This window comes from Tetrao urogallus, assembly GCF_951394365.1.
Source record: "Tetrao urogallus genome assembly, chromosome: 1".
In the NCBI taxonomy this organism is placed as follows: Eukaryota; Metazoa; Chordata; class Aves; order Galliformes; family Phasianidae; genus Tetrao; species Tetrao urogallus.
This window is the reverse complement of record NC_136813.1, coordinates 134,869,401-135,137,698: the sequence shown is the minus strand read 5'-3', so window position 1 is coordinate 135,137,698 and position 268,298 is coordinate 134,869,401. Positions and strand designations below refer to the sequence as shown.

Here is a 268,298-nt window from a genome sequence, read left to right as displayed (position 1 = left end):
TTCTTGGGTACAGTTTTCCTTAGCAAAAGAACTTACTTCTTCCCCTACCTGTGGTGTCATCTGGACTCTCAGTAATGCAAGAGGTAAAACCTCCACCCACCTCAAGCGGGTTTCCCGACGCCATTTTGAAAGCTTTTGCCCTTCCTACTTGATCATGGCCTCCAAGAGTTATGTAAGTCCCATGTAAACTGTAGGAATTTAGAAAGCCCTTGAACCATTTCCAAGTTAAAATGGGGTCCGTTATCTGAAGATAGCCCTTTGGGAATTCCAAATCTGGGAATTTACCACTTTGACTACTTTCCTAGCCGTATTGGTGTGATAAGGGAAAGCATCATGTCATTCAGAAAAAGTATCCACTAAAACAAATGCATTTTTTGCTGCCTGCTATTTGGTAACTCAGAAAAGGCTTTTTGCCGTTATTCCACAGGAGTTACTACTTTCCTTACTTCTTCAGATCTCAAGACCCTTAAAGATGAAATAAGCAGTCATGACCACAAATTGCCCTCCTCTTGTTTTTTTTCCAGATTGGTTGTTTCAGAGTGATATATTGGAGAGGTCCCCCACACTGACTTAGATAACAGTGATATACTCGGCTTCTTGAGTTGATAAAGAGTGTTTTTCTTATCATCAGACTCAGTGTGTTTTGCTTAGCATCAGCCAGTTTTGTGAAAGCCAGTATTGTTCAGTTAAGTATGTTTAACATCAGACCAAATATATTTTGCTTAGCATTAGCTAGCTGAGCGATATCACTGCTAACGTAGCAGGAGAAAGGGAAACAAAAAGTGCTTCACTCACACTCATTCTTTTATACGGTAAAACTCACAACAGTAGGAGTTCCAGTCATATCACCAAGTGAGTGAGTGGTGTGGCCAAGATGACCTGTATGACAAGGAAGACAAGGGATACAAGCTACAGAGTGCAGATTTATCTTTTCAGATACCCCTTGCGTGGGGACAACCAGTTTTCAAATAGGCTTATAACATTTCAAGTATGTCTAGATTTGATAGTGACTGTAATCTTTTCCCTTTTCATCCAGCTTTCCCTTTATGACCATCCATTTGCTTCTTTGTGGCTCTCTCCAAGCATTTGGTGGCTTCAGTTCTGCTTTTCTAAATATTCTCGCTTCCTGCTTTCAATAAGTCCTTTGTTTTCCCAGTCTGCCTTTTGGTGTTACGTAATCTTGATAGCAATCAAGATAACAATTGCGGTTTGTCTCTGTGTCACCAGCACCCACCGCTCTGTTAACCCTGCTATTAGCTGTAGTGCTTTCATTAGAAACATCTGCAACGGATCCAAACCCTGTATAGAGACTGTTGGTCTTTTTGTTTGTTTGCTTGTTTTTGTTTCATTTTTAAATCTAAATTGGCGGTTGCTATGTATAGCTTATACTATTTTTCTTTTCCAGTATAGGGATCCAAGCCATTTCATTTTACGATGCAGAGGTAATAGTGGAAAGATTTTCTTTTACTCTGCCACTCCAGGTTGTCTGCTGGGTATGGAGGCAGCTAGTGAAACAAAACTCACTACAAGACTTACTAAACTTTGTAATTAAGCTGACTTTGCTTCCTCATGTTTTCACCCTCTAAAATATCAGAATGTGTCTGAGCAGGTTAGCCAGGATGACACACAGGAGAAGATGAATCGTCTCTACATGACCCAAGATGAGCAAAAGCAAACTGCCCTTAGACAAGAAGCCTTATTCAGCCTTCTGGAGTCAACAGCTATTGTGATCTCTTGCCTTGGCATCTTGTCCTCCTCCACCTGAGTCTCAGGGTATCCTCTGACTTTCCCTATCTAATTCTCTTCTGGCTCCTTGCCAGTTGATTTATATTCCCTCACCTTATCTTACAACTTTATTCTCTTGGTCTCTGGTTACTGAACAAAGCCATGCAAAGGTTGTACTGGGATCCAAGTGCACCGATGACTTTAAGTAACAATACATGCCATCATTTCAGTTGTTATTCCAATACCTGTAATCAAACAAATGGAAACGTACAGCTTCAATAGTGTTTGCCTTACATAATTGTTTTGTATGTGCAATTACATTACTTCAACATATAGTCATCCAGATGTATCCTTGAGATATGGGAGCTAGATGGTCAAGAAAATAGATGTACCTTGTAAGTTGCAAAGGAGGCAATTGTTTTGTGACAAGTTTTCAGGTGGCAGCAGATAGATTGTTTGCAGAAGCCATGGGGCTCGTAAGATGGGAACTGGTGTTCAGTGCTGTTTTCAGCAAAGCACCACACAAAAAGAATTTAATTTTAAAAAGAGCAAAGAGTTCAATTGAAGGACACACCAAAATAACCATCAGGGGCCTTCACCATCAGAAAAAGACTGAGCATGTGCAAGAGGCAAAACCCTATGTTAGTGATTTTGGGGAAAGTACTGAATATGTATGTACTGCCTGAAAAAACCTTTACATATGTAACACAAGTAATGTTTTTAAGCTGAAGATCTTAAGGTACACACTTTAGGTGAAACGACCCCCCGCAGCCAGTGCTGTAATAAAAAATGCCTGCTTCTTAATGCCACGTTGGTCTTAAGGTGTTTCATTCAGACTGGAGTTTGTGTGAGCAACGAACTCATGTTTCCTCATTCCCACACACACTTCTATTCCCATTTCATTCAGAACAACCCGAGTATTTATGTTGCAAATTCCTATGTAAGTTCGAAATATGTTTGAAGTTCATTTTTAGGATCAGATTTCGAAATGCTTGCTGCTTGTATGCTATTGCACTCAAATATAACATGAGGTAACTTGCTAACTTTGTGTATTCAAATGTCAAACAAGTTCTAGCTGGACTGACTATAGAAAAAGCTTCTGATTTATGGTTTCCTGATGTTTCTGGTCTGTTAAGCTTCCCAGTTATTCTGTACCTTTGCAATAAGAATGCTTTCAGTGTAGGCAAATATATTGCCATAAAGCTTGCTAAGGTTTTTGGAATATTCATGTATTCATGGACTCATCAGCTTAGGATCATATCGTGTTATGAAAGCTTATCAAACGCCCTAAAAGTAGGCCTACATTTTTCTTTGCTCACCTCTCTAAGGAAAGTGCCACGCAGAAAAATACAGAAAGCTTAAAAGCTTACAGAACATTTTGTGCCAGAATACAAACAAAGGAAAGCCAGTGACTATCAATCACAGCATTTCCAGGCATCATTTATTCTGCACCTCTTTTGATTTTCCATATTTTTCACACAGAGGAGTCCCAGTCACAATATACTCAGATGTAAATACATCATCTCAAATCTACAGTGGTAACCCTTTGCCTATGCAGGATTAAATTAAGCTGAGACTTATAAAGCTGCCTCTTTGTTGTGTAGAAACAATCTTTAACGTATTTGATTTTTACCTAAATGCTAAATGGTATGCCCAATTGTAGCCTATTTCATCTGCTAGCTGATCTGCTTAGAGAAAAGTCCCACACCTTCTGGGTACCCCAGCTCTGAAGAGAGCCTTGGCCACCTGGTCACTGATTTGAATAGCATAGGTTTGGTTGCACAGCTTGTGAAGGCTCAGCCTTTGAGATTTGTGGTAATTTAAGTGTTGCAGTTACAGTTTCCCTTAGGGTGGCTGTAAAAGGCTTGATTTGGTTTCCCTGCTCACTTGCAAATAATCTAGTAGCACGAAAGTGTTTTATAACCTGCAATTTACAAGTCGGTTGAATTCTGCCGTGAAGCACGATAAGATTTTATGGTATTTTAAGTGCCTCTTCAGAAAATCCTGTATTCTGTCAGCTATCCTTTTCTGGAGGAATGTTTCTATCGAGTTGTTTGCTGGTATCTACAAAGACAAGTCAATAGTTATTTCTTCTCAGTGGAGTTTGCAGGAACCGTTCATAACTGAGGTGAACATCGTGGCAATAATTATTCTTTTGGCGCTGAAGAAAAATCTTGGTTCTCCTTTGGTTCATTCAGGCCTGGGCTCCACTGACTACAACTGATTACTCAGGCCTTGGGGCACTGCAGTATTATTTTTTTCTGACCGCAGGTATTTGGAACTCATTTCAGGGATTTTGGATGTGACTGGATTAACGTCTGCCTGTAAGGCACAACGCGGTTCAGTCTGTACAGTCAGCTTTCTGTTTCTGCATGGGGAGTGCTGTGGCGTGTACAAATTTCCTGCACTTCTGTGGGGTGGTGAAACAATCTCTTATGTGCAGATATAATTAGCTCTTTTATACAGTTTGACTGATTTTAAGATCTTTGTCTCAGACACAATCAACCACAGGTCCGAATATGTGTGCTTAAGTTTTGGGTTTTTTTATAAGATCAATTCTGAGTAGGTGAACAAGTGGAGATATATGGGGAGAATACAGCAGGGTGTTGTGTGCTTCACATCATGCAAAAGTGGTTTATAGGAGAGAAGGCTTGATCTGGAGTCATGCCATCTGAAATTGGGAAGAAAATTCTCTAATCCCAATGTGGTGTTGAAAAGCAGCATTCCTTTATTCCTCACAATATGTACCGGGCAACTTGGCAAATCAAGGGCACACTTTCAGACTTCTACCTTTAAACAGTTAAGACATACACATGCAATACATTGGCATGCACATTCACTCTATTCCAAGAGTTCATTAATATATTAAATGTCCTGGGCACACAGGTTTGCATCTAAGGTAATCTTACAACCACTTGCTTGCTCCCCTTTATTTCTCCTTTAGGTTCATCACAGTGACTTCTGGCCAACCTTTAGCTGTTTTACCCAATTTGGAAAATTTCCATTGCTCTTATGCCACAATGAGCAACTTTCTATCTTGGTGCACTACAGCCCCAAACAACATATGTGAAATCCAGGAAAAAGTCCTTGCACCTGGGAGATGCAAAGATGAAAGTAGTCAATTGTGACTCCAGTGCTTCTATGAAGCAGAATCATTAGAAAAACAAGGCTGTATACACACCTAGCAAAGCTAAACTGCAAAATTTTAGAGCTAGCATTCATTGTCTCCTTTTGCTAAAGTAGTATGTTGGCCCTTAAACTTATATACTGATCCCAATCTCTAAACCTTGTATCAGTCATACAAGGATTTTATAGTCAGCATCTAACGTGGACCATCTGCAATAAAAATCCTTCCAAGATGTGGGCAGATAAACATTTTCAGCTCCTGCCACAGGCACTAAGTGCTACAGGAGCTTCATGACAAATTAATGTTTGTTTAGAGTCACCCTTGCATGAGTTTGCATAACATTATCTCCATTTACACATAATATATAGCAAGAATTATATAATAAGAAAAAAATTAAGTTCATATGACTATTGGTTACTCAGTTTATACCAGATTTCCAACAGAAGAAGTCCAGTATAGACTATCTTTTTCATTTAACCCTCTTTCTGGACATAGCTGAAACGACAAAATATGCTTTTTTGCTATCTGTGCCCCATTCTAGTGTAGCCTTCAAGAGTACAGCATTAACCACTATAGTCCACTTCTAAAGCATGACTGAACTTGGATTTCCAGGCTAAAACGTTTTCTCTCCCAGCTACTTATTAACCTCTGGAAACAGCAGCTTTTGTGGACCTGCTGGCCAATTAAATCTAAACTTGATTCTTGTTGAATCAAAAACAAATCCAGAGCATTTCACTTTAGTAATGTTTTTCCCAGGGAAGCATCCTAATTTTCACAAACCTATTGATTCCTAAACATTAGCTTAAATTCTGAAATCAGCCTCCTTTGAATTGTGTGATTACTTTAATTCTCCAGACGCTGTAGGAAAATTAGCTCTGCTAACATACCAAGGACTGTGAGGCCATAGTGAATTTGATGGTCCTCTTCTCTGTCACCCAGCAGTTGCTTAGGCACAGATAGATGTTTCTGGTAGTGGCTGGGCTCTGTATTGAAGGTGTAAGCAAGCTGCTGAGAGGCACATGGTGGAGCAGGACACAGGATGCTGGCAGAGGTGAGGCCCAAGATGCTCCATTTGAGCTAGCAGGAGGGTCTGACTCACCTGTGCATGCAGGTGGCCAGATCATTGCAGAGGTGTCCAATCTGCATGAACTTTAGAAATTCTATTAAGGCCTTTCTCAGTGGTTAAGCCTCAAAACATCAGGAAAACGGGGGAAAAAATGTTACTGCTATACTGAAGCCACTGTGATTTTTCCTTCCTCCAGGCACTGAGCCTGTTCTATAACTCAGGAACTGTGTGAGAACTGTCCCTGGAAAACTGTGAGAGTTTAATAAAGAACAGCATGCTTTGAGTGTGAAAACTTGTTCACACAAAATCACAAGGTCATGAGCAAGGTAATGGGAATTTTTCATATTTTTCAATGTAATGAACATTCTTATCTCAGTATCTTGATAAGAAAATGCTACATGGTCCTTCTGTCAAATATTAAAATGCCATTGCATTACGCCTGTGCACACATCCAACTCTACTTCAGTGTTTTCTGCTGGGATCTCGCCAGGTAAAAAATATTGGAGACAACAGTGCAGTCAACAGCACACGCACGCACACAGTGTGCCTGAAACCTTTTCAAGTGTGCAGAAACTGGGACAGCAGCCAGAGGATAGGACAGAAACAGCATGTGGAGAGAACAGCCTTTCCTTCCCCCTGAGATGGGGGTGTTACACTGCAAAATGCAGTTTTAGGCACCTCCAGGTTAAGGAAAAGAGGAGTACAGGGGCTTCCATCCGCTAAAGCAGACGAGTGGTAACACTCCTTTTTCTGTACAGATATTCAATTATCCTAGAATGTGAGCCTTAAAAAAAAAGTAGAATATCAAATACTTTTGAATAGGAACAAAAATCTTGAGTTTCTGAGAACATGCTGATTAGATGTGGACATTTGAGAAAAATAACTGCATGTTCTGCATGTTGTTGTCAAAATGTGATTACATGGAGTGCCCCAGGTATAACAGAAACTCCCTGACAAAGAAGATCAAATTGAAACCAGTCAACCTCAGGTCCCTTTTTCTTTGAACACCAGATAGCATTTTAAGGTAAATAATTATCAGAAAACTCACCATTATTTGTTAATTCCTTCTCAGGCACCTAACAGTCATAGCAAAGACAAACTCTCCATCTCCGCTCTGTTGCAGTCAGTGCGTCGCATTTTAATTCTGATGGATGCTCTTTCCTTTTTCTCTTTGTCACCCTTAAGATTAGTTTTGCCCTGCTCCCATGTTTGCATTCCTTTGACAATGAGCAATTGGGCAATGGGGACCAGTTTTTGCACTCTCCTGTGTGCTCCCTTCCAAGGCCTGTTACCCCATTTATATATTCCCCCACACCACATCTTTGAGCTAATGCTGTAAATAGTTCATTGCAGTCAGCATAAACACTTGTTACTAGAATCTGTCTAAAAACTGGTGTTAGTGTACAATCATGTAAAGTTAAGCAAAAAAACCTACAACAGATTGTGAGTGGACAACTGGTGATTAGAAAAATGCTGTTACATCTTGAACTACCACCAGATCTCAACCAGTACAGGTAAAGCATTACAAGTCATGAAACCTTGTTATCTTGATACCAAGTATGTCTCCTGTAACTTGTGAAAAAATCACTGTGTTTCTGGGCTACAAAGACAAATATTTATGCGTCACATCAGCTACAATGACTTCTGCTGGTGCAAAAATCAGAATGACAGCAACAGAAACAGATGGAGTTAACTTGACAAAGGAATATTTAATTTATAGCTACACCAAGCGCTGCTTTTGCTGTCCATAAATTCATTACCTGGTGTGCAATGAGCCAATTCCCACATGCCCAGGAGAGATACTGCTTTTTGTTCAGGCCTGGCTGCCAGTGAAAGTTTCCACAAGTCAAGCACACCAGTGCAAGTTTTTCACCATATTTACAGAGCCTATATAATGTATGTACTCTGCCTATCTAGTGCGGAACAAACACCTACTACCTACATATCCATAAGGTCAAACAACATGATATTCCATCCACTTCTACTTGCTAGGGGCTTGCTTGGGGTCTTATACAACTCTTGGTGGTTGCTTTAAGTGGAGTATGTTTTTTAACTATATGTGATCTCATGTCACCTAAGGACAAGCTGGGACTGTTTTCCTCTTGTCAACTTTTCTCTAACCTTTGTGAGGAGAACAATTGTCCTTGATTAATCAGGTAATATAGTCAATATATCCATGTTTTAGTATCATCAGCACTCAGTCAAAGGGTTCTACATTCATGTTGATTAAACACAGACAGTACCCCTTCTTATCAAAGGGAAGATCGTTATAAACATTTTGACTGTCTCCATTACATGCATCTCCTCCCTTTGAAAGTTTCAAATATTTAATACATACATTCTCTCCCATACCTGCTATCGCTTCCATCTTGGTGCCTTCACATCTTCATTCCATCAGTGGAACAATATTGCCATCTCTAATGGTTCTTTTTATGTCTGTATCCTAAAGAATCTGGAACATTCAAAGTTCTGTAACTCAAGAAAGCAACATTAGTTCCCGAAATTATTTTGTTACCTATTTGCAATTCTGAAAAATTCCTAGAAAAACAATAAAAGGTTCTGGAAGCTAGTCCCAGGACAGATCCCTGGGGTACACCACTCGTGATCAGCTTCCACCTGGACAGAGCTGTTGACAACCGCCCTCTGGCAGGGTGGTGCAGGACTGTATCAGAGGCCTTGCACAAGTCCAGGTAGATGACATCAGTTTGCCCTTTCTTTGTCCACTGAAGCTATCACTCCATCACAGAAGGCCACCAGATTAGTCAGACATGATCTGCCCTTGCTGAAGCATGCTGTCTGCCTCATATCACCTCCTCATCTTGCTTGTGCATCTTTCCAGGAGGATCTGGACCTGTTCTCCAGGTCTTCCTTTCTCCCTTCCTTGAAAATGGAAGTGATATTTCCCTTTCTCCAGTCCTTGGGGACTTAGTCTGACAGCTGTAACTTCTTAAATACGCTGGAAGACTTCAAGCTCCTCACATCACTCAAGATTCTGCTTTCTCTGTCTCAAAATTGGGCCTTTCTAGATAAATATAATGCAATCCTTCCCCTTGCAACTCCCATTTGATCTTCAGTTTTATGAGCCACCAGGTAGCCATTCATTCTTACCTCAACTCAAGCTGGTGGTACACTAAACACCCCCATCTATAAGTATCCCCTCCCTCCATTCCACCTTCCATGTTTTTTTCTCCCTGTGGACAAGCTGCAAAGTGTCCTAAACTTGTTACAGCTCTCTGAGCAACTGCTGACATCTTTCCCACAATAATTGCCACAGTGCAACATCTCATTTCTCTCCTTTTGGACAACATAGGGCATTATTCCTTGCCCATACACAACTCAGCCTGGTAGAGCAACGAAAAGCCACTAGTTCATCCCAGTCCAAGAGGTGACACCATTAACATGACACACTTCTTACTAACTAGAGACATATGCCAGCTCACAGCTCTTCATCCACAGCCTTTTCACCTGACAGCAAGGTTACATTCTCCACCAAGTTACAAAAGCAAGATCATGAAAAACAGTACTACTAAGGAAGGAAGGGACCATGGTTAGTTGAACAGCTTCAGTTTCCTTGAGGGTCATAACTATGCTGGCACAATCTCTTTGTCCATGCTGCATGGTTTTAGTCAGTAAAGCTGTGTCACTAGAAATAATGAAATAAAAGCACCCTTGTGCCAAATACTGTTCGGGGGGGCAAAGTAAGTTAACAGCCTTTGGTCTCACCATGGTTGTTCATATCCCATTTAAGAGTCTTTTATTACCATTGTCATAAGCAGTGAAACACATTTTGCTAAGCATTGTAAGTTTAATTGATAAACTAATTGAACAACACATTTTAGACAAGGCTGCTCTTTCCTGGACACCAGCTTGTACACAAGATTTCACTCAAACTGAAGAATTTACTCCTTAGCCCCAGAGCAGTCAGAAACAATATTCAGTAAGAAATAACTAGATATGTTATCCAAGAAGTCTTTTATGACATACCTTGAATCATCTAAAACAATATGCCACCACGATATGGTGTGACATGGAGCTATGTGGAAGGAAAAGGATGTTGCTCATAATTTTTATTGAAAATAAAGATATCTTCAAATCATGTTACTGACAAAATTCTATTGCTCATGCAGAAATGTTTCATTACTATGATTTTTCATATTCCAGTATTTCTTTAATTTCATTCCTGTATTTTCCTTATTACTTCACACATCAATAATTCACTCTCAAATGCACAGAATCATGGATCATTAAGGTTGGAAAAGACCACTAAAATCATTCAGTCTGTCTACCTACCACCAGTGTTGCCCACTAACCCACGCCTCTCAGTGCCACATCTACGTGTTCCTTGAACACCTTCAGAGACACTGACTCCACCACTTCCCATGGGAACAAGCAGCGTGTTCCAATGCACCACCACTCTTTCAGAGAATTTTCCTAATATCCTGTCTTGATCATGCTTACTGATGTGAATAATAATTTTAAAAGTAAAAGCAAAAAAAAAAAAAAGTCAGAAGATACAAAAGTATGAAACAGACCCCATGATCACATACATTTTTTTTACTCTGCCTTTTTGTTTGAGGATGTCTGACTTCTGAATAAAGGTGTCTCCTTTTAGTCAACTTCAGGACCTGCAAGTTCATGCACCAAGACCTACTTTCTGACAGAAGATCTGAAGTTGGAAGATAAAGGAAGTGTGCCTGCTGGGTGGCTCAAACTCATTCAGACACAGTTCTTGTGTCACACTGGGAGCTGCATTGCATAACAGATGCAAAATGACTGTGAAAAACAGACAAGGACAGTAAACTTTACCAAACACAGATGCATATATATTCTGCACAGATACAGCAAACAGCTTTGAACTGTGCATTACATTGGTACTTCATACATGTTGAACAAGACATGGATGAAATGATTCTCTTTTCAGTGGGAAAAGAGGCATTCTGAATAAACTTTCAGTCACAGTCAGGGAGCTACCCTTCGCTATAATTTGTGGTGCCCTGCCACCACCACCAGTGTGCTAACTTCTCCACCCAGATGTATTTATATGGTTCTTATGCTATTCATGCTAGGTTTCCGTATTTAGCCTCATGATGAGGTCACAGTTGCAAAACTGGTGTGTGAAATTCAAGAGCTCCATCCCACAGCAAAAGCTAGGTGTAACACTGGCAAAGCAACAGTCTGGAAGCTCACAGTGTAGAAGTGTAAATGGTAAGCCAACATGAGCTTCTGAAATATTAAGCAAGATCTTAGTGATGCTTACAATAGAAGTATATGCTACTTTCTTCCTCTTTCATTCATAAATGCAGAAGTAATTACTGTCAGTATAAATCACTGTAGTCCTACTATCACCACAACAGAAATCCAGTCAGTAACACTGACTGAAAACGTATCACAAGGAAAATGGGTGAATACAGTAAGGAAGAGAATGTTGTCTGAGTCCTCTCATTTATTTTTTAAGGCTGAGGTTTAATAATGTTCTCACTGGTCAGCAAGGCTTCTGCCTGCACCCATAAAGTCACCACTCCTGGCACTGGAGGACCTCTCAGTAGGTGAAGGCAGCTGGAAGGAACATTTGCTATAATGACACCATGACTGTGCTCTCAGCTCAGAAGATTCCTCAATGGAGTAAATTTTGGGGAACTCTTCAGCATCTCCAAGCTGAGGCTGAATTCATATTAATATTATTAACATTAACACCACATCCACAACCCACAATCCAAACAAACAGGATAAATATGTAGGCCACTTGGAAAGTACTGCCCTCTATTATTTCCAAGGAATCGTCAATAACTACAAAGAACACAGTAACACTATTTAATAGAGAAAATTCTCAGCTACAGAACACTACTTTTGATATAGTCACCACCATTAGCTGTGCATTTTCACCAGTGATGAGCAAGAGCCTGCAAGTCATATTTGCAAAAATCTGCGCCAGCAGAAGTGACCCAGTATCATGGTCACCACTGCTGAAATGCAGCACGTACTGCCTCACTGTGCTCACATCCACTGTTGGGTCTCCGTAAACATTCAGCAAGCACTGATGAATATCAATGGATATTTTCACATGGAAGAATTCAATGGTACATCTTTGCCTCATACGCACTTCCATGTCAGATGCCATTTTGTCAGACCTCCCCCCTCTGCTGCCATCTGTCACACAGCAACAACATCTAGTGGAATATTGGTGGGAAAGTTCAGCCATACCACCAACATCCATCTCAGACACTGTGGGCTAAAATAGTAAAATAGGAGGCATTATTTTCAGAGCAGCCCCCATAAAAGCTATTCTGTAAGTTTAAGCTCAACTCTTGTGAGTTCTTGCTTTTGAGTTATCAACTTGTGCATCACTTCTATTTATACTCAGTCAGGTCTCAGTCAGGATGTAAAAACACAGTGCACTCATTTACACCTCTATTCTTTACATAGCAGGCAGCACCTGTTAGTGGCACTGATTCCTGGTGCTATGATTTGTCAGTTACAGCAGTTTACTTGTAAGCAAAAGGCAATAGATAACCATAGCTAACCGCTTCCTGCAATTCAGCACAAAGAGAAAGGCCCACCACAGTACAAAGCTAGCTTTGCACCGGTTTCATTTTCTACTCACACATATAAACCGCATGTATGCCACAACTGGAAAACTACAGTCTCCTGAGCATTGCTGTACATTTTTATTCCATTCATAAAACCTTATTCCGGCTATTAAGAAACAAGCCACAAGACAGTGGGATTAGATACTGAGAATTGTACAGACCTTGTCTATTTTTGCATTCTTACATTGTGCTGACTAGTGATATTAAAAGAAGCAGAAGCACCAGGCACAATCCTGTGTTCTGTACCTAAAAATGGGACAGACTGTGAAGATCATTTTTTGTTAAGCTGCATAATTTTATTAATAGTTGCTTCAAGCTACAGTGAAAAATCATAAAGCGGGATGTTCATTGCACAACCTTTTCTTGTAGCACATGGCAGTGGACAAAATGAAGCCCTTCTGAGCCAGAGAAAGAGGCTGGGCATCCACTCTGATATTACAGTGAACACAGTACATTAGGACATGGACTCTCAGTGCTAATTCACATTAGTGTGCTCATATGATGAAGTTCAGGCAATCAATAAAACTCAGTTGTTCTCAGGCATCAATTCAGGGTGATACAGACTATGGAACATGATGGAAAAATTAGTCCCTGTCTTTTAACAGTGGTTACTGTACATAAAAACTCTTAGAAAGCAATGAACAGACTTGAAATAAAAGGATAAATTAAAATATTCAATTCATTTTGCAAAACTAATTTCAAGAAAGGAAAATAATTTTATTTTGGTGGGCAAATAAAACTTCTTCAACTTCACCCACTACTCTCATTGTGCTCATAACAAATGCCACTTAATTCCACTTAGTTAAGGTCTAGCTAGCAAATTAGACTTGCTTTGCAACTGGAGGATTATCCCACTGCCACATGGGAAGCAGAAGAACATCTAAAAATAATTTATATAAACCAGTAACTTAAGAATAGGAAGAAAATATGCTTTCAATTATTTTTAGACAAAAGAAGCAGAGTATGTAGTGTAGCTTTGCACAGGATAAAACTAGGCAGCAGACAAGGCAGTGTCAGGAAGTCTGTTGGGGGTTCTAAGTCATAAGATCAGAATTTCTAAAGGAAAAAGGAGAAGTAACTTTTTCTCTAAAGGAGAAGTAGCTTTTTCTCATTTTGTTCTTTTGTGGTTTGTTTTTGGCAAGCTGCATTTAGTTAAATTTCTCATTTGTTCACATCCCCATCCTCACTCCTCCAAAGAGGAAGTCAATTGAAATAGATTCTTCTTGTGGCAGTTTCATTACTGTGCAACTCTATATAATTAATGTGGAGCCAGCTAAATAGCAGAAATCAGTCTGCTAGTACGATTGATACCTGTGCAATTTATCACTATTATATTACATGTGTGGGCTAATGGGATTTTGAAGAGGGAAACAAGGACAAGCCAGGCTGGAAATCTCAGAAGGTCAAGTTTAACCTGAGCTGAAGACATGTTCTTGTAATGAATCGGAGATAAGAGACAAGCACAGAAACTCCTGATGGATGCTCTCCTTGGAGAGGCAGCAAAGCTGACAGGCCTGTTTCTCTTTCACATTCACATCTTGTATTGCAGACTAAGTCAGCCAACAGAAAACTTACCAGTGATAGCTCTGCAATCCCTGGTGAAGTTGTTGAAAATTTAATTTATGCCAGTTTTAATTAGAGAACAGAACAGTTTTTTTGCAATGACTTCCAAGTTTGTCATCTTAGACAGCCTCCAAATTAAGAACAAAGAGCAGAATAAAGAAATGAAAAGTTGCCGAGATTTCAGTTGATCAATACCTAGGTCCTCAGATTTTTCTTAAGCACTCTTCCTTGTTGCTCTGCAATGCTCTTAATAAATCGTCACTGCTCCAATTACTCCCCTTCCCCCCCCCTTACTTCTAATATCCATGATACAACCTCATTTGAAAGCCTTGGCACTACTCAAAGTATTCAATCATCTTTAAATTTTTACTTGCACAGTTCCTGGCAGTAACCTAGTATGTCCTTTTCCCATAAACATTTCCTTCATAAGCATCCTGAGCAGCATTCCCTTGCTTGTGTTTTGTGAGATTTGCAAACCACCCAGCATACCTATGTTTACCTCCAAATGTTTCAGAGCTGCTACCTCTTGTCATCTGCAAACATTTGAGGAACAGGATAAGACAATCTCCTTCATAAAAGAACCATTGACACATACTGTGCTTACACTTGCAAAACTAGGAAACCTCTAGATCTCCACTGCCAACCCTCAAATGAGGTTTGGGGAGGCTGGATCCTGGCTCTACCCCTTCCAGTCATTCAGGTGCACTGCATGCATCTAAGCTCCCTTGGGTTGGCTCTGCCTTCCCACCAGGTGCTCTGTCACTGGTTCAAGCCACATCTTAGCATTTCCACTACAGAGTGGTTCTACACATCTACCCACAGTACAAATGTTGAAGTAAAATCTGCAATGCAGACCACTCCTGAGATGACAGCTGTCACACCATGTTATTTCAGAATATATTGCCTTTTGCTAGCGTAGTTCAGAGCACAAACTTGGTGAGGAGGATTGCAAGCCTGCTCAAGTGCCCTTTAGCTGGCATGACTTAGAGCCTGGAGTGGTCAGGTAGGAAAATAACATTCTTGTGAAACATCTGTGTATAGATAATACAAGAATGTGATAGACTTTGAGGCACCCTGTCGGGCATACTTGAGCTCCCTGCCTTGAAATGAAGAAGATCAAAGCACAGTGAAGATTAAAGCACAGTAGTAAACTATGCCTGAGCAAACCCTTGAAAAACAGAAGTAAACATCAGGGGCAGAGATCCCTCTACACGGACCAAGCTCAGCAGTGCCTGTGTCTCCACTTGTGTCCCTCTGCTGGGGTGCTGCTTCAGAGATTCCCACACCTGCAGAGGTAACCAATGTGAATCTACCTTTCACATTTCACACATGGTTCTGTGCTTTTCCATGTCCTGCCTGTGCTGATTCACATAGCTATCTAGCTATGCACAAAACTATCAGCTGATGGTTGCTTATGGAAATTGGGGATCACGTTGCACATTCCTAGAGAAAAGAACTGAATATTTGTGAATGAATCCAACACAGGCATTCAAAGGAAGCAGAACATTTTAGTGTGGGAGCGTTGAAGACTGTCAGAGAGTCAGACAGGCACCTTAGGTTCTTCCTTTATTCAAATAATCATCGGTATATATGTTGGGCTACACAGGTAGAGTCACAAACTCAGGTTTTCTACACATACATATCTTGTTAACACATAGCTGTTATCTCATAACAGGTGACCTTATCCTTTGCTCCCCTGGGAAAGCCCAGAGTCTGTTTTCTTGAAGATTCTCCCCATGAGTCAAAAGTCATGACCTTATCAGTTTTAATTCCCTGTTTTTTTCTGTGGTACTCTTATCGTTTTGATGCTCTGTTCATTCTCTGTTGTCAGTAGATTGTTCAAGATGACCACATCTTCTTTTCTTCTATTCTAGCTGATGGTTGGACTTTTGCCCAGCCTTGACCTAGGGTTATCTAGGGGAGGATGCCCATAGTCTCGGGACTACACAGCCTTGTGAGCTGCTTGTGTTGTGAATTCTGTACTGGGACACTGTACCTTGTTCCTGTTCTCTTTCAGAATTCTAACTAATCTCTTACAAAGTCTCCCATAAATCCAGTGATTATGATTATCTGATCCTCAGTAATACTAAGCCAATCTTGTGCCAATATAACTAGTAAGTCTTCTGTCCTCTAGAAGCCTCTTGTCAGCATCTTCCATCTTCTTAAGGGCTAACTCCATCTTCAATAAGCAGCTGAGGATCTTTGTTATGCAAATAGCCGGTAACAGTGCTACCAGAAAGTAGTCAGAGTCCTCAGGGGCAGCCATTAGTCTTTCAAAACAATCTCCAAACTCATCAGAGAAAATATACACAATGTAATCTGTCTTCCACATTATGTTCCACCCCAAATGCGATCATACTTTCCTTCTCCATTTTTCCTCTTCCAGCAAGCTAATGACATTGCCATATGTTCACTGGAAAGGCTCTGCCTATGTTATGTCTTTACATAAAACAATTTCTGAAATTGCTGGAGAGAAATAAAGAAGATGAAACATTGCTTTTTTTCTACCACTGTAGCACAACATTGCTTGTGGCCCCCTACACAAACACCACCTCGGTTTCAGCTCCAAAAGGGAGACCGCTGTGGCCATATCACCATTACCTGGCTGTTACCTGCAACGTGGGCCTACCATCGCTTCAACTGGGATCAGCCTGTTAGTATCCTCCAGTCACCCTTTGAAAGAATGAAAGCAGGACACCAGGTATGATTTCTCACTGATGTGCAACAAGTCCAGTATCTAGTGACAACAAAATCCACAAAAGAGACATGACCTATATTGGCTGGCAGCATGAGATGCTGTGGCCACAGAAAAACACTACAGTTGTTATCGTGGAGAGAGGACATTATTTATACAAGTTAATGAGCCAGACAGCAGGAACAGTTCGATACTGCTGGGCAAAGAAACATCCCAGTGTTTGAGATAAGGCACGTGTCACACTGTTTAACTATCAGTAGGGCAAATCAGGGCAAGCCAATCTAACAGCACATTCAGCAGCAGATGTTCAAGAATTAATTGATTAATTATGACATGCATCACTGCCTTGCTCTTAACTCATTGAAGCACCCAGGAACTGAGATGATTTAGCTATTTTTCAAATACATAATCTAAGTAATGCAAGGTATTAGTACAGGAAATAACTAAATTTTCCGTGAGTGTTGTGAAAGGGAAAGGTTATTTTTTTAACAGGTTGTTTCACTCACGCTTACTCTCTTATATTTCAGGCACCAGAGATGTGCATATCAAAGCAGATTGACCAGAATCGCCTGAGTGTAACACAGAGAATCCAAAAAATTACTGAATTCTCTGCTTCCTTTGTTTGGCTATGCCAGGAGTTTTACTTGGGCTTACCTTTTGGACAGGTCCAGTAGGAGTCAGCATTAATACTAGCATGACGCTTGCTCACTGCAGCAAATCCTTAAGTCTTCAGACTTGTTACCTATCATCTATGTTTTCCTATTTGAGATCTCTGTAGGGTTGTAGTCTGTCTCCCTGCTGATTTAAAAGCAAGAAAAAGCATGTGCATGCTGAAATCTCATTACCATACTCCTGCTGCCAGACCATGTCACATGGCAGGAAAAGCAAGGCTACTCCCCAGTGGAAAAGGGCTTAGGAGCCAAGTAAGGAACAGGACAGCAGTACCTGAGCAATGTAAGCAGGTCAGTACTGGAGATGGCAGTCAAACCCACCCAAGAATCCAAAGCATGAGACAATGCCATAGCAATGCTGCAGATTCAGGACTAAGCTAGTCCACATGTACAAGGCAAGACCGAGAGTCTCCATGGACGTGCACAGCTGTAGCTGAGCTAAAGACCAGCACACTGCCAACACAGCTCAGACAGAAAGCTTGGGACTTGGCTTAAATAAAGCTCAAGAGCCTCTGCTGTTGTTGTTTGGAAGGTCCCTGATAAGGTTGGCCACATCCTTAAAGGCTTACTAGTGTCCTCAGGACCCTGACACTGCAGATCTGCCTATAAGTCTGCTCTGCTGTAGCCATGATGGAGTGCAGTTCTTCTGGCCTGATAACCAGCTGCAGTAGTTTGCTGCTACTGTTAGTCATCTCCTTGGTTAGAGATCAAAACAAGGCATTCTTTCAGCCCTTCCTCTATCATTTCTCCTGCTGCTTTCACCTGCAAACATTACTATTCCTAATTCATTAACAGAATTCTTAATAATTCTTTTACAAACTCTACATTCAGGCAAAGAGAAAAACTTATATGAGGGCTGCTCCAAAAGCGATGCCTCCTATTTTACTATGTTGGCCCACAACATCAGAAGCAGACATTGGTTGTATGGTGGTAGAGGCTGAACCTTTTGTCAGTGTTGTGTCACATGTTGTTGCTGTGTGACAGATGGCAGCAGAGGGGAAAGTCTGACAAAATGGTGTCTGACATGGAAGTGTGTATGAAGCAAAGGTGTGTCACTGAATTCCTCCATTCGGAAAAAATGGCACACATTGATATTCATCAGTGCTTGCTGAATGTTTATGGATACCCAACAACGGATGTGAGCACAGTGAGGCAGTGAATGCTGCATTTCAGCAGCGGTGACAAGCCACATTCTGGACGGCCATGCACAGCTGTCACACCTTGAAATGAAATGTGTCTCAATCAGCTCATCTGCATAAATTGGATAATGGTGAATGACTCTTCTGAAAAATGATGTTTTGTAGCTGAGAATTTGCTCTATCAAATAGCACTATTGTACTCTTCGTAGCTGTTGTAGTTTCCATGGAAATAAACAGGTGGCATTACTTTCTGAGCAAGCTACATTTATACGCTGAGCTTTCCCAGATAAATGTAAAATGGAATCTCTGCCAAAATTCATATGCCCTGCCACTGTCCCAGTGGCAAATATTTATTACTTTAGTAGACTAACACTATGTCCAAATCATTTTTATTGCAATAAGGTTGCAGCTATTTTTTGAAAGGATTTAACATTTTTAGGCAGCCTTCTTTCATTCTGTGTAGTATAGGAAATTTTCTGGAGATTACAAGGAACTGTTATCAGCTTTTTTCTTTTTTTTCTGGTTTTCTTTTTCCTTTTTTTTTTTTTTTCCTTTTATTCTTTTTCTTTCTTATTTTTTTCCTTTTCTCTTTTTTCCTTGTTCTTTTTTTTTTTTTTCTTCTATTTTCTCTTTCCTTTTCTTCAAAACAGACTTATTGCAACTCTGAAATCACTTCCTAGCTGAGCAATGCCTTTCTCAAAACACAGATCGTTAGTGTGGATGCAGTGTAATAAGGACCAAAATGCAAGACAGAAGAGTTGGTAGAACTACCAAGATATTAGATGTTGATTATAGCAATTGTAGATTCCGAGGAAGTGATTAGATATGGAGTGACCTGCTGGCATTTTATATTACAGATTGTGATGAAGTATGCATGGAAAGTATTACAAATTTTGTTTTCAAAATAAAATTATTCAGCAAGACAACCTAAACTCAAAGTACATAATTAAACAGACTGCATCTCTCTGATGAATTCAGGCTGGTTTTGTAAGGGATTGCCAAAGGCAAATCTTGACTTCCATGGGAAAGTAGAAATCCCTTAGTATGTGCCATGGGTTAAAAGACATTGTAAGAAAGTTACTGTAATGTATCAATAATGAGTGGTCACAAAATCTGTTGAATAATAAAAACAAAGCGAGTAACTCTGAAGGTCTCAGGCAGAATACAGTAGATGAATAAAATGTAATCTGCAGCATAATAAACGTCTGCCAGTTATAAACAAATCATCAGCTGATACTTACTTCAAGATGTCTAAAAGCATTTACATTCCTTCAAGACCGTTTAGCCAGATGTGTTTATCTGTATATCTTATTCTAAGACAGGAAAAATGTCATCCTTTGCAAAAAAGTATTCAAGGTATGCTGTATGTGTGATACCATAACTATGCGTGAAAACTAGAGTCTTCCACACAGAGATGCCTGTACTGGTCTGTCTTGGTGTCTATGACTCTAAAGCACTGCAGATGTGCTGGGTAGATGCATCAAACCTCTTATCACACCTCTCTTGCTTAACAGACTACTGCTCATAGATACAGGCACAAAGTAAGCACGTGATCTGTGGTAGATTTTTCCCTCTTGTGAAACAGTGCTGTGTGGATGAAGGCAGATATGGTAAATTGCAGGAGGCTGTCAAAATTTTACTTAGCATGTTGAAACCACAACATGCTGAAAGATACTGCTCATCTGTCACCTCTAAGCATTTCTAAATTCAAACAGGCTTTTTTTTTTTTATGCCTAGGGCAGAGTCTCCCCTCTTTACTGCTGCTTCTTAGGTCTTTGAAAATTTGTGAAGCAGACAAGAGTGATAATATATCATAGAATCATAGAATCACAGAATCATAGAATCACAGAATGGCCTGGGTTGAAAAGGACCACAACGATCATCCAGTTTCAACCCCCTGCTGTGTGCAGGGTCACCAACCACCAGACCAGGCTGCCCAGAGCCACATCCAGCCTGGCCTTGAATGCCTCCAGGGATGGGGCATCCACAGCCTCCTTGGGCAACCTGTTCCAGTGTGTCACCACCGCACCGTATGTTTCAAGAGAGGAAAAAACAAAAGAAACTTTGAGTTCTTTACTAAAGTACACATGATTCTGCTAGAATTGTTCTTGGAGATGACTTTTTTTGGAAACATCTCCTGCTATCTTCAACATAGTATGTACTTTCAAAATGATTGGAAATTAATTAGATCCTTACTGAGAGAATTCCATCCTCTCCTTTGCCAAGAGAACCAAGCCAAGATGCTGTGTCAAGAAGTGAAAATAGACTCTTGTCAAACAAAACACAAGAGAAACTATAAAGTTGTTTTACTGATATTTAAAGTCATCTGTCAACCTCCTTTTGTGTACAGTTCAGTGGCCTCTGGGCTCCCTAAACACGGCTCTGAAGTGCAACTGAAGTGAGATTTATGATCACCTTGGTCAGCGTTGGCCCATCTGGGGTTAAAACCTGAAAGGAATCAAATAAACTTAATGATTGATGCAACAATAACAATCACAGAATCACAGAATCACAGAATCACAGAATCACAGAATGGCCTGTGTTGGAAGGGACCTCAAGGATCATGAAGCTCCAACCCCCCTGCCACATGCAGGGCCACCAACCTCCACATTTAATACCAGACCAGGCTGCCCAGGGCCCCATCCAACCTGGCCTTGAACACCTCCAGGGACGGGGCATCCACAGCCTCTCTGGGCAGCCTGTTCCAGCACCTCACCACTCTCTCTGTAAGGAACTTCCCCCTGACATCCAACCTAAATCTCCCCTCCCTCAACTTAAAACCATTTCCCCTCCTCCTACACATATCAACCCCTTCAAAGAGTTGATTCCCCTCCTGTTTGTAGGCTCCCTTTAGGTACTGAAAGGCTGCAATGAGGTCACCCCACAGCCTTCTTTTCTCCAGGCTGAACAAGCCCAGCTCCCTCAGCCTGCCTTCATAGGAGAGGTGCTCCAGTCCCCTGATCATCTTCATAACAGTATCTTAATTAGAATTACAGTAGTATCAAACATAGTGCAAAAGGCTCTCATATATATATTCTCTTAATGAACAACTGTTTTATAGATAAAACTTCTATTGATCCTTGGACAGGACTGTATGAGTGACATTTTCACTGACCCTAGAACAAAAATGTATGCTATGTATCAGAAGCATGTGCAATAGTTGTCAAGATGTCACATCTAGAAAACAGTGCTTATGTTATCAGCAAAGTGTATCTTGAAGGATGTTGAAGAAAAAAAGGAACTGCCCTTTGGAAAATCAGCCGGCCACTGCACAAAATCACATCGCAGGTAATTGTATTTAAACTTATTGAAACAGAACGTTTTTTACATTGTTTGCAGGGCTGCAACAAAATCAGCTATATGTGGGTACCATTGTTTTGGAACCAGCTATGCAGAAACAATCTCTCTGGCATTCCTTAGTGCCTCATTAGCAAGTATTACCTCACAGTTATTAAAGAAACAAACCACTTGTTTGGGACCTAGCATTCTGCTCTTGATTTCTGCTGCAAATAGGACACAGAACTGGATTATAATACTTTGGGACTATTATCTAGTTTCACAGTGGATCAAAATGTTCTCTTACGTGGAGGATAAAAAGTCCATTCACAAACTACGAGATGGGAGTAGCAGAAGAAGAACAGCACTGAAGACCCCAGTATGTCAGTGCCAGCTGCTGTAGAAACAAATATTCTTCTTCAGAGCACTTCAAAATGCCAATACAGGGCACCTTGGGAGACACTGTACAATAAACATTGACCCTAGTGACAGTACTGGGGGTCTTGCATATCGTAACACGTTAGGAAAACCTGAAAAATTATTTGTCATAACTATATGCTCAAAATTAAAACTGAAACTGCCAGAATGGATCACTAGAGATGCTTTTGCTCCTCAACAGAGACTGGCTTTTTTAAAATTAGCATTCCAGCATGAGTTCAGGGAACATGTTCCTTGCTAGCTTAATTTTATGTCTGAGAAATACTGAGAAATAAGATTTGCTTGTTGCTAGTAAATTTATATATATATAGTTTATTATAGTTAATTTTATATATAATAGTTACAACAATCTTCCTTGAAAAGCACAGCTAGAAGTGGCAGTGAGTAGCTGATGCAGCAGTTTCTGTACTTTCGCTTTTAGAAAATCTGGGAAATTCTGGGATCATTGCTAAAGGACCTCTGGGAACCATCTGGGGAAGTCTTTGAGGCACTTGAAGGTTCCTGCTGCCCTGGATGCAGGTAGGTACAGGAAGCCTTGATTTCTTTTAAGATGTAGCAGGCCTAAAGAACTCTGTCAGCCCTACTTGATTAAGGGACCCATGGAGCTTTTGTTTCAGCTGATGCTGATCAAGAAGGGTCTGTTCCAGGGTTACTAAGCAGGCAGGGCAATTGTGAGGGTGGTTGGTATGTTATCTACTAATAATGCGGCTGTACCAATGGTGGGTATGTTTTACAGTGTAAAAAGCTTAGTAGCTGCTGTAATGTTAGAGATCTCAACTCAGGTAGAACTTCAGTAGGAGGATGTTGGTTTGGGACAGTAACACCCATCTCATCTGGGCAGTGAGAAATCCTTCTAATTGAAGGAGGTGAGGTATGTAGTTGTTGAGGAGCTATGTTTTGCTGCAAAGGAGTTGCAGGATAAGGTTAAAGGAGTTGCAGCATAATCAGAGATAGAAGATGTTGACTGGATCTTTTCTAAGACCCTATAGTTTCAACAGCTTGTGGAAGTACATACTAAAAGAGGGATAGGCTGAATTCCCATATTAAGGTGGAAAGTATAGGCTTTTAGGATGGAAGGCTGAAAGCTGCTGACTCCTTCCACTAGGAGGAAAGCTTGTGCTCTGCCTTAAGTCTTACAAATACAGAATAACTACAGTGCCTTGGGTGAAGTACAGTGTCTTCTATGTCAAACGAAACTTCCAAAATGACTATGCTTAAGATTTATAGGAGCATCAGAAGGAAACACCAAGTTAGTGGAGGCTGACCCTTCTGTTGTATGGAACAGATTTGTCTACTGGTCTCTATCTCTGATGTTTGACAGGGGTGTTAACTTACAATGCTAGGAAGAACCTTTGGAGTCTTCTCAGGCTCTCTGGTTATTGCTCCTCTGTTGATTTTTTTTCATGGGATAAGCCTATGATATTGTCAGAGAAAACCTGGAATGTCTCAAATACAATGTATGTAGCTCTAGGCTGATGGTAAAGGCTTGTGTAGTATCTTGTTAGTCCTGCTAGTTGTCAATAACAATAGGGTCTTGGTTTCTGCATTCATGATATGTACTTCAAGGACTGAAAACTTCTTGAAAGAGAAAGGATCAACTGCTCCAGTTCTAGAGTGGTGAATGGTAGAAGCCAGCAGAATGGCCAATCTGGTAAGAACTTCTCTCTAATAATGATAGGGAAAATAGTAATTCAATCAAGTGAGAAAGTTGTGGATGAGGTTAGCAAACAAAAGGTGTGGCTTCATAGGAGTAGAATGGATCCAATAATCAACAAAACAGACTCAAATGGGATCACACCGTACAGTACTGTCCTGGAGATCCTTCTTTGTAGGGAAAGCTCTCATATTCTTTCTAGGAAATCAATATGCCATGGTGTTTCTCTAAACTATTTATACACTAGTGCATGCATCATAAGGAACAAACAGGAACAATAAGAGGTCTGTGTCCTCTATAGTAGGGCTATAGTATCACTACAGTAATGGAGATAATGTTGGGTAGTTCCACTACCTAGAGTACTACAGTCGATAAATACTGTCTAGGAAGATGGGGAGGGTAAGTTACTGCTTATATAAGAAAGTAGAGGGACTGCATGGAGCCCTGCCTAGGGCCAGATTCTGAGCTAGGTAAGAGTTTGTGATGAGTAGATCAACATGGGTAACAGTGTACATGTCTGCTATAGTGTCTCGCTCCAATTTATAGGAGGGAGATGAGGTTCTTTTAATATCTGTATACCCGGTGTGAGATTAAGAAACAACGGTTCATATGTTGTTGCATCCAGTTTATTACCAAACATAATCAGGGAGACGGGGAAGGGAAGGAGGGCGATAGAAAAGATGGGAAAGAAGCAGGAGTTGCATAAAGCGAGGATAGTCACCAGCAGGATCCAGCAGCAGTCCCGTTGCACGGCGTTTGAAGGTCCCGGGCAGAACGCAGCAGAAGACGGGGAGCAGCAGCATGGCCGGCCTTGGGCAGCAGGCAGGTAGACGAGGAAGTCGAGGAGCCAATTCTTGAAGCAGCAACAGTGGTCAGGCAGCAGGCTTAGGAGAGTTCGACAGTATGCAGGAATCACCTCAATCTTCAGGAATCCCTCTTCTTCTTCGTGAGGAATCTGTTGTCAGAAAACCTCCGTTCTTCGTGAGGAATCTGTTGTCAGAAAATCTCCATTCTTCGTGAGGAATCTGAATTGTCAGAAACCCATCCTCATGGTTTTCATTTCCTCTTTTATCCTCCTCGTTCTCCTGCCTACGTGACAAGGACGGGCCTTGAGCAAGAGTCATTGAGTACCCCCTGAGATGGCCATCATCCAGAGATAGGTCCACACATAGGAGCACTTCACAGCTATTTAGCTGCAGCTCATCTCGCTCTGGTTGCCCCTGGCCTTGCCTATCTGCGTCCCCCAGACAAAGGATCTCACAACCTTTGCCCAGGACTTGCCTGGACTTGTTCATCTGTATCCTTCAGACAAAGGATTTCACAATCCTTGCTTGGGACTTGAACAAGTCCATCTGTGTCCCCAGCAAGCTTTGAGACACAGAAGTTAACAGAATAATCTCTTACATATAGACTATGTTATCAAGATACAGTTCTAGATAAGGTTTTCAGTCAACTAGAAGTATTGTGTTTGCTGGCCCCATCTCAGTGTATGACTTCAGTTACCCCAATGTTCCCTATAGGGCACAAGAATCCAGACAACTTCTGTAGAGCTTTAACGAGCTCTTAACAGAGAAGACTGAGGAGCTGATCCCTGCTAGCAAAGCAGAACTGGTTAGGGATCTGCAGGTCATGGTAGCCTTGACAGTAATCAGAGTTCAGGATTATGAAAGGAGGAAACAAGGCAAAAAGGAGTCCTGAACTTCAACTGATCAGGCTTTGGCCTGCTCAAGTGTATACTTGGATGAATCCCATATGATAGTCTCCCTCCTGAAAGGAAGAAGGATACAAGAAAGCAAGATGACATCTCCAGCCTCCCACAGACAACCCCCCCTCCAATAGCAAGAAATGTCTGACTTAACAAGCAGTGAATTCCACAAAAGCAGCAGAAGAGTGTATAGATGAAAAAAGTTGCTTCTGACTAAACTCAAATATGAAATAAAGTGTGTAAAGGTGGTGTAGTGGAAATGCTAAGTCATTGCTTGAATGAGTGTTTGAGCACCTGGTAGGAAGGCAGGGACAACCCAGGGCAGCTCAGGTGCATGCAATGCACCCGACCAACTAGAAGGGGTGGAGCCAGAATTCACCCCTCCCCAGACCTCATGTAAGGGTTGGCAGTTGAGGTAAGGGAATCTTACTGGAGGTCCTTTTGTTCCTGAGGCCTTCCAAAGGTAAGTAGTGTCTTTCCCTTATTTCTGCTGCTGTTGTGTGTGAGCAAATCCTTGTCATTGCAGCCTGGGATTCTCTTGCTCTGCTGTCACTTTTTCACTTTCCATTGCATGGAAACAAGAATAGAATACCAAAAAGGAACAGAATTGCTGTTCCAGTATGAGAGGATGAATCTGGTAAAGCTAAAATTCCTCCACAGCTGAATCTGGTAAGGGGTGTGGAGGGCAGTGGAAATGCTTCTACAAGTATACCAGCAAATAAGAGGAAAACTACAGGAAATATGAGCTTACTTCTGAATAGGGCTGAGAACCCAATGGGGGAAAAGATATTGTAGGTCATCACAGAAGGCAGTGAAAAGAAAGTGGCTTCAAGGAAAATCGAGGCAGAGTTTAACTGCAGGTTTTGGCACGATTCCTGCATTTGTTAGCGTGAATAGATGCTAAATAATCTGAGCACATACTGTGACTGCAGCACATGCTATATTTAATAATACAACCAGTACATTTGTAAGAGCTTGCTCCCATGGGAATGTGTGAAAGCATAACACTTGACAAACTTTACTGTACCCTCATTCAATACTGTGTAAGTAAAAGATTCATAGCTTTCTTTATCCTGAGGGATACTATAAATATGTGAAGAGCAATGAGGCTGTTGAACCTTATTATAAACTGCAGTTCTGCATAGCATGCTGTAGCTCTACCAGAGAGGGCCATTCAGTGCAAATCTTTCAATGGTAACCAGCATAGGCAGGGATAAATAAGAAGGCAGGGATAAGTAAGACTCCTCACAGGTTTTCTCTCTTAGGTGTACTGTGACTTCTTCCTTGATGTTCGAAAGAACCAGCACCTCACGCTCCAAGACAGATGCAGAAGACTCTGAAATCCTCAGTATCTTTTTCATCTTGGCAAGACTTGTAGTCAGGAATCCAATGTCCCTGAAACCAAGGGAAATGGCTGCAGCAAGGAAGACTTACTGTTACGGAGCAGGTCAAGGTAAGGGAGTAGCTAAACTGGACACAAGTCCGTATGATCTGATCATACAATCATTAAGGCTGGAAAAGGCCCTAAGATTATCTAGTCCAATCTGATGTTGGGATGATAGAATGTAGTCATGAAAGAACTCACTGATGTCTTTATGAGGCCATTTTTGATTACCTTTAAAGTTATCTGGTGTTTGGTTAAAAGTTCCTGTGAACTGGGGAAAAAAGCATGTATCATCCCTGTTTTCAAGCAGATCAAAAAACATGAGTAAAGAAAACTACAGGCTGGTCAGTCTCCATCTATCCCTTGGAAGAAATAGTGGAAATTGTTCTGGAAGCCATCATCAAAAACATGAAATACAAGGTGATTACAAGTAGTCACCATGCATTTGTCAAGGGAAAGTTGTGCTTTGCTAACTATTCACGCTTTCTATTGTGAGATGACTGAATCAGTAAATAAGGACAGAGCAGTGGGGATGTCTATTTTTAACAAATATTTTTAACAATCTCCCATAACATCAGTTGCTTATGAATTGGGGGCTGGATAATTGAAGGAAATACACTAGAAGAGTCAACTGCCAGGTTCAAAGAGTGGTATTCAGCTGTGCAAATACAAGCTGCAGACCAACCACTTATAGCAGAGTAATAGCAGAGTCATAGTCAAACATATCTGATTTTAAAAAATTTAAAAAAAAAATAGTGTTGGCAATGGAGCTATGTGCATGCTCACAAGCTTAGAGAAGATCCAAAATGGGGAACAGTGGTTGATATATGAAACAGTGTCTCTGAATAAAAACAACTGACAGGCTAGAGGAATAGGTAAAGAGCGCCCTCATTACATCTACAAAAGGAATTCCTTCCTAGTGTATCTGAGGAGGAAAATCCTTGTGTACCCATTACAAGCTCGGACCTGACTTAACAAAAGCAGGTTAGTAGCTCTTAAGCACTAACTGAATCATTTTACAGTCTGAGAAACTACTGATGATCACATTAGATTATACATGGTGTTTTGAAATCCATTCTGCAGCTGCCTGTTGTTGAATCTGCCTAAGAACAGTGTATTTAACTGTTCTCTGAGGTGTCCTGGTGGCATTTTGTTTGGAATACAGCACTGGTGTATGAAGTTTGAAATCTGATCCTGCAAATTAACTTCAGACTTATTTGGAACTTGCACAGAATCTTGCAACGTAAATACTCGGGTTGTTCTCAATGAAATGGGAATAGAAGTGTGTGTGTGGGCATGTGGAAATGTGAGTTCGTCGTTCAGACAAACTCCAGTCTGAATGAAACTCCTTATGACCAATGTGGTATTAAGAAGCAGGCATTCTTTATTACAGCACAGGATGTGCTGGGGATCCTTCTTCCACATAAAGCACATACATCGCAAAGAAGATCTTCAGCTTAAATACATTACTTGTGCTACATATTGATGCAAGTTGTAACAGCATCGTGAAGCTTGTTAGTGTTTGTTGAAGGATACCCCTGCCTTGCAGTTTATGTAGATAACAAAGGGTTGTGTTTCTGTACCAGGGAGGTAAGGAAGATTGGCTGAATTCTTGTGTCAAGGAAATAGGAGATCCTGTTTCGAATCGGTCACTGCATGTGAAACATACCTCTGGGAAACTTTCTGCATGTGTAACACAAGTAATGTATATAAGCTGAAGACCTTTTATGTAAGCTATGCATGATAGGAAGATAATCTCTGCACATCCAGTGCTGGTTGAAGCATGTTTGCTTTCTAACACTCCAACTTGAGTCTTAGAGTGTTTCCTGATTGACCAAAGGTTTTCCAGGCAGTACATATGTATTCAATACTTACTGCAAAATTGTTACCATTGGATTCTGCCTCTTTGCATATACTCAGTCTTTTTGTGGTAGTGGTCTTCCTCACTGTGTCTGCTGGTTGAACCTGGCTTTCATGCATGCTCAGTTAGCTTCTTGTCATGACTGCATGATACCTGCATACACAAGACTAGCTGATTCAAAGTAGAACTTCCTTTATCTGCTTGGTACAAGGAGTTAAGTATACCAACATTATCTACTTGGTACAAAAACACAGTCTTTCTGTTGTCTAAACAAACTACAGTTCTATCCATCAGCAGGACTTAGTAAGCTTAACAATATCATTACAACTTGTGTCAGTGCAAGGTAAAAGTGAGGACCCCTCTGTCTTTTTATGGAAGATGGCGTGAAAGAGCAAGGAAGTAGACGAAGTTGGATCCTGAGGACCGGGCCATGGAAAAGTGCACTGTTTGCCCCTACCAGCAAAAGGCGCAAAAGACCTTGTCCGTGGGGCTGATAACAAGGTTTCACCAGAGACTGTTAACAACCACCATTCAGACAGTGTGTTCAGAGTCCTGATAACAGGCAGCTAGTTCAATAGATCCAATTCTAAGTTATAGGACTGAGTCAACCGCTTTACCTCATAAATAGTAGGCACTTGAAAAAACCCTGCAGAGAGTTCTTGAAAGCAGCTGGTGGCACACCAGGATCTCCACTGAAGTAGGGACACCTCTTGAAGTCACTTAATGTCTGCGTGGAGATTCAGCCAAGACGTGCTGATGCCTTGCCGACAGATCCCTGGTAAGTGATTTATTGCTTTTAGGCTATTCTAGATTCTCTAAGATTTGGCCTTAGATTCATTATGCACCCTCTGCCCTCCATGTAGCAAATAGTTTAAGATATCTAGCCATTTTAAATCACTGTCATCATTCAAATTACCGTATCTCTATTTATATAAATCTTTCTACCTTCTTGTGAGAGATTTGTGCGGTGCTTTAGTCTCCATCCATGACAGGACAAGTGTCTTTTACTACTTTGTTCATGGAGCAGTCAGCTACAGACATGAAAAAAAACTGCAAAAAATAGATGGCATTTCTGGAATGTCAATATATCTGTTAATATAGCTGTCTATAATGACTATTATCTCTGGGAAAGGATTTATTGAATAAATTGAGAGCATGGGTAACTCTTGATCAGAACAAAGTTTGAGTACATATGCTGCAAAACAGTGCCTGGGAGGAAAAAGTATGTATATCTTCAAATCAGTTACAGGAATTATTGGAAAAGAGATGCTGGAAATACGGGAAAGCTAACTGAAGCCCTCTCTGAAACCATGAATGTGGTGATGCCTTTTGTCTGAGCAATTGAGAAAGCTGGAAGAGCCAAATCAGCAGAACGGGTATGAGTAGAATTGAAGCCAGGATCAAAACTAATATACCATGAAATTGGAGGCTTGTGTTGGACTGGTGCCTTAATTAACAACTTTCTGAAATGTAGACTGTTGTGGGGTATTCAGATTGACATTCTCAATTTTGCCTATTATAAACTGGAACAGGTTGCCCAAGGAGGTTGTGGATGCCCCATCCCTGAAGGCATTCAAAACAAGGCTGGATGTGGCTCTGGGCAGCCTGGCCTGGTGGTTGGCGACCCTGCACACAGCAGGGGGATTGAAACTGGATGATCGTTGTGGTCCTTTTCAACCCAGACCATTCTATAATTCTGTGATAATTCCACATTAACAGGAATACTACTTAGTATAAGATCAGTTACTGATATACACCCAATTGTACAAAATCTTGCACAATGGCAATTGATTTGAAAGGCAGGTCGTGCTTGACCAATCTCATCTCTTTCTACGACTGGGTGACTAGTCTGATAGATGAGGGAAGGGCTGTTGATGTAGTCTTCCTAGACTTCAGCAAAGCCTTTGACACGGTCCCTCACAGGCTTCTTCTGGGGAAACTGGCTGCTCTGGTCTGAACAGATACACTTCTTTGGGTAAGGAACTGGCTACAGGACTGTGCCCAGCGGGTCGTGGTGAATGGAGTGAAGTCCAGCTGGTGACCCGTTTCAAGTGGTGTACCCCAGGGGTCGGTACTGGGGCCCATGTTGTTTAATATCTTTATTGATGACCTGGATGAGGGGATTGAGTGCACCCTCAGCAAGTCTGCAGATGACACCAAGCTGGGAGGTGGTGTTGATTTGCCTGAGGGTAGGGCGGCCCTTCAGAGGGATTTAGACAGGCTGAACCGCTGGGCTGAGGTGAATGGGATGAGGTTCAACAAGGCCAAGTGCCGGGTTCTGCACTTTGACCACAACAACCCCATGCAGCGTTATGGGCTTGGGGATGAGTGGCTGGATGAGTGTGAAGAAGAGAAGGACCTGGGGGTGTTGGTTGATGCTCAGCTGAACATGAGCTGACAGTGTGCCCAGGTGGCCAAGAGGGCCAATGGCATCCTGGCCTGCATTAGAAATGGTGTGGCCAGCAGGAGCAGGGAGGTGATCATCCCCCTCTACTCAGCACTGGTGAGGCCGCACCTCGAGTACTGTGCCCAGTTTTGGGCTCCTCACTACAGGAAAGATGTTGAAGTCCTGGAGCGTGTCCAGAGAAGGGCAACAAAACTGGTGAGAGGTCTGGAGCACAAGTCTTATGAGGAGCGGCTGAGGGAGCTGGGATTGTTGAGTCTGGAGAAGAGGAGGCTCAGGGGAGACCTCATTGCACTCTACAACTTCCTGGAGGGAGGTTGTGGTGAAGAGGGATTTGTCCTCTTCTCCCAGGCAACGAGCAGGACACGGGGCAATGGCCGCAAGTTGTATCAGACGAGGTTTAGGTTGGACATAAGGAAGAACTTCTTCTCTCAGAGAGTGGTCAGGCACTGGAATGGCTGCCCAGGGAGGTGGTGGAGTCGCCGTCCCTGGCAGTGTTCAAGAGGCGTCTGGATGACGTGCTGCATGATATGGTTTAGTGCTTGTGGTGGCAATGGTGATGAGGAGATGATTGGACTGGATGATCTTATAGGTCACTTCCAACCTTGTGATTCTATGATTCTATGATTTGAAGTTTACTTCACAATATTGGATTTAAAGGATGTTGTCTTTTGCACTCCACTGAAAAAACAAAGTCTAAAGCTGTTTACCACTGAAAAGTCTAAAGCTGTTTACCACTGCCCTACAGCAGGACTGAAAATACAGTTGTGCTGGACAGTATTTCCTCAGGGATTCAAGAATAGTCTTAAAAACTAACAGCCAAAGCTCTTGAAGGACAAGGAGAGTAACTAGAAGGCACTTAAGAATGCTGAGAAGGACTTGATGAAATAAAAATCACTCACATGTTCTCCTGCCTTCTCCTGAATTTAACAAATTCTTTTGAATTTTATTTACACGAGAGAGGATGTCGGGCTTTGCGGGTGCTTGCACAAACTTTAGGAGACTGGAAAAGATCAGTAGCTTACTTCTCAAAATTGGGTAAGATAAGCTCTGGATGTCTGAGGGCAGTGGCAGCTGCTGTGTTGCTAAGATAAGATGGACAAAAATTAGCCTTGGGAGAGAAAATTACTGCTTGTGTATCATATATTTTCACAGCACTGCTAGAGCAGAAAGGATAGCATTGGTTATCCCAAACGGAATGATGCAATACCAAGCTGTACTGCTCAACAAGTGAGCGGAAAAAAATTGACTTGATGGATGGACCACTTGTTGGATAAGGAATTGGCTGGATGGTAACACTCAGAGTTGCAGTTAATGATTCAGTGTCCAAGTGGAGATTGGTGATAAGTGACTTTCCTCAGAGATCAGTGCTGGGACTGGTGTTATTTAACATCTTTGTAGGGAACATGCACAGTGGGGTTGAGAGCACCCTCAGCAGTTTGCAGTTGACACCAAGTTGAGTGGTGCAGTTGACATGCAAGATGGAAGGGATGCCAGAGGGACCTGGATAGACTTGAGAATTGGGCCCGTGCCAACCTCGTGAAGTTCAACAAGGCCAAGTGCAAAGAAAATTTTTTATTTTTACAGATGGTTTATTCCTTGGCTAGGAATAAGTGATCTAGAGAAGGCCATTGCTTTATTTCTGTGCAGGGCATAAGGTGAGTAATCTCCATAAAATCAAGCATAGTGAGTCTTCACATCTTCTTCCACTTATATTCAATTATTTCTAATATATGCGTATTTAATACTTAAGTCATACATACCTACTACATATTCACAGGACTACATCGCTGTAAGGTTGCACAAACATAATTGAGGCCTCTGTGCCTGTGTGGGGGTCTTTGGAGGTCTTCTGGGGAGGTGTCCCCCTACTCACTGCATCCGTGTTTGGGCACAGGCTTTTCCAACACAGCTGGTCTCTAATGATTGGTCTCTGTTTTGGACTTGTGCCCGTAGTTCAAGGATGTTGCTCCTCTTATAGAAGTCTTGTGGTAAAGAAGGATGTTTATTATAGATGAACAGTACATCTGGAAGTTATAAGCAGAACTAGAACTTTGAGTAAGCACCTTATTAGGCAAGAGGGGGGGGGGGGGGGGAAGGCAAATAATTGTGAGAAATGCCTCAAATGATTTCTTTGGAGACTGGAACTCTTGTGGAAAAAATTCATGATTGCAGTGGAGGATGTCCTGCAAGCAGTAGTGCCTGCTGTTAGAAAAATGAGTCCTTATATCTCCTAGTTCCAGTGCTGAGTCCCTCCCCTGCTGCCAGGTTTACATTCTTCACTGCACATCCCCTGAGTGGTTAACAAAGTCTTTGTTTCTCTAAGCAAGCAGAATCCACAAAACAGTCCCCAAGCCTTTATCTCCTGCTGTGTGTCTTCCTAGATCCGTTTGTTTCTTCTTATGCAGTTCTAGGTGCAGATGTATGTCTTACAGCCTTTACCTTTGGTAGCACACCCTTCCCCCAGCTATCCAAGGGAGGAGAGTACACAAATTAACATGCCAGCTGGTCTCCTCTTATCTCTCAAGAATGCACGTACTGCATCCTTTAACCACAGACAGGAACTTATCTAGTATCAAGCCTGAGGTGCATCCCTTTGTACAGCATTCTATTACTAATGCAAAAACAGTGTCATCTCGCACAGGGTTCTGAGACACCAACTTGAATGAAATCTGGAAGCAAACTAGAATATTGCGGAGGTGCTGGAAGATGGTACTGATTTGCAGAAACAAACTCTCTAACCCACATAAAGTTATTAGAGCAGGTGCGTCTTTATTTCAGCGCTGCGCCACACGCCAGGTGCGAGGGGGATCATTCCTCTTAGCATGCACACCAGAGAGTGGGATCTCAATACATTTATAATCCAAGCCATACATATTCAGCAGTTTTACCCAAGACCCATTGACATATTCATTATTTTTCTGGGAATTCATTTACATACCATCCCCTTCTCCAGTGCATGTGCAGTAGCTTCCATTGGATGAAGGCTCGATGTCTTCCTCCGCATCTGGTAGTTGCTCCAGGATGAAGTGAGACATCTTCCTCGCTGTTCCTTCCGACCAGTTCTGAGCTCTTCTCCCGCCCTGCATGCCTCAGCAATTTCTTATCCTGTTTATCTTCTCTTTCCATTGTTATCTTAGGGGCCCCTTTCTCCTGACTTGAGAAAGCTCCCTTTTGAGAATGTGCTTGGGCCAGCAAAAGGTTAAACTAAGCAGTAAATTCCTCTTGGGTTAGCAAAAGGTTAAACTAAGCAACAAATTCCTCAAAGCAATAAATTCCTCTTGGGTTAGCAAAAGGTTAAATTAAGCGATGCTATTTGTGTTATTTGTGCCTTTTAAGTTAGCAAAACCAAGCGGTTCCTTTTGAGTTAGCAAACCAAGTTATGGACCCTTTACATCTTGTGCTCTTCAGCTTACTATCTCAGGACCTCTCTTGGGTTTGAGAGAACATGCAAACGGCTGACTTACTGGTTCCCTCACTAGAGTGTATGAGTTAAGAAAATGCTGATGCAGCTAATAGTCATCATATCAGCCTTTGTACACACACGTGTTTTTTTCAATTTTCCAGTGTACTTATAAACTCCTAGGAACTTCCAAAATTAGAAGGAGGAATCGGGGAAGATTAAAAAACTTAGCTAATGCTGTATTAGGTCAGGGAATTCTTAACCTACCCGAGCTCCCACACGCTTCACCTAGAGAAGATACTCTGCTAAATGTTTAATGCGGGGAGAAAGGGAAGGCAGTCCCTGTCTGTGCGAGATTGGAGTTTTCACGCTCTTTCAGACGCGGCCGCGCTCTCTGAGGCGGAGCAGCTCGGGATGCGGCGGGACTACACCTCCCATCATGCCCGGCCGCGGGGAGCCGCCGCCATTTCGCCGTTCTCCCTAACCGTTGAGCTCGGTCGGCTCCCCGTGCCCCGCCGTCGCTATGAGCCGCCTCAGCGGCGGTTGGGATGGCGGCAGCGGGGAAGCTCGGCTTCTGCTGGACCTGTGAGTGCCGCCCCTACGCCTCCCCCCGCAGTCCCCCGGCCCCTCTCCGCGGTGCGGTGGGCGCCGGCGCTGAGCTGCCGTGAGGACGGGCCGGCCGCCCTCCGCTGGGGGAGCGGGACTGGCAGGGGCCGGCAGGCTTCGGGTCTGGGTCGCGGCGTTTGTCAGCTGGCAGTTGGACACGGCAGGCGGTTGGGTTCGGTTGAGCTCAACGGCAGCAGGATGGGTGACGGGTGTGATGGGTGGCAGGGTGGGTGACAGGGCTTGTCGAGGGCCGTCTGGCTGGAGTGACAGACGGCTGACCTGGTTTGGCAGGTGGGGAGCTGCACGGCCTTTGACAGGTCTGCAGGCGGAGGAGTGGTGAAGCTTCCCTGGTTGCTGCTGGGCCCAGTGAGTCTGCTGGAGGGTGTTTTGCTCTGGCTCTGTCGTGTTGTCACGGGCCTTTGCGCTTATGAGGGAGGTGGAGGCGGTAAGGATAAACTGTCGGTTTGACAGGTGAAAAAAAAAGAGCTGTCGAACAGTGCAGTTTGTTTTAGACTTATTCTTTTAAAGCAGGTAAGATTGTAATTGCCACGTGTTGGGAAAATTTCTGCTCCACTTGGCTGGCTCAGTTATCTTTATCCCAAAAAGCGGAGTTTTTATCTTGCTTTATTAGAATAAATGGGGAGACCACTGGGAGCATTTCCTGGTAGGATCTCTCAACTCATCAGAGTTCACAGACCCTTTTTTTACCCCTGTCCCTGGACTCTGTGGTGAGCCCTCCTCTCCCTCTTTTCCCACTGGCTAAGCTATTTGGGGTTTGCACTCTCAGTTTGCCTAGCACATGCTCATCCCCCCCAGTAGGTACCATCCTTTGTTTCTTTTGTTTATGCATACTTTGTAATCTAGAGTTGAGTTAGTTGTTTTGCTCAACTAGAGCTATCTTTGTATGCTGCTTGAGAAAGTCCATCCGTCTTTGTCCTGTCAAGCAAACAAGATTTACAAGCTGGTGCTAAGCTAGCATCTCCTGCTGTATATCTGCAAGATAAGTTTGTTTATCAAGTTCTTCTTCACAGCCTTTATTCATCAGCCTTACCTTATTTTGCAAGGACATCTTACCCTTTCTTCTTTCATCTCATATGGTATACCCGGTAAATATATATATTTTTTTCATATAAGGTGCGAGAATAGTGAAAACATAAATGATTAATTATCAAAGTATCAAATCATAGATGTCCTCTGAAAACAGGCAGGTTTTGAAAATAGTGCAATTCTTCTTAAGGTCAAGCTGGACAGGGCTCTGAGCAACCTGATCTATCTGTGGGTGTCCCTGTTCCTTGCAGCAGGACTTGGACTGGATGACCTCTAAGGGTCCCTTTTCAACCCAAGCAATTCAGTGTTTCTTCCATTTTTTTCTCCCAAGACAAATTTTAAAACTCAGTAGCAAGAAACAGTTAAAAGTAACTAAGAGACTCAGCATAACTCATGTTGATTTCTGAGGAAGACTGTTAAGCAAAACAGACCTGGCTGGCCTGAAAGGGTCAAACAGGGAACATGCTGCCCCTCCTGAAAGGGAAGGACTGTCATGTGAGACTGGCAAGCATAAGTTACAGCTTCTTTGTTCCGTGACCAAGAGTAGAACATGTTCTGTGAATAGAACACCTTTTGATCACTGTACTGATCATAAACCATAAAAGAGTTAATTAAACAATGATGTATTACTGCCAGCTGCATGAATGTTATCTGATTTAGGTATTGTATACTTGCATAGCAAAAAGATATAAAAAGCTTGTAACAACAATAAAGATTGCTTTTGCGCCACCAGAGCCTAAGCCCGTCTGTCCCAGGCGTCTTGAGCTGGTCTCCATCATTTGGTGCCGAAACCCGGGAACGAACCAGGGACCTTTAGATTTCCATTTCTCTACGCTGTTGAAGTGTTTTCTGCATATTGAACTAAGTAGTTGGTCTCAAATGGCAGGTACCTATTCACACATGGCTGGGGTAGTCCCCTTATAGTCAAAAAAAACCAATCCACCCTACAGCAAAGTTTGTATTTTGATTTTAGATACAGTTTTTTCTATGTACTACAGTATATGATGACAGTTTGCCTCTATCAGGATAAGCAACCTTATGCATATTCAAAACATGATGTGGAATTTAGTTACATATTCATTAATTTTCCGGAAACTCATTTGCATGCTGCTTCTCCCCTTGACGCATGCGTGGTTCATAACAGGGGTCTTCCTTTGGTGGTCATGTGGATGAAGTTAGTCTCTTTGAGTCTTCACCTTTAGCCTAGTTTTGTGTTCAGCTATCAGAAGTAAACTGGTTCTTGCTGACAATGCCTCAGCACTTCCTCCTGATGTTTACATTCTGTCTATTCAGTTTACCACAGCACTCCATCCCTTATCCTGTTTTCTCCAAATTCCTGCTTAGCTTGCACCATAATACAATAGCTAATCAACAACCTGTCATTCCTTAATTCAAGCTTGCCAGGAACGTTCCTTTACTGTGGCCAAAATGTGGGTGTCATGTCAAATAAGTACAGGTCTTATGGGCAGCAGCTGAAAGAACTGGGATTATTTAGCCTGGAAAAGAGAAGGCTCATCATTCCCTACCACAACCTGAAAAGAGATTGTGGAGAGGTGGGGGTTGGGCTTTTTTCCCAGGTAAAGGCAACAAGATGAGAGATAATGGCCTTAAGTTGCCCCAGGGGAGGTTCAAGTTGGATGTTAGGAAACATTTCTTCTCAGGAGTGGTGATGCCCAGGGAAGTGGTGGAGTCACTGTCCTTGGAGGTGTTCAAGAGCTATGTGGATGTGGCACTGAGGGATGTGGTTAGCAGGCATGGTACGAATGGGTTGCTGGTTGGACTACGTGATCCTGGAGGTCTTCTCCAGCCTCAATGATTCTATTATTATATAATTCTAAGTGCTTAGCCCCTAACAGAAGTGCGTGCACTTTCGTGACAAAGGAAGGCTCGCCCATTCTTTTGTGTATCTCAGTAGAGTGCCATCCAAAGAGAAGGGGTGATCATACTGTAGTGCATACACAGGCTAGTACAAAGGTGCAGAAAGGCTGTCTGGCTTATCCTAGCCCAAGATAGGGTGCCCCTTCACATTAATCAGCATGCTGCACAGATCTATCAGTGATAGGGGTCACCAATGTGGTTTTTAGTGCTTTGCTAGGATTATCTGGGAAGCAAACAACCTTTTATCATATCTGCTGACAGGTAAAGAATGATCACATTTAGAAAAAGGAAGGGTTGTAGATGGTGTAACCTGCATGTGCTGAGTGGGAGAGCTCTCATTATTATTCATCAGCAAGTTCATCCAACAGACTGTGACATGTCCATAGGGATCAGCTAAAGGCAGTCCACATGAGTGCTCAGGCAGTGGCGGTGCAAACTGGCTGATGGATCTTTACAGCTGCAGCATGTGGTTAAGCTCTGGATTCTGCTTGAAATCACCGCCTCCTCGTTACAGTGTCTTCTGAAGTGACCCACTACAAGTGTTCTTACTCCATTGTAATCTTGTTTTGCATGATTAATCTGTTAAATTTATGGATCACACTGCCTGCTTGCGTTCTCCTAGTTAGTTGTATATCAGGCCTAGTAATTTCTCTCCACACGTATTGTGGAGCTTGATACTCTTAACAGTTTTTACTTCCAGTTGGATATTAATGCTATTTTATTAGTAATACTGCAGCAATCTTATCCATTGTACCAGTAGGATTAATACTTGACACTCGTAATTACATTTTAAAACCCTCAGATGTGTATTATTTTAGTGTGCTGTGTTGTATCTCACTCTAATCAGGTGATGGCCATCTGTGCTTTAAGCTTGTTACTTAGGCCCTTGGGTCCGGTGTTGAACTAGCAGAACTTGCAGCAGAAACTGAAATTTGAAACAAATCTGTGTATGTGCAGCACTCCTTTAGTAAGGGCATTGTTTGTAAGATCTTCAAACCTGAACGTGCTTTTATACAGGTGTTTCTGCTGCTGCTTACTGCTTTTGCCCTTTTTTGCCCTTTGCTCCCACCCCAAAAGAGCATTGGAGCACTCTGGAGTTCACTCCTCTTTTGCATGAGAGCATCATATAAAAAATATTTAGAAACTCTTTTTTTTCTCAAGTTACATTTTACATCCTGTATTAGTTTCTGTTTTCTGAAGTTTACTGTTCCCAAGGTGAGAAATGACCAACTTAGACAGCTGATGCACTTTAAAGGCTGGCGCATTGAGGTAAGCCTGTGGTTGGTTTACATACTATGTTTGGTTGCAGGCTGACTGCATAGGAGTTCTAGGGCCTGCCAAGGAGGCATTTAGCAGGGAGGTGGAGGCAGCTGGGGCAGGTAACAGCTGTAGTTGTGCGGAGGCTCTCAGAGCTCTGGCAGGTGTTTTAAGATCATTTGTTCATGCCCAGACATGCTCAGAACCAAGACAGTTTCTACAGTCAAAAATGAGGCTCTTAGAGCAACAAAATCAAGCCAAATAGCAGGTTTTAAGGTGTTTTAATTAAGATTGTCACCACATTGTAAAGAGCTGTTCTGCTCGTGCAGTTAGGAATTGCTTAGATTTGATCATTCCCTGTGTTGTTCATAGACAGCATTAACAGATGGCCAGCCCATTGCAGGTCAGCACTTCCCCCAGACTGTCAGTGTGTTTGAAAGCTGAGACCTTAAGGAAGGTATCAGAACGTTTGCAGATGGCTGCATCTGCATGTAGAAAAACTGAGTGCTGAAAGAGCTTCAGTTTCAAAACAGAGCTCCGTTGTGTGGTCTTGCTGTGAATATAAGTTACCTAATCTTAAAGAATGTAGAAAGATGTGTCTAATTTAGTTGCTTGTCTGGTTTAGCTTCCTTTCTTCTGGTTCTTTTCTTCTGATGTGCCCAAGCTCTAACATCTGTTCTGCTTTTCTTTTACATGTGATGTAACTTGATGTAAGCTGGATTGCTTGTAAAATAATTAGTTATCAAGATCTATGAAGATAGGGTATCTAGTTCAGGTAGCTATGGTCAGCAGATGATAGAACTTTCAGTTTAGGGCACTCCACTGCTTACATTTGCTCATATTAAGTAACAGGACGTGGTGGGGAGATATCCTTCCCTAGTTTTGGTTTTGCTCTACTGTAATGCTTTTTAAAGTCCTGTGATTTCCTGGAAGACAAAGTGTTACCTTTTGTCTCTGAATATGGGTTGGATTCATGCTAACTAATTGTCTTCTTTTACCTAGGGACTTAATTTTTCATCATAATCTTTCCCTTCAGAGACAAAGAAAGTTGCTTGTTTAGGGACTAGCTGTAAGTGTGCCAGTGAGTGCTGATGATCTGAAGGTCAGTCTGCTCAAGGTGCTTAGAAGGCATTCCCAAAAATTGCTTCTGGTATTTTAGTGAGCCTGTGATTTTAACAACCCGAAGCTGCAAAAGTGAAGATTCTTCCTGGTTCACACAGGTACTTGAGCCCTGTGTTTCTCTGAGATTAACATACAGTGTTTTAGCAAAGCACTACCTCCTGACAGAAGCCTTACGTAAGTTGAGTTTGATTAGCTGGCAAGGGGGAGTGGTTGTTCAGAACAAAGAAACAGTTTTGGACCTCCGATACAAAAGGTACACAGAGGGCAGAATCATGGCACCCACATACAGAAAATGTGGGTGAAACGGTACATGTTGGTGTTACTGTTAGTTCAGAATCTCTAGCCTGGTGTGTAGGAGCATCAGGCTGTTTTCTTCATGTTGATGAATGTTTTGAAGAATGAGAGCGAAGGAAAAGGAGGCCTAGCTATTGCTAAGAAAAGAATGTCTATTTTGATTCACACCAACTGGTGTTTCTGATTGCAATAGGATTTCAATTTTAGCCAGTTGTTCCTGTGAGAGCCCTACTTCTCAGCCCAGGGCAGCTGAGTTTCCAAGATAACTGTTGCTGATGAGACTATTTGAATACCTTGTGGCTGTATGGAACAGCTGGACCCAATGAGGTCCAGCTTTTGGGTTAATTGTTTTGTTTCTAATATGTGATGCCTTTTTTGACTGTGTAACTTTCCTATATTTCAGGTGCGTTCAGTATTTGACAAAGAACCTTTCCAGATACACTGCAGATATCAAGACGTTGCCACCTAACATTAAGGATAAACTAATTAAATTAATGAGTAGACAAGGGCAAATAACAGATTCAAACATCAGTGAGGTAAGAACCCACTAAGAACTGTTAGAACTGTTCCATCTGTGGTAGTTAATCCATAAGGATGAACTAAACTATAACTCCTTATGTGTGACAACAGATGAATTTAGGGCTGTCCCTATCTTCACTTTTTTCTTGTTCTTTTCCCTACATTTTGTAATGCTAACAGTCATATATTAAAAATAATAAAGCTTATACAAAATACGTTTGTATGGGTAAGTAAAAGAAAAACACTTTCCAGTCAGTGACAATTTACTTCTCTTTAATAAGCTGACAAACATAATCTCAGTACTGCAGAGTAGGCTGTTTTAAACTGGTTATGCTAGAGACTGTAGTGTGTTTCAAGAAGCCAGTGCAAAATTTGGTAAAAGATTTCAGGAACTTGCTAAGTTTCTGTCACACTCTTGACATTAAGTTTCACTGTCATTCTTTGAAATATGATTGTGCTAGAGCTCAAAATTGATGGTTCAACTTCTCTAATCGCTTTTGCTCATCAGCAAATGACTTTTCTTTGGCTGTAAATTAAGAGGCACATCTGTTTCGGTATCCATCCACTGTTATCTTGTTTGGCTTTGAAGGGAAGTGTGAGAATTGAGGAGAGCTAAAGGCTGACCTTGGTGAGCAGGAGATGAATGACTCCCTGTTCGTAGCTTTTTTGAGCTGCAGTTCCCTAGAGACACAGTATCAGTTCCACAGAGCCAAAACAGTGAAACTAAAGTGTGGAGGAGAATTAAAAGGACTGTGGGAAAACCTTCAAACAAACCTTTTTATCTTCTGTATGCATCATTTTTCATTGTAAAAAATAATAAGTTCTCTAGTGTTCTTTATGTCATTTTGGTGAGTTTGTGTTGACGCAATTTGATTTTGGCTGTTTTCACTATGTAATCCTTTCTAAGCATCATGAGAGATGCATATAATTATAACTGTATGACTGTACGTATAAATATTCAAAGACATTAAGATATCTTTAATCTGAGAAGAAACTGGGAAGTTGAATTGTAATTTTTCCTCTGGCTCCTTGTAAAATCTCATCTGTCTTTGCTCAGCAGTTGGTCACTGCCTTTTCTTGGAGCTGTTTTTTCACTTGAATATTTCATTTTGGTTATTTTTCTCGTGTGTTTCCTTTCTCTGTTCCTGCAGTTTCCTATAATCACTTTCCTCGAGCGTGGTTTATCTTAGCTTTCTTTCCTAACAGTTTCCAGGTTTACTTTTATTTCATTTGCGCTTTTCTTTAAATGCTAACCACCTTTATGATTCTGAAATTTACTGTTTCTCCACGCTATTCAGCATTCATGTTCTTTCATCTTGCAGGTATGCTTTCTGTTCAGCACAGCAAAACCACCTTAAGTAGTTTAGCTCTTATTGTTCCTTGCTTGCATAACCAAATATTTTATGCTCTGAACATTTGCAAAATCTCAATTCTTCTTCTGTATGGATAAGGAATTTTCTGTCTTTGCTACTGCTTCCCTCTTGCTCTTTTCTTTTATAGTCTCAACAGATCTGTTCTCTTGGATTTTTCCAGGCTGTGATGATTCATTGGCTTTTGTGCCTGTTTATTCCTTGCTGTTGTCCAGCATTTTGTTTACAGTTTTAATTTCTTGTAGTTGAAATTCTGTTTGCTTGCATTTATCCATTAGCTTTTATTCACCTCATCCTGCTCTTGCCCAGACTTGTTCTACCATCCTTTTTTTCCTTACTCTGCTTTTTGCTTGGAGCAGCTTTACATGAGATGTAAACTCCTTACTGCAGCTCAATTTTACCATAAGGATACATAAAGCACTTCAGCATTTGTCCACAGGATATAAGGCTGTACTTTAATCTCCTGTATTGTGCATCCAAACAATCTTTATCTTAATTCCACCTCTTTAAGACAAATTAGATTTTAGTGTCTGTATTCAATGAAAATGAATGTGAATAGCAACAGAAAGCAAACCTTTAAGTAATAACTAAATGTGTGAAAAATCGTCAGCTAAGGGAACTTCATACTCCAGCTACTTTAAATAATGCTATTTAAAGTGTATAGTGTATAGTAAAGTGTATAGTAATGTGGCTTCTTGCTTAGAACTCTCTACATCTAATAGTGCTTTTTCTTGTTTTACGGTTCTGATGTCTGATGAGGTTTTTCACGTGGCTTCAGAACCAGCAGTTTGCTCTCTTTTGTGGTGATCTGGGCAAGTTGAAGTTGTGGAAGAAACTTGATAGCCAGGGAAAGCATCTTCAATAAACATTGATGATCACTTTGTGATCACTTTGACTTCAAGCATGTCAACTCTGGGTTTGGTATTAGCTCATGAGATACAAATTCAGAAATACGATTGAAATAGAAATTGAATGTGACTCTTGTGAAAACTACTTACAAGCGTGTTGGAGGTTTTATGGCATAAACAGATGTGTTTGAGGCTTCTAGTATTTAGAAAATACAATCAAAGCTGCCTTCTGTTTGCCACATTGGAAGAAGGTTGCAATTACAGTCTGCTAGAATTCTTCCTTGTCAGAAGGTTTGTTTGACTTCACTAGTAAAGATTTTAGCATCATATGTATTTGAACAACATAAAAACAGTGTTCCTTGTTCTTTGTGAGTTAAAAGAGGGAGTGAGAAGCTGAAGGGGGTAGTATAAGGTAATGATCTAACATTTGCCTATTGATCAGAACACACAGTGACACAAGGTCTGGGAAGAGGAGGACTGCAAATAATATTTAGTAAAAAGTGATGAGAGTCACTGAAAGTGAAATGAAAGGTAAGATATGTGGTTATTACCACAATCTGAGGCCTTCCATCACTTTGGGTCTAAGTTTAATAAATGCACTTTGGGGGAAAGGAAGACCTGTGGTCTTGTGGGATTTAAAGAGACTTTTTAATGAGGATTTGGTACCTCTGCGTGTGTGGGGGTGAGAAAAATACTCTGGGGCAAAATATTTTTTAAGTCTCAGCTTAAATCTGCTTAAGACATTACATTTGTTTGTAATCAGTGTTTACACTTCAGCTTTCTGCCATCCAATTTCTGGTCAATCTGAGAATATTATCCCTGGTAAACATAACTGACATGCTGGTGTTAACAACTGTGGTATCCGCTGTTGAAACAGTAGTGTTAATGTGCTCCTACTCTAGATTTATCACAGAAATGCAACTTGTTCTGTGGCAGGTGAACTGTTGTGGCAAATCTAACATGTTCTCTTTATGGATTTTAATTGTCAGGACTGACAACGCCATCCTCTAGTGGGTATTTTAAAAAGTTCTTTGTGATGTCTAACATTACCAGTATTTTGGATTAAAATCTGCAGTTCTGTGACATAGCAGGTTTTTGTTACAGGTATTGCACCCTGCTGTAGAGTCTTTAGACCTCCGAGAATGTGATATTTCAGATAATGCATTATTGCAGCTTTATAACTGCAAGCAATTGAAAAAAATCAACTTAAACTCCTGCAAAGAAAACAGATTGGGAATCACTTCAGAAGGTATGTTTGTTATCTGTGTGTAGATAACTGGGATCTTGTTTATGTTTTATTTTTCTTTTAGATTGGAGTAAATTGCAAAAATACATAGAGTAACTCTTGCTTTAAAAGGTCCCCAGTGCCACACCAATACTAATTAAAAGTAACTTTGGTGGTGTAAACTATAGGCCTAGAACGATGATTGTCTTATGAAAGAGAGCTATCAGGTTATGATAAAGCTGGTGTTCATTTAATGGTATTTTTCACTTCATTTTGTTCTTCAGTAAATGAGTTTGTAGCATTTCCTCTTACTTGAAAGATTTAGCTTACTTTAGGATTTGGTATTTCAAGTATTATTCTTAACCTGCAGTCTTAAGTTGTGTCAGGAGCTACTGGCTTGTAAGAATTAAGTTTGCTAACTTTTTATTTCCCACAACCTTTGTTCTGTCTTTTCATTATGCTTATTTCTTTGCTCCATCATTAGCTCATCCATACTGAAAACTGAGGCTAAATATTCATTTGGAGTTACTATATACCTTACTTCAGATCAGCTTTGTCTGTATTTTCTTAGCACTGCATATTGATGTGCTTATCTTTCAGTGACATGTTTTTAGTTGATTTTATTTGCTTGTTTTCAATGTTCCTGCACTGTTGTGCTTCTTGATCACTGAGACAGTTTAGGGGTCTCCCTTGCTTTCTCCCTTCATGAAGGGAGACCCTTCATGCCTCCCCTTCATGCATTCATCAGTCCATTGACATCTACTACATTTCTTAAGGTAGCAGCTGAACCCAGAGGTCTTTATGTTGATTTTTTTTTCTCTATTTGGGCAGAGATTTCTGATTACTTTGCTGTTAATAAGTTAACAACGATGTGTTCCTGCTCCATTCAACTTTGCTACTCACAAGCAGAGCCCTTAATATACTGAAAATCAGAGTAGCTAAACTTTTAAGTTAAAATAGTTCTTATTCACTCATTTCTATTGTGTACACACACAAAAGCGGTTTAAAGAAACATTACCTTTTACTATCTCACTGATGGGTTTTTGGTTTTTTTTCTGAAGAAACCTGTAAATTTGCATGCCATTACCATATTTTCTACTGTAAACCAATTCTGAATCAAACAAATACTCTTTTATCCATGTTGCTTTGAAGTTCTCACATAGTAACATACACTGATAGCATTCAACTTTTTATTTCTTTGTATCTAGAAATTATGTAATTTTCTGTACAACTGGAATCGCCATGTTGCCATAATCTCTGAAATAATTTCCTTTCTTGAACTGCATCTGTAGTTCATCTACTTTTGTTATTTCTGGGGTGGTGAAGGCCTGGCACAGGTGTCCAGTGAAGCTGTGGACACCCCATCCGTGGAGGCACTCAGGGCCAGGTTGGTTGGGGCCCTGGGCAGCCTGAGGGCTGGGTGGCAGCTCTGCACACAGAACTGATTGGGCTTTAAGGTCCCTTCCAATCCAAGCCATTCTACGATATGATTCTATGATTTTATTGGCTACTTGCTGACACCTCTGTGCAGATGTTTTGGTTGTTGGCAACCCGCAGGGCACTGAGGGCACGAACAGCCCTTAATGACCAGTGTCATGACCACCCTTATCACACCAGGCGCCCGTGGGCCTTCGGGCCTGACATAACTGTCACGGTTCCTGTCCTCCTTCTGAACTATTATTTTGATTCTGGTTTTTTGAGTTGCCTTGGATGTGACCCATTGCCTTGTTGCCTGGTGTTCACTGGACCATCAGCAGGGCCTGGTACTGTCATCTCTCTGCTGTGCTCACACAGCTCAGTGCCATGGGGCTGCGGCCTGTTGCTGAGGGCACTGCGCTGCCTGTGTTGTATCTAACCTATGCTCATGGCTTGCACTCACAGAGCAGCCCTGATGTTGCTGCTCCTTGACTTAAACACTTCAATCCTCTGCTACTAAGCACTGTCTTCTTGCTAATTATAGTGCCACACCAAGTATTGTTCTTAATTGGACTTAACTCTTTTTTTGTCTTCCTGTCCACTAATAATCCTGTAGGCAGTGCTAAACCTTTCTGTACCTGAACTTAACAAGTGTGTATATGAAGGCCTGGTGTGAAAGTGGAGAGGACTGGAGTAAATTACTGCAATCATTCTGCAGTTCAAAGGGGTTTTAGTGCTTGGTTTTGGTCATTCCTCCTCCCTCATCACTTGGGCAGACTGTTTAAGTAAGACCACTTTCCTGATGAATGTTCCCCAGTGTTCAAACATTCCAGCATGTGCCTTCCCTCAGGAGCCAGCAAGCTATTGCTGCAGTTTCCCCGAGTTAGTGCTTCTTTCTGCCTGCCACCAGCATAGTATAGTTGGCTGTGATTTCTCCCAGTCAAGGTTTTGTAGTTTTGTTTATCTCAGCTTGACCCTCCTATCCATTGGAGTTGTTTTCTTCCTAGATCTGCATTTAAAGCCCTAACTTATCATGCTATTTTCTCTGGATTTGCTCTGGTTGTCAGTACTTCTTAGCAAGGACTTCCAATGCGTATAAACAGCAAAAATACTTCACAAAATATCCAAAAATATCTAAATATATATCCTTATCATTCTGCATTATCTTTAAAATTATGCTTCTTCCTCAGTTTCTCTAATGTCAGCCTATCACCTATCCTATTTCCTTTCTCCTCTAGAGCAGCTCTCTCCACCACCATCCTGTTGGAGGATGCTGCTCCATCTTCTGTTTCTGCAAGTTTCACATGCCTTTTTTCCAGCACAGCATAATGTTCATTAACTTGACTTTTTCTCATCTTCTGTCTTTTCTCTCGCTTGACTGCATGGTGGCATTTTCCATTAATCACATTGGACCTACTGTCCATGTAACCATGTTGACCAAATGGCTGAAATACTTCAGTTTTTATGAACAGACATTGTTACACCAAAACTATGATGCAACTACAACACCATTTCCAGAGGTATCTCAAGCCATTGTTTATTGGTTTTGTTTTTTTCTTCAGCAGTACCGTCTATCAGGTCTCTACTCTTGTTAGGTGATGTCAATTTATTTTTTCTTATCCTTCAATTAGCAAAGCAAAAAAGTGACCACAGAATGATTTTCATGTACAGGATCTTGCTGACGTGGCATGGAATGAAAGTTGAGCGGTCAGTGACCACCAGAGGACAGCACAAAGATTTGAGTGGGGTGATTATGTTACAGTGACTGATTATTTTTTTTTAATTATTCTGTTTCTTTGACAGGTGTCATTGCCTTGGCCTTATCCTGCCCTTATTTGCGTGAAGCATCTTTTAAAAGGTGCTGCAATATAAGTGACAGTGGAGTTCTTGCTCTTGCGCTCAATTGCCAGTTCTTACAAATACTGAACCTGGGCAGCTGCTCAGGCATCATGGATGCATCTCTGCAGGCGCTAGGAGAAAACTGTAAATTTCTTCACAGTGTGGACTTTTCATCTACTCAGGTAACTCTGATGGCAATAGGTTATCACTGACTTTGGTTTATTTAGTTATTTATTTAAGATTGGCGTGATTATCTTTATTAAACGTGATAAACAATATCTTTTTAGATCAATTCCTAATAAGGCTTAGGACCACGGTTCGTTTCCACTTTTCTCTTCTTAAGGAGGAGGACTCACACTGAACATAATCACTCACTGCTACAGTCAGCTGAATGCTATATCTCATTATCTCCAAAATTCCTTCTTAAGGAAAAGAAATACATGTTTCTGCATTCTGGCAATCAGAAAAATACACATTTTGGTATTATAGCGTGCATTGAGGACTAAAGATGCATTTATTAAAATCCACATGCTGTTGGAGACTTCAGTGTCTTTATTTAGTATAATCATTTTCTTCAACTTATAAAATACTTCATAAGAAGAGGGTACGACACTGGACACCTTAGTATGTTCTTTCAGGTAAGACAAACAAAATCTGAATAGTAATAATATATATTGTTCAACTATATATGCCCATACTGTCAGCAAAGAGTCCGTAATTAGTTCTAGTTCAGGAGTGATTGTGTTTTCTGAATGGCTTTATCAGAGTTATGTTACGGAGTCAACAGGGGAAAAATGACATGAAAAATGTAGGAAATAACAGATAAGAGGATTTAGCAGCAGTAGCTATTTAGCATAAGGAGGAGAGATTGGGATACAACAACACTACTAGAACAGGCTTTATAATTATGGTTAGATAATGAAGTGGATGAAAGGAATTTCTGAGATAATGAAGTGTAGCATTCGGTTGACTGTAGTGGTGAGTGATTACTTTATGCTCAGCATGAGTCCTACACGGAGCATTCATAATGAAGCATCAGATATGGAAGACATGGGACAGGTTTGTATTTTAGGTGCTGTTGTTCTCCTTGAAGCTTTTCCTGAAGTAGGGCATCAAAAGTCATTTTTTTCTGTAGTAATTTTTATTACTATCATTGAAGTCTGTTTCTTCAAGCTTATTTCTTGATTTTCAGTTCCCTTTTCTATCTCCTCTCTTCCTGTCCATGAAATAGGTAACGTGAGAAACACACTTAAAATTAAAGATTTCCAGTCTGGCAAGTATTTTAGTGATAGCAGCAAAGTTTATTCATTGTTGCAGTAGTGGTTGCATACCTCCATACTGGCAAGGGAGAAATTGCATGCCTAGTTAATAAAATTGATTCTGTTATATACCCTGGACCTGACACAGGTAATATCTCTCCTGGTGCCCATTGGTTGAGTGTCTCAGGCTCACAGTCTTCCCGATGCTGTTGCTATGGTACATCTCCACATAAGGACTGTTACCAAATTGTTGTCTTTAGGTATGCTTTGTATGTTTTGAAATATTGGAGATATTTCAAAGTTAGCACATCCGTTCTGCTTTGTACTGTGATAGGAGGGCAGTATTTCAAAGTTAGCACATTCGTCCTGTCCTGTGCTAGGCTCTCCCCATCCTGCTTGCTTTCATTATCTTATGCTATCTCAGTCCTACCCGAGTCATTATTCCCCATTCTCAACTTCACTCTATTCATCAGCTTTCTTTATGTATCAGTAACATATACAACTGTTTCACAGGAAGGTTTGTAAGTTCAGTAAAGGCCTACACTGCATACAGAAAATACTGGAAACTTCTGCTGCAAAAACACAATCTACCTCTTACAACAAGTTTCCTGGTATGTGTTTTAAGTGGGATGAACTCCTGAATAAGTAAATGTTTGAACACCTTTTGTTCTTTCCTATTGGTCATATGGTGATAAAATACTAGAATTCTGAATTTAGTTTGACTAAATGAAACATAGTAAGTATCAATTAAACAGTCTTAACATCTTCTGTGACATTGCCAGTTCCAGATAAGCAGACTAAAGGAGAGAGTTTTAGTGGGTCGTGCCTATAGAGACTGCAAGACCTCACCACATCCTTGTGTTTGTGTGCCAGAATGAATAATAAGAAGTGAAAGTGGCAAATGTGCATGAAAGAGTAAAACAGTGAGAAATCTGGAAATAGATGAGCCGGCAAAGAAGGGCCCACAGCCTGCTGCAGGAACAAGGAGACAGATGTAAGATAGGCTGCAAAGGGGCAAATGGCTCAGAGTGGTGTCAGCACTTTTAGAAATAATCTCATGTGGTGACTGTGGAGAGATGGAATACAAGAAGTGGAAGATGGACACAAATAAGAACAAATGGGGTGGGCAAAACAAGGGAAGAAATGAGTAAGAAGAAGGTGTAGCTCTGCACTCCTGCATACAGAGAGTGTATAAATAAAAACTTGGCCTGAAAAAGCTCTGCTATGCTGGTACAGAGCTGTGTAAGAAAGCTACTTATGCTTAGGTGTCAGTATGTTTACATTATTGTTCTGAGGAGTTAGGTTTTATACTGAAATTCTGTGCCTACTGCACTACTTCTAGTCTGTCCTATATCCCAGTAGTGTCAACAGGTAGGAACACGGGCTCTAGAGTCCCAGTCCCTACACAAATTAAATAGTACATTTCCTCTGTAATCTTCAGTGATTCAGTATATGGCAAATAATTGTAGGAAGAATCTTTCTGAAATGGCTGTGCAAACTTCTGTGCAGGGCAGTTTAGTTTTCTGCAAAATGTTTTGGCAAGAGCAGAGGTGTTGCTGGTTAGGTATTCTGTCTGTACAGGCACTTCTCACGTAGAATAGGGTTGGGTTGTTTCTGTGTTTGACTGCTGATACCTGAGTAACCTAAGCCTTTGCTACATGTACAGGAGTTTGGTGACTGATCTACACCAAGAGCCCGATGTATCTGTGGCTTGATATTAACCATAGGTGGCTAATCTTTAATACGAGAGCATATGCAGTATTACAAATAGTGCAGATGGATACTCAGTAGAGTATGAAACAGTACTGCAATGCTGCTGCTGTAGTATAGCAATACTTAAGGCAAGGAAGGGAGGAGGCTTTTGTTTTAATAAAAGCTGGTTTGGTGCTTAATATATTCACAATCATAAAGACAGAGTTCAGATGGTTTGTGGGGTTGCTAAGGCACCAGCTAGAAGGTCTGGTCCAGGTTTCTTTTGATGACATGGAGGAGAAGAGGCACAGCTGTCAAATCTTAACTCAGTTTGTTCTTAGGTTGGTGACTGTGTACTGGTTTTAGATGTACCATCTTAGGCCCTTTAGGAAATTACAGTGATTAATCTCTCTGCTTTTGTCCCACATAAGGAATTTATTAGAACGTATTTGTTTACTGTCCTTTGTCTCCTGCTGTGGCTGTTTTGAGAAACTAAACGTGCTGAGCTAGGCACTGCCATTCGTATTGCCCTTTCTGTACTTTCACACCGAGTCATTAATTCTTCATTTGCACTGGTTTGATCCTTTCTGTACAGCCAATTTGCAATAGGTGGCCAGTAGCCAAGAAGACAATTTGTGCAATGGAAATAGTCAAATCTTTAAACAGAAATGGAGCTTGTGGTATCCGAATTCTAGCTGTCAAATTGGGCTGAATCTCACTATGTGTGTTTGGTGACTGCAGTAATACAAGGCCAATTGGAAATGAGGAGGAATTTTAATGAATTTAGTTCCCAGAAGTGAACATTTAAATTGTTCTTACTTGCCTTTCTGAGGAAAGCCCTCTGTGCCTCTCTTTTTCTCTTGCAGATAATCATTGCTTTGTGGTTTTCAATAGCCAATCTGATAAAACCTTTTAGTGCAAGTGTATGATGAGTGCTGAAAGGCTGTTCGTTTGAGGGAATTTTGTGCTAATTAGCTGGTTTGCTTCCACGTGAGTGAAAGTAGGATTACAGATAAAAGGCTGCTGTGATTACTCTTTTTTTCTTTCTTTTTTTTTTTTTTTCCTACCCAAGATGCTTCCTTCATGAACGTTTCCAGCAGGGAACATTTTCAGCAGTCATGAAAACAGCAGGAAAATTAGTTCACATAGAGCAGAAGTGCTTTAGGGCTTATAAATTAAAAATGCCATACACCCACTGTTAAATGAGCCCACAAAGCCACATATATACAGCAGTTCCACAGCTGGGCTGAATCACATATGTAGTATGATGCAAGTATTTAATAAATGGGGAAAAAATATACTTGGATAGTTTTCTCTGCAAACCTAGTTTGGAAGAAAATACATTCCTGTTAGATGTATTAAGTGACTGTAGGGAGAGTATAAATTAATATAAGAAGTCTTTTCCAAATAGTTATGTTTGAAAAATGGAGCTTTAATCCAATGTGTTAATAAGTGTTGTTTTTTTTTTTCTAGGTAACAGATGATGGTGTTATAGCACTAGTGAACGGAATGTGTTCAAAGAATTTAAAGGTAAACTATCAAATCTACCAACAAATGAATTACAGAAGGAAATAGACTGAGTCGTAGTGTGGATTTTGTTTCTTTGCTGTGCTGTGTTTAATAACATGTTCCTGTGCTTTTAGTCTTTTTAAAAACCATACATTCAGATGCTTTTGTATTTAGGTGGGTTTTTGTTGACAGTTCTACTAAAGCAAGCTTTTATATCGTTTCGTGGAATGACATAATTTAAAAACAAAACTTGTGTTCTATCAGTATACAGAACTAGAGAAGTTTAGGTCTGTACAAGCAGTGACAAAAAGAAAGGAAAATGCGGCGCTATTTGTTAGTCTCTTCTTCAGTCTCTCTTCCTTATCTATGTCCTGATCCTTATACATCTGCTTCACGTTGTGAAAGTAAAGTGCAAAATGTATAGGCAGTGGTCCAGTGTCAGGCACGGGTGAAATAAGTAGTGTCTTCAAGTAACCAAGCTAGCAAGTAGCGAGATGTGAAATCTTTTTACTTTAGGAGGCGTTCAGATTCCGCACTTCACTTACTGCTTGTAATGAACTAAGAACAAACACAAACACCAGCTTCTGTATTTCTTGCTTCAGTGAATACAGTTCTCGCTTTCTGTGTCGTCATTCTGTTCAAGATTACATTTACTGCAAAAGCTCCCTTTCATTTACATGCCCTTTCAAGATCCTTGGAGCTCATGGTTTGGAAAGAGACTTCACAATTAAACAGTGCTTTGTTGGGGTGCCTGAAGAATATATTCCCAGATACTATTTTCATTAGCTCTGATGTTTTATTCTCAGCGTTTCTTCTTATATGTTGTGTTTATTGATGTAAAAAGTAGCCTGGAGAACACTGATTTTTAACAGGAACAACAGACATTTGATAGTAACCTGTCAAAGCCAAATGGAAGAAAACTGCCAGGAAGAAAGTCATTCTGTCCTGCATGAAAGCAAACTGGTAGGAGAATGTGTGATAGGAAAACTGTTGGGACTCAAACTCTGTGGAATCTTACAGAAAAGTTTTTTCAGGTGTCTTGAATAATGCATGCATTTGGAGAAAAGTTAAATTTATGGGTTTAGATTTTTGTGGTGTCAAAACTAAAAAAGTTGTCTTGATTTTTTTTCTTTTTTTTTTTTTATTTCCTGAGAGTGTTTTGCTGGTCTGTACACAACCACATAAGGGATCAATGCAGTGAGTAACAGTAGGTCATAACTTCTTCTGGGTGAGGAATCTCTGAAAGCAGTGGGGAAATGGAAGCTTTACCTCCAAAACTGAGAGTGCTCTGGTAGGCATTTTTTAATATTATTATTATTACTGTCTTCTTAACACAGGAGATCCATATGGAACGCTGTGTTAATCTGACAGATGTTGCTGTGGAAGCAGTGCTCACTTGTTGTCCAAAGATACACATTGTTCTGTTCCATGGATGCCCGTTGATAACAGGTGGGTCAAGTCAGGCTATCTCTTGATTTTCTAAACACGTTACAAATTTTCCCATTGCTTGTCTGACATCAGACTTTGTAGATTAATAAATATTCTATATGAAACTAGATTTTTTTTTTTACTTTGTTATGAAAGCAATCTAGAACAAAGTCCTACAAAGTCAGAAAAATATGAGGTGTGAGTCAGAAAAATATGATCAGTGTTACACAGTGATAAATATGCTTAAGAGAGTTGAATTACATCTGCTGTAGGAATCCTAACTTTGCTTTTACTGAGTCTGACGTGGTTGAAATGATTGTTTTTAAACTTTGTATTAATGCAACAGGTACATATTTATTGAAACTAAGAGTAAGACACTTAATCAGAGACTGCATGATTCTATGAACCAGTTACAAATAACCAAGATGGAATGGTATCAGTGTGGCCCCAGTTTCAGTCTTCTGTGGAGGGTAATGGGGTAAATTTTTTTTGAAGGAAATGAACTGTTGTCTTTGGATTCAGAAAAATTTGCTCATGCAAAAGAACATGAAGTGCCTAACAGCATGAGAAGTGCTTTGTTAAGGCCAAAAGTGGCCTTCATTGTTGCATCTTGTGTTTTATTTCCCTCTATGAGTGAGTTTCTCTTTTAAAAAAATTAACTATGAAATTGTCATGAAGTTATTTTTAAAACAGAAATTTACTCTTACAGGGAGAGTAAAGTACTTTTTTGTGAGTACAGATCAGGACAAGATGTTAGAACACTGGTGATCTGTGTCCTTTCTGTGTTTATTTTCTATGTGCATTAAAAAGTGGAGCATAAATGCAGATAAAATTAATTTATTTTGTTAAGCCGATTCTAAACAGCACCTGTATGTTATTCTGAAGGAATAACAATATCTTTTTCTCTTTTGTAGACCGTTCACGAGATGTTTTAGAGCAGCTCATCATCTCAAACAAAATCAAGCAAGTGACGTGGACCGTTTACTGACTGTTTTTTGTCTGCTTATGTATGAGTGTAAAGTTTACAGTTAGGAGAGCTGTTTCAGGAAACAAGCACCTCTAATAAACAGCTGGTGACTTCTGTACCTGCAGATTGCTTCTCTGCTTCTTCCCACCAGAGGTCTCCATTGCCATTCTGGCCTTTGAGTGGAAGTCTGAGCTTCCCTAGCGACTGCTTAAGAGCCCTGTCTGTCTTTGCAGCACTGATCATGATTCGTTAAAAGGAAAGCTAAATTACAGTCAGCGTTACACTGTCATCTCTCAGCCTCCTTGAGCAATCAGATTTGGCCGTTATTAAGCATGTTTTAGCATCTTAGCTACCTACACAGACCTGGTCTTACTAAGTCCCTATGAGTTTTTATTCTGAGAGGATAATTATAGCTTGTTTGTCTGGAGGAAAAAACTGTACATACCTTTCTTTTGATGTTATTGATGTTACAGGTTTCTGTCTTTATTTACCATCGGTATTTACAGGAGTCTTACACATCTAAAACTACGGTCTGAAACATGCAAACACAGAAGATCTTTGGAATTATTGTAGAGTTTAACAAATCTCAGAATAGTGCTCATGGCTGATAAAATAATCTTATATGATACTCATTTGCTCTGGCTTTCTCCTATTGCAAAATCATTGGAGGGAACAAAGCATTGGTCTCTGTAAGCATAGCTAGGAGTGAAGTAAGACCACGTTTAGCATTGGAGTACATGAATCTTGAGACAGAAGAGTTCAGCAAAGTTTGTGTTCTGGTTTATACAGTTTATCACATCTCCAGTGGCCTCTAGAAGATGAAAATGTCTGTTTATGTATTGTTTGACTGTAGTCATTTAAAAAAAATTGTAAGCATAGAATTGATTGTGACAGAACTGTGGTTTCATCGTAATTACAAGTCATGCTCACTGGCTTTGTTGAAGCAGTAGAACTTACAGTGAGACCTATATGATTTGTGCATTAAACTTCTAAAAATGCTAGTAACTTCAGCAGTGCAGAGAGCAGACAGCACACTGTGTTGATATTCCACGTTTGGAAATAGCAGGATTTAGCTGGGCAGGTCTTACTCAGATCTGATGACTTTCAAAAATGACTGAGTTTAGACAACAGTAAGGAGTGTTTATTTTAGAATTTAATGCTTGTTTCAGCTCATGCTGATTTTAAATGTTGCAGAAATAAAAGTGTCTTCTACTAACGTATTTAAAGTACAGTACAAAAGGCATGGAAGATAATGCATCCAGTATTGTTAAAGGATATTACAGTATCTGACAATGATCTCTGCTTCTCTCTTGATTATATGGCTTATGGAAGAGCAAGTCCATTTAGAAAACTTGTTCATGTGTAACTGAAAGCATAATTCCAAAACTCGGGAACATAAATCTCTAACTCTTTTTGCATGAAGTAATTGATCTGTTGTGTCTGATTTCAGGAAGGGTGCCACAAAAAGAGGTGGCATCATTAGCTACCAGAAGTGAGAAGAGGCTCCAGGAGCCTCCTGCCCAAATCAAGGCCAGCTCTGAGCTCAGCCAGTTAACTCGGGGCTTTCTCTGACTAAATCTCTCAAGTGCTACAGTCAAAAAGAAAATTATAAATGGAAATATATAAAGCAGCTTAAGGTGGAAGACCACTGAGGTCTGTAACAGCAAAAGACACTTACAGTGCTAGCCCTTTGCTAATGTAACTCTGGATTTGTCACATTAAAGGCAAATGCAGCTTACACTGTCCTTAAATGTGCATGCAGATTCAATGTTCTTCTGCAGTCTCTTCTAAATGTGGAACTTAGTGCTGTACCTCGCTTTGTGCTTTAAAAAAAAAAAACAGTACATCAGTGTGATGAGTAATACTGCATTCTTAGGCTTCAAATTTTGAGTCTCAGTCAATCCTTCACTTCCAGAGCTCAAGACTGCTCTTTGAGAGGTTTGTTACTAGCATCCTTCTACTGGAATCATTTTTGATTCAGGTTGAGTCACAGTCATTTTTAATAGTTGTTTAAGAGTGCAGGAGTGAAGCTGAAGATGAACATCGTGTATGTGCTTACCAGTTCATATTTGATATTGTGCTTGTGTGTTACTGTTGTAGATTCTTGAGTGAGCACTGCCAAATATTTGTATATTGCTTTGAATATTAAAGCCAGTAAGTCTTCTGTTTGGATATTTCTGAAAACGTGTTAAGCTACATTTTGCGATGTCTGAATGTCATATTTGTGTGAGTGTTCACTTCCTATTTTGTAAGCAGTCTCTCTTTCTGAGTGCCACCCACTTTTTCATAGTTACAAGCTTCTACCACATCATCATGTGGGGTTTGGATAGTTGTGGGCGCATCGTGTTCCCTTCTTTGGTGTTTAGTTCCCTACCGCTGCTTATTTTGTAGCTAACTGCAAAACGTCTTCATTGTTTGCTTTGAAGTTTCATCTGAACATCAGGACACACTTCTTTACTGTACAGGTAACAGAGAGCTGACGCAAGGTTGCCAGAGAGGTTGTGGAATCTCCTGCCTGGAGATCTCTAGAAGCTGCGTGGAGAGTCCTCTGAGCATAATGCTTTGGGTGTCCCTATTGAGCAGGAGGTTTGACCTGATGACCTCCAGAGGTCCCTTCCAGCCTCAGCCTGTCTGTGTTCCATCACAAATCAACTATCTTTTTTTTATGCTTGCAGTGTTGGAGAACATAGATGTGCTTAAATGTTCTCTTTGAAGGATTGTTAGTCTATGGTTGTCTAGTCATTAAACACTTTGGCTACAGCACAAGCAGCATGTTTTAGATTCAGTTGCAACTTCCTAAATAATCATTCTTGACAGCTTCAAGGTAGAGCAGCATTTATTTTTTTTATTATTTTAGAGGGAAGGGGAGCCTCAAATTAGCTACTTGGACATTCAGAAGAGATTAACAAAAAAAAAAAAAAAAAAAAAAAAAAAAAAAGTAAGGCACTTGGAATTAAATATATAACACAATAACCTACATCTTTACATTTTCCATTTTCACACCTTTCTGTAAATAAGCTGCGGAATTGTGTGAAAGCAGCACAGTAATCTCTCAACAACCCTCCTGTCTCTTCACGGGGCATACTGGATATCTAAAATGTTCCACAATGGTGTCAAAGAGTGAGATTAACACAGATTAAAACATCAAGCAAGCAAACTCCAAAGTGTAATTATCTTTGGATTTGCACTTCAGCACGCCTTGCTGAATAAAGTTTGCGTGTAGTTTTACCTCAAACAGAGCCAAAGCCTCAATGAACATGGCTGAAATAAGCACGGGGAAGGAACATCCTGCTTTGTGTCAACAGACGTGTTCCACGTTCAATTCCCATTTTATATACTCAGGAAACAGCCACGTGAGACAAAGTTCATTAGAGAGCCACTTTTAACAGCTTTCTAGGCTATTTGAGGGCTGATAACTCCAGACAATACTTGATGTTAATCCATTGTTTTCTTGTCTAGTATACTCGGGAAGGGAATACTCTATAACTTTACGCAACTGATTGTGAATGCTGTGGCTTAAAAACTGATGCCTGCCAGGGTCACCGATCAGCACTTCAGTTTCATGTATCCTGATGCATTTCCTCAGCCAGTGATGAAGATCATCAGCAAGTTGTTCATCATAAAACATATCTCCTAGAACAATGAGGTCCCACTTGCCAGCTTCTGAGTTAATGATGTTCTTAATGGTGATGGGAAAGGGAGTAACGTGGTTCAGTTCACAGTTCAAACTCATTGCCATTCCTGCAACTGAAAAACAGTCACAAAGTAAAATTGAAGCTGTTTTAGGATTCTACTGTACAGCCCCCTGCAAATTTGACAAAAGTTCCATCTTTCATCACAAGTATTTTTGCTTATCTAATGTAGAGACTCCCACAACTTTCATTATGTATTAAACCTCACATCTCAATCTATCGTTATACTTCCTCTTTAATCACTGAATAATCAAATTATGAATAAACTACTTTCACAAGTCATATAAGGGAAAAAATCCCAGAATCAAATAGAATCATGGAATGGCTTAGGTTGGACAGGATCTTCTGGTTCCAACTTCCCTGCCATGGGCAGCGCTGCCACCCAGCAGACCAGGCTCCTGAGGATCCCATCCAAGCTGGTCCTGAGTGCCCCAGAGATGGAACACCCACAGCTTCTCTGGGCAACCTGTTGCAGAACAAATCCTGGGGAAAAAAAGAAGGGTAAAATCTAGGCCCTATCATATGAAACTGCAGGAACATTCTTTGGGTTACAGAAACCAACTTGCCAGCTGTGATGTCTCAGAACTAATTATTTGCCATTTTTGCCTAATTAAGTTCTAGTTCTGCTTATAACTTCCAGATGTACTGCTTATCTATGATAAACATCCTTCCTGCTCACAAGACTTCTATAAAAAGAGCAACATCCTTGTTTTGGACTTGTGGCCGTAGTTCAGAGACCAATCATTAGAGACCAGGTGTGCTGGGAAAGCCTGTGCCCAAACATGGATGCAGTGAGTAGGGGGACACCTCCCCAAATGACCACCAAAGACCCCCACACAGACACAGAGGCCTCAGTTATGTTTGTGTGACCTTGTACTGGTATAATCCTATGAATATGTAGTAGGTATGTGTGACTTACGTACTAGATAGGCATATATTAAAAATAATTGAATATAAGTGGAAGAAGATGTGAAGACTCAGTGTCTTAATTTTGTGGAGATTACTCACCTTATGCCCTGCACAGAAATGAAGCGATGTCTCCTCTCTAAACACTTGATTTTAAAATCTCCCAAAATACAGTTAAAAGACAACAGCTTCACTTGTAATTCTCTTCCAAAGCAGATGCATAAGAAACATTTGATAGAAACTTAGTTCTGCATTCATTCTAAGGAGTTATGGAGATGCATTTGGTGCAAGAAAGGGTGGTACAACCCAGCTTCTAGTACTGTCAAAAGCCTTTTTAGCGTTCTTTTTAGCATTCTTAAAACTCTGTCTGGAAACAGATTCTGCCAAGTGAATGAGGGAAAAGTTTTAAATATACTGTAAAAATAATAAAGATCTTTGCACAGAGCTAGGAAAAGAAGGGCTTACTGGGGTCAATGTCATTAGCAAGGACTTGAGATGCACCACTCATCACAGCAGCTATTGCTGTTGCTCCGCATCCACTTCCAAGATCCAGAACAGATCGCCCTTTGACAACACATGGATTATCCAGAATGTACCTGCGTTTAAAAGAAAAAAACTGTCAGAGCAATAAACCAGATATGCAAGTTTCTTGCTTATATGTTGTGCTGCAGAAAAAGTTCTCATCATACACGTAGCAAAACATGGTGTCTTAAAGGACACTTATTCCAAATATGCAGCTTCTGTATAGATCCTTATTTGTTTCCGCTGATAGAAAAAGATCAAGAACTTGGATCCCAACACATCTAAAACAGTTGCAGATAGTGTGAGATGGCAGCAAGGAGGCCGGGACCAGGAGTGAAGACACAGAATATCCTGATGAGGACCTTGGGACACATAGAGGAACTGACATCCCTTGCCCCTCGTCCTGCACTTCATCACAAGGAGTTCTACCAGACAGCTTTGACACCCACAGCTTGGTGCTCGATTATGCAGATACAAGACCAGTGAGTGAAACTGGCTTAGTTTTAATGAAAATAACCTTCTCCTGCGAGGTCTGAAATCCAGCTTTGTCCCCCCTCTGCAGCCTTCACTCCCCCAGGAGAGCCAATTTACTACCAGGGCAAAGGATGGGTGGGACCACCAGAGAAAGCACTCCGCTTCCTCCTTCTGCGGCTGTGCTTGCACTTGCAGTGATGCTCCTGCAGTAACAAGTAGAGCACAGCCTGGCCCAAGTGCTGTGTTTCCAGCAGAATGCTTCTCAAGTTACCCCTCATGACTGTGCTCATTTAGGACAGTCGAACCAATGTATCCTCTGGCACAGACACTGTGCTGGTGTTGGAGCCTGCTGTCTGCCATGCTGGGTTAACAAGCTGTCTTACATTGCAAGTTGCATGAAATCTGGAATGGTGGAAATGCCAGCTGTGAAACAAGGATGGTTACAGAAGCAGTGTGTTCTCATGTTCCCGTGTTCCTTTTTCAGATTGTGCAGCTAATTTCTGACACTTCCAATGCCTCTAAACGAGTGCATAGATAATAGGACAATCAAGTGGTGAGATGCTAGTTAGTGGACTGAACTTACTGGCTTCAGTGATGCGTACCTGGACAGGGCTTGGCCTCCTGGCCAGTAAATTGCCCAGAACGGGTCCCCATATGGCCACAGGTCAGGCTTTTCCCTCCAGAACCTGCAGCGAGGGGTGAGGAGGCGCAGCCGGATCTCTGGTGTCAGGTGCCCACTGCTGGTCACCTCCGTGTTCTCTTCCAAAAATGCTCTCACCTCAGGGTCCAGCGACTTGCCAGCACTCCAGTGGCAGCAGCGCTTCCAGCGCAGAGCAGGGCCTCCCCTCCTGCAGGCCTTGCCCAACAGCAGCAGCCGCTTCCAGCTGCTGAAGGCCATGTCCCCAAAGGCAAGCTCAGAGCACAGCTGGTCAGGGACAGCTGATGAGGCAGAAGGCTTGAAGCAAGTTCACAGCATGCTGTTTTTCATAGTGATGGATGACGATTCCTGAAAGGAAAACGTGACATAAATGATGTTTCTGTGGCTTCAGAACCATGTACTGGTAAGGCTTTGGGGAGGTACAGCTGCTGCTGTGCCATCAAGAACTGGCGTTTTGCCCTGGGGAGCCTGCAAGGCCAGCAGGAAACATGGTAACAGAGAAGCTATCCATCCGGGACAGTGCTACAAATATACCCAGAGAGAAACAGTCAGTGACAAAGCTAAAAGCTAGATAATGTGGCCTTATAACATCTTCGTCTGTCTTGAGGGCACAGGCAGAGAAAGCTGCTCCCATTTAAGGTTCTACCACAGCATCATTACTTTTGGTAGCAGGGCTCTGGAATTACAGACCTATGGACACAGCAAAGATTATCAGTATGGGTTCTGGGAGATGCCACTAATTTTTAGCTTTCTCACAGAGATGATCTTATACGAAAATTACGTTTTTACATCAAAGGCAAGGATCTCCTCAGTGGACTTTCCTCTTTCTCCCTCAGAATAGTCAGGCTTCCAGCTTCAAAATCTAAAACCAGCTCAAGAACCAACCGTAATTGATTTTTTGCACCTCAGGCTGTATTTTAAAGATGGTCTTACAGTGCAGAAGTCTCACGTGGATGCTCTCAGGTGCAGAAGAAAGCAAACCTCCACTGTGGTAGCCCATTTCCTGTGAGAAACCACAGTGACACACTCCAAGCTAACACAAGGGAAAGCAAACTGAGTGCATTCCAAGCTGCCTTTGGAAACCAAGATATCCAGACTGGGCACAGCGGCCCTCAGGGACCTGCTGACACCACTCAGGGCTGGTTTCTATGTCACAGGCAGTGAAGGCAAGGAGAGTGGGAGCATGGTATGTCAGTGTGCTTCATGTGGCATTCTGTGCATGTGTTGGCCTATGCTTTAGTTCACAGAATCATAGAATGGGTTGGGTTGGAAAGGATCTTAAAGTTCACCCAGCCCCAACCCTGTGCCGTGTGCAGGGCTGCCACCCAGCAGTTCGGCTGCCCGGGGCCCCATCCAGCCTGGCTCTGAGTGCCTCCAGGGATGGAGAACCACAGCTTCTCTGGGCAGTCTAATTATTGCTTGATGGCTTCCTAAAGCAATTAAGAACTGAACTCCCATAGTGCTCGCTGTTTAGGTCGATTTAGTTAAATCTTTAAATCATTGGCTGAAGGCTTTGTATTTTTATTGCTAATAAGCACCCGTCACAATATTTCTCATTGCTCCACGCTTCAGAATGCTATTCAGCAGAGCCCACGTAATTAACGAATGTAATCAATGAACGCCTTCCTTCTGGAAGGCACAGCTACCCAGGCCCCATCTGCCTGAGGGAAGCACCAGATTAACCAGAATCAATGACACGCATAAATCTGGCCAGACAACGCTGCGCGCTGGCTTTCCCCATGAATTGCTGCAAATCGGCAGGGCTGATGAGGCAGCTTAAATTTCGCACCGCCCGTCACGACGCTGAGCGGCGCCGCATTCATTTCCAGCAGTTACCAGCACCGGGCAGCGCACCCCGCGGGCCGCTCTCCCGGGCCCGGCCTCGCCGCGCCGCGCCGCGCCTCAGGGCCAGGCAGCGCCGGGCCCGCACCTACCTGCTGCCGCCGGCGCCGCTCCGCTCCGCCCGCCGCGCTGCGCCACGCCGCGCCCGCCCCCACCCCGCCCCCTTAAAGCGGCAGCTCAGCCGCGCGCCTCCTGGAGAGCTGAATTCTGTCACGTCTGGCACGGGCTGCCCAGGGAAGCTGTGGTGCCCCATCGCTGGAGGCACTCAGGGCCAGGCTGGATGGGGCCCTGGGCAGCCTGAGCTGCTGGGTGGCAGCCCTGCCCATGGCAGGGGGTTGGGGTTGGGTGGGCTTTGAGATCCCTTTCAACCCAAACCGTTCTACGGTTCTCTGGTTCTATGAAATTCCACGCTTCAAAAAGGATCTCCAAGGGTGGCTAGTTTCTAAGTGCAGATAGCATGGCCTCAGCTGGATCTGCCCTCATCTCCTAAGTTATGAGGCCATCTAGTGACCTGCTGCCTTAGCACACTTAAAATGTGTTTGCCGATGCAAAAGCATCTTACAAAGCAGAACCTTTCATCGAACGTGGCTTCCTGTACCGCGTGTCAGAGAAAGCTGGCCCTGAAAGACCAGGGCCCAGTGCAGCCAGTGTCTGCTATCACAGGACGGGGCCTAGCATCCACCCGTGCCTCCAGCTCCAAGAAGGAAAACACTGAAAGCACTCATAATACCCCAAAATGTACATTAAATATGCGATTGAGGGGTCCCTGTGCCTTCTAGGTGCTCACCAATATGCTAGGAATGAAGAGCTCAGTAACACAAGAAGGAAGCATTATCAACATCAGTGTGAGGTGCCTGGCTGTGGTGCAATAATGGCTTTATCACACAACACGCTGCCTAGAGTGACATTAAAAGGCTCTGACAGCAGTGATGGCTGCCAGTCTTCTCACAAAGTCAGGGTAAACCATTTCGACTCTCAAGACATGCTTGTGCTGATGACTTCAGGAAGTATCAAAGCCTGTCCACCTCGAGAAAAAACTCTTTCCTTTTCAAAGGCTTTTTGCTTTAGTACAGGTAGTGACATCTTGAGAATTTCTGCTGATCAAATGCATGATGTAAGCTGCAAACAATTAACTATGCTGGAATTTGCTCTAAGAACAAGGACAACTTTGGTCACAGCATAACATCAATCTGGTAGGTGGTGAAGAAATACAACTCTTTCAAAAGGCAGTTGTAGAGTTGCACTTCAGGGACTCCTGTCTGTTTGAGGGAATTAGTGGATTACTGGTTGATGCTACAACTGCCCATGTCCATGGGGAAATCTTGTTTGAACCAATTAACAGCAAGGAAATGGAATTGCACAGGGACAGAAAGCAGGAGTGAGTAGCCACCGTTTCATCAAGGAGCTGATGACTCAGTTAAACTCAAGGCAAGAAAGACCTGCAGTGCAGCAACCAGGTGATAACCCCAGCTGGTTCCTTCTCTCCTGATTTGTAGATCTGAAACTCCAGTCCCATTTTCCAGATCTCTTTTTGGAATGCCAACTGCCATAGCTCATGGCAGTAGAAGAACCTGAGTGGAAATTCACAGAAGGGCATATGAATGAACTCGGACTGCTATTGATTTATAAAAAGCCTCTTCCTAACAACTCAGTATCAGCAGCCAAGCTTTGGCATGCGAAGATCAATTTGTGGTTAGCTGGAGGTGCAGAAACAAATCATTACCAAAATGCAGCTGGCACATCAGCTAGTAGCTAAGGCAAAGTTGAAAATGAGAGTTCTGCACAGGTAAGGGAGAAGAAATTGAATGATTCTGTTGTGCCTTCAGGTACAGCCCACACATATTCATTTCAGAATCACTGCATCTTTTGCATTTGAGCAATAGATAACCTGACAAAACAAATCATACATTACATATAGAATGTCTGAAAGCACTAGGTGAGTTCTTCATAGGTTTACTTGTCCCACTGCTGCACTGGGTTAGGAGTAGGAATGAGCAGTAGCTGGCAAACACAAAGGCATCAGGTGCATCCTGGCAGGGGAGCACAAGGTGCAGCATTTTATGAGGTGAAAAAAGCTGAAGCTGAGTTAATCTATTCCTTGTACCAATGCATACTTAGTCTTCCTGAGATTAGGAGTCCCAGAGGTAAGACCAAAACGACGGAAGTTCTCATTTGTCTGCATATGTAGTTAGGGCACATTTGGCTGCTCATATTGATGCACAGTCAGACAGAAGAACATTTGTGTTGCATGGACAGTGCCTCAAAAGACACATGGAGTCAGATTGTTTGTGCTTTGTGCTCTTAAAAGAAAGATGTACCTTGTAATGCAGCTATGTGCTGCTCTGGATTTGGTTGCCTGCTCCTGCAAGGATACTTGTTTGGATATTTGTTTTGATACTAAAACTAGAGAGTACATTTTTAAAGTATGCATGAGTCCTGGTTTGGTTTTGTTTTGTTTTAACGGGTGAAGTCTCCTTGAAAAACTGGACCTTAATTCCTATAGATCTCTTAAAATAATGATGCTTGGTTGCAGCTCCCAGCAGTGTATTGCAACAATCAGCTAGCATGAGTGAAACCTCACTATGGAGGAAAATTAAACAGAAACCAGCCCAGACTGGTGGGAATATCTTCCTATCGATGGAACCACATCCTGTACAAACAGGTATGCTGATGGCTTTTGTTTCCAACATCCTATCTTGGATGGCCAGGCCCTGGATTTCAGTGGTCTGTGGGAAGCTCTTGGGTATCTCCAGCTCTGCAGCTGGCCCAAGGTGGGACAGAGCTGCTCAGGGTAGGAGGAAGACCTATAAATAGAGCTGAGGAATGGTTGTGATTGCTATCTCAGCATTTAACTGTGGTTGCTCCTGTTCTGTCATGTTCAAACTGTGCTTCCCTGCAAAGCCCTGAGAGGAAGATGATAGAACCTGCATGCAGAGGAGCTGCTCACACAAGAGGAATTCCTTCCGGGCAGTCTGTAGCTGTCTAAGTCCTCTTGGATGAAATGAAGACATTCACCATGTACCTATCCTTCCTGGCTTCCTATGATAGGAAAATCCACCCTACTTTCCTTCTCCTCGGGGCTGTCTTACGGCCCCTCCATTTGTGATGTTCCAGAGGTGATCTGCCAGTGTCATGGCTTCAATATATTTATTAGACCTTAGTGTTTCCCAGTCAGGACAAACAAAGCCAAACAGGGCTAAGTCAGTGTTCGGTCTAGAACAAGAGAACAGAACAGCAGCTTGGGGTCCTAAAGTAACCAATGGTTCCCAGGCTCAGCCCTGCTTGTTGCCAGGCAGGCTGCATTCACTAGTGTGTTCAAACCTGTGACTAATTCCTTCTCTCTTCTCCAGGCAGCGCTCCAGCTTCCTCCAGAAATAAACCCTGACGCTGTAGTACATTTTGTTGTCTGTTTTTTGAGGGCAATGCTAACACACTGGTGGCAGGGATAAGATAAGCAAATAAAGTTTTCAAGGATCTGCATCAGTTCACTGAAGGCAGTGAACTGCATTTATTCTGCATTTTCCCAGGGCCAAAGAACTGCACAGAATGTTTCAGTTTCCTGCTAGATCTCAGAGCCTGGCATCAGCTGAATTCCTCCTTTCACCTTCTGTGTGGTGGTCTGACAAAACATTTAGGCCCTTGTGAGGATCTGGGGACAGAAGAATTGATGGAGACCTGAGGCAGATGCAAGACACATGATGCTTACAGGAGAGTTCCTAGGGGAAATTTTGAATACAATGTGTCTCCTCTTCTGGGTGATGTTTGCTATTAAGAGGGCTGTTCCAAAAATAATGCCTCCTGTTTTATTATATTTACAGATGTTGGTGGTATAGCAGTAGAAGTTAAGCCTTCCCACCAATATTCCATTATATGTTGTTGCCATAGGACAGATGGCAACAGAGGGGCAGTCTGACAAAATGGCGTCTGACTTGGAAGTAGGTATGAAGCAAAAGCATGCCACTGAATTCCTCCTTGAGGAGAATATGGCACCCAGTGACGTTCATTAGCACTTGTTGAACATTTATGGAGACCAAACAGTGAATGTGAGCAAACGGAAGCAGTGGATAGTGCATTTCAACAGTGATGCAGCGGGTCAGCTCCACTGTTGTTGATTTTTACAAGTGTGGCATGCAGGCTTTTGTCCATCAGTGGTGAAAATGCATAGCTAGTGGTGGTGATTATGTTGAAAAATAGTGTTTTGTAGCTGAGAATTTGCTCTATCAGTGTTGTTGTGTTCTTTGTATCTGTTGTCATTTCCATAGAAATAAATAGGATACATTATTTTTGGAGCAACCTATGTACATTTTGGGGTATTTCAGGTTCCTCAAGAAATTTAATTGTATGGCAGGGTCCTGCTCTATCAGGGCAGCTTTGCTCTTTGCTATTTTGCACTTGTATCCAAAGGACATGGAAAGAGGTTACACCACTGCCCAGAGGAGTGGAAATACAGCTCTCTGCAACCCCAGCTGGCTCACTCATCAATGTGTTGGAGTTTGAGTTCAACATCATCAAGCACATAAGAGCTACTATTTATGCACATGAGGGTACAGAATGGTCACAAGGCACTGGAGAAGGTCCCGGTATTCAGGCTTGTCATCAGTGTTTGGTGATATCTACTGTGTTGGTTTCACTGGCTTTCCTGACTGTGCTTAGCCATGCAGGTGTACCCTCTAGCTGTTTGGCAGCTCTATTCTTAGGATAAAAGCAACTCTGCCATTTTTGTATTGGCAGGTTTCAAATGCATGCTTGGCCGGATCCATGGGGTTTGCTTACAGAACAGCTTGAACTGAGGATGGTCTTTGTGTGCTCCAGGCTTCTCCAAACTGACATCAGCAGCTCACAGTGGTTTCTATCCTGGCAGCAGATGATGTGATACAGTGTGCTCCTCATAGCACATTCAGCCCAGAGGATCCCCGGTGTGGCACTAGGTGACCTCACAGCTCTGTTTCTATCAGCTGAGGGGTCAGGTCTCCTGCAGTCAGCTGCACCCAGCCCTAGCAGAAAGTGATGGTGCTGTTGTGACCATGCAGCACAGCCATTGTGTTTGGCTGCAAAGACTGCAGCTGCTCTCTCGCCTTCAGTGCTGAGCACTGGGAGACGGGACAGTTCTGGTTTGTCCTGAGGAAAACTCCTGGGATTGCCCCTAACGGTGGTGTTTTGGCTTGGAGGGAGGCACTGAGCCCATTGCCACATCAGAGGGTGTTAAATGCTCCCACCCCCAAAGGATGTGCCTGACAGGAATCACTGGAATTGCTCAGCATGGATCCGGGTTTAAATAAGTTGTGGCTGTTGGGTTGCAAGGAAGTCACTAAGAAACATGATCCTCAAGGAGAAGCAAGCTGCTTTGATCTCTGTTCTGTTGTTAGATGTGAGCTCAGAGCAGAACTCCAGTACTTCTAAGCAAAAGTATGAGTGCAGGAAAGCTGTCATCAGTAGAAAGAATCCTAAGCAGCAAAGTACTTCAAGGCAAAATTTTGTTATCTGGCATGGGGAATGAGTGGCAGAGAGATATGACTGAACCTATGAATATAAATGTTTAGACGTCTGCTAAAAAGCACATGCTGCAATAGGGAAAATGAAGCAGACCCTTTCGTGCTTTTAATTTGCAAGAAGCGCTTTTAGATTTGTAACACCACTGTGACGATCTCAGCATGTATTATAACAGCACAAAGCAAAGTAGCAGTCCTTGCTAAACAGGGAAATAATTCGCAATGCATATTCATTTCAGGAAATACTTTTCATCTGTCCTTGGTCTCGTGTTATATATTGGCTATGGATTTGGTGCATTTGGATTTTTCTAGCACGCCCTTGGGCTTTCAAGTGTGCGAGGATGCATTGTAATGTAGATGTGGGGTGTCTGGCACTTCTTAGTGAATAGAGCTTCAAAGGGAAGTTGGGAAATTGAAATCAGGGAAGTTGAAATCAGACTCTAATTACATTTGTATGGGGGCCAAAGGCATTTTGACAAAGAACTTATGTGCAGTTTAGGAACAGATTTTGTCCAGAATGCATGAAAATATAGCTTTGGTTAGCACTCCCACTGGTATCGGCAGACATGGGACTGGCCTGATTTTTATGAAACAAAGATAAAGGAAAATTTTGTTAGTGAGGTATACATGGAAGCCCTCCCAGTGCCAGAGATGGTCTAACTGGGAGAACCGACCACTGGCACAGCTGTGCCTCAGCCATCACAGCCAGCATTGCTGCAGACATGTGGTCAAGCAGCTATGCAGCTTCTCCTGCCTTTCCCCTTGCCGCAACGTGTACCTCCTTTATTTCCTTGGATCTCTCCCAGGCAAACACACAGTAAGCTGCTGGATGCTGGAGCACTGGTATCAGAGGGGTAAGAGCTTAGAGGCAGGTGCACCTGCCCATGGTGCGACGCCAGCGGGGCCGCCTGCCAAACAATAGAGCTTTGTCCTGGCAGATGTCGGGGCAGCGGAGCAGCAGCGTTGGCTCCGTTCTCCTGAGTGCAGCTGAGGAGCGCGCTGACCTGATTCCAGCGGGCTGCCGCTTTGGTGCGGCTAGGGGGGATTTGGCCAAGGTCATGCAGCGAGGGAGTGATGCTGTCACAGATGGATGGAAATCGGCGTGGTGCTTTAGCTTGATGCTTGCAGCACAACACTTCCATTAATGCATGACAAGCCGGTGATTTATCCAAGCAGCGTACTTTGCTGATTAGGTTTTATCGCAGCCTGTGCGTCTTCTGTGACCAGAGAGCAGAGGGCAAACCTCACAGAGCAAAATATAGGCTCTCACCTCTGGGTCACGGCGCTGAATCATCTGAAATGTAATGGCTGTGTATGATCCTGCTCCTTGCTTGACGAGGATGACAGCCCACCTAGTCAGTCTCTTGGTAGAGCAGGTGTGTCTTGCACACTCAGTGTAAAATCAAAGGCAGAGTTGGAGCGAAGTGGCAGGCAGGAGCCCTGGGCTTTCATCATTCTGACACAGAACATGGATTTGTTTACCGAGGGTGAACTGGGTGCTCTGGCCAAGACAGTGGACAAGGCTGCAGTTTTTTGAGAACGTAGGAGTAGTGGGAAAGAAGGTGCCGGTTGCTGTTCAGTCATTTCAGTCACCTTGCAAAACCTCTCTGCCAAGGATCCTCTCCAAAAGCAGATAAGAGTGTCTATATGTGATTGCAGTGTAAGGGCATGTGTGCGATGGATGTACATAACGTGAATAAAATGCAATGAGCTACAATAGGGAATTACAGATTTTAAAGATTTAAATTTCAAATCACAGAAGCTTCAGAGATCCTGTGGCAGAAATGCAGGAAAGTCGTCTTTTGCTTCGTTATCTGTAATTCTGCTGTATGAATAATAATTATACTGTGTGACAGAGGAGAGCACTGTGCTTTTATTCAAGCTTAGTCTTTATAGATATGAGGCCAGTATAGAAGACGAGCTACTTGCTTTAATGGTATTATAATTTGATCTAATATTAGAATATGTGCCCGCAGTATCTGCTTTCCAAGTAACAAGGAATTGTGCTGGAGGAAATGTTCTTTGCTTTTCTTATGGCTACTGATCTGGTTTGCTTACTTTTAAAGCCTGAGGCAGCAAATACCTTTCCAATGTTTTAAGCAGTCTTCTTGCATAAGCTTGGAGAATAAAATTTGCTTTATTTATGAACCCTGCTGTGAGATTCACTGCTGCTTTTGTTTTTCTCTCTGTTTCTGCTGTGTGCTCTCCTTTGCTCTGAGCCTAGGATGGCTTCAGTGTCAGTCAAAAAGTCCATCTTTATGAGCAGCCTGTTTCCTCCAGCTATTTGTGCTCTGCGTCTTGTGAAGTAGCTCACAGCACTGCAAACAGCCCAAAGGAAAGCCATCCAAAAGCAGAGAACTGTCCTTCTGAGCACAGCAGACATTCATTTTCATCTTATTTGTTTTCCCTCTCTTCTACCTGACCAGATCTTGTGAATCTTGTGAGTATATAGGTATTAGAGCAAAAGAAGAGAGGCTTTCAATGGAAAATCAATGTGGCTTGGCAGCTGGTGAAAGATTGTATGCAGGAAGCTATAGAGTTATGTTAAGGAGTTGAGCAATCCATCACCAGCAGTATGATTTCCAATTCATTGAAGAACGCTGAATTAAATAAAATGTGAAGCAACAGAATCCCAGCAAGGGTAAGTGAGATACCCTTCAAATAGCAGGGTTTTCCACCTCTGAAATATCGGGCATTGACTCCTTGCAGAAGTAGGACAAAGAGCTTGACAGACCTGTAGTCTGATCTCTTATGGCAGATCCTAAGGATACTAAGGCTTGTTAGCATTTGACCCAATTTAAACTAACAGATTCTGAAAAAAAGAAGACTGGCTGAGAGATTAAGGAGAGGGAAAGCTGAAAAAACTTGACACTGGGAGAAAGATTCCCTGCAGCTGAAGACACGGGTGCCTAAGGAAGAACAAACCTGCTAAGCCCAAAATCTTTCCTTGCTGTCACACTACCGGAAAACTGGCAGGTGAAGGGACAAAGCCGTGGCCACAGGAAACTCAGAAAGGTCTTGGGTGATCTGGTCTATGCTGTAAAGCTTCTGCAGTTCAGTCCTACCATATCCCCATTCCTTGGAGGAAAATGTTTGAAGCTCCTTTTGCACTGGCACTGCTCTGTATTCTGCTGTCCTGGGGACAAGCCTCATTTCATCAGGATTATTCTTACCTCTGTCATCAGAGTGGTTCCAAAGAATGTTTATCAGTATGGTGATAGGCACTTCATGTATATAAATGCATTTTGGATGTGGAACATCCAGCCTATCCATCATGCCTTGTGGAGCTCTGAAACCCTTGGCTAGTGAAAGAAAAAAAATCATCATATTTCCCACTAACTTTGATCATCCAAAATGCACCCCACACCTCAACCCTTTTGGTCACCACCTCTTCTCTGGCTGCAGAAAAGGTGTGAAGAAATTATGGCACAGCAGAGCATAGGGTGAGACAGAGCTCTACTGGGTGATGCGAAGCAGCAAAACAACTGGACCCTGCCCTGCTGAGCTGGCTCGGAGCAAAGCCCCTATGATCTTTCCCCACGAGCAGCTGCTTGTACTTGGGCAGAAGAAAGAAGGGGCTAGGCTTGGTTTTCTGCGAAAGAAAATAAACAAAAAAGTAGCTGTAAGCAGGTATCCACTCACAGAATTGTCCAATTGTTTGAGTTGGAAGGAACTTTTAATGCAGCCCAGGATACGGCTGACTTTCTGGGCTGTGAGGGCATATTGCTGGCTTACACCCAGCTTGCATCCATCAGCACTTCCAGGTCTCCTTTTTGGCAGTGCTGTGCTCCATCCTTACATCCCCCAGCCTGTAGAGAAAGTGGGGATTGCCACGACCCAGGTGCAGATCTTGCAGTCGGTTTTGTTGAACCTCATGAGCTTCTCCTGGGCCCGCTGCTCAAGCCTGCCTAGGTCCCTCAGGGTGGCATCTCATTCCTCAGGTGCGTCAGTTACACCACACAGCTTGATGTCATCCACAAACTTGTTGAGGGTCCACTCAGTCCCACTGACAACATCACTGATGAAGATGTTGAAGAGCAGCCTCATACCAGAGCAGAGGAAATTGTCACCCCTGGCCAGGAAGAAAATTGTCCTGATGTAACTGAGGTCCTCCAAAAGGGAGACCTACAAGGTGATGGTGCTCCACAGTGAGAGCAATTAGTTGAATGAGTGTCAGACTGGCTTAACTCTTACCCTCTGACCTAGAGCCCAATGAGTAGACAGGTACAAGTTAATAAACAAACCAAACTAAATAAAATAGCCTGGCTCTCAGTGCAAAGTCGAGGACATATCTGGGCTCCCAGAACACTCCTACTTAGATCTGGAACAGTCTGGCTTGCCACACTGAGCACTGCAGCCACCAGAATCTGTGATATGATAGAGGACTGAGGTCTTCTTTTTCCAATGTGTGGAAATTGTTTCAGCTCTTGTCTATTTTCAGTAGAACACTAGAGAAAGATGAGACATAAAAGGGGCCTGTAATTTGCGAATCCAAGGCAAGGAGAGAGCAAAGATGCCATTGTGTTGCCAGCAGGTGGGAAGCAGCAGTTCTTCTCCATGCCTCCTCCATCTAATGGCCTATGCTGCAGGTGAAATGCCAAATTCTTTGGAGGCATTTCCTATTCCCAGCGTTTTGTTGTATAAGGACAAATACCAATCATATAAGAATATAATGTAATGTAAGCATGGCTCGTTGGATGGAGAGAGACTAACAGGTTGTCAGAGAAGGATGAAATAGCACACTGCATTCTGCAAACAACCTGTTTGAAGTGTACAGACAGTGGAATTACTGAACATGAGCAGGGAGCTCATCAGATTGAAAAAAACAGTCTCAGAACTTCAGAATCGTCTAAGTCCTTTTAGAAGGGGATGCTGCCCCCAAATTTGTCTGCCGGGGCTTTGACACAGAGTGACCGTAACAGCAGGGCTGTACAAATGCAGATAGGATAACACTGATTTCTTCCTGGACACGGTGCAATGGTTATTAAATCTCAGGCAATCTGAGAATGAAGAAGTGCTTTAGATTTTGCCTTGTGTATGCAACAAGGAGACAGCTGTCTGTCTGATAAGCACGATATGATGAAACCCGTTTATGGTACACGAGCGGAGACCTTCTCTGCCCCACGCACATCCATCACCCGCCCTCCACAGCTCACTTCTGTCGTTCGGACCTTCCGCCTAACAAAAACCCACCGTCCTCAGCGCCATTCCCACAGGAAGACCTTGCTGACAGCCGGAGCGCCGCTTCCCGCCCGCCGCTTTTTGTCTGGAAGCCGCCCCCCCCCCCCCCTCGAAGTCACGCCGCCCCCATAACCCAGCACGGGGTTGGGAGCGCCCAGGCGGGAGGTGCCGCTACCGCGCAGGGTTTAAAAGCCCCGCGGGGGCGGACCGGCAGCGCAGCACCGCCCGCCACCCGCCCCTCTCAGCTGACAGTGGGGTCGGAGCTACCGCTCGGTGCCCGCCGGAGCCGCCCAGCGCCCGCCGCCAGCGCCCGGTGCCCTCCGCCGGGGATGGGGGGTGGCGCGCCGTGAGCCCGCCGCGCTGCCGCAGGGAGCCGGAGCCGCCGCCGCCGCCGGGATGAGCGGGAGCGGCGCCCCCGGGCCCGGCGCGGCCCCGTGCCGCTTCGCCCACTACTTCGTGCTCTGCGGCATCGACGCGGAGAGCGGGCTGGAGCCCGACGAGCTGGCAGGTGAGCGGCCGGTAGCGGCGCGGGGCAGGAGAGCGGCTGCAGCAAAATGTCCGCGCCTCCCCCCCACCCTGCGGAGGGGCCGCCGGTCCTCCGGGGAACGCGGGCGGGGGGCCGGGCTCCGGTCCGGTCGAGCGGCGGCGCCGGCACGGGCGGCAGCTTCGGCCCCGCTGCTGGGCTGCTGCGGAACCCTGCGGAACCCCGCGGCCGAGCTTAGTGCCGAGAGAATGCGTGTTCTTCCCCGTTGTGTGCTGCAAACCGGAGGGAGGGATATGGGAAGAACCGAATAAATGAATGCGATTGCATCGCCGGTTGCCTTTCTTTCACGTCTTCTGTCTGTTCGGAAATAATCTTCCCGCATCCTTTGCTCTCCACCCCCAAAAAATGTCACAGATCCAAGAATGAGACTGTTACTGTGGGATCGTGGAGATGCTCATGCGTTTTCTACAATGTTTATTGTTGGAGAGCTTATGCCTGTATTTGAGCACATCATGTTGGGGAAGGCTGTATTCTCTCCTAAATGTCACTGTGCTCATCTAAAAGGAAACATTTAAGACAGTTTTTAGGTGTAAAGCAGGGCTGACTGTAAGCTTAGTGATGGGGCATAATTGCGTAGAAGCAGAATGTTTCTTCTCTGAGTTAGGAGCCTGTAAGCACTGAGGTCCATAGGTCCCACTGTCCATATGTGCTCCTCCTGTAGGCAAGGGACCTGCATGGGACAGGTGCAGCTGATGAGGCCTGTGAGGTCTCTGGTGCTGCAGCGGGAAGGACGTGGCCTTGTGTTGTATAAGAGGGAGGCCGTGTGATCTGCATTGCTGACCCATGCACCCTGGTTGAAGTTCACGTTTATGCTGGCTGTAGAAGGGCGATATGAGCACCTGAAGTGTCACAGAGCCTTTCCTTTGCTTAGGTGTCTGTGTCTTTTCCCATTGCCTTTGCATTGAGTGCACAGTTGAGGCAGCCCTGGGGGCTCAGGGCTGAAGCATTAGCCAAGCAGTCTGCCAGCTGTTTGTTTTCTAACACGTGTGGGTGACCGCAGTTGCGTGTTTTGGTTTTATTGCTTTTAATAGCAATGGCCTGGCTTGTGAGCCTTCGCCCAGCTGATGGCACGCAGGGTTTGATTTGCATAATGTGGCTTATTGGGGTGTGGGCAACTCTGAGTCGCCTCGAATTCTGCTTTCTGAAAAGAGCGTGCTTTTAAGGCAGCATTGGCCAGCAGTGTGTGCCTTCCCCAGTGACGACCTGGGCTTCATAATGTGCCTTTTGCTGCTTTCTGCTCAGTTTTCCAGCAAGATGTACAGGTGTGCTCTTGGGAAGCACTGCAGGTTCGCACAGTGCCCTGGCTCTGTCTCTTCTGTGGCAACTTAGGAGATTCCAGCAAGACCAATTGGATTTTAAAGCTTATTGGGTAATAAAAGCATTCAGGAATTTTTGGTGGTAGCAATGCGAGAGGGCATCATCAACGCCTAGGAGGGCTGGGATGTAGCAAAGGAAGAATTAGAGTAACAGAACTATGATGGGACTGCTATTAGCCATGTATATTTTTAGGGACTCGTGACAAGAGCTTTCTGCTATCAGCTGGGAGCTGAGCAGTTGGAAGTGCTGGAGAGGAACAGGCAGTGCTGTGAGGCAGCATGTAATGCAGCCCTGCAAAAATTAACTCTGGCTTTAGACGTAGCTGAGAAAATGTTTCTGTTAAAGCTTGGGGAGTGCTAATGCTACCATAGGCAGGCACCAGGGAGGTATCATAAAACACTGTTACAGGTTCCAAAAATGAGGCTGCAAGAATTCAGTTCTTAACAGGAATATACAGGCAGAAAGATGTTTATAGGAGCAGAAGGGACACCCACAAATGAGGGTATTTCTTTCTACAAATGCTTTCACAGTGTTTTCTGGAATGAAATGATCCCTGTTATTTTGGTATTGAATTGTATCCGTGATGGCTTTCCATGCCACCAGCCTTGTGCTTAAAGAAGCTGCTGAGGTAAGTCCTGCTTCCCTGAGGAGTGCTGTCACTTCAGCTGCTGTGCAGATCATCTCTAATTTAGAAAGAAAGAAAGAAAAAAAAGTAATTAAGAACCTGCTTATCTGCAAACACTGGAGTCCCTCAACAGCTCTAGCATACAAAGCTCAAGCTCTCACCAGGCCCAGGTGCTGGGTGGAGGAGGGGGGCAGGAGGTGAGCTGCAGGCCCAGGGCCTCTCCTTGAGCAGAAGTTATAGATCCTCAGAGGGCTTTCAGCTCCTGGAGGGCTGGGCTAGAGCTGCCTACAAAGCTGCTCCACAGCTGGCTGCAAGAGAATTCGTGTAGTTGTCTAAGACAGTTCACTTTCATAGAACATAACAGAATCACAGAATCTTCTGAGTTGGAAGGGACCCCTGGAGGTCATCAAGTCCAACTCCCCCAAAATTTTCAAAGTTATTGCTAACTTGGTAGTCCTTCCAGGCACACAACAAAGCAACATATGGATGATAATGCCATCAAAGCACTTGTGGCACTATCACAAAGCTCTCAGCCAAGGATGGAAGAAGAATCTGGTGACTTGAGGGAGCAAGGGAAGCTGTAAGGATATCTTGGCATTGAGCAGTTAGAGTGGTCAGAAAAGGAAAGCAGTATATTTGACATGAAATATCTTGGAAAGCATGACATTTTCAATATTGGTTTCTCCGTGCTTCTGAACTCCACTAAAAAGGATGAAGAATGATTTTTCTCTCATGTTCAGGGCTGACAGAAAATGTATTGCAGTTTGCTTTTGTCTTCATGTCCGCTTCTTTCAGGTATACTCATCTCGAGACCAACAGCCTTCAAAATGCACATGCTCGAATGAACGCATTACAGTAAATACTTAACATTGCCTTAAAGAAAAATACCTAATAGTTCGTTAAACTGTTTCTATTAATGTGATTTTTCATACTTCCAGTGTGTGTGCAAGGCACAAGGTTTTTCATGGCTGTAGCTGCCATTACATTTTGCTTTGATAATGTATTAAACTTTGTAGAAGAGTTGTGCATAAATTCTAAATCCTACAATTTAGAAACAAAAAAAATCTAGAATACATGAGAGTCAGTCAAAGAGAAAGCAGTGCCTTGTAGTGAGGGAAGGAACGCGGGGTTCAGAGGAAACACGGCAAATTTTGTTCCCAAATGGAAGAATGGGTCTGAGCTCTGGAGAGATCACTGTCAGTGGAGGGGTTTTGAGGGTGCAGCTTGGGGGCCTGAATGGCTCTGTGGGATGATGCCCTCTGTGCTGAGGAAGGTGAATATTGCTGGAGTCTTGCTATGTAAAATAAAACACTGTAGCTTTTCCTATGTGTAAACCTTCCAAATTACCTCAGCACTGTGCTTATAGTTAGGAGAATTTCCAGTTATTTTTTTCTTGTCCAGCAAAATATTTCACACTGTCTGGTTTTGACGAGTGTGTGAAGATTCAGTATCTTATTGTTGTGATTCAGTTTATACTGTAGAGCTATAGAGTGCTTCACCACTTCTAAGATCAGCTATTTATTTCCTCGCTGTGCCCAGACCAGCAGCTGCTAGGAGAGCTTATGCTCATGCTAACTGGGCTTGTCAAGCGTCTTGGGGAAACTAATCAGTGCTTTTACCTCTTGCTATAAATAGTCAGACATTGAGAATTAATTTCCTTCAACAATGAAACGCTATCCGAGTTCATAATGCTGAAAAACAAACTGTGTGTGTTGCAGTCTGGCTAACTGTGCTTCTTGTCTACAGGCTTTTATTTTTAGAAGCCAAAAGCTTTGATTCTCTTGTGTGTGCTTGGCACCTGTGTGCTCTTGCATTTGCACAGCCTGTCTGCGGCAAGCCTGGCTCTTCACCTGGCTTCTTCCACACCGGGTCACGCTGGAGGGCCAGGCTTCAACAAGAAAAATGTGGTGGCATTACTACACTGATGCAACGTGATGTGTGCATGACCCTTTCCAAAATAAGGGATTGGGGTTTTTTTCCTGGGTTACTGAAAATGTATTAATGAATTTCCCTTGACCAAGGAATTTCTAAACAGTTGCAGTTCCTGTTCACCGCTTACTCAATTGTGACAAATGAAAAACAAGCTATGGGAGTTTTGTTTTTTATTTTTAAAATGCAGTCTAGAGCACTGCAAAGCATGCATGGGGGGAGTGTCCAGGTTAAGTGACATGCATGTGGTTGAGACTTGTACCAGCAGGGCAGAAGATGGCTCATGTACAATTTAACAGATCTTAATGTGCACCTCAGAAGGATTTGTAGTAGAATAATAGAATTGTTTCAGATGGAAGGGACCCATAAAGGCCATCTGGTTCAACCTCCCTGAAGTGAACAGGGACACCCACAGGTAGATCAGGTTGTTCAGAGCCCTGTCCAGCCTGACCTTGGGTGTCTGCAAGGGCATTCACCACCTCTCTGGGCAACCTGCCCCAATGCTTCACCACCCTGATTGTAAAAATAAATAAATAAATAATAATAATAATAAATTCTTCCCTACATCCAGTCTAAATCTCCTCTCTTTTAGTTTGAAATCATTTCCCCTTGTCCTGTCACAGCAAACCCTGCTGAAGAGACTGTCCCTTTTTGTCTTATAGCCCCCCTTTAGATACTGAAAGGCTGTAGACTGCTTAGGATTTCTGACCATTACAGAAGGATTGGGACTAACATTCCCTCCTTTCATTAAGACATGATGCTCAAATGCAGCACTAAATCTTCTGGGTTTGCTGTGGAATAAGCAAGTTTCATGGATGAGGAATAGAATGGAATTGCTGGTAAATAACTTTTTCTTTTTTTTCCTTTGGCCAACTTACCATAATAAGATGGAAACAGGATATATTAATGTAGGAAACCCTTTTGATAGAAATCTAAGATGGGTTAAGATTTTATAATATAAAGCCAAAGCTTTTGACTTTGCTCTGTTTAAGTAAACTGTTATTTATTTTAGTTGAAGAGCATGGAGATAATCCCTGCTGCCACGCAGTCTTGGCTCAGTTCTGAAGTGAAAGCAGTGGGTTTGCTCTCTTCTGTTTCTTCAAAAGTGGCGGCATGGACATCTGCTATAATGGCCTGTTCTTAAATTGAGTTTTTTGCTAACTGAGGAAAAACAAAATTCCATTGTAAGACAACACGTTGTTTCTTAACAATTTCTGAACTATTCACTGAAGACTTAGCTTCTATAAGAAATTCTGCAGCTGAAGGAAACAGAGCTACTTATAAAGGGTTGTCAGTGTTATTGACAAGCCTGATAGCCAGCTATGGTAACCTTCAACAAGGAGTGATTCTCTTGGATAACAGACCATCTGTGGAATTGGTAATGGCTGTGATGTGTTAATGGTGTGATGCTTTAGTAGTATGGGTTTCATTCTCTATCCCTCATACATGCCGGAGAGATTGGAACGCTCCTCTCCCCTGGTGTAATGCTAGCTATAAAAACTCAAAGGAAAGCAAATGCATACTGTATTCCTTTGAAAGTAAGGAACCAACCGATTGACTGGGCTGGAAAATCTCTTCTTGTATTGGTAGCCCTGACTTGCTAATGCTAAACCAAGAAACTGTTGGTAGAGGTGTGAGATGAGATGGTGTCTTTGGGGCCTGCTGGAGCAGAGACCTGACATACACCAGCACCATTAAGGGCAGCATGAGACCGGCATTGATTTCTGTGCTCAGCTGTTGCCTGAGAAGTCTCTGTGTCCTCACCAGTGACATGCCAGTGCTGCAGGAGCTGTGCCAGCACCCTGGTGCTGCCCCTGAGGTCTTGGGGCCAGGCATGGAGCTCGCCACTGAAACGCCTGCAGAACAAACAGCACGAGGAAACGTGGCAGTGTGAGGCAGTGATGTGAGGATGTCACGGCTCTCTGGCCTGCTGAGAACTGTAGCAGTCAAAACACATGAAGCTTATGGGTGTCAGTAAAATTCAGTTTTTGTTTTCCTTATCTATCTCTGCTTCTGGAAGTGTTACGCTGAGGAAAAACAAATTGCGTCAGCAAACAGTGGGCCCTCATAGTCTCATGAGCTATATAGATAATCTCAGAACTAATTAGGGAAGAAACAGTGATGGGTCATCACAGTAAGAGATACTTAGGAGATGACTAATGTGTCAGGCTGCTGAGGTGTCAGATATTGGGATGCCTGAAGAAGCCTCTGTTACATTATCAGTATGGAAAATGTAAATGACATAATTTGTGCTCCTTGCTTGGAGTCAAGCACAGTTTCACTGAGCGGTCTGATCACCATATCTAAATGGAGAGCTTTCTGATCAGGGTGTGCTAGGCAAAAAGAAAGTGCCTGTCTGGGAACGTGAAGCTATATTCCTTCAAGGTGTGGGGTCTTGCTTCTTCCTCATTCTTCTGCACATCAACCAAATCCACTAATAATAACTTCAAAACATCAACACAGATGCTCAAAAGAGTGAAGTGGGAGGAGTATTCCATTGCTAAAACGTACACTTTGTAGAGTAGACTGAAGGGCTTTGCTAGATCTCAGTGACCTGCTTTGAGTGACAGTGAAAAAAATAACTCTTGGCAGAGTACAGTATTAGGGGGAAGTGGTTTTAGTGAATCTGCATAGAAAGCCTCTGACTGGAGAACAAACTTCAATGTTCTGTACAAAAAATACCACCAGTTCTTGTTTTGTGTTCAGGGGTGGTGCCACTCTTGTAAAGCAAGCTTTTCTCCCCTCTTAAGAGCATGAACTTAGCTTTGCTTTGCAGCCATATTGTTCATTAAATTGCAATGATTCTGGGAGCTGGTATTGATTTTTATTTATTTTTGTTGTTGTTGCTGCTGTTTAAACAAACTGTCTATCCAATGGAGTCAAACTGGGCTTTGAAACTGTGTGAGTAGTGGGTTGTATAGCACAAAGGGTAGAATCTCCCTCTATCCCCTCTTTGGTGTTCTCTTGTCATGTTAAAGGCTAACATGTGGAAAGGGGGGGGGGGGGGGGCTTAAGCTGAAATACCATTTTGTGTAAACAATGATAGGATTAAAAAAAAAGAGAGAGAAATGAAAAAAAAAAAAAAAACCAAACCTCAACTGCCGTGGGTGTGTAGTGGCTGCTGCTTTTCATGGATGGTTGAAATTATCTGTATAAATTTGCATTTTTTTCTTTAGCTGCTATATACATAAGCTCATTTCCATGCATAGCTATTTTCATGCATAAAGCGATTGGCATGCGATGGTATGTGATGCAATGTTGCCAGTGTTAGCAGTAGCTGTAGATGGCAAGGAAAAAGTGAATGTGACTGAATGCTTTTTACATTGGGCTGCCCAGGTGAATAATGTGCTTCTGGTGTCTTGTGACTGGAAAAACAAGAGGACGCAGCTGTCTGTGATGAAATGGTGAAACCAAGCACGTACCCAACTGCTGATTTCCCAGTGAAACATTGATCCGATGAGCCGAGCAGCCTGCTTTTGACTGATCAATGTTCTGGTATGACTGGAGCCCGCTGGGACAGGAGGATGCTACAATGGTCCGCATGTGCATTGCTATTGCTGGTGGGAGATGGCAGGCAGGATCCAGAGCCCAGATTCTCAGCTGTGTGAGCAGCTCAGATGGGTCCAGGGTGATGTGGAAACACCTTCTGCTGCACCCTCTGCATTCCCACGAGATGCTCTGGAAAGAGAAAAGAGAGAGCTTTGTTTATTTATTTTTAAATTCAACCTATGAAGTATTAGAGTGAAGAATGCAATATATAACTGAGTAAATATTTGGCTTTTCATTGGGGGAAGGGAGGATTTGCTGATTAGTTGGTTATTCATGCAGTACTGTCGTGTTTGTGGGTTTTTTTTTTTTTCATTGGTATTCCTACTTGGTATTTTTGTTTGCTTTATGCTGAAGCAATACTTTGACGTTAATTTAAAATTCAGAGTAATTTTATGCTGGAAAACAAAACAATAGCAATGTTAACACAGACTGTCACAGCTGTGATGCTGACTGGAAAAGGAGAGATGAATAGTAGTGCTACATTTTCTAGGATGGGATGTTTTGTTTCATGGATGTTGTGCTTGTTTTACTTATTCAATATTAGAATGTGTAAATACACTGTACCAAGTATTTGGGGGCAGAGTCTTATTGTTTTTTTTCTTTAAAACAGAAAGAAACCCATCTTTGTGTAGTACACGGAGATGAGATGCCAGGTCATGACTTGCAATGCTTAAAAACTGTCAGGTGCTTTGTAAAAAGTACTGATTGTGGATGTATGCCCTGACACAGAGCTTTGAGTGGTGCGTTCTCCTGTATGTTTTGCCTTGTAAACACTTCAGCAATGTCAAGGTTTGGAAGAATGGTATTAAGGTGTCTTCAATGCACTCCTTTGCAGGTTGTCAGCCTCTGTCTTTAATGACTGCCATTATGAATCTACTAAAGGGAGAATATTTATCTCTGGAAATCAGCATAGCAGCTCATCAACACAGATGGATCACGTGTTTAGCCTTTTTCCCAAGATGATGCTACTTGGGATAGGCTTGTCTTACTAGCATTTGCAAATATGTTGGCTCTCTCTGGCTTTAGCAAGTGTGATAACAGATGTTGTTTGACTCTCTTAATTCAAACAGGGATACGCGGTCTAATGTTTCTATCTTAAAGTGAGGAATGACTAAGAACTAAAGAATCCCGGTGTAATGAATACTATTAAGCAAGCATTTTTCTTGTATGAATATGAACATCTGCATAGGGTGAGGCAGCTGTAGCTATTGTCTTATGTCATACTTAGAGGAAGGGGAATGGTGCTGGGAGATGTTAACTCTAACGTTAGCTGTTCTAGTTAATAACTTCTGTAGTTTCTATGCCTACGCCTTTGTTCTCTTTCTTCTTGGAGCTGCCCGCAGGGTTGTGAGTTGGGAGGGGAATGAAAGAGCTCAGTCTAACACGCTGATTTAAATTGAAAAAAAAAAACCCCACAACCAAAAACTCTCTAGTGTAACACAGGCTGAACTTCCCATAAAAGCCGGGCCTTAATGAGAGCTGACCCCTTGGCCGTGCTTTGTTCCAGCCAGCAGGTGAGGAAGAGCAGAGGTCCCTGCAGTGCCTGCCCTGGCTCTGACCCGGGGGCTCAGGGCAGTTAGTTCAGCTCTTAGGTTTTCAGCAGGAATGAGAATGAGCAAAGGTGATGTCTTGTGGCTGGGATGCGTTTGTGCTCCTTGCCTGCAGGTCTGTGCTAGCAGTGGGGAGGAAAGGTGCTGATTTGGGTTGCGCCTAGAGCTAGGAATGAATTGCTCACAGCAAGTGCTGCAGCAGAGTGCCCAGCATCTATTGTATTTGATAATTAAGATCTGTTAAGATCTGAAAACTACTTGCAATTTAAAATCTGTCTCCGGTTTCAGTCATCAGCTAATATTTTGTCAATGCTTCACGTTGATGACTTCTGACTCTATCCTCACACTCGCCTGCAGTGTACTGAATAGCTAAAAAGGGAAGCTCACACTAAGCAGCAGACCATCTGTGTTGATGATGTTGTAGTATTATCACACCCAAAACTGAGGCTTGTGTGATTGATAATGTGATCACACCAGATCCATTTCCTTTTTTTAAAAAAAAAAGAAAAAAAAAAAAGCTGAAGTAATTGATATTCTTATCTTCTGAATCCATTGGTCAATTTAAAATCATAGGATCAATAGGACCACAGAATCACCAAGGTTAGAAAAGACCTCCAAGATCATTTAGTCCAAGCGTTGACTTACCACCACTATTTCCGCAGGTAGAGTCACCAAGGTTTAATTTTGTCAGAGGTAAAATAGAAAAGATAGGAGGATTTTGAATTTTCTTATTAAGTTCTTGCAGCTGGAGCAGAGAACCTAATTAAACTCCCAGTAAACAAAGGCTGCAGAAAAAGCAGCAGCATTTCATCAGGCGGCACACCTTGTGTCTGTGGGTGCTCTGGTGGCTACTGGCAGCTGTGTGGCTGGACCTGCATACAGCATGTTCTGTCTCCTGGGCCGGGGGCTGTATGGTGACTCAAGGTAGGAAGGGAGAAGCAGGAGAGATTGGACCTAACAGGTTTATGTGAACAAATGAGCTCGTGGCAAGAGGATCTGAATTTCTGTCCCAGTGTATGGCTCCTAGCACTCTTCACCAGGATCTGTGAAACCATTATGCTGTGCTTAATGCCATTTCCTCTGGGCTGCGAATGAAGGGTATTTATTAGGGGAACAATTCTGCTATGGCATCTACAGTGTGATAATGGGAGGTAGGAGCAAAACTAGGTTTGCCAAAAAAAAAATAAGGTTGTGCAAGAATGGTTGTCCACTGGACTGTGCTTTTTTTTTTTTTTTTTTTTTTTTTTTTTTTTTTTTTTCCCATTTGTTTGGTTGTTTTTTTTTTCCCCTGAAACTCTGTAAAAGAGAGATATATAGGAGCAGAAAGCACAGGGAAAAGGGGCTCTGCACTTTCTCTTCTGTTCCTAGTCTTCCACCTTCCCAGGTTTAAAAACAAACCATTTCTTCTTTGTTTGTTGTGGTTTCAAAAAGCAGTTGTAACCATTCTGATAATATTGTTAAGGACCAGTACCTGAATTCTGGTGTATTAAAGTGCTAACAATGTGTAAAGAGTTATAAAGCTGTGTTAAGTGCACTAAGTTTTGAGTGAGTAGCTCCAGCAAAGGGCACTGCAAGATATGTGGTAATCATGCTGTGTTTATGAGCTGTCTTTAGAGTAAATGGCCATATTCAGCTGGATCTGTGCACCAAAGTGGCCTGAAAGGATGCAGTGTTGCACTGCAGCACAGTGGCAGGCTGGCAGCCCTTGCTCAGTTCATCTGATCATACTGAAGAGGCGCAGCTCTGTTTGCAGCAGGCTTTTAATAGATGAGTGCACTGGTGAGTTCTTGTGCAGTTATGCTGTACTGGAGGGGGCAGATTTAAGAAATGTCCATGTGTGGCAAGAAGCGCAGCGGGCCTGCTGTGAGCTGCCGCCACTGACACAGGGATTTGGTTTGCAAAACAGAGCTTGGCACTGCTACTCATCTCCTGAACATGTCACCAAGAATACCATTAGCAGGCCAGCACATACTTTTGGTGAGGAAAAGCTGTGTGGGCCCTGAGGGAGCAAACCAAGGTCACAGCCTCCTGCCTTGCCTTCCAGCCCTAAGCTTCTAGCCTCAGTGCAGAGAGGATGAACGTGGCTGACTCCGTTTCTTTCTTAGATCCTTCTGGTTACTCTCTGCTAGCCTTCCCTAAGTCTTCTCTCATTATGGAGATGGTGTGGCCAAGCCTCCCAGCATGGCCAGACAAGAGCTCTGCAGGGCACTGGCTCTTTGGTGGATTCAGCTAAACATGTGGTCAAGTGTGCAGAAGTCCCTGAGGGCTGGCAATAATCTGTGGATATCTGACAATAAGCTTAACAATTATCCAGGCCTTCAGAAAAATTATTATTCTAAGGATGCTTCTTAGCTTTTGCAGCGTTGTTTGTTTTCTATTTTCCTTTTTTTTGAATAATGTGTTTTTTGAATTTTGTGCTCAATAAAAATGAGATTCTAGCTGAATTCAAGCAAGCTCCTGCAGTCAAGACTTAAATTTGTTTTCCTTTATTGTCATGGCTTACTGATGATTGCCTTAGTGATGCATTTGGATTCTACTCCTTAAAAATGTATTATCTCGTTTATTTTGGGTGAGGTCATGGGTTTCACAATATTGTATAAAACCGAAACCAGATCCTCCTGTCTGCAGCTGCAGTGTTAAATAGAACATCATTGTCATGGGGTGAGCATGGCTGTCAAAACACTTCGGGCAAAGTGGGTAACATGAACAGTTCTTGTATGTTAAATATTTATGGAAGAAAATGCAAACTCAGAATGCTGCCAGCAGACAGACTACTCAAGCGCATTGTTGTGTCGGTCAGGGCACACATCTTCACACTGTAACTTTAGAAAGGACTCAGGGTTATTTCTGTTCTGCTGAAGCTCAGTGCTGCACTTTTTCTGCACGTAAACTTTGAAGTTTAAAGCCTCAGGAGGAAAACAGGAGCTTTACATAAATAAACTGGTGTCCTGCTAGGGCAGTCACAGCACAGGCACTTGTGTATCCACCTCCGATCCAAGGCCAGCACATCCTCATTCCAGGTTCCTCTGGTGCAAAACAGGTGGTAAACCGCAAGCAGAAAGACTCTGAGGAGAAAGCTGTGTCATTAACTCTGGCACTGCAGGATAATAAATCTCCATGGCATTCTTTGGCTTTCTAGATGTTTTCCAAGCAATATGCAATGGCTGTGATTAAAATGACTGTTGCACTGTCTTAAATAATACGCTTGAGCCTTCAGATAGGCAGTGCAATTGAGCCACAATGAGCACCAGCTTCACGTGTTTGATCTCAGCACTTTGAATTTCAGCGTCATTGTTGCCATGTCCTTGAGAGACTGTTTTATGCCCAGGAAAACTGGTGAAGTGAGATGGGGGAGCAATTCCTACGAATGTGTGAAAAATCTAACCAATATGTTGATATGTTGCCCTGAGGATGCTGCTTTTTTTTTTTTTTTTTTTCTTTTTTCTTTTTTTTTCTTTTTTTTTTTTTGCTGTATCTCATTTCTAAATGTGCAAGATGAAAGCAGCTGCATCATTCGTAATCTGCACACAGTGTTTTTTCAGAGAGACTTTTCTCTTTGGCAAACACTTCAGGAGGTATCTGCCTGTGGTGCTAGCAGTGAGTATTTCCCTGTGTGCATCAAGCTGTACCAAGTATGCACAGCAAGGAAAGGGCTCTTCTCTCCTTTCCCCACCTGTCTACCAGCTCAGCAGGCTCCTGCCTTGTTTCCTTTCCACTGAAAGCAGCAGCTCTTTGATGGAAGTTTCTATCGCTTTCCTGTTTTACTTTCCACTGCTTGGGCTCAGCTGACTGGGAAAAGCAGGACAGCAACCGTTGTATTCTACTGCCTGCGGCTACCTGGCAGCGCAGGAGCAGGAGGGTTGAGAAACTACAAAGCACATCAGACCTAATTATTCACCTGATGTAAAGGCCTTTCTAGATCTGGATATCCGCTCTTGACTGCATGGGTAGTTGGGCTGATGGAGGCCGCTGACTTCAAAGCTATTGGACAGGGCAGCATAAATGTTTCAATCCCAAATCCATCCTCCTCAGCGGGCCTGGCCTGGTGGGCAGCCCTGGCTGCAGGTTGGGGCCCTGCCCCTCTGAGTGGGGTCGGCAGGGGCTGTCCCCCTCAGCATCACTTTTGTAGTGAGGGGGGGAAAGGGATTTAAAATCCCTCACCCTTTCCTATTGAGTCTGACTCATTTTTGTCTGGTTTAGCACTACAGTAGAAAGAAACATAATGGATTTGTTAGGGTCAGTGCTTCACAATGTGATGGTTGACTTTGGGCAATAGGGCCTAGTTTGCCACTCCAGACAAAGGATTTGTAGGTCTTGCAGGCTGCCATCTGTTTCTAAAAGCAAGTTTTTGTGGAGAAGTGATGCAGCTTGCATGCTGAAAAAGCGTGGGGCTTTTTTTTTTTTTTTTTTTTTTTTTTTTTTTTGAGAACTGCTTCTGCTGAGCCTTTGTGTTTCAGCTTTTAATTTCAAAACTAAGCAGAGCTTATTAATAGCAGGACTCCCCCTGCCTTGGGCAAATTTTACTTCCCAATCTTGTTAGTGATGGGTTGATGTCTTCTGAAATACTTCTGTTTTAGAATATACACATCCATCCCTGAATTGTTCTCTTCTTCCAGCTGCCCCCCACCCAAATCTAAAATGCCAAGTCTAATTGCATTCAAGTTGCTTGCATTTATTATAATATGTGATCATGTAAGGGACAGATTGGAAAAGTAACACTCAGCAGTCACATGACTTTTTCATCTCTGCTGATCTTTTTAAGAGAGCACAAGATCAAACAATCCAAAATTAAAAAGCCTCACTTTTCTACAGTGGAATTACCACAGAGCCTCCCAAATAAAAGGGCCAGCCTACCTGTAGGGCTTAAGCATGCTGATAAGTACAATCTATTTATGGACCATGTGTTGCCCTGGCTGCTAGCTGATTGTTTCTATGTATAGCTACTGGAGCAGGCACAGAGCTGTGCAATCCAGGTCTGGAGGGCAGGAAAAATTCTGCTGCAGGTCTTAGCAAAAATAATGAACAAAGCCTCTGCAGTTTTTTGTCTTTCCAGCTGCACACAAACAAGACTGACAGTGCTGATGAAGAGGTCCTGGCTCACAAGCTGTTCAGCTCATTTGTTTAGCTGCTTGCTGTTCTGATGCAACAGCACGGCCAAGGCTGGTTTCTGTGCCAGTTCCTCTGCAGTACTGCCAGGTCACTCTGGGATAGGGAGAAACTCAGCTGCAGCAGCACACAGTGTGTCTGCAGCTTAACCTGAGTTCAGCTGTCTTGGAGAAGGAGAGCAGGGTGGCTTTTCCTGCCCCTGGGCTAACAGCCGAAGAAAGGTCTCCTGTTCCTTCCTTTGAATTAGATGAATAGCGATTTCCCTTTCTGTATCTCGGCTGATGCTCGGACATCAGTATGGTTTTTCATCCTGAAGTGCCAGCACCGCATGCTGCTCCTCCACATAACTTCAAATGCCACTGAGCTGTACAAGACTGTACCCTGTGCAGGAGAAGGCAGCTGCGGGGCTGCAGAGTGCCCTTGCTGTGCTGTGCAAGGGGAGCGCCGCCTGGGAAAATGCCACGGGTAAATATGGGGACTAATTTCCCGTAGGCTGACCTGGGTGAGCGAGGTACAGGATTGCTGGCCAGGGGACAGAACTGCTGTCAGTTGGCGAGCAGCGCAATGAGCTCTGATTCCCTGACCTGGCTCTCCTCAGAGCTCTGCGTGGAGCCTCCAGTGCTGCTTACGCAAGGAGGGCTTTGCTATTGTGCAGGCTGTTGATGAACAGAAGGAGATTTGTTTGTTTATTTATTTATTTTGAGGGAATTATATGAATAAAATCACTGCCTTTGATGTAGTGGCCTGGTTCTTTCTGCCAAGCTTCTTCCTGATGGCTTTTGCAGGGTAGTCCCTGACTGCTCGAGGAATTTGGGCCCATTCTTTCGTGTCTTCCTAGTCTCCATCTAAATTTCCCTCCTCACATCAGTAGTCCTTGGAGGTACTGCCAGCCAAAGCATGTAGAAATTTTTTTGGGGGGGTGAGTCTAGAGCCAGCATGCAGCACCTGTGCTGAGGGAGGGCACAGGTAGCAGTCTGCATCTCTCCTCTGAGGATGTGGGCTCTTCAAAACCCAAAGAGTACGATGATCCTAAAGCCACACCAGGGAAATACCCAAGAAAACAGCATTCCTGGTCACCGGGGTTAACTGAAATGAGAGATTACCCGGCTCTCACTTAAAGACTGGAGCGTGTGTGTTGTGCACAGTCTGATTGCAGGCTACTCCTACTAGTGTGGGCTCTGATCTGCTTTACGTTGGCAGTTTGTGAAGCTGAATCTAGCCAGGGAAAGGCTTCTGAGGTGCTGCTGTGCGATGTGGCCCTCCCAGGATAAACGATACTGGCAATTTGCTTTGCAGACCTGTGTTGGCTGAGCCATCAGGTGCATACCTCAGAAATCAGCCCACACCACTCCCCGTGACTCCTTTAAAGCAGCTGAAAAATTTCCTGTCTCCTTTCAGGTGCAAGAGTGCCATGGTGTCACATCCTAACACCTACATGGCACCCTTGGAAGTACACATGAGGATGCCCGCTGCTCTCGTGCTGTTTACTTTGAAGTGCCAAAGCTGAGAATCTCTTTGTTCTCTTCCAGTAAAATGTGTGGAGGCACAAGCTCCACAGAAATGCTAGCTTAACAAGAGCAGAAGAAAATTCAAAGGGCTTCCTTTAAGGAGGAAAAAAAAAAACAAAAACAGAATAGGATGCAGTAGTCAATAATTCTGCATCAAGTACTTCCTGGTGGTTGTTTTACCACTGTTCTTAAAATGAGCATTTAGTTTAAGACGACAGTGTGCTGCTTATCATCCATTTGTGGTCTCCCGGCTTTTGGCAAAGTTTGTGTGCTGCTTCTTCAGAGCCATCAAACTTGCTACAGTCATGCAAATCCTCTGCATGTTTTCTTTTTATGTGGCCTTTTTGCCTTTTATGCTTTATATTAAAAAAAATAATTATCTATAAGTACCAGAAATTTTATTAGAACATTTGGTCAGTTCAGGCAATAAAGCTTTGCCACTGTCAGAGAACTTTTCTTCTTTACTCAGTTGAATTTGCCAAACTGGAACAAGTCCTGGCATAGCAGATTCAACCCCTGCCTCTGCTACTCAGCAGCATGCAGAGGTGAAGAGAAATGCTGAGCAAATGCTGTGTGAACTGGAGAGTCAGCACTGGAATGCCTCCTTGACCCAGCGGTGACAATGGGTCGCTTCCTTCCCCTGAGTCAGTTTGGGACACTTGGGCAGTGTCCAGTGCACAAACACCAAGCTGTGCAGGCAACATAGGGCTGTTGCCCTTGCAGAAGTTGTTGCTTGCGCTCAATGCCACTCAGCCAGGTGCCCATACCAGCTGCACTCTGACGAGCGTGTCCTGTCTGATGCAAGCCTTCATGGAGCAGGAAAACTGAGATTACTAGGAGCTGCCAGAGGAAACAAGAGTGTTCACAGCCAGTTTCGTAGGAGAGTTATTTGTGTCAGGAAGAATAAGCGTATGGTAGGGGAGTCTGAATGCTGAACTTTAATCCTGATGTGCTTTTGACTGGGTCTGGAGGAGCTTTATGTTCTGTTTCTCTTGCAGTCTGCTGGAAAAAATGTGTTATTTGTACAGGGCATTGAAGGCGTTCACTGTGAAAGCTGCAGTTATGTGCACGCAGCTTCTGAGCTATTTCAGTGCTGAGAGGTTCCAGCTATCCTAGTGGGATGGCATGGCAGGGGACTAACATCCTACCAAATTGGTTATTGTTTTAATTGGGAAGGGGAGGAGTGGCGTGCAAATGAATGCCTTCCATTTGAGCTCACTTGGAGCAGTGGATGCTGTTTTTGCTTGATAAACTTGATAAACCTAATCTGCTGTAACCGTGATTTCAATTGAAGGAAGATAAATTGAGGTGGAGAAGGAAATGTGAGGGCATAGACTCAAGCCTGAGCAGGAAGGCTGTTTTAATAGCCTTGTAAAATGCATTTTGCTTTTGTTTGGGATTAATGCCAGCTCTTCAAAGTTTCCAAGGTGAAAAGACAGAGATCTCAAGTTGTATAGGTATATTTGAATATGATATTTAATATTTTTGAGATCTGAGGAGTAAGCCAATTTTGAATAGACGGACCAAGACAGAAGGCTCTGTAACTTCCTTGTGGAAACAGGCAAGCTCTTTGCTTAGGTTAGCATTTATGTTCTCAGTCCTACAGTTAAAAGCTTTCTCGATGTGGTATCCAAATTACCAATTAGTCAGATGCACTGACACAAAGGAAGAATTTGATATAGGCATGGAAAGAGTGATGGCATCTGGCATATCTTTGAGCATAGGTGTGCCGGTGTGGGTGTGAGATTCCTGCCATAGATTAAAGGTGGTGTGCTTCCATGGCATACAGAGGAAATGACTTTAACTGGAGGATGAAGAATAAGAGGCACTGTGCATAGCTGTCCTTTTAAATAAGGTTATCACTAGGACTTGGCTTTTGATTGATGCATTACATTAAAATAGCCAAGATGTATGGCTTGAAGTAAAAAAGCACACTAGAACTGGAGTACAGACTGCTATACGCAAAAGCAGATTTGCAGAACTGTAGAATGGTTTTGGTTGGAAGGGACCTCAAAGATCACCTGATTCCAATGAAACAGGCAAAGTGAACAAAATAGACCGGAGAGTTTTGCCAGGTTATAAGGGAAAAGTTTATGAAACAGAAGGGATGAAATGTGCTTGGTGGTACTGAGAGTCAAATAATGTTGCAGCACTATTAAAAATCCTTGAGCAAAGATCCCTGATGTCTGTGAGGCTGTCACAGAGGGTGGCAATAACAGTCCTTTGCCCAAATCAGCAGGGAAAATGGAGGCGTTTGTGTGCAGGTTGAGTTCCCGTACCCCGTCACTCACAGCAAATTCAGTTTTCTGATAGTTTTAACTTTAAAACAGGTGACCTCAATGGACAACAGGCACAGCTTCAGGAAGAACTATAGAAGCATAATGGCTGCTTGCATGTGGTTTTCCTGCACTGGATCTGGGAATTAAGTAGCAATCATAATCTCTTGCATGGGTGTCCAGTCAGTAATTACTGAGGAAAGAAGCCTTCCATATTTGCTGCTAGGGCCCTTGCAGATTAAAAACAGCACAGTGACATTTTATGACAGTTGACAACGGGTCCTAATGCTCCACTCAGAGCCTCTTAAGCATATAATTCTATCAGAGTTGGTGCTCTAGATATCTCCAAACTTTTCTCTTACACTGAAGGTAAAAACTTTTGATTAGTTTCCTTGCTCTGTCCTTCAGCTCCGTAAGAAGGAGAACAGAGGTTCTAGAGACAAAATCAAGTGTGTTAGCTTGGTTTGATCTGTGTGTGCGTGTACACTCATAGTAAGTCAAGATGATGTTATGAGTTTCCTTGAATCTCTGAATATAAAACCCATATTTTGAAATCTACGAGGTAGATAAATAAAACGACATATATGCTCCTGATAAAACGTATATAAGAGGATTTGTTGAGACAGCTATAGGGATTAGTCTATGTATGTGTTCTAAAAGATAAACTAATGTTAAACCTCTGACAGACCCAATCACAGTATTTCTTAAATAGATACAGCGTTCACATTTTCTTGAGGTGTGGCTCTGAAGCAGTCATTTGCCATAAACTAATCCAGAAGACTTGTTTTTTGCTGTCGATGCGCAAGGTCCATTACATCTGTGTCCGCCAAAATATTCAGTGGTCTTAGAGGCAATTCCTGGCTGACAGCTGTCAGGCACCATGCCAGCTGTGAGAGTGCTGTTTGCAGGGCTACATGACCATTGTCCATGCGGTGCAGGTACCACATTGTTCTACGAAGCGTTGAGTGGCTGCTGAAATTATCCAACTGTTCTAACAGTGACCATGGACCAAGTCAGCTGTTCTGGGACAGTGGTGATGGTTACTGCAGCACTAGCAAAGCAGCAGTCAGGTGAAGAGGAATGTTACAACCATTCTTGACCAATTTTTGGGAGAATTGTGGCTTAACACAGACCAGTCCATCCAGTGGTACTTAAATATGCAGAAAGACTGCTGAATAATTAAGACAAATCTTGTTGGTTGAAGTGTGGAATAGATTTCAATAGTTTTCAAAGAATTAAATGCATTACTAGTACCTGAATTTCTTTCCTTAAAAAAAAGAAACGTTTAAAAGTTTTGTATTCTTCAACTTTTACAATTGTGTTGGAGTATTAACAGTATTAACAAAAAGAAGTGGGTTATTTGAGGGCCTGTATCACTTTAGTTTCTCCTCTCCCCTCAATGGGAATCAGAGTGAAAAATTCTCAGAGATCTTGCTCCAATGGCAATAGATGTCCTTCAGAAGCATCCTTTTTTTTTTTTTTGCAGCCTCCTTCTCAACAGTACTTAGCATCTATTTACTAGGCAGAAGCTCTCTGAGTACTGTGCTTTCCATCTTCCCTCACAGTACCTGAAAAACAGTTTCCTTTTTGAAACATAGCTATGTTGCGTAAGACGGTCAGTAGTAATTGTTACCATATGTTGTATGAGTAGGTTAATTTATTTGGAATTTATTTATTGAATTAAAAACTGGGTTGTCTCATTTAGGCAATCCCACATGAAGATGCTGTTTCATGCTATGCATCATTGTCTGCCTTGATTGCTGAAGAGTCATTCTAAAGCCAGAAGATTCAAAGTCCATCCTGTTAACCATCTATGGGGGATGACTCATACATGACTATTCCTGTTCTAGTCAGATATGCTGTGCATCTTATCAAGTGAGAATTTGCTCAGACACAACAGCAGCAGGTGCAGAAATAAGGGAAAGAAGCTACTTACTCTTGGAAGGCCTGTAAGATCCTCAGGTAGGCAGGGATCTCCAGCAATATACCCTTGGCTCCTCTGCCAACCCTTACATGAGGTCTGAGAAGGGATGCATCCTGGCTCTACCCTTTCTGGTCACTCAGGTGCACTGCATACATCTGAGCTCCCATGGATTAGCCCTGCCTTCCCACCGGGTGTTCAATCACTGGTTCAGGCCATGACTTTGCATTTCCACTACACTTGTATATGCTGTTGCTGTGAAATATGATTCATAGATTGTAACTGTCCTTAAGGGACACATCTTTATGGTTATCAATTGGAGAGGTTGATTTATGCACTGAAATACTGGGGAGCTTATGTGTGTGCACGTGTATCTTCCTGCTGAGCTCGGTTGCTAGGATGGGCTGACATGGGTAATGGTCAGTCAGCTTTTCATCCTCTTCCAATATCAAAAGGGAATTTCATCTTGCTGTCTCCTACGTAACCAGAATTCTTTTCTCTGTGAGCATTCCAGTCAGTGAAACAAGTCAGGTGATGCTTGTTTCACTTTGTTCTGTGATGGCTGAATGGAATTTATCCCCATTACTATATTGCATTTCTATTGCAACTTTTAGCCTAATTTTGGATGTTTTTTAATTTGAGGTAAGGACGTGAGGATTTCAAAGCTTCTTGAGTTTCTGTTTTGGAAACCTATTTCAAATGGTGAACTAGCCTCTAAGGGCACAGTTACTCGTACTCAACAAGGCATAGCCCTTCAGAGGGAAAAATAGCAAGAACAAAATATTAAGCAGGTTGAGCTGCAGTGTAATCACCATCTTAATCAAAACTGCCCTACTATTTAGCGAAGAAACAGCTGACACAAAGTAATAGATTCAGTGACATGGATTTCCTTTATTTGCAAATGATTCCATCAGCGCTTTGTTCTTTGTATCTGTTTTATGCAGTTCATCTGCTGTGTAGCTGCTACTTCTTACCAGACAGCCTCAGCCTTCCATAGGAGTCAACTCACTAGGGCAGTGTTTCGTTTGTCATCATGTTTGTTTAGTACAAACATGTTTAGTTTAGTTTTAGTTATGTTTTTTACAAAACATAGTTTAGTTTTGCAATCAAGTTTGTAGATAGTTGTCAATAGACCTTAAGTTCAAACCAAAATCCTGGGAAAGCTTCAGAAGCTCTCTAGGGACAACAAAAGTGAGTTTCTAGGTCCCATTTTAATATGAGTTTTTATTTTCTGGCTGGCTGAGGATTCAGGAGATGTGAACTTTTGAGTCATCTGGGTACCAATGCCAGGCTGCAAGAGGAGTGCTCTCTTCTGATGGGAATTGGTGCACAGCACCTGCGGTGTTCCGGAAGGAGAAGGTTACCTTCCTAAAACTCTTCTCATGGAGAGGATTAGTACTTCGTCTGTTCAAAGAAAGCTTGAAGGTCACACTTTTTATCATGGTTCCCTATGTGAATCTGTTCTGTAAGAAAAGTGGGAAAAACTCACCTCAGAAAGTTATGTGAACATGTGATATGGGTAGAACTGAATGCTGAGTGGTTTCCAAACAGCTGCTCCTGGACAAGTCATTGGTGAAAAGATGACATTTCTTTATGGCATAACGCAGTAGATCTTTGCATACGATCTTGTGGTTTGTACTCCAAGGTCATATCAGAGCTTTTGTCTTTCAAAACCTTTTGGTTGTGTTGTAATGATAGAAGTAGCTCTACCAGGCTGTTGGAAGGAGTGCATTTTCCTAGAGCAGGCTACAAATCACTATCTTGTATGAAGAACCTGGCTGAATAAAAAGCTTTTGCAAGTTGCATAAACTATTTGGTACACAGTGACACTGGTTAATGCAGCGCATTATGAACTATTAATATGGAACTTAAAATCTTGCTGTAAAAATGCCGGTTAAACTTTTATTAAAACAAGCATGGTTTAGGCACCTCATTAAAATATTAGAACTTGATGTGTGAGCTCAAGCAGGAGAAGGTTATTCTGAAATATGCATGCAAACAGGGTTTCCCCTGCCCTTTTCCTCTTTCAGAATAGGAGGGAGAAATCACCAGAAGATAACATATGACATTAACAGCACCAGTTACAGGAATCTGCCCAGCTTTAAGTCACTGGGTTCATATCCATAAAAAGACTTGTCCTGGGATGTAAAAGACTTGTCCTGGGATGTAAATTGTTCATCCAATTCTGCTTAATGGGTCCTATAAACCTCACTGACCCAGTGGAAACTGCAGAGCAGAAGATAAGTTCCAGTTCTGTAATGCAGCTACATGCTGAGGCTCACTGTGAGAGTGAGGACATTCCTGTCCCTTCCCAAGATTTGTCACTGGCTATTATCCTGATGCAGACAGGCCAAGCATCTCATTTTGCAGCACTGAGCTCATTCCTGCTAGGTAGGTGCTCTCACCAGGGAAATACAGAATTTCGCTCCCCTTATGAGGTGTGTTGTGGCCATTTCACGTATGTCTTGTCTTAGCCTGGCGTTATGGTTCTCCTTCATCAAAGTGCTCTCAGTGACGTGGAAACACTGAAGCAATCAGTGTAGGCTCTGAAGGGTGTGTGAAGTGCCTGACTTCACAGTACTGTGGAGCACCCTGCGTGCAGCCTGGGGGTCTGTGCTTGTGGTCTGGGTTTCACTAACATGCTGTTGCATGCATCTACGAGGGTGCTTGGACTTGCTCGTGGTTAGTTGGACTAATTCCTCAACAACACAGGCAGCAGCAGTTGTTGATGCTGTAGAACTGGTAGTCTTCTACACTTGATTCTCCAAGCTAATAATTAAAAATAAAAATAAACACTGACAAAAATCACTAGCTTATTGCAGGGATGACTGTTCCAAAGCAATGAAGAGCCTCAGGCTGTTCAGGTGTAGGCTTCTCCTTGCAGTAGTTGCCTTGGTGTGAATTATTAATGCAGTAATGTCAAATAGCAGTGTATTATTGCGCTGCCTCACAGTAACTTGTGTGTACAGACATGAGCAAGTTCCTAGGAGGAACTTGCTGGCTAAACATCTGGAAAAACCTGCGATTACCTCTTTGTAAGTCATTTTATGATAGGGCAACTATGGGGACCATCTTTCAAAAAGAGCTTACTAAACATTTCTCGTTGTCCTATGTTTGAGGGTAGTTTTCACATGTTTCAGTCTTCTCTTCCATTCTCCTATGTGCCTTTGCATTTATTTTGGAAGGCTGGAGTCTCAAATGCTACAGACTGTCTTTTTTCCCTCTCTTTTTCTTCTTCTGAAGCAGTACACCTTAAAGTTTTTTGCCCAAGATGGGACATTATTGTTTAAAAGAAATTTAAAACCTTTTTTGCCTATGAGACCAAAGGCAGTTTCTCTGAACTATTTAAAGCTGGTTGCTTCTTCTTCCCCTGTATCCTCCCCATCCTCCAGGTGTTATTTTAACAGAAGAGACCGAAACCACCTCTGCAGCATCGCTGGCGTACCATGCAGTGCTGTGGTACTTGTGGAGACTTGAACATTGTAATTAGCTTGCAGATTTATAACATGAGAAATTTATACGTGGGTCTGAATGAAGAATCATTTACCATCTGTAGATAAAATAAGGATGGGGCTTTGCAATGATAATAGGACTCATCAGTCAAAATAAGTGTGAAAATCTCAAGCGGAGAAGTAAGAGATCTCTTTATGAAGCTATTAGCGAAGTAAATCTGCTCAGATGTGCAGGTGCTTAAGACAGATACAGGAAATATAAATCTGAGGTTTCTCTCTTAAAACAAAGCTGAAACTGCTTCCAAACACAGCTAGAGGCTGCCTATTTCTAGCTGGAATAAACCGTGCTGGCAGACCACCCGTAGGCAGCTGCTGACAACAGCGTCACATCAAGTGCTGCTGGCTCAGGATGGGATGTGAAGCATCAAAGTGACACATGCCTAGGTTGTCTTGGGTTTTCTCAGTTCCAAAGATTGTAATTCTGAAGCTCTGATGGCAACTCCAGGGCAATTAGGAGAAAGTTTTTCACACGGAGGGTGGTGATACACTGGAACAGGTTGCCCAGGGAGGTTGTGGATGCCCCATCCCTGAAGGCATTCAAGGCCAGCCTGGATGTGGCACTGGGCACATAGCAGGGGGGTTGAAACTAGATGATCTTTGAGATTCTTTTCAACCCAGGCCATTTTATGGTTCTATGATTCAATTCAAGGTGATGGACATTACCCAAAACAGAAAATAGCTTGGGTTTTTCCATGCTGCTTACCATATCAGCTGTACTTTCAGGGAGAGTACTTTTGTACTTTCGGAGTCCTGAGCACCCCTGGAAAGCTGATCACTACAAGTGAGGAAGCATTAGCTTAAAGTGAATATGAATAAGATGGATGGACCAGACAGTGTTTGAGCAGGAGGAACAGACAGAAAATTATACATTGACAAGAGAAATAGTAACATTTAAATTTCTAGGAAAAAGACAATGAATATGTCTGATCCTTGCTGTATACTTGACAAGTGGTCCTAACGCAGCTGGGAAAACAGCATGTTCATCTCCTTCTTCCTGCATCCCAGCCAGAGCCTGCGGAGCAGTGGGTGAGACACTAACAGAGGATTGCAGCCACACTGAGGACAGCAAATCTGGTTCCCTAAAACAAACATATTTTGATGGTTTCTGAAGCTTCATTACATATCCTGCTTGATCTCTGATGTTGCCTCACAGAGATCCTGTAATTTTTGTCAGTGCTTCACGTATTTCAACAGTCCTTCTGATTCATCAGTAAACTGTACAGATAACTGCCAAAAGATCTACTTTTTCTTTAGATTGTGTACACATCAAATCAGAAATATTGCTTAGAACTTAGCATGTTTGCTAATTTATTAAAAAATAATAATGATGGGGAGGGCGAGGCACTATGTTTTCCTATTATACATGGGGCTGTTCTTTGTGACGAATGTAACATGGATATGTTGCTCTCTTTCACGTCCGCTTGTTTGATGTAAAACAGTGGTTTTAAAAACTGTTACAGAATGCTTGAACATGTCTCCAAAAAGGGTTGCTGATGAGTCTTGTTGCTGCGTGAAAAGTAACAGATGCTTTCGAGGAGCTGCTATCTTAATGTCATTTAGAAGAAATGTGTAATTCCATCAGTACATCGTGCCTAGGTATGCATTTTCAATCCATAATTTTTCATTTCACTTACTCTTAAGTGCTCCTTTTAACACTAATAGTCTGCTTGAGCTATGCGTTTGGTTGGTTAACTCTATTCCTCTAACTGGATTTCTTTCAAGATAGATGACTTGGTTTTGTTCCTGTTTCTTTAAGGGAGGATGATGATCTAGAATTGAATAATTTAGTACTTTGATGGATTAAGCAAAACACGGGTTATTAAATTTACTGCTTGGGTGGATGTGGCAGTGAAGTTGTCATACTACTGAGGACCTTCGCTGTTCAGTCTCTCTGCTGTGCTTCGTTAAACAAAACGACAGCTACCAGAAACATATGGTCTCAGTTTTTAGTGGCCCGGTATGTTAGGCAATTCATGATTTGTGTTCTTAACCTGTTTATTGAGCCTGGCTTTAGCAGGCTCTATCAATAGGGCTTGTTTGTTCTTGGGTGCCTCGTGTCAGGCTTCCCCTTGCCAATTTATTTGCTGGGCACTGTGTCTGTTTACTCCACTCCTGTCTCCTACAATACGGTCCTACAGTTCCTATTCAGATTGAGCTTTTTTTAGAGCCATTTGAATGTTTTTAATATTCAAGCCCACTGCGTTCTCATAGCTTAACCTACCAGCTGAAGTGAAGGCTTTTATGAGACTCTTCACTGCTGTTTCCATGGTTACACTGGAATAGACACCTGCTCAATACAAGCCAGAAGGGCACAGAAAATCTTCTAGTAACAGTGGCTGTCATTATTACAACTTTGCAATTTCCAATTTATTCTTTCATTTCCTTTGCAATTGTTTTTCTTTAAGTGGAAGCATGTATTTCTGAGGATTAGTGGCTGCTGTTACTAGAAATCAGTAGTTAGAAAAAGATGAGGGGGAGAAACCCCCTGGGAACAGGTTTTTGTTTTGCTTGCAAATGGATTATTTTATTTTATTTTATTTCTGAGGGGAGTACACTTTAATTGCAAAGCACTCTTTACGTGATTGTAAGAGATGGTTCGTATTTCTGGGTTGGCTGTAGGTGACTTGCACTCAGACTGCAACCCAGCCTCAAAGTACACATTCCTATCGGATGGTAGGAGTAATGAGTGGGACGTTAACTGCTATTGTAGGGAAATAATACATATTTAAAGCAAACAACCAGCAGTTGCTCAAGCACTGGAACTAATGAAGCCTGGGTCTCCTGTGGCTTTGCGTTATGCATGATTGATTTTTGCCATTGGAGAATGAGTACAAGACATTTCTTGCAGCTGGGGCATTTTGTGGTGTTCCCCTCACATCATGCCCCTGGGGCAGGCTCACGCGGCAGTGCTGCTGAAAGCAGTGCACTCCTTCTCCCTGCCTGGTCCTCACCTCACACCCTCTGGAAAGGATAGGGCAGCTTGCCATTTGCCAAGCGTGGCTATCTACTTCGGCCAGCACAATCATGCATCAGGTCACCACTACTGCTCGTTCCTCCCACACACTGAAGAGGTGGATTGAGGGGTCAGGGCATGGGGTGCCCTTGCTGGAGGTGTTAAGGATATCGCTAGCCCTTGGCAGTGAGCAATGAGACTGCCTGATGGGATGCTCAGGGTAATTAATTAGACATTTATAAAAATAACACTTTAGGACCATTAAAACAGAAAAAAAATATATATTTCAGTTGCTGTCTGGATATTTGAAATTGACATGCTTTTTGGGTTATTGTACAGGATAGATAAAAGGATTGTCACAAAAGATGAGCAATGAAAAATCAGATTATAGTCACATAGTCCAAGCTTTCATAGAGTGATTTGAGTTGGAAGGGACCTTTAAGATCATCCAGTTCCCTCCTCCTGCTATAGACAGGGACACCTCCCTCTAGACCAGGTTGCTCAAAGCTCCATCCAGCCTGGCCTTGAATGTTTCCAGGAGGAGACATTCACAGCCTCGCTGGGCAACTTTTTCCAGTGTCTCACCACCCTCATAGTAAAGAGTTTCTTCCTAATATCTAGTCTAAATTTACTCTATTCCAGTTAAAAGCCATTTGCCCTTGTCCTGTCACTATCTGCCCTTATAAAAATTTCCTGTAGGCCCCTTCAGGTATTGGAAGGCCACTATAAGGTGTCCCTGGAGCCTTCTGTTCTCCAGGCTGAAGAGTCCAGCTCTCTCAGCCTGTTCCCATAGGGGAGATGCTCCAGCTCTCCGATTGTCTTCATGATCCTCCTCTGGACTCGCTCCAACAGTGCCATGTCCTTCTTGTGTTGGAGACTCCAGAACTGGTGAGTATTCTAGATAGGGTCTCATGAGAGCAGAGTAGAGGGACTACTAGTAGAGGGAATCAACTCTCTCAACGCACTGGCCACAATTCTCTTGCTACAACCTGGGATACAATTGGCCTTCTGAGCTACAGGCGTGCATTGCGGGCTTGTTTTGAATTTGTCATCAACCAACACTCCCAAATCCTTTTCCTTAGGACTGCTCTCATGTCATTTTCCACCCAATCTGTATCTGTGTTTGGGATTGCCCTGACCCAGATGCAGGACCTCACACTTGGCCTTGTTGAACTTCAGGAGTTTGGCATGGACACACCTCTCAAGCCTGTCCAGGTCCCTCTCAATAGCATCCCTTCCCTTTAGCATGTCAGCTGCACTGCTCTGCTTGGTGTTATCTGCAAACTTGCTGAGGGTGCACTCCATCCCGCTGTCCTTGTTGCCTACAAAGATGCTAAAGAACACCGGACACAGCACTGATCCCTGAGGAACGCCATTCATCACTAGTCTCCATTTGGATATTAAGCTGTTGACTGCAGCTCTCTGAGTGTGACTATCCAGCCAACTCCCTAACCAGTGTGCGGTACATCCATCAAATCTATTTTTTTCTAATTTGGCGATCAGGATGTCATGTGGAACAGTGTCAAACTCTTTTGCACAAGTCCAGATAGATGACATCAGTTGCTCTTTCTTCATCCATTGATGCTGTAAATCCATCACAAAAGGCCACCAAATTTGTCAGACATGACTTGTCCTTGGAGAAGCAGCATTTGTTACTGCCAATCACCTCCTCTTTATTTTCAATGTACTTTACTGGGGCCTTCAAGATGATCTTGCCATGATCTTGCCAGGCACAGAAGTGAGATTGACTGGCCTGTAGTTCCCTTTGTGCTTCCTCTTTTCAGTCAGTGGGAACTTTATCAGACTGCCATAACCTTTCAAATATGATGGATATTGGCTTGGCAACTTCATCCGCCAGTTCCCTCAGAACCCTTGCATGGATCTCATCAGGTTCCATAGAGTTGTGCACCTTCAGGTTCTTAGGTGGTCTCAGACCTGATCTTCACTTACAGCAGGCAGATCTTCCTTCTCCAAGTTCTTATTGTTGCTTTCTGCAACTTTAGCAGAGTAGCTAGAGCCCTTGCCAGTGAAGACTAAGGCAAAGTCATTGAGCACCTCAGCTTTCTCCCTCATGACCAGGCCTCCAGTTTCCTTCATAGAGGGCCCACGTCTTTCCTGCCCTTCCTTTTATCACTGATATACCTGTAGAATTTCTTCTTGTTCCCTTTTATATCCCTGGATAGGTTTACTTCTGTCTGGGTTTTGGCTTTTTTAACCTGATTCCTGGCTGCTTGAACAACTTTTTTGTAGTCCTCCCAGGTAACCTGTTCCAGTTTCCACTTCCTTTGGACTTACTTTTTAAGTCTAAGTAAGTCCAGAATCTCCTTGGTGATCCATGGAGGCCTCCTGGCATTCTTACCTGCCTTTTTTCTTGGAATGCACGCTTCTGGGCTTGGAAGAGATGGTCCTTGAATACTGACCAGCTTTCTTGGGCTTTCTTCCTCTTCCCTCCAGGGCTTGTAACGCTGCCAAGCAGTTCCCTGAAGATTTCGAAGTCTGCTCTCCTGAAGTCCAGAGTAGCAAGCTTGCTACACCCTCTTTGACACCCTAAGGATTTTGAACTCCACCATTTTCAAGCTGCCCTTGAGCTTCACATTACTCATCAGCCCCTCCTCATTGGTGAGGACAAGGTCTAGCATAGCACCTTTTCTTACGGGTTCCTGTACTACATGGAAGAGAAAGTTATCATCAACACATTACAGGATCCTCTTCGATTTCTGGTGCACTGCTGTGTTGTCCCTCCAACAGATATCGCGGTGGTTAAAGCCCCCCATAAGGACTATGTTTTGTGAATGTGAAGCTGCTCCTATCTGTTCATAGAGCATCTCATCCTCTTGGTCTTCTTGATCAGGCAGCCTGTAGCAGATCCCCCTACAATCCATCCTTTCCCTGTCTTCCCTTTAACTCTAGCCCATAAGCTCTCTGTCAGTTCCTCATCCATCTCCAGGTGGAGCTCCGTGGACTTCAGGTGGTCACTGATGTAGAGGGCAACACCCCCTCCCCTTCTCCTCTGCCTGTCTTTGCCAAAGAATTTATACCCATCTACTCCTACATTCCAGTCATGAGAGTCATCCCACCGTGTATCAGCGATGCCAGTGATGTCACAGCCCTGTACGTGCACACATGCCTGCAACTCCTCCTGCTTTTTCCCCATGCTCCACCCATTGGTGTGCAGGTACTTGAGTTGGGCTCTCATTGAGGCTGATTTACCAATTGGAGTTCTCTTATCTTGTACCTTAGGTGCTGTCTTACTGGCCTGTGATCCTACTCCAGGCCCAGGGCATCCATTACCATTGTCAGCCTCAAAGTGGAATGATTTGAGGATCCCCACCCCCTGGTAACTCTAGCTTAAAGCCCTCCTGATTATATTGGAAATCTTGCTGCCAGAGATGGTCTTCTCCTTGTCTGACAGGTGATCTCCATCTTCCCCCAGAAGACCAGATTGTAAATAATTTTTTGTAAAAAATTAGTTCCATGACATAAATAGCCAAAGCCCTGTTCGTAACACCAGTCCCTTAATCATTTATTGATTTTTTTATTTCTGTCAGTCTTTTCCCTCCCCATTCCCATTACCTGGAGGACTGATGAGAACACTACCAGTGCTCTCAAGTTCTTCACTACCTCTCACAGCTCTTTGTAGTCCCTCTTGATATTCTTCAGGTTGCTGACAGCAGTGTCACCAGTGCCTATATGAAACAGCGGCAAGGGTAGTAGTCTGTGGGATGTACAAGGTCTGGCAGTTTCTCAGTCACATCTTTGATGCAAGCCCATGGCAAGCAGCAGACCTCTCTAGATAGCAGATCAGGGTGACAAATGGGTGCCCCTCTACCCCTCAGAAGAGAATCACCAACCACTATCACCCATCACTTTTTCCTTAATTGCAGTAGTAGTTATGCAGTAGGGAGCAGGTCTGGCTGCCTTACTCAGTTCAGACAACTTCCTTGTTATAGTTTCTTTTTCCTTCCCAGTATGAAGAACCATGAAGCGGTCCTGCAGAGGCTCCTCAGGCTTCGAGGCAGGTTTTTCCCTCTTGTTAATCTTTCTCATGGCAATTCATCACTTCTCATCTCTTTTTGTTTCCCCTCCAACTGGATATTCCAGTGGGGGCATTCAGGACTGTTTGTCCCTGGACTCTGGATTCAGTGCTCCCCTTTCTCAGTGTTTATTGATCATTGAGTCCAACCCCCGGACACAGCACCACCCCAAAATAAGACACTGTGTCTGAAAGCAGTGTCCCAGTGCTCCTTGAACTCCTGCACTTGGGGCCGTGCCCGCTGCCCTGGGCAGCCCATTCCATGCCCACCGCCCTGTGCTGCAGACCCTGTCCTGACCCCCAGCTGCCCTCCCCTGACGCAGCTCCATGCCATTCCCTCGGGCCCTGTCACTGTCACACAGAGCAGAGCTCAGCGCTGCCTCTCTGCTCCCTGTGAGGAGCTGCAGCCGCCATCAGGCCTTCCTTCAGCTTCCCTGCCATGGAAAGTGGTTGGTCACTCAGGGTGATGATCAGTTTTAAGGTAACTTATGCAAGTCTATCATAGGCAGTTGTGTTGCAAGTTGATTACCAGAAGTTCATTTCATCCTCTGTTTCACCCATCCAACAAACGTTCTTCTTGTCCTGTGCTGGATCAGAGATTTCTGCAAAGCCTCATCCGTAATAATGTTTTAGCAGAGGTGACTTTCAGGTGCTGATGCAGTAAATAACTCTGCTGTGGTAAATCTACCAATTGTTGAGGGTGATGGACTGCTAAGAGGCTGGCCTTTCTGCCCACTCTGCTGCTACCAGGGAAGTGAAGTTATTGTTCCAGAAGCTAGTGTTTTATTGATGTTAATTTTGAGAAGCCTGAGATCTTCTCCAGTTCTTGGTATGGTTGCATTTAAATGAACATATGAAGTTTTGGAGGTAAAGTGGGGAACTGTTTTTATTAATGAGCAAGACTTATGTCTGAGATGAGCCAGAAAAGGCTTTAGCTAAATTCCTTCTCTTGGCAGTATTTCAATGTGAGTTGGTTACTGGGATGATTAAACTAGCAGTCAGTATCTCTGGGAACCTTGTCGTGATATTGAGAACCCTGCTTTGTCCTGTAAGGGTACCTGTAGGTACCTACATGAAAGGAAGATGCTTTAAGATAGCTGCCAAAATCCTTCAGATGTGTTATATTTGTTCTTAATAAAGTAGAAAAAAGTACTGCCTCTTTAGTCAAGGTTGTCCTAAAATTCTGGCACTATATCTGTGTGGAATGAAGGAGCATCTTTTTAAAATGAGTAAGAAAATAGATTAAGCTTCATGTTTGATTCATTTATGGTTGGTTAGTGTGGAACAAAAGACCCGTAACTATCACTAGGAAAGGTTAGTTGTGGCATTTTCTTTTCAGTCTTTTCAGGCATCTTCTTTTCAGATACAATTTTATTTCCTCTATCTCAGCCCTCCTTCCAGTTGTCTTGAGCAAAATGAGCTGAAAAGATGAATTTTTGTTTTTCTTACTCTTCCTGCTGTTTAAGAACCTATGGGACCTGAATCCTTAACAGGGAAAAAATGTATTTTTAAAAGGACATCATAATTACAATAGGAGATTACTTTGTTGGAATGTTGCAGGTGACATAAAGTAAACCTAAATAAGGAATATCCTTCCCTTGTTGCCCTTGGTTGCTGGGGTCTCCTTGCTTTATGTTGGCTAGACATATCACTTGGGAGATAGCATGCAGAGCCTGCTCCACAGCTATATGTGTGCCAGTCCTTGCTCTCAAGCTGTTACTTAAGCCTGAGGCCAAAGGATGAGTTCCTTAACAAATCCATAAGCCCTCAATCAGTAACCTGCCAATTCTAGAAGTGCTAAAGCCAGGCTTTTCATATACACAGAAGAAAACATTTATGGTGCTGAATCCACTCTGGGAAATGGGTTTGAAGTTTTTCAAGGCCAGAGAGCTCAGCACTCTTACTTTTCCATTAAGTTCATTTTTCTAAGAGCCTGAGGAATACCAACTGTGCTGAAAATAAGGCTGTGAACACAGCTTATGTGCAAGCGTTGACTCCGTGCGTGTGCTGCCTCTGGGCAGATGATGTGATTCATGTCAAGAGGTTTGTGCTTCGTTCTGCAATCTGAGGCAATGCTTCGGACCAAATCAATAGATTGCACACGTGCAGTAAATCTTCTAAACAGGATATCTTCTGCATCTTAAAAGCAAGTGTTATAGCTTGCAGATACTTACTGATAACCTACTGACAAGGGCATCTTATTTCAGAAGCTTTGGTAGCTTTGTAAGATTTGTTTAGAGCGTCTTGGAAATTGCTGAGTGTCTTCTGCATGTGAAGAGTAAGGCCATTGTAGCCCAAGGCTCTCTCCAAGGAGAGGAACAGATATATGTCTGCCTAAGTGATGACAGAAACTTATTTTCAGACTTCTGTTGTACAAACCACAGGCATACCCTTAACCTCTTGCTATCCAGACAAGCATAACACAGTTTTAGCCAAACCTGACAAGAAATAAGCACCTGTAAAAATAAATAAATAAATAAATAAATAAAGACTTGAATTCTTCTCTTCAGAAATCTTTCTCAACTCTTCTTCCTTTTCCTATTTCCAAACCACGAGTAGCAATCATTTATATGAGTCTTTGCTTGCACTGCTTCTCTCAGTATTGATGCATTCTAATTTTAGTGATATTCTGTGATCTGAACAGTAGATTGCCATTCTGAGTGCTTTTGCACCTCAGGATGATCCATCCTTAAATATGTACCAGAATGACTTCAGAAAGCGTGTTGAGCTTCTCATTGGAAACTATCTGCAGATGTCTGTGTACTTCATAAGCAGTGTATTGCTGTCCAATATAATATAGGCATCTTAAGTTGTCTGGATACAGATTGATTCCAATCTTTCAGCACAGAATAGGAGGAAAAAGAAGTAGTGAGAGCATGGCCTTAAGGAAACTGTGGGACTTGTAGAGGTTGGAGGCTTCTCTCTTTCTGGAGCTGTGTCATTTATTAATGATAATAATAATTACTACATGCTCCGGATAAAGTGGGTACTCTGTCACTCAGTCTCTGGAAACTGAGGGCATTCTGCTTGTAATTTTTTACCTCAAGTCATCTTTTTTTTAAACCCCTAGCTTTACCCAGGCTGGGGATATGCTTTACATGAAGACCAGGGGCCTTACAGTTGCATCTCACACCTTCATAACAGGTTGGCATCGCTGGCTCCTAGGATTTGCTCTGTCCTTCTGTCTCATGCTGGGCTAATTTAGCCTCATCTTGGTAAACAAGAAAACGGTTCTTATTCAACAGATTTGGGCTGGAGTGACTGCAGCTGTCGTCTGGCCTGTGCGCAAACCAATTTTGTTCATTCCCTTGCCTGGCAGGAAGCCTGCACCAGAATTGTGTCGGGACTAATCAGCATTAAACCGATATCAGGAAGGCTGCCCTGTAGCAAGGCAGGAGCAACGGGGCTGTTCAGGAAGGATTAGCCTAAGTCCTGCCTGGGATGCAGCTGGGCAAAGAAGGGCACAGAGGCTGTACGCAGTGTTTGACTTGGGTCTTGTTGTTGTGAGAGTCCCTAACCAACTGCCACGGCAGCAAGCGTTGCACTGAGGAGTCGGTGTGATTTGCTCCACACAACCACAAATATGAAATGGCATGCCCAAGAAGTAGCAGTCGTGTACCTCTGAGCGTGCTGGACTTCCTTCCCGTGGAGAGGCAAGGCAGGGAAATGACAATGTTCACTGTGTGGTCTCCAGCTGAAAAGTGATGTGGTGATGCTACTGTTTGTCAAACATGTTAGTGCTAAGTAGACTGGGAGATGGGAGTATTTCTGATACAAGACTTGAGCCTGGACAAGGGGAGATTCATAGCTCTGATTCTTCTAAGTCTTTGTTTACCTGCCTGCTATTTACACTGCGAGTTTGTGAGTGCCTCCTGGCTTGTGCTGGCAGCATTGTCAGAGAGATCCAAACTTGTGTTTCTTTCTCCAGAGATGCTGAAATGTTGGAGTCTTGCTTTGCTCTTCCCTCCGCACAGCTCTTGAATTGTCCTGGCAGTTTTTCATCTCAGAAATGCTTTCTGTCTGACTCCTGAGTGACAGGATTTAGCTCTGAAGCCAAGCCTGCTTTGAACAGGAGTTTGGACCAGGGACCTCCAGGGGTGCTTTCCAGACTGGTTCATTTGATACCCTCTGTTCTTGTCCCCTGCAATCACAGGTCCGTGTTTTGGATAATATTGTGCCTAAAATCCTCCAGCTTTCTTTCAGAGTCTATTAGGGGTCTGTCTGTCAGTCAGTCAGCTCTGCATTTGCCATCCCTCTTCTATTAACTGTTCAACCACATAAAATTGATCTGCTGTTTTATTATCCAGAGCAGGCACAGACATCCTATAAATGCCTTTTAGTCCTCCTAAACTCCTAGGTAAATCTGCATCTGCCTAAATTCGCACATCAGAACTGTTTTCTAGTACAGAGCTAAGCCCAAATGAACTTTTGAACTTTGTCCCTGACACATTAAGTGCGTTGTTGCTATTCAGGAAGCTGACTTAGACAGAGCAGGCAGACCTTCTGGCCTAAGATGCTCCAATTAATTATAAGCTACGCAACATAAGAAATCCTGCTCCTTAGAGAAAAATCATTACTGACAAACTCGCCTTGGATGAGCAGAGACAGAGGAAGAGAACAGCTTTCAGAGCGCTGTCATTGCTAGAAAAATCCTTCAGGCTATAGTGAAGAAGGGGCCGCTGTACCCAGCCTTGTGCTTACACGAGATGGCAGCTTTGTGGTCATAGTGAGAATGTGTTTGTCCTGGGTGTGAGGGTGTGTGCAAGATGCAGTGCTTTGTTAGCAAAGCTCACGTAGTCTGTCTGCTCTGCTGTGATCTCCTTGGATGTGGGTTATTAGCTGGACAGATGGTGCTCTTGTCGTACTTTGCCAGAGGTGAGCAAGAGAGAACCTGGCTGGTGTGGGAGCTCTGTGGAACTGTGAGGCAGAAGCTGGGGCTGGGCTGGACCTGGTGCCTCCTCACTCCTATCTCCCATGCAGCAGAGCAAAACCACTGTGCTGTGCAGAATATGCCTCCTCACTCTTGATCCTTTTTTTTTTTTCTTTTCCTTTTCTCTTTAACACCTTATAGTGACATCTTACCTGCTTTGCTCATGCTAATCCTATTTTACTTTTTTCCCTGACAAATGTAGAGAACTGCTATTTAAAAAAAGGCGGGCCAGTAGCATAAATTCCATTTTTTTTCTTCTATCCAGTCTCCAGGACTGGCGTTTTTTCTAAACAAATAGCCACTTTTTCACAGTCTCTGTATCAGTCTCTGGACCTTCAGAAATGACTTTCCCAAATGCGATGTTACAGTGGATTCTGGAGCCTGTTTCTCATGTTCAACCACATGCCATATGCTGTGCTGGCAGCCGGGAATGTCAGGCTGCTGCCCTGAAATCACCACCTCTTGCCATTTCTGATGCAGGCCTGCCCCTGCTCTTTTTAATTCAAGCCGTTTTACAAGTCTGAGCCCCCTTCCTGTGGGAGCGCAGATGGCAGCTAAAGGGATGCTGGAACTAACTCTCCCCTACCTTGCTGGTGACAAACTCAGTTGCTGGAGAGAGCAGCAAGGCTCTCTGAGAGCTGTTTGAGCAGATCCCTGCTCCCTAAAAAGGCTTAGGAAACATACACTGTTGTCGACAATGGTGGTGGTGGTGTTGCTCCTTCAGCCCTGACAGTTCAGGTAGATGAAGCACTTGTGCTATTTGCCTATGTGCAAGCCTTTATAACGCTGTCAGCTAGGTGACATTGCAGAGCCATGTGAGTCTGGCTTTTTATCATCTGGGTAGGGCAACTGCCCCTTGCGCCAGACTGGAGGAGAAGCTGGACTTGTACAGGGCTCAAGTTTTGCTGTCATAAAGTCCACTGCCCTATGAACTGCATCAGAAGTCATTGTCTCTTTAAAGGAAGTGATGGGTGAGCAGATGATGTGGGATGGTGCCATCACACAGTTCTCACAGGCTCATCTTGCACCCTTGCTGTCAGGGGATGCATTCCTGCCACTGTGGAAGCTGGGCTGAGTGCTAGCTTGCAGCTGGACCCAGCATGGTGTGGCATCTCCGCCATGGGCAGGGACCACAGGGCCTGCCACACTGCCTGGGCACACACACCAGAGAGCATAGATTGCTGGGGCAGGTGGCCAAACGATGTGTCCTAGCCTTTGGAGAATGGTTAGTTTGGGAAGGGGTTAACCAGAAGTCCCACCAGAACTAATTCTGTTGCTGGCTTAAAAATACCTGGCTCCTCAGGCTGTTTATAAATAGATACTGTGATGCTACAGAATACAGATTCAGGTTGAAGCTTCACATTTCTGTATTAAAATGTCATATTCAGGCTGTCGTGCCAGTATAATCACAGAATAAACCTTGCTATATTCAAAGCTCAGGACGGAGTCTTACTTTAAGAAGCAGCAAGTGGCTTTTTATGGGCAAAAAAAAAAAAAGATGTGTTTTTGAAGCTTTGTTGTTTTGGTTTATAAATAAATAGAAATCTGGGTATTTTGCAATCCTTTGACCTTTGAGTTATTGGCTGTAAAATGAATGTAAGTGGTCAGATTAATCCTGCATACTCCTTTTGGTTTCAGAGGGAGGTTCTGTTCCCCTCATGCACTGCCTGTTTTTATGACTACTTGGAGAGCAGCCCCACTGGGCTGACTCCCTGTATACATGTGAAGCGCTTGAAATATTAATTGCAGCTTGTGGTAACCTAATATTAGTCAGTCATCTTACAGTCCTTTTCGAGAAGGTGTATTTTCAGTCTGATAACAACAGTGCAAGCTCTGTGTAATTACTTTATCCAGTAATACTTGTGCCCAGCTACCCTCACAGCTGCATAATTGCTGAGATCTGAGTCACTTGCTGTCACAAATATTTATAGTTTGGGTCTTTTCCCTTGTGTGTGCTTTCTACGTAAGTATCCCCCACAAAGAAAGAACTGTTTCCTTAATGTAAATATTTAATGCGGTGCACACTTGCTTGTTAAGCTTTGCATAGAGGAGCTATCCATCAGGTATGGTCTTGGTGTATCTGCGTCTTACAGAATTAATCACCAGAAACTTGTTGGACCCTGGAGAGAGATGCAGATGCCTTTGCCTCTTTCAGCTGTCATGTGTGCATCCTGTTTGATTTGAAATGGGAACTCTGTGCAATGCAGGCACTGACGTGCTACCACAGAGCTGTGAGGAATAAGAAACAGCTGAGTCCAGGTTTTAGGACCAGTGTCTCTGTTGTTGTGTAGGCTGCTTAGTGAAGATGGGAAGAGACCCTGGATGCATGCAACAGCATTTGAATGCATAAAAGGGCATTCCTGCCAGCCTCCTCTCAGGGAGAGAGAAAGCATGCACAAAAATCTGGCTGTGAATACATCACACCTGTGCTCTCTCTTACATGGTGCAATGCTCCTCAGTTGGTAGGCTTATGTAATAAATAACCCTCTTCTGTTTTAATCAAAGGAATAACAACTTCTCCCATCGTGCGAAAGGATGATGCTCTTATTTTCTGTACCTGGATGCTCAGTTTCAGCTGTCCCATGCTGTCCCACCAAGAACTACCACCTTTCTTTTCAGTTACATTGCTATCCCCATACATTTTTATTAATTCTCTTGGCTTTTGTATGCACTTCCCTGCATTTATTGAATGTCTCCAAGAGACGCACTTATGGTCTCACAGAGACCATAAGCGTGAAGTGTGTTCAATTCTGATGCAATCCATGCCTGATCCAGTCTTGATCTGCTTAATATAAATTGTTTTTATATGCTTTTATATATATATATATATATATATACATATATATATACTGAAACAGTTACAGAGCACTCCAAACAGCAGCATGGCACAGCTTGCTCCATTGCACAAAACATTGTTTGATGCCACAAAATTCCCTTTCATGCTAAAAGGAAGTGTAAAATACTATAGCATGACTCCTATCTGTTTTGCATTCAGATGTGTGCAGTGTCCAGGACAGCTCTCATGTCTGCCTACAGTGGCTCTACATGCTTTGTTTTTGAATTAACCTCTCTGTAGCTGCTAACAGCTCATGCTTCTATAAAAACAGGAGCAGCAAATTGCATGCCTTCTACCTGTGTGTTTTTATCGTGCCAATAACCCGAGTCCCAGGCACTAAGAGATTATTGGTAAAGAGAAAATATTTGCTGTATTTGCTTAATGCCAGCTAATTTTAGAGTTATTCAGATCTCTGTTCACTGCTGCTTCTATCTCTACTAGGTAGACAATTAGCAAGCAGATTTTAAATGAGTTGTGCATTTGGACTTCTCTTTCTTACACTCCTTTTTTGTGCATCTATCCAGCTCCTCCTTCAGGGCTCCACTGGCTCTTTTCAACCATTTTTTAGGCCAGGAAATGATCCTTGTTTCCTTTTGCAACCCTGCGTGGTCTTTTTACATTCAGAAAGATAAAAAATAAAGACTTTCCAGAAACTTGTACTGTTTTTCCATGAGTGTCTGCATTTACTTTGGAGCAGAGGAAATTTGGGAGGAGAGGGAGCAAGACTCTGTTTTGCATCATCAGGTTTTGGCAAAAGAGACTCAAGATGCAGTGCTCTTTTCACATACTCCTTTGCCTGTCTATTGACTCTACCTTCATTCCTTAAGAGACTTTCCTGATGACAGTAGAAGGTTTATCCCAAAGTTTATGGCTGGGTTTTTGGAAAGCAAAAGCCTCAAAAATGTATAGAGCTCTGCTGCATTGCAGGGGTGGAGAAGGAATCTCCATTTAACTAGTCATGGTTTACTTAAGGCATACAGAACGTTTTTCATGTGGCTTGGATGTGTGATTACTGTACACTGATAACTTTTGAACTGTTCCTTTTGTGTAAACTCACTGACAGCAGCATGATCTTCAAACAGTTTCTAAACACAGGTGGTTTTGACCAAGACCTGTAGGTTCTTGCAAAGATGTTTGTGGCAGAAGAGGCATTTAAATTGTAGACTTACAAGGACTTCTTTCTTCCAGTCTGATGATGATATTTGTTCTTCTTTACAATGTTCCAACATTTTTAGTTGACAAAACTATTGGGGTTTTCTTTTCAGGAGCCAGTAAGAACTGTGTCACCCAGCACCTTGTTATAAACATTTTGTTCCTTTCATGTCAGTTTTGCCTTCAGTAGAAGCATTTGCAGCAATACAGGGATCTCCAATTACTGTAATATGGATGAGAGCATTCTCCAAATTGTAGTGGTTTCTTGGGCAGCTCTTAAATAGAAGCATCAGCTTCAAAGGAGCCATATGGCTGTTTGGGCAGTGGGTCCTTATCTGCCCGTGCCTTCATCCCTCTCTTATCACTTCTCTATCCAGAATTTCTGATACCTTCACCTTGCCTGCGGGTACTTGTGATTTTTCAGGGTGTAGAAAGACTTTTGTCTCTTTCTTAAAAGATTCAGTTGTTGAGAACTGGTGGAAAACTGGCCCTCGGAGGCTGTTATAAGGACGATTATCTGTTGGCAGCAGCTTAAACAGCAGTTTCTTGAACAAGGTCAGTTTGTGCTACACAAAAGAATGTTTCTATTCAGTGTCAATGAAAGAGCTTTCCTGATTACAAGAAGCAAAGATATTTCTCTGCTAGAACCTCTTCCCATCAATAACACATGTAACTAAATTTTCCTAAAGCTTAGGAGTTGCAGCCCTTCAGAAGCAAGCATTGCCTCCGTGTAACCCTTTCCTTGTGAAGGCCACAGATACAAGTAACTCAGCACAGTGAGCTTACTCTGTGTCCTCTCTGCACCCTCCTCTTGCCCCACCAGTTGAAAGCAGAAATGCCTGTTGCCCAGTGTATGTGCTACATCCTGAAGTCCAAAGCCTCATGTTTGTGTGAGATGACGAAAAAGGAAGATGCTATAAAGCATAAGCCTAAACAGTGCATAGCTGGATGTCAGAGCTGCTTCCTTCTCTGTTTCTGACAGTGTTGATTAGTGCTGAGAATGGTGCAGGACAAATTAAGCTTCTTTCTTTTTTTGTACTGATTTGCAAGCTGAGCTTAATTACTCTGACAGAAGGTGTTATTATGAAATTATTCACACTCTGGTGCTGGGTAGGTGCAGCTTTGTGAAATTGCTTCTGACTTCAGATAAGGAAGCACCTGAAATTTGCCAACCTGAAGGATAAAGGGAGGCTAATACTGATATGTGATGCTCTGAAACTAACCAAAATTCCAGCAGAATTTTTGCTGAGGTTGTTTTCTCCATTAATACAGATGCTCACTCACTCCACATCAAGTAAACAAAATGAACGGGAGATATGAGTGTATAAAAATGCAAGGCCTGAAAGGTAACTAACCCCCTATATTTAGAAGTGTAGGTCCAATTTTACACCCCATCCACTGTTTCCTGTTAATCGGCTCCAGCCATTGGGAGCAGATGCCAGTTGTGTAGTCACACTGTGCCTCCATATGCATTTATTGAATTCCCCTCAACACACTGCAAAAAGTTCCCCCCAGATGGCATAATCTAAGCCATGATTCTTTGAATTGGATGGATTATGATGCAATTTTATGCAAACCATAATTCAAGCAAAATGTGTAACATACTAGTTTTCTGGTGTAGTGGGATGTGTCTGGCCTGCTGGCAGCTGGGACTGTTGCTATATTAAGAAGTTGGCAGTGCTGGTGCTGTATAATGTTGCTCTGTAGGCAGATAGTTAAGTATCTTAATCAAGGCCAGAAGAGAAGGGGTGGCGGCAAACTAAACTGCTAGATTTAAGCCTTTATCTCATTAATTTGACTTGCACAATAGCTTTATATGAACAAATCTCCATTTTTAAAGGATCATTGACAAACTGAGCCTATTCAAGGTGTAATTATTTTATGGCAGTAGCCACATTCCATTTGCCTTGTGTTTGTATAAAGAATTTGCACTGTTGTGTTTGTGGCTGAGTGCTTGCATCACTGTTGTCAACTTTCTTCTGCAGTTCTTGTGCAGGAGCTGGCATACCTGTTATGATGGGTTTCTTGTATGGCTGGAAGGAATGGTCAACAAGGGCAGAAAGAGCAGAACCTGCCCTGCACATCGGGCTGTGCACCTCTTTATGAGTTACATTTTTCCTTTTCGCTCTTCCAATTGCAAAGGTGGTGGTCAAGTCTATGGAATCTCAGGCCAAATTGGTGAATGACAGTTTTGGAAAAGGCTTTTAGGGAGAGCTGTGAAGGCAGCATGTCAGAATGGCTGTAGAAACATTGTAGGTATGGGGCAGACAGAAAAGGAAGCTGCCAGCTTTGCCTTGTAGCTGTTGACCAGGAGAGTTTGGACTCTTGGTCATGGCAGAAACCATTAATGCATCCCTGTGTCAAAAATCTGCTGTGTTTTTTGTGCTATTCTGTACCAAGATCCTAAATACATGATCTGACTCTGTTTTTCCAAAAAAGCAGAAGGCAATTTCTTGTTTTTTTTCCTTTAATTTAAATATCTGTGCAACTATTCCAGTTCAGAGAGTTAAAAAATAGAACAGAAAAGTTTAAGGCACCTGGATGGAAGAAATCATCCTGCAGATACGAATATGGGTTATCTTTATGTATTTCCTGAAGGAAAAAAAAAAAAAACGAAAATTCCTAAAACACAAATCCTCATCTATTTATTGGAATTATTTTTGTGCCCTCTATAGAGGCTGCTTTCCAGAAAATTAAGACATGACAGAATGATGTGAGTCCTTTGAACTGGTGCTTGGATTAATAGCTCAAGCGGAAGGGCAACAGTGGAAATCATTCTGAATTTACACCTAGAAATGGAACGAACAGAGAGATCAATGGCGTTTCAGCTCAAATTTATTTTTATATATTAAAGCATATATTAAAATTGAGGGGGATTACAAATTGCCTTTGAGCAGTTTAAGAATGAGACTTTGCTTGATGAAAGAGCGCCACGGTGGCTGTGAAAGCATTCTTGATTTGCTGCAGGAGAGGAGCGAGACAGTTGGGAAAAACCTCGGTTAGATGTGCTAGAACACCCTTTTTGTTTATCATTACAAGTGCCTGGTGGGGTAAATGTAACCGAAAGATTAAAACTGCTCATCCAAGTTATATAGAGCTCATGTGTTCAAAACTTCATCTAAAAGCACCCTAATAATTCTATTCAAAATTTCCATTGTGCAGTTGATAACTTCTAAAAGTCCGGAAGATGTCATCCAGTACTGTATTGATGATGTAACTACACAGTTAACAGTATTATACTGAAAAAAACCTCTTGGCCTCAGTTCAACACCAGTTAAAGTAACTTTTTTTTTCTCCCCAGGTTCTGGAATATCTTTATGTAGGAGCAAAGCAGCCTTTCATAATAGGGAAACTATATGACAGCATGCTGTTTGAAGTGCTTAGAATTTAATCTTGTTACTCATTTTGACAGACATTTCTACAATTACTTTCAATGCGTTCAATAGCCTTGTGGTGAAACAATCACTGAGTTTTGTTTGTCACATGTATTTACCCTTTGTCGCTAGTGGGGGGAAGAGAGGTTGTGAAGGGGACAGTTTGCCTGTTTTACCTATTTGTGTTCATTTTTTCCTCCAGTACACTTGTATGTCTTTCATGTTGCTCATACTTGCTTTTTTATCTCTCTTTGTTGTGTTGTGTAGTCTTGTACAAATGGCTAGAAGCAGATCTCCATGGCAAGAGCTCAGATACTGCAAACAAAGCCTCAGGTAAACAGGGGTTAAGGACAAAGCGATCGACAGGCCCTCCGTGTTTCTTTACTTTCCGTCCTCCACCTTTGAATCAAACTAAGGATCAGAGCTTAAAAACAAAAATGCTGGCCTTTTTCATCCTTTTACCTAACTTAAATCAACATCTGGTAAATTTTATTCTTTTCCTTGAAGCTCTCTTGGCAGATGTGCTTCTCCTCTCCCAAGAAATGCCACTAGTGGTGTCAGGAACACACACGATACACAACCCGCTATGTCTTCCAGCTTAAATATGACCCATCATTGAAATATTGAAAAATCCATCAGGAGTTTTACTAGGTAGGGTAGACCCTGCTCGTGCTCTGAATAAACTCAGATTCAAAAACTTTGAAACAAAAACTGTTTAGATTGCCTTGTCCCAATCCTGTTCATATCATCTCCCTCCTCCACCACAAGATTAAGAGAATACATGGTAGGAGTGGTGGGAGACAGTGCCTTTGATTTCATGTCCTTGAGTACTGAGTAGCTAACCACTGCTGCCCCGGTGTAATGGGGGAAGCACAAAAGAAGAGCAGCAGAGCTTGAAATAACTGATTCCTGAACCTGACAATTAGCACTGTTATTCCTGTCCTCACGTTGTCCCCACCTGCACGCTGTATATTGCTTGCTTCTCATGCAGGATCACACGGTTATCCAATAAGTTCAGCCTGCAGGGAAAACATAGCTGGATTAATTAGAAATAGCTATCAAAGAGGTTGTCGCCATGTGGTACAGAACTGTGCACATTTGTGTTCCCAGTACATTCCTCTAAAGGAATAAAAGATATTTTTATTTCAGTGGTCATAAGCATTCCTGTCCACGTTCCAGAGCCTATAAGGACCAGCAGATAGTACACATTCCCTGGACCAGAGGGTGTGGTTGGAGGATGCCTTTGCATTTGTAGTATGCATTTTTGTATGCCTCTGTAGTGGATTTAAAACATCACTGAATTTTTAAATACGATCACTCATGTGAAAGCCATCATGACTGACAACCTCACAACTGTAGCTTAGTTTTCCTAGTAATTTTACTGTTCATCCAGAACACAGAGATGTTTAGTTCTCTACTTTTGAGAATTTATCTCACTTTGAAAGGAAACTAGCATGTTTTTTTCTTGATCTAGCATCCATCATTTCAGTATTTGCTTTTAATTTGAAATTAAATGCCCTTTAAAAATGATTGCCTTCAAGGGAAGGAACCACATTACATAACACACAGTATCCAATTGAAACTGAACTGAAATGTGTGAATCTGACGCGTTTCACAGGATTTTGAGAAATACTTTAACTGATTTTTGAAAGCGTCCTGAAGGTGAAAGGATTCTATTCAAAACTGGCTTCTTAACTTGCCTCTGGAAGGCAGCTTACCCTACCAGGTTGTGCTGCTTGCATGAATGGGTAGCACACATTCAAACAGCATTACTGTCTGTATTCGCAGTACCGTTATCTGGCCATTAATATTTTAGAATATGGATTCAATTCGCATTTGATACTTGCTTCATTCTTAATGTGCCCTGCTAAATCCTCTTTTGGGAGCTAGCAAGCAAGCACTTAAAAAAAACATGGTAGATTTAATGACAATTCACTGTTATCCTTCGGCTTCTCAGAGCTGAAGGAATTTTTCTTGCCACGTGACTCCTCGGCTCAAGCCTGAGGGAGATGAAAATGCATCACATAACATACCCTTCAGTCCAGGCTCCTTCTCGTGTTTGCCAAGAAGGTTTTGCTCTCTGTGGCTCTCCCCTAGCTCCTTCTTGGTGTGTCTGTGCCTCTTACCTTGTGTCAATGAGAGTGGCTTGGCCAAATGAAAACACTTCACCTTGATGTGTGGGCTGCTTTATGTCACACCCATGTGCTGTTTCTGTCCTAAATTATTTTTCTTCTGTGAAAGTTTATCCTGCCTGGCTTTCCACGGGCAGCTTTGTTTGGAGGGTTGCAGTGCTGTGTCTCCTCTAAGGACCAATTGATTCCCTCTGGTGTGGCTTCGTGGCTCTTCTCTTGTACTGATCACTGATAGAGAAAATTGTGATTTGTGTGTGTTTAATCATTAGTTTAATTTAAATATGTATAGATCTGTCTGTAGTAGTAAAATGCAAACCCTGCAGAGACCCTACAAAGGTAAGTTATTTGTGTCTTTTAATTTCCTGGATAAAACAAATCCATGTTGTCAGCCTACTAGAAGATTGTCACTGGAGTTTTTGGAAAACTGGATTCCAGAAAGTAATGCTTGTACTTCCCAAACAGAATGTTTTAGACCCTTCTGACATCTAAAGAACAATGCAAGTGTTTGCAGCAGCACACAAATTGTTGGTCATCTCCAAAAGCTGGTTAAAAACCTCAGGTTTTTCTCAATTACTGTGGCCTACTGGCAAGTATGCCTTGCTCCTGTCCAGATGTTTCACATAGGCAGAGAGGTTTGTGGGGAAATTTGGTCTAATTTGGAAATAGGTACAGCTTTATCTGATGTGGTTAGTACTTGAGCCACCAAAACAGGAGAAGAGGGCATTTTTTCTCTGCAGGAGCCTTCAGGATTGCTTCCCAAAGCTTTTTGAGCGACCTGTTGTTCTTCAACCAGTGTCCAATTAGCACTGGACAGATTACTTCACTAATATTTGTTGTAGTCATGAAAAAGGGAACCTTTAAAGAAATGCGGCCTCCAGCGATCTCCACCAGCAGCAGAAAATTTAATGAAGTCATCCAGATGCTCTTCAAAATTTCAGCAGAAGCAAGCAAGCACATTTAGCATAAGATATCTGCCTTTCTGCCCATTCACAGCTGTAAAGTAAACAATGTCAAGCACATGAGGAAGATTGAGGGCCTAATTAGAAAATAATGTGTATTTATTTAGCATGCACATTTATTATGTTTTTTACTAAGAACAAAAAATGTAAGTATTTTTAAGTGCATAAAACTGGACGAAGAATTTTTACTGGGATTTTTATCTGTGAAACTTCAGGAATCAGCAGGTAATACTGTGCCTTTTACTCCAGTGCTTCAGCAAAGATCTTCTGGATCAAAGTGAGAGGTTGTTCTACTGACATGTTGCCTAATAGAGTGGTAGTCTCTGGTTTTGCCTACTTCAGTCACAGTGTTGTAACAGCACGCAGAACAGCTTTGCAAGTTTTATGCTTCAGGCTGCTACAGAAGTTTGTCCAGCTTGAAAAATGTGGTGAGCTAATCAGCTAAATGCTGTCGTGTTTTTAATTTGATAGAGGTTAGCTGATACCTCTGGTTTTCTTCGCTTCTATGATGCATAAATTTTTAGTGGATTTAAGTATTACCTTCAGCAATTCGAGAAGCAGACCGGATTCCCATGCCATTGCTCCTCACTTACCATTCGCAGCTATTCCCTTCCCAGGATACATGCAGCACTGACTCATCTTGGAGCATTTCTCCTCTCAGGCACAAAATATTGTTGTTAGAAGCTTATTTTTCCCCCTATGTTTATCCACAAAAATAAAGAGAAACTTGCACTGCTAGAAAAAAAATAATTCAGAAACTTGCCTCAGTTGTATTAAAAATGAGCACTGGATGGAGATACCCATATCCTTAAGATCACACAAACATCTTTGAGAGGAAAAGTTTTTAAACTCATTCCTTGAATGCATTGGAACAGAGCAGTGGGAAGAGCTGGCTGCCTCTGGAGCTTGCCTGGCATGGCAGCTTTTAGTGGGGCACAGCTGGGTCTTGTGTCTCCAGGAATCTGGCCAGAGAGGTGGTGGATGCCTCCTTCCTGCAGACACCCAAGGTCAGGCTGGACGGGACTCTGAGCAACCTGATCTACCTGTGTATGTTCCTGTTCACTTCAGGGCATGGACCTGATGGCCTTTGAGGGTCTCTTCCTTCTAAAAAGATTCTATGATTCTATGAATTTCAGCCTGCCCAAAATTGGTGTGAGAAATGCCTGACCTTTGCCTCCTTTTTCTCTGCCTGTCAGTGTGCAGGTAAAGATGCTGCAGTTTGGGTACCATGAGAGGAGCAGTGAACACCACTGGATTTGGGCTCTGCCCTCTGCATGCATGGTGTGTTCAGGGTTTCTGTGCATTCATTAATCTCATCAACTGTTTCTATTTCCCACCCCAATCTGGAGAAAAAAATAAATCCATGTTGTGAGGACTTTAAAAGCTCTATTTTATATGACAAATGGTTTACAACACTCCTAAAACTTTGCAACTTTGCCAGGATAATTGGTGTCTTGTGAATTACAGTGATGCATTTCTCCATTGTGTGTCCCTCAATTATGAGCAGATCCTAAGCTCTGCAAAAGAAAGACTGAGAAGCTGTTCTTGCAAGTATCTGTTTGAATGAATACTGATTCATAGCTTTCTTACATTATAATGATAATACATAATTATTATATAAAGTGGTCCATTGAGAGCCAAATGGTTGTGTAGCCTGTGCCTTGCAAGGCATGTGCCAAATGGCTGAGGTTGAGGCCTCAGTAACTTTAGACTAACTGCAGAACTATGAATTGTGCAACATGACTTAGAAATTGTTAGCTGTGGAAATGCTGGATTGTCAAATGGAGCGAAACAGGCAAAAATTATACTCCCACAGTCCACTTTGCCTTTAGGGAAGAGTTAGTGACTCGTTTCTGCAGTAAATAAGGAGTTGCTTTTAGAACCTGCCAAGTAATTGAATATTTTTTTCATCCCAAATAACCTCTAATTAAAAGCAAAACAAGCAAGCAAAAAGTCTGTTTTTTAAGTAGAAGGAGAAAATAAAATATTTCTATTTTTAGGGAAAATAAATTCTATTTCACTAACAGATTATATTTTGAAAAGTATCTAGGTAACACTGAGAAGTCTCCAAAGGGACCTCTGAGTGTGAAGTCAGCTTTGGGAAAACATTTAACATTTTGAACTTAAGGTTTTCAGCTCATTCTCCTCTCTCAGGTGAGAAAGGAACCAAAGAGGGAAGACCTACCTGTAGTCTTTAAAGCAAGAAGCCCTAAATTAGTAACCTGGTATCTAAAAAAGTACCATACGTGGTAGTAGAATTCACAGATTATTTCTTATTTTAACTACTGTGTAGCATAGTGTAGACTTTCTAGTAGTGGAAACTCCACTGGCAGTATCACCTTGACATAAACCCAGTATGCTGACAACTGGATGTGTATCTGCTTGAAGTTTAATTTCAGTCTTCCTCTTTGCACTTTCTGGAGTCCATCTGTGGAAAAGGTCTGTCCTTGCAACTCGACATAGAAAAAATAAATGTTTAATCTTCGTGCAGGACTTGTGTTCTAAATAATAATCCATATTGAAGCCTTAAATAATTTGTAATAGATGAAAGGTGCTCATGCATTTCATTGATTCTAAGGCGGTTTCTTACACACTAGAGAGAAAATACTCTTTCAGCATCTAAGTAAAGCTATCTCTTGCTACTAAATCCACAGAGAAAGATGGAGATTTGGTCAATAGCAGGGTCTTTTTCCATAAAACTCCAGCAATGATTTTTCTCCTAGCAATACACTGTTATGCAGTAAATACTGAACTGGAAGCTGTGTTGAAACTATACTAAGATTTTGTGGGAAAGGAGGGTGAGGTTACACTGAATGTGAATCTTTGTTTCTCCTTCAGAATTGCACATCTGTTGGGAAAATGCACGTTCACCAAAAAAAACCGAAGTGAATGAAAGCTACCTGGGCCAGCTCTCTCTGAAGCCTCACTGTTGTTTCAAGTCATTATTTCTTCATTTTTTGTAGGAGAGAATTTCGATCAGAGTCCTTTAAGAAGAACCTTCAAGTCCAAGGTTTTGGCACATTATCCTCAGAACATTGAGTGGAACCCCTTTGACCAGGATGCTGTCAACATGGTAGGTAAAGAAATTCTCTTCTCAAGTTGTTTCCTGACGGCTTCAACTCTAAAATGGTTCCTGCGTTGTTTACAACAGAACGTTCGTATTGTGGCCAGCAGGGATCTTCTGCTGGGACTAAGTGCACCCATTGGGCATTCTGCTTTAATTGCTTTAGAGGGAGAGATATTGTGAAAATACACAGTGCTTTCAAGCAAAATGAAAGGAAATTTTGTATTTCTCTCTTGAGTTCTAAGTAAATCTACAGTGTGATGAAACAGATCTAACCTCCATCTCAGTAACTGACTGAGAAAAGTGTAGTCATCCATGGCACACATCAAATCAAAGAATCATTAAGATTGGAAAAGACCTCCAAAATCATCCAGTCTGACTGTCAACCTATTACCAATATTGCTCACTAAGCCACGTCCCTAAGTAGCACATCTGCATGTTTCTTGAACACCTCTGGGGACAGTGAGTCCACCACCTCCCTGGGCAGCCTGTGCCAGTGCCTGACTACTCTTTCTGAGAAAAATTTTAGGAGTATCCTAATGCCCAACATCAGATGGGGAGGAGATAAACCAAGGAGTTCTTAAGATACTAATGTTCATGTGAAATTTTTCAGTTCAAAAAAATCTTGTTGCTCTGTATAACAAGGAAGAGAGGAATCTTTTGTTGGGTGATAACTTTTTATGGTATCTCTGCACTAGTGCATCCTTTCTACATCTTTCCACATAGAATTTGTGAGTTTGTCAGTCTGGCTAAGTCTCAAGAAGAGACTTAGTGACAGAAGAGGAAACAATTTCTGAAGTTTTGTACAGGGGCAGTGAGAATTAAAAGACCACTGGAAATTTTCTGAGAGAGTTTATATTCAAAGGATGTTTCCAAAATCATCAAAGCACATTTTAAGACTGTCTCCTGACAAAGGCAACACATTATTGTTGTTTCACAGAATCATAAAATGTCTGGAGTTGAAAGAGATCTCCGGGATCATCTTGTTCCAACTCCCCTACCAGAGACAGGGTTGCCAACTGCTAGATCAAGCACTAGATCAGATTGCCCAGGGGCCCATACAACCTGGCCTTGAACATCTCCAGGATGAGGCATCCACAGCCTCTCTGGGCAGCCTTTTCCAGCACCTCACCACTGTCTCAGTAAAAAAACTTCCCCCTGACATTTAATCTAAATCTCCCTTCCTTTAGTAAGTGAAGCTTCCCAGGACAGAGAATAACTTGTTTTATAACTTAAAAGTGAACAGTTGTAATAGTATCATTAAAGCCAAGTCCATCCAAGTCCATTTGTTTTAAGAACTTTTTGTTTGGCGTAACTAAAATAGGGAAATTGGGAGCCCCTTCCCACCCCAGTCAAGTTCAAATGTGCTTCAGACTTGGGGATGGTAGGTCTACATATTGGCTACTTCAAATTAGAATCAACTTCAGCTTCTTGTGCAGAGATGAGATCAGGAGCATCTCCTGGGCTAACAGAGACCTGGTGAACACACAAAAAGCAAATGGATTTTGGAAATGCAGTCTGAATGGCATTTAGTTCACATTTTGAATCTTCTCTGCAATAATGAAGGTCTGGAAGTCTCCAAAGATCATTTTACTTCGCATGGAATTGATTTTGTTTTAAATTGTGTCAAGTATTTCACATGAAAACACGAGAGCAATAGGTAGCAATGACACGGAAAGCAGGCACAGTGGCACTGCAGTCACGTGTAGAAAGGCAGAGAAGAGCCTGAGGCCAGTATCAATCACTGTGCCCACTGACAGCTGGGAATTTCTGTCCTCTGCTTCCAAATGTGCTCTGATGGAGATGGTGTGATGTTTGGGTTGGTCTCTGTACTACTTTGCATACACAGAAGGCACAGAGCAATCAGAATGATGTTCGATAGGCAGTTAGGATGATAATAACTGCTGAGGCTATTTCTGCCTTTTAGTTCTGCCTCTGAATTAGGGATGATCAGAGGAGGAGTGATGGGGTTGGGCAGCAGGAATATGACAGCAAGAGGCGATAGCTGGAATGGCTGCATTATTTGTCTCTCGCATTGAAAATGTCTTGTATTCGTAAAGTATGATGACATTGTCAGACAAAAATGGAATACTAAAAGCAGGGAGAGAACTATTAAAATAAAATAATTGAACAAGCTGCATTCATCTGAAATCAAATAGCTGAAGAACACAGCCTTCATGTACAGTGTCTTCGGAGGGAAAGAAAAAAGCGTTTACTAACAGCAGCAATATTTAATGGTCTTTTAAATCATCTTTTGGAAAACTTCTTTATTGTTTTGATCTGAAACATCATTTAAAGTAATATCCACCTCCACAGAACCCTTTGAGGCAATTATTGGCCTTTCTGATCTTGCCTTGCTGTATTAGTTCTGCCTGTGTGTTTGCTTTGTGTGAGTTTCCAGAAGCAATTTTCCTCAGAGAAGAAAATGCATAAATCCTTGAAGGTTAACTTGAGAGAACTCAGCGCTGCTGGATGCCTTGGGAATTTCAATTGCCTTTTGAAACCATCCTGTCACTTTAAAAATAACCCCCTGAAGTCCTGAGAAATCACTCTGCCTGCGAGTCATTTTTTTCTCTCTTTTAAAGTATTCAGAGTTCTATTTAATAGGGAAATATTTCTTTCCCCCCACACTGCTTTCAGTGATTATCCCTGCCTACTGTCACATGCTATCTTCTGTGACCATTCCGTGAGTTATCTCTCAAACCAAACTGAAGGTCTCGGTACAGAGCAACTGTGAAATTGTTAGGAACTAATACTCCTACTTCAGTCCTTTTAGGTATGTAAATAACCACATATATTCCTGGAGTCCAAGAAAGCGTTGTCTGCTTAAAATTTCATCTACTGAAATAAAATAATTACAGGTTACTTTGAAAGAACGAGCCTTAATTCAATGAAAAGCTTCCGTCCCTCCCTCCCTCCCTCTCTCCTTTCCTCCCTCCTTCGGCTCCCTCACCCACAGCTCAGGCTGGATGTGTGCAGCACGTTGGGAGCATGAAAAATATACAGGTGCTTAAGAAGTGAAACCGAGGAACTAATGGAGAAGAGGTGAATCATGCTGATGGGCAGTGGTCCAGGGGGAGCCTTTGGTTTAGAAACATCTAAAAGAGGTGATTGCTGGCAGAGGGCAGAGATTACAGCCTACGCGTCCTGCCTGCGTGCTTCAGTGTTTAAGGGAAAAAAAAGCATCTCCTGCTCATTGATTCTAGAGAGGAGGTATTGATTAATTGATTATTTTTTTTGTCCTGTTTTGCTACAGCTTCCTTTTGCTTTTTCAGGCAGCGCTGATTATGAGCCTCATGCAAGCGTGATGTAATTCCCTATTTTCCCTCTGATAAATATGTTTAAATATTCTCGTAAATAGTGAAATACTCTGGAAATGAAAATCCAATCCTTGGATCAGCAATCTTGTGTAGTTTTCTGTGTTGTACACAGAAAACATATCCAAAATGCTTTTTGCCATTCTGTGTTGTACACAGAAAACATCCAAAATGCTTTTTGCCAACTCTTTTCTCTGGCATAAATAAAAACACAGCTATGATGGAGTGATTGATGTCCAAGGCACTAAGATGAAAGTTTTCATGCTTTAGCTGCAAATGTGAAGCTCTCTGCATTGCTTGGAAATGAGTGCTAGTCATTCCTTTTGATCTCAGTAGCTTAAGTGGCTCTTGGTCATTCCCTTGCCTCAGTGCTCTCCTGTATTCTCTTGCTTTTCCCATGCCTTGTTTGAGGTCAAACCCAGCAGTCTCCTTGTCTGGGTTTGCAGCTAGAGACTTAAAATATTGATATTCTGCACGTGCTGAGGTATGGCAGAAACTTAATGGGTGAGAGTTCCTTTGTATGTGCGCAATGAGTATATCAGAAAGGAGAGAATAACATTTAAGACTTGTAGGAAATAAATTTAGCAACTGTTTCAGGTCATCTGAACTTCCCTGGTGTTTATCCTTTCTTGTTTGCACCAGTATATATTATTATTTGCATATTCATGTTTGTTTTTGTTGTTTGTTTTTTGGTGGTGGTTTTTTTTTTGTAAAGCAAAGAAAATATGATCTGTGATTGATAGTGCAGGGATTATAACCTATGATTTCAGACTGGTCAGATTTGATAAGGCTATAGCTACTGTTGGACTGGTCAGGATGAGATGTTAGGGGAAGTGCTCAGCTGAATGGAGGCTCACAGCATTTTTGACAGCTGTCTTCTAGTGTTACCTTTTGGAACAGTGGGAGTGCTTTGAAGGGTCTCCCTCTCATCTCTCCTTTTCTTCAGATAGAAGACATGAAGGAAGCTTTGTTTATAAGCACACTGATTTGTTCAGAACATAAGTTTTGTGTTGATGCACATTCCAACATGTTTTGCTGGATACTTGTTATTGTGTATTAGATAGCTGATAGAATTGCTGAGGAATGCCTGGAAAAATGCCTCAAGTTATCATCAGGGCTGTGTCTCAAAGAAACGCTCAGCACAGTGTAATCACTGCGATATATTTTGCTGTATGCTTAATCAAAACTGAGGTTTTCATAGATTACTTTTTTCCCACTTCTTCCTTCTGCCAATCTAAGCTGTTCTGTAGTACTTACAGAGAAAAGTAAATGTGTTAGCTGTCCATCAGCTGCTTTGTTTTCTTTAAAAAAATTAGGGAAGATCAATGAATTACAAGAATTCTGCATAACTCGATTTTAAAGTACTGTGAGCACAATGTATGCAAGTGAGAACAAATCTGAATGTCTTCATATGCTGCTTAAACAAAAGAGACAAATGCTACACAGTAGTAATGAAGATAGGTCATAATGACTTAATAGATGAGTAATTTTGAGGCTTTCATCAGTCATGACTCTCTCTTCTTTTAAGTAGCACCTGTTTTAGGCTGTTTGTTTTCAGGCTACCTTTCAGAAGGACTATGTTTAACAACAAACAGTTTGTTATGATGCAGTGGAAGAAAGAAAAGTGCCCATAAGGCGAAGGTAACAAAATAAAATTGTAACTTAAATCACTGTTTCTTTTCTCTCTTCCTCAGCTATGTATGCCCAAAGGGCTGTCTTTCAGGACGCAGGCTGACAACAGAGATCCACAGCTGCACTCATTCATAATCACCAGAGAAGATGGCTCTCGTACCTACGGGTTTGTGCTCACCTTCTATGAGGAGGTCACGAGCAAGCAGATCTGCACGGCCATGCAGACTCTGTACCAGATGCACAATGCTGAGCAGTACAGCAGCGTCTGCGCCTCGTCCTCGTGCAGCATGGACTCCCTGGCCAGCAGCATCGATGAGGGCGATGCCACCTCCCTCGCCAAGCTCCAGCGGTACAACTCCTACGACATCAGCAGGGACACGCTGTACGTCTCCAAGTGCATATGTCTCATCACCCCTCTGCCCTTCATGCAAGCCTGCAAGAAGTTCCTGGTCCAGCTCTACAAGGCGGTTACCTCCCAGCAGCCGCCACCGCTGCCCCTGGAGAGCTACATCCACAACATACTCTATGAGGTGCCCTTGCCGCCCCCGGGCCGGTCGCTGAAGTTTTATGGGGTTTATGAGCCCATCATCTGCCAGCGACCGGGACCCAATGAGCTGCCACTCTCTGACTACCCGCTGCGGGAAGTCTTCGAGCTGCTGGGGCTGGAGAACCTGGTCCAGGTTTTCACCTGCGTTCTGCTGGAAATGCAGATCCTCCTGTACTCGCAAGGTGAGAACTCCTCCAGTGACACACGTGGGTCTGCTCCCACTAGGCAGTTCCTGGGCAGCTGCAGTTGTGGGAGCTGATAATAAGCCGCTGGTTTTCAGCAGATTTGTTAAACACAAGTACATAATGAAAAAATGCGAGAGAAATGAGGCTGTCCTAATGAAAGCACTAAATAATTGTTTCCTCCAGGCAGTCTAGGTGCCGCTTGTTTAATTATGCATTGTATTTATCACTTGTGACAGCTAGCAATAGAATTCACCTAATTATCATCCTTACACTGCCCTTGATCGTGCTGCAAGACAGCATGAAACTAATCCTATCTTCTGCAGAAATACCAGAAATACAAGAAATATATCTTGCAGAAAACACTTCTGCTGCTTTCATTTTGAACTTTCAGCAGCATATTGAAATTCAGTGAGACTTCTTTTGTCCTGTATGATGGGATACGTTCTAGTTAAAGCTGGATAGTTTTTAGCACTCAGAGGCTGAAGGTTTAATGCAGCATTGGGTTTGAGCAGAGACAGAGGTGTCCCCTCACAGTCCTGATTGAAATATTTTATGACAAGATTGCTGGTGCTTATTTTTGAGGCATTTATGACTGCAGTTGGCAAAGGCTAGCTGTGCTGGCTGCGGTTGTTTGCACAGAGCCTGTACACACTACAGTGTGCCAGCAAGTTTTTGAAAATCTGGCTCCTACCTTTTCTCTTCTGGTTTTCTTTCTGTAATGCTCTTCTGTAAGTTTTGGGAACCTTTAGTTAGTTCTAGGCAAGCTCTGAGGTTTCAGTCTCCATTGCTCTTTTCTGTGTGTTGGTGGTTGAGCCTGACATTAGAGCTAAAAACTGTGTGTGTGACTGCTGAGCCAGCATGCGTGGCAACAAAGAAACAAATCAACTTCTAGCTTCCTGATGGCTTTCAAGGGGATGTCCAAGAGGTTCCATGAAGTTTCACTGGATGCCTGACCAAATTATTTTGGTTCCCAAGCTGTTTCTGTAATCCTGAACTATTCAAATGTGCTTTGGAGAAGAAGTTAGGGGGAAGAACTTCGGTCAGACTACGATGAACAACATGAAGCTTAAAGGTGCGAGTAAATTCTAACAAAAATGAGCAAAGATATTCACACCTAGTCTTCTCAGGAGGTGTGGTTCAAGCAACATCTCAAAAACCGGAGAGCTTGAAATTGAAAACAGTGTATGATGGGTGGTTTGAGATAATGAACTTCAGGCTCCAAAAGTGAATACTTGGTTTTATCATATAAAAGAAAAGGTCAGGAAGCATGTAAAAGTAATACTAATGAATAAAGGACTCCGAATGGAAAAATGCTGGGGGAAGTGGAAGGAGGATAGTTCTGAAAATGACTGAATTCAAAGGGTTGTCTGTTCTTTGTGTAGCACTTCTCCACACAAACTCCAGGGGTTTGCTTTCAAGAACCAGAAATGAAGGGCTTTAGCTGCTCTCAGTTTGAAGTGTGAACAGAAATCCTGCTGTTAGTTTTGATTAGGCTGCTTCTCTCCTCCCTTCTGCTTCCATGTGTGGATGCTTACCTCTTTCTTCCTCTGTTTGATTTGTGCAGCCTGTGCCACCTGACAATGGAGTTCAGTACTAAGCAGCTAACACTTCTGAAATGCCTCCCCATCCCTGCTCATCATTCTCACCTTGGTCCTTGCTTGTGAACTCACAGAAAAGCTGGAAGTTTTTAGTGTAAGCTAGTAGCATTACCAAATAAAAACCAACCCCACCAAAGAAAAAGCCCTGCTTGTCAGACAGCATTTTAGTAGTGTTCTGTGCAGATATACAGCACCTGGGTGTTCATTACTTTTGTGAAAGTCCTTGAGATGGATGCAAAATATCCATTAAATATTTTTGACTCAACTTTCAAAGTGCTTCCATCAGAAATTCAGAAATTCAGTAATAAGTGTTGTTGTCTTCCAATTATTGGCCATAATGCAAGAGTTTGCTTGTTTCTGTTTTCACCGTGGGTTGTTCTTTGGTCTGGGTTTTTTTGTTTGTTTGATTGTTTGTTTTAAGGGGAAGATAGTGAGAATTAATCATCCTCCAAAATTCAGATCTTTTTCCTTTCCCTCTACTAGCAAATCTGGAGATATCTTCGAGATGACCTTTATCTTCTTATTCAATATGGACACATCCTAATGGGGCATAGAGAAAAGCCCTTGGGTAGTTGGGTTAGGAAAGCTGTAGGATTATGTAAATGGCATCGTAATGCTGGTTCCCAAAGGTGAGAAATGCGGAGTGAAGTGCAGAGCCGTGGTTTTGGCACAGCCTGATAGCTGAGCGCTTGGCTCCTGTGCTGCAACTGTTTCTAAATGTCATTCTTACCATTCTGGAAAGAGAAAACAAAGCAGCATTCCTCTTTTTGAGATATAACTGGCCTAGGTATTACTGAAATCGCTTCTCTAAGCTTTGAGATCCATCAGGGAGAAACACTTTCTTAGCCCCAGGTTCTTTCAAAGGCAGAAGATGAAAGGAAGTAATGTTTGAAACAAAATTGCAGATTTACCCTTCCTTCCCTTTCTGCTTTAAAGACAGTGGATTCTCTGGACTATTTCCAGTGGTCTGGGCCTTACTGAAGCCTTCCCAAATTCAACAGAAGATTAGGAGGAGATGGTCTTTTGTCCACAGGGTGTGATTTCAAGCAATAAAGCATTATTAACCCAAAGTCAGAGATCACTGTAATGCTGCCGTGCAGCACACCAGACATCAGAGCCCTGAGCCAAAACCTGCTTCAGCTCACCAAGCTGTTTCAGTGAGTGAGCTGCTAACAACACATGTGGAAAAAGTAAGCTGACTTTTTAATGTTTCCCCTGGCCATGTTGGAAGGAAACTTTTCATTAAGGCTTGCCAAGAAGTGTGTTCATTCTTTAAAGAATAAGGACTATTTTTTGACAGTTGAGTAAAAACATAAATTGTTGTACAACCCTGACCATGGAATAAGTCTGCTGGCTGTCTGCTGGGAACCTGAAACTTCTCACAAAACATCTGCCTTCTAAAGGGAGATTACATTTTGAGGAAAGAGAGAGCTTTGAATACCTCAAATACTGGAAACAACTGGCCAGAGCTCCAGGCTCTACTGGCTTCAAACCTTAGCTTTATAAGCAACCTCGGGTAGTGGGCTGCTAGGGCAAAGGACGGTGTTCAGGTGAAGGGGCACTCTATTCACTGACTGAGTTGGGTATTAAGCAGCAAAGGACGGGCAGGAGAGTTACACAAAGATGGTACTAGCTTTTCTGAAGTGTTCTTCTCCCTAGTGAATAAGAAGTTAAGGATGAAACAGTTTATTTCTAGAACAGTGTTTCCTAAACAAAGGCATGCAAGAGAGAGGAGGTGAGGGTGTTGGATGACGTTGTCCAGCTTGCTCTGAAAGTGTTCCCAGCATGATACAAGACTGTAAGGGCCAATTGGTAGGTGTTTGTGCTGTGGCTGCTGCAGTCAACTTGGTATCTAGCTACTCTGCAATGTTTTATGGATTTTATTTATCGCATCTGTTGTTCAAAAGAAGGGACTGCAGTAGGCTGTAACTTCATTTCGCATCAATGGCAATTGAACTACGGGGTAGGGAGACTGCTGTAGGAAAATGATAAGCTCATTCTTTTAAGCTCCTTGGTTCCCAAACTTTTTGGGTTGCAGGCAACTATCTTAATCTTCAATTTGTCACTGACTTGTAGTTTAAGCTTTAAAGCAGTCTAGTGCTGCAGAACTGTCACTGTGGCTTTATGAACCACAACTTGGGAACTGGTGTGGAGGATTGTGTACTTTCAGAGCAAAAGCCACTGTGACCAAAATATTTCAATCTGAAAACACAAAGCATCTGATCCGACTGTGCTGTGGTGGTGTTAGGGCAAAACCTGAACAAACATAGGACAGGTAAGAGCTAGCAGGGACCTGTGCTTGCGCTCTCAGTGGCAGGACAAAAAAGACAAGTTCTTAACTCTATTGGAGAAAACACAGAGTTCCATGGGCTTACTCTAGTTGTTTTCAGTAGGTAGATGCAACAGACTGCTGGAAGTGCCGGATTTGGCTTGCAAAGTTGGAAGCTGTACCTGGAGGCTCTGGAAGCAGAACTCGTGTGGCCTCAGGCTACAGCATTCTGGACATGGAGAATATTTTAAATAGTGCCAGATTTTAACACTGGACATTTTAAAACCAAAGGGAAGGTTTAGATATTTTTTCTCTGCAAGTCTACAGGGTGAAATTTCAGTGTTGCAGCCTTTTAAACTTCATCCTCTAAAAATTATAGCTTGGATTATGATGTATTCCTATGACTTTCAAGAGACCTCAAGACTCCAAATGAATTCAAAAAAGCTGATACAAATAGTCATGCTTATTACTAAGTAAGGCACGTGGTGTAGCATACAGCTAATGTTGTATAAGCTTGGGGCTTACAGACTTTCCTTTAAGAAACAGATTTGCTGTTGTACGTAGTTTTATTGTAGTTTATTCAATCTTAAAAATTAATACTCTTGCAAGTGCCCTTTATTTCATTCAGAGCACAGCTTTCCCATGTGACTCTGGCAATGTAATGGTATTGTGAGTGTCCAGGCTTCCAGCAGTGTCCAAGTTAATAACACTCTGCGATAGCTGCCACAATTTCCCAAGGATCAGTAACAGAATGCTACTGGCATGAGATGTCTGTTGGAGAGAGATGAATTAAATCCCAGGCTCTGCAGAAACCTCAGCAATCCGTCTGTATGCCTGCCTTTCTAGGGATTTAAACTTGAGAGGGAATGTGGAAGAGACAAAGATAAACTTCTTATAGCTTTGGCTATTTCTATTCATTATAATTTTAAGCATTTCCCAAGTTGTTTTTCAAAGGGCTTGAGTAATTGCTCCTCAAAGACTGAAGCATTCTTTGCATTATTTTTTTAAAACCATAGGACTTATAGTTGAAAAGGCTGTGCTTATGTATAGGTGTGTCCTAGAAAAAGGATGTCTGGAAGATCTTTCATATGAAGACGTGAGATTGTTTGAGCCAAATACATGAATGATGTGTTTGCCTGTTAGAGCATTTTAACACCAAATACTTATGCAGAAAATCTTTGTTCTCCACTATTCCTCATTTAAGTTGTCACACTCCACGCTAGTATTCATCAAAATGTATAGGAAACAATTGCAGAGCTAGTACTAAACAATTCACGTGGGAACAAAACATGCCTACGCTGTGATTGAGATCCACATGTGGGGCTTCAGCAGCACTATGGTCAAGGGAGACCCCAGTGCTTATTCCCCAGGAAAAGAGATGAGTAATGGGACCCAAAGAATCAATTATCCTCTTGACTTTCACCTTCAGAGAAAAATCAAAACTATTTTTCAACTTCAAGTTACTCGATTTTGCTAGAGAAATCATTCAGCCTGAAAAGTCAAACAATTTTTAAACATCTGCAAACAAGGTGAACTGCTAGTACAGGCCTGTTCTACAGCCTCACTTTTGTTAGTAATGAAGTGTAGGGGAAGATTGGCACTGTCCCTATTGCTGCACACACACAGTACATCACCAGCTGGGGCCACTGCCAGCTGGGCCATGCCAGGGGCTCCCCATGTCGCTGGGTACGTCATCACACATCGTGCTGCTGTATTCTCACCTTGGCACAGGCTTGTGCCACACTTTTGGAGGCTTAACTGTGCTAGTAGCAGAGCTGATTCAAGTTTTCCTTTGAATTAATTCTTAAGGTGCCTCTTAATCATAAACTAATTTATGCTGACCTGCTGTCTGTGACACAGATAAATGGTATAAATGGAAATGTATTGAAGTGGAAGTGATTTTTTCCATTAAGCTCTTGCTAGTGAGGGAAAAATTGGAGAAATTCAGTGAATACTGAGCTCAGGTTGTTTTCCCTTAGGCAGAGCTGACCCACAGTCTGAGGAGCTAATTCTTATTTTATGCAATTAGATTGCAGACTTGACTCAATCATCCTGTTTAAGAAAACATGTACTTTCAGATCTGCATAAATTGCTGCTCTTCTTTGATCACATAACTTGTATGCTGTGCCACCCCTCCCTGCCTGAGATGGAAGACAGTGATGCCCTGCAACTCTGCAGGCTACATGCTTGTGTCTCCAAGCTGCTCGTGTGCCCTGAAGGCAGTACAGCAATTCCTATGGCAAATAAATGTTACCTGAAGTGAACATACATTTCATATGAACATCTCCTGAAAGTCACCTGACATTACTTGTCGGCAATCACTGCTTCAGCGTACAAGTCAGACACAAGAGCTTATGAGTGGGAGTAAGACTGACTTTTCTACATGGGCAGGGACAAGGGAGAATGAGTGATAGGATAGGGGGGAACAGTTTTAAACTAAAAGGAGAGATTTAGATCAGATATTAGAAGGACATTTTTCTCTCAGAATGTGGTGAGGCCCTGGTACAGGCTGCCCAGAGAAGCTGTGGTGCTCCATCCCTGGAGTGTTCATTGGATGGGCTCTGGGCAGCCTGAGCTGCTGGATGGCAGCCCTGTCCAGGGGGTTGTGGCTGGGTGGGCTTTAAGGGCCCTTCCATCCTAAGCCATTCTATGAATCTATGATTCTGTGATTCTGTGATTTATGATATGGAAGCTTTCAGGGCACTTTGAGATCTGAGAGAGTTGTATGCATTGCTTCCAAGAATCTTTTCAGCTCTCATTTGAAAACCTTTGCTTTTATAAACAATTTTTCTCTCAGATGTGAATTCCAGATTTCCTTTTTCATCTGCAGAGTGCTTTATATAAAACAGCACAGATCTGAGGGGAGCAAGTCACCAGACAGGTCTCATGGTTGTTGGTGACTCACACACAGAGCTCAAAGCAAAACTGTAACCTTTATTTTCCAGTTTCTTCAATATACCTGACTCAGCTAATCCATACTTCATTACGAAAGTAGATGTTGAGCAGCAATTGCTTGTAATACTTTGACTGAAAAGGTAGCATGTGAAAAAGCTATTAGTCACAACGGTGTTTTAAAGCTGGATCAGGCATTTCCCATTGAAGAATTAGCTCTTATTCAGTAAGATTCATTGATTTGACATTGTTCTGCATGACATTGTGGTTTCCAAATCGGAGAAAAATAGATTTGATGGATGTACCACTCACTGGATAAGGAACTGGCTGGGTGGTCACACTCAGAGAGGGAGTTACAGTCAATGGCTAGGTGTCCAAGTGGAGATCAGTGATGAGAGGCGTTCCTCAGGGATCAGTGCTATGTCTGGTGTTTTTTTAGCATCTTTCTAGGCAACATGGACAGTGGGATCGAGTGCACCCTCAGCAAGTTTGCAGATAACACCAAGCTGAGTAGTGCAGTTGACATGCTAGAGGGAAGGGATGCTAACAAGAGGGACCTGAGGTGTGCCCATGCCAAATTCATGAAGTTCAACAAGACCAAGTGCAAGGTCTCCTGCATCTGGGTCAGGGCAATCCCAAGCACAGATACAGGCTGGGTAGAAAATGACGTGAGAGCAGTCCTTAAGAAAAGGATTTGGGAGTGTAGGTTGATGACAAATTCAAAATGAGCCCACAGTGCACATTTGCAGCTCAGAAGGCCAATTGTATCCCGGGTTGTAGCAAGAGAACTGTGGCCAGTGAGTTGAGGGAGGTGATTCTGTCCCTCTCCTGTGGTCTCATGAGACCCCATCTAGAATACCACACCCAATTCTGGGACCCCCAACACAAGAAGGACATCACGTTCTTGGATTGTGTCCAGAGGAGGGTCATGAAAATTATCAGAGGACTGAAACACCTCCCCTACGAGGACAGGCTGAGAGAGCTGGGCTCTTCAGCCTGGAGAAGAGAAGGCTCCAGGGAGACCTTATAGTGGTCTTCCAGTACCTGAAGGGGCGTATGGGAAACCTGGGGAGGGACTTCTTATAAGAGCAGGTAGCAACAGGACAAGGGGAGTTAGATTTAAAGTGGAAGAGGGTAGCTTTAGACTAGATATTAGGAAGAAATTCTTTACAGTGAGGGTGGTGAGACACTGGCACAGGTTGCCCAGAGAGGTTGTGGATGCCCTCCACCAGAAGCATTCAAGGCCAGACTGGATGGAGCTTTGAGCAGCCTGGTCTAGAGGGAGGTGTCCCTGCCTATAGCAGGGGGGTTGGAACTGGATGATCTTCAAGGTCCCTTCCAACCCAAACCATTCTATGATTCTATTATTTTTCCTCTTCTGCTCTTATTTACTGTTATTTTTTAAAACTTAGTTTTTAACAGTTGCTTCATTGTGATTTGTTCCTTTCCATAAGGCACTCTTTGGGCATGTGTTTAATCGTCTTCCAGGATACACACAAACACAGGGGTTTGCAAAGTGCAGTTATACTTGTGTGTTCAAAAAGCTGTAGAGCAAGGGAAGTGGCATCCAGCTAGCCCAGCTTTTCAAATACTTCCAAGTACTTGCAAATTGGATATAAAACAGAATGGTGAAAGGAGAAAAAAAGAGGAGGCATGGCCTATTTTTCAAGCACTGTAGTGGATTTAGAAGATCCAGGCTGAGACTTCAGCTCTGCTGTAGGCTTTGTGCTGTTTCTGGCAGGTTGCTGTAACATAGTTGGAGGACGGCTGTGTTGTTGTTTTGTCAGGAAGACAGATGTAACAGAGCTAAAATACCATTGTACTGATGACAGCAAGAATGCAGTTTCTGATTTGAATGGATGTGTGCATATGCTCTTGCATGTGTTTTAGTATCAAAAATTCTATGGTCAAGTGTTAGTTGAGAAAGTCCCCAGTGGAATTCTCTTCTGTTTGATTATAACTTAAGATTTTAACTAGTTTCGAAGGAATCACCTGAACAAGGGAAGACTCAGCTGTTTTGAGCAGGGTAACGCTGATGTCTCTTTCCCTTCTCAAAGGATATTTGTTTTGCTTTGCTGCAGCATGGGAAGGATTTTTAGATTTCAGACTTTCTTATGCAGCAGGAGAAGCAATTTTTATGTTGATCTTTTGAATTGCTGAGCATTGCAGAGTTTCCCCAATCTGTAAAATGAAAGGAGTGGAATCTCTTCTGGTTTGTTTTTTCAACCACTGCCTGTATGTGAACTGTAAGTTCTTTGGGACAGATATTTCTGCACGCACAGTGTCTGTTGTAATATCATTCTGCTTGGATGTTGGCCCTTATTATTATGAAGAATCAGCAAGTCCAAGTACTTGCCTAACCCTAACCCTCTATCAGAAACAAACATTATAGTGAGTTTTTGTTCAAATTCTGAAATCATTTCCAAACAAAACAGTGACCCATAATTACCTAGGAATCTTTCTGGGCTTGAAGCTTAAGCACTACACTGTGACTTGTGATCCCCATGAGTATTTTCACAACTTTACAACGCTGAAATGTGGCACACACGCAGCAGATCTGCTGAGCCGTGCTGGAGTGTGTCTGCACTGCAGTTTTTTCCCTTCACAGGGAAGTGAGATGCAGAGTTGGCCGAGAGCCCCCACTAGATGCTGCCAGAAGAAGGCATTGGATCCGGCTCTTTGAACTCAGCTCCGCTGCCCTCTTCTTCACACAGGAGGAAGGTTAAGTGTGAGAGACAGACCTGTGCCAAATCCTGCTAAGCGGCTGCTGAGAGGCAGTGGTTGCAATAGAACCCACAGGGGCCACTTGCTCTGGGATTATCCTCCTTGAGCAGTTTCTCTTGGAAGATATCCTCTTGTATAAATGAGAGATTTAGCTCTGAACGTGAAGAACTCGTAAGCACTGCACTTGCCGGTGTTGCATGTGTTGAATAAAGTGTCCCAGGAGGGCAGGGTGAGGGAAGCAGGTATAATCGGCGAAGGGAGAGAGAAAAAAAGCCATGGAAGGAAGAGAAGGAATTGATTTTACACACCTGAGGAAATTGCCTTGATTTGGCCCTGCCTCACCGAGTTTGTGACCTCTTGTTGATACCACCCAGACAGTTTTTCTCCTTTTCATACCTTTTCCAGATGTTTCCTGATGTCAGATGGGTGGATGGGAAACAGGGCCGTTTTGTGTGCTCTGCTCAACAAGCAGTCCTTTCTCCAAACCCACTTCCTGTGCTGCTGAGTACTATCTAACCTCCTGTTCTGGCTCAAGACTGGGTTAGGATCAGAGAACCATTTTCCTACCCAGTCTGTCATGCATCCATCAGAAGGCAAAGCCTGGCTTGCATTGGAGATTGCTATCGGCATCTGATACTGGCGGTGGCGTAGGATCAGGAGACCCTCCCACCTTGACACAAACGCACACCATCTGATTTTTTTCCCCACTTTCATTCTTCCCCTCCTTCCTTTTTTCTGCTACCCTTTTTCTGTCTTTGGTTTGGGAAAGTGGGTTAATCCCTCTGTTTCCAGGTTGCCTTCAGTACCTACACAAGCTTTCCTCAAATGCCTGTAGGTACAAGAATCTCAGTCAAAGAGGCAGGAAATCTTAAGTGTGTCTAATGTTTTCTGACTTGAACTTCCTTCTCTACAGTAGAAATTGCTGGATACCTAATTGCTTTTAATTGACAAGTTCTGCTACATGGTAACAATTAGCTTAATAATTTGGTCATCACCCACATTCCTCATAGCAAACTGTTTAAAAAAAAAAAAAAAAAAAACTCGTGCTTCTAAACTTAATAAATATTGTTAGTACCATCAAAAAATAAAAATAAAAAAATCACGAATTTCCAGAGCTGAATGCCCTTATTCAAAAAAATGCTTGCAACCCTGCTGTGAAGTCTGTCCTTTCTGACCACGTAGGTCTGAGCAGACCTTAAAATCATCTTGTGCCTATTAAGGCATGTTATTTTCTGTATTAATTTTGTTTTAACTTTAACAACTTTCAGTTATGGAATGTATACAAAATATCATCATTCCTGAGACATCAGCAGGTGTTGTAAGTTAATTTAGTACAAATGCTCCACAACAAGACCGCCAATAGACGTATATAATTACATACCATTTCAAAGGGAGAGATTCCTAAATTGCCATTCTGCAGCTGGGGGTGGTTTTGAGGTGTAACCTTGAGACTGACTTGTATGTATGAAAATGGTTTTGAAGGCTGAATGATTGGCTATTAGCAGGACAAGATGAAAAATGTTTTTGCCCTGCCAGCTGACCTGCAGATAGAGGCTGGTTTTCTGCAGAGAGGTGCTAGCAGGAAGGAGAAAGGATTATGCAATTTGTTGTTTTAATTTACATATTTATTCAAGTGCATCTTCCCAGCGACCTCCTAAAAGCAGAGCAGGGTCAGATAACAGCACTTCGGCTGACACTGATGGCTGCCAGGAAGTCAGGCTGGGTTGTTCAGGAATGGCAAGGCTGGGATCCTAACCACACAGCAGCAGGCAGTGGGGCTGTAGAAAAATAGGAACAACCATCTTTTTGTGATAGCACAGAGCAGTGTTCCTGCTTTTAGCCAGTGGTGATAAATGAGACGTGCTGCTTCTTTGTGATTATTTAATGCTTCTAAGGACGTAGGTGTACTTTTATGCTCTTAAAAATTTAGGGGGAGTTGTTAATGCAGAAGATACTGTAATACAGAGCAGAAGGAATCAGTTGGTTTCACAGTCTTTAACAGCTTACTGGACCCAAGTGTCTTTACCTATTTCTGGATGGCTCATTTGCAGTCTGAGTTTTGCCATAAGGATGGCCATCTCTTTAATACAGATGTGTGATTTATTCACTTATTTGTTTGTTTGTTTATTTAACTCACTATGTTCTCAATTCAGTTCTCTCATTTGTATTAATAAGTAGATAGTGGAATTACATCTTGCCAGCTGAATATTTGAAAAATAATCTGCTCTTATCCAAAAGCTGAAATATAAAATATTCTTGTGGCTTAGTTGGACCTAGTTAGATTTCAATTTGAAAGATAGCACACAGTGGGTTTATTTGCACCATGACACTACAAAGCAGTAACTACTAAATACAAATTTGGGAAAACAATACAATCCAAAGTGCTAGCTATATGGAATATGTTAAGAACTGAATTTCCCTTCATCTTCTCTTTGGATTTCTTTTTAAAGCAGTCCTTTTGTATACCTGGGGACCATCAGCTTCTGCTAGAATGTAAGCAGGGTGAGCCTCTCAGAAGTTGCACTCAGCCTTGGAAATAGCAGCGAGTGTAGCAGAAACAGGCTGGCAAGAGCAAGTGAGAAAACCTCACTGCAGTGTTTCCTTGAAGTTCTCTTCCTTTCTTCTCTTTTTTCCTTGTAAAATGCACTACTTTTATAGAATCAGAATATTATTAACCTGTGCTTTAGAGAGATTTTTTTGTATCTTTTTAATAAATGAATTTAATGATGGAATAGATCTAGATAAGATATGAATATTTATGTTCAGCAGTTTCTTCCCGAGGGTAATGAGTTTTGATGAATTAAGTAATGCTTTTGGCTTTTAAATACTTCAGTACCGTCTTATTTTCAAAAGATCATCTTACCATATAAATACGGTTTCTGTGTCGTCACTGCTGTCCTTGTAAACCAGATTCCAGAAGTAGAAGGCAGGAAGGTAATCCAATGTCTCTCTCTTTCCCCCTACCCAGATTACCAGCGCCTGATGACAGTTGCAGAGGGGATCACGACGCTGCTGTTCCCATTTCAGTGGCAGCACGTGTATGTTCCCATCCTTCCTGCCTCCCTCCTGCATTTTCTGGACGCTCCAGTTCCCTACCTGATGGGGCTGCAATCCAAGGAGGGAACCGACCGCTCCAAGCTTGAGCTGCCACAGGAGGTAGGTCTTTGCACTTGGGGTGCTGCTCAGAAGTACGTAACTGGTGTTTGTGTGAATCCCTGCTGGAAAATACCAGGCCCTGTGTTAAGAAGTGTCTCTGGTCTGTGAAGACTATTTCCATAGAAGCTCTAGTTTCCAACAGGAGAGAAATGGAGGGGAGAAATTCTCCACAGATCTTCATAGAATCATATAATTTCCCAAGTTGGAAGGGACCCATAAGAACCACCATGTCCAGATCCATATGGGACTACCCAAAATCAAGCCCTAAGTCTGACAGCAGTGTCCAAACGTTTCTTGAACTGCAGCAGCTTGAGGCCATGCCCACTGCCCCCACATGCCCACAGGACAGCCTGTTCCATGCTCACCACCCTCTGGTGCAGAAACTTTTCCTAACACCCAGCTGCCCCACTCCTGACACAGCTCCATGCTGTTCCCTTGTGTGCTTCTGAATTTAGCAGGTGCAGCTAATTATGGCTTCTGAATTCTTCTATTTCTTTCTGTGACAAGTTTCTCTACTTTCCCTACATCACTCACTTGACCATGTTTTGTTATTCTTTCTTTGTGTCACAGACCTATTGGCCCAGAGCTAAGGAGCATTTCATTTGAGATGGTCTTTATGAAAGTGATTCTCAGGTGCAATAGCTAGAAGCAGTGAAGGTTTTCCCTGTCAGCCTTTCAAAAAACGTGTCCTGCTTTGTGCCTGCAATTATACTGCCTTGTCCCACCCACATGTGAACCCACGCATTCCAGACTGGGTCAAGGTCTACTACCAGAGCAGTTTTCTGGCCTTGAGGAAACCAAAATTGCAATAATATTGTGCCTGCGACCCACATAGAAGCTCACTCCAACAATGGCTTTTTGGAATAAGATCTTCTCTACCACTTTTTCCCCAGAGAAAAAAAAAAAAGGCAAGGAGAGGTTGTCCTCTGACTGTCTGTGTTGAGGTCACTGGTGGTAAAGTGAAATGGAGATTTTCCTACATGGAATTTGACCACAATGTTCAAAACTGCTTCTTGTTTTAACTTGGCCGCTGATAATTCTCCACATTGCAAAATCTTTGGGATATTGCTAGCCTGTTCCATCTTCCAGATGGTGACTGCTTTAGGGGCCACCTCTTGAGCAAGCTGTATCTTTTAACTTGGGTTTCTTCTTAAAATGAGTGAGAATACTAAGAGTGACATTTTGCATGGCTGCAATGTCTCACATCTTCAGCACTGCAGCACCCAGACCTCTCCTGGAATCAGGAGCTTGCAGTGGTCACTCCTACTGAGCGGGCAGTGGGAGCATCAGCAAAGGAGTGTGTGCAAGAGGGTGAGCTTATGTGTGGAAGTTGATGGATTAACACAGGGCAAAGGTAATGTGGTTTTTAATTAAGGTTTATTTCAGGTGTTGGGTGGAGTTGACAGATTCTTATCTTAGGTGGCATGTAACAATACAAATCAGATCTTACCTCTTCGATGCAGTGGCCCGATTTATGAAATTCATACAGCCTCGGAAATGAAGCTGGTATCTAGCTATGCTTTTTAGTAAAACCATGTTAATGTTACGTAATTACTGTATTAAGTTATTAGTCATATGCTTTTAGTTAGCAGATTAAGCTGTCATTTTCCTTAAATTAAAATTTTAATGTGATAGGCTTGCAGTATCACCAGAATAACAAATTGAATATTTCCAGTGAGAGAACAGTAAGTGCAGGGCATGAAGAAGCACCCTGTGACAATATTTAATAATTGGGTAAAAAAGAACAGTCCAGCATTTATGGAAATCATAGGTCTAGTAAATGTGGGAGAAGAAAAGGAGACATATTGATTGGGGAAATCAAGGAATCTCAAATTCCTCTAGACAATTAAAAAATAATCCTTCAACATACAAGCCATGATGAAGCACTGTTTGCTTTAGCATTCCTTTATTCTTCAGGCTGGAGGCTGGCTTGTCAAGCTCTTGGTCTAAATATAAAACATTTGTATGTCAGAGATAAAAATTCTAACAACTGGCCATCGTGCTGTCTTAAGGTTACTAATCTCTCTGCATTAACTTTAATCATCAGATGTTTTTGAAGAGAGAAGTGACACCAATTCCCCAAGGGTTTTCTGAATCCGTGTCTCATTTTTCAAATTTTGTAAATGATATGCAGAGCTGAAATTAAAAAGCCTTTGAAATGAAATATTGATGTAGATAAGAAGGCAGTCCCTGAGCTGAGGAGCAGTAGCGACACATCCGCAACTCTTTAATGGCTGTGCAGTTAAGTAAAGCAAATTGTTTTGTATGAAGGAATGCTTTTCTTTGTACAGTCCTAATTTTGTATGAAAAACTAAGCTGACAGGACACATGCCAAATGAATCCTAATACCCCTTAAGTATTAATGCAAAGTGCTATGAATGTCACACACATCCCTGAAATATGCAAAATATTATAACCGTGTTTGCCGTGGAGTATATTGCCCTATTGAAAATTTTTTTAGAAAAGGGGGAAAACAAATCCTTTCCATTCACAAAATCTGCAGGTAATCCTGCAGGGTTTTGTGAGAAGCAGAGAGCAGGCAACGTGCCTTACAGAACCCAGAGGAGCCGAGGCAGCGGCTGAGTCAGACTAACACAGACCTGTTCCTGCTGCCCCGCCAGTGCCTGCAGCTGGGGTGAAACCCATCAGAGATCAGTTCCCTGGGAATCTGAGTCGCTTTAACATTTTACTCAGCATGGTGCACTCAGTGAATTTCGGATGTAAGCCACAGTTCAGAAGATCAGTTACAGATTTTCCTCCCGCTATTATTCCTAAGGGTGCTCTTGCAATGTAATTAATTTTTATGTAGGGTGCTTCCCTCCCCCCTGACTGCTTGAATCTGCTCTGCTAAATTCATGTCTCCACTTAGCTTTAATCTTATGGGCTGAGATCCATCTCCATGCACAGAAAAGCTGTCTGAGAGCATTCTGTTTATATCTCAGGCTGAGCAGTTTCCAAGATTAAAAGCTAGAAGCAGAGGGATGGGGGGAGTGGGGAAATAGGGTTTGGTCCCACTTGAACGGGGTGTAGTCAGGCATGATCTTTACCATGATTTTTTCACTCAGAGGGTGGTGACACACTGGAACAGGTTGCCCAAGGAGGTTGTGGATGCCCCATCCCTGGAGGCATTCAAGGCCAGGCTGGATGTGGCTCTGGGCAGCCTGGTCTGGGGGTTGGTGACCCTGCACATAGCAGGGGAGGTTGAAACTAGATGATCTTTGAGATTCTTTTCAACCCAGGCCATTCTATGATGCTATGATTCTGTGATCCCAAAGGATTTAAGGATTTGCGTGGGACCCTCTTGTGTATCGTCACTCCATCATCATCTTTCTCAGTTAAATCCTTGCTCCTCAGTAACTGCAGAGGTTCCTACAGAAGCTCCGGATAAAATGAACGCAGCCTCGGGATGCCATGGTTCACACAGCTTGTGGTTATACAAGCTGGGAAGTGGTGCTGCGCATCCCAACTGCTGCTACACCCCTCGCTGCGCTGGGAGGGGATGTGGAGGTTTTGCAATAGGAAGCTTAGGATCTGTGAATCCCGGGAGAATGAACCAAGGAGGCTTTACTCAAATATTAAATCACTCTCATCCACTTGGTCCTCAACCTTACTGAAGTCACTCTTAGTGATTTCAGACACACTAGGTCTCTCGCAAATATGTGCTGTTATCCTTTTGTCCGGACACATTCTGGGGAAACAGGGCTACTTAGAGAACCAAATTCAGTGCTGAATATCTATTTTGAAACCCTTCTTCATATTTCAGGCAAACTTGTGCTTCGTGGACATCGATAACCATTTCATCGAGCTGCCAGAGGAATTCCCCCAGTTTCCCAACAAGCTGGAGTTTATCCAGGAAATCTCCGAGGTCCTCCTTCAGTTTGGAATCCCTCCGGAGGGCAACCTGCACTGCAGTGACAGTGCCACCAAACTCAAGAACCTGGTCCTTAGTGACTTGGTGAACGACAAAAAGAATGGGAACATCCCTGGCAATGCCCTCAACATGTACGAGCTGCTGAAAGGCAACGAAACCATCGCCCGCCTGCAAGCTCTCGCCAAGAGGACAGGCGTGACAATGGAGAAGATGACCATCACAGCTCCCCTCGCAGAAAAAGAGAAGGATGTAAAGTTGCAGTGTGAGGAAATGGAGCTCAGGGACTACAAACTGAACGTGCAGCTCCGTGAGGTGTTTGCCAACCGCTTCACACAACTATTTGCAGACTACGAGGCATTCGTCATCCAGGCTGCCCCCGATCTGGAGTCGTGGCTGACCAACAGGGAACAAATGCAGAACTTCGACAAAGTAAAAATTGCTCTGTGTTTATTTTGACACCTGAAAGTGCTTTTGGGAGGTGTGGGACAATAGCCGTATTATGTATATGTAGCCTAGATACTCTTTAATCCTCCCTTCTTTGTCTGCCTCTTTGAGAGATTCATTTGCTTTGATTACACGGTACCAGGGCTGTCTGCCAAAGTAAATTGGTGTGGATCCACTGAGCCACTCAGAGCTGTCCTGGTGGGTTGCAGCCCTGCTGCTGCCTGGCTGATGGGGCTGTCCTGTGGGTTTTCTGAACAGCAGCAATGGAAAAGCGACTTTTTTTTTCCTTTTCCTTTGTTGATTGGAGAGGTACACACACAAGACAAATAGAGAATCCACTTTTCTATGTTTCTTGTTTCCTAAACAATAGGGCTTTCGGTTAACATGTAGTCCAGTTCTGCAGAAGGTTATCGTGTTATTATGTCAGTAGAGTACTGTTGTGGCTCCACTATAGTGTGTACATAAGAGTGAAAAAACAGGTGAGATCAGAAATGGGGAAATAAGTAGACTGTGGGTTAGCAAGAGGAATGAGAATTTTTTGCGAGCTTGCACAATTATTATTTCTAAATGATTTTTCAAAGTAAATAATGCTTTTAGCTATCAGCTTTTATAGATACAAGTCCTACTCTGAGGAGAACGTCAGAGGGATAAATGGTGAGGAATAGACTAAATATTGATTTCAGTCAACTTTTGACCACTTAAAAAAGAAAAAGAAAAGCTGCCGTATCTTTTCTTGGTGTTGTTTGTACTTAGGTGTTGAGCAGAGTGGCATTCAGAAGCAGGAGTTTGTTTATACAGGCTCTGCTAGTACTTGTACAATAAGGTGGGCTTTTAAGGCGAGAGTTTTCAAAACTCAGAGATTTAGGCAGATGCTCAATTTTATGGAATTTCAAGAATAATTCTCCCATTTAATTTCACAAAAGAACATGAGCTGAATTGCACTGAGCACCTCTACATACACATGGCACCTCTGTGAGCAAGCAGGTATGTGCAGACCAGAGGCACACACAGGTTGCCTATGGCTCATACCTGTAGGCAGTAGCCATCAGACTTCTTTGAAAAAGCCAGCAGCACAGGTATTCCTTCAGCAGCTCCATATTCCAATCGCTTGAGCTGTCCCAAAACTCCTTCTTCCTCACAGTAGTGACCAAAGGGGTGATGCATGAGACAAACACTTCTGTAGCTAGATTCCATCCTCTCTGAGGGGTGTTTCTGTGGTGGGGAAGCCTTGCTCAAGCCTCCCTGATGGCTGCTGCACCAGTTCACTGTAGGATAGCTCATCATGTCAAGGCAAGGCATGAGCGTGGCACTGATGCTCTGCTCTGTATTTCAGGCTTCCTTCCTCTCGGACCAACCTGAGCCTTACCTCCCATTCCTATCGCACTTCATTGAGACACAGATGTTTGCAACCTTCATAGACAACAAGATAATCTCCCAGTGGGAAGAAAAGGACCCTTTTCTGCGAGTTTTTGACTCTCGAATTGAGAAAATAAGGCTATATAATGTAAGGGCCCCTGCACTGCGGACATCCAATTATCAGAAGTGCAGCACTCTGAAGGAAGCAGGTATGTTCAGATGGTGAATAAAATATTCAGAAGTACAGTGTCAGCCACAAGCACATACAGGTCCTCAGTCATCTGAGTGCTCAAACTACCTGAGCAGCACTCCTCAATGTCATTATTTCCTTAGGCAAAATCTTCAGTGGGCTTTTACACACTAAAGACAGCAGAAGCCCCCATCTTTCCTTCAAGCCTCCTTGTGCATCTAATAATTCCAGCCAAGCCCCAGGAGGAAGCTTACTTCATCCCCTTCCAGGCAGCACGTCTGTCCATGGCAGGGCTTCCCTTTACTGCACAAGTGGGACCAGCGCCAGCCACACCAAGCCTTGGCACTTGAGACATTCACCTCATCTCCCCCTTTCCATAAAAAGGACAATTTTTGGCTTAGGCCATTTGACTAGAGCAGCAGGAGGTGTTGGGGACATAATTGTACATGGCACATTTGGTGGCTCCTGCAGTAGGGGTGCTGCTATACTCGCAGGACACATTTTTCAAATTATACTCCAATTGCGTACTGTGTGAGCATTTAATTTCCAAGTAATGCAGAAAAATTTTACTCTACAGTTCATTGGGGCACAAATTAATGAACCGAGGCAAGCGCATTTCTTTTGGTTTTTTTTTGTTCATTTTCTGATTTATTAAGAACATCTTACCCGTTACAAATGTGACAGAAATAAATCCTATCTCTGATTAACCCTTTCTCTTTAAAAACAATTCTAATTTGCAGGTTGCCTGTCTATTCGGCGTCTAGTTTTGGTAGATATTGTGGCACCGGAGCCTCATTTTCTGTCTCTTGAAATGCAGCAAGCTGATAGTAATGCCAGCTTTATTTCATATTTACCACTCAGGCACACATGAGCCCAGCATCAGCACTCGTTTGTTTAACCCACTGTTTTTGAAACCCCCCCAAACCCTCTGTCCCTCACTACCCAGTCCTTATCTCCAAAAGAAAACCATGCAGAGAGACTTTTCTTAGGAGGAGAAAAGCTCCTGAGTTTCTGATGATAATGTGTGTAAATCTTATGACAGTTTCTTCTCAGTCACAGTTGTATAAAATAGGAAATGAATTCTTTGTTGTTCTGGACAAATGGAAAATGGATTTAGCTTCCCCATCCTGCATTTATATTCACAGTCATGACATGCTGAAAGAATGGCTCTGCCCATTAATGGATGGGCTGAGAGAGCTGAATACTGAAGTTGTTAATTCACTGCTCTGATCTCCCCCACTCACCCCCTCTCCCCACTCTGTTAGAAGCTCATCTGACACAATGTTGAGAGGCTGATGGGCTGGGTTTGCATTCTGCCAGAGAGCTGAGGTGAAACCCTCAGGCCACATCATGACCAAACACTGCTGGCCTCAGAGGGGTTTCCATGGAGCCCTCTCTGCCCTTGTCAAAGCCTCTGGCCTGTCCAAATGTCTGCTCACCTCCCTTGCCCTGCTCACCCCTCAGGCCTTGCTAACTGTCCTGCTTTCTGAAGGCTTGTCATCAGTGCTGGCACCTCCTCTCTCAGGAGAAGGGTAGTTTCAGTGCCAGACGTTTGTTGAATTCCAGCATTGCCCCAGCATGTCTGTCTGAGGAAGCATTCCTCTGGCCAAGTGAAGTGCCCAGCCCTCACAGGGAGCTGCTCCTGTCCCATCGGGTCCCAGCTATCCATACAAAGAAGCAGTGTGGCCAAACACCAAGCTACAGGGAAGCTTGCACTGCCCTTGTCAGCAAATAATACATCCCATTCCCCAGATCTACCAGCTAACTTGTTTGTCTCAGCACCACTGGTATGCAGTATGAAAACTAAAATCCAAATAACACAGTAACACTTTTGTAAGCGACAGATTTCAAGGACTAAAACGAGTGTTTAACTTCTTAGAGACTTAACTCAAGATAAGAGCATGACTACTTCTGTTGTAGTAGCTGGATAACATGATTGTTGACATATGGGTGTAACTTGCAGCCCAGTCCATTGAGCAGCGGCTGATGAAGATCGATCACACGGCCATCCACCCGCATTTACTTGATATGAAGATTGGCCAAGGGAAATATGAACAAGGATTTTTCCCAAAGTTGCAATCAGATGTCTTAGCAACGGGACCTACCAATAACAAGTAAGCACCCTTCTTATTTTCTGAATTTGAAAGCAGGTTTCTATTCTGAAAGATCCACACCAATAGACAGCAGTCCGAATTCTGGTTGGTCTCTCAGTACTATTTTCTGTTTTAGTAGTAAACACCATGTCTTCTCATACATATTCTTAGTTCTATCATTGTCATAATAAATTTGTAATTAGTTTTCTGTTTTGCACTGAATAGGATAATTTGGAAACCCAATAAATAATTCAGTTTCTGAAAGAAATTTTGACATGCAGAATGAAAGTAGTGTCCACTCTGTTCCTTTCTTTTCCTTTATCTGTTATTATATGCCCCAAAGATTTTTACAGCTCTTTCAGTTTCCAGACTGGAATAACCTGGAAAAAATAACTCTGTGAGGATGGAGAGTATGAGGTTCTGCATCTGGGTTACCCTTCTGAATCCAGTGAGGTTCTGTACTGTGCTTTGATCAGAAGGTAGGGGATACCTATAGCTGTAGAATCAATCATATCATTATGTAGTTAATTTGACTAATGTAAAGTGAGAACCTGTAGCAACTAATGAACATGACTTTAATATAGATATAATGGAGAGTAAGTGCTTTATGTTACTTTCTTTTCCTTCCTCCAAAATCCAGGAGGGAGATTATTTCCCCTCCTACTTCAAAACTTGAATATTTGTGCATCAGTGATTACTACTTACAAAATGACAAGCTCAGGCCCTAACTTCCAGTTTTGTTGATACATCAAGATGGAGCACAGATAAATCCAAGAGCTCCTAAAATTATGATTGTTCAAATTTTGAAAGCTATCTCATTCCAGAAAATAGCATGCATATGCTGCTCTAAGCTCCTCTGTGAGGTGCCCACTTAGTTCTATTTATATACCTTTTGTGCCCCCCAGTGCTAGCTAATCCTATTTTAATAGCCTGTTATGCAAAAGACTTGCAAATGATAAATTAAGATATCCATGAGCACTGAATGTTTAAAGAATCGCAATTAGTTTTCGAGTTAACACCCACAAAAATTAAAGGATTCTTTGTTTGTAACCTAATTGCAAACCAAGAAAGAAGTTTACAGGTAACGTTCTTTAGAGAAATCAAAGATATCTTCAGCTTCTGGGAGATGCTGTGTTTAGCAGTCTGTCTTTTATCCGTATGCTAAGTTTCAGTTTTAGAGTATCAGCGACAGCATGAGCATTCCCAGCCTTCTCAAAGTCGTTTATATGTTCAGGCCCTGTCACAGTATCTCAGTGAATTTCTCATTGAATAATCATTAAACTAAAAACAGCTTTCTCGCACTTTCTGAGATGCTTCTGTTAGATTTGTGCTTACTCTAAAATGGGAGTTTAACTCCTTGAGTGGTAAGTTTGATGTAGGTAGCAGGTTCTGCTCTTCAAATTACAGCGTGTTTCAGAATTTGTAAATACCAAAATCCCATTACTTACTGCAAAGTGATGTCAAAGTGACAAATGCTTGGAGTTCCTCCAGTCATATATTGCCAAAAAGCTTTGTAATTGGAAAATCTCAAGACCATCTGTGTATATCTTTCAGCTTCCTGGCATTTTATGTGAGCAGCTGAGAGGACTCTCTCTCATTTAAGACATGTAATTCTGCTGAATTTACACCCATGGATAAAATAGATGGCCTTTTCCTGCTCTCTGCAAATACAGCGTCACTCTTTTGACCACAAAATCAAGTGAACTGTAGCCTTCCATTAATTTGAATATCCCAGTGTGTGCTTCTTGGGGATATGTCATATTTGCACACAGGACTCAGCCTTTGAGTATGGGTTTGGGGGAAGAGAACATTCCAGCTGTATCCCCATGCACTTCAGTTACAGTTAACGTGTGTGCTCATGATGTTACCTAGCTCTTCCCTTCCTGCATCCAGGCAGAGCACTGAAGGTACCTCTGTAACAGAGGTGCTGTTATATGTGTAATGTATTACATGTAAGTCAGGAATATAATGCACAGAACAAACATTTTTAGTGCCTTTAGTCCTAGGCCCTGTATGTGATCCCAGACAACCCGTTGCTTGGACAGGCAGAAACTTTGTTTGGAAGAGGAGGTGTTTGGCTCTTGCTTGTAGGCCATGGATAGCAGGGCTTGGGGACAGAGAGAGGGCTGGCAGTCATGTTGGATCGCTTCCACCTAAATGCAGCTGGGAACAAATATTGGTCACATTACCATTTAAAAGAGTTAAAACACTGAGGTCTGTCATAAAATGAAGTCTAATAGCGTTTCATCTGTCAGCCTGTGGCCATGCTCAGCAGTGTGATTTGCCCCACTTCTGTCATTGCCTCCTCTTCTGCCATGATGTCCTTTAGAAGACTGGATGGGGGGTAGACCTGTGCTCCTGTAGCCCTAACTAGCTTGCTAATCTGCTTGCTCACTTGCAGGTTGGCAGGGCAGCTCCTGTTGCATGAGCTACCATTCTGGCCAGCTCATTCAGACGGCAGGTGCCTGCTTGGTGTCATTAGGGATGCTGGGTACCTCTTTCCCTGGCTGGTTAGGAAATATCTTGCTCAGCTGAGTGGAAATCTCATTGACACTAACTCCAAATTCATTCTTACTGAAAAGAAATGAAAAATTAGCAAAAAAAGGCCCAGCAACCCTCCATATAATTGAAGAACAAGCTCCCAGAAATACAGTTTCTAACCATCTTTTTTTTATCAGAACTGATGGAACATGGAAAGACTTTAACTGCAGAATATGTAGATCTTAACTTTCATGAAAGGTGGGAACTATTGTATCCAAATATTCATTTAAATAAATATATTTTTCTAGACTTTTCTTCCTGACCATATTCCAAATGGTGTGAAAACACCCTGCAAGACATTTTGAGTGTCTTTGCATACCAACACTGAAGCCTAACAATTGGTCTCACACCAACTACAACCCCCCATAATATAACTCTGAAATAAGCTATGAAAGCACTCCATGGTGCAAAAAGATGTTATGCTTTATTGTCTCAGCTATACTTAACAGTGGGTGGTGCTGAATCAGCTTATCAGATGAGTATTTTCAGAAGTTCTTTCCTCAGAAATCTTTAGGTATTTACTGGTAAAGGATACCACACATCATCCCAGCCAGCAGCAATTAAGGAAAAAAACAAACAATGAAAAAAACAGAAAACAGAACTCGGTCGGTTTTCACATCGGGTATCAATGTCCAGCTTAGGGGGACTCACTGTGCACCCATTGCCTTTGATACATCCCCCACTACATGGGAAAACTTTCTAAATCTGCAGGCAGCATCTGCAGCTTCCTTTGGGTTCAGCAACATCCCGTCCACGATGCTGTGGCATCTTAAAGCAGCAACTTTTGACAAAGTCTTCCTAGAAAGCATCCTGGAAGGAAACAGGCTGCAATCATTTGGGCAATTTGTCTGCTAGCCTAGAAAAGAGCAGCATTTCCAGTGCTATCTTTCTCTTTTTTGAACATCAGCACCACAATATTGTGGTTTCTGTTTTCCCCTATTCCTTCCCTGCATGTGTTTTCTGCCAGGCTTTTAAAATTGGAGCTGGCACTCCACTGGCTGATACATTTGCAACGATTCAGGAAAGGAATTTGAATGACAAAAAGGCAAGCGGAGTAAACACTTCATGGTTTTTGATTAGCTAATTGTTAAATTATGGTGTATATGCTTACAGTGCAGAATTAGAACAATGAAGCAAGCTGTGTTTTCAATCTAATTGATTACATTGTAACTTAATTTGTACTAAGAAGCTTGATAAATGAGATTAAATATTGCAGAGGAAAACACTGACTGCATGTCAAACATGGGAGTATATTAGCATTCTGGCGATTTGTAGCAAATGCCCACAGAGAGCAACTGAAATGATTTTTTTCCTGAACTTATTTTTTCTTTCCTTCTTTCTTTTTTTCTTTCCTTTTTTTTTTCTTTGTTACAGTATTACAGAATATCTTAAATTATCTTTTTTATTTTTTGGCCTTCCTCTTCATTTTAGCTCATTTTTTCCAACTTCTTTATCCATGCCCTGTGCATTTTCCCTTTCTTGGCCACATCCCTCTTCTGAGTTCTTTCCCTTTGTTCTCTAGCATCCTGTGAACTTAGTGCTTTTATCTGTCCTCTGTGTCCCTTGTTACCTGCAGCAACCCTCAAAAGATGGTGCAACACAAGTCTTCAAGCAGAAATCCCTTTGGAGTTGGCCTCCTAACCTCAGGAATTACATATGTGATATATTATCCATAACGTAGATTTCATAATATATGATTGCTTTCTCCAAGTTTTTGTCCCTGTGCTGTGTTTTGCTGAACTCATGGCTGTGTCAGTATTTATCTGTAAAAGCCACATACCACAGAATCACAGAATGGCCTGGGTTGGAAGGAACCTCAAGGATCATGAAGCTCCAACCCTTCTCACTGCAGGCAGAGCCACCACCCTCCCCATTTGATACCAGACCAGGCTGCTCAGGGCCCCATCCAACCTGGCCTTGAACACCTCCAGGGACGGGGCATCCACAACCTCTCTGGGCAGCCTGTTCCAGCACCTCACCACTCTCTCTGTAAAGAACTTCCCCGACATCCAACCTAAATCTTCCCTCCCTCAACTTAAAACCATTTCCCCTCGTCCTGCAGTTATCTACCCTTTCAAAGAGTTGATTCTCCTCCTGTTTGTAGGCTCCCTTTAGGTACTGAAAAGCTGCAATGAGGTCACCCTGCAGACTTCTCCAGGCTGAACAAGCCCAGCTCCCTCAGCCTGCCTTCATAGGGGAGGTGCTCCAGTCCTCTGATCATTTTGTGGCTCTCTTCTGTACCCTCTCCAACAGCTCCCTATCTTCCTGTATTGGGGGCCCCAGACCTGGACACAGTACTCCACATGAGCCTCACAAGGGCAGAGTAGAGAGATCACCTCCCTGTCCCTGCTGGCCACCCCTCTGATAGATCCATTACTGAGATTCAGGCAATAGTGTGACTCATATGAGTGCAGCCCTGCAGCATCACCATTCAACTTTGCTAAATATCTATATGATGGTAGAATTCATTCAGGCTTTAACTAAGTTATTTTTCGTATGACAAATAATCTGTGTGTCTTGCAGTGAGTGTTCTATATTATACATGCTTTTTCTTTCTCCCTACATGTTGGCTGTTGTTTTAAGGCTGGGAGTCATTAATGAAGCTTTTATTTTTCTTAAATCAAGCCAGACAATTGCACTTTCAAATGGCAGGGAGTAGCATCTCTGCAGTGCATCTCAATGAGTAAGACATGAGTCAGCACCGAGCCACCACACACAGCACTGATGTTATTTAAAGCTGGCGAGCAGTAGAAGCTCAACTTTTAAGTTTGAATATCTGTAACAAGTGGCTACTACACATTAAGTAACCTAATGGAGCAAACCACCGACAGGTGCAATGGAGTTGCTAACTGCTTGTGTTCATTTTTGAGAACAAAATGTGAATGGCTTTGAGAACCTGTGCTTAAAAACAGTTTCTGAAATAGGAATTACATGCTGTGGAAACTTAGAACTGAACGGGTGCTCTTTCTGCATGCTGATTCTTGGCTCAACCTGTGTGAGGCAGTAAAAGAACAATTAATTTCTTTCAGTTAGTGTACCATTTTATGATAACTATGCAGACTTAAAGTTTACAGGGAAATATGTGTGCCAAACCCTGTACCTCTCGTCTCTTCACTGTGCCTTTTCCCTGGGCAGTGCTGCTGTCTCAAGTTTGCAGCCAGCATCCATTCTGGGCAGTGGCTGATCAGGTCTGAGGGTGACCCTAGCTGATTGTTCCCAGCTGACTGTTGCTTGCAGAGGATGGTGGTGTGGGTGCCACCCTTCACTATCACTTCTCACATAATGTGCTTAGAAAGCCTTTAGAATGAGGGGGGTAAGGGATAGCAGGATATGGAGAGATAAATGTACGGCTGCAGCTCAGCATGTCCAGGCTGCTGTTTTGCTAGACTGGTTTCTGACAGTTACACTTTGATGCTGACTGTATTTCCATTTATTACAGAAATCAAGCATCACAGGTTAAGTGGTGTGTTTTACAAGTGCCATCTTTACAGATCCTCCACCCCTTGCAAACCTGCTCCTAAGCTTGTTGGGTCTAATTTGGCATCAAACAATACTGATTTCACTGTTGACCTTACAGCCTTCATATTGAAGACACTTCATGTTGAAGAGCCTTTTGTTTTATTTCTCTGTATTAAACAGCATGCAATCTTCCCACGTCCCTTTTCTGAAACAGCGCTCCTTTTCACAGTCCCTGAAGGTGAAGCATGTTTATCTTTGGATACAGGCATCAGGAGATAAGGACAGACTGCCAGAAAGAGCTTTCTCTGTCCCTGCTCCATGTAGGCAGCTTGCACCACAGCACCTGAGCTGGTGCTTGGAGCAGCACCTCTGCTGCGGGGAATAACTGAAATACCTCAAATGGGATTTCAGCAGCCCTAGAGGAGGTGCTGATGGCTTCCTTTCAGAAATACTCGGAGTGGCTGAAGGGTGAGGAGGGGTAATTTAACATGTGATCTGTGCTGATGAGGGGCAGAGCCAGTGGTTCTTTTGATATTTAAGCATTATTTCCAGAAAATTCTGTGTGGCCCAGTAAAGAAGAGGCTTTAAAAGATTTAGCTGCTTAATGCTGCTTATCTGCTGTTAGATCTTCACCAAATCTCCCAGAGAGATTCAGAGCAGCATCTGAGTGCACAGACCTTACTCAGTACCCAGTAGCTTTCCTTCCCTCACCTGGTGCTTGGGGACACGGGGACATGCAGCTTGCCATACGTGTCATTGCCCCACCTAATGAGTAGCCATCTCTTCTTCATAAAGGGCTAATGATCTTTCTGCTTGTATGCTGAAAATGTTCAAACAGTTCTGACTAATAATCTGGAGAATGCTCTGTGCACTCTCCCAGCCAGCAGGAATTAACTGAAAATGCTTTAATGATGGTCTATTACTTGTAATTATTCTGTAGGTTTTGTTCTGCTTTCACCTTCAGTGAGACGTGTTCCCTCAAAGGACGCTCATAGCAGTTCTTAAATCTTTCAGTAGCGGCAGGAAAGCTGTTGGAAGGGGATCAAATCAGAATGCAGAATATGAATCAGAGCAGAAAAATGTGATAATAGATAGTACATGATTTATAACATAAATTTCAATTATTGACATTCTGTTATCTGAAACGTAAGCATGATATTAACTAACATTAAATGGAAGGAGTCTAGAGCCAGGTAAACAAAGTCAATTCTGCATCTGCTATCCTCTGTTTCTAGGTGTTGAGTTTTTGTTATATTTCAACTTGCTGAGATGAACAAAAAGCAATTTTCTTCCACTCTCAGTCATCTAATAAGGTGTTGGGTGTTGCTTTTGCAAAAAAAAAAAAAAAAAAAGTGATGATTAATTAAAGTCATAGGCTGCATATTTTAAGATTTCTGAGGAGGTGAAAAGACACTTATGTCAGTAATGCATTCCTCTGAGAAGGTATAAATGTCTCCTGTTCAAACACCTATTTAGTTACCAGAGACTTGAGGCTGCAGAGCTCTAAAAATAAATTCCTTGTCTTATGAGTTGGTGAAGTGCTGAACCATAATTGCATGCAGACCCAGATGTTTATTTCTTACTCTGTTTTTGTTTTCTTGATGGTATTTGGAAGGTGGGAAGACACTTTATTTCCGACCATAAAAATGTCAGTTCCTATGTATTTTATTTTTTAAGCGTTTTTGACCCAGTCAGCCAAAATGTGGTCTTTGATTGCCTCACTAGAGCCATCGGTGGGGATAGTTAGGTACATGCCTTGTTGTTTGGAAGCAGCAGGGCTCAGATGACCAGGGGTCAAGCCTGGACTTCCCATGGGCCAGGTTGCTCTGCTGTGCCATGTTACAACCCAAGACCAGCTCCAGGCAAGGGCTTCCTCCTCCAGGTTTACACCCACATATCTGTTGCCAGACAGAAGCCTTGCCTGGGTAGCTCAGGTCTCACATCCTACTGCATATACTCATATTTGGGATGCACATGGAAATGGGTGGATTTGGGGTCTAGTGTCTCCTGTTCCTGCAGATATCCACCTGTGTGGAGAGGCTCCATGAGTACGTGCTGCTTTCCTCTCTGGAACTTCCAAATGCAGGGCAGAGGCAGAGGGTCTTTGTGAGCAGACTGAAGGGCTTAAAGGTGTTACTATTTTCACTATATTTGAAAATATATTTTATTTTAATAAATGCAACCACAGTCATTATTCTGAAGATGTAGCATGTGTGTGCTTATTTTTAATGCTTCATAGGTTATATCATGTTATTTTGGTTTTCATCCATAAATAATGTATTAACTTATTTATTTTCTGCACTAGTTGAACATTTTTGTTTCAAGGATTTGACAGAATGCTATGATATTTTTAGAAACCCAGCAATCGCTTGAGATTGTAAATTCATTGGCACAGTGTTATCTTGGTTTTTGTTACATTGTCTGGCATAAGGAAGCTTGGACATTTGGGAATTCTAAGGCTGCTCAGTTTATAACCTGGTTACCAACTACCTGCTTTAAACAGCAGCTTAAGATGAGAATTAAAAAATTGAATTGGACATAAACTAAGACATAGCAAAAACAGAATTTTTGTGCACTATTTAAAAATCTCATTTGAAAAAAAAAAAAAAAAATCCAGGCACGGTAAAGGCAGCAACATGATTAATCCCAGGAATGTCAGTTCTCTTTAAATCCTTTAGACATAGGTGCTCCCAGTATCATAGTGGAATCACAGAGTCATGGAATCGCTAAGGTTGGAAAAGACCTCTAAGCTCAGCTAGTCCAACCATCAGCCCATCAGCCCATCCCCACCATGCCCACTGACCACGTCCACACTGTTACTGAACACCTCTAGGAAAGGTGATTCCATCACCTCCCTGGGCAGCCTGTGCCACTGCAGCACCACTCTTTCTGACAAGTTTTTCCTAATACTCAACCTGAACCTTCTTGGAGGCTATTCCCTCTCATCTTTACAATCACGGTGACAAGGTTCTCTGGATTATTTCCTGCTGAGGAAGTACCACAGAAACCTCACAAGAGAAGAAACACTTCAGAAGCTGTTACTCAAAACATTTGTATTTTGTTTGCTCATACAGACACAGTTTCTGTCAAATCTTAGCAAATACAACAAATAAGGGCATTGCAGGGGACTAAACAGTGATTTCCCTAGTGATGGCACCAGTGCTGCAAGGGGAATCTGTGGTATGGAATGCTCCACTTGCAGTCAACTATCAGCACGCTAGCAGGCAGCAGGCAGGTCTCCAGCAGGTCACTGGATTGAGTGGTGGCCCATCATCCACCCTGTGGTTTCCCACAGGAACTGGAGAGCCCAGCTTGCACCAACATCCATCGCAGCATCCAAGTTTGCACCGTCTCTTCTCCCCCTGTGGGAGAAGTGGCCCTCCCTTCCCACTCATTCCACTCATGTCTTTTCTCTCTCTGCCTTCCCAGCCGCTGGGCCAGTCGCAGTGCCACCACACAGCGGAGGAAAGACCGCCTCCGGCAGCACTCAGAACACATCGGGCTGGACAATGACTTGAGGGAGGTAGGTGGTATCTGCGAGCGGCACGAGATGTTCACCCCAAGGTAACGTTTGGACCAAGGGACCCTTGCTGCTTCAGGCAATATTGTTGCTCCCTCAAGGTTTGTGTAGGTCTGTTGCCGTTTAAGTACTGCTCGTCGCCAATGTTTGTATATGCTGTACGACTTCAAAGCACACAGCACAGATGATAAGCTTCTGTTCTTTTGGAATAAAACAGCCCCTCTGTCATCAGGAAAATGGCCTATTTGCTGATATAGACCCCTGTTGTATAACTGCACATGGAGAGCAGAGCTCTGATGCCTCTCGGTGCAGCTGTGAGCTCTGCCCAGGGTAAAGGTCTCTGGAACAGCCAAGTTCCTTAATAAATGTCAGTCAGTGAGGCAGGACTCTTTTTTTTTTCTTTTTTTCTTTTTTCAAGGATTTTTGTGTTTTTTTCTTTTTTAGCCTTTACATAGGTTACTGACAGGAGCAAGCCTATTGGAAAGGTTAAGACTTCAGGGTCCTTTTTGGGCCTGAAGCTCGGGAACTCCCACACATCCTGTAAATGTCAGTTGCATGCATGCATTTCTGTCCCATCTTTTCAGTTTCTTGTCATTCATTAAGTATTTTCTGCCATATTTTTCCACTGATAATACTCATGTGCTTCTTTCATATGTCATTAGCAAAAATATAACATTCGTGCTGTTTTGCGGTAAGGCTTGCTGGATAATGCTGACCAGTGTTGGCATTTGCACTATAAAACTCCAATAATGACTGACTCCTGAATCGCAGCTTCCTCTGGTGTTTCAAGGAAACACAGCAAAACGGCATTTGTGGATGTTTGCTGTCGTTTCTGCTAGGATGACTTTGCAAGTATATTTGAAACTTTGCCTTGTGAGTTTATCTCAGCAGAGCCTTTTCAGTACTTTGTCATGTATTTACTTTCTTCTTTTCGGCTGTGGATCATATGCATGCTTCTTTTGCTTTGTTTCTCTTTCTGGCTATTCTGCCATTGGGGCATCTGTCTCCTCTTAGCCCTCGGAGGAGCTTTTGCTTCGCCAGAACTCAATGGCCTTCTGGGAGTGGGACCAGGGGCCGCCCCCTCCTGCACGGCCTCCTAAAAAATCCTTCTCTGAATGCTGCCTGGTACGTTTTAGTTTTTCTTGTTGAAAGCTGCATTTGAGGTTGTAGCGTGAGGAACCACTGTCTGTGCTGCATCCCAAACCTCTCCCTTTCTTGTAGAGTAGGATCACATCCCTGTAGTGCTTGGAAGTGTGGTTATAATCAGAAAAGTAGCTGGAAAACAGCTCCTGGCTTCCATGTTTGCCAACTCGCTGGCAAACATGACAGTTCTGAGACCAAAAGATGGGGATTTTGCTTTGCTTCCTTTTTCCCTATGTTGCTCAGCTGGCAATTCAGCTTAGGATGTCAAATCCAAAAAGCATTGTTTTGACTGCTAAGTCTTCACATCCCAACATGGAGGTGGTGTGTGTTGAACAGGCAGAGAGCATTCTGTTGGTCCTCTCATCCCATATTCATTCTTTTGTTGAACTCATGAAAGTTTATTTATTTCTTTTTTTAACAACAAGACATTCTATGAATAAAATGAGGTTATCTTTTTTTTTGTACTCTTCAGACTATAACCGCACTTTGCATTTTATTTATCCCTTTGCTCTTAGAAAGAAACACTAGATTTTCTACTTACATATTCCCTGTCTTACTTTTTCACTGTTCTCACTGCTAATTTTTGCATTGAATTAGATGGAAACCACTTGTGAGATTGCTTGCTGAACAACGTGCTTTCATCAGCTGTGATTTTTATTCCAATATGGTTTTTCAACTGTTTCCAAGTCCTTACAGTATCAGTGGAACTGTAATTACTTAGCTGAGCACTTAGTAATTAGTTGATTACAGCTTCTGTGATAGAACCCTACTTTCTTGTCCAACCTGTAAGACTGATGTGAAGGGGGAAGAATGAATGGTTGTTGTCACCCACTGTCTCCCCAGAGAGACAGCTTTAAGGTGATAAAGACATACGTTTGGAAATTCGCAGGCCTTGCACAAAAATTGAGCATTTCAACATCAGGCTTTGAGCACAATGTTTCAAGACTATTTTATTTTACAACATCCTGTTACTTTATTAACAGAAACTATTGATAGTGTTCAGATGACCTTTTGATGAACTTCTCACTTGCACACCTAAATGTGGCCAACTTGTTAGCTTTGCTCAGCATGTGGTCCTCTCACTATGGTAGGGGGAGATGACACTTCTTGATGGGCTTGGGTTTTTTGTTCAACAAGCAAACAAACAAAACCCAACTCCAGAGAAGCAAGGCAGTGGAGCAAAAAGGTTTAAAAGTCTTTAATTATAGCTTGGATCTTATTTTAAAGAGCATGACATTTTTTGTCCATACTTCTCTATTACAGCCCCCACAGTAAAAACAAGAATGATGCGAAATGTCAGTTTTACTTAAAATGAGCTTCAGTTGTAATTAAGAAGTTAATTGAGAATAAAATCAAGTCTAATTTTTCCCACATGAACTATCCAAATGCAAAGTAATGGGATAAATTTTTCTCCTTTACTAGGTTCCTTTCTGCTTCTTGTAATTTCTTTTCAAAGGTTTTCTTCCATTCATGTGCAGTCTAGTCAACAAATTAACCAGATGGCTTTTAATTTATTTATTAGTGAAGATCAAATAACAATGGAAAAACATTTTGTTTGGTACTTTGGCTTTGTTGTTGGATGAAGGTATCACGCTTTTATACACTTGGTGTGCCTAACTTTGTGCTAGTGGCTAACAGCACAGTTCACCAGACAACGCTGGTTGTTTCAGTTCTGCACTGGAAAGTATCTTGCTTTTCCTGCTGTCATAAAGGAGCATTCCACTTCTCCAGCCCAATACTTAAGCATCAGACAAATCATGTTGTTGTTACTAGATTAACAGTAGCTCATTCCTTTTCACCAGCATCTGCTTGCCTAGGATTAGGATGAGGAGAATCTCTCCGACTTGTAATATCTAAAATTATTCTGTTTATTTTTAGAAATATATGCAGGAGGCGAGGAGTTTAGGAAAAAATTTGAGGCAGCCCAAACTCTCGGACCTCTCTCCGGCTGTGATTGCTCAGACCAACTCGAAATTTGTGGAAGGGTTGCTGAAGGAATGTCGCATGAAGGTACATCCTCCCCTCTCTCTCCGCTCTCTCATCCAGTTGCTCATGCTGAATGTAAATAGCATCTGCAGGTTGTATCCTGAAAATCCTTCACAGCTGGAACAGTGTTGGTCTGTTGGTTTAACGGGCTGTTTACAAGGTGGATATTCCTTTGTGTTATATATTTTTCATCTGCTAAAAAAAAGAAAAAAATGTGTTATCACTCTTCTGTTTATGCAGTCAGAGTTGATGGGAAGAGTAAAAAGGACAGGAAGGAGAATCAGGATGATGAGACATCCTAGGGAGGATTTCCTTTAATTGTTCATATTTAAAGGTAGCCTAAACATAATGAGGTTGAGACCCTATGTCAAAAGGGATATATTCAGTATGTGCAAATTGTGCATGTTATTTATGCAGAGCTAACGTCGTATACCAGCTTCTAATATTAAAGAAGCTTTCATATCCATTGAAATATAATTTCTTTGTGTCAGTCACAGTTGGTGGTATAATGCATTACCTGAATTTTAAGCTTTGTTTCCCGTGACAAGAACAACAGCAGATACTAAATAAGACTGAAAATATATAGCTCTGTACTCTGTCTGATAGTGGCCAGTAATAAATCAGCAATGTAGGAATAGGACAACAGATAAAGGTGATAGAAACAGGGCAATATGGATTAATAATGCAAATGTGTTATTTTAATTATTCTTTTTTAATTCGCAGTCTCTGTAAAAGAGATTTGAGGTTTCTCAAGCCAGGCCATTAGCAGTGGTCTCTATATTGTCTATTGATGTCTATACTGAAGAATGTTTTAGTAAAGTGATTTATAAATTCTGTCCCTTGGAAATAACATTTTTATAAGCCTTTTAGATTTTTATTTTTTTTAATATTTATTTTTATTATTATTTTCTTTATTTCTTAGACTAAACGTATGCTGGTAGAGAAAATGGGCCACGAAGCAGTTGAGCTGGGACATGGAGAAGCCAATATTACAGGACTGGAGGAAAATACATTGATTGCTAGTCTCTGTGATCTGCTAGAAAGAATCTGGAGTCATGGTCTGCAGGTCAAGCAGGTTGGTAATTAGAAACTCAGGACTCTGTTTGTGCAAAACTTTAGCAAATACTGAATGCCCCCTGTACCTTCTAAGCTGCTGGTCATTTCAGCATAAAGATATCTTTGGGCTCAGTCTCGTTGGTTCATGTTTCCTGAGAGGTTTTATTTTGTCAAAACAGCTCTGGAAATTGCAGTGATATTGTCAAATAGATGTTTGGTTTCTTTTCTTTCGACCTTCAGAAGCTAAAGCCAAGAGAGGACAAACAAACAAGGTAGGCGATACGACTGCCAGCTCAGTCAGTGACCATCCCTTTCTCTTCCCGAGGCCTTATGGCCCAAAAGAAATGTAATGACTGTCACTGCTGAACTGGAAGCCCACTGAAATGCCATCCCATTATTATGTTGCATTCATTGGTATCTTTTCTACTGGCCATTTTATTTACAGCCTCTTCATTTTCAATTTTCAGGGGAAATCAGCTTTGTGGTCCCATTTACTTCAGTACCAGGAGAGAGAAGAAAAGCAAGAACATAGTGCAGAGTCCCCAGGTGAGTACCCAGCAATTCACTCTCTGATGGATTCATCGCAGTGAGTGAACTCAGGCCTGTGAGGAAGAGTGCAACCACACGAAGTCCATATGAGATTTTCAGTGTATTTGCTTGCTAATACCAAATTTACATTTTGAGGCCTTTTGTAATCATTATGAAGCTGTCTTGATGTCTGGACAAAATAGATGGATGTTGTTGAAGGGAAATGAGGATACTTACTATAGCTGTCTGAAAATCATTCAATGCCTGTTCACTACCTCCACTCCCTATCATCCATCATTGAGTGAGATGTGAGAAGCGGTGCTTTTGTAGAAGATTATTACTGAAATAGCTGAAGCCATGGAGATACAGCTCAGACAGCTGACATTTTTCTTTCACTGAGAATAATCTGTCTCTGAAATCGCAGTGTGAGTAACTCCATGTTCAATATATCTTTGGTGGATGGTACAGTTCAGAAGCTGTGTAATTAATCTCCATCCACTAATCTAGGCACCCAGTTTATGCTTCATTTTGGCCTCTTACAATCACCAAATTACTTCAGTGTTGTGAGAGAAGATGGTTTTCTGATGACCTTGAGATCTCCCTGCCCCATGTCTGCTGCAGCACATTGTAGTAAAGGTCTCTGAACTTTGTGGGTCATCTTCCAAGGACTGAAATCTTCATGTCCTGCAGAGGGGAACTTCTATGATCAGTCCTTAAAGACACACCGATGGATAAACTAGTCTCACTTACTAAGAGTTTTTAATAAGCTTCAGTGAGTAATGCACTAAGCAGTCTGACTGGCAGGCACAAATTCCTGAGAGCAAAATGTTTCACCACAAAGTGATTTGATTAGAGGAGTGGAGCACAGAAATGCATGGCATTCTTAACATCTATTGTGCAACTGTAGCTTAATTTATCACATCCTTCTCAGTTGTGAGTTTTCCATTAAAACACACTACTAATAAAAGCCATCACTGTATAGATTTCTGTTAATGTATTTCACATACAGTAAAAGGAAGCTTTTTGTATCCCCAACTTCAGTGCTGGAGTTAGGAAGGAAGAGCTAGTAAGTGTCTTTGCTTCTACATACTTTTCTAGGATAGTGTTAATGATAATGCACAGAGACATTGCAGTTGCCAGCAACTTAGGATTGCTTTCAGCTTCGTATAAAACAAGTGCATTGGAGGCCATTCCAGTAACTTTGTATTAACTTCACATATTTTCTCCACTGTAGTTGCTGTTGGAACAGAAAGACGGAAGTCTGATACAGGAATTACTCTGCCTACTTTGAGGGTTTCCCTGATACAAGATATGAGGTACACAATTTGATTTTTCTGATCATCTGGTCATCATTTTAATTCTGTAGCATAATGTAGAGATCTTCACTAGCTTTGATTTTACAAAGGTTAAGTAGAACTAAACATTCTCTTCAGCCTGCATTCAAATGTAGAGTTACCTTTTTGATACACAAAACTTTTGTGTGTGTTTTGAGTAAAAGACAACGAAAAATACACAAGTTCTCCTGGGCTTCTGGTTTTGTCTTCTCCAGGGGTATTTATAGCAGTAGAACTAGAGCTAATAACAGATATGTTAAATTCTTCAGTACTTTATTTCTTTTTGTTTGTTTTAAATTATTGACCAACCAAGTACAGTTGATAGATGATGCAAGGGACAGACAAATTCTCTTGCAGTTGCTGAGCAATGTTCCTTGTTTTCAAATAGCATTTTATGACAAATAGTAATAAATACACAAAATTAGACTGTGCACAAGCATAGCAGGTGAGCTTGGAATGTGAACTAAGGGCAGGTACTCTGTAGAAGACAACAGCCTGGCTATGGAGAGCTTATTGTGAAGCATTGTTTGAGATCCTGAAGGATTACAGAGTAAGAAGGATGGAGGCTGATGTGATAGCACCAGACAGTTGTTCTTGAGGGCATCTCCATGATCGAGCCAGGTCATGCCACTGTTTTGACACTTCGCTTGCCACAACTGAGAGCTTCAGTGGGCTAGAAGTGCCATAGAAAAGAGACCAGGAGTAGTGTTATAATGCTCATCTGTAAAGAGCTGCTAGCAATTTAAAGCATGAGGAAACATGAGCATTGTTTCTTGTAATGCCTCATCCTTCTTCCATGTAAAAAGAAAGCACTTCCAGCAGCACTCACTGTGTGTGTGTGTTTTGTCTTCCACGTACTTGCTGAGCTCACTGAAGAAAGTCCAGCACAAACCTGAGCTCTGCTCCTTGAGTCCCAGCACTGTGTTTTGAGTATCTTGAGCATTTGAGTTTGTACACAAACATATCTGGTCATACAGAATGCTAGATAGGTGGTGAGTTGAATTTGTCACGCAGAATCTCATGGCATGATTTCTCCTGCTTGGAAAGAAATTTCTTTGCACACATAGGTTTATGCTGAAGTTAGAAGGCTGGGTAATTGTTAAATTTCTGGAGCTGCAGTGCTAACTGAACGGATGGCTAGAGGATTTGCGTTGCCTTAAGCACAGCTTGTTTTTGATGGCTCATGCAAGGTCGTGTAAACAACTTAAATAGCAGGGCTGAATCATAGTCACACTTCTGAATGTGTGATGATGAGCCTGTGTTACAGGTAATGCCATGTGTGTCCTCTGCCTCCCTCGCAAAACCATCCATCTCAGATGCGGTGCAGAAAATGCTCAAGACATTTATTTTGCCTCTTGCACGACTTTTGGCCCAGCTAGGCTCTGTTTATATCAGCCAGGTCATTCCCTGTGAGCAGTGCTGTGGTCTTGCCGTGCCTCCCCTCCTTGGGGAGTATCCAGCCAAGGGTGCACTGCATGGGTGCACACAAATGCTGTGTGACCTGCTGCAGCCATAACAGCCTGCAGTGTCAAAGACCTTCGTGGCACCAGCTAATACAGCTCATTTCTGACTGCAGGAGGATCAGGAGCATCGTGCCATCCTCAGTGGCATGGTGATGCTGAGCAGCTGTAACCTCTTCTGGCAGCACAGCTATTTGCAGAGAGTTTGTCTCACTGTACCCCAGGCTTACATTTGGCAGGGAAAAGAGATTTTTCTGTGTTGCTAATGGGATTAAAAACCAAGTTTCAACCTGGGGAGTTGCACTGAAATTGCTTTTCAGTTCTCTGACAAGAAGAATTTGTGCACTGGTGAGCATACAGGGCTTACACTGAGGTCACTGATAAAAATAGAGCTGTTCTGACTCTCACCAGTGAGAATGAAATAAATCTGAGCTCCTGAATGTTCTGTTCTGATACACTCTGCTTCTGCTGACACCAAGACTGATCACTGAATCTTTTTAAGGTTTCTGCCAACCTGCATTTTTTTCCCAAATGCACAGTTTATGCCAATCTGGTCTCAACCAGAAACAAGTAATGAAGAGGCATAGAGCATGCATGGAATACGGTTAAGTCCATCTGTATTTGAATCTACTCAAAGTAAAATAAATTAGTATTTCATATTAGATGTAATTTAAGCCAAGCAGAAGGGGGAGAGAGATGGTCTGTGCTTTGATCTTCCCATCTCAGAAGACAAGAAATGTCTGAAGAGAGCATCTCAGTGCTGTGTAGCTGAGTGGAGTGCATGTCCTGTCTCTGATGTGCCCAGCTGTGTGGGCTGCCAGCTCTAACACTGGCTGCCCCGCTCCAAGCCAAGAAGAGGCTGTCACAGAGGGCTTTCCAGAGCCAGGAGCAAGGATCTCTGCAGTGATTCAGCTATGAGGCATCACTGCTGAAAGAGGAAGGCTCGTGAGCTTGCTTACAAAGGACAAGGACTTGTATATGAGCGTGCTGTGCCCTCTAACCTAGGTTTTACCACCAGCAAGTTCCCATTGCTTTTATGTGCTTTATCAACCACATATTCCTGAAGTGTGCATAGAGCACAGAGCAGCATGATGCAGACACCTCCTCAGGGATTGCCAGTGCTGATCTGTTTTGAGAATTCAGGTAGGTTAGCCTAGCAGGGAACAGCACCGGGCGCTGCTGAGCTATGCCTGGTATCCACCCCACTTGTTCAGAGCAAACATGCATTTATGGACAGCACTAAGTTGTACACTGCAGATTTGCTCCTAAAGCCCTATTCCTGTCACATTAGAAGCTCTATAAACAAGGGAGTGGTTTTCTCCAATAATGCAGGGTCTAAATATAAAGCAGAGAGAAAACAGATGGGAAAAAAAACACAAGACAGTGAGACTAGACTAGTGTACACTGAAAGCATCAGTCACATCATGACTTTGTTAGATTTTCTTTGGAGTAAATATTGCCACATTTCCTAACACTCAGCAATGCATGGGGGGGCAATAAAGGACAATGGCAACAAAGATTCAGCTGATGGTATGTGGAGCGTGGCACAAAGGTTGGGAGGGCTGAATTGCACTTACCATGCAAGCTGTGTGTAAATTAAGAAATTGCAACCCTTTCTTTCCCCTGTTGGGAACTGTTACTCATTTTTCTTTCTATTTATTTAACTAAGCGGGGGGTTTTTGGAAACAGCTTCAATCTGCCATGACAGTTCTCTTCCTCTTCTTGTGTTCTCAAATCGGAGCTTCTGGCATTCTCCAACCTGAAATATGGGAAGTTTCAAAAAAGAAAGGCAAATCTATAGAAAAAAAGCCCCAGTGGCACAGTTCTGCTTTCCTACAAACCAAGCATGTGGCATGCAGATTACAACATGAGGGCCTTGTATGTCCCTGAAAAGGTGATTCTGCCTGTGACGGGTTGTTTCTAATAACCCTCTTTTTCCTTGAATTTCCCATTTGGTTTGTTAGAGCCTTCAGACTAGGCTGTGGTTTGAAGGATCTCTAAGATATTATTGTCCTCTGCCCTCACAGACAACATACCTGTTTGTGTCAGTACCTACTGTCTCATAAATGGGTCTCAGAGGTGGATGACGGTTGTTTGTTTTGAGTTGGATTTTTCTTTCCTTTTTAAATTGGGAGCAGCATCTGCAGAGACAGTGCAGGCAGTGAAGGGATGTGCAGCTCTACCCCTGCTCATCTTAGCTAAGCAGGCATTGGGACACAGAGCAGCTGATGTAGGGCACTAGCAATGAACTTGTGTGCAGGAGGTCCTGCTGTTGTTCCCAGGCCAGCCAAGGTCTGTTGGGGGTCTCAGTGCAGGACCGCTCCTCTATAAATGATTTTCATATAAGTTTTTGTACTGCACAACCTTCTGCTGTACTTGTCACATGCAGGGATTGGATGGGATTTGGTTCTGTTTGTCCTGCAGCATTTAAATCAAGAAACATATTCCAGTCCAGCTGCTGCGTCACACTGGATGCTACTACTTGAAACATGTAGGGTTTTTATGATTCATCTATTATTATTGTTATTATTATTATTACTATATTATTCGTTATTATTTATTTTCCCATCCATTTCAGACATGTTCAGAACATGAGTGAGATAAAGACTGACGTGGGGCGAGCCCGAGCCTGGATAAGGCTTTCTCTGGAGAAGAAGCTTTTGTCTCAGCATCTGAAGCAGCTGCTTTCCAACCAGCCACTTGCCAAGTAAGTTGGCTCTTATTCTCCCAACTTTCTTTCCACATCTTCCTCACTGGTGAGCTGAGGGACCATGCAGGCTCACTGCACAGCCTGGTGCCTTGTCTGGATTTGCTGGTTTCCAAACAGAAGGGACTGAAATGCTGTGGAGGAGGTTCTGCCCCCCCCCCCAGCAGGGCAAGAGTCCACTTCTCTGTGTAGTAGACTAATGTTCAGGAAAAAGAGGTTTGATTTAGGGTCAGTGCATTGAACCAAGCCACTTCACAGCCTTACATTCCTACAATCTAGAGCAAGTGAAGCTGCAGCCTTTTTTTTACAGCAGTGCTGTGTTAAGACTTCAGCAGGCACACATCCCAACTGCAGCAGGACTGGGCGGGAGGCCAGCCCTCCCAGCCACACAGCACTCCCAGCTCTGTCTCCTTTTGCAAGCACAGGCACTGTCTGCTTCCTGACTTTGTTTTCTCAAAGCAATCTATTAAAAAAAAAAAACAACTTACGTAAGGAAAATGCCCAAACTACTGCATGCAGTTCTTAGCAGAACTGGTGCGGTGATGAGTTGCATGCTTGATTATGCTGGAAGCTAACAAATACTGCAATCTGCCAAAGAGTGAACAGCTAAAGATGAGCCGCATGCCTCATTTGAGCTGGACCAGGTTAATTACTGGAAGGCTTTTGCACTGCTCTGGGCAACCAGTGTTGTGTGCTGAGTTGCAGACCTGGAAGGGTGGCAGCAAGGTTGCTGCTTCGTTCTAGATGGTCTGGTGCTTTCTGTTTGGTTTCATCTGTTGGAGTATGAAGCAGAAGGAAGATTAAGTTATTAGACATGGCTATTCAGTTCTGGAAAGATACATCCCATGGAAGATAATCGTGGGAAAGCTTAAAGTGCCTTAAATGGGGCTGCTGTGTCTAGGCTCAGGTTGTGGGCAGCACTAGTTTACATCTGCACTTTGCAGCAAAACCAAAACTGACCCTTCAATGAGATGAGCTCTGTATCTCTGCTACAGCACCATGGGAATCACCATGGTCTGAAAACACATGTAGCACAGAGGGTGAGTGATCTCTGTGGTTTTCTGGCAACTTGCATGAACTGGAGAATCTCACTTTTCACACCTGCTGTGTAGATCAACTCTTCCTTTGGTACTTTTTCAACAAAACAGCAATGCATTTTTTTTTAACCAGGAAACTTTACAAGCGTTATGCTTTCCTGCGCTGCGAGGAAGAACGGGAGCAGTTTCTGTATCACCTCCTCTCACTCAATGCTGTGGATTACTTTTGCTTCACAAGCGTCTTCACCACAATTGGTGAGTTGGAGAATGAATTATTTTACCCCTGAATAAAAATTTCTTGCTGTTGAGATTTGTGAGAGGAGACCTTACTGCAGTCTTCCAATACTTGAAGGGAGTTTGTAAGCAGGAGGAGGCTGACTTGTTACACAGTCTGACAGTGACAGGACAAGGGGGAACGGTTGTAAATTAAGAGGGGAGATTCAGGTTAGATGTCAGGAAGAAATTCTTTACCCAGAGGACAGTGAGGTGGTGGCACAGCTGCCCATAGAAGCTGTGGTGCCCCATCCCTGGAGGCACTCAGGGCCAGGCTGGATGGGGCCCTGGGCAGCCTGAGCTGCTGGGTGGCAGCCCTGCCCATGGCAGGGGGTTGGGGCTGGGTGGGCTTTGAGGTCCCTTCCAACCCAAACCGTTCTGTGACTCTGCGTTGCTGTTGCCACTGTATGAGAAATTGAGCCCTTAACTGGAGCCCTTGGCTGTTACTGCCAGCTCATAGATGCTGGGTGTTGCTGTGGGAAACCAGCTGGAGAGCAAGGCTGTGTGGGAGTGTGCAGGATAAGAGCATCCTCACAAAGGAGGGTAATCAGCAAATTGTGCTGCAGCACCTGGTTTTCTTCTCTGCATTGTGAAGTCTCTTTAATCTTGCCTCCCCGGCAAGCCCTCTCCATCCTAATGCTTCCCTCTGCCATTCCCTAAAAGCACACCCAGCACTCTCCGCAGGCTGACAGAGACGGGTCTCGGAGGAGGAGCCGCGAGGCGCTTTGTGCTCCGCCGTGTGGCATAAATCTCTCCCTCTCTCCTTAAACGCTCGAAGATTCCCCCTCCCTTCCTTTCCTCTAAGAACGAGAGCAGACATTGGATGTGAGTCCTCTCACCCGCCTCGGGCTGGCGGCTCAGTGCGGCCCTCCAGCACCCCCGCGCGGCACCAGCCGGCCCCGGCACTGCTGGGACGTGAGGCGGGAGCTGACCTTCAAGGGAAAGGCACGCTTTGCTCCATGGGTCGCATTTACCACGGGGGGAGTTAAGAGCCAACACTGATGTTTCCTTCCTCTCTGTTCGCAGTGATCCCTTACAGGGCCGTGATAATCCCCATCAAAAAACTGAGCAATGCAATAACCACATCCAACCCGTGGATTTGTGTTTCGGGAGAGCTAGGAGACACGGGCGTCATGCAGATTCCTAAAAACCTCTTGGAAATGACATTTGAGGTGAGTGCGGTCCCTTTCCTTTTTGCTTTCAAACACACTTCCACACAGACATTAGCTTGCTGAGGATTTATTGTCTTGAGAACAGGACATTTCAGATTCTGTCCAGGTTCTCAAGGTAGCTGGAAACTCAAAGTTGGGAGCACGGCGTGCTCCTCACCCACACTGTGCTCAGTGAAAGTTCCCCTCAACACGTACTGCCTTTTAATCACAGGCTGAGCTGCAGCCCCTGTCCCAGCCCAGAGCTCCACTCCTCACCCTGTCACTCTGTTGCCGTATCTCATTCCCTTCCAAGTTTTGCCAGGTATCCAAATTTTCCTTTTCCTGGCTCGCTTACAACTTCTCATTTCCCTTCCAGTTTCTTTCTTTCAATCTGTCTTCCTACTTAACACCACCCTGGTCCCTCCCAGCCTCTGGATAGTCCTAAATTTCCACTCCTTCTGCTGCAACTCCTTGTCTAAAATGCTACATCCCTTCCAACCAGGCAGTCTGACAACTGTGCTCTTCAATTTCCCAGCTTCGGGTACTATCACAACCAAACTGTAGAGCTGCCATTCTCCCTGGGCTCTTTTCTCAGTGCTTAATATGTTTATGTTTACTTCTTTGCATTTGACTTGCCTGTGCTTCCTTCTGCCTTCTCACACACCAGGTAGAATAGGTTGGCTTGGTGCCACCCCAAAGCAGCTTCTGGCTGCAGGAAAAGCTCAGTCAGGCACCTGTAGCTCCAGGCTGTACCATGTCCAGTAAGCAGTGATTATGTAGGAAAATCTGCTAAAGTTGCATCCTTTGAGCATGTACAGACTGATCTTAAGCAACAATAGTAAAAAAAAAAAAAAACAAAACAACAACAACAAAAAAACACAAAAACATGCAAACAAAAAACTCTTACTCAAATAAAAAGTGAATTTTAACACAGTTATTTTCCTGGTACAGTGCCTGACTTATTGAAACACTAATATTTTGTTGTAAAGTTCTCCACATTTCTAACAAGCAGAATGACGGGCTATACTAATACTCTTCCTGAATACTCTTTTGGCTGAAGTTTTTGTAAGAAATAGCAACTAGTGTAGCCACACGCTATGGAAAACATCAGCCCAAGCTGCTTGTTTGGCAGTAACAAAAAAAACCAAGGTCTTGTAAGGGAAGTGTTTAGGTAACTAAGGTTAATAGACGTTGCAGGCAGCCCCACCTACAATTACATACTGCGCTGGAATTCACAGTCCTTTTTTTCTCCTTCTGCCTCATGAGGATTATTTTTGTCTTGCTCAGCAATGAGCAAGCTGATTTTTGAAAATAAGGAAGGATTTAGAGACTGTGTTGGAGTGTGGGGTGGTTCCTTTCAAACAAAGGTCAGTATGCTTAAAATGCAGCTTTGAGAAGCTGTTTCTTCTGAAGGTCTATTTCTTCCACAAAAGCACACCTTTGTATCAGTTTAGTTCAGATGTTTGTAATTAACACTTCTCAGAATTACTCAGAGTGAGTTCTCACAATAAAGAATGTGGTCTCTTCCTGACCTTTTAACAGTTCTTATTTCACAGTATTTATTTTCTCCTGTCTTACAATAAAACAGATTATTCTGCTTTTCAAAATGTTCTGCCTGTTTGGTTGAAAATGCTTGCTGTGCAAATCAGTGGAAATTGAAGAAAAGCATACATTTGGGACCATATGTGTGCATGTGGTGGTGGAGGGGGTGGTCTGTTTTGTTTTGTTTTTTTTAATGAAGTAAAAACTGTTATTTATTTCAGTGCCAGAATTTAGGAAAGCTGACGACTGTTCAGATTGGTCATGACAACTCAGGGCTGCTGGCCAAGTGGCTGGTTGATTGTGTCATGGTCAGAAATGAAATAACAGGACACACATACAAGTAAGCAACTAGTTCTAATTTTCTTTGTCTGAAATTCCTACTATCAGTCTAGAAAAAGCAAGAACGCATTCGTCTTTTCAGTTGGGCAAAACTATGGTGGAGCAGCATGGGCTGATTTAAGTACCTGATAGAGCTGGGTTGGTCTCCCCACCCACGACTCTCATTTCAGAAGCTCTAGTTGAAGCCAAATAATCTGATAAATATTAAATGAGGCTTGAGTGCAGGATTTTCCTTACATCTCTCTGAGATAGGAGAGACGGTATGGATGCTTTTGAAGTGATTCATATGTTTACATCTAATAATTAAATCTCTTGATTTAATGTAGGATGGTAACACTGTGCACATCTTTACATTCCAAGAGCTGCAATGATAGTTTAGGGCAAATCTTTAGGCTTTTGGGGCTGGGATTTTTTGTTTTGTTTTGTTGCATTCAAATACATTACGTTATCTCCTAACTCACCATTGTTTTTACAAAACGTCTGGATAAATAGTTCTTTTTCTAAATTAAAGAAATTAGACTAAATTGAACTTGGAAAATTATCCCTCAGAAGGGTGAGCTCAAGAGCTTAGAGTTGGGGGCAGAGTATGGGGGAAAGAGGAGCTACAAGCAGTGGTAGCATAGATGTGTGTGTAGACTTCACTGGGACTGCCGTGTGGCTGCAACTGAAAACCCAGCAGAGAGCTACATGTGTCCCATTAAATAAGTGTATAGCATTTCATGTTTGCCAGTGCTTTCATGCTAGCTTTTCATGTTTCCCCTTCCTTAAGGGAAGGCAAATGTAGTTCTCTGGTTTGGTCTTTTCAGTTGCGGTGCAGTGGAATACTGCCTGCTGAGCTCTGGTTTGTGAAGAGCTCTTTCCTGCCTGCTAGCAGTGTAGATGGAGGCTCACTGTTCCTCTGGCTTTGAGATAAAGCTATCTACCCATGTGACTGACCCGTGTTTCTGCTGGCCCTTCGGTAGGTTTCCCTGTGGGCGATGGTTGGGAAAGGGAGTTGATGACGGCAGCTTGGAGCGAATCCTTATTGGAGAGCTGGTGTCCTCCACATCTGATGAAGAGCTGGGAAAGCAGTGCCGTACTCCACCCCAGCAGAAGTCTCCTACCACAGCTCGGCGGCTGAGCATCACTTCTCTCACAGGAAAGAACACCAGTAAGTCCAGCCCTTCCTCCCAGGGCTCTAGAGAAGGGGGCATTGACAGGACAGCTATGAGCAGGACAGCTTTTGCTGGAGTAAGGCTTGGTGCAGAGGAACAGCCACAAGCTTCTGTTCTTCCTATTTCTGTGCCTGTGGCTTGCTTTGTGGAGGTGAATGTGGCCTCTTTCATTCTCCTCTTCTGACAGTTGAGAGAGAATGTACCTCTGCCCTTAGAGCATGGGAATATAAGATGGGGGAATAGGAAGCAGCAGAATCTGCAGTAGCTGGTGCTGCTCTTCTTCCTGGCTCTCTCTCTCTCTGCAGTCAGCAAACAGACATGCACCTCTGGGGGTCAGTTCAAAGTAATGTAGGTGCTGTGAGCCATCCTCTAGAGGACCCATCTCCAGAGAGAGTGTGGGGACATCAGCTTCATGTTCCTCACATTAGGTTGTGAGAATAGTGGCAGTGGCTATAACACAGGGTACAGGGCTGTGAGGGCTTCACTACATTCACCATTCTTCACTACAGCATACAGGTGAGCACAGTACACACTGTGGATCATATACATAAATCTGTTCAGCTCTGGTGAAATTAGATGAAATGATTGCTGAAAGGTCAAGCAAGGAAACAGCTTCCAAGAGTAAATGAACTAAAAATCATCACTGCAGCTCTTCACGTGCATGAAGGAGTAGGCATCAGAGCTCCTTGCAGAGTATTTACTTAGGTCTGGGGGCACTAAGGCCCAATAATTTGTTTTTGTTTCGAGCTGCAGGAGATAGTTTTTCAGACCTACCAGGAACTGTAGAGGTCATCGCATGCTAAAATCATATAATCTTAGAATCCTTAGCGTTGGAAGGTACCTCTGAAGGCCATCTAGTCCAATACTCCTGCAAGGAATTGGGACACCACAGCTAGAGCGGGCAAAATAATATTGAATTATTCCATGCTTCCAAAGTAACAATTGTAGTGGTGTTGTGACATGAAAATCTGGGAAGAAATCACAGAATAATCATCAAAATGATTAAGGTCTGGGACCCCCACAGAGGACACTGGGGAGCTACTCAGCACTGGGGCATGCAGGGCTGGCAGAGCAGCCCAGGAGGCCTCTGATGAGAGGCGATGGGGCTGGGGTCCATGGCTGTCCTCCTGCAGCATAGGTATCCTGGTGGTCCTGCTGCTGGCAAAGCTCTGAGGCCATACAGGGCTGTGATGGTAGTGATGAGCCCTTCACAAAGGGCACTGTCAGCTCTTTGATGAACAGCTGCAGCCCCCACAGTAAGGCTGCCTAGTTGAACCCTAACATACACAGGAAGCCCTCAACGGTGCACTGTTCCCTCAAGCACCTCCCAACTCTCATCGTCAAAATCCTTATGATCTCTTCTTGGAGCTACTGGAGCAGAAGGTCAGGATCTTCTGGCTGGTCTCGGAAAAAGGTAGCCCAGACCTCAGCTGGGAAGCTGTGCTCTGGAGCAATGAGCACCAGCTCTGCAGGCCCCTGCTCATCCTGCAGGCTGTTATCTGAATGTTCTGCAGACAAGGTAATCGTCATCTGATCTCACTCATTATTTTGGCCTATGGCACAGCTCAGCTGCTTTTTTACCTATTGGAAGGCACAGCCATAAGAAGGCTAGTGGAAACGGGTCATGTAGGTGACATCATCAATGCTGTCCCTAAGGTGGGCAGCAGCAATGCCCAAATCCCTCAGCAGCAAATCCTGCCAGCCACCCTGGGGCTGTGTTCCCAGCCCACTTACATCCACTACTGCAAGTGTACCCTGCATGCCTCAGTTGCCTGAGCCAGGCAGGGCTAGGGAAATGCTGATTCCGTTCTGAACCTCTGATTGACCACCTGAGGCGAGCAATGAGTCAGCTGTGGGAGCACTGGTGAAGGCAATTCACCTGTGTTACCAAGAAGGGGTGGAGCCTGGCTCCACCTCTCCTAGAGCCCATTTAAGGGCTGACTGCCACTGAGGGAGGATGTCTTTCTGGAGTTTGCTCCTTGTGGAGTTTATTGCACATCTATAACACCGGTGAGCATTTTCATTTGTTTTATTTATCTTTCCACCGTGATAATCTTACTAAGCCTAACAGCTGTATGCTTACTGACTCTGCAGATGGGCACTAAGATCTACTGTCAGCAGCCCCACAGCACAGCCCATTTAAGTCCCCACTCAGTGGTCTGAATCTCACAGATGTGCTTGATTAGAATCTGGGTACAAGTCCACACTGGTCTCTGCTGGTGCTCAAATGCATGTATTTGGGCACTACCTGGGCCTGCATCACTCTTCATCATTCAGTGGCTTTCCTTTGTGATGCTGATAGAGCTGGGAAAATAAAAATTGCATGCTAGCTCTCTCCACAATAATCTATCTTCTTATATACACTTTCTGAAACTTAGGGACACTTTTTATTTGTTCTAGTTTGGATGCAGTACAAATTGGTGTCAGTCTTGACATCAGGTTTGCTTTTCGTACCAAGTGCTCATATCATAGCAGGTTGTTTGCTTGCACATTCCTATGCAGCCTACTCTGCAGGACCTGCTTTAGCAGGGAGTTGGACTAGATGAACTCCAGATCTCTTTCAAACTCTATGATTCTGTGATTCTGTGTGTGTGAGCAACTAGATAAATTTTTGGAGGTACTTGCAGAAGATGAAATGGTAACAGGTAGAAGCATAGAGTCACTCAGTTGCAGAAACACACAGCATAACAATTCAGAGCAGGAATGGGGTGTACATTTTAATACTGAAGATAACTTTCTCTTGGAAGTATCGCCAAGGAGTATCCTCTTGGCTCTACTTCCTCACACTGGTACAATGACTAGTCACATATCTAAAGCAGTTACTTTTTGTGGCTCATCATGAATTCAAATCAGGAATTCATAGGTGCAGGGTTTTCTGGCATGAGTTGCAGAGAAGCGAGTCAAACGTCTTGCCTGCAACCTTCCAGCCCATGTCTCTTCATCAGAGGATTGCTGCAGTCTGCGATGAACAAGATGTGATTAGCTCAAATAAAACATTTATCAAGTCAGACCCTCGGGTTGTGCATTTTTAAGTATGGCAATTTATTTTACTATTCCGGGATTGCTCCTTAGTTGCTTATAATTATGACTTGAGTTTATTCAAGACAAATGACTGCCTGAATTCTTTCCTGTTGAAGATACAGAATAATTCCTGTAGTTCAAGCTGTGTCATCATGAGAATTTGATAAATGTTTTAAAGTTGATATCTTCATCTAGTGTCTTTTCCATGGTTTCACAGAGCCAAATGCAGGACAGATCCAAGAGGGAATTGGAGAAGCTGTGAACAACATTGTGAAACATTTTCACAAGCCAGAGAAAGAGGTACTTCTGCTAGTCATTACCTGTCGTCTACAGCAGGTGTCAATACAGTTGTAAATAGAAATTGACTAGTAGAGATTGTTAACCTTTAGATTTTCAGCCTGTTGGCATATGAACAGGACAAGGTGTTCTCACAGACTCCCCCTTTCCCGCAGAGAGGGAGCCTTACCATCCTGTTGTGTGGGGAGAATGGCTTGGTTGCAGCACTGGAGCAGGTGTTCCACCATGGATTCAAATCAGCTCGCATTTTTCATAAGAATGTCTTCATCTGGGATTTCATAGGTAAGCTGGTGTGTGATTTGGAGGTAGAAGGAGATGAAGATTAGGGAAAATGGCTACTTATGTACAGACTTGGGATTCTGATGCTGTTTATTCCTGCCTAGCAAAATCCAGATTGTTTGAAAGGAGTAAGAAACAGAGTAGATGAGAAATACAGAACTTTACATAAAGAGTAAGTGTGAATCTCTGCAGAAATTTAAGAGCACTTCAGGTTCTAGTCACATATTCATAGGTGAATGCTCAAACAACTGTTTCCCTGCCCAGAAAAGGAAGTGGTCTGGAGTGGCTTGGAGGTTGGAGTCGAACAGCAGTCGATATTGGAAGAAGAGCTGGGAAGGCTCAGGGAGTGAAAAGTTTAGATTTCTAACTGTTTCAGAGCTAAGCGCTGTTCTGGTCTTCTGGTGATATCTATCTGTAGGCCTGTGTTACAGTAATTTAAGTCATGCTTATTCTCTTAAAATATGCTGACAGGTTGAGATTCTTAGCCTGAGGGTAAGCGCTTACTCAGAGAAAGTGAAAATTCAAAGCTGATGGTATCACAATGAAACCATAGACACTAGTGCAGCTCCTTGATGTTACACGTGTCGTACGTCAGTGAATGTGCTGACCGCAGCCATGTAGCAGAGGTGGAGATCACCACCCACCTCCTGTTTTCAGGGTGAGGAATCTATACATAAACTGTGCAGTCGCTCTTGGCAGGCTGTTCAAGGGCTCCCTTGGGTAAGGGTAGGGTAAATCTTGGTTGTACTGAAGTACTTCAGTACTTCTCACCGAGTTCTGATTTTTTTCCCTGCCACAGAGAAAGCTGTTGCCTATTTTGAAACCAGTGACCAGATTGGAGACAACGAGGAGGCCCTTTTGCTTCAGAGATCATCATGCAAAACCTTCTGCCATTATGTGAATGCCATCAATACAGCTCCAAGGAACATTGGAAAGGATGGCAAATTCCAAATTCTGGTTTGCCTGGGGACAAGGTACTTATCTGCTCTTCGTTATGCATGTTCTCTTGTGCTAGACATTTTACTGTTATTACCACCTCTGTTTTTCCATTTTAAGAGATCTTGTACCTTCTATTACCAGTACCTATTTTTAGACAGCTTTAATAGTAGACAAAAAATCGTGGCAAAGAAGCAGTAACAATATACAGCTGCTATCTAAACCTCTGAGAATGTTTTTAGCTTTTAATATACCTGTTCACTTGGCAGTTGTATGCATGAAATCTGTCTTGAAGCTGTACTTTTGGTGAAGTGCAGATTTTGGGAATGCTGAGTTTCTTTACAAGAATTGGTGCATTTCTAAATCTTCACTGAATGACTGCCCGTGAAAATGGGATGTGTGTTATAATTCTGACAAACTATTCTAGGTTTATCTTTCCTCCCACATAGGATGCTTCCTGTTTTGCTCTTGTGGGGAGGAGAGAGACTCAGCTGTATGTTACTGGGAAGCTGGTATATCTAGAAATAAGTACCTGGGTAATCTGCAAAACAGCTGAAAAAGCATCATCAAAAATTTGGGTTTTTTCCCAAGTTTTGCTTACCCTGTTCCTGATTGGAAAATATTGCTGAATTCTTTCGTAGTCAATTGTCCAGTTTTGCTTGTATCTTTCCACTTTCATTCCTACTTTACAGGCAATCACTTCTGTTTTATTAACAAAACTGTGGGTTCTGATTAAGCAGGAAGCTTTTATGTCCAGTGTGCACTGCCCTCAGGCAGAGGCTGAGTGTTGTAGGCGCTGTTCTTGGAGAAGCACATCAGTTTGAGATGCGTTGTGTATCGTGCTGCAGTCACTCCTTTCCTCCCTTGGCAGGGACCACTTGCTGCCCCAGTGGATCCCCTTACTTGCGGAATGCCCACTCATTACAAGGATGTACGAGGAGAACGCCCTGCTACGGGACCGCATGACTGTCAACTCCCTGATCCGAGTCCTACAGACATTGCAAGACTTCAACATCATCCTAGAGGGATCGCTCATTAAAGGAGTGGATGTTTAGCATGGCTTTGCTGAGAACTTCATTATTCCTTTCCCAAGCAAGCAAACCACAACTGGGAGACCTGTCGGGACTTGAACGCGACGGCAGCGCATCGCTGCAAGGCACCGCTGCTGGCTCCCATGGGAGCAGGAAGCCCAGTTTGTGCTCCGTCGGGACTGTCCTCTAAGGCTGAGGAAAGCTAAGATGCAGTATTGTAGTTTATTTGAAACAGAAATTTAGTATAAAATAGAGTATTTTCATGTGTTTAGATGTGTGTAAATACGCTATCTTCTTTAAGAAATTATATTACTCTAAGAAAGTTTTCTTAGACTGAATGTTCTTGTTCTGACTGTGAGTAGCTTAAACCCAGGGGAGGGGCTGGGGAGGGAAGGATTGCGGTGGGAAGGGATGCTGCTACTTGCTTGCAAGGAAGAAGCCAATCAACGTGTAAATACGGCGCAAACTCAGCAGGGCTTTTTTCAGGTATTGCAAATGAATACAGCAAATATCCTTATGTAGCCATTGTGATTGTCTCACTCTTGGAAATGTTAGTGTATGTTGTTTATCCTGCTGTACATGGTCTCCCTTTATTTTTTTGTTTGTTCAGAGACCCAGCCCTTTCAGTGCACAGAAGTTGTGAATTGTCTTTTTTTTTCTTTTTTTTCTGTAAAGGTCTTTTGTGTCACTTCTGTTGATCTCCAGAAGAGGACACAGGAGCTGAAATGCTTAAACACTGGAGATGAGCTGAGCCTTGGAGCCTGAAACCTGATAAAGTGGTACTGGAGAAGGGAAACGATGGCTTGTTGGCTTGCTTGCTGTTGCTCCTCGTCTCTCTGTATGTTCTGGTGGTTCCCCATTACCCCCAGCCAGCTTGTGTTGTGGATGGCTTTTTTTTCTTTCTCCCTCTCATCTAGAGGAATTTGGCTTGTACCAAATTCTTGCTGTACTTGAGAGAATCATTGCTGCAGACACCAATGTTGCTGTGATACTGAGCTGGTCTTGAAATGCTGACAGGTTACTAGTCTTCCTTTATCCCACAGGACGAGTGTTCCTAGAAGTACAGGACCTTTAATTATTTTGGTGGTTTTGTTTGTTTGTTTAATTATCCAGGTACAAAAAAAAAAGGGAATGATGTGAAAGGAGAAAAAAGCTGGTGTTTTGAGCATCTCCTACATTCTTTCCAGTTAATGTGTTAGTAATACAGTGTGTTTGTATAGCTATGGTCTTGAAGAGGAACGAGGAGCAACTGAAGTCTGCAAAGCTAAAAATTTAGCAACGGATTGCATTTAAAATTATCAGATGCCATGCAGCAAACACAGAGTGTATTTTCCTTGTTTGTGGTTTGGGAGTTGTAAGAGTCTGAGGGCACCGTTAACTTCATCTAGTTCCAGTTGTGCAGGTTAGTTTAAATATAGGTGTCTGCTGGAACTTGTTTACTCGCTTTGATCTTGGCCGTTTTGTCAGAGGATTTCCTGGATGTCTCACAGCTGGAGCCGTAAGCTGTGGCTTGGGGAAGCCCTGAGTGGTACTGTAACTGTCTGCTGCTGGCTGTGCTTGCTGGCAGCATTAGGAGGGGCTTTGGAATGATGGGCAGCATCACATCTCAGCACGGTGCACACGTGGTGGAGCAATGGCAGAGAGCTAAGAAAAGAGAAAGAAGATGAAAAGTAGGGTTTGCTCTCTCACCTGCCTCTTGTCAAGCTGCTCTCCTTTCCTGTGGTCCTTTGACTGCTCAGTTCTTTGAGCAGCATTCTTGGTGTTGAAGGTTTGCATCACATTCCTGGCCAGAAGGAAACTCTTCGTGTGACTCCATTTCAATAGAAGGGAGAGTTTTATGTTATAGACTGGTTTTGGTTTTGGTTTTTAAGGAAGTAAAAAGTCAGGAAGTCATTGACTGTAACGGGAGTTCCAGCTTCTAATAACTGTTCCTTCCTCCTGTGCTTGTACTTTCTTAACCTGACTGAACTCATCACAGACACTGCAGGCAGCGCTGCTGTGTCACCACTGTGGATGGTGAGCAACTAATGTTAAGGCTGTGAGCGGTGGTGTGAGTTGGCAGCCACAGTCAACTCTGACATCTCTCTTACGTTTCCGGGAGGGTGAAATTCAGGGTGTGAGGGTTTTCTGAGCGGCCAGACAAGTCTGCTTAAAGTCCACAGAAGATACGTGACAACTTTACAGCAGCAATTGAAAATGCGTTCCCCTACCAGTAAATGATACTTTTAGCACCGGAAGCTGCGTGGCAGAATTATTTGGTAATGATTGCTTAGGCAGTGTTTTGATTTCTTATACAACTCAGGCATTTTATGTCTAATGACTGCTATATATGACTTTTTCATGTGCAGCCCAGCCTAAGTGGCTTTCATTTAAGTGAAATAACAACTTCTTTAGTGCTTGGATTTCTTTGCAACAGCATCTGCATTTTCTAACTGGATACTTCTCAAAAGTACACTGCTGTGTGGCTCTCAGATTAGTATTTATTTATGACTTAAGCAGTCATGACATTTGCCCAACATGACGTGGGTTACGTGCGAGCAGGATAAAGTAGAAACACAGGCACCTCTAAAGGTCAGGAATGGGTGAATGTACGCTCCAAAAAGGGCAGTAAGATGAAGTATTTCTTAAGTTAAAATGAGTCAAAACCTGAGACATTTGAAAATTCAAAACAGGGACTTTCCCTATTTCAAACTACATTAAGGAACCTTTAGCACTTATCTTGAACACGGTTTCACATCATCTTTTTTAGCGAGCGTTGACTTGTTTTATGTCAAGTTTCACATCAGATTAATAATATGATAAAAGTGATGTCTGTCTAACAGTTCTTTGTAGGCAATAAAGCACCCTAAGATCTGCTGAGGGGTGCGGCAGAGTGTCCCTGCTTCTCAGGAGATGGGATATTTGACAACCTTGGGAGTACGATTCTTCATAGGGAGTTTTTATTCTGTCATGTATGATTTTTTTTTTTTTTTGTAGGCAACCTTGTTTGTTGGAAACTGTGAGGTTTTCTCTGTAAGGTTTACAGAAATCATTCTGCCCACTAGAGTGAGAAACCTATCAGGATCCTTCTAAGCTAACGCAGTTCTTACTTCAGTGTTAAAGCACCTTCATTGGTTGAGAAAGGGAATCTGGGCAAAGACCAAAGCTCTGTGGTATCTGCTTTTAAAAAACAATTTCTACCCAATACCTGTTTGCAGATGTCTGAGTTTGCGTAGTCCTGTTATCCTCACATCTGGCATGGTGACTGGGAAGAGTCAGAGAATCCAATGCCTCACTGTGTACAAAACCTGTATTTATAATTCTCTGAAGCGAATGCGGTTCTGCTGTCTAGTGACAAATCTGCTCATGTTTATTCTGAGTTGGCATGTGTAATTAGGAATCACTGTTCAAAGCTGTCTTTTTAGAATAGTTGTGCGAAGGCATATTTGAGACAATTCCTTCTTTCAATCAAATGAAGGTGTGCATCTTATGGGGAAATATTGTGTGTTACACTTGAAATGTACAGATGTGCCCTGTATGGCTTCAAATGACCCTTCGGTGTCTCCATTAAGTATATTTTGTCTTTACATTATTACTAACTGAATAAGAACTGGATTATTTTCAAGACAACATTAGTAGAAGTATTGTTCTATCAAGCACTTTAACATACATATCACAAACTGACATGGGTTTTTCAGGTTTTGAAGTACATTGAAATACAGCTTTTCATGCTATGTCCTTTACAAATAAAACTGTGAGAATAATGGTTGGTGTCGCTTTCTCCTTGCAGAAGAACCTAGAGTCGAGTTGCAAGCCGGAGAGCTGATGTGAGCCTTTCCCCTGCACCTGGGTTGCTCTCATACTCAAACATGGGATCAGAGAGCTGGAATGCAATTCCTGCCCTCCTTTCTGTCTGTTAGCACACACCGCGATGAGAGAGGGTGAGAGAGAAGAGGCAGATGGGTGCTGGCAACAAGGAAGCTGCAATAGGTTGATAATGAAATGCCCTGCTTAGTAGGTGAAGGCTTTTCCAAGTTGGACTGGATTTTCAGAAATGCCCCTTCCCTGTGCTTCCCAATTCCTCATCTTCTGAGTGGCAGCCCTGCCCACAGCAGGGAGGTAATTGTTAAGGTCCCCTCCAACCTAAGTCATTCTATGATCCTATGATTATGGTTCTATGGGGTTTTCTCTTGGTTTGGAAAATGCAGGCAGTCTCAGGAGAGGACTGCAAATCTCACTGCATGTATGTAGACATCGTCTAAAACATCATTTGAGGATACCACTGCTTATCAGCAGTGTAGCACCAAAAATATAGGATCCCATATAGGTAAGATCCATAGATCTGTTTTTTTGTCAAATGTCAGTCGGAGTGATCATACTTAACACACTTCCTTACTGAATGCTTTAGACTGACGTGTGTAAATCTGAGATAGAAGGGTCTGGCTTCCTAAAGACTGTAAATATTTGACGTACAGCAGGAGTGAACTTGTCCTGATGAGGAAATGCAAATAAATTCCTCCTCACTGCACTGCCAGTGGTATAGTCTGGGAACACTGCAGTGTTTTCTGCAAAGGTAAGTAGAATAAAACTGTCTGAGAAAACACACATGGGTAAGAGTCAGAACAGCTCACTGATCTGTTCCTTGTCAGCGTTTCAGGTAGGCTTCTTGAAACGAACTGTGCTCAAGTAAAGAGCAAAGTCACTTCCCTCTCTGTCACCCTATCAGCTCGAAGTCTGAACTCCTGTCACTGCCATCAAGGACTTCATTACTGACAGTGTACACAGGCACTTCACAGTTCTGCAGGAAGGGCTGACGCTGTAATGGGCCCATCTGTATTCTCCACAGACCTTGCAGAGCTCTTCTGAAAGAACTTTGTCAGATGTGACCAAACAAATTATTTACTCATTTGACCAAGCTTGTCTTTCTCAAAGCAGAGTGGGGGGGGGAGAAAACCCACCCACCAGAGCTTACCTACAACACAGTTTTCAAGAAACATTGCTGCAAAGGCTCTTGTTGCTGTGTAACAAGAGTGACAACCTTGTTTTCATTCAGTAGTTGGTTCAATGGGATCCATAAATCTAAAATTGTGGTTTATGTCCAAGAGGTTCACGTATATTAGAGCAAATGGTGTTAGTAATGAAATAATCCTTAAGATACTGTTTTTCCTGCTTCTGTGGCTATCCAAGTCTTGGGCAAGTCTGCTTGGCTTGTATGAGGAGCAGGAGTAGCCAAGCCCTGCAGTTGGGCTACATGCTGCACAAGTGAACGGGGTGAAGAAGTGAGTTCTGTTTTGCAAAGAGCAGTTGGCAGAACTGTGCAGTAGGTTTAGTGCTTGAGGAGCTCTAATGCTTACCATGGGGCTTCTTTTATCCTAGCGAGAGACAAACATGGAGAATGCAAGGGGCACCCCAAGAACACTCTGCAATCCTTACATTGTCCTGCTCTCAACAAGAGGTTTCCACAAAGGCTGCTGTTAGCCCAGGGAAGCCATTTTCCTTGCACTGCCTCTGCAGCCAGAGGGAAGAGATGAGCTCCTCCAGTTGTCCCTGTGAAGGGAAACCTCACTTGGCTGCTTTTAATTAAGCCTGGAGAAGTCCAGCGGGGGCACTTTGCAGAGGTTAAGCTAACATTAATCTTTATGAGTATCCCCTCCAGCACTGTCCTTCCATACTGAGTTCATTTCTTCAAAAAGATCCAAGTGACATATTAGCATGTTCTTTACACATCAAAAAATAGGAACTTAAGGACAATGAAGTGTAAGGCAGACGAACTGAGGTTTTTGGTCTGATGGTTTTTTTTGTTTGGTTTGGTTTTCACTATGATATATTAATAATTTAGACATGAAGAAAAATTCCATGTTTGCCTTAGAGAGGCACAGGATAGAGGCCAGGAAAATGTGGGCTTAGTGTCTAGGCCTCTTTGTCTTCTACTGAGACCCTTAATCAAAGTGCTAAGGTGTGTCCCATTCTGCAGGCAGGGAGCTGCAATAGAGTGCTGGGTCTTCTCCTTGGCCTGCCTTTGCCTTGCCAAGCGAAGCAGCTGTTCGGCCTTCGGGTTGAACTGGTGTGTGACTGGGAGCAGCTTCTCTGTGCTGTTGTGACAGAAGTACCCTGGGGTTCTCATCTGCGGTTAAGTCCGGATTAAAGGCGTTTATAAAACCTGCGGATCTTTGGCATGTGGGCATGTGCTTGTCTACCAAAATGGAGGAATGAATAACAGATGGTTGCAAGAGCAAGTCCCCCTGACTTTCCATCCTGACTCCACATCTCTCCTAGAACCCCAGGAGCAGGGTCTACAAGACCCTGACAAGATGTCCATGCCAAGAAGCAGCAGTTATGCTTGGGTGAAGGTGATGGGAGTGCCTGCAAGCTTAAGCTTCTTGTACTCTGGCTCAAAGAGGGAGACACCTGAGAATACTATTGAACACCATGCTCCTATACTTCAGATAGCTGAGATCTCTTGCATCGACTCCTTAGCCTGTTTCTTCTGATCAATGCTTTCACCTGAACTAAGTTTACCCGCTCACACCCATGCAGCTTTTCAACTGTCATTACCCAGTGAGATAAATAGGATGTGCTTAAATCAGACCATGTAGGCTGAACCCACCAGCCTGGAATTGTGTCACTATTGGCTTGTCTGAGATCTGAACCTCTTGCAGATGGTCCGTGGTTCCTGACTGTATAAATAGCAGGAAGCTGGCTGAAAGTGGGTGTGGTGCACAGGACATTTTTCCTCCCCTATGTAAAAATTACTTTTAGCAAAACTGGGAACTGAAGTAAAACACCCACGGGCTCCACCAGCTTTCATCTTCTTAAAGCTGCAGAAAAGATTTCCATTTGTGGTAACGGGAATACAGAAGAACTAGGAAAAACCTGCGAACCAGAGACGCTATTGCATTCGTCCTCTGAGCAGACTTTGTTACAAGAGAATTTCAGATGTCAGCATGAATTTGTACTCAGCAGGGATAGTGTGGGTAGCTGTGATGGGTTCCAGGCTTCATCATTTGTGTCAGCACAGTGCTGAGAAATAAGGAATGATCAGCACGGAGGTGCTGTGAACTCTCCAGTCTTTGATTGAAACGTGTCATAGGAGGTGCAAATACAAAAGTGATCCACCATGGCTGTTGCACGTGGGCCTTGCTGAAGTCAGTGGAAGTTCCTAACAGCAATGAGCTTAGAAAGGCATACCTGAGCACTGCTGTCTGCTGGCCTGTTAGTTTATGCCCTCAGGAGGAGCACTTCTCTTTGGGGAAAACAGCAAACTGTCTGTTGTTGTTGCTTTCAGTACGTGATGTAGTGAGTCAGTCCCACTCTCATGCACAGGGGTTTGTGTCTAGATGAGCTCAGCATTTTGAGAACAGCGTGCTCATCTCTGTTCAGGGCCAGGTTCACACCAATGAAAGTATTCAAAAGCTTTGTGTTCATCTCTTTGGTAGACATAGCCTATAAGAGCAGTGATAAGATGCCGTATCTGACAGGCAAGAGATTGGCAGTGATGAAGGCTTCTGCGGTATTGACTCTAGACAGAGTTGTGAACAGTATGTTTGGCCTTAGCACTAACTGAAGGAAACCCTGGGTAGAGCCCATACAGCTCAGAAGCCCAGAGCATGTTTCTGAGCAAATCTGAGACCCTATTTTCTTTTAGATCAGGAACAAACAGTGCAAAGTAGTGCAAGGAACAATGCGCCTTTTCTTCCCAAGAGCTCACTGTGGGCCATATGTACTAGAAGCACTTCTCCAGCTGGAGCTCGCATGCGTCAATCTCTTATCTGTGCTTGGCCTGCAGCTGAAGGAAGCTTTCCTGTGACATTATAACAGGACCAGCTCCTGCATGTTTTTTAGAGAGTAGGAATGTTTTCATCCAAAACCGATGCAGGGAGTCTTGCAAGTTTTCCCAAGCATTGCAAACCTGATGCCTTGTCCCACTCCACCACCATAGCTGGCCCTGTTCTTGGTGAAGCCCCAGGCTGAGCCACTGAGTGAGGCTCCTCCTCAAAGAGCTTCCTGGGATGCTCTCATCCCCTTGGACCTCCCTCCCATCAAGTTTCATAAGCAGGGGCATTCCGAGTGACTGAGGTGCTGTGCTGAGCATGAGGGCTGTGAAGAAAAGGAAGCAGGGTTTTACAGCAAGGTGGGGAAGGAAAGAGCCTGCTGCTCATCGAAACCGTTTTCAGTGTCACCATGCAAGAACCTCTCCAACCTCCCTTTGTCCCCCAGAGTACTTCCTGGGGCAAGAGGGCTCACACTGCCTTCACTCCTACCAGGGCTAGAGGAGACTCTGTTTCTGGTTCAGGCAGTGAATCAGCTATGGAAAAACTATTGAGACCTCCAGGCACAACAACCCTGTAACATCTTTATCCATCTCCCCATCCCCTCTTTCACAAAATGACTGCCTCCAAGGGACTGTACTATTTTTCTTGTTTTCAGCTATGTTGGCATAGGAGCCAGGGTAAGGAGCTGGGAGATGATGGTAGCTGCTCTGTTTGTGTCTGTGTAATCACTCATGGCTCTCTTACTCAGCTAATTAAAACCAAACTCCCTCTAGCTACCCTGAGAAAATGTAAATAACGTATTCAAATATTGTTCTGTGGTACAACCAGCACCCAACTTACAGAAAGTCTGTTACAAAATGGGGTTTTTCTTGTGAAGAAGTGGATGGCTTCAAATTAAGCAAATGCCATGCTTTCTTCATGAAAGCACTAAGCTGAGGACAAACAGAAGTGTGTACAATTAAAAATGCATGAAATGCACAAAGACAAACAGCTGGCAGGGGCCGGAGCTGTCTGAACATCTTCCTACTGTCCTTTGCGTAGCTCTGGAGCTAGCACCAATGCGTGGCTGTGGTAAGTGCAGTAAGACAAGGGTTTTCCGAGGGCAGTGTGTTCTTAACACAAGTAGCAAGAAAGTAGAAAGACAAAGCATGTTTAAGCAAAGGAAAAAAGTTTTGATAAGGATGAAAAGCATTTGTTCTTGCATCCATACCTCCAGCAGTGCTGGCTGGTCACAGCAGCTCCCCAAAGAAGGAATCATAGACTCATTTGAGTTGGAAGGGACATTTAGACATCACCCAGTCCAACTCCCCTGCAATGAACAGGGGCACCCACAGGTAGATCAGGTTGTTCAGAGCCCTGTTCAGCCTGACCGTGGGTGTCTGCAGGGATGGGGCATCCACCACCTCTCTGGGCAGCCTGTGCCAGTGCCTCACCACTCTTATCCGAAAGGAATCCTAACAGAGACGAGGGGAGGTAGCAAAATAAGCGGGAGGACAAATGGTTATCAAAGATGTAAAATAAATTTAAGAAAACGTTTGACATGTGAGAAGCCACTGTGGGCTCAAAGATCAAGAAAGAGGAGAGCTGAGGAAGACAGGGCCCACAGGGAAGCAAGCACACAGGCTCAGCAGGCAGCAGCTGCAGGGCCGTGAACAAAACAGCAACTGGAGCATGAAGAATTCGCCTCCTCTTCCTCGGCTGCCACGCCACAGGCCTGGTGTGCGCAGCGGCCCACCTCGGTGCCCTCAGGCAGCCTGCAGCAGCCTGTGGAGACTTCAGATGGGAACAGAGTGAAGGATTGAGGGAACGCAGAGCCATAACCCCATCAAGGGGTGACAGCCTCAAGTGAGCTGTGATGGCATCCCCCTGCCCAGTGGAGCTGGAGGTCTTCAGTCCCTCTGGCACCATAAGCACCACCCGTGTCAATGGAGGTGTTGTGGGGTCAGGGGCCTCTCTGAGGAGAAGAAAACCAAGGTGAGGATGTACCTTTACATTTCTTTCCTAATGGATGAGCAGCAGTGCAGCATGCACCTTTGAAATACTAAGACAGCAATGGATCTGAAAGCTTGCTCAGATGGCAAGGGACTAAGTAGGGTCTCGTCTGCTTTGGCTGTTTGGGACTGTAGGTGTATAACACTCTCAGAGACCAGACATGAGCTCAGCCCACAGCAGACAGACATGCAGGTTTTGCCAGAAAGATTGTTCTGCCCTGCAAGGCTAGAGCCACATGTGCCACTTTACATTTGAAACAGCTTATCCCACACCAGAGCCAGCATCACTTCACAGCTGAACTGACCGGAGGGCACAGGAAGAAGAGGAGTTAAAGGTGAAAGCAAGTGTTTTACAACTTGTTTTCTTTGAGTCATCCTATCGTGTGATCTCAGTTTCAGTTTCTTATTCTAAAGTATCAGAAACACAGGCATGAATACCACTGCCATCTCACAAGCAGAACAGAACCACAAGTACTCCTCTGTCAAATCAAGAATCACAGCTTCTGTCTTGTTTTAGTGATGGGAGGTGATTCTACATTTAGTGAAAAACATTGGCCTGAGATGTTGCTTTTTGGTCTCAATCCTGCCCTGTTCAGTGCTCAAAATGTGCACTACAGCCCACAAAGGGCCCCACAGTGCAAGCTGCTCCCAGGAATGCAAGCTGTGCAAACCAGAAGTAATGCCAGGTAATAGCTGTCAGCTGGTTTTCTCTTTCCCGTATCATTCACTTTCTCCTGTATCCTGGGCAACCTGTATCGGTGAATAATTTGATATGTCAGAGATGGAGGTTCTGTGCCCTTCTTACTAAATTACATCTGATACAATCTGAACCAAGTATTTTCAGCAAGTCATAACATTGCTCCTTAGCAGAGAATACCTGGAGCTTGCTTAGCTTGCTCTCAGCAGAACCCACCTACACAGGTATGGGTAATGCATTCTTCCTTCTACAAAGGCTAACCTCTACTGGTTTGGGCCATCCTAGGCACGTGGTCATGCTGGTCAGATTCATCTCACAACCCCAGAGTAAGAGGTGGTCTCTGTGCCAGCTTCCTGATAGGAGGCCAGGTATTGTTGCTGGACACAAGAAGGCAGATCACCTTCCTGGGATGGGACGTTCTCCACTCTACTGTGCCACAATCCTATAGCTGTGCATTGTCCTAAAGCTCTTTCAGTCCCTATGTAGATTGGATGTTGTAACTCACTTGGATGCTTTGTGTAAGCAAAAGTGTGTTATTAACTGTTCTTTTCTTTGTTTGGTTGTTTCTTTTTTTAATGGTACTTACACTATACAATTTTAGTTGAGTATTATTTTTAGTTTTCCATGACTGGTGTTATCACAGGCCAAATGTACCTGTTGGATGTGAGGATGTGCTTTCTTCAGTGCATTTAAGGTCTTAGAAACACATGGAGCTGGAAGCAATGGCAGTGGTGGATTATGTAAGCCTTGCAGGGAGGTATATTGTTGCAGAGCAGATAGTCAAAAGATTGTGGGGACATTGCTGAGCCCTGAGATGGGGTAGGTATAAAACCAGCACAAAATAATCCCAGTTTTAACACAAAGAGTGGCAAGAGCATGGAGCAGGGACTTAGAAGGGGACTCTCATGGCACAGGGGTCACAAAGCAGCACAGTGTTTACCAGAGCTAAATAGGCTGCTGCTAAGGACAGACAGAGCTATGCAGGAAAGTGGACTATGGCACTGAGCTACTCCAGAGTCCATCCCCAAGACAGAGTCTCTGGCATGCAGTGCTGACATGTCACACCCAACACCCTCATCTGTCTTGGGATAGACAGAGAGGTGACACTACTTTCAACTGGACTCTGGGATTTAGTGATTGTTATTTGTCCCCCAGCCTCCCAGCACAGCCCCAAATGTTGTTTTCAGAGCCCCAGCTGGCATCTACGTGATGACTGACAGTAAGGAGCATGCTGGGAGCCCATTGGCCACAGCTTACAAAAGGAGCTTTAAAAGGCTGCTGCAGTGCTAAAAAATGACACATACAAACCCCCTCTGTTTTGTAGACCTCCTATGAACAGATACTTTACAGCAAGATGTGTTTCATAGGAAGTTAGGCTTGGCCCAGCCATTCAGGTGAGAAGCATTTGCACACTGCACACGCACAACTGGGAAACACTTGGGCCTTTGCAGCACATGTATCTCTGCATTCAGGGCACCAATGCATCCTCACACCTGAAGGCTGCCTGGAACTAGGGCAGGTGAAGAGGAAGGTATCTGGAACATTGAGCTGTTCTCCCTCTCATTCAAGCCATTAGCAGAAGGTCTAAGCAGGAGAGCTTTAACCTTTCCACAATTTTGGCTTTAATTTCATGGACAGAATTAGGTGATTTCCCAATGGCTGTTCGACACTAAGTGCAAAGAAGGATCAGTTCAAGGTCACTTTTGTAGTCAGCCAGTTATACTACCTCCATCTTACAGATAAAGAAAAGCAACCAGTAAGCATTGCTTTCGTTTCTGAAGCTTTGTGTTAGGACTAGCTCAGCCACTGCTAAGGGTAGTCGTCTTGACAAGAAGAGTCACTTCTCCAGCCAAGGACAGAGATTTATTTTGACAGCACGCTGAAAATAACCTCTCACAAACCACGCAGCTAGCTGGTTTTAGAAAGGCCAGTTTTTGGAGTGTCTCTGACTGACCAGCTCACAATGCTGTAAATAGCAATCACATTGCTTAGCTGTTTTCTGAAAAGTGCCTGTGCCTGAAGGGTAGTGCCAGGGCACCGCCTGCAGGCTGCTCTCCGCAGCTTCTCCAGAAGCCCCCGGGGCTCATAAGAGGGGCAGGAACTCATTTAGGGTGCCATCACTCAAATAACCTGATAGGCACTCACACAGATTCCCTGTGGAACTGGGTTCCCCCTATATCCCACAAACCTCAGGGCACTGCTGCTTGGCTGGGACTTCAGATTGGTCTGGGGAGCTCAGTCCCAGAGGGATTATGTCCCTTTCCCATGGCACCTCATCAGCCTTGAACCTTCCCAGGTAAGGCTGTCACACCAGTCCAAGAGAGAAAGAGAAAAGCTCAGCTGTACATCTTTGTACATCTTCTGGGAGAAGTAGACAAGCTGCAAAACAATTCCTCTGGCCTTACAGGACCAATATACTAATATATCCTTCCCCTCGTGTGCCTACTTGTGCTGATGCTACCCTACCTTCTTGCTTGTCTCTGCATCAAAAGGGCAGTGAAGACAGAGAAATTTTCCCACTGGCCCTAAGATGTCTGTCAGATCACCCCCTGCCTATGCAGCACACTACCCATGCTACACACAAGCTCTGATGTGCCCTGGGGGGGAACAACTGGGTCCTTGTCTTCTCTGCATGCCATCATTTGCAATATGAACATGGAGTCAGCCCTGTGGGAAGTCACTAAGGGTACATGTGTGTCCTGGTTTGTTTATTTAAGTCCTTCACCCCTCTGTATGGCCAGTCCCTGAACCATGAACAACCATTTTGACACTCAGCTTGCTTTTGAGCTTCTTGTGATCGACATCAAATTTGCCTGAAGCTTGCCCATCCTGCTTCTGTCCTCCCCTTATCTACATAGGTTTGTGAGCCAACTCTTTCTCTTGGAAAGTCTTTCACCTTTTCTTATCTTCCCTTTTTCTGAACAGGATGCATCTATCCTGAGGAACTGAGTGGCTCCTTCAGCCTTTCCACTTTCTCACCTTCAGTGCTGCTTTCCCCCTGCCCACCCTATTCCTCTGTCTGCCCTTGGCATGGATTTTTGAGTATGTTAAATGTCAAATTTGGTTGATTTGTTGCAGTCCAATTAGCTGATTCAATCCAATTAAGCTATCTGAAGTTATCTGTGTAATGTGGTGGCTTTGTTATCCAACTCCATTCCCTCTCACCCTTGTGAAAATGTTTGCCTCCAGCTCCTTCCTCAAGATCTCAATGGTAGATTTCCTCTTGGTTCTTGGCTGCTTTTTCGAAGCTCGTGATCGTGGCTCCAGGTTTTACAGTTTCCTTCAAGGACCTTCTCGTCCCACCCACCTCCTTCCCCTGGTTAGCCCACAGCTGTCCACAGCCTTTCTTCCTTGTCAGTACTCTGCAGGTCTTTGGCAGTTTGGCAATGAAGTCAGTGTGACGCTGGCCCCTCATGAGATGAATCACTTGTACTGAGCTTAGTGAGGTTTGTATCGCTATCCTCTGCCTTGCTTTGGCAAGTGGAAAGCTCTGCCCACAGAGAAGTGTGTCTTCTCTACGTTTTCTGTGGCTCCCTACAGATAAACTCCTCCAAGTTTCCTTTTCTAGGGCTAATTGTGTGTTTCATTGGTTTCATTCTTCAGTTAGCTCCTTTTTGGTCTGGAAACAACTAATTTCTCTTTTTTCCTGAAAAATAATCTTGTGGACCTGTGTTCTATCTGCTGGTTCTGATAGTCAAAAAGAGATGTCATTGGGAATACAGCTGTAGATTAGAAGATCTCCAGGAATAGGAATAGGATGATAGAATCACAGAACGTCCCAAGTTGGAAAGGACTCACAAGGACTTTCAAGTCCAACCCCTTGCCCCACACGGCACCACCCAAAATCCAAACCCTAGGCCCGAGAACATTGTCCAAACGCTCCTTGAACTCCAGCAGATTGAAACCAGGCTTCCAGACTTGAAACCCGGCCTACACAGCATTTTCCAAAGCAGTTCACAACTTTCATTTCCCTAAAGCTTACTCCAAAATTGTCCATATGAAATTCTTCTTTCTTCTCCCCACGCTGCTAGGAAAGACAGATCTCTCTTGGGTTTCCAAATATTCAGCCTCCAGTTCTTCAAGTGCTTCAAACGACAGTGTAAGAGGAGATGACTTCTTTGACAGGAAACAGCCTGGCAGGCAGAGGGCTGATCTTCTTAATGATGTCTTCAAATCGCCTTAATATAAATCCTCATAGAATAGTCTTGCTGGCTTTAATAAGAATGAGAGCAATAGCACTGCAAAGAGTAGTGTCTTTGAAGCTGCACTAAAGGTTTTTAAACAGTAATATTAAATGATTTTTTTGGGGGGGAGGAGGGGTATTTGAGTAAACCCTGAAGAATTTAAGAGAATTATGTTCCTCTTAAGGAATTTGACATGTCAATTAAAAACTCATCAGAAAGGTTATTATTCTCTGCTGAGCCTTCATGACTTTATTACTTAGGCCAAGGTGCAAATGCTCTGCTTAGTTCCTAGGTGAGAGGCAGTTCAGGAGTCTGCTGTCATTGATTCTCACAACTTCAGTGCTGCACTGAGCACTTCACCCTGACAGCACGAACAGAACCTCATCCCTATCTTCAGTATCATCAAACTTTGCTGTCACTTTATTTGTAGCCACCTGCCGTTTGGCCTAAATCATAACACAAATACATCTGCTTCAAACTCTCAGTTCTGAGAGCATTTATGCCTTCCAAAAGTGCATATGCTGTTACTCGTACAGTCAACAGGTGCACGTGGTGCTGATCTGTGGGCAATAGCTTCTGCTTAAATGTTCACAGAATCACAGAATTGTAGGGGTTGGAAGGGACCTCCAGAGATCATCGAGTCCAACCCCCCTGCCAAAGCAGGTTCCCTACACCAGGTCGCACAGGGGCATCCAGGCAGGTCTTGAACATCTCCAGAGAAGGAGACTCCACCACCTCCCTGGGCAGCCTGTTCCAGTGCTCCGTCACCTCACTGTAAAGAAGTTCTTGCGCACATTTGTGCGGAACTTCCTGTGCTGCAGCTTATGTCCGTTTCCCCTTGCCCATGTCTCCATGTACTAAAAGAGACTGGCCTCACCACTATAGCCCCCACACCTTAGATATTTATAGACCTGGATCAGGTCCCTTTTCTCAAGGCTGAACAGACCCAGTTCACTCAGCCTTTCTTCATAGGAGAGATGCTCCAGGCCCTTCACCATCTTCGTGGCCCTCCGCTGGACTCTTTCCAAGAGATCCCTGTCTTTTTTGTACTGGGGAGCCCAGAACTGTGACGCAGTACTGCAGATGAGGCCTTACCAGGGCAGAGTAGAGGGGGAGGATCACCTCCCTCGACCTGCTGGACACGCTCTTTTTAATGCACCCCAGTAAGCCATTGGCCTTTTTGGCCACAAGGGCACACTGCTGGCTCATGGCCAACCTGTCGTCCACCAGGACACCCAGGTCCCTCTCCGAAGAGCTCCTCTCCAGCAGCTCATCCCCCAGTCTGTATTGGTGCTTGCGATTATTCCTCCCTAGGTGTAAGACTCTACACTTGCTTTTGTTGAACCTCATCCGGTTTCTTACTGCCCAGCTCTCCAGCCTGTCCAGGTCTCGCTGATTGGCAGCACAGCCTTCAGGCGTGTCAGCCAATCCTCCCACCTTCGTATCATCAGCAAACTTGCTGAGGGTGGCCACCATCCCCTCATCAAGGTCATTGATGAAGATGTTGAACAAGACCAGATCCAGCACAGACCCCTGGGGGACACCACTGGTTACAGGTCTCCAGCCAGACTCTGCACTGCCAACAACAACCCACTGTGCTCTGCCAGTCAGCCAGTTCTCAATGCACCTCACTGTCCACTCATCTATCCCACACTTCCTCAGCTTTGTTATAAGGATGTCGTGGGAGAGAGTATCAAATGCCTTTCTAAAATCAAGGTAGACTACATCTACCACTCTTCCCCCATCCACCCAGCATGTGACAACATCATAGAAGGCCACCAGGTTAGTCGAGCATGACCTCCCCTTGGTGAACCCATGCTGACTACTCCTGGTAACAGCACAAGCTGTTCCATCACCTTTCCAGGGACAGAGGTGAGGCTGACAGGCCTATAATTACCCAGGTCTTCCTTGCCCTTTTTGAAGACCGGAGTGACACTGGCTATCCTCCAGTCTTCAGGGACCTCCCCCATAAAATGTTACCCCATGGCAAAACCTTACTGAAAATTGTATGTCAATCAACACTTTGATTTTTTCTGGAGGCTCTCCTGCTAATTTTTCAAAATCCTCTGGCCAGGTGTTTAGCCAATAAAGCAAAAATTCAACTGACTTAAGCTGTAAGAAGTGAAATCTGAAAGTGGGAACAGCTGCCCGGTTTTGGTTTTGACAGCTGCTCTTTGCCTCACAACAAGAAGCCTATTTGTGTTTGTTTATTCATTAATGTTGAAGACCAACACAATAGGATCAGATGTCGGAGCTGACAAATGCCCTACTTTTCCTGCGTTAGTTCTCATGTCTCAGCATTCATAATATATGTGCGCTTTGTATTTAAAAATCCCTCGTGGTTAGTTTTATGATGACATCATTGACATATTTTAGCTTCCTGGATGAAATAATGAAGATCTCATCAAGGAAAGGTACAAGTTTAACTGGAATACAGCAGCCATGTTAGTTTTCTAGAGACCACGTGCATTTGTAAAGGTAAATGTTTTGAAGAGCTCTCCCAACAGAGAGCAAATCCTCTGGTCTGAAGCTCATATTCCAGGTCACCTGTGATATCTATGAAATCTCATATTCCTTCTTTATTGGGGTGCTTAATTTTTCACAAGAGAAGAACAGCCTTGTCGGGTGAGGCTTTACCTGTAGTGCTGGCACACTTTAGGAAGAAGAAAAAAACAAAACAACATGCACTGTTTCAGATGGCGGCACTTTTCAAATTAAAATCCTATGGCCTGCTCTGAATTCAGGGCTATTTTTAACTCCTCATTTTCCCCACATTGTGGTCAGGCATAGAGTCCTGCTGATGCTGTGGGGTTTGCTGTGGGACAGGGGTACAGAAATCTCTAAGAAAGCCTATTAGCTATTTCAGTACCTTTTATATCCTTTCCAAGTTATCATTATTTCCATTCTCAAGTTATAGGGGAGCCCCACAACGCCATCAGTAAATGCTTCAAGCTAAAAGAGAGGAAGTTTAGATTGGATGTAAGGAAGAAGTTTTTACAGTTAGGGTGGTGAGGCACTGGATCAGGCTGCCCAGAGAGGTAGTGGATGCCCCATCCCTGGAGACACCCAAGGTCAGGCTGGACGGGGCTCTGAGCAACCTGATCTACCTGTGGGTGCCCCTGTTCACTGCAGCGGGTTGGACCGGATGGCCTTTAAGTGTCCCTTCCAACTCAAATGATTTTATGATTCTATTATCTTCAAGGAAACGAGAGATGTGCCAGACATGAAAGGTTTGGACCCTGCTTTAATATTTTGCTCTTTGGACTTCTGCACCTTTGGACTTCCGTTTTTCTCTTCAAGGGCAGGGAAGGCCAGCCAACCCCAGGTGGGAGCAGCAGAATGCTTGAAAAACCCAATCCTCCCCAGATGACTGTTCTCAGCTGTTTTCACTGTTGCAGGTTAAAAGCTTGTGTTTGCCACTGTGCTGAAATTTGAAGCGTAAGGACAATGGCCCTGGTGTGCTGGCTATCCAAGCCTACTGGAAGCTGGCCTGTGGCTGTTGAAGTCAAGGAGGGCACCGGGAGCTTGGTGTACTCAGGTGAGCACCAAGAGGCTGTGTGTCGTTCCATGCCTGGGAGGATGCTCCTTGTTAATACAAGGAAGTGAAAAAAGGAAAAACGGTAACAGCAACAAGGCCCGAGGGAACGGCATGGAGCTGTGTCAGGGGAGGGCAGCTGGGGGTTAGGGACAGGGTCTGCAGCACAGGGTGAGGGGCATGGAACGGGCTGCCCAGGGCAGCGGGCACGGCCCCGAGTGCTGGAGGTCAAGGGGCATTGGGATGCTGCTCTCAGACACAAAATTTGGATTTTTGGTTGGTGCTGTATGGAGCCAGAGGTTGGGCTCGGAGGTCCCTGTGGGTCCCTTCCAATTCACGATATTCTGAGGTTCTGATTCTGCGAAAATGCTGGGACAAAAACCTGAGAGAATCACTCAATCGACCGAAAAGGAAGAGCCGAATAGCAGCAGACATGCAAACAAAAGTTGCTGAGAGCGCCGGTGGGTTTCTCTAAAGTTCTGCAACAATTATACACGTGTATTGTGGGAGAACAATTGGAATACATACAGTGTGTCCCACAGGTTGGAAGCGACTGGGATTAACTGCGTCTCCAAGGAGGCGGCAAACGGCGGTCATTTAAAAAACAAAAACGCAACGATCCCGGAACTAAGCCTGGACGGCGGTGAGGAACGCGCCCCGATGGCCGCGTTTGCATAACACCGAGGGAGGAAACGGCCGGTAATCGCCCGGCATTTGCAAGCAAACGGCCACGGAGGCGGCACCCCACGGCTACCGCGCCGCGCTCCGAGGGCGGGCGGGAAGCGGCGCGGAAGCCCCGCCCCGCCTCGGGGAGGCAGGTGTCGGGCCCCGCCCACCGCGGGCCGGGGGCGGGGCCGGAGGAGCGGGCCGCGTGCGTGCGTGCGTGAAGTCACCGCCGCCGTCACGATGGGCGACGCCTCCCCCGTCCCAGGCTTCCCGCGCGCCTTTCTCCCTTAAAAGGACAATGGGGCGCGCGAACGAGAGAGCTCGATTGTTGAGAATGGAGCCGTGGGAACGGCGCGTGCGCAGAGCGGCGGGCGCTGAGAGGAGGGGCGGAGCCGGAGCGCGGGAGGGGGGGCCGCGAGTGCGCCCGCACGGGCTGGCGGCAGAACGCGAGGGGAGGGCGCGCGGCGGCGGGAGCGCCGCACGGGGCACGGCGCTGCACAGGGCGCGCGGCGCGGGGCTGGTCTGCACGAGCGGGTGTGCGGTGAGTGAGCTCGGAGTGCTTCGGGGCGAGCGGGGAGAAAAGTGCAGCCGAGAGGCGGCGGGAGACTTGATGTTGGGAGTTTCTGTAGTGTTGTGGGGATTTCTCTCTCTCTCTCTTTTTTTTTTTTTTTTTTTTTTTTTCTTTCTTTTTAAATCTTTTCCCCAGGCAGGCGGTGGGTCGCGCTCACAGTGTGGAGCCCGCAGCTGCACGTCGGTGCTGGGCGCAGGTGCGACCGCGCACACCTGTGGCTCGGGGGGCCTGACAACGCGCTGCCGGGGCGGGGGCGGAATCCCGGCGGCACGCAGCCCGGCCCGGCCGGGGGAAAACAAAGGGCCGCCGTGTGCCGCCGTCGGTCCGGGGCTCGGAGCGCGGGGAGCGGCCCGAGAGGGTTCGGGAGGGACTTTCGGGGAGAGGCGAAACTTCAGCAGCTCCGTGCCGTGCGGTCGCTCCCCGCGCGCCGTGCCGGCGGCCCCGGAGCCCCGCGCCGCGCTTTGAAGTGCAACTGTTGCCATGTTTGAATTACGTCAGGGCCGAGCCATGAGGAACCCGCGCGCACCGCCCGGGGCTGGGGAGGGGGCGCCGCGAGCGGCCCGGCCGGGGGCGGCCGCCGCCGGGCGCTCAGCGCCGCGTGCTCCTCGCTCGCGGGTCCCGTCGGAGGCCGCGGGTCGGGGGCCGTCCCACCTGGCCCCGGGCGGCGGAAAGTAGGTCGGTCGGCAGCCCGCCCGGGGGGGCCTTTGTTCGCGGCCGGAGCGCGGCGCTGCCCCGCGCGGTGCCACGCGGTGCGGGGCGGAAAGCGGCCCCGAGCCCGCTTTTCGGCGCCCTCGGCTCCTCCGTCCTCTCCGTTTTCCCACCCGGCTTCGCTCTTCTTCTCACACGAGCACGAAGTTGCCGTTTCCCTTCGCGTGAGGACGTGCGGCCGCGGGATTTAAAGGGCTCGCCGCCGTGCCCGAGGCCCGCGTTGAGCGCTCGGTTCTGCGATCCCCGAGAAGTCGGGGTGTTGTCGCGCCGAGTGCCCGCGGCACCCGTGTGTCGGGCCGGCGGGGCTGCCGCGCACGGCCGCAGCGGTGGCGGAGGCTGAGCCGTGCGCTCGGGCACGGACACCACGTGCTCGTCGCCCGAGGTGGGGCTGTCAGCCCCGCACGGCGCACGTGCTGCGGAAAGCCCCTTCTCCGCGGGGCCGGCTCGCTGTGTGGTCCGCGATTTTCTCAAACTAGAGAGATGACACGAGTCTCGGAGCAGGCGCTGCGCTGGAGGGCTTTGTGTCGCCAAGTCCTTGGAGGCAGCCGAGTGTTACGGGCTCTGCTGTGAGCTGCAGCCGCGGGGTATTCAGACGCACCTCTGGGCTTGCGGCGTTGTGCTCCTGCAGGAAGCAGGCAGTGAGCTCCTCAGCCAGTGGGAAAAGTTCCTCCTTGCTCCTCTCCCGGCTGGGGGGATCTCTGGGAGCTCCTGGCTGTGTGCGGCTCCCCCAGTCAGAAGAAAGCACTGCTTTCTGCTTAAGGGAAGAAAATGTGAAGAGTGCTGGAGCATTCACCCGGATTGTGATAAACAGCATTAGGTTTACCTTACTTGTACAGAGCAACAGTATCACTAAAGTGCTTTGCACTGATTCTCAACACAGCTTCTCTTAAGTCTCTGGGGTGAGCAATGCCTGCAGCTCTGCTGCTGAGCCTGCTGTGTCCTGGAGCTGCCCGTCCGGGGCTGTCCAGCAGAAGTAAGGCAGCCCCTTGGCCTAGGCTGGGAGCAGAGGCTCAGCAGAACACAGGGGTGGGGCTCCATTTCACGGGCTTGTGAATTTCTGTAGAATGTGCTCTGTCCAAAGTCTACGTGAAATGACTGCTGGTACTGCTTGAAGACGTGGAAGTGTCTTAAGTGAAGTGACTTCACTATCCTGCTACTACTTCTGTTGCAGCCGTCATCAGACATTCTAACCTTGTGATAATAAAACCTGTTCAGTGTCTTGTGATCCAAGTGTCCATGATGCTCTTCCAGCAGCAGGTGGTTGCTGGCAGCGTCTTAACAGCTGCAGTGCACCCAGATAAGTATCACAGACTCATCGAGCAGCTCAGGTTTTCCTTGTGGGGCTCCTGCTTAGGCTGAACATGGTTTTAGTTTTGCAATAGGAGTTTCAAGAGGGGGAAATGGAATGTCTGCAGGTGGGACAGGTTTGGGATTTCTTTTTTCCTTATGCAAATCTTACTGATTATTGTTTTCATGCTTTGGCCTATCCCTTCTGGAGCAGTAACCGCATAGCAGCGTGCAGGAACGCCCAATACCTCGGCCTTTCACTCTTTTTCTTTGTGTAAATGAATCGGGTTTGCATTTCCCATAGAAGATCAGCAGGTCAGCAGGCGCCTCTGCAGCTCAGCTACCGACAGTTTCACTCAGGATGGCTGTGACCTAGCTTGAGTACTGTGGGAGTCTTAAACAAGGAAAAGCAATGTCTGGTTTAATTTCAGTGTGGTCTGGGAGTCTTCTCTGCCAGTTGCATCTGTTGTGCTGAGATCTCACTGCTGCACAACGGTAGCTGCAGACAGGACTGGCGTAAGAATTGGCTCACTGATGTAGCTGAGCTTATCGAGTCAGAACTCTGCAGGATGCTGCTTCATTCTGGTGTGCCTGGACTGTAGCAGTGGCCAAATGTCACTTTCCTTCCAGTAAGGTTTTGGGCAGACAGAGAAAGGGAAGGCACCCTAGGAAGTTCTGGAAGTGTTACTTGTTTGTGGACGTGTGCTGGGTGTATGCACTTGCTGATGCAGAAACCAGAGTATGTGTAGCCTTTCTGTATTTCAAGGTGCTGGGAGCATTGTGTTGCACTGAGAATGAATGATCCAGGCCAGAGTGAGGAGACAAGAGAAGAGAGAGGTGTGGAGTAGTCAGAGTGGCATCCTTTGGTTCTCCTGTAACGTGGGGGAGTGTTTTCTTTCAGCTTCATGAGAAGCAGGTGAGCGCGTTCCTTCTGAGTGGCCTGATAATTGTGTTACAAAGGGAGACATGCCTGCCTTCTAGGAATTCCTTCCTCTCTGTTATTACAGATTTCTCATTCTTCTTGGGTGATCAAGAAGAATGCAGAGGAATCTGGGAAGGCAAATGAAAGCAGCTCAGCTTTTCTTAATCTGAAAAGTTCAGGAGTTCTTCCTTGACTTGAAATCTTAATGAGCATCTGAAGCAATACCTTTTAATTTAGACCATCAAATTAAGTTTTGCAAAGAAAACTGAGTCCCAATTTCTAGTCCTGACAGGCAACAAAAGCATGAAAGAATTCTCACATGCATATGATGCATGCTGCTTTGTACCAGCCCTTCACAAACGTAATAAGCAGGGTGTGTTTTTCTTCCCCCGCCTATTCTGCTGCTCTCCTAAAATGTCAGGGCAGATGTACGGAGAACTTGTTCCTTCCATTCCAGCTGCTAATGCAGGACTTGGGGTAAACAGCTTCTCTGTCTGCAGGGGGGCAGGGGATGAGGATCGCTTTCTCTCTGACTTGAGGGAGTAGCATTCTCTACGTTAGATTCCCTACATTAGTGCAGGTATATCTCCAGTTCAACAGACTGATAAATATGCCCCACTAGGTTTTCTGTTTTTCTTGGGTTTGTTTGTTTTTTTGCTGGTAGAGTGGTTCCCTTTCATTTCTGCACAGCTGCTAATTTAAGACTTCATGTATTTAAAATACCTTGTTTAAATTTGGCAAAACTATCTTGTGTGATGCTTTTAATTTTTATGGAGCTGCAGTCCCACCTGGCTTCTTTTTATCTGTCCCCAATTTCACATGGTTAAGCTTCCACAGCTGAGATTCATGCATTGCAGTAGTAGGAAATCTAGCCTGTGTTATACCAACTGGAAAATCTTAACTCCCTGATTCTAATCTGAGATCTACCTACGTTGCAAAGCTTTCAGTTAAACCATTTGAATGGCTCGATCATGTGTCCTAACTACACCTAAGTCTACAGAGAAATAATGTCAACTCCAGCACTAGACAGACAATTATGGAAAGTTGAGATGGAGCACTTTAAGTTTAGCAGTGTTGGTAAGTATTTGTAGACTTAAGTGCAGTCTGCATTAGCTGCAGAGCTATGCAGCTGACAGAATATTTAGTGCATAATGGTCAAATGGCCACTGGTTAAGATTAAATGTGGAACTGGACGGATGCCTTCCATTTACAACTGTGCTTGTCAGAGAAATGTGTTCTACTTGTGGTTTTTTTGCTACTAGCTTTTCCCCATTCAGGCGTGATATATGGTAATACCGTTACTGACCGTTCATCAAGTGGGAAACAGATGGCACTAGTTTCCCTTCTATTGAAAGACTGTATTGAGAGGCTGCTCCTGTGAGAATGGCAGCAATAATGCAAAACAAAATATTTTCGGAATATGTATGTCTGATGCTAGCCTTTGCCAGAACATTAATTGTAAGACATGCATCTTATTTCTACAGTGATATAAATACCAGCTGGTGGCAGAGATCACCTCATCAGTGTCTGGATTTCTGGGAGTTTCTCCCTGGGTTGGAAAATCAAGTAGCTGAGATCAGTACTGTGTCTTGCCCTGTAACAATCAGGATGCTCTTGCTGCTTAAGTTTTACAGTTCTCATGAACTTTTTGTCTGCAGTTACCTCTTGTCTTTCTGAAGAAAAGCACCAGATTGCAGGTTAAGGTTGTCACATAATCTGAAGCCACAGTTTGGTAGCTAGAAATTCCCCAAGGGAAGGTGCTGTGCTGTTGGATCTCCAGAGGCTTGTTAAACATGGTATCCCTGAGAGGCATCTGTCTGAAGGGCAATGCTGCATGCTGAGAAACAAAGTATGTACTCTTAAGTGTCTGCCTAGACACTCCTTTATTTGTCCTGACAGTCCAAGGATACTAACTGGATCTCCTGGCCAGTGCTGTGCTAATAAAGGGAGCAAAGAGTCCTATAGGAAGCATTTGGGGTGATGCTGCTGGCTATGTGCAGTAGTCATCCTTGGGGGAACCTGGCTGGAGGTGAGCCTGCAAATGTGCACGAAGGAGTACAGCGCTTCAAATGCGTGCCAAACAGCTGTGTTAACTTTGGTTGAAAGGGAGAGCATCCCCTCCATCTTTCTCTCCCATTATTCAGTTTGTGCGTGTCCCTTACCTTTTCTCTGTGAGGGATTTGGACACAATGAGTGTTGTTTTTTTTTCCTCTACAGAACTCTGCTGCCCTTTGCTACCTGGGACAGCAGAAATTTGTCTTGCAGTGTCCATATGTCCTCATTTTCCCCTGTGGGGTTGGGGGTATTGTTGGAATTAGTCCATGTGGAGGACCATGTTCAAGCCTGGGTGGTTGATTCACTGACTTGCTGTGATCCTGCAAAAACATGCAGGTTATTTATCCCTATGTGTAGTGCCTGTCAGTAAGGTAAGTGTGATGCTAGGTGTAGTCATTTCATGGAAGCATGTAAGTCTTCCCCTTGCACTGCTGTGGGTGAAGATTTGGAGACAGACCATGTGCTGCCTGCATTCCCCAGTGGCTAAGCTGCGTTTACTGGGGCATGGCAGTCCCTGGGCTTGTGAGGTGGCTGGGAGTTCCCACTGATCAGATTCTCCCACGTGTGATGGAGATGCTCTCCAGAAAGCCCTCCTCGAGCCACTAGACTTCTCAATAGATGTGCTGGAGATAAGCTTTTGTTTTGTTGTGTTGTATTTTTTTTTTTTTTTGTCGTTGTTAGCTTGTAAGAGACTTGGCGGTTTTGTCAGAGGAAGGGAGAAAACTGTGCTATTTGCATGGCTCTGTCTCCTTTCAGTTCTTAAAAGCAGAAGTTCTCAGCAGTGGAAGCCTGTTCTCGGGGAGCTTCCTGTCACCAGTGGGCTGTCCCCTCTGAGCAGTTTGCGTGTGTTGGATGACAAGTGTCAGAGGCCTTGCTATGGTGCTGGCTGGGCAAACCACAGTCTGTTCAAACAGAGCCCTTCTTGGAGCAGTCCCTGTGTGGCCATGACAAGGGCTCTGGCATCTCCACGTGGCTAGCAGAGCCTTTGTGCACATCCTGGCCCCACACCAGGAAAGCATCCGTTTCACTTGGTGCTCTGTGGGACCTGTGTGCCCTCTGGCAGCCCGTCATGCTGGGCCTGAAGGCATGATGCACTGGGGAGCACCATAGGCTGGAGGTGGGGAGACCTTTCTAAAGGGCAGTGGGGTGCCCTTCATGGAAGTATGTGTAGGTAAGAGCTTTTGCTGCCGTGGAGGCTGCTCGTCTGGGCCTGGCTGTCAGGAAGAGCTCCTCAGTGCTGTGCTCCGTTGAGGGCTGGAGGGCTCCACCCTGCTGCTCTTAGAGCGGCTTTTCAGGTATGTCTGCCCCACAGCCCGGAGGCATGGCTGCAGCTCATTTGAAGTGACTCCTACTCGCTTTCCTGCTGCTTTCAGCACAGTGGCGGGTTTGCAGTGAGGGTAGCTGATGATGATGGCCTGGTTGCTGTGACCTGGGGCGGGTTGGCACGGTCTTCCTGCAGCCCGCTTGGCTGCTGGAATGAGTATGGCTTTCCTGTACTGCATCTGCACCTCTGGGTTATGCTGCTGCTGTAGGCATGGACTTGGAGAACAGTGCAGTCACCATGGATATTGCTTGATATCCCAGCTGTTGTTCACTCTTCTGTAAGATAATAAGGTGTGGATTAGGTGCATCTGCTCTTTGGAAGCAATACGAGATAGATCAGGCCAGCGCTCTTACCTGTCCTGAATTACAGCCCAGTATTGGTTTACCCAGTGAATCACACAGGTTTTGCTTTCAGTATCTAAAAAGTGATAAGTAACACCAGTTCCTGTTTGTTTCAGCAGGCTACAGCTGGGAGGAAAAAATGTTTGGCTTTCACAAACCGAAGATGTACCGGAGTATAGAGGGCTGCTGTATTTGCAGAGCTAAGTCTTCCAGCTCTCGTTTCACTGACAGTAAACGCTACGAAAAGGATTTCCAGAACTGTTTTGGGTAAGACTCTTCCTTCAGTCAACTCTGCATCTCTCAGGGTTTTGATCTCCGAGCTGCACACTTGATGCACTGTCAGATGTGGTTGGCTTGGGTAGGTGGTGGGGGAAAGCCCCAGTCTCCTTGTGACTGTCCCACTGTAGGACTGGTTCCTCTGCTGTGTGTGGCATTGCTGGGTTATTAGCCCAGTGTGGCTGCTCATGCAAGCTGAAGCAGATGACAGCATTGAAGGCTCTGGCCAATTCCTCTTCGCCCTCACAGCATGCGTGGTGACTTAGTTGTGATCCTTAGAGGTATGAATCCCTGCACGAGGTGGAAGGCAGCATGGATCTGTGGAGGCTTTTGGTTATTCTGGAGATGTGAGGACATGAGATAAAGCTTGTACCTTATTTTGGCTATTGGTGCTGTTGTTCTGATAAGGCTTATTGATATGTTATTAAAACTTCTCATTGGAGACCATTCTGACGAAGAATGAGAATTAATTCATCAAATTCTCAGTTAATCAAAGCTGTGCCTAATGCTTTTGTTACTGATGCTTCCAAACAACTAAATAGCAGTGATTTCTTGTACCAGCTGCAGTGGCCTTCTAACTTTTTGAAACTTTGCGATTTTGTCATTGAATTGTTAACAAGGCAAACTCTTCTGATTACCTCACTAAAATTTCAAAATAAACAGCTTCTGCTGCTGTAGTTTTCCTCAATTTTTTTTTTCCCTAGGAAAAATACATTGTTATATTCAGCTTTTTTTCTTTCCAGTCTCACTGGATTGACTCTCATCAAAATCTTAGGCCAAAGTTTAACTTATATCTGCTGTTTGAAAACTGTATGTGTTTTATCAGTATTGCTTCTCTTGTCTCAAGCTTTTAACTTCACGTGTGCAAATCTTTGCAGGCTTTGTGAGTCTTTACCTTGTCTCTTTCCTTCTTCTCCCTCACCCCCCTTTCTAGAAACACCCCTTTCATGTATGGTTTTATAGCGCTTTGTATTGACTGTGGATTTTTGTTCATAAATCTGATGCTGACAGTTTTTGCTGTCGTAATTCTTGGCTGCTGCCCTTGGCAGTGGAAAGACTGAAGGCCCATTGCTTTTTTTATGTATATATGTAAACAGCAGTAAAGAAGCTTGCAGAATACTGGAGCTTTTGGTCTTGCGCTATCTGAAATATGTTTGCCAAGGTGAAAAATGCAGTCTTAACTCTGAACAAATAAGGGCTTATCTGAGCCTGCCTGCCCATTCATCTATACATGCTTCAAAGTCCTCTCATTTGAACAGCTGGAAAACCCAACTCTGTGTTCCCTTTAGTGTGGATTCCTCTGGTGTGATTAGCTGTAGAAATGATTTCTGAAGCAAGCTTGTTAGAAGGAAGCAAGTATTGCTGTCGTTTCAGTGACTACTGTTTCTGAAACCCTATCCTGCATGTATGCAGCAGTGTGTTGGATGGTATTTGTTACTCATCCTTGAAACTCTGAGAAAGCTAAGAGCTGAATAAGCTTTTGTCAGATCTCAGAGTTTTGTTCCCTGCTTACGCTCAAGGAATAGGATTATTCCCTCTCCAATCAAATCAATCCAATCACTGAAGCTGTGGTTTAAAAGAAAACGAGGCAAAACAAGGCAAACAACACATAAACAACAGAAGGTAATAGGGCTGGGTTTTCTTAGCCTCCTTCTGGTGGTAAATTACAGTGCCTTTTATTTCTACATGGAATAATGTTTTTCTGAAAGTCAGACCTGGTCTTCAGATGGCACTGATGAAGCACCTCAGATTAATTGTCATGCCTGAAAATCAGATCTTGAGAAGGAACCCTTTTCCTTGTGCTTCTGACACTGTTATTGCATGATTGTTTTTATTAATTGTTATAGAGTGATTTTTGCTTTTCATTTTTACCAGGCTCCACGAGGCCCGCTCAGGAGACATTTGCAACGCCTGTGTCCTTTTGGTGAAAAGATGGAAAAAGTTGCCAGCAGGATCCAAAAAAAACTGGAATCACGTTAGTTAATTTATCTATTTCTTCCCTGCCCTTAATTAACTTGCCTTCTACTTCAGTCCATTCTACATCAGAGAGGGAGGCACTAGAAAGAGTTTAGGGGTTGCTATTTCCGAACTGCCTTCCCTCCCTAATCCCAACTTTTCTAAAACTTGCCTGGAATATTTCTTGTCTTTGTTAGACTTACGTACAAATTGTGATGGTGCAAGCCATGGATGGCGTTGCAGACTAACCTACCTTGTAATTCCTTGTTTTCACAATCTCATAACTTTGTCCAGAAGTCTCTTATGACACTCAAAACATTATAGATAGAATTTGGTCTCTGTCCAAAACTGGTCACTTTTTTTTAATAGCTTGAACAAGCAAGGTGACTTATTCCAAGCAGCACACAAATCAATGTGGCTTAATCAGGTAATTAAAGACTAATATCTTGCAGCTATTCCTGCTCATATGTTCTGTTTTGATCTATCTAATTCAGTTTGGGCCTAAGGCTGGTAAGATGATCAGGATTCCTTGTGTATGAAATAATATTTATAAAGGAAGCCTTGGTGAGAACAGGATCCAGAACTATGATTGTTACTAGCTCTAGCTTTATTAAGAAGTTAAACTAATGATTTAAAACAACAAAACCAATCTCTAGGGTAAATGCTTAGTTGTCATTCTTTTGATTGAGCCTCTATAGATGTAAACAACCATTGCCTATTCAACTGAATCTGTCAAAATAGGAAGAAGATGTAAGTTTAATTGGATGTACTTTTGAAACTGGTTTGCCTTCTTTTCCTACAAACTCAGCCTCTTATAAACCAGATTTAAGAGAAATATAAGTGTGAGTATGCAGAACTGCTTTGGTTTAACTAGACTGCTTTTGAACGTTTCTGCAACACCCTGGAAGGAGGTTGGAGTGAGGTGGGGTTGGTCTCTTCTCCCAGGTAACAGCCCTAGGACAAGAGGAAATGGCTTTAAGTTGCAACAGGACAGGTTCAGGTTGGATATTAGGAAACATTTCTCAGAAAGAGTGTAACTGCCCAGAGAGGTGGTGGAATCACCATTCTTGGAGGTGTTCAGCAACTGTGTGGATGTGGGCATGGTGGGGATGGACTGGTGTTGGAAAAGACCTCTAAGATCATCCAGTCCAACTTTAATGATTCTGTGAGCTCCTTCAGCTAGATCAGTGCAGACATCTTGACAAAGGCAGTATCTGGGCATAATTCAGGATCACTGTGTGCATTTTCTGTGTTGTAGGTGGTAGATGCCAGGGCTGGACCCAGTCTGAAAACAACACTGAAACCAAAGAAAATGAAAACTCTCTCTGGAAGCAGAATAAAGAGCAATCAAATCAGCAAGCTGCAAAAAGAATTCAAGCGGCATAGTAAGTAGATCCAAACAGATTTTGATTATAAACTTTGGCTTCCCCTAAAACTTACTGCTAAGTGACCGTGTTGAGTCGCCTCCTGGATTCAGTTGTGCTCTCACGCATTCAGGCTTTCTCTGTTCCTGTAACCTCTTGTTCTCAGTGTGCTTGGGGAGGGGGTGGAATGAAAGGGGAGACCGTGTGCAGGATGAGTATCTGAAGGGGGCTGGTTGTGTCAGGTGGAGAAGTGACAAGGAGAGGGTTAGAAGCAGGGCTGGAAGGAGTAGGCAATTGCAGCTTATATCTCACGCTGAAATGACACATCTCATGGAAGAACTTCTTGGGCAAAGCCCTCATTGAAGTTGAAAGAGATTTCCCCCTGTTCTCATTAACTTGCTATGATAGTTTTAAGCTCTCTCCTCTCAAGAAAGGCTGCTTGCTCTGCTGATACCACTATCAATCTTTTTCTTCCATGTATGTTTTCAGCCTAGGCTTTCTATTTAGCCTGTTTGTGTTCTGCCCCTCTTCCCCCCCCCCCCCCCCCCCCCCCCAACATACACATGTACTCTGTAAGCTCCTGCCATGTTCCTCTGTACAGTTTCCTTAAACCTTCTGCTAGTCTCAGTGATTTCTTTCCACTAGCACTTAGATTCTCAAATAGATATGGATTCATATCTTTCCCACACATCCATCTGTCAGTAACACTCTAAATATATGTCAGCAATCTAGTTTCTTTTTCCTCTAAAGCAAACCTTGTAGCTTCTTAACTGTTGCTGTCTTGATCTTCTCTGTTTTCTATCATTCTGCCTGACCTGAAGGAAGTGCTCTCAGAAGAACCAGTGAAGGCCTTGACCTAAGCAGCTTTTATCTACTCATCCAATGTGCAATAGTCAATTCTTATTGTGTTACTGTGGGTAGTAAAGGCAATTAAAAAGGAAGCTAGCAGTATCTCTATTCAGATATGCATCTGCATACCTGAAGTTGATAGCTTACAGTTTTGTTCCAGCTGGAGCTTTAAACTACCTAATCCATTGCTCTAATCAGAAGAGCTTTGCAGGATTTTAATTTAATGAGTAAGAAAGGAGATTTGCAGTGAAGGGCTGCATCTGAAGCAAAGGTCCTGACCAGCTTCAACAGTGTTCAGTGATTACAGAGAAGAACCAGGATCGTGTCTGAAGTGTAGCGTGCTGCTCAGGCTGCATTTGAGACTCTGACCCTGAACCTCTTTGCAGTCCTTCACACACAGGGACCTGCTTCAGTCTCCCACATGGTGACAGATGTTCTTTCAAGGATTTTTGAAGTAGGCAGGGGCAAGAAAAATGGGTTACTATTAGGCTTTTGTTGTTAATTAGGAAAGTCTTTCTCTTCGGTTCCCGTCTGCATGTGACCTTTTGAAGTAAGGAGAAGGATGAGTTGCTGCATGTCTTAATTCTTGCATTTATTCTCCCCCCCCACCCTGCAGACTCTGATGCCCACAGCACCACTTCAAGTGCCTCCCCAGCTCAATCCCCCTGCTACAGCAACCAGTCTGATGAGGGCTCTGACACAGAGATGAGTGCTGGGTCCAGCAGAACACCGGTTTTTTCCTTTCTAGATCTCACGTATTGGAAGAGGTAAAATGAAACAGAAGGTGTGCTCTGTACAGACAGCAGTTTGTTTCATATTCAGTGATCAAGGCTGCTTCCTCAGAAGCTTGCAGGGTGCTGCTGCTGCTGAACTTGTGTTAGAGATATCATTTAAGTCACTAAGTATTCTACAATGTCTATCTTACTGGAAAGGAACACTGTGTATTCAAGACTTTTTCCCCTATCTCCCTCCAGTTCTTAAACAAAAACATGCTATCTGGAGAGATGTTCTTACATTTTTGGGAGTAACGAACAATATTCTGAATGTCACTGTCTTGTCTTAAAACTATGCTCTGTAGATGCAACAAGTTACCATGTTACCATGTACGTATGTTTTGCTGCCAAGCATTAAATTTGAATGACCTGTGATGGTGGTCATTTTAAAAAAAAAAAAAAAAAAAAAAAAAAAAAAAAGAGAGGAAAAGCACAAGATTTTCTTGGAGCTGATGGGTTTGTTTTATTACGTGTTGTGACACACTAATCCCTTGTTTAGCTAATTGCTATACTGGGATCGTTGTAACTTTGCTGCCTCCTCTCAAATGGTGTTTTTGAATGCCTTGTTGTCAAGGCTAGCTTAACCTAGATAGCTGCGTAGCTGAAATTTCTCTGGGAAGTAAAATGGGAGACTTAATTTTATGTAGGCATGGCTTTTTTATGTGCATGGTTTTGTTTGTTTGATTGGTTTTTGTTGTTAGTGGTCGTCGTCTTGTGTTTTGTTTTAGTTTTCCTTCCCTAAATTATGATGTGGATTTAGACGTTGATTTGCTCTCTCTCTTTGGACAGCCCCTCCTGTCATAACCAAACAATGCTGAGGCTCAAGGAATCAGTGTCACAAGCTGTCTGCATCTCTGCTTGCTTTTTCTTTCAGGCAAAAGGTCTGCTGTGGAATTATTTACAAAGGGCGTTTTGGGGAAGTCCTCATAGACACTCATCTCTTCAAACCTTGCTGTAGCAATAAAAAGTCTGCCACTGAGAAGCCAGAACAAGAAGGACCACAATCTCCAGCAATCTCTACCCAAGAGGAGTGGTGACTTCCTTGGAGAGCTGCAGACAGTTATACAGATCCTCTTATTCTCTGGAAAAATACTAGAAAAGTGACTCTGTTCACATTGGACACCTGCTATGCTGCCAAAAGACTATTCCCTAGAATTGTTTTGGGTTTTACTGCTACAATTCCACAAACTCTGAAACTAGTTTGTATCCTTTCAGAAAGACTGTACATAATATTTAAGATGCTATGGAACACTTAGTGAAGCTGAATGCTGCTGCAAGGTTGTCCCTCTTATCTTTCCCTCCCACTCCCTTCACAAGTGAACTTGAGGATGTGGTTTTGTATATTAAAGTGTATGTAGTTCATCTTTCTGTATTGAAAGAAACGGTGGTTGTAAGGGTTTTTATTTTTTTTTAAGTTGGTTGGTAACCTCCCTTAAATCCCCAAGAAAATATTTCATTCTTAGACATGTATGAGATGAACTAATACATATAAATGTTGTCACCTCTCTAGTTGTATAAATATATATATTTTGAAGGTGTGGAGATCTCACCCTATACTACTGACGTTGTAAGACAGATATGTGACAGACTGTTAACTGCAGACATCTCTACTGTAAGTGATAGTTACCTGAAAAAGCCTCCCAACAACAGATGCTCTTAGGGAAGGGGTAGGAGCACTTCCCTTCTTAGTTAGGAAGGGAGGAGGAGGAGTTGCCTGAGAATTGAACACAGTGAAATGGATGGGAGACTTGTTTGTTTGTTTTTAACCTAGCAGCAGACCCTCTGGGCTTTGTGTAGTAACTGACTGGTGATTAGAGGAGGACCAAGAAAACAACCCAGTGCCCAAGTTAGGTGTAGACGATGGCCATAACCAGGTAACGGCTATATCTCTTGGCCCAGTGCAGCTCAAATGTGACCACAAAAAAGACTACTTGCTGGTTTCAGGCTTGACATAAGACCAAGCCACTTGCTAAGCAAGTTAGATTCAGGTCTGGGGACGCAAGCTGATTCCAACCTGTGGTTTGGATTCACAGTGCTTGTTTTAGAGCCACACAGCTTCTCACCAGCAGATCAAGGCTTTTGTAAATACTGGGCTTTTATTAGGATTGGTGCTGTGCTGAATAGAGGCAGCTCTGTTTGCATACATGATCAAAAGATTCCCAGCTGAACTTGTGTGCAAACCAGTGCGATGTTCCTTCAAACTCCACTTTGCCTTTAGGGTGATAGCAGCTTCCTGGAGGAGTGTGCTGCAGTTTTAGTTCCCTATTGATTCATGTTCCTTTATGAAGGTCTAATTTGTGTAACTTGAGAATTATGCTTTTGTTATTTGTTTGCTTTGGGGGGAGGGAAGGGATTTTTCTTTTTACTCTTTTTGGGATGTTCTGCAATGGATGCTACAAGCTTTCCTTGTTGTGCGAGTCATCCGTGTAAAACTTTGGTGGGTAGGGCTTAGGACTGGATTTCTGTGTAATCTCACTTCCTGAAATGGGAATAGTTAGCAAATTAAAATATAGGTAGGAAAGGATATGCAGGATTTAAGAGGAGCCTCCATCCTCAAAGCTGTTTTTTCCTTTCTCCCTTCTGTTGAGTAGTCCAGCCTCTGAGGAGAGGATATCAGAAGAAGGCTTTGACTTATCACAGCCTTACATCTTACAGCTTTCATTGCTCTTTTATTGTGTTGTTGTTGTTGTTGTTTTTTTTTTCCTAAGCTCCCTGAGATTCTGAAGGGAAGACAAAGCTACATGCCTTGCTTTTCATCTGCAACCAAATGAGTGGATACTTGTGTAACTGCCTAACTAGGTCGGTCATGTCTGATAAGGACTTGAGCAAGAGTACTGGCTATTTTTTGCAGACACCTGCCTTTATTGGAGTTTGTGTTTTCAGCATCAGTAATTCTGTACACCTGAGGCTGCAGTACTGATGGTAGGTTGTGCTCTGATACGGATCATCTCTTCTTCTGTATTTATTTATTTATTGCTAGATTTCAACTGCCAACTGCTTCCCCACTCCCTCCCACCTGTTCCATTCCTGGTAGTAATGCAGAATGAACTGTATGTAGTCATGCACTTTGTATTAATGTATTAGAAATCTATGGAACCTGTTTTGTACTTTTATACTGTTCAGACACTTGTAATCCAAACTTTTTTTACTAGGGCAATGAATAAATTTAGACTTATTTAGAAAATGAATTCCTGTTTATTTAACCGTCCGCTTAATTAAGCTCAGTGTTTGAACCAGCCTATGCATTCATTTGTCTATTTGAACAAGATTTCAAAGCTACCTTTTTTTGGAGGAGGGAAGGCAAACAACTCTCTTTGCAACAAGTCATTTTCTATTTGATTTGGGAAGACGAACAGAGGAAGGATACAGTGCTTATCGTGGTGGGTAACTGCCTCTACAGAATTCTCCAGCTGTTCCAGGGCACTGTGCTGTGTAACAGCCAATTCCTTTTCTGGAAATGGGTGGTGCTTGCTGGTTCTCCAGAGGGTTGCTGACCGTTCACAGGCATCCAGCAAAACTAGTGGAAGCAATGGCATTCAGAGTAAAGTGCTGACAGCATGTGGGAACATCCCTCTCCAGATCCAGCTGAGGCACTGGAAGAAACGAGCGCTCCTGTGCTGAAGCTGGAGCCTGTGGTGTTTTTTCCCACGACAGGCGGAGTCAGCTGGATGAGCTCCAGCAGCCTGGAGGGAGCGTGGTCTACGGCAGGAGCTGGCAATGAGTAACGGTGCTTAGAAGATGAGTCTATTGCCTGACAATGGAGAAAGCCTTAAGCTTAATGGTGTACTGCAAGAGATGATTCTGGACTTAAGCGGAGAAACTCTTGATTTATTGCTGATGACATGCTGGCTTTTTCCTATAAATTAAGCAAAAACATATCCAGGAGTTTGCATAGAAACAAATAGTTCCAGTGGAAGCACTGCACAGACTGCATGACTCCACCAGCATCTGATTTTAGTGCAACACCAACTGCTTTGGACGTACATGATCTGCCTTGGATGCATGTAAAAATCAGTGTATGTCCTACTCCTTGCCACGCCCACCTTTTCCCAAATAATGACTTTATTCCCCTGCTGCTGCACTCCTGTGCCTGCTGATGCACTGGGGGTAAACAGGGTGTTCAGTAGCAGTTCCAATGTAGAGTTCTCCTGTGAAGCAGATAACCTGATGGAGGACTGCAGCTGCGGAGGAGCGTTGCCGCTACTGGAACAATGGGAAGACGGGACTCTGGCAGGGCAGCGACAGCAGGAGGCGGAGTTTTGGCTCAAGCCCTTCCGTGCTTTGCCTGCATCAGTCACAATAGCGAGCGTGGCATCTGCTAAAACAACCACCTGCCACTGCAAGCACTCTGAAGGTGCTTCGCGAAGGGTTGCGTTATGCCTGCCTGAAAGGTGAGGAAAGCAAGGCATGTGACCTGGAGGCATTTTGCTGGCGACCTCCAGACTTTCAAAGCCCGAGTTCAGTGCTGTGTGCTGCTGCGTGCAGGTTTTGCATGGCACTGCGTGGAGACAAATGTCATTCTAATCTGTACCACGTGGAAGTTTCTTTGTGCCGCTGAGTCTGTAACCCGCTTTCTGAGTAGATGACGGTCTAGCGTCGTACAAAAGTTCAGTTTTGATATGAAAGAAAGAAAAAGGGAACTTCGCTCTAAACGTCACTCCCAGCACCCAACACGCGAGCTGCGCAGGTGAAGGCAATGAGGAGCTGACTACGTGAGCGCACCGGCGGACAGCCTCTCGCGGCCGGGCGAAGGTGGCGCGCAGATGGAGCCTCCCGCCACCAGGGGGTGCCCTTACCGCCCGCAGGTGCCGCGGGACGCGAAATGGCGCCACCCTCGCCCGCCCGTTTGTGGGGTTGGTGCTCATCCGGCTGCCACGTGGGTCTAGGGGCTAGCGTGCTGTGCTGGTCACCTTTGGCCTCTGTGAGTTGTGTTTGGGACGCAGGTTCAGGCGGGACATGCGGTAGGGACAAGCAGCTCCTGTTTTGCCCAGATTACTATGCCCCACCAGGGTGCTTCATCTGTTTCAGTAATCTTGTAAGGAACAGGCACTTGGTGTGCTTGAACCCATGGCAGCACTAGACTAAAGGCCCATGGAATGTGAGACTGTTTATGAGCTGGGCTCTGGCTTGCAAGTTGAATGTGAGTCGGCAGCATGCCCTGGCTGCCCAAGGGGCCAACTGTTCTCTGGGGTGCACCAGGCCCAGCACGGACACTGGCCGAAGGAAGAGGCTGTGCAGCCTCCCCTCGACATGGGATGAGTGGCTGAGGGCCCTGGTTTTGCTCAGCGCAGAGCAGAGGAGCTGAGGGGAGGCCTGATGGCGGCTGCAGCTCCTCGTGGGGAGCGGAAGGCAGCGCTGAGCTCTGCTCTGTGTGACAGTGACAGGGCCCGAGGGAACGGCATGGAGCTGTGTTAGGGGAGGGCAGCTGGGGGTCAGGGACAGGGTCTGCAGCACATGGCCCTAGCTGATGGAGTTCAAGGTGCATTTGGATGCTGCTTGCAGGCATAGGATTTGGATTTTGGGTGGTGCTGTTTGGAGACAAGTGCTGGGCACACAAGGCGGATAAGATGCTATCCAGAGGGACCTGGCCAGGCTTGAGCAGTGGGCTCAAGTGAACCTTATGAGGTTCAACATATTCAGACGCACCTGGGTCAAGTCAACATCTGCTATCAATAGAAGCTGGGGGGTGTAAGGATGGAGCACAGCCCTGCTGAAAAGAACCTGGCGGTACTGGTGGATGGCAAGCTGGGTGTGAGCCAGCAATGTGCCCTCAAAGCCCAGAAAGCCAACTGTATTCTGGGCTGCGTCAAAAGAAGTGTGGCCAGCAGGTGAGGGAGGTGATCCTGCCCCTCTATTCTGCAGTGGTGAGACCTCAGTATAGGAGAGATGTGGACCTGTTAGAGTGCATCCAGAGCCTCAAAAATGATCAAAAGGATGGAAAACCTCTCCTACGAGGACAGACAGAGAGAGCTGGAGCTGTTCAACCTGGAGAAGAGAAGGCTGAGAGGTGACCTGATAGCAGCCCTTCAGTGTCTGAAGAGAAGCTACTGGAAAGAAGGTGACAGACTCTTTAGCAGGATCTGTTGTGATAGAATAAGGGGAAATGGCTTCAAGCTTAAAGAGGGGAGATTTAGGTTAGATATAAGAAAAAAGTACTTTACAGTGACAGTGGTGATGAACAGGTTGCCCAGAGATGTGGTTGATGACCCATCCCTGAAGACTTTCAAGGTGAGGCTGGATCAGGCCCTGTGCGACCTGATGTAACTGTGGATGTCCCTGTTAATTTTAGAGGAGTTGGACTAGATGACCTTTAAAGGTCTTTGTAACTCTATGGATTCTATGATTCAGTGATCCTTGTGGGTCCCTTCCAGCTCAGGATATTCTGTCTCTCTGAGTTTTGTTAGCATTCAGCACCATTGAAGGACTGATTCCAGTTGGGCAGTGTGAATTGCAGGACCCTAAAGTGCTGGCTGTTCAGCTAGGCTCAGCATCGTATTCTCTGACTACTCTTTGTACAGAGATGTGGAGTAGCAAGTGAGCCAGATGTTGTGCCTCCTTGAGCATGCTCCTGCTGGCCCGGTGTTGTGCATATCCTTCAGCACTCTCACACGTAATAAAAGCTGAAAAGTAATAAGGGAAGAAGAAAAGGAGCAGTTCTCCCAGCCTGCTGAGCAGATGTGAAAAGCCTATGTGGCTGGATGGAGAATGTTTCTTTTGGATAAGTTCAGCTGGCCCTGCTGGCCTGTGTGGTGGATGTGGAGCAAGCTCCGCTCACCGCCTCTCCATCTCTCCCTGTCACCTTCCCAGAGCTACCTTCAACTTCTGGAGGGCAGCTTGAGGCAGAAGGAGACTGGCTTGAAAACATTTGAAGGTGAGGGAGGTACCATTTTGTATAGAAATTAAGGTGTCTACTGAAGGGAGGCTTGTTCAGTGATGAGTTCTTCCTTGACTGCAAAGAGTAGAATTCCCTCTCACTTACCCGTAGGTAAGCTGTCCAAGAGGCTGGTGCCACTACAGCACCTTTTGTCCTTTGGCTACCATCTAGTTTTTAATGTGCATGAGATGATAGACAAAAAGGCAGAAATACCGAGATTTTTATTTTTTCTGAAATTTGAGGGACCAGAGGAACTATTAAAATAATAACGAAACTCATATTTGAGAGTTATCATCTAAAATGCCTGAATTGTAGTAAAGCTTCTTCCTTGGTGCATTTACACATAACTGGAAGGGAAGTAAAATGTAAGAACACAGCATTAGCTTTCATTAAGCTAATATTTTCATTAAGGACTTCTCAGATCTTTTCATGTAAACCCTTATTTTCAGATCACAAAACTCAGCCATAAATTCCCCTCTGTGCTGATGCCAGGCACATAAGGTCTCAGACCATCAGCACTCCAGTCAATCAGCTCTTTGGTTAAAGCAGAGTCCTAAGATCCTCCTACATGTTCTAATTTGAATTTGTTTTTCGTTGGCTTTTTTTTTTTTTCCCTTTAAGTCCCTGTGCTTTAAAATACATGGAGTGAGTGGTTAGATGAAATTATTTGTGATGTGCATGCTCTGCAGGTTTGCAAATGAACAGTGTATTTGATTTGGTTCTTTTTGCCTTAAAGCAGAACTGATCTTGATGGGTGCTGACGACATTCAGCTTCTTGCTTTGAAGATGGTAGGGAAGCTTCTGTAGTAGGGGAAGAGGGTATATATGAGGTAGACATCAGTGCAGGGCTAGCACCAGAAAGCCATTGAGCAGCCACAAAACAAAAGTGTCATGAGCAGGAAGAAAAGGATAATGTTTGCAGCCAGGCGAAAATCCATCTCAACCAGGGCTCACACGTGTTCACAGCTAGAGATTAACCTTTACTGGCAGCAAATTCTTCTATTTGCCTCCCTCAGAAGCTCCTAGGGAGGTGTCTGCAGTGTCCCAAAAGAACAGAATCATGTTCAAGAAGTTCGGTTGTCTTGCTAAGGAACTAAGAGTAAAATTGGTTTATCTAAAGGCAGAGCTCCACAGTGTTTGTATTTCCTTGTAATGCTTCATTTCCATCCATCTTACATTGGTTACCATTATCTGAAGGAGGCAGCTGTAGAGGATTTGCTGCCCTTCTGCCAGGTCTGCTCCCAAACATTTGGAATGTGGATCAGCACAGTACTGCAGCAGTCAGCAGTGCTGCAACTCCTGAGTATTTCACCTTCTGACACCTAGGCTGTAATTGCTTTCTGATGACTCTGCAGGTCTGACTTGGTTTGACTCTCTACATTCATGTGCCCCGAAGAGATGATCTCCGGACTCCCCTTCTGCTTCAGAGGTTGCTGGCGAGGGACCATGACTTCTTCCCCACCTTTAACCATGAGAGAAATTGGTCTTACACCCACCTACAGCCTTTTGTCAAGCTTGCTTTAGTGAGAGTGCATGTTGGGCCGTAAATCAGGAGTTAGGCTTTGCTGCTGCATCAAGGGGCTCTGGCATCCTTCATTTCCTCTAAACTGCCAATACTCTTTCTGTGATTTATATCTTCTAGGAGTGAAAGTGTAGGGCATGGAGGAGGCATGCACAGCATCTATTGCTTGTGGAGCCCACTAAGTATCAAGGACAAAATTCTGCTTTAGATGCAGGATTTAGACGCAGGATCAGAAGAGTCTGTTCTTTCCACTGGGAGCAGATACAACTCCAATGGCTTTGTCAAGTCACCCTAGAAAGTTATGCTGTAAACGGTTATGCTGTACCCTAGCTCTCCCTCTCTTTCTCTCTTGTCTTTTCAAATCTTAGGAGCAAATGGGGACAGAACCCAAATGGATTTCAGTACATGAAGACTAAGCGTATGTGACCTTTAAGGAAGAAATGGAAAAGAATAAGTTTTCTTGATGTGAAGGCAATGAGTTTTCTAAACGTAAGCTATAACATTGGTATAATGAATTTCCCATCACAGAGGAAAAATGCTCCTTTTAGGAAAGGTCTGACAGAATATGGATGTATGTGGGAGGGAGCACTAACTAGAGAGCTGGGAAATATATGGACTTCATCAGATTTGCAGTGGTGTTAGCATGCGGTAACCATCAGTTATCACTTTTGCTTCTTCGTCAGCAGATGGGAGGCAGTTCTGCTCTGTCTGTGTGATGAGCTCTCCACGCAAGACATGTTTGCTGTGCAGGCACTTTCGCCCCTTTGGAAGGCAGCTCTGCATGGCCTCTGTTGGTTTATGCAGGCAAACCTGCAGCTATTGTCTATGCTGTGTGAACGGGTTGCACAGACAGGGCAGTCAGCTCTGTCCTGTCCACCTCAGCTCTTCATGGCTTCCTGAATTGGGCTAAAAGCAGCAATGTCTGCAAGCTTCAAGCCACGAGGCAGATTCCTCTTAATGTTACACCTTGGGGATTACATACTTTTGAACTGACTGAAATAAAAGGGCAGTGTTTATGTGCGGGATTATCCTTTCTGGTTGCCTGTGGCTACGTGTGACCCGTATGTCCCCTCCCTGCTCTGTGCTCTGTAGTGGGAACGCATGTGGGTCCAGGCTGTACACACTGCTGCCTGCCTCCCTGTTTGGCAAACTGCTGCCACGTTACCACCCACATTAATGAGAAGAGAGCTCAAAACTGATGCTGTCTGTGCTGCTTTTGTCAAACTGGAACAAAGTGCAAATTGCTTCTTCCTGTTTCAAATTTTCTCCTCGTGTTGTAGCCTTTGAGGATGAGTAGTTATTAGAAAAGGAGGGACACGAATCTGATTTCCGGTTACATTCAGCACCCTGTATTAATGGTACAAATGGGCTTTAAAGTGGCTGTAAATGTCACATTTGCTAAGGGCTATTGGCAGTACTGTGAGATTTAATAATAAAGGATTGGGAAATCTTCTGGAATCCCCGCAACTAAAAAGACATTTTGAAATGAAGTATTGTTTCAGTTTTTCTAAAAGTTTGTTTTCTTTTTAGTTAAAATACATGTAAATGCAGTGAGGGTGTTAGCTGACCATTACCACGTGCTTTCCACCATAGCCCTTATTAAATGCATTGTTTGTTTGGAGCAGCACACCACAGTGAAAAATTGGATCTGTTTTTCAAGACTGTTTTTCTGTCATCTATTACGAGCTGTAAATTCATTGACACTTTCAAATTAATTGAGAGCTCATGCCCAACAGAATAAATAAGATGTTTGACTCTTTAAAAAACACACTTATCATCGCTTCTACCTTAGAATCCAGATAGAGGTAAAAAAAAAATGACTCAGGCTTCAGTACATTCATCTCATAATTATGGTCATTCACTGGGCTGGAAGTGTTTAAAGGAAATTAAATGTGCAAGTAACAGGCCTCATGACTGTGCAACACAGTCTGAAATTTTCACACTGCAGTTTTAAAGCACGCGTGTTGGCTCACCATTCTCTGTGATCTACTTAGAAATCACTGTCACAGCTCTTATTAACGTACGTGGTAGAAAATAAAAGTATAATAATTTCAATCAGCTTAATCATTTTTAAGGCATTGCTTTTATACTTTCTATTACCATATGCAAAACGGCAAAGTCAGTTCCACTTAATTTATTTCATATGTTATTCCATCAGCATAGCAAATTGTTCATTGCTACATCTCTCTCCAAATAATGAGTTCAGGGCATCTTTTCTTTTGCAGCACTTCATCTGCATGCTGCACACTTCATCTTGTGTAATTGTCTGATGAAGAAGGGAAGCAGGGAGCCCAGAGAAAAAGCGTCAGTGAAAAAATGCCTGACATAGGTGTTACAGGACAACGGGATATTTGGAGAACAAATAGAAAAGGAAGCAAGATGAATCTAATCAGTTGATGATTAAAGGAAAAACTCATTTAACTTCCCTTCCTGGTCAGAGTGCTGCACATGACCACAAGCATTCTGTCCTGGTGTAGGAAACTTCCTGACAGCCGTGAGATTCCCACAGAAGTGATGGATGCAATTTGTGAAGCTGTGTGCAATTCTGCCTCACGGATTTGCTGGAGAAGAACGTTAACAGGGGTTTAACAAACCACTCATTAGCTAACCAATATACTTTTTAAAAGTCTAAAGAAATCTGAAGATTAACTGGAAAAGTACTGAGCATGTCTTTAAAATTGGAGTCAATTTGATGTCTTCTGCACTTCAGCATGTGTTTAGCTGGGCTGACAGCACAGTGATCACATAAAACATGCCTACTCAGGAGCACCCTCATTTCTCCTTCATCTATCAATCATCTCCCTCTGCAGATCATCTTCTCAACTAACCAAACATGATATCAGTTTTCAAGGGAAATTCCCATGTGAAGTTCTGTTCAACTGCCCGTAGGCTTGGATAGTGTTCCTAAATGCAGCAGTAACATCAGCTACATGTGAAAGAAAGTTAGAAACATTTTGTAGCTCAATAAACTGCTGTAATTTTTCTAAGCGAAGATAAATAGAAGTTCAGAGGAAATAACTGTATTGTGATTAGTTGTGATAAAAGTCATTTGCTGGTGAGGGGAAATTTCATAATGTTTTCTTTATGTTATTTGTGAGGGCCACTTGTAATTGTTGGGTTTGGCATGTTGTGTTTGCTCTGCTAGATCCCACCGTGTGAAGCAAAGAGCAGAAGAGGAGCTGAGCAGCATCACTATGTGCTGCGTGGATCCCTTTCATGCTTGGGGATGAGCCAGCTGTGGGGCTCCTCTGTGACACTGAAAAAAACCCACAGTTATCAGGTAAGGGAGATTGAAAGCCTGTGAGCTACTGAAGTAAGGCAAAGAAGTGAGTTATAAATCATATTGGCATTTCACGTAGCCATCATAGCCAAGTATCTTCTTTATGAAATCAAAGTGATGTAGTTTGTAATGTTTTTTTTCAAGGTCCCCTGAGTTTACTGTACGTTTTCCTATCCTGTTTCTCTGTAGACGGCAGAGATACCTAACTTCAACTGGCCACAGCTTTAGGGAATGTTCTGCAGTGGGAGTGCATTTGAACTACGCAGGAAGGTCTGTTGACATGAACAAATGAAGGTGTACAGCTGGAACATTGGAAATCTTGGGTGGTGTGAAATTCACAGCAGTGCCATGGGTGGGCATTACAGCAACATAACAGGGAATGCGGATGTTTTCCATCTAACAGCTTTCCCATAAAATATGTCTAAATATTCATGTGGGAGTAAGGGACAAAATACAGATCCTTGAGAAGCCCATGGCAATATGTACAATGATTTCAGTGAAGTCAGGATTCTGCCTTGCAGGATTATTCATGTGCTTAGAGATAAATCTGCACACCAGTACTTGCAGACTCAAGGCTTGTGGCTGTGTTTTCCATGCAGCTGAGTGTTTCTGGTTGCCACTGACATCAGAAGCACCTGCGTGGGGCTCTGCTGCTGAAAGCGGAGGCTTTTCACTGCTGAGTTCCCTTGTCTGCCCAAGGCTGAGTAGACCTGGCTGCCCCATGGATGTGGAAGGTGATCATCGAATGGCCTGGGTTGAAAAGGACCACACTGATCATCCAGTTTCAACCCCCCCTGCTGTGTGCAGGGTCACCAACCACCAGACCAGGCTGCCCAGAGCCACATCCAGCCTGGCCTTGAATGCCTCCAGGGATGGGGCATCCACAGCCTCCTTGGGCAACCTGTTCCAGTGTGTCACCACCCTCTGTGTGAAAAACTGCCTCCTAATATCTAACCTAAACTTCCCCTGTGTCAGTTTAAAACCATTCCCCCTTGTCCTATCACTATCCACCCTCATAAACAGCCATTCCCCCTCCTGTTTATACACTCCCTTCAAATACTGGAAGGCCGCTATGAGGTCTCCCCAGAGCCTTCTCTTTTCCAAGCTAAACAAGCCCAGTTCTCTCAAGCTTTCCTCACAGGAGAGGTGCTCCAGCCCAGAGTGATTAAGCACTGCTGCCTTCACTTAACTGGGGTGGTGATTCTCATGTTCCACAGGTGTTTGCTTTTGATTGTGCTAATGTACAGCTGGTTGAAAGCTAGGAAAACTGCAAACAATTTAGAGAAACTGTTCTCCTGTGTTGTAGTAAGTTTCTGAAGTGGTTTGCTGTTGATATTGTTTTTAAATCTATGAACTGTTCCTCGTATGCCATTGGCTCTAGGAGGTATAGCAGTATAAGCTTTTGACAAGATTATTCATTGCTTTTTTGGTAGCTGTACATTTCTGCGTGTTCAAAGTGCTGCAGGAACACTCATTCTTTTGTTTTCTTTCTTTTAATTATCAGGTTCTCTGGAGCAGTACTTGTTACATTTTCAAACACAATAATACACATGTATCTGAATTATATGAATAATTCAGAGAGTAAACAATTATGCATAACCACTTTAAGTAAAGTTCTTTATGCTACTGTGCCATTAGCACACAAATACTATGCTGGAAAGCTGTGAAGATTTTTATCTCAATGAAGTACTCGCTGCACCTTTTTAAGGAGAACAGCCCCGTTAGTGTCACAATTCTTGTGAGCAGGAAAAGCAACAAATACAAAAAAAAAAAACCAAAAAAAACCCATGCTTTTCAATATGAATTTGTAATAAAAATAAAAAATGCAGAGTACATTGTCTTAACAAAGTCAGTGGTATTACTCAAATGGTTAAAGTTAAGCTTATTCTTATGTGCATGTTTCATTTGCATCCTGAATGAAAAATAATCTGCAGAGTCAATTGCAGCTGATGCTCGCTGGAGCTCCAGACTGCCATGTCCCAGCACTTGTGTGAGTGGCTGCACTCAGGTGAACGCGGTCAAGCTGAAAATGCAAAGCACTTCATCAAATTCTTCCAAGTGACAGCATGCTTTTTGAGGCAAAACTTAATGAGATAAGGGAAGCTGATTGGTTTCTACGCAGGAATTTCATGAGGGAGTGTTTGAATTTCTGTTTGTAACAAGTACTGAGTAGATGAAAATGGGAGTAAGGTGAGATGGGTGAACAAAACGATGTCCAATACTGATTTTGATCACATAATAATATTGAGACACAAGTTCTCAGGACCTGCGGGTAACTATTTCCTGCTAAACGTCTCCTGAAATGGCTGGGTTGTTTTCAGCCCTGTTATAAACTGACAAAAGAACTCCTATTTCTGATAGCACCAATTTCTATATCTGTATGGATACTGATAGATTTGTGAGTAACTTATTTACTAGCTTAAAAAAGTCATGATTGCAATAGAAATGTGAGATTATTGAATACAAATTAATAATTGCCCTGAATTTTATTATAAGATGGGAAAATTAAGTATTCGGATCCAAATTGTTTTTCATATTTCTAATTCTGCAAGAAGTCATTGCAAGTCAAGAAACAGACATCCAATAAATATTTATGCTTGTCTTTATTCACATTCATGTGATCTGTATTGTTTCATTTTCTGGGAAAAATAAGCAGCATAAAATTAAGCACATATGTGTACATTTTAAGAAATAACTTCTCTGCTTCATTGGAGCTATCAGAGGACTGCTTTGGGTCTTTGGTTCCAGGGCTTTTCCCTATCGTTTTATACTTATCCATGTAACATTTTGCTTATAAAATGACTCAGAACTTGCAGATTTAAAAACAGTGCTATAGGAATGGAGCCCAGAGTTCAGGTTACAGATGCCAGGGCTGTCTAGTTGTCTACCACTCCTCCTTTCTTTCTGATGAGGTAAGATCAGTGAGAAGAACCAATTTTTTCTTTCCTCACAATATATGGGGTAATGATACAGGGAAATACGCTGTATGGTAGAGATTGTCCACAGTGGTCTGAAATCAGACTTTGAAATGAAATCCGAGTCTCTGAATGCAGATGTGACATCAGTTAGATTCAAAGGGAGACACAAGTGAAGATGTTCTCTTCAGGTCCACCTGTAAGGTCTGATATCCAAGATGTTTAGGTAGTGAAAGAAAGAAACGTGTCATTAACATTTCCCTAGAAATAATTGAAGTCAATTAGCTTTTCTCAAAGAGTTACAGTTACTGCTTGTGGGATGCTTGTGGCACAAAAGCTGCTAAGCCATCCAAATCATTGCAGTCTGATTCATACCTGAGATGACTGCTAGGAAAAAGAAACCCACCGAGTCAGGCCGTTATGTTTTAGGACGTATTGGCTTGGAACATTTTTGAGCTGCTCATGTAAGGTCCCTTGGGTACAGACAGCCAAAGATTTATGCTTGTGAGATGAGTTCCTCTACGAGGCAGAGACTGGAGCCATTAGTAGGTCAGAGTCCAGAAGCTCAACTGGTGAACAAACAAGAAAACCAAATTCTGTAAGAGGAAAATATGCTTGAATGAGAACTCAGACACCTGAAGAAGGACTCCAGATGTTTGAAAAATGTTTACAAAAGCAATTGGGAAGATGCAATAATAGAGGGGAAGACCATAGCAAACAAATTCTCCTACAGGTAATTACAACACAAAAGACTAATATTTCAATTCGCAGAGAAAAAGAAGAGCAAAGAAGAGCTCTTCATATTTGTGATGGAAGGATAGAAGATGTTTTCATGAAAGACAAACTCTGTGGAATCAAAAAGGAGAAAGTTATACTAAGATAAGGAATTAGCTTACAGGGGAGCTGTGCTGCAGAGCTCAAGAAGTGAGAAGTAATGGTAGGAAAACAACATCAGAGAGAAACCTGTGCAAGGAAGTTGGAGGAGAAAGAACACAGAGACTATGGAGGTTAACAAAATCAAGTAAATCAATGGGATATTAAGGAAACAATAACTTCAGTATGACACAGTTAAGAACAGAGAGGCATAGGGAAAATTCAGAAGTGTAAAAAAGATTGTGCTGCCTTTTCATCAAGGAGGAGGATTCAAGAGGAAAAGGGCTCTGGCACAGGCAGCTGTCCATGCTCTGCCTCCTCCATAGAGGAACTGGTGAGAAAGTACAGCTGGTACGTTATGGTGAAGTTAACCTCTATGTGGGATGGTGAGCATGCACAGTTTGAAAGTTCCAATTCATAAGAAAATCTTCCAATCACAGAACTCTCCTATATCAGTTAGTGGAAAATGCTTTTCATACTGACGCTAAATAACAGGAGTCTGCTTTGGAAACAAATTGACTTGGATTTTCTTTTTCATGGGGAAATATGTAGGGCAACTTACCCCTACATGCAGTCTCTGTTTTATGGACTATGACTATTAAAAGATGCATTCAACAATTGGGCAATGCCAGAATAAGGCTGATCTTTAAATGTGGCTCCTAAATGTGTCATATGTAGAAATGGTAAGTCCAGTGCTGATGTTAACAACGTGCTGCATTTACGTAGGACTTGTACAATACATAGGCTGGACAGATCTCACTGAGGGGCTATTCATTATGTTAATATTAACTGCACGCCATAAGACTTTCTTCCTTATTTAGTGCATACAGTTCCATCCCTGCTCTGAATCCAAAACATCATCATTCCTTCCACGTGCTATTTAGAATCATGGAGTCATAGAATATCCCAAGCTGGGAGGGACCCGTAAGGATAGAGTCCAGCTCTTGGCTCCACGGTCTGCCTGTTTTCTTCATACAACCTCTGTGGGGAGTTTAGCTGCTGAAAAACTGACACACACCATTGTGAGCTGCACCTTGCAAGGCTTTGGGAGTAGGTAGACTTTTTTCATAACATCAATGAAAGCAATGCTTCTGACACAAGGAACAAGTTCACTTCCATTTAGCAGTCTCTATTACAAAGCATTCAAGGGTAAATTTTCCCTTTAATCTCGCCCTTGGAAATCATGAATTTTCTTTGAAATGTTCACAAACACACACACACATAAAGAAATGTAGTAGGAATGCTTGCTTTACAGTGTTTCCTCTTTTGCAGCCGATGTTTGATAAAATAATGAGTAGGGACAGAGAGACTAACAGGGACGTGTTGCTGGTTATACCACTTGGACCACAACCTCCTCTTCAACTGCCCCTCTAATTACTAAGGTTGCCCAGAACTTCCCAATGTGTTTTTAAAAATTAGTATTTACTTCAGCAGCTTTTTCAGTTCAAGATGAAATGTTCTATTCCATGGAACAGGCTGCTCAGGGGCTGTGGAGTCACGCTGTCCATGGACTTGTTCGAGAAGCACATGTATGTGGCACTGAGAGACATGGTTAGTGGGCATGGTGGGGGTGGCTTGGTGGATAGGCTGAATGATCTTAGTGTTCTTTTTCAACCTTCATGATTCTGTGATTCTAGGAGTTTGCCTCAAACTGAGTTGAGTGAGACCTGTGGTGTTTGCCATTCTTGGGAATGTGAAAAAAAAAAAAAAGAGGTTTGCACTATCACTGAAATTGTAGAATCCTACAGTCCGGGAAAGGAAATTTCCACTCTGTTTTCAAAGATTGGCTTTTGTGCAGTATGCTTATATGCAGGCACGTATTCCCCAGCAAGTTTATTCAGCAGAGCTTGTAAATTCTCCAAAGATGCTTCTGCCAGTGAGCATGCTTCCATTCCCTTACAGATCTTCTACGTGTTAACATGGGCTTTAATTAAACACACCATGTTTGGCCTGGAGCAACAGAAGGGGAATTTGACTAAGCTTGTAACTGCTGCTCCCAGACAGTGGAACTATTTCAGTGTAATTTCAGGGCTCCTTTTCCACTTTCCCCTGGGCATCGTGGAGGAATAAAATCTCTGATGAAAATGCAGGAAGTGGAAGAAAAAAATGAGGGGAATGCAAAGGAGTCAATAAAATCAAGAGTTCTGGCAAGGTTAGGACTAAGTGAGGAAATTAAAATGGGCTGGGAATTGGAAAAGGTGCCCCGGCACTGGCTGCACAAGAAGAGCAGGACTGTGAACCAGTTTGCTAGGTGGAATTGAACACAGAGGTAAAGAGGAATGAGAAAAAGGTTTTGTATGAGTGAACTGGAGCTGGGATTCTGTGAGGCTAACGCAGAAGATGAGCTGGAGTGCAAAGGGTAAATTGGAACAAGCTGAGAAAAGACTGAGAACAATACCTTTAGCAAGCATAGGCAAAAGTTATCATGTGCAGCAACTCATGTAATGCAATGCTGGACACCAAGTGAAGTATCCTTTCTGGCTGGCTTCTGAACAGCAGACAGACAGCCACAAAGCGTACATGAAAAACTTGTTGCAGCACAGCACTGACTTGCAGCAACATATTTCATAATATCCTCCAGGTCCTTCCAATAACTTGAGTGTCAATCTAATACTCATCCTTCTGAGGTCTTGTTTATCCCTTCTTGGTTCCAAGGTTCTTCAGTCTGCTTTTCTCACAAATATCCTATCACTGAGACTGGCTTCTCTAGTCATCACATTAACAATCTATGCATACACCATACATACTGTTTGTCTTTCCTAAAGTTAGCATGCACCCAATCTCATTTTACACATCCGCTTACTTTTGGGGGCTCCGTAATACACTAATAACAGGGATGGCAGGGGATGGAAGTAGGAAGCTGGTCTCCTGTTTCCACTGCAAACTGATGGTGTTGACTCCCTGCAAGGGAAGCAGACAGTGCTGGATGCTATGGATGCTGGGTGAAGAGTCAGGTGTGGAAAACTAGCAGAAGTTGGGCAAACAACTTAGAATCAGAGAAGTAGATCCTGCCTTCACCAAAGACTGTGAGGAAGAGAAACCTCCTTTACACCAATGTAACATAAAGAGGCAGACATTCTTTATTGCAGTACTGGATACACAGGGATCACTCCACATAATGTGCACACCTTGCTTTCAGATGGTAGCTATACAAATACAATTAAGCTATGCATATGCATTAGATTTCTGAGAACAATCAGACATAATTGTTTCCAAGAAGCTCTTTGCATATTTCTCCGCCCCTTTGTGCTGGATTGCTGGTGTCATGAGTGTCTCCTGGTGGTCCTAAGGACCTCTTTCCATATTTCTCCTCAGTTGTCCTTTGGTTACCTGTTCCTTCAAGCATGTGCATGGCCGAGTTGGCAGGGATGACTTGTTTTTTTCTTACTTCTGTCTCACAGCTCTTGACCACATAGTTCCTGTATCTTAATGATAGGTCTGTATTTACATCCAGGATGCCCCACCTGCAGCTGAAGCAGTGCTAGCAAAGGTTGCCTGATGAAGTTTACAGGTCACAAGTATTGGCCCTGAGGTTACTTGGTTACTCAAGGTAACATGCAAAGCTGGGCAGAAGCCTGAGTCCAGGGTACAGGAGTGGGAATTGGAAGGCAAGAAATATGACAGTGGGACAAACCAGTGGGACTGCGAAAAATAGGGCAGTGCCCATCGGAGGAGATAAGCAGAATCAGTCAAACATGAATAAATGATCAGAATGTTCTTCTTCAGCCCCTTCAGATGCCAGCGTGAAACACACAAATCTCAGAGCTGGGAGTGCTGAGAGCCCAGGACTGTGCAGCTATGATCTATGTGTGGCCAGACTGTGATATTCTGTGATCATCTACTTAAATATGGTCTCATGATGGATCTGCAAAATGCAGTTATACTAATTAATGTAAGCTGCTCTTAATCCCAGCGTTTCCTAACTTTGATGTGCTTGACCTTAGAACATTAATAACATTCTTTAAAGTACTCTGGAGACTACACACATATACTATACATGTACAAATAGCATCAGTCTGAAGTACTTGTTCTGCATTTGTTTCAAAATGTAGTTCATTTGATTTTAAACACCGATTTGGCTTCTGTGAGTCCTCCTTTCATTTTTTCCTCTTTTATAGAATTCCTTAAAATTGCACTATACAGCAGTTTGCCAGCTGTAATTAGGATGTATAGAATATTCCCAGGTTTCTTCACATTAATTATAACTTACTGTTAATATATGTGTTAATTGGTCGGTCATTTTATAATTGCTTTGAATGGATGCAGCCCATTGGTGCTAGCTCTGAACAAACCCACACAAAGAACAGAAATCTATATTTCAGTGCATGTCGCTGCTCCTAGAAGGACATATGAGCCTTACTTTGTTAGGTATTGCCATGGGTCCCGCTCAAGTCAATGGCAAGCAGTCAAGCAGGGGTGCAAATTTCTGTAAGAACAATATTCTGTATCATCTACTGCTGGCATTGCACCAGAAAAAGGCTGAATTTCAAAATGTTTCAGTGATCTGAATAGTGAACTTATGGATAATTTGAGATCTTTTTACAACCTGCGTTTTATTCACTGACATTTCTTCATAGTCTTCATGCAAACTGGTCTGCTACCATAGCTGACATCACTCTGTGAGTGAAGACTCTAAGAAAAATGGTTTTTCAGACTTGTGATTAAAGCAGAAGTGACAACATGATGGATGCTACATCTTGTCTTGGGCTGCCAAATACAATTCTGTGTTATTCCGTGAACACCATCACCTGAACCATTTATCATTTGCCTGTTGTTTTTTTTTCTTCTTTGAAACGTAGTCTTGCTATGATCCTTCTCCTGTGGTTCTCTCATCTACTCCGTGTACTATGCAAACACTTTTTGTGTCCTGTAAAACCTCTCTTTGCAACCCTTCCTTACTGATGCATTTTTCTCTTTCAAAATGTCTTTGTTTTTCCCGGGCTGTCGCAAAAGAGGAGTGGCCAGCAGGATGAGGGAGGGGACTGTCCCCCTCTGCTCTGCCCTCATGAGGCCCCACCTGCAGTACTGCATCCAGGCCAGGGACCCCAGCACAAGAAAGTTGTGGAGCTGTTGCAGTAAGTCCAGAGGAGGGCCATGAAGATGCTCAGAGTCTGGAGCACCTTTCCCATGAAGAAATGCTGAGGGAGCTGCGTGTGTTCAGGCTGGAGAAGGCTCCAGGGAAACCTCACTGTGGCCTTTGAGTACTTGAAAGGAGCTTACAAGCAGGAAGGGGATTGACTTTTTACGTGGGCTGATAGTGATAGTACAATGAGAGGGATGGCTCTGAACTAAAAGAAGGGGAATTTAGATTAGATGTTAGTCAGAAATTCTTTACTCAGAGGGCAGTGAGGTGGTGGCACAGCTGCCCATAGAAGCTGTGGTGCCCCATCCCTGGAGGCACTCAGGGCCAGGCTGGATGGGGCCCTGGGCAGCTGAACTGCTGGGTGGCAGCCCTGCCCATGGCAGGGGGTTGGGGCTGGGTGGGCTTTAAGGTCCCCTCCAACGTGAACCATTCCATGATTCTGCAGTTTTGTGATCCTGTTGTCGTACCTTTTCCTGTGAGTTCTGTTACTGCTCTTGTGGTAATGGCCACAAAGAGAAAAACAGGAAACACAATTCCAGCTTAATCCTCTGGTCTTTGGAAGGTGTGTTTTCTCCTTTGATGCCTTGTGCAGCACCGATGACATTGCTAGAGGTTATCAGAAGTTTGCCTGTGATGACTTCATTATCTGTATTCATGGGACTTACGTGCATTGCTGGCTATTAAGTGTTTTAGTTTGCATTTGTAGAGGACGTGCACATCTTTTCATAGAACCATCATAAACTGGAAGGGTTGGAAGAGACCCATAAGGACCATCGAGTCTACCTCCCGGCTCCATACAGCACCACCCAAAATCCAAACCCTATGACAATGACAAAACCTGAACTCTACCAAGCCTGATGCCACAACCACGTTTTGTTACGTGAAATCAAGCTTGTAAACGGCTCTTTACCGGCCCGGGAGACCCCTTTTGCTTTCACTAGGTGTGGGCCAACACTTTGTTGCTTCCCACGGCCACCAGAACGCACCGGTCAAATGTGTGACCGGACACGGGCTCCGGGCTCGGCCCGCACCCCGCACCCTGACCTTGACGCGGGGATGCCGCGCCCGCCCCGCCCCTCGCACACCCAGCCGGGCGACCGGCCCGCCCCGCCCCGACTAACGGTGGCCCCCCTCTCCGCATCACGTGACGCTGGGCGGTGAGGCGCCGCCTCCCATTGGCAGCGGGCGGTGACCTCAGTGACGAGACACGTCCCGCAGCGCGGCCTCGCCCACCTCCGTGCCCGGCGGCTCGCGGCGCTATATAAGGCGGGGGGCGGGCGGCAGGGCGGGCCTGAGCGTGTGCGGGCACCGAGGTGAGCGGGGGGGGGTGGGAGCAAGGGGCCGGCCGCGCCGCGCCGCGGCACCGGGTGCGGGCGGTGGCGGTCGTCGTGAACTTGCGGTGCTCGGACGGGAAGGAACCCGCCGCCGTTACCCTCCTCATCCTTCTCCCTGTACCCGGGTGGGGGCGAGGGGGTGCTGCTCGCCCTCAGGGGCCGGAGCGCCTCGTTCTACTGCCGGTCTGCGGGGCGGGCGCCGCAGGGCGGCGGCGGTGCGGCGTCACGGCCGGGGTGCGGAGCGCGGAGCATCCCCCGCAAAGCGGCCGCGCTCAAGGTGAAAGCCGGCCCCTCCCTCCCCGCCTCGCCTCGGACCGCTGCCGCCACGCGGGTGGCTGCGGGCTGCGGGCGGGGCCGCTTCTCCGCGAGGGGCAGCGCCGGTGTAGGCGAGCGTGCGGCTGCACCGCCGTGTTACGCAGCTTTTTGCATTTTCACTCTTTTCTGTGGGGAGCTTTTAAGGCTGCGGCGCCGCTCGGATTGCGGCGAAGGTCAGGGAGGGGTAAAACCGTTTTAATGGGATGGGAGAGCCGGGCACGGCACGCAGGTGCGCGCTTGCGGCTATTCCCTTGCGGGCACTGCGTGCGGCAAGGCAGCCCGCTGTTCATCGGGCGTTCGGGCTTCTGGAAGCAGCCTTCCGCTGCCGGATCTGTGTGTCTGTGTGCGTGTGTGAAGCGTTTCTGCTGGCTGGGCGGCCACGCGAAGTTTGCCTTCGCACTGAAATCTCTGATGCAGACACTCGAGGAGGGAGGGAGGGAGGAGAGGGCAAGGCAGGGAACGCGTCCTTACCGGGGCTCTGTGCTGTGGCTCCGTGTTTCTCTGTCAAAGCGTGATAAGGTGTAACTTGAGAAAAGAGAGCTAAACAAGCGCAGTTCCCTTGCAGCTCCATCCTTTTCAATGGTGCAGCTTTCCCAAGCCCCTTTCCGTTGCCCATCGTCACCTTCAGGCCGGTCGGAGGAGGGGGAGGAGAAGAGTATGAAGGCAGCCAAGCAGCAGGTGACCCCGGCTGGGGACAGCCAGCCCTCCGCCAGCCCGCTGCAGGCCGCACTGAACTCGGCAGCCTCTCCTTCCCAGGCATACGAGACCTACATCGACAATGGGCTCATCTGCCTCAAACACAAGATCAGGAATATCGAGAAGAAGAAGGTAACGTGTCTTCCTGCTGGGGTGGCACTCTGCTAAATGGCTGATGGGAGGACTCATCAGTATAAGGGCGTGTGTGTAATAATACAGGGCTTCTTAAAATATCACTGTTCTGCGCCTTTCATGAGTTTTGTTTCGCTATTGCATAGTGGGGGGGGAAAAATGTTCTTTATTCTCATTGTAATGGGCTGCTTGCATTTGATGTGATGTGAGCACTGTTTTGTAGAAGCAGGGATGTAGTAACTCAGAACCTGCTCTGTGGTAATTAATTCAGAGTTCAGTGACTGCTGGTCAGCATTGGGGTGCTTCTCTGCCAGGCTGAGTTCAGAACAGACTTCGAGCTGTTCTGATGTAGTTGAATGCCTTAAAAAAAAAAAAAAAAGTCTTTGTATTTCTATTGATTATATGCATCTCATACTGGGACGTAGGGATATAAGTAAGAACATGAGCAGTCTTTGCTGTGGCTAAAGCAATGTCAAATGTTATTAACGATGGACTGCTATATACATGGATCGACTGCTATATTTTATATATAGACAAATGTTGTTCAGCAGGAGGCTCCTACACAAAGATGCCAAAGCCTGCTTTTTTTTTTTTTTTTTTTTGTGTTGGAGCTGTGCCTTTTTTCCAGGGAATACAGTTAATAAGTATTGATGCTATACTTTTAAACATTGCAGCTCAAGCAATGTAGCCACTCAAGCTTTTGTGTTCTAGGACTTCCCCACTGATTGCTTGGTAACTGAAAGTTATATCGATGTGTGATTATAAATCAAGAGAATGTTTTCTACAGAACTAAAGAAGCTGCTGCTGTTGCTTTTGATACTGGGTCAGAATTAAAAACAAAGTAATTGTGTGAATTCTGAGACTCTATAAATGCGTTTTTAAAAAAAAAAAACAAAAAACAAAAAAAACAAAAAACAAAAAAAACCTGATGCATCATGTTTTAGGGTGAGAAGAGGTGTTTAGATAAGACTTAAGGCTATATGGCTATGGAAATTGATTCTCCTCCAGGTGTTCAGGAATTACTGCTGTCTCTTATATCATGCATTATGCTGCATTTCTGAGTAATCTCAGATAAGCATGTTGTCTTTGTGATTAAGCAAGTGCATTTATTCTAACTCGGCCAAGGAAGCCTACCAGTATTTTTGTTTGTTTCAGGTTAGCACATTACAATATGGCCTCACTAGCAAATGAAAGTGACTTGCTAGAATGAATAGGAAGTATTCCTGGTTCTAGATACTGTGTTAATAAAATCTGTTTGGGCAGATAAATGAAATAATGTTCAACTTCATGGTAGTGTATGCTTCATTTTTCCTGTGATTAAGGGCAATACCTAGTAGCTTATTTTTGCATAGTTCATTTCAGCTGTTAGAGACTATTAAGTGCATTAGAAAAAAACTTTTTTACTTGAATGCAGTAGTCCATTTTCTTAAGAAATAGTGCAATAAAATCCTGATTACCTTAGATTCTGATACACATACAGTAGAAAAATTAAGTAGGACTATTCCAGGATAGAATAACTAAATGTGACATTGGCTTGGAAAAATGAAAAGGCACAATACTTTGAAATGAAGATGGTGAATGTGTTTGGAGCCTCTTAAAGATTTAAGGTCAATGTATTATTTCTTAAATGAAACAAAGGCAGTAAGGAAAAAAGATAAAAGGTATGAATGGGGATAAAAGGGAATGAGGAAGCCCTGGAGAATGTTTGCAAAATCAAAGGAACAGCTAAGTCTGTGTTCTCCTGAAAGTTAAAGGAGGTAGTAAAGTTACTGTTTTGCTGCAGTATGCAGATCTAAAGGGAATACTTCACTCAATCTTAACATTAGAAATAAGTATAAAACTGACTTTAAATTTTCCTGTAGCTCAAACTAGAAGACTACAAAGATCGACTGAAGAAGGGAGAGGCCCTCAATCAAGACCAGTTGGTAAGCTTGCACTGTGGGGGAATGGATGGATTTGATTGAAAGATGCAGTATGTAACTTTGAAGAAATGCTTGTGGACTTTTGGGTTGCTTTTTGGTTTTGTTTTTTTTTTTTTTTTTGCCAAGCAGAATGGGCAAGCTGGTAATTAAGCTGAATGGGTAAGCTTTAGCCTTCATGTGTACAGAAGGTCTGACGATTGCTCTGCAGTCTTTCAACTTCAGTGTTACTCTGTATCTCATGATGAGGTATCCACATCTAACATGTTTGTTTTGTGGTGTTGCCATGTTAGAACACAGACCAACTCTTCTAGGCTAGCTAATCCTCAGTACTTCATTAATAGATGTTAGCTGGAATTGCATGTTAGCTCCAAGACTACTAGAGTTTTGAATACCAGGATGCAAGACTGCTAATCAGCAAGTGTGGTGTGCTCCCTGAAGTTAGCTTCAACTCTCTTGGTGTTAAAACTGGTTCTGGCTTTTTTTGTCTTGGACTTCATGTTTTCTGGAATGGGAAACTGTGTGTGTATATACATATATATGTATGTAGTTATCTATAATATGAAAGCTGTTGCTGGGTGGTGAGGTGCCACACAATTCAAAGGGCTTATTGCTCTGATTACTGAGCATGTTTTAAAGTGTGCTTCAGAGATGTGTTAAGAGCATTCCTGTAACAAAGGGCACTGGCTATTCAGTGTTTGTGCTGACTCTCATAATGGACCAGCTGGAGAAAGAATCCATTGGCCATTAGCTTCATCACAATGCAGCAATATGGGAACGCAAATGTATCTGTACTTGTAATCCTTTGTAAAGGATGACTAATCATGAAGGAGACAAGAGGGGAAAAGCTGTCTGCTTAAAAGTAGACGAGACCTGTTGGAGCGAATGATCATTTAATACTTTTCTATGGAATCTGATGTCTTTTGCCCGCTTAAGCACTGGAGCAAATGAATTAAATCTCACGTGAAGTGAGATGACCTTTTAGTTCTACACTCCACTTGGAAATGGATGGGGAAAGAGCCCCACTTTGTTAAGATCCCAAGTGCTAAACTATCAGTTGTCTTCTGTTGCTAATAGATTATTGAGCAGTATTTTCCTTTAAGCTGTTAATCTGGAACATGCTGCAGAGCTACTCTTTAATGTGACTGTTGTTTTTTGCTTGGTCTGTGCTTTGAATATGAAAAAACAGAACATCAGGAGAAAGTGGAAATTACGAAGTATGGTCTAAAAAGAGGATTTTGTAGATGTTTTGTTTGCAGAATGCACCCAGCTGCATTGACTTTAGAAAATATGTAGGTGATGAACTTTATTACTGGCTTTCACTATTCCAGCTGAGCTTAAGTATTTAGCAACTGTTAGGTGTTCACTGTAGTTAGTATACTTATCAGAGTTCAATTTTTGGAGTGTCTCAGGCTTTTAAAACAGAATAAGATTCCGTTTTGCTAGTGAACTGACTTGGTAATTAAACTTGAGATGGCTGCTCTAGGAGTGCTCAATATGTAACTGCTCTGATCAAGTCCTTATTTCAGGTGCTCCATTAAGGTACAGAAATACTGCATTTTTACACTTCAGATGTGAATTACTAATGTATATACAACTACCAGGATCTGGTGCTTGAAGCTAAAACAGAGGTTAATTGAGTTTCTGAAATAAAGCTTAACTGCACATAATATAGAAGAGCTCTAAAGCAACTTGCCATCTCTGTATTTTTCATTGTTTTTCACACAAGTACACATGTAGTGATGAGCTTGTTCTGCAAGCAGTTTGAATGAAACTAATTGCTGGTGGTGCGTGAGCAATGGCATGAGCAATTAGTGTGCTTGCCTTACTTTAGGGAAAAAAAAAGTTTCAAAAATAAGGAGCTCCCAGCAAGTTTACTGTCTCCTTTGGCAATACTGTTCTGGCCTGCTGTGGCTCAGCTGATTATTCCTTACTGTCAGACCAGGAGCTAACTCTCACTCAAACATTAATGTTTCTGTTAATGGATGTTAATAACAGCTGTGTGACAAAAGGAAGCTATTGCTTTTCCCCAGGCTGTCAATCAGACAAATGGAATAACATAACCTGAAACTTGCTTCTCAGTTTAAGAGCACAGTTAATTTGCAAATCCCAAATATTATTGCGACAGTAGGTGAAGCTTTACCACTGCAGGGATAAAGCACGTGTCAACATTACTACACTGAAAGAGCTTTATGTTGTGTTACAAATGGCCTGTCAGTCTAACTTTGATATCTCACATTCAGTTTGGTTTATTCATAGTAAAGCACATATGTGCTGTAGTTAAATTTAACTTCTTACTTCCCAAGTTTTCCTTATGTTAAGTGGGTATGTGCAGTGTATCTGAACTACAGCATTTTGCTATCTTCAGACTTCAAGGAGACTTACAAATGAGTTTACTTCTCAGTGGATAAGGGAAGGAATTCATAGGGTGTATAAAAATGTAATTAAGAATCTACATTCTTTTTGAAGTTGATGGAGTAAGATGTGTTAAAGCCATTAATGAAGTCAGGAACGCTGCTTTACTTGTAGAAATAAAATTTGCAAGACTTCAGGAGAGTATGACTGGCCCTCCATACCATTAACTTCTGAAAGCTTTTATGAATTACCTGTCAAGGTATTTCAACTAAGCATCAGGCTAAAGCCTCAGTACTAAACTTCTGTATTTCTTTCAAGTTTCATGTTAGTATCTGATGATAAACAGCTGTTTTTATCTGATTGTTGAGACTTGCAGAAACAAAGAAAAATGGAAAATAAGAGATATTTAAGCTTTCCTGCTTCAGCATTAGCATACCAAGCATTGCATGAGGTATTGCATGGAAAATGCATCTCAGATGGTTATTGATAGTGATAGACAGTGTAAGTTGTTACAAGTTAGTGTCAAAGAAGAACTTACTAGATCACTAGCTCTGCAGTGAGATTAAATAAAATAGGTTTGAGATGCAATCAGTAGTCTTAAGTATTAAATGTATTTTTATCTATTTCTTTATAGGAGGCAGTAGAGAAATATGATGAAGTAGTACACAATCTAGAATTTGCCAAGGAGCTTCAGAAGACATTTTCAGGTCTTAGCCAAGATGTAAGTATAATATGTTGCTCATGACACTGTCAGGAGTTGACTGATCTTTGCACTGTTCCTCCAATTGCTATATTTACATGCCACTGTACAGATTGCTAAGCAGTTTGTCTCGGAACTCAGGTGAACAATCTGCTTATACTGTCTGAAACACAGACTAGATCAGAGTAAATACTGACAACTGTATGATGCTGTCTTCAATGTGGTGTTCTCTGTACTGTTTTAAGAACTTGTGCTTAAGCAAACTGAATCATTTGAACTTGTCTGTATTTGAGATGACTCTAGGTTTAAAATGGAACCATCTTGCCTATGCCTTGTGCCTAGGGTAGACTCATTCCCTGTGTAGGTGTGGACTGGTGGATGATCAGCTCCACTGAAGAGTCCATGGAGGTCCTCCTTGTGGGCAGCAGCCAAAGTAAATTGCATATCCTGTAGCAGTGAAGACCAGACTCCTAGCCAGCATTTAAAGGGAACTGATTATTTTCACTTAGTGTTCATTAAACCAGCTGTGTCTATCCCTGGCTACTCGGTGCACAGATGTTATAGATGATTTGAGTCCACTGGTGGGCCCCTGTAAGGCCAGGTGCTAGAGCAGATCAGTGAAAGCCTGGAAGAACTGGGCTTACTGAACCCCAAGAAGTGAAGAATTAGCAGGAGTTATGTAGTATGTATGTATGTATGTATTAGTCCTCAGATACCATAAAAGATAGAGCTAGTCTTTGTTGTGAGGTATGTAGAAGAATGAATAAGAAATTGAGGTAGCAGATTCCAACTAGATAGGAGGGAAGGTGTCACCGACAACTGAGCACTAGAACAGACTGCCTAGAGAAGCCATTGAATCTCTCCCCAGGTATTTGAGGCGTGACTACAGTGAAAACTAAGTGGTTGGTTCTTGATTCAGCATCATTCTTCATTGTTCTGGGGGCTGGGCTAGGTGACCTCTTAAGGTTCCTTCTAAATGAAATGCTTTTTTCCAGTTTATTTCCAGTATGGAAAGCACTGGTATTAAGTAACTTTGGCTTCAGTTAGTACAGCTCTTGGTGAGATTCTGCTGGAGATGAAGGACTTTGCTACTTATTCTGCTGTAGTTTTCTCTAATTATGGCAACTTACAGTTCTAGTGTTTTATTTAGGACTTCAGGATTTGATGTGGCATATTTTCATGTAAGCAAGTGCTTTCTTTGACTGCTGGAGAAATTAGTTTCTTGGCTCTCAGGAAAATGCAGTTCTTGTGAAAAGATCTGATCTGATGTAGTGCTGGGGAGGCAAAACATGATTAGTCACTCTGGCAGAATTTCTTTGCCTCTTGTATAATACTGACAAGCTAGACTAGTAAAACGGTCTGTTTGTGACTGAGACCCAAGCAATTTTGCTTAGACTTCTTTTCTTGTATGTGTAGTAACTGCAGGTAAGGCTATGAGAGGCTTACTGCATTGTGTGGTTTAAGCCTTTCCAGTGGTATTGCTGCTTTTGGGTTCACTTGATTATCGTGTTGAACACAAACCACTATGCTGAGTATCAAAACATGGCTTATCTCGTAGCTTTCCTCTACATAGCTTCCTGTAAAACAGCAGAAATGAAGGTTTTTGAGCCAATGTGCCTTGCTTCTAGGTATTTCTAGTAATCAAAATCTTATCACTAGCTTCTGCTAGTTCAGGTTTATTCTTGAGCTTATGCTATATTTAAAATACAAGCTAATATTTTTTTTCTTGACTCTACTTCTAATAGATATTGGAATGCTGGGAGCATGGAGGTTGTACATATTCTGTGACTGCTGTTTCTTATTTGAGTGCCTCAGCCTTCTGCTAACAGAATAACTGTGGGACTCTACTATGTTATTTGAACTGGAATGTTCAAAGTAGTAGGCAGTTTTCTCCCTAGGAAGAGTTTGAGACAGCTTCTGCATCTTTAACTTCACATGATAAATGTCAGATGGGCTTGAGTTTGTGCATCGGTATTTATTCTGTCAATTTCCTTTATTCACTCTGGAAAGCAATTAAAGTAATTAGCAGTGATATACTATGCAAATATAGCAGAGGAAAATTAAGAGTGAATCTGCCAATACCCAGTTTCATTTAAAGCTATAGGTGTAGAGAATGAATAGTGAAGTGGGGAAATCTGCCAGAGGAAGAACTTGCAAGGTCTTGTATCTGAAAAAAGAACTAGGTGTTTATTTAACCAAGGTTATAGTTTTTTTTTTTAGTGTAGAGTGATCAATACTAGAACTGTTCTGTTCTAGAATCTTGTTGTTTGGCTGTTTAACTGTTGATTTAATATATTGAAATAGTTGCTGAAAGCACAGAAGAAGGCCCAGCGAAGAGAGAGTCTATTGAAGCTTGAAGCAGAGAAGAAAAAACTGCGTACAATTCTTCAAGTCCAGTATGTGCTGCAGAATTTTACTCAAGAGCATGTTCAGAAAGATTTCAAAGGTGGTGTGAATGGTGCAATATACTTGCCTTCTAAAGAACTAGACTACCTCATAAGATTTGCAAAACTGACGTGTCCAGAAAGAAATGAGAGCTTGAGGTAAGTTTGGTGCTTTTGTGTAATGAATATACTTGGTTTGCTACAGTAAGTGTCCTGTTTGACACTGCCATGTCTCGAAATGTTATGGTTTGGGGCACAAATTAAAACTCCATACAGTACACTTTCTCTAGTCCAGATCTTGGAACATGGCAGAACTACTTCACTTTGAGCCTTAAAGGAAAGCTACTGTACCTACTTTTCCAGTTGTTCAGACTACATACAAACCCTCCTCTGTTATATCTTTTTGTACTTCCCTGGGGAGGCACTGCAATATCACCATAAGTAGGAATTGGTGGCATGCTGCTTCATTCAGGCCTTGTTGTACATCTAATAAAAATGCAGTAAAGATGAGATGTGTTCCATTCATGTGATAATCAAGATGAGCTTCTTTGGGGTAAAGGAATGTAACATAGTCCTTTAAGATATGACAAACTTTAGCTCTGTCACTCACTGTAAGGTTGTATGATAGTACCTGTCGTGGTTGTATTATGACTGCTAGGAATGCTTAGCTTCACTCTGCCTTAAGACTGCAGTAGACTGTGCATAAACATGGAAAACCTGTTAGATGGTAATCGGAAACACTTTGTGGAAAAGTAATTATTTTCATTGTGAAAAGCGACTTCCTGAAATTCTTAATCATTTATCACACATATGCTAAGCTAGGCTAATCTCTGCTCTTAAAAGTTATCTTCTAAAGTTACTTACTAAAAATACAATAGTGTTTCATTTTGGTGGGGAAAAAAGTTCTATCTCGTTGTTTATTCCACAAAATCATTACTCCTTCCTTTGACAGTAAGTTTCACATTGATGCCCTTTAACATCATTTGGTGGCTGAGGAGAGGAGGAGGAGAACTATGGGCCTATGACCAAATGCTTCACCTACCAGTATGACTAGAACTGGTGACGGCTACCTTTTGTGCATGTGTCCAATAAATGAGGCAGTAGGCTGATTAAGAGAGAATGGGTTCCCCAGCTGCTGGCTCAGAATGAAGTCCAGCCATGTTGCCTTGTGGGATAATACTAGGCTTTCCAATTTGTATAATTTACAAGTAAATTAATTTGCTAGACTGAATCTTGCACAAATTATTAAAATCTATCTTTTCTAGTGCATAGTAGTATTGAGGATTTACTGTTTCCGGCCTTACTCCGGAAGGCTAAATGTCAGTATTTCCCAATGAAGGATATTGGGGGTAGTGCAAGACTTGATTTTTGGGTACGTTTCTACCTGGTAAAATGATCTTTTCTTTTCTAGTGTTGAAGATCAGATGGAACAATCATCTCTTTACTTTTGGGACCTTCTAGAAGGCAGCGAGAAACCCGTGGTTGGAACAACATGTAAGTGCTTCATCTGGAGGAAATAAATGAGGTCTAAAGCTTGTGTGCTATTTTTAATATCTAAAACAAACAGAAATGCTTGATTTACATGTCTTCATGTATATTCAAGTGCTATGTGCAACTCTGTTCTCCAAGGAAGAGCTATTTAGTTACTAAGTACAGATTAGTAACAATGGGGTAATCTTTCCCTGGATAAAGAAAACATTGTCTTATACTGATGTCCTGTATCTTCTGTGTGAGCCTAGATTGTTCTGAGGAATATTGGTGGTAGCAGATCAATAGTAACTACATGAATTTACTGAATGGTAGTGGGGGTGTCTTGTTGAGTAGCTGTGCAAATGGATTAAGTGTGGAACTCTGTTACTGACCAGAATGCTTAGTTGAATATACTGATGTCTTGGCTGAATGCTAGTCAAGATATGACATTGAGGAACAACAGTTGTTAATGAAATTGGGTGGCAGCTCTGATCATCTACAGTGCAGTTTCACCTATTGAAAATATACTCACTTTATCATGCACTAGAACCTATGGGACTCTGCATATTCTTTTGTTCTTTTAATTTCAAAAGCCCTTGGACGTTGTTGAACAAGGGCTTTTCTCATTTTTCTTTTTGTGGTTCTTTTTTTTTTTTTTTTTTTTTTTTTTTTCCCTCTTGCAGGATCTTACTGTTGGGAGGAGGGTCTGTAGGGCAGTTATATGGTGACCACATTACAGCTTTACCTCTGCTACAACCAGCACGCCTGCTGTGTTGTATCAACACTGTTTAGTTCACAAATATGAAACAAATCCTTTTTAGGTTTGTGTGATCTAATGTTGCTAATAATCACCTTATATATATCTAAACACAAACTACAGCCTTTACTCTAGATTGTCAAGATATTTTCTGCTAAATTAAGTGGTCTGGCAGATATTTCCTTTAAAAATATTTGTGTAGTTTGGCAAGAGGCGTAAGTAGCTGGAGAAGTTGCAGTTTATATATGGGAAGAGTCTTGGTCTGTAATCTAAATATTCCTTGATTTTTGAATTTGCGTATTTTAACTTCATAAATTTTTTTTTTTACCTTTTCAGATAAACACATGAAGGACTTGTTATCCAAACTTCTAGACTCTGGTTACTTTGAAAGTATTCCAACTCCTCGCACCACTGTGCCAGTGAAAGAATTGGAGGAAGTGCATAGAAAATCTGAGAGGACAAGACAGATGTCAAAAGGAGAACCTATCAAAGAATCAGGTAGAATATTTCAGGGTACAATTTCTGTATTAAAATATTGGGATAAGCTTGAACTAAGCATTGATTTTTGCATAGCTTGATGCAAATCTAAACCTATAGCTTGCTTTCAATTCAGTAATTAAAACTAAACCTGAAGGGCTTGCCCTGTTGGGGGAGGGGGGGAACCTAATTAATAGTAATGGGTTCTTTTTACCCCTTGAGCATACCTCTGTGTGAGAAACATAATATTCCTTTTACCAAAAACTTAATGGTTTCTGGTAATTTCTGCAAGTGTTAGAATGTGATCAGAAAATGGAAAATAGCATTCAACGTGAGATATTTAGACTGAGATGAGGTTTCACTGCATCAAGTTTAGCCTTTGGTGTTACTATTCAAATAGAATTAGAGACTTGCTGTTGTTTAGCTCTCTGCATTTGATCAGTTGAAACAAATTAACATCCTTTCTCTAGAATCCCTTGTGGAGCTTATGAAGTCTGAAATACAGCCACAGGAGGTAAGATGCTCCACTGTTAATTGCCCTTCTTTAGTATTGTGATTTATCAGAAATATTACTGCATTTCTCAGCCCTTTAAATTTCAAAAAGCCTGAGTAACAGCTAAGATGCTTCCTTATGTAGGGACTGTTACAGAAGATTTAGTTGCCTTTCTATTTCTCCACATTTGTGGCTCCTGTAAGGTATTTGAGGGTAAATGGGGAAGAATTACATAAAGCAATACAATACTTCAATGCTCTTTCTTTTCTGAATAAACTAAAACATCAGTTTTTGGAATGAAAACACAGATGTAGCACACAAAAAAATTTTTGTGTGCTACAGTATAGAGAAAAAATAGCATGTACTAAAGCTTTCCCTAAAAGCCAAGCAGAGGACTTAGTATTGATAGCATTGGGAATGATGCAAATCTTACTCTTTCTCAGAAGAGTGATGATCCTGAGACAGCCATGGGTGCATAAAGGTGTAAAGATGTACTTCAGTAGTCCTCCTAACTTGAGTTTAAGTACTCAAACTTTAACTGGCAATAGCATGAAAGCTATTAGATTTGGTTCAAAATGAAGGGAAGGAGGTTTGGTTTTTTGGAAGTGCAAATAGTGGTTCTTAATGCTGAATCCCTCTTCTAGGATAGCTCACTAGAGAAATAGTCCAGAACAAAGCTTTGTAATGTCTGGTAACATTCAGATTCTAAACTTTCTCTGATATCATGTCAGAAAAATCATAGCCAGGATGTCTTCAGATACTGACTTCCTGTTTATGACAAAGTAGTAACTCAGGATATCTATAGGATATCTTAGTTGAAAACTGACAATATTGGTAATATTCACAAATGGAGTTGAAGTCCAACTGTATTAAATTAGAAACTGAGTATTTAAACTCTGTCTAAGAATCAGTTATAATTGATTACTGCACATTACCTAGGTCAAACATTCTGGGAGGAGGTGGTGGTGCTATGCTTATTAAAATGGCTAATAGTAGATGCTACAGACTTCTGGATGTTTAGGAGGGCTACCTTTTACAAAAGGCACAACTGAACTAGATATTGTTACTGCCTGAGAACTTCAATTAGCCTTGAGGATAAGGATCATAGATTCACTCAGCTTAAGTATGTTTCATTTGTGCTGTTTGGGATTGTTTTCATACTTCTGTGGCACACCAGAAAAAAATACCGCACTAATCTGCAGTGTTGTAGAATAAAGCCATAACTGCCTACATGGTTTCTATGGCTAGAACTTAAACTGCTTAGATTCTACATTTAGCTGAGCTTTGAGTAGCTGGATGACCTAACTTAACTGACCTGAACTGTAGTAGCAAAATGTTTTCTTGGAGCCATTAAGTTTCTTTGGTCTATATAGTTTCTCAACAGGCGTTATTTGCCTGAAGCAGAATACTCTGTCAAGAAGAAGCCAGAAGAGCCCAAGTCTTGGGAAGCTGAATGTGCTAGAAAACAAGAACCTCCAAAATCCTGGGAAATGCTTGTTGATATTGAAGAGCAGAAGCAGAAAAAAGAGACCTTAAAGCCTTGGGAATCTCGTGTTAGGCAGCAGGAAACAAAACGGCCAGATTCACCAAAGCATTGGGAAGCTCATGTTAAAGAAGAGGAGCAGAAGCGTGAGCCTACAAAGTCTTGGGAGACCCGTGTTGAAGAAGAACAGAAGAAGCAAGAAGCTCCGAAGGCCTGGGTAGCACGTGTTCGAGAGGAACAGGAGTCCTCCAAACCTTGGATAGCAAAGGTTAGGGAAGAGCAGGATCAGAAGAAACAGGAATCTCCTAAGCCATGGGTAGCAAAAATTAGGGAAGATCAGGAACAGAGAAAACAAGAGTCCCCAAAACCTTGGGTAACAAAAGCTAAGGAAGAACCAGAGCAAAAGCAGGAATCTCCAAAACCTTGGGTAACCCAAACTAGGGAGGAACCAGAACAAAAGAAGCAAGAGCCTGTGAAATCATGGGAAGTGCATGTTAGGGAAGAGCCAGAGCAGAAGAAGCAGAAGCCTGTGAAGGCTTGGGCTGCACATGTTAGGGAGGAGCCAGAGCAAAAGAAGCAGGAAACTCGAGAGGCTTGGGAAACAGCTGAGAGGCAACAGCAAGTGTCATCACAGCAGTTACAGAATCCTCCGAAGTCCTGGGGAGCTGCAAGTGTTGGGCCAAAGGAGCAGATGGGGCCAAAGAAGTTTGATATGGAACCCAAAGAAGTGAGTTGGCATATGTAGTATTACCTGTCATGAAATTTGACATTAGTGTATTGGACTAAAGCTTCATTATTAGCAGAGGCTTTACAAGGTGTAGCTTGTAGACCTGTGTAGATTCCCATTTCATTCTTCCTTAGGTGAAGTAATTCAATTCTGTTAGTTAAGCTTTGTGTTTGAATAGCAAGATGGTGTGCTGCTTGGCTTTTTATGTCAACACAGCATTGCTGTGTTTGAACCTTGATTAACTGCTTTATGTGTAAGACAGAAGAATTAACTTAGCTCATCCCCAGCTATTGGCTCTGTCCACTGTTATCAGTGCAAAGCAGGTATGACTCATCTGGGGATCAAATACTTTCTGTGACTGCATACAAATAGCACTTCAGTAATTTTTTAGGCTTTTGATTAAAATAGCTGATTCAAGGGAACTAACATCTAGTTGAAGCAATACCAACTGTACAGAGGCTTAAATATGTATTTCCAGATGAATGCAAAGCTATACTGCTGCCCTGGAGATTCTAACAACAGAATTGTTTTAGAAATGTAAAACGAAACCCACTGTAGGGTTGATGGCTGAGCAGACTGACAGACTTATGTTAAGTTAGCTTTTCTTACCTGTGCTCAGGTAGCAACAGTACTTACTCTAGGGATGGACAAGGTTGTAGGCAAAGCAGAGTTCAGTTACACCATTAAGTAAGACTTGAGGAAGAAAATGAGGAATTGCTCAATTCTCTCCTACAAGTTGCTGTTGTCAGCACTTACCTTCTTTCTGTAAGAAAGCAGAAATCAATTTACTTTATATTGTTCACAGCAAATAGTTAAATTTAGTCTCATCAGTAAACCTGGCAAAACTGAAAAGTGGTTATTCTTGCTTCTAGAGGCGGGAGCGCAAACAGAAGGTTGAACATGAGATTAAAAGAGTAGGTAACATGCAGCACTGGGTAACCAAATGGGTGAGGTGTTTCAGCTTTGTCTTCTACTCTTAAGCTGAGTGGAATCACATCTGGTGGTGGTGGTGTAGGTATGGAACTGTTCTTTCACTCATAACTGAGCACAAACAGGTGTTGCACAGGATTAATGTAATGGAGTTTATTTGAACTATGGTGCAGTCTCAAACATTTTAAGATATTTTGGAATTTCTGGTGTCAGCAAAAAGCAAGATTGTTTTTAATAGGATGGGTACCTTATTTTGTGTAAGATAGGTGGCTTAAGTACTAGGCAAAACGTTTTGCTGAGGAAAAGGAGGGATTCTGATCAGCTGGGGAAACTCCAGCTGCCGAGGAGTGTTCTTTAGTAATGTGCAGGTCCATCAAATTAAATGAGGTGCTGCTTATGTTGGCTTGCTGAATTAGTAAATGAAGCCTGTTTGCTCCTGAACTTTGCTTTATGTAGCAGGCCATGAAGAAACATCAGCTGGCTTTTTGCATAGTTGCTGTTGGCAAATTGTTATATCAAAAGAGCACTAAATGATTAAAAAGTGTGCTGTCATCCTAGCTAGCGTTTTATAACTCGCTTTATCAAAATGAATGTTTAGCTTTGCTTAAGCTGCATATAAAGAGCATAATTGAAGTATTTTAAACTTTTTGGTTAGTGAAACTTTTAAGAAAAGCAAGGGGAGGCAATGCCATGTGAAATCCACTTATTTTCCTGGGAGAGCCTATGAAATGACCTTGTGCATGATAGATAAATGGTTTGTGTAATTTCTGTTCTGATGCTGACATCTAACCTTTTCTTATTCCATGAAATGCATGTTAGAGCTTTCAAATTTTCTCATGAGCTGCTAGATTTTTGAGACTTGGAAGTATGCTTATTAAGTTAATGTTCATACCCTAAGGGGTGATACTTAAGGTGGGCTCAGTGAGCTGATGTGTAGGTCTTTTAAACCATTATTCTACATAAACGTGTAACTTAGAACAGCATCTAACTGTTCACTAGAAAACCCTCTCAGCTTAAAACATTGTTTTAAGTAGAGTACTTCCTTTTCAAAGCATCTGAGATGCAAAGCCTGGTAAACTGTTGCTTTTTCATACGTGCTCTGTGTGGCACTTAGCTTTTAAATAATTCTAGTTTTGAACATATAAGCTGAAACACTAATGAAAAAAAACAAATCTATATTAGGAAGGTTCCATGTCTACTTCTGCTTAGTGGATTTCACTATTTTTAGGCACTTGAAGATAAATTCTACAGAATAGAGAGCCTCTGCTTCACTTCTAGTTTAAAGCTCTATCAGATAACAACCCCTGAGTGGATGCTCTCCTAGTCAAAAGAAACAATGCAGCCAGTATACTGTTGAGAAATGTAGTGCCACAGTATATTTGTAGTTGGAAGGGACCCACAAGGATCAAGCATGACCTCAAAGTATGGGGCAAAGTAGAAGGCTAACAAACTGCAGAAGCATGCAGGAGTTTATGGTCTTTAACAACCACAAGTGAAACAGTGCAGTCTTTTTGGCTTCCATGTTTTGAGGCAGTCTTCACTTGTTTAATATGTAAGTTGAACTTAAAACTGATGATTACCTACAGAGCTTCAGACACTGCCAGATTTACTTGCTTAGGTGACTTAAAGGCAAAAAAAACCTGTTACCTGTTTGCAAATATATAGTAATGTAAAGTAGTGTACTTGTCTTAGTGAATTTTAATGAAGAGAAAGAACACATGACAGCAAGTGTTTCAAGATGAAGTGTTTGTAAGGGATGGGTAACAGGGATGGAGAAGGAGGTTTTGACTCCTACTTAACTGATAAATTGCCCAGATTTAATTTTATTCAATTGTAACTTTCGTATTAGATCCTTAATAGGTTTTTGTTACTGGAAGCAAGAACAGTAAGAACTTGCATACAGTTAGTAGAAAAAGCTATTGCTTGTGCATCTGAGTTTCTAATTAGGATGGATACTACAAAGGTACCACTCTAGCTCTAGAGTAAAAAAAATGAACTTTTCACAGCTCAAGAAGTAGCTATCATGTGGGCCATGTACTAAAATGGATTCATGCAATGTTAATGCAGTGCTGCATGTACATGGATTGTGCTTTGTGAAGCTGGCTGGACCCTGTAGGCTTCTTTGTGCATGTTACTGAAACTTCGGCAATCTGCAAATGCATTGATTAGTTCCAAGTAGTTGAAGAGATGTATCTGGACTTATCCTAAAATTAGTTGATGGCACTTTAATTTCTTTTGAATCTAGTGTGACAATTAAAAATGTCACGTGTACTCTTCTGCCATGTATTTTTTCTAATGAATTAATGTAAATATTCAATTATGCCCTTGTACAGAGTACTGAAATAGTAATCTGCTGGAAACACAGATGTTGGCACTGTATGAAAGTGTTCTGTGTTTTGATAAAACATTTCTATTTCTCAAAGCAAAGTGAAAACCAGTACGGAAGAACAACTAGGAGACCATCTGAAACAAGGAGTAATAAGGCTCTGTAGAAGTCATTGTTGAGGTACAGAAAGTGAGGTGGGGTGTGCAGGTATATGCACGCCAATATTTCATGCTGATCTTCAGAGTGTAATAAAATACTTTCTGCTGGAGCTGTTACATTGAGAACATGTGGCTCTGAAAGCAAAGAAGTCTGATCGCAAATAACCTGCTTGCTGCAGTACACCTTAGTTTCTTCAGCATGTCTGAAAATGCCATCCCAGTAAAAGATCTGTACTTATTGGCATGTGTTTTGCTGGAAGGAAGTATGTTAAATCTTGAGTGGTGCAGTTCTGGTATTAAGATTATTCTGGCCTCAACTTGAACATATGTGATTGTAAGAAACCAAATCAAGTGAATCCCATGACTTAACTAGTTATGACAACAGTAAGCTGATTCTTCCTTTTTTCTGAAGTGGGAACTTGAACCAGAAAACATCAAAAACAGAATTTCTTGGCCTGTGGTACCCAGAATTTATAGCTGATGCTGGAAGTATATTGGATGAAAGCAGCTTGCCTTGTTTTCAGTGTTAAATGTAATCTTTTTTTCCTTTGTAGGTGCCTAAACCTGTACATCAGCCAGCTGCAGAATTTTGCTCTACTTCAACTCTTCCAAAAGATCCAGTACTGAGAAGGGAAAAGCTTCAGGATTTGATGACTCAGATACAAGGGACTTATAATTTCATGCAAGTATGTTTTTTTTGCTCTGTTGCTGTAGCAGATCCAATGCATACTAGGTTAGGAAAGACGCAGTGCTGACTATGCATGTTTGCATTGAATGAATGGATCTAGCTCTACTTAGTTAACAGCAACTTGTCAAATGAATGTTTCGTGTGTATGTGGAATCTAGTTTCCTACCAACTAATCATCTTTTTCTCAAAAGGAATCCATTCTGGATTTTGATAAAGCTTCACCAAGTGCCATTGGTTCATCTCAACCACCTTCAGTTACTCCAGCAAGTAGCCCTGTAGGTAGGTAATGTAAGCATAACCAGCAGGGTTTGCTTGGCTGTCAAAACACCTAGTTGGGAAGACAGCCTTCTTAATAATGAAGAATACTAATGTCTGTCAGAGCAGCTCAAACCATTTAACTTCTTAAACCATTGCTGGATGTGGCTTAAACTCCTATTTGCCTAGTAATGGAATGCTTCTATAATCACTAACTTGCATGTTCATCTAAATCCAGCTGCAGAGTGGGCATGTTGTCAACATACCAGATTTTTGTCTAGATGTGGTATGTAGCTATTAGATGTGGCATATAGATACAGACCATGAATGAGCTCGGGTCAAGAGCAGTTAACCAGTTATATGTACAAAACAAGCTTTATATAATTGGCCATGATAAGAAATCATTTAGGTGGTTTGTAGGCTGTAAAACATTAATTACCCAGTTTGTAAAATACTTAATTGGTCTTGGTTTTTATTTGGAAAGTGATCATCTCCACCTTGGTAGAGATATTTTGATCACTGGACACCTGCTTTCTTTTATAAAAAAAAAAAAAGAAACAACTGAGGCTTTCCAATAGGTGTAATTTAGTGATGCAAGTCTAACATACTCTAAAAATAGTGCATCTTTGTATACTGAATGTTCTGAATTTAAAAACTGTTGCTTAACTCATGTTCTTTTACAGCTTCAAAAGAACAGAAACTGCCAAGTCAAAGTGATTTTCTTCAACAACCTCTGCGAGTAAGTTGATGCTAAGGCTATCTTGAGGAGGCAAAGCAGTAACCAAGAAATGATAGAACATTGGCTTTGTAACCAGTATAGTATAAATTCACTTCAGTAGCTTGAAAGAAAAAAATGTCAAAGAATTGCTGGCTGCCCTTGTGCTTATCATAAAGGAAATGAGAAACAAATGTTAATTTTATTGAAGTAAAATATGTTGAAGGCATGCTCAAATAGTTCAATGTTTAACTCCTAGTTTCAAGTCATAGCTAGTGGTGTGCAGGAGAAAGTACTGTATCTCTAGATCATGAATGTCTTCCTCTTTGAGATTCTTTCTTATGCCAAAGATGCAATTTCTGCCATTGTTAGGTGAATCTTAAGTTCACTTAATGTGCTTGCATATCTTAACTACTTTGGCTTTTAAATAGGCTTACTTATCACTAATAAACACTCTTAATTAAAAAAAAAAAAAAGCTTTGACTTACTGGTCAGAGTACTTCAGAGTACTGCATCATTCTGAGATTTGCTTGTAAATGCTTAGAGTGAATTTCAGGGGCAGTCAAGAATTCAAGGTAATTCAAAATCCTGTGTTTTTTGTTCTTGCAAGGCTACTGAATCATCCATGACACTGCACGGTTCTAATACTTCCCTAGCATCTGCTGATCAGACACTTTCTGGCTCTGAAACTGAGGAACTGGTAACATCACAGACAGCACAGGTAATGTTTTCTGGTGTTCACTGGCATTTGAGGATCTGTGATAGCCAGCCTTAGCAGAAAGCTGTGGTGGGACCTCTCCTCAATAAACTATATAGTACAGTGTGAGAGTGCGGGTGACACAAGTAATGTATCATGGATAATGTAAAGGTCATTGGAAAAGTCTTCCTAATACCACACGATTGCAAAGTGAACAGTCTGCCCCTTGAAATGGGAAGGGTGTGAAAGGAAAATTGCTGGCTAGGAAGTGTAGTGCATTTTCTTGTAGAGTTCTGCTTTGTTCAATGCAGAACCTTCTCTGACTGTGGAATATCCATAAATTAGGGTGGATGTTGTCATGCAATAGCAGGCTGTAAGCTGAAAGCAGGTGTTCTCTTGTGCAGCAATAGAAGAAATCCTTGGCATCTGTCTGGTATCTAGTTAAGACTTCAAAATTTGCTGTCTTATCTGTATTTATATGCAATTAAATCTTAAGCTAGCATTCCTTAAATATTAAAAGCTGAAGAAATAGCTTCAGTTTATGCTGATGACTGTCTTAGATCTGTATTTCTGTGGCTGGAAATGCAGTTAAGCTTCACACTGGACTCTCTTAATACTGTGTATGTAGATTACAATGAAGTGTTTTTCTGCTAATGTACATGCTGTGCATCAGTGTACAATGTAGCATTTACTGTGTTCCTCAATATACTGTATAACTATAATATCCCCATCAAGACTTATTCTTTGTCTTCTACCTCTTGGATCAGTGGTTTTAGCCTGGTTCTTGACACTATCTTTTTACAATGCAATAACATTTCCTATATTTGAGTATCTTTGTTTAATGTGAATCAAAGAAGCTTGTACTATGGCAGACATCTGATTCTTAGGAGAATGCTCTGTTTTTGCCAATGTAGTGTTTATGATTAGGGGTTCTTGTGCTTAGCCCATCCCTAATCACTTAACTTTGAAGTGTTACGGCTTTCTTCATCCACAAGATGGTCCATGAGAAGCAAGAGGACTATAAGGCAGTAGTAAGATTCATTTGGTCTCAGCATGATTGGGGAATATACTCCGTAGTAGGAGTATACTCTTCAGTTAGGAAATGCAGTTCTGTTTGCACCTGTGATGTGGTAAGAATGAGAGTTGGTAGTCTTCATCCTTAGGCTGTGAATCTAAGTATAAGCAATTCTTAAACTTAGTATTGCAGGTGTGAGTTTACAATCTGTGCATTATCTAGTTAAGGCTACCTGCCAGCCTTGTTTGTTTCTCTGAAGCCTTGTTAGACAAAAATCTATTGGGTGCTTAATAGCAGACACTTCTCTGTTTGACACTGATGTTGCTTTAATTGCTCAAAGCAAAGTTTTTGGAATTACCTGACTTTGCATGGCTAGTTGTACAGATACATTGTCTCAGTCCTTAAAGCTAATTACTTACAACTTTTGATTAAGGTAACTATTCAGTGCACTTCAGAATTGCTGTTTATTCTTGTCTTTTGAAGTCCACCTATTTCAACTTATGCACTGGTATTGCATGGCTCTAGCAGAACTTTTTGCTTTCTGTAGTACTTGTAATGGCATGTCAATGTATGGCTTCTTCCAGGCATCAGCGTCGCTGTCTCAAGAGACTGAGAAGTATGCTTCCCAGCCACTGTATCAGACAAGTCCTCATATTTCTGAGCCACTGATACCTAAGAAGATTGAAATAGCCCAGGTGAGCTATTGCAGGCAGTTGAGAAATGTTATTGAAAAGGGTAGTATGAGTCAAATATGTATAGATTATGATTTATTTCTTTTGATTTCTGATTTGTGGAGTATATCAGTATTCTAATAAATTAATGTTTCGTTTTGCCACTCTGTACAGATGAGTATTGGTTGGTACTTTAGAACACTCAGCACTGTTTCTAACCTGAACTATAATTAAGTTGGAGGGAGAGAGACACAAACCTGAGTTCCTTTGGAAAGGATAAGTTATTTTTAATTCCAACCAGAAAATCATCTTCCAGCAAACTGAATGGATAGCATCCCATGTTTCCTTAGTGGTGGATAAAAGTACCTAAGCCTCTTTATTGTGAAATTCATACAATGAGTGGTATGTATAGTAGCTCATGGGCACATTTCACTTCATCAGCAGAGAGTGCAATAGAAATACTGATTGCTGAGGATGCACAGCAAGATTTGAAATTGTAAGCAAAAGCTATTTTGTAGCTTTACTATGTCCAAATGTCATCCTGTAGAAACTGCTGACTTCTGTCAGTCTAGGCTTTAGAACAATTTAACTGCTTCTGTTACTGCCTGATAACTATCAAGTGACCTCTCGTTACATTTATATTCTTTCCCTCAGGCAACTGTTCCTCTCCCAAGTGAGCCTCAGTCACCATTGCCAACTTCAAGCACCTCCATAACACCAGTACCACAAGGGCAAAGCTTTCAGTCTCCTCCAGCAAGTAGCAGTTCTGTCACAATAACAGCAGCTCCCTTTCAAGCTATGCAGACTGTAAGTATGCGTACTCATGATTGAGAAGCATGCTCTAACTTAATCCTAACAGAGGGGAAGCTGGCTTCTCCTTGATGTAATAAGGAACTTGATAGATTATTTTGATGCTTTCATGTTAAAAATCTAGATGAGAACTCTTTCCTCAATGGCTGGAGTATCTTAGTATCCTTAAGGAAGTAAGAGGTCAGATATTAAATTGACCAGTTTCTACCTACTTGCTGAGGTAGAGTTGATTGTATTTGCACTGTTCTTATGTGTGGATGTCAATGACTGTGGAGGAGAGAGATGGAATCCTTATTGGTACCATGAAGCTTTCTGAAGCTTAAGTCTGCCATGCTGCTTTTTAAGCTGTTTGCATTAGCAGGATAAAACTCAGTCCACTGGAATCATGGAGAACCTGTCCTTCATAAAGATCAAACTGTCCCCCCTATCCATCCCTAATGAGATACCTGGAGTAGTCTACAGATTGAGCAGTGCTTGTTGCAAATGTATAAAAACAGCATCTCTCATTACTGATGTGACAAACAGTGCTAACACTGCTGCTGTCCAGCAATTTTGGATGTAAGTCCTTTGAGGGACATAGAGGAAGGGTCTCTACTTAGGGATTAATGCTTCCTTCTCTGTACTTAGACTTGTCTATTCCTCTGATCCCTTTTTCAGAAGATGGTAAAAACTTTCAGTTAACATTCTTGCTCAAAAGCAAATTTAGGAAGTGATTACCTGAGACTTTCCAAAGGCATTTTCCATTTCAACAAATGTACCTGTGCACCCATGCAGTTCTATAACTTGTTGGACAGTTATGGTGGGGGGGGATAGAAGTAGCTAATAGCTTTTCAAAGCACAAGAACTTTAGGTGCAGCTAAAATACCTTACATCGTGGTTTGTTCTTTAGTAAATCACTACCATGATGTTTCTTTCTTGGCTTGCTGTATTAGTAGAAATGATTCCGGTAGAACCCTGCCTAGATGTACAGAATGTTAATGTAATTATACCAGAAGTAGTGGTGGGAAGGTTGTTCTAAACTCAATCTATTAACATTAAGCTACTATGTAATTATATTATTCATGGAAGTTTAAAAAAACAAAACCAAACCAACGGCACGCTATGATTGGAGAACCAAAGTCTTGGGGAACTGGTCCTGTAAGATAAGTGTCTGTTACAAAACAAATATGGAGTCTTGGTCTTAGCTGTTCTAATTATGTCTGAGCCTAAGATCTGTGTTCAGAATGCTTTTTAGTGCAAAATGTTACCATTGCATGTTCACTTAAATTAATGCTGTGGTGTTTTGAGATATTAAGTATGCAAGACTTCTTAGCACTTTTGGTTCACAACATTGCAGGGACCTCAATGCCTCTTGCAGTGGTGGTACTCTTGAACTTGACAGTGCATTCTTCCTATCATTGCTTCCACTGTCATTAACAAGGAAATAGCTATTGGATTTCAATAGATAGCCAGGATTCAGATACTTCCTTAGCAAAGTGATGCAGTAATGAGACAGTGAAAAAGCCTCAGTTGATTATATACCCTTAAACATCTGAACACCCTGTTGCTGCCATTGGGCTCATGGGGGCTTAAAGGCATATGCTGTCTGTGGTGCAACTCCATTAGAATTCCACTTGAGACCCTCACTGATAAGAGGCTGCTTGCTACAAGTGGTCTAGGATGTGGGTGTTGACAGCTTGGCTGTATGACATCCTCGATTTTCTTTTAGAAAGAAAATTACTACAGCAGTAGCAGAACCACTTGCAGAACCACTCTAGTGGAGATGTTTAGGGCAACTGGAATTCTTGACTGGATTTGATAGTTTGTTGTTTAGCCTTTTAGCCTGGCTGGAAAATAACTTGGAGTTCAACTGGAAAGGAAAACAAATCACTGAAATGGTCTATGCTGCTTTTGTCTTTGTGCTGCCAGAGTTCCACGCACATCTGAAGATTCCATTATTGTAACATTTCAACTGGAAGCAAACTAGCTTGTTCTATGGTAGCTGCTGTTGAAATAAGGTAGTTGAGTTCAGTCAAGCTGCTACTTTTGGCTAATTGCCAAGCATGCAAGACTGCATTCAGCAAGCTTACTGTGAATTCAAAGGATGATCAGCAACACCGTGATCTCAGTTCTTTCTATGAAATGGTTGGTGTTCTAGGAACTGATTAAGGCGCTGTGATTTAAGCTACAGCTAGCATAGCAGGATGGTGGCATTAGGCAGACACTTCAGCTGGTGGTGTTAAGCGTGCACTTGAACTGTTACAGGTATTTAAAGTGAATGCTCCTCTGCCTCCACGTAAAGACCAGGAAGTTAAAGAGGATTCTTCATATTCAACGGGATATAACCAGAGTTTCTCTACAGCAAGTACACAGACTCCTCCTCAGAGCCAGTTGCAATCTTCTCATGTTGCAGAACAAACCTCTCTTTCACAGGAATCTCTTTCTTCAGGTGAGAACTGTACTTGTCTGTGTTTCAAGCAGTCGTTAAAATTCCTCAGGTTATAAAAGCTCCTTGGGTAAAACTACTTCAGATATATATTTATTTGTTAATGTACTGCGAGTATATTCAGTTTAAGTCAGTGGAATTCTTAACCACTGAAGTTCTAATGTAGCAACTGTTAACATCAGGGTTATATGAGTGGTAATTTAGTTGATAGTACTTCTGGTAAGTAGAGTCCTGAGCTGTCTTTATTAAACAAAACTGATTTGCTTGACATTCAGATGGTGATACCAGGTGAATATATGGAGCTGATGCTAAGGATTTGCAATGAATTGAGGCACTAAATTTGCCTGGATCAGTTTCCAGGGTGAGAGATGACAAGTAGGAATCTGAATTTAAAGTTATTTAATCAGTGACTCAAGGTCACTGAGTATTGTCTGCTAGAGGACTGTTGTAGGAATTGTTTGAGGCTGATAGTGTGCAAAGTCAGTGAGACATTCTAAGGTTAAGAACTCCAAAGAACAGTAAGTACAACAGCTAGGAAAAACATTATTTAGCTTGAATGCTCCTTGTCATCACAGACTACAGGTGGTGATCTGTTGCTGTCTGCACAGCTTTCTGGTGAAACACCGTATTTGATTATTATGTGCAATGGCTCTGCAGGAGCCTCAGAAAGATTAGACATCCTCTACTTTGACCCATTTCAATCTGTTTTTGGATTGATTTAGAGCGTAGACTTATGGAACCCATTCATGGTTGCATGATCTGTATTTAAGGCTAACCACTTAACCATCTTGTGAGTGAAAAGTATTCTTCAATACAATACCTGTTGCTTGAGATGAAACTGCTTAATACCACATGTAAGAGTGTCTCAAGAGACAGAACCCAGCTGCAGTTGCAGCTCTCTGCAGTTGACTTATTGCTGTCTAGATGAGATGAATTTGTTTCATCATACTAAAGGATGTCAACGCTGAGGTGTGATCTAGTTAATCATAGAACACTGAGGACTTTCTGCCAGTAGAGCAGTGTAGGCTCTGAGTGAAAATTTGCAGTTGAGTGTAGTTTTTATTCTAATGTGGTTATTTTCCTGATGCTGCTAGCAAACTTCAACAGGGCAGAACTGATGTTCTTGAATACTTGAGGCTTACACTGACAGCCTGGGCCATGTCTACAACACACTTCATAACAGGGATTATACTCTACACAACAAATGGAAGGAACTTCCTTATTTAGAGTAAGGAAAGGACAACAGCAGGATACATTGAGCAGCTTAATCTGGTGAACTTCCTAATGCTGCATTTGCTTCTACGTGTGTTAAGCTATTGCAGCTAAGTTTTTCCACCCATGTCTTTTGTTTTAAGGAGTGAATTATCAACCTGATGGAGCTGTTTCTGTTAGCAATGGTAGCCTTGCCTTTTATCCAGCACAGACAAATGTTATTCCCAGACCCCCTCAGCCTTACCTTAACAGTCGTGGGTCTGTCAGAGGATCTGCTAGAGGTGGAAGGTCTCTGACCAATTCATATCGTTCCCCTGGTGGATACAAAGGTATGTCTTTGTTTACTACTTCCTTAAAGATCTTCTGTTACATACTGGAATGTTGTTTTAATGCATAGTATTTAATTAGGTTCTATGTGAAACATTGCAGTATTTTAAGAATCACATGCAGAAATTAAGGTCTTTCTGTAGAATGAATTTGCTTAAATGCTGGGGCTTTTTGTAATCCCTGTACTTTGGCTGTCATGTGAACTGGTAGAGAGCAGTATTATAGTTGAATTATGAAAGTGTTCAACAATTAGTAAATTACCATCTAGTCTTCTAAACTTCTTCCCTCCGTTGCTTTTTTTCTCCTGGCCTCTGTCACTTGCTAACATCTTGGGCAGGTATTTTCTTTTCAGATGATACTGATACTACTTGTTCAACACTGCTGGCTTTTTATCTTGCAAGCAGAAACTGGGATAAGGGAAGCGGTTCCAGTAATGGAGAACGCCTCTGGATTAATAAAAAAAAAGGATTTTAGGAGATGGATTGTTTGGTCTATACAGCGCTGCTGCTAGCTGGAGTGTCATGATTAGTTTCTGCTTGCTTATCAAAGTTTCTGGTAGCAGCAGTCTCTTAACTTTGAAGTGGAAGCATGCTTAGTCTGAAATACAGGTTGTTTCAGTTAATGGACTGAGACTTCTTCCCAACTTGTAGGAGCTTGTTTAAAAAAAAAAAGTAAAAATAGTAGTCTGAACTTGCCTGCAGTGAAGGTTTATTTGGAAGTGTGTAGTGCTAAATTGCTTGCAGGTTCCCTTTATTGTCTAAGGTCCTCTTTGTTGTTTAGTCTGATAGCTAAAGAGGCTAAATATAATTGCAGTAAAATGTCATAGCTATGCATTTCTAACAGCAAAATGAGTGTGCTCATGTTAAGAGTCATGATGCTCTGATTTCTGAAACGAGGAATGGAGGTGTAACTGCATGATTTGATACATGTGCTAATTGCTTAAAGGGAGTTCTAGTTGTTTACGCTACAAGTCCAGAAAACTAAATGGCTAATAATGAGTAATCACTCTTTGAGCAGGTTTTGATGCTTACAGAGGGTCACCTTCAATAACTAATGGCACCTATGGCCAGCTGCAGTTCCCTGCTAGAGATTATGCTGGAATGCCGTATTCTCAGAGAGTAAGTATTGAGTTTGTTTTCATTAGCCTTCTTGAGAACTACAAAGCAGTCTTCTAATATTGTAACTTTTCAGTATCCTAATAGGTAAACAATTCCTTACAAGCTAGAGGTCAGTTTTGTTTTCTAGACAAACTCTTTTGGGACAATAGGAAGCAGCTGAAATAGGAAGAAAGCTCATATTTGGGGCTGGTGGATTGTAGTCAGAATTGGGTCTCTGAAATGCAATCAGATAGTGAGTAAGAAATGTCAGAAAGCCCATCTTGTTATGATTTTCAAATCAGTACTCAGTACCTCTGTAATGCGTATGATTTCTTGAATAACTTGACATAAAGTGAGGCTAAGCAAACTTCACATTTGCTCGTGGCTAGAGCAGTTCATTAAAAACACATTTGGATTGTGACTGGGGACTAGATGTCCTTGTTCTTGAATGTATTTGTGGGGTAGCAGGAAATCCTAGTAGGAACCAGCCATTGTGATCTTGACACTTGGATACTTTGATTTGAGTGAGGGCAGGTATCTCAAGGGTTGATGCGCTTGAAGGCATGCAGTAAATCATAACCAAGCATGACCGACTTCATGTTCTGTAGTGGTGGTAGAACATAGGTGGATTAGGGGAGATCGGTTAGTTTGAGGATATTCTGTTGTTAAGCTCCAGGTGATGCAGAAAAAAAGGAAGCTTCACTATTCAGATAAGTGTAAAGGATGAAACTCGTCAAATATCTCCAGTAGGTTTAAGTATTTCTTTATCAGTAGTTTTTGACTTGTTCAAGGTGAGTAGATGGTCTTAAGGGGTGAATTTCTGCTCTTGAAACATGTTTCCAATGAAGCATGTTTCAGGTATGCTAGCATGCTTTAGAGACAAGTGATCCTTAAGCTTTCTCTAAGGGTGGGAGGCAAGGAGGAAAATGCCTTGATTTGAGGAGGTGTGGTATGTTGTCACTGCTGTGAGTGTTTTGTAGAGAGTTCTGCAGTTCTCAGTTTCCTGCTGTGCCACGCTTCCTGTTCATTACTTCAGAACTGAAGCTGCCGAACTGTAAAAGTAAGGGGGCAGAAGTAGAAGGATGCAAATCTATTAATATCTAAACTATTGGTTTGTTGTACTACTGACTTTCAGAAGTGGGAAGAGGTGCTTAAGGTCTTAATTTGACACTCAGCATCATACTGCAGAAGTCTTTTCTTGGTGTTATAAGACATCTAGGTTACTACTGTTGGGGTGGCTAAAGGAACAACTGCCTTCTAGAAGTCAGTAGGCTGTCTTTTGAAGACACCTGATTAGTTTTGAAGGGGAAGTTCATTGAATGAATGCATCTCTGCATAAGGTCTTCGTTATGTCTCAGGTGTCTCATTTAAACAAGTTTTGCCATGCCTGTTTCTATCAGCCTTTGAGTGCTCTTATCTTTCTTCAGAAGTACTTGAACTTGGAGAGACATCTTTTGTTATATATACTATCTCAGTAAAATGTGAAATGTATCTGACCAGATTATGCTGATCCCTAGGTGGAAATTAATTGTTGCCTGTTGGGAGGGGGCTTGAAGTCTGAAGATAATCTTAGGAGGAGCTTTACATCATATACAACACTCACTATCTGCATGAAACTCACTTCTCTAATAAACATGTCCAGGTCTATGCAAATGTGTGCTCTTACTGAGCCAGTTTCCTGTGGAGTGTTAAAGTAAGCTTAATCCTTGGTGGTTCAAATTATGATGAAGGCAACTGAATTAAACACTTCAGGTTAAGCTGTGAACTTCCAGATTGTGTCTGCAGTGTTTTTTCTAAAAAAAAAAAAAAAAATCCTGTTTAGAGTTGGGGAAAGTTGTGTATTCAGCTTTGGAATGAAATTTCTTCTATACTGACCTAGAATAGGCTTGAGATTTAAGGTGAAGTACAACAAAGCTTTTTAACTTAAGTAAATACGTAAGTAAATTTTCCATAAATAAGGTTGTTAATTGACAGTGATGGAGTTCAGAATCAAAATGTACAGTTCAGAGCCTGAATTACTTGTATGTTGTGTGGTTATTTCGTAGCTCCATTTGTTTTCAGATTTGGTCCTCATTATCTTCTGTTTTCTTTAGGATGTTAATTATCAGCAGTGCTATAAACGAGGTGGGATAACTAGTGGTCCACGAGCAAATTCAAGAGGTAAGGCCAATATCAGATTCCCAGGGATGTATCTGCTTGCTGAAGTGGAATGTTAGTGTAAACAGTGAGTGTACTGTCACTGCTAGCAGACAGATACAGCTTGGTATAAATTAGCCAAGTTAAATGGAAGTGTAAGTGCTACTCTTAAGCAGTCGACATTGCATAGCAACAGGCTTAGTTCTACCATTCTCAATTTTCCTATGTCAGAGTTCTGATATAGTGATACCTTTTTGAACTTCATTCATAAAATTGACTAAAATACATGCAGAATGGTACCGCTGTTACATCTGGCATCTTCACTTAGTTGTGTGGTCTCTCTTCTTTGAGCTGTCAGATCCCAGAAACTTTGTAAGAGTGCTTTTCTACAGAAAATAGTTGTTTTGTAAGTACAGCTTTTGACTTTGTACTTCAGCATGGAACTGGTGAAGAAATTCATGCTTGGATATACAAAGCTTGTGTTGTATAGAACACATTTTGAAGAGCTGTGAGATGATTTCATCTCGTATATAGAACTTCTGGATTTATTGTTATAGGTAAAAAGTGAGTAGAATCTTCACTGTAAATTACTACTTAGAAGAAAAAGGGGAAATCTTTCATACAATAGCAACTGTTTCAGGATAAAGTAGTTTGTCCTGAGGGGGGACTCAAAATTCTGATTCGGGGAAAAAATCAAAATGTGATGGTGATGAGGGAAGTTGACTGATTTACCTGTTAGTATTAAGTAAAGTTGCTGCTGATACCTTACTGTTATCAGATATGTGAAGGTATTCATTTCCTGCAGAAGCAACAATGGTGTAACTTGATAGCAGCTGTTCTAAATTGGTTCTGTCAATTCTTTCATTCCAGACTGAAACTAGGTACCGTTAATTCAGATGTTTGAACAGATAAGCATTATTTTGGGCAGTAGGATGCAGAAAGCTGAAAAGCAATCCTAGTTTTTGTAATATTTTAACGTGACAAGTAGATATGGCTTGACATGTCAAGAATACCTCTCCAGAAGAACAGTATTGAGGTAGCATTAGGTGCAGCTTCAGGCCTTCAAGGTGTCTGAATAATTACATGTCTTTTAGTGATTCTGCAGAGTTCTTCCAAAACTTGCTTTGTATTTCCACTCAGTCAGCACATACTGTTTTATGATGAGGTATGGTAATTTTTAGCTGTGCAAATGCTACAGCTAAAAAGTTACTGCAAGCTACTGCCTCTCCTACTTAAAAGTGTGAGAAGTCATTGTTCACAGCTAAATTATGATCCTTCTTGCTGAATGCAAGTGTGAGGAATGTGAAACAACTTCAAAGTTCTGTTCTCACTGGGGCCCTTCGACAAATTCTCATAGCTGAGGCAAATGTGTTACAAAACAGATTTTCTGCTTAAGAACATGCTTGCAGGTTTAAGGTACCCTTCTGTTATAATACTTATTTATCATTGCTAATGATCTTTAACAGCAGGGTGGAGTGATTCATCTCAGGTGAGCAGTCCAGAACGAGACAATGAAACCTTTAACAGTGGAGACTCTGGGCAGGGAGACTCTCGCAGCATCACACCTGTTGATATGCCAGTGACAAGCCAAGCTGCCACTATACTACCAGTGCACGTCTACCCCCTCCCACAGCAGATGAGAGTTGCCTTCTCTGCAGCTAGAACATCAAACCTGGCCCCTGGAACTCTAGACCAGCCAATTGTGTTTGATCTATTGCTGAACAACCTTGGAGAAACATTTGACATCCAGCTTGGTAGATTCAATTGCCCAGTGAATGGTACTTATGTCTTTATCTTCCACATGCTGAAGCTGGCTGTAAATGTTCCCCTGTATGTGAACCTCATGAAGAATGAAGAGGTCCTAGTGTCAGCATATGCAAATGATGGGGCTCCTGATCATGAAACAGCCAGTAACCATGCAGTCCTGCAGCTGTTCCAGGGAGATCAGATCTGGTTGCGTCTGCATCGGGGAGCCATTTATGGAAGTAGCTGGAAATACTCTACTTTTTCGGGATACCTCCTTTATCAGGACTAAAATACAGTGCAATGTTTACAAAAAAGCTGCTCCAAACACCTTGGTGGAGGGGGGGGGATGGGACTAGCTTTGCACTTACTACTGACTTTATAGAAGATGTGGTTCCATTACTGGGGGAAATGATGGTCCTGTTGTGCAAGGTGAAATCATGGAGTTGGGGTACTGAATCAGCACTAATTTGGCACTTTATCAGTTGTGATGTAGCCTTGCTAGTAAAGCTGTGAATGTATATTGTTTGCACTTACCCTAAACTGTATTAATGTCCAGCTTACTACACTATTGATTGCCTCAAGTATGGGCTATTCACAATGCCTTGTTGTGCCTCAATAAAACAAGTTAATATGCATTTTAGTATTAATCTTGCTAATGGTCTTTATCTTTAAAATATCAGGATAGTTATTCCTTGTGAGCTGTACATACATGTTCATACTCCATATAGAACTTGTCTTCGGGTTTCAGTAATTCAGGGGGTAAATTAGTTTAAATGGGATTACTTGGTTATTTGGTTCTTTGTTGCTTCCTCGATTGATGTGAATTCAAGATTTAGTTGCATAGCTACTTCTGATTTCTTGACCTTTCTGTTAAAATTGAAATGAAACTCTACATGGTTTACTTGGACTACTTAAAATGCATGTTCTGTCAGCATGCAGTTTTGTTACACAACTGCTTTGCTGCTGAAGTAGCAGCTAGCTGAAATTCTTAAACCTCAAAACAGTCACTGAAGGACTTGCTCACACTTATGCTGCGTTCATTCAGATGTGATATATCCTAAGCTACAGCTGACCCTTATGAAGTCCAAACCTGCACAGCTTCCCTCTCGCATGAGTTTAACTTACATTAAGCTGCTTTTCTTCCTTTCAGAACACTGCTGAGAAAGCTGGTGTTTGTAGTTGAAGCCTGCTGTTTGCATCCTAAATCAAACCTATATACAAGTGCTAGGAGGCATTTATTAAACATTTCTTACAGCTAAAAGAGGTGTATGAAGTCTCCAGCAATCTCATGGCCTGGAAACTGGAAAGCAATGGAAGTTCTTATCCAAGCTTCATGTCAAATACTAGAAAGTATTTTTTATGTTTAAAATGAAAGTCTGAACTTGTAAGAGCTAAAAATCTACAATTTTCTTTCTACTTTTAGGAGCCTCTGTACTCCCAGCAGTAGGTGTACTTAAGTATTCCAGTGACAGAGATAGTGGAAGAGACTGGTACATCTAAGGATGAATCCAAAGTGCTCTAAAAGCAGTTCAGCTAACAGCTTCATTTACAAGTAAAAACTGATAATGGAGTAGAAGTCAGACCTGGTATAACACTGCTGTTTCTTAGTAACTGGTTTCAAAATGGCTTTCCTTCTGCTGCCCCCTGGATTCCAAAATGAGTCATCTGGCATGACTCCACAAAGTTACTGTCATGAAGACCTTGATTTTACTCTAAGTCTAGATTTTTTTTCATACATCTACTTACATGGTAATAATAGTCTTGATTTAACTTCAGTGGTAAGTTCTAAAAAGTTTGGGGTAAAGCTTCAGGAACCTGGGTATGACAAATGTCAACCCATACCTATTAAGTAGTAAATGTATGTTATATTCTCAAGTGTACATGCTCTGGCTTTATTGAATGTGATCAATGAAGGATCAGAGGCAAGAGCATGTAAGATATTTAGTTTCCTTAACCCTTGCCTTTGTTAATTCTCCTTCCTATAATTATGAGAATTTAGCTGATAAATTGAAGTGCTAGGATAAATTTCTGTTTGCAGTAGTAGGCAACTGCAGCCAAACTCAGACTTTACTGCTTTTGTAATAAATCTTGCAGCTCTGAATTTTCAGACATCTTAAGCACTGTTGAGTCCCTTGTTTTTCATGCTATCTTACTAGGGGACCAGGAAATTAACCCTACTGTGCACACAGAAGGGTATCCCTTGCATTACAGTTGCCTTAGGACCAGGTCTTTATTTGGCACATAGCTTGTCATACTGGGCTTTACTGTATGTACTTACACTATGGATTTCTCACTTTTTTTAAGAACATGATCCCAATCTTAAAAGCTTTGCCTTTGGCAACCTCAGACATGGTCACTATATACAGTGTATGCTGTTTTCTAATACTCCAGTTGAATTGGTCTGGACAACTGGTTGATTAAGGTGATCACTTGTTTGACTCTAACCTTACCAGCAGACTGAGCAAAGCTTTTACCTGTCTCTTGCATATGTTTAAGATCTGAAGTAAACATCTCAGCTTCAAAGCTGGTTGTCTATTTGTACACATAGAAGTTTTAAGTTTGTAACTAAAAGTGTACAGAGTCATAACGAGAAGTGCTAAAACATGAAATCTGTTGATTACACCGTGGCTTGATAGTGAATATAAGACACAATGAATGGCTATACAACACCTCATAGTTTTGGAAGCTTTATCAACTCAAACTGCAATAATATCTACGGTACTAATTGCTTTAAATGTCTATTTCTTCATCTGTTGAAGGAACTTTGTTCAAGTTCTCTTCCCATATGATAATTTGAAAATTTTTATCTTATAGTTTCTTATAGGAGATTTTTCTGTACTAACTCTGTTTTCAACTGTTCCTGGTCAGAGCCGTGAATACAACTCTACAATTGAATGGTATTGTCATAGAGCTCAGTTTAGACAAGATGTCACTTACAGGGCTAGTAATGAACTTAAGTGCTAGAAGACTATAGTAAACAAAACCAAAAACCAACAAACAACCCACCAAAGCTGCAAAGGACCAAGCAAGCCAATACTGTCTTCCAGGCCAACAACTCTTAAATTCCAAAGCCACTGAGAGAAAACTGTTACTCCAGTCTATGAAGACCTAGTAAGTAACACATCTTCATCTAGTTCCACGTGATACAGCAGCATTAAGAGATGTGTACCTCAAGCTTCATTTATTTTTCCAGACTGCTTGTTTTGAGAAGTTCTCAGTACTTCAGAAGACTTCATTACATTATTTACAAACTGACATGGTTTTATTTCACCTGAGTGTCTCTCTGCTGAAGATATTCACCTTAATCTGAGAGCAGAAATTACAACTGATACAAAGATCACAACAATGCTCATTGATACAGCAAATTCTCAACTGCACAGTACTTCAGCGTACCATTAGCTCAGCTGGTGTCTAAATCAGCTCTAATTCTGTGGTGTGGTGCTGTGCATGGCCATCTGCAACATGGCTCGTCTTCCACATTGCTGTTTCCATTGGTGGAACACACCACTCCTTGTGCTCACATCCACTGGTGGGTCTCCAGAAACATTTGAGTGGATGCTGTTTTTCCTTCCCCGTGAAGGAATCTGGTGAACGTCCATTTGCTTCATATGCTCTTCCATGTCACACACCATTTTGTCAGTCTGCCATCTCGGCAGCTGACTCTGCTGCTGTCACACATCAACAAATGTCATGGAACACTGGTGGGAAGGTTCAGCCTCTGCTGCCATACCACTGATGGCTGGCTCTGAGGCTGCAGGCCATCAGAGTAAAATAGGAGGCATAGCTTTCACTGGGTGTGGTACGCACTTTGTGTAAAAGCCTTCTAATCCCGATTTTCTTTCTCCATAGTCGTTCGGAGAGTTGCTTGCATAACTGCATGAAGTAACATGCTTTAAATACGTGAGGATGACGATAAGGTCTCATTAAAGCATACAAATGGAGATGGTGGTTCTTCTGCTAACTTCCTATTCCTGT

At 42.9% G+C, this 268,298-nt stretch overlaps 5 protein-coding genes across 8 annotated transcripts; 4 read left to right on the top strand and 1 right to left on the bottom strand.

Moving 5' to 3' along the window:
- Positions 1 to 35,221: 35,221 nt before the first annotated feature.
- On the top strand, positions 35,222 to 54,995 carry AMN1 (antagonist of mitotic exit network 1 homolog; the record flags this gene model as incomplete). The annotated part of the gene is made up of 7 exons (XM_079543074.1): positions 35,222 to 35,283; positions 41,306 to 41,438; positions 44,744 to 44,888; positions 48,084 to 48,301; positions 52,544 to 52,600; positions 53,917 to 54,028; positions 54,922 to 54,995. 7 exons carry the CDS (start codon positions 35,222 to 35,224, stop codon positions 54,993 to 54,995), a joined length of 801 nt encoding a protein of 266 aa, XP_079399200.1.
- A 3,361-nt stretch (positions 54,996 to 58,356) lies between these two features.
- Positions 58,357 to 61,466, bottom strand: ETFBKMT (electron transfer flavoprotein subunit beta lysine methyltransferase; the record flags this gene model as incomplete). The annotated part of the gene is made up of 3 exons (XM_079543228.1): positions 58,357 to 58,721; positions 60,038 to 60,168; positions 61,171 to 61,466. The coding sequence occupies 3 exons, from the start codon at positions 61,464 to 61,466 to the stop codon at positions 58,357 to 58,359; spliced, it is 792 nt and encodes a 263-aa protein (XP_079399354.1).
- Positions 61,467 to 74,134: 12,668 nt separating this feature from the next.
- On the top strand, positions 74,135 to 180,100 carry DENND5B (DENN domain containing 5B; the record flags this gene model as incomplete). Of its 4 annotated transcripts, XM_079549714.1 has the most annotated exons (24): positions 74,135 to 74,246; positions 117,121 to 117,186; positions 122,908 to 123,017; positions 128,020 to 128,686; positions 141,141 to 141,328; positions 145,092 to 145,628; positions 146,977 to 147,208; positions 147,930 to 148,016; positions 149,153 to 149,303; positions 158,712 to 158,805; positions 159,817 to 159,927; positions 161,824 to 161,955; positions 162,854 to 163,006; positions 163,455 to 163,533; positions 164,750 to 164,831; positions 168,888 to 169,016; positions 170,187 to 170,308; positions 171,353 to 171,498; positions 173,241 to 173,359; positions 174,321 to 174,508; positions 177,751 to 177,833; positions 177,986 to 178,112; positions 178,909 to 179,083; positions 179,917 to 180,100. In XM_079549714.1, the coding sequence occupies 24 exons, from the start codon at positions 74,135 to 74,137 to the stop codon at positions 180,098 to 180,100; spliced, it is 4,074 nt and encodes a 1,357-aa protein (XP_079405840.1). The 4 variants fall into 4 exon arrangements, with proteins under 4 accessions (XP_079405840.1, XP_079405841.1, XP_079405842.1 ...); XM_079549715.1 differs by lacking the exon at positions 147,930 to 148,016; XM_079549716.1 differs by lacking the exons at positions 147,930 to 148,016; positions 159,817 to 159,927.
- A 22,164-nt stretch (positions 180,101 to 202,264) lies between these two features.
- SINHCAF (SIN3-HDAC complex associated factor) lies at positions 202,265 to 212,363 on the top strand (the record flags this gene model as incomplete). The annotated part of the gene is made up of 6 exons (XM_079546373.1): positions 202,265 to 202,345; positions 206,209 to 206,375; positions 208,260 to 208,359; positions 209,599 to 209,725; positions 211,170 to 211,320; positions 212,201 to 212,363. The coding sequence occupies 6 exons, from the start codon at positions 202,265 to 202,267 to the stop codon at positions 212,361 to 212,363; spliced, it is 789 nt and encodes a 262-aa protein (XP_079402499.1).
- Positions 212,364 to 234,095: 21,732 nt separating this feature from the next.
- CAPRIN2 (caprin family member 2) lies at positions 234,096 to 264,612 on the top strand (the record flags this gene model as incomplete). Its single annotated transcript, XM_079538542.1, has 20 exons — positions 234,096 to 234,350; positions 236,213 to 236,275; positions 239,259 to 239,345; positions 241,629 to 241,867; positions 243,120 to 243,202; positions 244,272 to 244,433; positions 244,883 to 244,926; positions 246,279 to 247,115; positions 247,988 to 248,029; positions 251,084 to 251,215; positions 251,409 to 251,496; positions 252,156 to 252,211; positions 252,798 to 252,908; positions 254,484 to 254,594; positions 255,225 to 255,377; positions 257,625 to 257,808; positions 259,161 to 259,346; positions 260,362 to 260,462; positions 262,535 to 262,601; positions 264,044 to 264,612. Exons 1-20 carry the CDS (start codon positions 234,102 to 234,104, stop codon positions 264,610 to 264,612), a joined length of 3,564 nt encoding a protein of 1,187 aa, XP_079394668.1. The 5' UTR covers positions 234,096 to 234,101.
- Between the last annotated feature and the right edge of the window lie 3,686 nt (positions 264,613 to 268,298).